A 215,176-nucleotide genomic window follows, 5' to 3' on the forward strand; every position below is an offset into this window, starting at 1 on the left:
GACCAAAACACAGAGACCTTGTAGGGTTCTAGTCCCCCCGAACTTACGGCTGCCCTGCCCAGAGGAACCTGGGACCACAGCAGGACACTGTCCAAGGTCCACGAGGGGGCATTACTAGAGACAAGCCACCACAGAGACTTAGATTATAGGGGCCATGTCCCAAACTGAAAGGACAGCAGTAGGAAGTAGCCCAGGGCAGTGGACATAGACTCCCCTCTGGGAGGTCCCATATTCAGGGGTTGACTCACACAGGGCCCTAGGCAGGGATCGGGTGGACTGGGAGGGCCCAGATCTCTCTCCCCACTGCCTTAAAGACTGAGGCACTCAACCAGGGAAGCAAGGGGCAGGAAGATAACTGTTCCAACCACTAGGCTGCCCAGCCCTCCAAGCTCCCTATTACATACACTTTACATTCCATTACAGCTTCCTCTTTGTTATACATGCCTACCATTTACAAAATGTACACGATCCCCTTTAAAGTTAAGTATGAATAATTTTGTTAACTGTCTGAATCATACTGGTTTTCTAAATACACAACCTTAACATGTAACAACTTGATCATCTGGCTGTCCATTAGTTACAATGACTGGCTGTGGTCAGGTTGGAATCCTTGAGTTGTCATCTTGTTCTACAACCGCCATCTGCAGAGTTTACTCTATTGATTGTTCTTTCGAAGGAACAAACTGTAGATGTCGACTGTTACTGTTAAATTCTCCTCTGTTGATTTGGATCACATATGATCTGGGCAATGAATTCTTTTTTCTTTATGACAGCTGGAGTTGTCCATCATTTTTCTCTATCGAGTTTGACATAAACACAGTCATCAGGTTCTAGACACAGCAGTCCTCTGACTGAGTGACGCCGGTTGTAAAAGTGTTTGTAAGGCCTTTTTTGCCTTTTCATCTGATGTGGCTACTCCCTCATGTCTGGCCATTTTGGAGATAGATTCTTTTTAAAAGTTGAAACACTAGTTCTGAGTTGTCTTCCTATCAGGTGCTGGACTATATCCAATAGCTGCTATTGGTGTTGATGTGTAACTCTGAAGAGCAAAGAATGGATCTTCCAGCTGTAGGATTTTCTTGGCTTTAGGTACAGCCTCTCCATTAGTTTGTGAGTAATGTGGGATGCTAGTAATATGATCAAAATCATATTTACTATGAATGACAAATTCTGCTGCAGTGAATTGTGGCTGTTGTATGTCACTATAACAAAACAATAAGGAAGAAGGACTGCTAAGCAGAGATGGGATCCACCTATCAAGGAAGGGAAAGAGCATATTTGGATAGTGAGGAGGGCTTTAAACTAGGCACAACAGGAGCAGGTAACAAAATCCCACAGGTAAACCCAAAATATGAAGACCTGGGAGAAGGGTCAGAGTCTGGAGGGAACATGGGCTATTATAGCAGGGATAAGGGAGAGACAAGAGAGAACATAGGAGGGAAATCAAATCGGTATCTTAGATGACTGTACTAATGCAAGAAGTATGGGGAATAAGCAGGAAGTTGGTAGGTAAGACCCCATGGGAAGCAAGTCTAAGGGGAAAAACATTTCAAGAGAGTTGGCAGTTTTTCAGAGAGATATTATTAAAGGCACAAGAGCAAACTACCCCACTGCATAGGAAATATAGGAAGTATGGCAAGAGAACACCCTGGCTTAACCAGGAGATCTTCAATGATCTGAAGCTCAAAAAAAATTCCTAACAAAAAGTGGAAACTAGGTCAAACTACAAAGTATGATATAAACAAATAACACAAGTATGTAGGGAGAAAATTAGAAAGGCCAAGGCACAAACCAAGATTAAACTAGCTAGGGACATAAAGGGTAACAAGAAAACATTCTATAAATACATTAAAAGCAAGAGGAAGACCAAGGACAGGGTAGGCCCATTACTCAATGAGGGAGGAAAAACAATAAAAGAAAACGTGGAAATGGCAGAAGTATGAAATGGCTTTTTTGTTTTAATTAAAAAGGTTAGCAGTGATTGGACATCTAACATAGTCAATGCCCGTGAAAATGAGGTAGGATCAGAGGCTAAATTAGGGGGGGGAAAAGTTAAAATGACTTAGGTAAGTTAGATGTCTTCAAGTCAGCAGGGCCTGATGAAATACATCCTAGAATACTCAAAGAGCTGACTTAGGAGATATCTGAGCCATTAGCAATTATCTTCAAAAAGTCATGGAAGATGGGAGAGATTCCAGAGGACTGGAAAAGGGCAAATATAGTGCCCATCTATAAAAAGGGAAATAAAGACAACCCGGGGAACTACAGACCAGTCAGCTTAACTTCAGTACCTGGACTGAATAATTAAGCAATTAATTTGCAAACACCTAGAAGATAATAAGTTGATAAGTAATAGTCTGCATGGATTTGTCAAGAACAAATAGTGTCAAACCAACTTAATAGCTTTCATTGAAAGGGTAACAAATTTTGTGGATGGGGGAAGTGGTGGATGTGGTATATCTTGACTTTAGTAAGGCTTTTGATATTGTCTTGCATGACCTTCTCATAAACAAACTAGGAAAATACAACCTTGGTGGATCTACTATAAGTTGGGTGCATAACTGGTTGGAAAACCATTCCCAGAGAGTACTTACCAGTGGCTCACAGTCAAGCTGGAAGGGCAAGTTGAGTGGGGTCCTGCAGGGATCGGTTCTGGGTCTGGTTCTGTTTAATATCTTCATCAATGATTTAGATAATGGCATAAAGAGTACGCTTATAAAGTTTGTGAACGATACCAAGCTGGGAGGGGTTGAAAATGCTTTGGATGATAAGATTAAAATTTAAAATGATCTGGACAAACTGGTGAAATGGTCTGAAGAAAATAGGATGAAATTCAATACGGTTTCAATTCAAAAATGCAAAGTACTCCACGTAGGAAGGAACCATTAGTTGAACACATACAAAATGGGAAATGACTGCCTAGGAAGGAGTATTGCAGAAAGGGGGTCATAGTAGATTACAAGCTAAACATTAGCAAATGTCATTCTGGGATGTATTAACAGGAGTCCAGAGAAGAGCAACAAAAATGATTAAAGGTCTAGAAAACATGACCTATGAGGGAAGATTGAAAAAATTGGGTTTGTTTAGTCTGGAGAAGAGAAGATGGAGAGGTGACATGATAACAGTTTTCAAATATATAAAAGGTTTCTACAAGGAGGAGGGAGAAAATTTATTCTCCTTAACCTCTGAAGATGGACAAGAAGCAATGGGCTTAAATTGCAGCAAGGGAGGTTTAGGTTAGATATTAGGAAAAAATTCCTAACTGTCAGGGTGGTTAAGCACTGGAATAAATTCCCCAAGGAGGTTGTGGAATCTCCATCATTGGAGATATTTTAAGAGCAAGTTAGACAAACACCTGTCAGGGATGGTCTAGATAACACTTAGTCCTGCCATGAGTGCAGGGGACTGGACTAGATGACCTCTCAAAGTCCCTTCCAGTCCTACGATTCTATGATTCTATGAACATAATATGTCTTTAATGTACTTTATTTCTATATACCTGGGAAAATAGTCCATTATGACCAGGTAATGATGTCTTCTGAATTTACATAAATCTGCAGCTAGTCTTTTCCAAGGTCTGTCTAGTAGAGGTAGCCATGTTCTACATGGTTGGTTCAGCATGGTCTCTTAAGGTTATTTGTACTGGATCTCCTTTCAAAAATCAAATATCATCAAATACTACTTGTTTGTGCACTTGTCTCACTAGCTGCATCATGGCTACCACACTGTGGCTGAGAATGCTGTTGGTCTTTGATCACATGCAGTTAGAATGGCCAGAAGCCAGAGCTGGGTCAGCGTAAGAGCCATGTGGGCAGCTGTCGGGAGCTGCGGACCCTCCACCTGCCCTGGGCAGGGGGCACAGGGGGCAGGGACATGGGCCGGGGGCTGCTCTTGAGCCCCTCACCCCCACCCCAGGCAGGTGGAAGGGCCCGGTGTCCCTGGCCCAGCTCCAGCTTCCCGCTTGGCCGGGGCCTCAGAGGAAAGAGGAGGGGCAAGGGTGGGGCCTCATGCCTCTACCCCCCCTCCCCCCCACACACACATACTTTTAGGAAAAATCCGTCACCCCTGCTACCAGTGTACCTAAAATTTTCCAAAGGAATGTGGCAGAACTGTTAACAAACAAAAATGCAGTTGTAGTTTTAATGGATGATATTCTGATATATGGATCTTCGATGAAAAAACAACAAAATCCTCAATGAAGCTCTAAGCCTAATCAGCCAGTCTGGACTGAAGTTAAACAAGGAAAGTGCATTTTCTGTCTACCCCAAACTGAGTTTTTGGAACAGACAGTAAACAAAGATGAAATCAGTCCTAGCCCTAAGAAAGTACAAGCAATTTAAGAATTGAATGCACCACCTAATGTACCAGAACTCTGATGTATGCTGGGGATGGTAACTTACCTTGGTCAATACCTATGAGACCTTTCTACAGTGACAAAACCACTGAATGAATTGTTAAAATCCAGCACATTTTGGCTATGGGGGCCAAATCAAGAAATTGCCTTTAAAAGACTAAAAGAAATTATCTCAACAGCTCTAGTTCTTAGGTACCACAATGTGCACAAACCCACAATGTGGGTCAGCGTGGATGCGAACAGTTATGGCCTAAGGGGTGCATTGTTCCAACAGCGTGGCGCTATGTGGAAGACAGTTACATTTTGCTCTCACACACTTACAGAAGCTGAAAAATGATATGCACAGATTAAAAAGGAGTGCCTGGCAAGCACATGGGCATCTGAGAACTGTTACAGATATCTGTGTGGACTGGATTTGTTTACACTGATAACAGACGACAAACTGCTTGTAACCTTCATCAACAGAAAAGACCTGGATCAACCACTGCTGAGATGCCAACATCTATTGCTAAGGTTAACGATATTTAACATACTTGCTAAATATGTTCCTGGTAGATTTTTCCTGCCCAGGAAAAATCTGGTAGTAGCAGACACTCTGTTACAGCATCACATTCAACTACCCATGAGCTCAAAGATGATGTAAAAATGTACGTGGATGCTTTAGACACATACAGACCTGTGTCAGAAAAGAGCCTACTCCTGCTACAAAAAGCAAAGCTTCACAGACTTGCAATTTCAGTAAGTTCTAAGTTTACACTGGGGCAGCTAGTCCAAGTATCTGAAGGACACTAAGCCCTGGTCTACACTAGGACTTTAGGTCGAATTTAGCAGCATTAAATCGATGTAAACCTGCACCCGTCCACACGATGAAGCCCTTTATTTCGACTTAAAGGGCTCTTAAAATCGGTTTCCTTACTCCACCCCTGACAAGCGGATTAGCGCTTAAATCGGCCTTGCCGGGTCGAATTTGGGGTACTGTGGACACAATTCGACGGTATTGGCCTCCGGGAGCTATCCCAGAGTGCTCCATTTTGACCGCTCTGGACAGCACTCTCAACTCAGATGCACTGGCCAGGTAGACAGGAAAAGAACCGCGAACTTTTGAATCTCATTTCCTGTTTGGCCAGCGTGGCAAGCTGCAGGTGACCATGCAGAGCTCATCAGCAGAGGTGACCATGATGGAGTCTCAGAATCGCAAAAAGAGCTCCAGCATGGACCGAACGGGAGGTACGGGATCTGATCGCTGTATGGGGAGAGGAATCCGTGCTATCAGAACTCCGTTCCAGTTTTCGAAATGCCAAAACCTTTGTCAAGATCTCCCAGGGCATGAAGGACAGAGGCCATAACAGGGACCCGAAGCAGTGCCGCGTGAAACTGAAGGAGCTGAGGCAAGCCTACCAGAAAACCAGAGAGGCGAACGGCCGCTCCGGGTCAGAGCCCCAAACATGCCGCTTCTATGATGAGCTGCATGCCATTTTAGGGGGTTCAGCCACCACTACCCCAGCCGTGTTGTTTGACTCCTTCAATGGAGATGGAGGCAATACGGAAGCAGGTTTTGGGGACGAAGAAGATGATGATGAGGAGGAGGTTGTAGATAGCTCACAGCAAGCAAGCGGAGAAACCGGTTTTCCCGACAGCCAGGAACTGTTTCTCACCCTGGACCTGGAGCCAGTACCCCCTGAACCCACCCAAGGCTGCCTCCTGGACCCAGCAGGTGGAGAAGGGACCTCCGGTGAGTGTACCTTTTAAAATACTATACATGGTTTAAAAGCAAGCATGTGAAAGGATTACTCTGCCCTGGCATTCGCGGCTCTCCTGGATATACTCCCAAAGCCTTTGCAAAAGGTTTCTGGGGAGGGCAGACTTATTGCGTCCTTCATGGTAGGACACTATACCACTCCAGGCCAGTAACACGTACTCGGGAATCATTGTACAACAAAGCATTGCAGTGTATGTTTGCTGGCGTTCAAGCAACATCCATTCATGTGTTATCCTCAGGAGAGTGAGATATAATCCATGGTCACCTGGTTGAAATAGGGTGCTTTTCTTCAGGGGACACTCAGAGGAGCCCATTCCTGCTGGGCTGTTTGCCTGCGGCTGAACAGAAATGTTCCCCGCTGTTAGCCACAGGGAGGGGGGAGGGTTGAGGGGGTAGCCACGCGGTGGGGGGAGGCAAAATGCGACCTTGTAACGAAAGCACATGTGCTATGTATGTAATGTTAACAGCAAGGTTTACCCTGAAAGAGTGTAGCCAGTGTTTTATAAAATGTGTCTTTTTAAATACCGCTGTCCCTTTTCTTTTCTCCACCAGCTGCATGTGTTTCAATGATCACAGGATCTTCTCCTTCCCAGAGGCTAGTGAAGATTAGAAAGAAAAAAAAACGCACTCGAGATGAAATGTTCTCCGAGCTCATGCTGTCCTCCCACACTGACAGAGCACAGACGAATGCGTGGAGGCAAATAATGTCAGACTGCAGGAAAGCACAAAATGACCAGGAGGAGAGGTGGTGGGCTGAAGAGAGTAAGTGGCGGGCTGAAGAGAGTAAGTGGCGGGCTGAAGAGAGGGCTGAAGCTCGAATGTGGCGACAGCGTGATGAGAGGAGGCAGGATTCAATGCTGAGGCTGCTGGAGGACCAAACCAGTATGCTCCAGTGTATGGTTGAGCTGCAGCAAAGGCAGCTGGAGCACAGACTGCCACTACAGCCCCTGTGTAACCAACCGCCCTCCTCCCCAAGTTCCATAGCCTCCACACCCAGACGCCCAAGAACGCGGTGGGGGGGCCACCGGCCAACCAGCCACTCCACCACAGAGGATTGCCCAAAAAAAAGAAGGCTGTCATTCAATAAATTTTAAAGTTGTAAACTTTTAAAGTGCTGTGTGGCATTTTCCTTCCCTCCTCCACCACCCCTCCTGGGCTACCTTGGTAATCATCCCCCTATTTGTGTGATGAATGAATAAAGAATGCATGAATGTGAAGCAACAATGACTTTATTGCCTCTGCAAGAGGTGATCAAAGGGAGGAGGGGAGGGTGGTTAGCTTACAAGGAAGTAGAGTGAACCAAGGGGCGGGGGGTTTCATCAAGGAGAAACAAACAGAACTTTCACACCGTAGCCTGGCCAGTCATGAAACTGGTTTTCAAAGCCTCTCTGATGCGTACCGCACCCTCCTGTGCTCTTCTAACCGCCCTGGTGTCTGGCTGCGCATAACCAGCAGCCAGGCGATTTGCCTCAACCTCCCACCCCGCCATAAACGTCTCCCCCTTACTCTCACAGATATTGTGGAGCACACAGCAAGCAGTAATAACAGTGGGAATATTGGTTTCGCTGAGGTCTAACCGAGTCAGTAAACTGCGCCAGCGCGCCTTTAAACGTCCAAATGCACATTCTACCACCATTCTGCACTTGCTCAGCCTGTAGTTGAACAGCTCCTGACTGCTGTCCAGGCTGCCTGTGTACGGCTTCATGAGCCATGGCATTAAGGGGTAGGCTGGGTCCCCAAGGATACATATAGGCATTTCAACATCACCAACAGTTATTTTCTGGTCTGGGAATAAAGTCCCTTCTTGAAGCTTTTGAAACAGACCAGAGTTCCTGAAGATGCGAGCGTCATGTACCTTTCCCGGCCATCCCACGTTGATGTTGGTGAAACGTCCCTTGTGATCCACCAGAGCTTGCAGCACTATTGAAAAGTACCCCTTGCGGTTTATGTACTCGCCGGCTTGGTGCTCCGGTGCCAAGATAGGGATATGGGTTCCGTCTATGGCCCCACCACAGTTAGGGAATCCCATTGCAGCAAAGCCATCCACTATGACCTGCACATTTCCCAAGGTCACTACCCTTGATATCAGCAGATCTTTGATTGCGTGGGCTACTTGCATCACAGCAGCCCCCACAGTAGATTTGCCCACTCCAAATTGATTCCCAACTGACCGGTAGCTGTCTGGCGTTGCAAGCTTCCACAGGGCTATCGCCACTCGTTTCTCAACTGTGAGGGCTGCTCTCATCTTGGTATTCATGCGCTTCAGGGCAGGGGAAAGCAAGTCACAAAGTTCCATGAAAGTGCCCTTACGCATGCGAAAGTTTCGCAGCCACTGGGAATCGTCCCAGACCTGCAACACTATGCGGTCCCACCAGTCTGTGCTTGTTTCCCGAGCCCAGAATCGGCGTTCCACAGCATGAACCTGCCCCATTAGCACCATTATGCATGCATTGGCAGGGCCCATGCTTTCAGAGAAATCTGTGTCCATGTCCTGATCACTCACGTGACCGCGCTGACGTCGCCTCCTCGCCCGGTAGCGCTTTGCCAGGTTCTGGTGCTGCATATACTGCTGGATAATGCGTGTGGTGTTTAATGTGCTCCTAATTGCCAAAGTGAGCTGAGCGGACTCCATGCTTGCCTTGGTATGGCGTCCGCACAGAAAAAAGGCGCGGAATGATTGTCTGCCGTTGCTCTGACGGAGGGAGGGGCGACTGATGACACGGCTTACAGGGTTGGCTTCAGGAGGCTAAAATCCACAAAGGGGGTGGCTTTACATCAAGGAGTAGTTCAGGCAGGACTTCACGGAGGGTTCCAATAAGAAATGGTGCACCTAAGTTATTGTTCTTATTGGAACAAGGAGGTTAGCCTGGCCTCTGATTGATACATGGCTAGATCTACCTCACTGCACCTTCTCTGTGAGTGACTGCAGTGTGACCTAGAGGAATGAGTCCCCTAGACAGGGCAGAAGGCAAATGAGTACAAAACAAATCTGGTCTATTTCTTGTTTTGATCCACTCCATCTATCTTTTACATCTTTGGCTGGCAGCAGACGGTGCAGAAGGACTGCAAGCCATCCACATCTCATGGCTGCTCGGCAGAAGATGGCACAGTACGACTGCTAGCCATCCTCATCTCTTGCCTGCCTGGCAGAAGATGGCACAGTACGATTGCTAGCCATCGTCATCTCTTGCCTGCCCGGCAGAAGATGGTACAATACGATTGCTAGCCATCGTCATCTCTTGCCTGCCCGGCAGAAGATGGTACAATACGATTGCTAGCCATCATCATCTCTTGCCTGCCCGGCAGAAGATGGTACAATACGACTGCTAGCAATCCGTATTGCCTGCCTGCTCACCATTAGACGGTTCAATACGACTGACTGCAGGACTAAAGAGAATGACCTGGTCAAGTCACCAAAAATTTAGTCCCTGCGCCCATGTCTGCCCAGGCGCTCCTGATCGACCTCACACAGGTGACCAGGAACACCTCGGACATGACGAGGACGGCTACCAGTCGTACTGTACCGTCTGCTGCCAGAAGGCAATGGGTTGCTGCTACTGTGTAGCAATGCCGTACCGCGTCTGCCAGCACCCAGGAGACATACGGTGACGGTTACCTGAGCGGGCTCCATGCTTGCGGTGGTATGGCGTCTGCACAGGTAACTCAGGAAAAAAGGCGCGAAACAATTGTCTGCCCTTGCCTTCACGGAGGGAGGGAGGGAACGGGGGCCGGACAATATGTACCCAGAACCACCCGCGACAATGTTTTAGCCCAATCAGAGTGCTCCATTGTGACTGCTCTGGACAGCACTCTCAACTCAGATGCACGATTGTTTGCCGTTGCTCTGACGCAGGGAGGGGCGACTGAGGACACGGCTTACAGGGTTGACTTCACGGAGGGTTCCAATAAGAAATGGTGCACCTAAGTTATTGTTCTTATTGGAACAAGGAGGTTAGCCTGGCCTCTGATTGATACATGGCTAGATTTAGCTTGCTGCACCTTCTCTGTGAGTGACTGCAGTGTGACCTAGAGGAATGATTCCCCTAGACAGGGGAGGAGGCAAATGAGTACAAACAAATCTGGTCTATTTCTTGTTTTGATCCACTCCATCTATCTTTTACATCTTTGGCTGGCAGCAGACGGTGCAGAAGGACATATTGCCTGCCTGCTCACCATAAGACGGTTCAATAGGACTGACTGCCGGACTAAAAAAAATGACCTGGTCAAGTCACTAAAAATTTAGTCCCTGCGCCCATGTCTGCCCAGGCGTTCCTGATCACACAGGCGACCAGGAGTACCTCGGACATGACGAGGACGGCTACCAGTCGTATTGTACCGTCTGCTGCCACAAGGCAATGGGTTGCTGCTACTGTGTAGCAATGCCGTGCCACGTCTGCCAGCACCCAGGAGACATACGGTGACGGTTACCTGAGCGGGCTCCATGCTTGCGGTGGTATGGCGTCCGCACAGGTAACTCAGGAAAAAAGGCGCGAAACAATTGTCTGCCCTTGCTTTCACGGAGGGAGGGAGGGAAGGGGGGGACTGACGATATGTACCCAGAACCACCCGCGACAATGTTTCAGCCCCATCAGGCATTGGGATCTCAACCCAGAATTCCAATGGGCAGCGGAGACTGCGGGAACTGTGGGATAGCTACCCACAGTGCAACGCTCCGGAAGTCGACTCTAGCCTCGGTACTGTGGAAGCACTCCGCCGAGTTAATGCACTTAATGCACTTCTGTGGGGACACACACACTCGAATATATAAAACCGATTTCTAAAAAACCGACTTCTATAAATTCGACCTTATTCCGTAGTGTAGACATACCCTAAGGAAGTGACAAGAGCAGGGGTGGGCAAACTATGGCCCGCAGGCCACATCCGGCCCGCCAGCCGATTTAATCCAGCCCTCGAGGTCCTGCTGGGGAGCGGGGCCTGGGGCTTGCCCTGGTCCCATGCTCCAGCCGGAAAGCGGGGTCGGCAGCCGCTCTGCGCGTGCCTGCCGCAGTTCCGTGCAGCTCCCGGAAGCAGGAGCCTCTCTGGCATGTCCCCTCTCTGGCTCCTACATTTAGGGGTAGCCAAGGGGCTCTGTGCAGTGCCCCCGCCCCAAGCACCGCCCCCACAGCTCCCATTGGCCAGGAACTTCAGCCAATGGGAGCTGCAGAAGTGGCGCCTGAGGACGGGGCAGCGCACAGAGCCACCTGGCCATGCCTCCGCATAGGTCCCAAAGAGGGGACATGCCACTGTTTCCGAGAGCTGCTTCAGGTAAGCATCACCTGGAGCCTGCACCCCTGAGCCAAGCCCCCTGCCCCAGCCCTGATCCCCCTCCCGCCCTCCGAACCAATCAGTCCCAGCCTGGAGCACCCTCCTACACCCCAAATCCCCCATCCCCAGCCCCACCCCAGAGCCCACACCTGCAGCCGGAGCCCTCACCCCCCCCACACCCCAAAATGTACTTGAGAGGCATACCATGTCACCGTGTTATTGAGAACTGAAGTGCACTCTTGCTCTCTTTAGTATTCCAGAACAACTAGTGACGGACAACAAACCACAATTCACTGCAGCAGAATTTAAGTCATTCAAAAATTATCTTGATCATATTACTATCAGCCCACATTACCCACAAGCTAATGAAGAGGCTGAGAGAGCTGTACAGCCAGCCAAGAAAATCCTACAGTAAGAAGATCTATTCCTTGCTCTTCTGAATTACAGATCAACACCAAGCAGCTAATGGATACAGTCCAGCACTACTCCTGATGGGAAGACAACCCAGAATTACTGTTCAGATTTGTTCATGTCGAATTGGATGGAGAAAAAGGATTGGTTTGGAATCTCATGGGCTAGTCATTTTTTCTTTTTGTCTTCATGGTATACAGACATCAGCTGATACAAATCTTAGCTAATCATCACTGGAGGTTTCTAAGAACAGGTTGGACAAATACCTGTCAGGGATGGCCTAGGTTTATTTGGTCCTGCCTCAGTGCAGGAGGCTGGAATTGAAGACTTCTTGGCGACCTTTCTAGCTCTACATTTCTATGATTTCTATGAAACTATAATTGGGGAGGAGAGAGAGAACACTAAACTTACATTATTCATTATTTTAGCATTCGGTACCGTTCAAAGTAATACAACAGACTTATCAGTCAAGTTGCAATAATGAGTGAAAACTGGCTGCTTGACAACTAGATTTTCTTCTCCACCTCTGAAATTATGGGAATAACCTTTCCTATTTACTTTTGGGATGTGGTAAATTAGTACTTTGGCTTCATTACAAAAATTAATTAAAGCAGTCCCACAATAGCACCATTCATTGCTATACTTCTCTTTCCCTGAAGAATGTCCCCATGTCAGTTCTCTTTAGTTTGGGTCCCAGATTCCACTACATGCTGGACTGCCCGTGTTATTTGCCTAACTAGAATAGATTTTTCTTTTGTCCATCTTCCATATCTCTTTGGAAAGGCTCCTGTTATTTAATTCCAAAGTGTTTCTATTGTCGCTTTTGTTGTAGAAGCTATGTACTAGCAGACTCATGGTCTGACCTTATTTACTTACAAATGCTTTCTCTTGTAGAATTTGCTGTAGAACATCTACTTGAATTGTCAGGTGTAACTTATGGATAACAATCTGTCCTATTGACATCTTAAGTGTATAGCTTTGTAGAAAAGGGTTCATGATCCATGTGTTTTAATCAGTTTAAAAAAAAGTATAACCCTGTTTAGTCCAAAATTATGCATATTAATTATTATTATTTGTATTGCATGTATAGTATAGCTGGATTTCTGCCCACAGAAATACATTCACCTATTTTTTTTCTAAACTGTTTCCATATGAATGTAATGCTCATGAAAGGTGCTGGATTTACGGGCCTGGAGAATAAAGCCCTCTCTTTAGAGGAGGAAGCATTCTATAATGCTTCACATCACCAGGTACAGTTGTGGATGAACATGTTAATTTCAGTGCATACCAATAAATATGGGTCACAAAAGAGAGCTCTAGAAACAATTCATAGAATCATAGAATATCAGGGTTGGAAGGGACCCCAGAAGGTCATCTAGTCCAACCCCCTGCTTGAAGCAGGACCAATTCCCAGTTAAATCATCCCAGCCAGGGCTTTGTCAAGTCTGACCTTAAAAACCTCTAAGGAAGGAGATTCTACCACCTCCCTAGGTAACGCATTCCAGTGTTTCACCACCCTCTTAGTGAAAAAGTTTTTCCTAATATCCAATCTAAACCTCCCCCATTGCAACTTGAGACCATTACTCCTCGTTCTGTCATCTGCTACCATTGAGAACAGTCTAGAGCCATCCTCTTTGGAACCCCCTTTCAGGTAGTTGAAAGCAGCTATCAAATCCCCCCTCATTCTTCTCTTCTGCAGACTAAACAATCCCAGCTCCCTCAGCCTCTCCTCATAAGTCATGTGCTCTAGACCCCTAATCATTTTTGTTGCCCTTTGCTGGACTCTCTCCAATTTATCCACATCCTTCTTGTAGTGTGGGGCCCAAAACTGGACACAGTACTCCAGATGAGGTCTCACCAGTGTCGAATAGAGGGGAACGATCACGTCCCTCGATCTGCTCGCTATGCCCCTACTTATACATCCCAAAATGCCATTGGCCTTCTTGGCAACAAGGGCACACTGTTGACTCATATCCAGCTTCTCGTCCACTGTCACCCCTAGGTCCTTTTCCGCAGAACTGCTGCCTAGCCATTAGGTCCCTAGTCTGTAGCGGTGCATTGGATTCTTCCATCCTAAGTGCAGGACCCTGCACTTATCCTTATTGAACCTCATCAGATTTCTTTTGGCCCAATCCTCCAATTTGTCTAGGTCCTTCTGTATCCTATCCCTCCCCTCCAGCGTATCTACCACTCCTCCCAGTTTAGTATCATCTGCAAATTTGCTGAGAGTGCAATCCACACCATCCTCCAGATCATTTATGAAGATATTGAACAAAACCGGCCCCAGGACCGACCCCTGGGGCACTCCACTTGACACCGGCTGCCAACTAGACATGGAGCCATTGATCACTACCCGTTGAGCCCGACAATCTAGCCAGCTTTCTACCCACCTTATAGTGCAGCTGTAATTAAGGCAGCTGTAAAGGAAAAATGACCTTCTAAAAATTGTTGCCTGCTGAGAAGTACAGAAGAAATTCAGTTCAAGCTGATAATCATCCCAAATAATTAGTGTTTGTAGGAAATGGCATCCAGAGGTTGAAGAGGAAGAAGAGGTTGTATGAAAAGTGCTTGACTGATAGATGTATTGGAGAGGTAAAGTCATCATTTTAAAAGAAAATATCAATATTGCTTGAAAAAAGAACACACTGACTGTTTGGGAAAGTGACACCCATCACAGGCACCTCTTCTGCAGGGTGCCTAACTTTAAGCACATGTGTAGTCTGGAACTACTTAATTTAAGTGTTTAATGCAATGGTGGGCAGCCTGCCGCCTGTGGGCCGCATGCGGCCCATCAGGGTAATCCGATTGCGGGCTACAAGACATTTTGCTGTCGTTAACCATCCGCAGGCACAGCCCCCCGCAGCTCCCAGTGGCTGCGGTTCACCATTCCTGGCCAACGGGAGCTGAGGGCCCCAGGGATGAGCTGGCCGCTGCTTCCCGCAGCTCCCTTTTTTATTTTTCTCACTTTGCAAATTTCCCATGACCAGAGTTTGGTTTTCCCCCCTTATTTTTAATAAATAACACACACAAGTCTTTTTGAACCTGTTTTGTTTTCTGATAGATGAGATACAATGAATTGTTTAATGGGAAACAAATAAGTCATGCTTGTACAGGTCTGGGAATACGTAACAGCTGTTTCTAGAGGCCCAACTTGCGGTCCTTACTCAGGCAAAACTCCCATTGAGAATAATGGGAGTTTTGCTTGAAAATATGCTGCAGGCCTGGGCCCATTTTCTAAATCTGTCAGCCTAAGAAGAATCTTGGCAAGCAACAATTTAATTTCCACTGATGTAAAATAAAAATAGCCAATAGCTTATTAGGATCACTTGATGATTACCTGTTCTGTTCATTCTCCTTGAAGCACCTGGCATTAGCCACTGTTGGAAGACAGGATACTGGGCTAGATGGACCATTGGTCTGACCCAGCATGGCCATTCTTATGTAATACAGTTCCTGATAATGCAAAAAAACCCAAAGTCTGATCTTTTATTACTCACAAACAGCAATATTTTTGCTGTCTTTTTAGTAGGGAGAAGGGTTAGAAGTAGAATCCTGATTAATTTATACCATTTAGAAATGAGAGGATCAGCCTTGATGTGCTCTGGTTGAATGACATACTGTGTTTGATTTTGCTGAGACTGTACTTTTCATCAATATAATGTATTTAAAAGTTTATAACTAAAAGCGGGGCTGATGCAGTGCATAGGTATTTTACTGTGGAGTTGTTGCCTGTGGGTAGTCTTTAGACAGAGTTGCTGCACAGAAATAAATCCTTCTATGTAGGAACAGCAGCTCAGTTACTTTGCCTAGAAGCACTAAATTCAAACTACTGCAGAGATATTTGAACTGAAATGGCACTTGGGAATAAGGGGGTGGGAGGGAAACACAAAGAAAGCACAAAAATAATTGTGGTAAACCACAAATGCACCATTTCTGGGTTGACACTGGTGGTTTAGGAACCAGATTGAAAACACCTGTTTCAGGAAAATGTGAAATTTCCACCTCACCTGCTTCCCAGCTGCAGATATGACAATCAATAATTTATGTAACTTACAAATAACCTAAATCCTTCACTAGTGCTAAGGAGCAATTATTATTTAATATTTATATTGCAGTCCAGATCCCAGGCTTTCAAAAGTCTACTACTGATTTTTGTTCTGTTTTTCTCCCATTTCTTTTGTCCCCTTTTCAGCAATGCTGCCAGCCATCTTACATTCTCATCCAATTAGCCCTTATACCCTGATCCCACCAGCTCTGAAAAGCCAAGCAGGGTTGTACCAGGTTGGCTGTGGGATATTTCATCTCCAAGGAACAGCTTGAGGATGTAGGAAGTGATGTTGGGGATTTAGGAGGTGGCACTTTCTCCGGAGTCAGTAGTGAGTCCACGTGGAGAAAAATATGGACCTTCCTTTTAACTTCATTGAAATGCAAAGGCCTATCAGACGGCTTTAGGGAGAGACAGATTGGGAAAACAATAGCTATTATGCTCTTCTCCTAAGAATACTGGGAATATAAGGAGAAATGTGTGTGCTTGTTTGTTAAGCTTACATAAGTGTTTTAGGAAAGCTTGAGGATGAAAGACTCTATAGAAAAGTAATAGAGTGTTATAATATGAATGGCATCAATTTCTTAATGAGATATCTCAATTAATCATTACACCCTTTGGCTATCATATTTAACCACATCTCCTTTCTGAACCATCAGCCACCTGGAGGTGCAGGTTCCTCCTGCATTGTATCATGGATGGAGCAATTTTTTCCTGGGGAACAACATTACATGGAATTAGCAACACTGTAATTTAAAGGTGAATAACCATTTTTTGTAACTATTGGTCAGACTATAACCCTGATCCTGAAAACGATTCAAACACATGTGTAATCTAGAGTCTAGACTTCAATGGGACTACTCACATGAGTACAGTTACATACGTGGTTAAATGTTTTTAGGATCAGGGTCAAAATCACTGCTGCAGTTAGGGGATACTGATGAAATAATTAATATTTTTAATTGCAATAATATTTTTCACTTACAATAATTTTCACTAGTATATCTCAGTGTTTGCAATCCTGGGCAAATATCATATCCCTATTTTACAGATGGAGAATCTGAGGCACAAGGAGATGAAGAGATTTTCCCACGGTCATGTGGCAAGTCAGAGGCAGAGCTGACAACGGAATTCAAGAGGACTAGTAGCACTGACTCAAACCAAGTATAGTGACAACAGACATTGTCCAGAGTTCCTTACATATCTCTGACAATATAACTTCATTCTTGACCAGGAGCAGCCCTGCAGTTTCAGCAGAATAGGCCTCTTATCAGTGGACTGCCAAATGTGTTGAAGCGTGCCAGAATGTGTGGTGGTATTGTGATGCTGACAAATTTTAGGGTTCTCGCCTTTTTGAGCGTTGTCTAATAGACACACTCAGCCATTATGATATTGTGATGTCCTGGTGGCATGTCGCTATCCAACGTGTTTCATGGTAATGTCAGCCGTTGGTGATCCAATGCTGCAATGTAATGATGTTTCATTAGTTCTGAAATAGACTTTGGATGTAATTATGTGTTGCAATCAATGCTTGCAGAAGTGGTTTCCCATAACTAAATAAGGATGATTCTGGAAATACTGTGAGAGATGGCTACCCCTAGATTATGACACCACCAAACTCATTTTTAGTTATGCTTTAAACCACCATTTGGATTCAGCACTCCAAGGGAAAAGGCTAGTGCTGACAGAAATTCAGAGTATCTGTTCCACAGGAAATTCGGGCACAGCAAACTGCGGCCAGTGGGAGTCGTGATCGGCTGAACCTGCAGACGCGGCAGGTAAACAAACCGGCTCGGCCCGCCAGGGGTTTTCCCTGAACAAGCAGTGTTCCAAGTTTGGGAAACACTGCTCTAAGCCGACAGAAGAGAGCTCTCCTGTTGACTTAATTACTCCAGCTCCCGCATGTGGTGGTAGCTATGTCAGTGGGAGAAGCTCTCCTGCCAACATAGCGCTGTCCACACCGGCACTTATGTCGGTGTAACTTATGTTGCTCAGCAGGGTGGCTTATTCTCACCCCTAAGCGATATAACTTATACCGACTTAAGCTGTAGTGTGTACGTAGCCCTACTAATAATGGTAGGGCCTAGATATTCCTGGGTGTGAAAGCTAACAGATTTCTTCACCAAATAGTCACTGAACCAACAAGAGGTGATGCCATTTTAGATTTAGTATTGGTAAGTAGCGAGCTCATAGTAGAACTGGGTGTAGAGGAGAACCTTGAGTTCGAGTGATCATGAGTTAATCCAGTTTAAATTCAATTAAAGGATAAACAAAAATAGATCTGCAACTAAGGTGCTTGATTTCAAAAGAGCAAACTTTAAATAATTAAGGGAATTAATTAGGGAGGTGGACTGGACTGACGAACTCAAGAGTCTGAATGTGGAGGAGGCTTGGAATTACTTTAAATCAAAGTTGCAGAAGCAATCTGAAGGGTGCATCCCAAGCAAAGGTGAAAACACAAAGGGAAAGGTTGCAGACCAAACTGGATGAACTGGCATCTCAAACAGGTATTAAGAGAAAGCAGAAAGCCTACAAGGAATGGAAGAAGGGATGGATCAACAAGAAAAGCTACTTCTTGAAGGTCAGAAAGTGTAGAGATAAAGTGAGAACTGCCAAAAGCCTTGGACCTTGTAAAGGAAATTAAAACCAATAGTAAAAGGTTCTTTAGCCATATTAGTAAACAGAAAACAAGGAAAAAAAGAAGTGGGTCTGCTAAGCCGTGAGGATGGGGATTAACGATAATCCAGGTATGGCCCAACACCTAAATGAATACTTTGCCTCAGTTCTTAATAAGGGTAATAAGGAGCTTGGGGGCAGTGACAGGGTGGATAATGGGAACAAGGAAATGGAAGTAGAAATTACCACATCTCAGGTGGAAGCCAAACTTAAACACCCTAATGGGAGCAGATCAGGAGTGCTGGATAATCTCCATCCCAGAATATTAAAGGAATTGGAATATTAAATTGTTAGTCCAATAGGAAAGATTTTTGATGAATCCATAAACTTGAGGTCATACCCTATGACTGGAGAACTGCAAATATAGTACCTGTATTTAAGAAAGAAAAAAAAAAGTGATCCAGCTAATTATAGGCCCTTTAGTTTGACCTCACTTGTGTGCAAGGTCTTAGAACAAATTTTGAAATAAAGTTATTAAAGACATAGAGGCAAATGGTATTTGGGATAAAATAAAACATGGTTTTACAAAAAGTAGATCATGCTAGACCAGCCTGATCTTTCTTTCAGAAGATAACTGATTTTCTAGACAAATGAAATGCAGTAGATCTAATCTACCCATTAAATGTTTTAGTAAAACATTCAGTATAGTTCCACATAGGAAATTATTAATTAAATTGGGCAAGATGGAGATTAATACAAGAATCTAGAGGTAGGTAGGGAACTGGTTAAAGCAGAGACTGCAACAGGTCATACTGAAAGGTGAACTGTCAGGCTGGAGGGAGGTTAGTAGTGGAGTACCTCAAGGATCCGTCTTGGGACAAATCTTATTTAACATTTTCTTTAATGACGTTGGCACAATGAGTGGGAGTATGCTAATAAAATTTGCAGATGACACAAAGTTAGGAGGTATTCCCAATATGGAGGAGGACCAGAATATCAAACCAGAAGATTTGGATGACCTTGAAAACTGGAGTTTTAGAAATGGGATGAAATTTAATAGTACAAAGTGCAAGGTCATTAACTCAGGGACTAACAACAAGAATTTTTGCTATAAACTGGGGATTTACCAGTTGAAAGTAACAGAGGAGGAGACAGACCTGGGTGTATTGGTTGATCACAGGATACTGTGAGCTGCCAATATGATACAGCCATGTGAAAGGCTAATGGAATCCTAGTATGCATTAAGTGAGGTACTTCCAGTAGAGACAGGGAAGTATTATTACCAGTCTACAAGGCACTGGTGAGGCCTCACTGTAGTTCACTGTAGTACTGTTTTCAATTCTGGTCTTCCATGCTTAAGAAAGATGAATTCAGACTGGAAGAGGTGCAGAAAAGGGCCACTAAGATGATCAGAGGAATAGAGAACCTGCCTTATGAGAGGAGACTTAAGGAGCTTGGCTTGTTTGCCTACCCAAACGAAAGCTGAGGGGAGAATATGATTGCTCTCTATAAATATATCAGAGGGAAAAACACCAAGGAGGTAGAGGAGTTATTAAAGTTAAGGGCCAACGTTGGCACAAGAACAAATGGATATAAACTGGCCATCAATAAGTTTAGGATTGAAATTAGATGAAGGTTTTTAACCATCAGAGGAATGAAGTTCTGAAACAGCCTTCCAAGTGGAGTAATGGGGGCAAAAAAACTACAGTAGAACCTTAGAGTTATGAACACCAGAGTTAAGAACTGACCGGTCAACCACACACCTCCTTTGGAACCAGAAGTAAGCAATCAAACAGCAGGAGAGACCAAAAAAAAAAGCAGCAAATACAGTACTGTGTTAAACGTAAACTACTAAAAAAATAAAGGGAAAGTTTAAATGAAAAGATTTGACAAGAGTAAGGAAACTGTTTCTGTGCTTGTTTCATTTTAATTACGTTGGCTAAAAGCAGCATTTTTCTTCTGCATAGTAAAATCAATGTTCAATTGTAAACTTTTGAAAGACCAACCATAACATTTTGTTCACAGTTACAAACATTTCAGAGTTATGAACAACCTCCAGTCCCGAGGTGTTTGTAACTCTGAGGTTCTACTGTAACTTGTTTCAAGACTGAGCTTGTTAACTTTATGGAGGAGATGGTACGATGAAGTTGCCTATGATGGCATATGGGCCATCTATGACTGTTATTAACAAATATCTCCAATGGCCTGAGATGGGACACTAGCTGGGAGGACTCTGAGCTACTCCAGAGAATTCTTTTCCAGGTGTCTGGCTGATGGGTGTTGCCCATATGCTCAGGGTCTAATTGATTGCCATATTTGGGGTCAGCATAGGCGCCGATTGCGTGGGTGCTCCGGGCGTGGAGCACCCATGGGAAAAAAATGGTGGGTGCTTAGCACTCACTGGCAGCCCGCCTATCAATGCCTGCCCCTTGCCCAGCACCTCCTGGCCACCGGCAGGCCCTGCCGATCAGCACCTCCCTCTCCCTCCTAGCGCCTACCACCTGCCGTGGATTAGCTGTTTCGTTGCATCAGGAGGTACTGTGGGGAGGAGCGAGGGCATGGCGCGTTTGGGGGAGGAGGTGGACCTGGGGTGGGAAGAAGCAGGGCAGGAAAAGACGGTGAAGAGGCGGGACGGGGGGGGAGGGGGTAGAAGCAGGGCGAGGGTGGGGAATTGGGGGAATGGGTGGAGCGGGGGCAGGGCCTGGGTGGAGCCATGGGGGAGCACCCCCTGGCAGATTAGAAATTTAGTGCCTATTGGGGTCAGGAAAGAATTTTTCCCCAGGTTCAGATTGGCAGAGACCCTGAGGTTTTTTTTGCCTCCCTCTGCAGAGTGGGGCACAGGTCACTTGTTGGTCTGAACTAGAGCAGTTCATTGAACCGCGACCCTCTTCTGACAACAAAAATTACTACACAATCCCAGGAGGAGTGGGGACCGAAGCCTGAGCTTGCCTGAGCTCCACCATCCCAGGCAGGGGAGCCAAAGCCTGAGCCCCACCACCCTGGGGGGTGGAGGGGTCAAAAGTCAAAGCCCAGTGGCTTCAGTCCCAGGCAGGGGGCCTCTAACCCTGCTGCCATCAAGGGCTGAAGTCCTTGGATTTCGGCTTTGGCCCTGGGCAGTGGGGCTTGGGCTTCAGCTCTGGGCAGTGAGGCTCAGGCTTCGGCTTTGGCCCCAGACCCCAGCAAATCTAATGCCAGCCCTGACGACCCCACTAAAATGGGGCAGCCACCCACTTTGGGGTCCCGACACACAGTTTGGGAACCGCTGAACTAGAGTAAATGGTGGATTCTTTGTAACTTGAAGTCTTTAAATCAAGATTTGAGAACTTCAGTAACTCAGCCAGAGATTATGGGCCTGTTGCTGGAGTGGGGGAGTGAGATTCTGTGGCCTGCGATGTGCAGGAGATCTGACTAGATGATCATGGTGGTCCCTTATGGCCTTATAATTTAGGATTCTACGAGTCTACACTACAGTGATACACCAGCTTATATATCTAAAAAATGACCAAAGTAATGCAATCTTCAAGGAATTGACTGAAACATCTCCTTCCACTGTCCTTTCTATTTAGAACAAGATTCACCTCTATCCTGTCCCATACACATATGGTATGATGTAGCTTTTATTATTGCAAACCTTTCACATCAGAAATACTGACTCAACAAAAGGAGGAGATACTAAATATTACCTATGGTAAAAGAATGTCCGTCCCATAGACTGAGTGACTGAAGGGAATGATAATGTGATACAAACCTTCATCTCTAAGTTGCTGATTCAAATCTATCCCATGTGAAGGCTGTTTGGTTGGTTATGGGAAATAAGTTGGTGTTCACAGTCCAATTCATATCAGGCAGGTGCCCATATCACACACTACTGCCAGAATGGGCACTAGTCAGAATTCTCTTTAGAAGCAGCTAGGATTTAATAAGCTGTGGAGACTGAACTCCTCTTTCAGACCAGGAGGGGTCCGTCCAGGGCACAGCTAAGGCTATCTGGTAGAGAGCAGTGAGAGTGTCTTCCACTAATGCAGTGGTTCCCAAACTTATGTGGTGCCTCCCATTACCTTAGTGTAATCTGTCTGACTTCTCCCGCCCCCAGGACCAGGACTGTGGCTGGGAGCCGGACTGTGGTCAGGGGCCGCGGCTGGGGCCAGAGCTATGGCAGAGCTGGGGGCAGAGTGAGGCTGGGTGGCACTCCCTCCCCACCCCCTTTGGGGGCTGGCCTGGGCCTGCCAGGCCCCCCCAAACATTCCTCCGCGCTCCCCACAGTTTGGGGACTATTGCGCTAATGGGTGTGCTGCACTGGCTTTATTGAGAGTGAGGATCACTCTGGCACTTTTCACTAGCACTAAATTAATGTAAATAAATTAACCCATCACATATATACATATATACATTAATAATACAGAGAGCAAAAGAGTGAGAGTACTTATGCAAGGTGCAGGGCATATTATTTTTCACTTATATTTTTCTGATCCTCATCTGGGAGCTTATTAAGTTGTGCAATAATTCAGTCTAATATCCCACCAGTGCAGCTCCACCAGGGATAGCAACAGTAGGAACCCAGTGCCCCAGTCTTGAAAGTACTTGAGCACAGGATTAAGTTTCCACATTGTGACTATTCCCACGAATTTCAATGTGATGCCGCTATGGCCCTGCCTGATCCTGCAAATACTTACCTTTACTAAGCAAATGTGTAAGTGCTTGCAGGACTGGAGTCATAGTGCATAAAATCAAGCACAATCATAATTCTTTGCAGATTTGGGGCCTCACTGTAGAAAGCTTTTGAACTGGATGAAATTTTAATAGACCAAATGTTGGTGTTTTGAGAGAAGTATTTTTATTTGATATAAATGCTCAGACTATCAACCTTAACAATAAGGATTACTACATTTCTGGATTTATGTGTAAGGGGACTGTTGCCCCTTTACTAACATTCAGTGGGGGTGTTTTGGTTGGCTAGCTCCCAGTACTAAAGTGGGAAGAGTCTATGGGAAACTAGGACCCTGAGACTGAGGCCAATGCTCCAGGTCAGCCTGAATGACACGGTGGGCAGGCTAATCAGGGAGTCAGGAAGCCAGGGAGGTCCTGTCCTCCGTGTGAGCTGGATTTGCGTGGGTCAGATAGTGTGGGGCTGAGCTAAGGAGAAAGCAGGGGCGCAAGCTGAGCTGCAGAGCAGAGCTGTGCCAGATCCAGAGGGACCAGAAAAACAGTCCAGAGAGAGCAGACCCTGTCCTGGGAGCAGAGCTGCAGACCCAAAGCTAGAGGCACAGCCCAGAGAGAACAGACCCTGCCCTGGGAGCAGAGCTAAAGCAACCAGAGTCAGAGGGGCCAGAAAAGCAGCCCAGGAAGCAGGTCAGTGCTGGGAGCAGAGTCACAGAAGCAGCCTGCAGAGCAGACCTGTCCAGGGAGCAGAGCTGCAGCAACCAGAGCCAGAGGGGCCAAAGAAGCAGCCCAGGGAGCTGGAGGCAGAGCAGCAGAGACAGAGTGGTGGAGCTGGGGCTGGGGCTGGAGCAGTCTAGAGCTGGGTGTGGTGAGCAGCTGGGGAGACCGAGGGGGACCGTGGGCAGCGGGCCTAGCACAGGGAGACGCCTCAGCCAAGAGGCTCTGCAGGCCAGGCTTGGATCATAACCCCGACAGGGCGGGGGCGACACTGAGAAGAAGGGTCCTACCACTTAGAGCCTGAGAGCGTGTGGCCACCACTAGAGCGAGTGTCCAACCCACAGCATCCCTGCAGCACAGCCAGGGCCTGAGAAGAAGGCCTGGGACTCACAAGGAACAGACTGTGAACTGCCCTGATGTTCCAGAGACACTGTTTGTGATGTTCCCTGCCACAGAGCGGGGTGATGTGTTTCCTTTAACCTTTCCCATTTTCCCTTATTCTTTTTAAAATTAATTGTTGATTAAATAACTTGCATTTGCTTTAACTTGTATGTAATGGTCAGTGGGTCAGAGAAGTGCCCAGTGCAGAGAGAGTACCCCGGAGTGGGGACACCCTAGCCCCTGTCCTAGGTGACCACAGCAGGGTTGGGGGTTGAGCCCCCCAGGAATCCTGGGCCCAGCCTTGTTGGGGTTACGAGGACTCTGCCAGACAGGAGAGTGGAAGGGGAGTCCTCAAGGGCAGGGAGGCCACTGGGTAAAGGAAATGGGAACGAGGACTCAGATCCTTTCGCTAGCCCACTTCACCGGGGTAGTGCAGAAGTCAGGAAAGTTCCCCACAATAGCGGGACTGTTCCCCCGCTTACATATGGGTAGGGCCCTACGAAATTCACAGCCATGAAAAATGCATCATGGACTGTGAAATCTGATCTCCCCTGTGAAATCTGGCTAGTGTAGGGGAGGGGCAGGACTGGGACCTCTTACTGGGTGCGGATCTCCAGATGCTAGTCCCAGCTGAGCTGGGAAGGAAGGGGACTTCCTCTTCCCCTGCAGACGCCACTCCTGGGGCTCGGTCAGACTCATCTCCAGGAACCTCCCCCGAATGTAGGTAGCCCCGCAGCTGCTGGCTGGGAGCCCAGCTCTGAAGGCAGCACCACTGTCAGCAGCAGCACAGAAGTAAAGGTGGCAATACTGCAACCCCCCTTAAAATAGCCTTGGAACCCTCCATGGTCCCCTTTTTTGTTGGGACCCCCATGGTTACAACACCGTGAAATTTCAGATATAAATATCTGAAACCGTGAAATTTAAGATTTTTGAAAGCCTGTGACTGGAAAATTGACCAAAATGGAACGTGAATTTGGTTGGGCCCCATTTATGGGATAATACGCACACACACCACCTATTGTTAAGGTTGTTCTACACTTTCAATTATAAAATGTTGTTTTCAGTTGCTTATAACTTTTAACTGTTTGGGCTGAAATTTTCTATGCCAGGCATCTGCCTGAGGCTGATTTGTCTTGGGGGAAGGAGGGTGCGAATTTCAGCCAAAATGGTTCAGCTGTTTTCAGTAACAAGGATATTATTATCAAATTGCCCATGTTAAAAAAAATTGGTAACTTTTTCTTTGAACATGTCTAGCACCTTCATGCTTTTGAAGGTGAATGGCTTTTGTGTCAGGGATGTGCCTTTTGCCAACCCTGTTAAAGTCTGCCCAACTTTGGGGAAGTTATAAGCCATTTAAAAATTGCTGTTGGCACATGCTCATTAGAAACTTGCAAAACCTTTGCAGTTAAATTCCCAGAAGGTTAAATTGCATCTTTGGGGTGCTGTAAGCTGGGAGGCAGTCTCTCCTGTGTTCTCAATTCCCTCCCCCAACCACCACTTGGCCCATGCAGTGTGGAACAGATAGCTGCCTGATTCAAATGCAGAGGGGACAGGAACCACACCTGAAGTGTGAGGGATAGGGATTTGATTGGGACAAGGAGCCTGGGGGAAGGAGACTGGGACTAGAGAGGGAGGGAGAAAGGGAAGCTGGGACTGGCTGGGGAAGGAGACTGGGACCGGGACCAGCTGGACAAGGAGGGGTGGGAGCCCAGCGGGGTGAGACCAGGACTTGCTGGGCAAGGAGACTATGACTAGGATGAGAAGCCTAAGGAGTGACGACTGAGACTAGGTAGGTGAGAAGAATGGGACTGGGATGAGTAATCAGGGAGAGGGAAGAGACAGAAGTAGACAGGGAGAGAATGGAGGGAACAGAGTAGAAGAGAATTAAGTTAGAGAGTAATGGGCAGCAGACGCTGTGCCTTGGAGAGTACAGTCTTCTACAGTGCCTGGGATGGAACCCAAGACTCACAAATCTCATCATGCCTTTGCTATCAGCAAATATCTATGAAACCCGAGCACAAAGCATTCCATCCCCCTCTAGTGCTGGTCCACATAGAGGATGACAGTCTACTACTACTATCAGTTACTCCATTAGCTTACCTGGGAAAAGTCTGTGCAATAGACCTAATGATGAACCAAGTGAGTATCAGCATGATGCCCCATGATAGAATTTATTTTTTCAGTTTGTTTTTTTAAAAACCTAGGACTTTAGACATTCTTTCTCTCTCAAAGAACATTATTAAGGTTAGAAGATCAAGCACTCTAAAGTTAGCAAATGCCAGCATTAAGGGGGCCTGTGCAGCATTAATTTGGCCAGCTTGCTTGAGTGCATTATGATAATGTTTAATGAAATTATCATGTACTGCACTAATTTTTCATAGGATCCCTGCACAGACAACCTTAATTCTGGCATTTCCTAGCGTGCTTGACTTTACAACCTTAAAAATATTCTTCTAGCATGGTTTTTGGTGTGAGCACTATATTTAAAATTGCATGACAATTTGGCAACTGAAGGGGCAGATTGTGGGGAGTACAAACACCAGCCTGACAGAGGGTAGAAAACGCTGTTGATTGCAACACCACACACCCTCGCTTTGGTTAGCTCATTAATCCCTCTGGATATAGGCCTTTTGTACCTCAGGATCTTCTCACATGCCACCTCTCATGGCTGGGGGCAGGAGGGGCAAAGCCATAGCAAGTCAGTAGCACCCCAACCCCTCCCGAGTTGGGAACAGAACCCAGGATCCTAGTACTGCCTCTTCCTAGAAGGACCAGTCTCCCCGGAGTCCTGACGCACAGCCCCACCATTCATTCCCACAGTGGCAGAGTCGGGACTCGAACCCGCAGCTCCCTGCCATTCCCTCGCTAGCGTCCGGCTCCCACTCCCGTGCGCGCTCCGGAGCCAGCAGCTCCCTTCTCCCCACCCGCCCCTTCTCCCTTTAGCCAATCAGCAGCGGCGGTGCGAGCACCGTGCGCTCGTGACGCGCCCCCGCTCCCGGGGGGTTGAGATAGCAGGGCCTGGGCAGTAGCGCGCGCGCTCGCTCGCTCGCTCGCGAGGAGAGCTAGAGGAGCTGTGCCTGCGCCGTTCCGCGTGAGAGGCCAGTCAGCGCAGCACAGGGGCACGAGAGGGGGCAGCTCTGCCGGCCGGGTGGCTCGCGGGGGTGGGGTTGCCAATAAAGACCCGCTGAATCCCGTGCACTGGGGCTTTCTGGAAATATTAGATTCGTAGTTGGCTCCCCTCCCGCCGTGGCAACCAGGCGATCGAGCGCATTAATAAATGCAGTTGGGCTTTTAAAATTGAAATATTAATTTGTTGCTCTGAATGCATTAGGCATTTTTTTTTGGCAAGCCTTTGATTTGTTTTGTTAAACGCCCTTTACTTTTTTTTTTAAGTGCAAGCTGTAGCGTGGGTGTATTAAATGCGTTTCTTTGCGATCAGATTTGTTGCCTTAAATGAATAGTTATTTTCTTTTTTTTTGGTAGGCAGCAGATCTGGTGCATTAAATGTATTTTTAAACAGCTGATGCTGTTTTAGATTGAAATACCAGGTTTGATTCTACTTGTGGGCATGACCCATTATGCACAAGGATGGATTTTGTTGTTGCCCTTGTGTGGGGGGATAGTAACAGCTTCGTTTTAAATCTCAGGACATTTTGGGGGGGTTGTTGGGGACTGTATGTAGAAAATAGACACCAATAACATTGGGATTTTTAAAAAAATAAATAAGGATTTCAGTTATTTTCCCTGCTGCCTTTAGGTTTGCCTTTTTTTTTTTTATAGAGCTGCTCAGGTTTTGTTTAGAGGTGGGAGATTGGGGCGATTATTTTTTTTTAGGGTTGTGAAATCGCAGCAGTGTTTGTGTCCTCTTGTGTGATCGAGCTGGGAAAATGGAGGCTGTGATAGAGAAGGAATGTAGTGCGCTTGGAGGGCTGTTCCAGACCATCATAAGCGACATGAAGGTAAGTGATTGAGAGGGAAGTGGGGGACCAGGTGCCGGGAAGCCATCTACTAACCTTCGCTGGGTAAACTTTACAAGCACCACATGATTGCACCATAAATTCCAGCTGCATTGAAGGGTCATTGCATTAACTCCCTACCCCACCCAAAGCCCCTTACACTAGTTTGTAGGTGAGACAGAGACCCCATGTTTAATTTTTGGATGGTGGTGGCATCAGTTATAAATGCTCTTTGCAGTATGCTAGGTAATTGTTGATGTTTTTGACTCTTGAGTTACTTGCAGGACACCACGTCCTTCTCCTGCAGTGCCCGTCCGTGAACGTTTAAGTTTAGGTCTCTTTACCTTAGGGCCAACGTTTCCTATACCATTTTTTAAAACTGGTTTAGGCTGTGCCATTCCTAACAATAAATGCAACAAGGCCAGAAGTGGTTCAGTGTAGGACACCTATTATAGTGTGTTGGAAAGCCCTAGGGTGGGGCTGAAAGGGGCAATATAGGCATCAATATACCACCATGATGAGTGCAACATAAGAATCTGGACCTGCAGATACTAAAAAGTATATTTGTTTTTCTGGGTTGAAACTGTATCTTAATCTGTGATTAATTTTTTTGTATATGGTATGTTCATATGGATGGTAGCTGCCCTTTCCTGAGTCCGTTTAAATGCAAAGTGCATCAGTTCTCATAGCTTTGCCCCCTTGCAAACTGAAATCACAATCTATGAAGATCATTCTTGTAAGGAAGCCATCAATTAAGGGGTGTTGACTGCATCCTTGACTGCAAAGGGCCTCTCTGCAGGATATATATATATGTGTGTGTGTGTGTGTATATGTGTGTGTGTGTGTGTGTATATATATATATATATATATATATATATATATATATATATATATATATAATTATAATTATAGGGAGGATCTTCTAGCCTAGTCTCGTTTAATAAAACCAAACTACAGTATCTCTGCAGTAACGGTCCCAAACCACTATAGCTTAAAATAACGTTACTACAGTGTTTGCAGCTCTTCTTGCGGAATACTGTACAATGTTCTCCTTAACAAGGGCAAGATGCCTTTCATGGATGGGGCATAGATGAGGGGCTAGATTTGAGGGAATCCAGCTATAGTCTACATACAGCCAGTAGTGAAGTGTTACACTGTTTAGAATCATTGCTGTAGAATGCTGTAATGTATTTTTAATTTGTACAGGACTGTTCCCAGAAGGGCTGGGAAGTGAGGGTGCCAGGTGGAGGTAGTTCTCAGAGGTGAGGGATTCACTGGTGGGCGTGGATGTGCTCTGGATGGGAGCTCAGTTTTACTAGCTAAAATCTAATTAGAAATTAATGTTTTTTGGTGTGTACAGTGTGGGAGGGGGGAGGGGAGGTGTCTGGTCCAGGAATTATTTTTTAGGTTGGTTTCACATGCATTTTCATCTAAACAGATTTTAATTAAAAGCATGGCTTGTAAAGAGTCGGCAGGTTTGGGGGAGAGGTGTGTGTATCAGGAGAATTCTGTAATTCAAGCGTGGTTTTTTCCAAATTTTGCTTTTTTTTTTTTTACACTAAGTGTAGGTTTCATTAAAAAGACAAAATAAAAACCAACCTCCGCCCCGTAATAATTTTCATTAAATATACCTCAAGAAGAGACATTTAGCAGATGTTTTGTTCTGCCAGATTAAATCTGTTTTTTTTTAAATTTAAATAGAGAAGAGCAGAACGTGTCTTTACTTCTCTCCAATGAAAATGATGCATCTTGTTTTGCTGCTGCTGTTGTGTGTGTGTTACGTGCACAGAAACTCTGCTCACTTGAAAGATTTTAACACTGCTGCTTTACAGAAATGGGAACAGGTGTGGATTTAAAAAAAATCTTTACTAGTAGTGGAACCTGTTTTCTAGACTGAACGCTAGAAGGGGTGTATTAGATTTAAAGAAAAAGAACACTGCCCCAATTCTTACCCCTGTTGATCACTGTTTAGATAAACAAGCACAATGTTCCTTATTGTTTAGTCTAAACAAAGCAATTAAATTACATCAATGCAATTAATGAAATATTAGCTGTCTTTACTAATTATGTGCAAGGATAATGACAGTTTACAAAAATAATTTTTTCAGAGCTTAATGGGTGCTTTCAGCTAGCTGTACCTTTGCAGTAAAATGGAACTTTGCTTTCTAAGGACCATTTCGTACAAGTGGAACTGTGGGGGGTGGACTCCTTACAAAGCTGTTGGGATCTGAGCAGGGGTCTGCCCACTTATCCTGTTGCAGGATCTGTCCGTAATTCCCATAATGGGAAGGCTACAGCCAGAGCCCTGTGTTCTCTGCAGTGGTGTGGAATTTGCAACAGAATCCAGCCCTTTCATTTTATTAATTTTTATTCTTAGTCATTGTGATGAAAAAACCCCAAATATGAACAGTGTGAACAGAGACTCAGTGTTAAAGTACCCATTGCATGTGTCAACAATGGGTGTGGATGAACACTGTTTGATTGCAAGCGTAGAAGCGGATATATTCCATTTGGAACTGCTTGTCCATATCTATGCTTGTATTTAAACTGTGTTTAGCACCAGTTCAGCTGTTCTGTTATTGATGCCCACCTTTCCTTAGAGTGGACAAGGCTTCTGAGCCTGTAAAGAATAGCTCCAAAGTGTGATCTCCCCCAATAGACTCAATGGTGTGTTAACTTTGAAACTTAATGATGACTATGTTAGCAAGCTTAACCAGTCTAATGCTGGTTGTCTTAGCAGAAACATTGAACTAGTTTGCTTCTAGTCCACAGTCATAAACTGCTTCTCTCAATTTCCGAAGTGCCAAAAGTTCCAAATCTTTTTCCAGCAACTTCTACAGTGCAGGTGTGGTTTCAGTGCAAAGTTTGGCAGCTATGTGTAAATTAAAAAATTTGGAGCATTGTATAATTAAGAACATAAGAACTGTCATACTGGGTCTGACCAAAGGTCCATCTAGCCCAGTATCCTATCTTCCAATGCCAGGTGCTCCAGAGGGAATGAACAGAACAGAATGAACAGAAGGTAATCATCAAGGGATCCATCCTGTCGCCTATTCCCAGTTTCTGGCAAACAGAAGCTAGGGACACCATTCCTGTCCTTCCTGGCTAATAGCCATTGATGGACCTATCCTCCATGAACTTACGTAGTTCTTTTTTGAACCCTGTTATAGTCTTGTCCTTCACAACATCCTCTGGCAAAGAGTTCCACAGGTTGACACTGCATTGTTTGGAAAAAATACTTCCTTTTGTTTGTTTTAAATCTGTTGCCTATTAATTTCATTTGGTGACTCCTAGTTCTTGTGTAATGAGAAGGAGTAAATAACGCTTCCTTATTTACTTTCTCAATTAAATTGAATATCAAATTAAATAACACAAGGAATATTGTATTGTTCATTTTAATATATAATTCAGGAACCCCTCCCCCTTCAGTTTTTTACTTTATCTTATTCTGCTGTGGAATTTACAGTTTGCTCTGTAGGCAAAATCCAGGCCCTCTGCTGCAAAGTTTAGGTCAGATTTATCATGGAGTATGCAGGGTCTTCACTATGACAGACTCATGTTTGACAAGCTCACATTTGGTCCCATGCTTGGTATTTTTGCTCCAGAATCAGGATTTGGCAACTTCAGAATTCAAGCGAATCATAGAAATTCAGCTGTCCATTCTTAATGAACTATTGTTCCCTACAATCTATTCTTGAGGTGATAATGTACAGATGTTATATGTAAGATCTCTTTCAAAATGGTCCAAATTAAAAAAATGAACACTTGCTTTGTGCCCTCTGAGGAGTAGATTTATGTGCTGTGCTAACACTGTACAGTTTTCCCTGTGAATGTAATGTGCTTTCTGTAGCTCCCTGTGGGAAGATAGCATTTGATCTGAATGGATTGTAACTCCTTTCTGGAAAGAAAACACTGAGAAGCACTGTACAGTAGTATGCTGTTAATTTCAATATTTCTCATCGCGTACAGCAAATGTGTGGAGATCATTTTGTGGTGAGCTTTTAAAGAACATGTTTCAAACAATCCTGTCTTTAGATGCAGATCATGCTCGCCCTTTTCAGTGTTGCTCTTCCTTTCCTTCTTATTCCTAATTCTGTGCTTTTCTTAACTTACTCCCTCCCGCTCCACTTTAGTCACACTATTCCACATTATAATTATTCGCTCCTCCCTCACCCCAAAAAGGAACAAAGATACTGTGTGCCACTCATCACTCTTGCTTGCATGTTGCATCCTTTTTCCCCAACACACCCTTCATTTGTTTGGTCTATTCAGACTGTAAGCTTGTTGGAGCTATTGCTCTGTACAGCACCTGGTTGAATGGGGCCCTGATCCTGATTGTGGTCTCCAGGCATTCCTAGCATACAAATAAATGATAACAGGCAGGCCTACATTGATTATATTCCTGAGTTTGCTTGGGCTTATATTGAACAGGGTTTTTTAACTGCTTTTTTTTTTAATGAAAACAAATCTTAAAAGATGACTGATATGTGCATTCATTTGTCCAGATGTAGGAGGTGGTGGGGGATTTGCAGTTTAAAGATACAAGAAGGGGATATAAATTTTCTTGGAGAATAAAAACACATGTTTCTAAGGATCAGTGCCCACTTCCCTAATAAGGGATGGAAATACAGAGGCCTAATTATAAGAGAATATAAATTTTTATAGTCTTTTAGTTGAAGTCTCCATGAAGTAATTGAGAACAAAGAATTGATGTGACTTTTATTTTTAATGCTAAGTTGGAGAGGTACCACTAACTTTATTTTGCCCTGTGGTGGCTAGTAATACTCTTTTGGATGGGAATGTGGTATCGTTGCTGTCAAATGTTCAAGGCTGTTGCTGGTAGAGATATAGAAAGGATAGAAATCTGAGTGGGCCCAAAAGGAGAATAGATAAGAGAATGTATATGAGTGGTTGAGAGATGAGAAATATTAAGTACTGAGTATTTTTCCGATTGTCAATGTATTTTCAATATGCGAAGAGTGAAGAGTAGTTGTAAACCATGTACATGGCAAAATTTGTCACAAGATGCACAAGGGAAATGGCTATAATTCTTGAAGCAATTTGGTAGTTAGGTTCTACGACTGATTCAGTGGTTAGGGATAGCTGGTGGCATTTTTATTTGTGTTTGGTATGAACACAAGGAAATGCACGTTTGAAAAACAGATGAAAATATTTGTGATGTGACTCGAACAATGCTAGGCCATTGTTGGGGTAAGCAAAGTGCTGAGCCAGTTACCACACAAATATGGTGTGAAACGGTCCTGGTCCCGTGATCAGATCTGTGCAAACGTAAGAGGCTGCCCACATATATCTGCTTCCAGGACCCTGACGATACTTTGTATAGCATCTCTCAAACAAGCTGTCTCTAAAAGCTTTGGAGTAAGCTGGTAGTAACAAAACTGAAGTAAAATATAGATACTACAGCTGAATTTAAGGTCTTCCAGCCATCCAGTTTCTAATATGGCTAGCATTATTTTCTTTTAATGGTTAACTTAAATAAATGTGCAAAGCACAGTTGTAGACTTTGGGGGGGAAAGGGAGATGAGAGGGGGACTTCTTCCATTACCGCAATGCATAATACATTAGAATTTACATGTCTCTCTCACATGGTTCCTGAAGACAAGCTCTATTTCAAGCATAGGGACTCCTGTATTTATACTATACAGTGTGTTTCTTTTTTTCTCCATGCAGCTTCTTTTTTTAGAATAGGTGTTTTGCTGTCAACACTTCTGTGGATAGCAAATACAGCTGATTGTTTGCAATTTGTGCAAGCAGCTAGCTTGCTTTCTCTGAAATTCTTTGCTCTTTACGAACAGCTGCAGAATGTTTCTGTAAGTGTCTTAAGGACTTCAGAAGAAAAAAAATCTCATGAATTTATCACGAAGCTTGAGTGATAGTCTAGGAAAAGAAATACTGAATGCTTATCAGTGTATTGGGCCTACTGGTATGTTCCATACAATTGTGGCAGAGAGATGAAAATGCATAACTACAACCTCTTTTTAGCAGCAGATCCTCAGCTGGTGTAAATCATCTGCAGTGGAGTGATGACAGTTTACAGCAGCTGAGGATCTGCCCCTCAAGTCTTTAGAGGACAGTTTTGTTTCCTGATATAGTGTGGAGGGAAAAAATATTTTAAAAAATCCTTTCCGATCAGGCAGAATGCCATGGGCTAGCTACATAGTAAGGTTTCCAGTGTTGTAGCCTAGAAGAGGTTGTGCAGCTTTGCATAAAAAATACAACTGACGGAACAAATGTTTGAGAATAACGAGACTCTGTAATTATGCACCCAGCACTGGTTAATACATAACAAACACTGATGTTTCTCAGAGTTCACTGCTTCCTCGGTTCTGAACCTGGAAAAGATGCATTAAAACCAGCCGTATACAATAGCAAGTGCTGTACTGTGTATGCATGTCTCTTGGTCACCTATTTGTTGCTCTAAGTGATGGAGCACTTTTGTGTATCGGTATAGAATATCTTCCAGAAGCACCACTATCATTGTCTCGGTGTTTTCAGCTTTTCAGTTACAAATCCCCATTTTTAATCAGGAGGGAAGTAGCAATCTGTCCGTGGAAATGTCTATACAAGGTATTCGATGGAGGAGGGGGGGAAGAATCCCATGGCACAGAGCAGAATAGTAAAATGACAGCTGTACTTAAAAGACGCATGGGTCTACTTTGAACCCACAGAATCAGGGGGGCTCTGAATTAGTAAGGAGGAGTCCCCCCAGAGGGCCTCTCAGCAGGGTGGATTTGTTTTCTCTTTGTGTTTAGGTTTGTCAGTTTAGCATTATATACCGTCCCCAATCCAGCAGAGCACTAAAATGTATAGATCGTGCTGAACGTTAAGCACATAAGAAGTCCCTGTAGAGTCAGTGGGACTGCTTGTGCACGGAAGTGCTTTGCTGGATTGAAGACGGAATGCTTGGCACTAGGGTTGAGCCCATAGTGCATTTCATCTTCAAAGTGCTCTACAAACGCTAGTACCCAGCTTCACAGGAACCGGTACCGTAGGAATATTTATCCCCTCCTTAACAGAAGGGCAAGGTGAGGCTTGGAGCTTTGGTGACGTTTTCCCCAAGGCTGTAAATGGAATAGGACTTAGAGCAAGGATTTGAGTTCAGGAGTTTCTGGCTTTCACTACTGTGCTCTCTGAACTTTGTCAGCGCCTCAGACTTCACTGATGGTTTCCCCTTGTTTGAAGGTGGAGAAGATAATCTCTACAGTTGCTCATCCAAGTCTGATCATGAGGATTACCCCCCCCCCCGATTTACATGAGGCCAAAAACATTGGGTACAGCAACTGTGTTGGTTTTTAAAGGAAGGGACTGATTGGAGCACTTTAACCTGTGGGATTATAGTGTATGAAGGATCCATAGCTGGCTATTCTGTGAGTGGCTGTTTTATCTCTGTCTGTCACACTGTCACTAGCCAACAACAAGCTGTTGAAGAGGCAAAAGCGGAGCAGTGCTGTGCTGTTTGTGCTAATCTTCAGATGCAGGCTGAGATACCGGTCGAGGCCAGCAGTTCTCAAACTTCAGCGAACTGAGGACTCCCATTTTGATTTGATTTTTTTTCGTGGACCCCAAGCCCCCTGCTCAGCCCCGGGCCCTGCCCCCACTACACCCCTTCCCCCAAGGCCCCACCCCTGACTAGGCTGACCAGACAGCAAGTGTGAAAAATCGGGACGGAGATGGGGGGGTAATAGGAGCCTATATAAGAAAAAACCCCAAATATCGGGACTGTCCCTATAAAATCGGGACATCTGGTCACCCTATCCCTGACCCACCTCTTCCTGCCCCGCTCCACCCCGCCCCTCTTCTTCCCTGCCTCTTTTTGCCCCATCCCTGCTCCTCCCCCCATCCCAGTGCCTCCTGCATGCTGGGGAACAGCTGTTCCCCCGGCCTTCAGGAGGCACTGGGAGGGAGGGAGAGGAGTTGATCAGCGGGGCCGGAGGACCCTCGTGGACCCCCGTTTGAGAAACGCTGATCTAGGCTATGTCTGCACTAGGACTTTTGGCAGTAAAACTTTTGTCAGTCGGGTGTGAAAAAAACACATCCCTGACCAACATGAGTTTCACCGACAGACGCTCCAGCGTGAACAGTGTTGTGTCGGCGGGGGATGCTGTCCTGCTGACATAGCTACCGCTGTTTGTTGGCGGTGGTTTAAATATGCTGACGGAAGAGAGCTCTCCCGTCGGCATAGAGCGGTTACACGGGAGACCTTACAGCTGCGTAGTTGCAGAGGTATTGCCGTGCCGATGTAAGGTCTATAGTGTAGATATAGCTCTGTGTCTGCTATAAGTAAAATTAAGTGAGTTAACTTGTTGTTGTTGATGATTTTGTTGTGTTCGGTGCTCTTCATGATTATTCTACCTGAGAAATTCAATTTATGCTACCAAAAAGAAAGGGGGTGGTGGTGGTGGAGTGATATCACCTGTGGGTCTGAGTCCTCTTTCTCCTTAAACTAGCAATGCCACCATGTTTGCGTGTTGGACCCTCAATGTTGTTGTGAAATAGCTTTTGTGTAATGGCTCTGTAGCTGAGGGGGAGTTAGCCCATCAGTGTTAAGCCTTATTTTGAGTTGGTAATAACTGTAGCCCCCCACCCTTAATGATTCTTTTTGCTGAAACTTGGCTTAGGTGTTTAGCTTGGGGCTTGGAAATTACTTTATTTTTCTCCTCTTAGCTAGTAATAAACTTTTTGTAATAAACCCGGATACATATCATGAATTTTGAAACTATCCAAAGGGTAAAACCCTATATGGTTTGGGCCAGGCTGTCCAAGAGAACTCCCTTTCTCCCTATGTGCTGCCTTGACAGCTGTGATCAGTTGAGGCATTTCTCAACATCTTGGGAAAAGATTTTTGGCCCTGGAAATCATTTCATCTCCTGGCCTGAGGGAGCTTGTGTTAGACTTAACCATTGGCATTGAAACCATGGGCGTCTCTCATGTGGACTTGGTGGTGCATGCTTTGCATGGTGTGACTCTTGTAAAGGAGACACTGGTTAGCACATAAGATGCATAAAATATTGTACCATGCACAGGTACCGTGTGGTATGGGGCACTGTTATAAATTAACTTTTTTAGGCTAAAAGGGCTATGTAAAATTTTAGCTGATCAAATCCTAGTGCTGTTAATGGAGTTACCGGGCCATGGGTAGGCCCTGGTGTTGCTTTGAGAATTTACCCCGTATGCCTTAACCAGAGTGGATGCCTCTTGAAATTTTAATAATCTTAGTTTTGAGCCAACTGAAATATTGTGGGTTTAAGCGTCTGCTGTGCATACACAGGAGCTGATTCATAATGTTAGAGTGGATGAAAGGCTTCTATTGATGAGTCTCTGTGGAGAAATCTTCTCTTCAGAGTTTCTCACAAGTGTGGTGTTCTAATCTGAATTGAAGAACATGTAACTAAACGTTTCCCCTTACATGACTTCTTTAGAATTATCTTCTTGTGTATACAACTCTTTTTGCAGAATGCGCCATTGGATACTAGGTCAGGTTCTGCAATAGCTGCAGCTGGGTAGCTTTTTTCCTCCTCCTACAGACGACTTACTCTATTTAAAGAGAGAGTCTAGTTAAGACTTCTCATTTTAATGGAGGTCTGCATGTGTTTGAGAGGGACTTTCAGAGTGGAAAAAACGTAAAGATATCCAGTGGGTGTGTATCCTCTCATACTGTATTAATACATTTTCTTAACATGTTTAATAATTTCCCAGTCTGTTTGTATTTAAACTTAGTTTCTTGAAGCTAAGTTTGCTAGATCTTATGAACCTGTAGTGAAAATGTGCCATGAATGATGTCATACTTGTTGGCAGCTGGTGAGTGGACTGGTTTCAAGCCAGGATGTTATGCTCCAAGAAAGGGCAGGATGCTTTTAGAGCCCAAATATCTTGGGCCATTCCACCCTTGACATCTCACAGACTGATGTGATTATGACAATACAGTGTGTGTACTTCACTACTAGATCCATTTAGATGTGGGCTGTTGGGATGTGGGCTTTATTCCAATAAGAACTAAGTGAAGAAAATGGCTCTCTGATAACAAAATTACACCTGATTCGTATTCCTCAGCTCCTTCCCTTGAATTTTTTATAGCTGCTATGCTCATTAAATTGCCATATTGCAAGAGGTGGCTGCATTTCAGTGCTCTGGAATCAGTTATTGTTTGGTGTTCAGAAAGAGCTTTGGAAGTATCTAAATCAGTGGTGGGCAACTTGCGGCCCGTGGGCCACATGCAGCCTGTCGGTTGCCCACCACTTATCTAAATAGTAGAGATACTTCTTCCTGTGGTGTGGTGGCTCTCTTCTAGAGTTTTCCATAGACTTCCACCATGACTGGATCAGTTTCTTGAGCTGACCAAGCTGTTACAAAAACCCTAGACTAGTAGGGGTGGTTCCATGAAATTTATAACATTTAACCCATACAAGCTTTCCACTGAAGTCTTTAGATTGTGTACGTTGCAGCATTGTGCTATTGCACGAGGCCCTGAAAGTAAAACTGGCAAGTCTGTTTAGATTGTCTAGGCTGAGAGAAATAGAAAAGAAAACAGTAGCATAAGTGGTAGAACAATAGGTTAGACTTAGATTTTCTTTTTAATCCTCTACTGTCATGGTTTTCAACCTATGGTCTGTGGATGCCTGGGGGTCTGCAGACTGGCTGAGATGTCCAAAGGGGTCTGCACCTCCATTTGATATTTTTTAGTGATCCGCAAATGAAAAAAGGTTGAAAACCACTGATCTACAGTCTTCTGATCCTGAAACGCAACACGGGCTAAACCACCTTTTTAACCTGATTTCCTTTGATTTGTCAGTGCTTTTAGTTGTGTGCAGTACAGCCTCTTAAACTTGATGTTTTTCCTTTTAGCGAAGTTGGATTTGAGATGCCTTAGTTTTGAAAGGAGATGAAATTAATGTCATTCTCTTCTTTAACTATTAACTACAACATATCATTCCTGGCCCTGCAGGGGTTCTGGTGAGTAAAGAGTTTCCTTGGTTGCTGCAAAACCATTGCATCCTAAATCCTTGCTCTGTGTATAGCATTATTTCTTTCTTCAGTTGTAGAACTCTTCATGAGATTATGGGCTTGCCCTTACCACTTGTGAGAGGTTCTGTGCACACTTGCTTCTCTTTTGAACAAAGTTGCATTCTGGGTACTCACAGTTCTCTAAGTGAAACTAAGTGGGGAAATTATTTTTCATTTCCCTTTCAAAAATAAAATAATACAGTGCACTATTGCTTAGTAGGGGAGTGCTGCCCTCTTTGATCCCACAGGTGCATGTATATCAGTGATGGGTGAATGGGGTTGCCTGTTGGCTTCACTTTCAAAGGAACTGAGCACCTGTAGTCATGAAGATACATGTGCTCACCACTTTTGTAAATCAGGCCATGCATATAGTTTGTAAAGCATTTTGGAATCCGTCAGAGTGAAAAGATTTTCATAGAAACATGAAGAGGCCGTGCATCTGCTTTATTCTAATTATCTATCGACAAGTTAAGGGTAGATGTATTTTCATCTAATACAAAAATATTCTCAGATGCTGGTTATGAATGATACAGAGAAGGTAGATTGAAACTTCTGTTTGTCCTTTCTCATAATATAAGAACAAAAGGATGCTCAATGAAATTGAAAGGTGGCAAATCTAAAAGCTGCTAAAAAGAAATATCTGTACATAAGGCTGTACATAAGATACCATTGAAGGGAAGAGATGGTCAGGATTCCAAAAAAAGAATGAGATGCTTATATGGCTATCAAGAAAAACCATAATGGTGACTATTAAACGAGTTTTGGAAGGGATATAAATCTTCATGCTTCACGGCATAAGACAGCCTCTAAGTTTGGGGGTCAGCCTGCCACCATGAAAAAGCTTCCTCTGATCTCATTAACTACCTTGAGCAGGTTTTCTCATCCCTTCCTCTGAAGCATCTGGTATTGGCCACTATCAGAGACAAGATACTGGTCTAGATTGAGCTCTGGTCTGGTCTGGTCTGGTCTTGGGAATTCTAACAGTACACAGATTTTGAAAGCTTGACTTAAATTACGTTGAGATTTCTCATGTTTATGCTATACGATTAACAAAATATGTTTTGGCTGGCATATCAACCAATGGAGTAACTTTTCTTTTAAGAAAGATTTGAAATGGAGTGTATTAATCTTATTTTTAGACCTTGGAATTGAAACACTATTTTAAATGCTTGGTTTTAAATTACATCTTGACATTGGAAAACAAACTAGAAATGCTCAAGATCTTGTATGATGGAGCGTATGGTGCATTTGGTGTTGCAGAAACTTCACGGGTTGATTCACTTAACTGGAATATTAATATTGAGGATAGGAAAGGGAAGCGTGTGGGAAATGAATATGTCAAAATCACTTGCACCAAAGCAAGATACAAATTGATAATGAAGGCAGCAGTAACGAAGTGCTGTTCATTAAGAGACAAAATAACATCCTAGAATACATGTGCTATTGTTCTAGATCTGTGTGAAGAAAGAAATAGAATGAACTATTTCTGGACCCTGCCTGAGTTTACATTTCAGCTCACTGTAAGATTGTAGTTAATCTGACATTTTGTTGGGAAACAGATTCAGCTGAAGATACTTCAGGTAGGTTCTTTAATTATTTTTAATGTCAGCTTTCTGACCTGAAGAGTGGAGGAACCAGCCAGCTTAGAGGGAATGCTATCAATGAGAGAGAAAATTATTACTATTAAGGTAGTAGGGAAGCTTGGAAAAGGTGATCATAAACTTCAGATTGGACTGTCTGTTCTGTGTCAAAGATGATCTGTTTTTTTGCAAGAGCTTTTATGGTCTTGTGAGTGGCTACACAGTCTAACTTTTGAGTTATATAAACCCATCCATGGATTGAGCAGAGAAATGCAGTACTGTTTGCTAGTGTTTTGTAACTTCTACTCTCTTGGCTTGCCAAGTGCCCTTTTCCCTTGTTGACTGACTTAAAAAAAAAAAAAAACAACCCACAAACTGTTTGCAGCAGATGTTGTTCTGGTTTAGCAAACTGATTTTTCAGCCGCTATATCTCCCCTCACATGTTGATATTTGTCAGCGGTTAAGGTCCATTTTAAGGTCATTGTTGTATTGCTTCCCCTGGGTGTTCCTTGCTCTGTCCATTGAAATTTCTTCGGAAGACTGGTGTCCTTTATGTCCAGTCTAGTCCAGTTGTGCTTTGTGTGTAACCTTTGTATATTTGTACAGCACCTAGCACAATAGGCTCTCTGTTCTGATTGGAGACATGGTGTTGTGCTCATAGTACTAATCATTCTAGTGGTTGTGGTAACCAATGAGAGGGAAGTTTTGTTGTGGGTGGAGAAGATTTTAGGGTTGTGTATTTTTTTTTTTTTTTTTATATTTTCAGGGCGTGTTCAGGAGTAGAGTTAATATTGTTTTGTTGTTGCGAGGACAGATGTGCAGTCTGTGGATGTGTTACTAGTGTGTGAAATTTGGTGACAGAATGGCAAACTTAAGTTTAGTTGTACAATTATGCTAAAAAAACCCAAGAAGGAAATCACCAGTTAACTTTCAGAAGTGCTAACATAGTGGTTTTCAAAGTTTTTGTATTGGTGACCCCTTTCACACAGCAAGCCTCTGAGTATGACCCCACTTATAAATTAAAAGCAGGGGGGTAATTTAATGGGGGCTCAGGGTTGTCAGCCCCACGAAGCTGACAGCTCGCAACCCCCATATAACCACCTTGCAACACCCTGAGAGGTCACAACCCCCATTTTGAGAAGCCCTGTGCTAACGCCCATGATTTTTGTATTAATGTCTCTAAACAGTGAGCTGTTAATGTGATAAATGTGGGCTGCAGGGAGGGAAGCTGTGGCTTGAGGGGAGGAAGTGGAGATTCCTGGCTTTGATGAGTAACACTACTGCTCTGCCCGCTGCCCTCACCCTGCTTCCACCCCATTTTCTTCTTCTTCTTTTTTTTTTTTTCCTCCTCCCACCCCAGTGGGACCGTCAAACCATCTTCTCAATTTTTTCCATAAAATAGGTAGTACATCCAGGTCATCCTGTGACATTCAGATGGTTCTGTCAAAGGTTGTGTATGTGATGGATGTTAGCACAAGCAAAGAGTCAAACTTTTGCTGCGTCTTTTGCAGTAATTGTCATTGGTGAATGTCATAGGAGGAACTGACACCAGGACTGAAGTCACCTAACACCGGTTTTATTAGCAATTTGGAATGTGCATCATAGCTTCATCTAAGTCTTTCCTTCACCTTTGTCATTTGCAGTAATGCACATAGACTATTAAGGAAAGCCAATCTTTTTCCTTGAAGTAGATAAAGAATCATCATAAACTGTTCACTAATTCCTTTTGCTAAGCTGTCAAGACCCTTAAATTTATTTTGGATTGCACAGTCAGCACCAGCAATTTGGTTCTTTCTCATCCTTGCCATTAGATATAATCCGTGTAAGTATGGCCCTCTTCATCAAGTATAGCCTTACTTTGCACATCTATATCTGTGCGGTATTGGTTTCTTGAGAAACCAGAGCAATATCCTTTTCTGGAGAGAGTGAATCTTTACTCTTCTGAAGCTTGATGTTCTTAGACCTCAAGGTGAGTGTTGTTCAGTTGTTTCAGTTCATATATTAACTACCTTTGCAGGTTTGCTGGCCTGAAAGAAGGAAGAGAGCCATTTTTAGATCACCTCTTTTAGCAACTTCTCCCAAATCCACCAGGGAGTGACCATTCTACACTCGTTCCTGCGTGAAGAATCATGACCAACGTTCCCTGTAAGCTGTGCAGCAGCCTATTTAGTGCCGCGCAGGCGCTCGGGGAACCTGTCTGGGGACCTGTCGCGGCCAGGGGAGGGGTGTCCCTCCCCTGACACCAACTATGCCGCAGCCCCCAACCTGCCATTGTGGTGGCGGCCCTCTGGCCCTAACTATGCCGCGGTCCATACCTGCCAGGGTGGCCCCAGCCCGGACACAAAGGCCCGGATCCGGCTGCGGGTCGCCCCTCCCTGAACCCAGCCCTGGCCCAGACCTGCGGGGGCCAGGGGAGGGGTGCCTATCCCAGCCCTGGAGCCATGGCGGGGAGAGGCGCCTCTCCTCCTCCAGCCCAGGTGCTGCTGCAGGGAGAGAGCTGGGGGGAGTTCTCTCTCCCCACCATAGCCCCGGAGCACCCTCCTGCACCCCAAAACCCTCATCCCTGACCCCACCCCAGAGCCCGCACCCCCAGCCGGAGTCCTCACACCCCTGTACCCCAACCCTCTGCCACAGCCCTGAGCCCCCTTCCCCACTCCGAACACCATGGGCTCACCCCCACACGTGCACAGAATCCAAAATGCTCCCCTTTGCCCAGGCTGGTACCAGCGGCCACTTTTTACCGGTACAACGTACTGGCCCACTTTCACCCCTGCCTTGAGGGGACACGGTTTGGAGTTTTAATTGTGAACTGGCTAAGTACTGACAGGGTAGGACTCACTGTTTCCTTTGTCAGCCCGCAGGCTAGTCAGTCAGGGAGGAGAGGTAAAAGCAAAAATACAGTGCCCTGCCCACCTTCACAGTACATGAATCGCATGATCTGAGGAGAGGACTCACCCACGCTGCAATTAATCACCCATCAACCAACTAACTAAGCAATAAGATATGGCCTAATAATGACACGCCTTGGTGGTTGGTAGGCAAGCAGCCAAAAACAGAGCATGCTAAACACCAAGGTGTGTCACTGTAGATACTTTGGAGTGTTTTATTGTGATGAAATATAAATTCCAAGGAAAAACACAGTAGTTGACATTTAAAGAACTAACTTCTTCAATAAGCATAAGGTTAGTTCTGAGAAAATAGATCCCAAATGATAAATCATTAACATTAAGAAACCTCCCAAAAACCAAACCTACAAATGACTGACTTGTTGTGTAAACCATGAAGTTGCTCAATAGATGGCCCTCGGACTTATGTCCTGAAGCTGATCTGCCCAACACTCCCTTCATACCGTGAACAGGGTTTGAAAGATAAAGGAAGACTTCCCCTTTTACAGATAACACTTGAGCTCAAATGACTCTAACATTTAAAGAAAAAAATTGATTTCCTTTATCAGCTGTTTTGAAATCAGAAATTTCAGACTGAACAATGAAACATTGCACTTAAAACCTCTTTGTTGTTCTTCCAGAGTAGTCTTAAATCACACAAGGATTTTTAGTCAAAGCAAGTATATAGTTGCTTTTCCAATTAATTAAAAAAGTAATGTTGCATTAAATATTTCTTAGGATGAAATCTTACAAATTTAATGGACAATCTGTTGGGCCAAATTCCGTAGCCCCCTGTTGTATAGTATCTGAGCACCTTACAATCTTTTATCCTCACAACACCCCTTTGAGGTAGGGAAGTATTGGTTATCCCCATTTTACAGATCATAGAATATCAGGGTTGGAAGGGACCTCAGGAGGTCATCTAATCCAACCCCCTGCTCAAAGCAGGACCAATCCCCAATTAAATCATCCCAGCCAGGATGGGGAACCCAAAGAAACCAAGTGACTTGTCCAAGGTCACACACACAGTCTGTGGCAAAGAAGGGGCTTGAACCCAGGTCTCCCAAGTCCTAGGCTAGTGTTTTAACCAGTGGACCGCCTCTTCCTCCTTATTTGCTCTCCATAAACCTCATCCAGATGGTACTGCATAAATTGTTTCCTCAGCTGGAGGTAGGGTGCCATCAGCCCTACCCACAGTCCATCCCTGCTCCTCCCAGGCGCCGCCCCCACGCTGCCCCAGGTCCCGCCCCCTCCATATTCGGCCCCCCGCCACTGCGCCCTTCCTCATCCCCCCAGCTGCTCCTGGCTTGCTGCATCCCTCCTCAGTCCCCCCACCCACTGCTCACCTCCTCACACCCCCTGCCCACTGCTAGCTCGCCACTTGCCTCCTCACACCCCCCGCCCGTTGTTGGCCCACCACTCACCTCTTCACCCTCCCTGACCACCGCTTGCCTCTTAACTTCCCCGCCTGCTGCTGGCTTGCCGCTCACCTTTCCCACCACTCGCCTTGGACTATGGCGCCGACTTCCCCTCTGCCTGGTGGGTGTTTGCCCGCCTCTTCTCGCCCCTGCACTGCCCTCGCCTTGCCCCCATTCCACCCCGTTCCTCCAAGTCCCTGCCCCTGCCTGCCTCTTCTCCGCCTCCTCCCCTGAGTGCACCACATCCCTTGCTCCTCGCCCTTCCTCCTGGAAATTCCTAAGTGCTGCCAAACAGCTGTTAGGCGGTGAGGGTGCTGAAGCCCTGGGAGGGAAGGGAAGGAGTGGGGACGTGGCACGCTGGGGGGAGAGAAGGAGGCGAGGAGGGGGGAGCTTGGCTGCCGGTGGATGCAGCGCACCTGCTAATTTTTCCCTGTGGGTGTGCCAGCCCCGGAGCGCCCACAGAGTTGGCGCTTCCCTCCCGCTCGCCTCCTTACTTGAATATCGGGACAAATGGGGTCCCGATTGTACATCGATCGGGATGCGTGAGAAATGGTTATCGGGGCAGTCCTGATTTTATCAGGACCTGTGGTCACCCTAGCTGGAGGAGACGGGATAAATATCTACCGTCAGATCTTGTGACCTGATGAGCATCCTCAACTCCTACTGCTTTCACTGGGAGTTCAGGGCATTCAGTATCTCACAAGATTAGGTTGACAGAAATATTTGGTTGAAGGGTTCAAAGGGACACCATAATTAATACACATGAATTAAATTCCAGAAAGGGGGGGGAGGGGTGAGGAAACAAACTGCTGATTTGGCTTCAGAAGGGGCTGACTTGAAGGTTAAAGGGAAAGAACATTTTCTAATGGACAGGAATAATTGGAAATTACAAAATACCAGTTTATATAGAAGATTAGTGGGGGAGAGGTCAGAGCTGTGGAAACGCAGAGTGAGTTATTGCTAGCCAAAGGGGTTATACAGGAATTAATGCTATAAGTGAAGTGCAGATAAAAACCACAACACACACATGCTGCTAGAAGGTGGGCTTGTTGCTAGATTGCAAGTGAGCAAACATCCAGGGATTCAATTAGGATTGAACTAAGAAATTGCTATTTTGGTATCAAGTTAAGCTAAATCGCGATCAGCCACTCTTAGATCAGTTTAAGAATGTCCACATGAAAGGATTTGTACTGATTTAACTAAATCAATTTAGAAACCAATTTAATTACATTGATGCAGCTTCTGTGGGTAGGCTTAAAAACAAAGAGAACCAAGATTTGTGGAAGTGGTAGATGATGATTTGAATTTGATTTCTGTGTGGCAAGGTGGTACCACAAAATCTCCCCTTCCCAAGTTATATTTTGTCTCTACTCTCTCTCGAGTCTCCCTGTGACACAATTAAATTCATGACTGGTGTCCGTATTCTCTGTACCATTAGGCACAGTTAGCAGTGTAATGCTGCCACTGGAATGCTAAGCTTAGTTGTCAGCTTGTATTTTGCTTGAAAATCCAGTAAAGCCTTAGGCCCTGCTGTTAGTTGTCAGTGCTTTGAATGTTCCTGGCATACACATACATAATGCATACGTTGCATATAGACACTCTAGCCAGCAAAGAAAAGGGTTCAAAGTAGTAGATTTCAGTAATACTGATAGGTTTAAGGAGATGGCAGTGATTAACTCCTCAGTGGGTGTCTTGCATTTACATGGCTGACAATTCTGTCTGAACATAAAACACTTTATTCAGGGTCTTACCACCCTGAATAAAATTTTAACATCCATTTCTTCCCCATGAGGTGTAGACATACTTAGGTTCAGGTTCATGGCAACCTGACTGATTTACTGAATTCATTAAAATAAATGTGTGTGAGAGGTGTCATAGCCCTAGAGACGGAAATTTTCTCCACCCACAGAACAGTCACAGCTAGGATAATAGCAGGGCTTCTCCTATCTTGGTATGGTGTTTTAGTTCTGCACAAGCTACTTCTAGGGATAAGAGAGAAGGGCCTCCTTCATACATCTTCACCCCTGGGCCTTTCTGCAGAGGTTGCCAGCTGTGGAGTGACTTCTTGTTTGTGAGAGATGTGGTCACTGGACAAGAATTTCCCATTTTACACACAGGCCATTCATGGCTCTCCAAGGATAGCCAATTGTTGTTACTCACTTTGGCCAGACTTGAATCAGAAATTTAGGGCTTGTTTTCACTGCAGGGTGTAAACCAAGCATTGCCCCCAGCCCAGTTCTCCTCCCCCGCCCCATCTCTAGCTTGAGGTAAATGATGCTTTAAACTCAAGCTAGCTGGCCTGTTAGGGGTGTAGCTGGAAGCCCCGTTGCTGTTGATACTTGAGCTAGTAATTCAGCGAGGATGCAGCTACAGACTACCTTTCGAATTAGCACAGCTCATAACCTCCTAATCCAAACACTGTATAGCTCAAGCCTTTTGCCAGGTGGCTGCTCTCACTCAAGCAAGGCTGGCTCAACAAGGACCTGGAGCTAACTGCTGCAGTGAAGACAAGCCCTGAGATGGGTGAGGCTGTGAAATTCATTATCAGTCCTCTGATTCATTCTGTTTTTCTCTCAGTATTTGCTGTTAATGATGGAAAGGTCAGTGTAGTGTCCTGCCATTTCTCTAGTTAAGGAGTCTTCATTTCTCATGTCTAATAGGTAGTGTATTAAATTAATTACATTGTGAGGTTGCTGGTGTTCAGAAGGCAGCAGATAGCCGAACTGTAAATGCTCTGGTAGTCCAGATTTGAGTTTCCTTCCCAATTCCTGATGGTGGTATGGAGGGCAAATGTAACAATCATCTCCTGTGTGTTTCATAAGGCACTGATACAGCAATGTACTTAAGGACATACCTGACTAATGTGGATAGTTCCAGGGAGGTAATTGGGGCTATTCATGAACTGAAATTTCAATATGTACTTAGGCCCTGATTCAGCAAGGTACTTCTTTGACCTGTGTTATAGTAACAATAAGAGCAATCCAATTCTGCAAGTGCAGAGCCATTGGCTGCAAAATGTGGTTTCTAAAGGAATCGTGAATGTGGGAATTACAAAGATGCCTCCTCACTTCCTGGTGTTCATTAAGAGTGGGCCTTGCTGATTTGGGGTGTCACCTGGAAAAAACCTCAGAGTAAAATCGTGGCCATATTGAAGTCAGTAGCAAAACTCTCATTGATTTTAGTGCAGGCAAGATTTCAGCCTTATACTTCAGTGTCTGCATGTTCTGAAGCTGACTTTAATTACATGTGGTAAGCTTCATGCTGGGGTTTGTCTGCTGACATTTCTCAAAGTGGGGGGGAGAGGGGATGCATTCCAATCAATTAGCTGTGAACTCGATTAAGGAAATGCACTGTAAAAATGAGGCTTCTAAGACTTGTCAGCGAGCTGAGTTGAAATAATATTAGGAAAGTGGAGGAATCCGAGAACAGTAAGTACCAAATTTACATTAAATTGGCTATGTTGTATGAAACTTTTGTTGGAGAAACTGGTGCGTCCTTTTGAACCTGCTGCTTTCTGTTTTGCCCTGAAGATATCCCTTTGATTTAACCCTGCCAAGTACAATGCTCTTCTTTTTCAAATAAACTTGGTTTTGGTTTAGCAAATCAATACAAGATTGGTAAAATAGTTAGTCTCTTCGATTAGGTGAAAAGATTTTTTGGAGGCATTTAATATCTTAATTTGACTTATTGACACTGATACTTATCTACCATCACTAGCAATTTTAGGGTTTGAACCCAAGTCGCTGATTTCAGTGGGAATTATGATTAGGCTTGCGGGGTCAGGCCCTTATTTTTAAAATCCACTGGATTATAGTTGATAAACACATTGCGATCTGACATTATGATTTGCTGTCATATAGAGCAGTTAGCAAAAGAAGCCACTCCTGGTGCAGAATTCCTGTAAGATTGGGGTGTTACCAGATACGGTATTGCATGATACAAAATCTGAAGAGTAGATAATGTCTGCAAAAAACTGGACAACGGCTAGTGTACTGGTACACTGATATCAGTGCCTGTCATGTTGACCATTATTGTCTTGTTGTTTCTTTGTATTCCCCAATTTGTATGACTGTATCCATCTTTTTTTTCCTCTTGACTGATATTTAGACTGTAAGCTCTTTGGGGCAAAGACTGTCTTTTTGTTCTGTTTGTACAGCACCTAGCACAGTAGGGCCCTGGTTCATGCCGAGGGCTTTTAGGCACTGTGGTAATATAAATAATTAATAGACTGTCTTCTGTCTCATTTGATAGAAGCAGAGATGAAACCTGTTGAGGGCAGATATGCCTTACTACAAGCAATTTTATTTGCATATAATAACTTCCTATTTGGGATGCGTATTCTCAGAAATGGGCATCAGTTTTATCTAGGCTTGTACCATGTTGCAGTAACTGAGTGTTTTACACATTTGTTAAAGTGAACACAGTTCTCTTTTTCTCTTTAACCCCTAGTCAGTTGGAATTATTTGTGGGAGGGCATGGACAGTTGGTTGTACTAGGGCGGGGAGGGAGAAGCTAGGTCAAAGGGGGACTTGACACTTATTCTGAATAGAGCTGTTGTGGTAACGGAGCCTACCAGTTTATCCTAATTGTGAGCTCAACTGAGAAGAGTGTGTGAAAGTCTGTAAGATGTCACAATAACCTATGCCAATAAATGTTGATGGGAAAAGGTGCAAAAAGGAGACAGACTGAATTAGTCTTAACAAAAACGCCTACTGATATAATTCAAGAACAATGTTAAGATAATTCTTGGTAACTAAGAAAAGCCTGGGGACAGGAAAACAGTGAACCAAAATTAGGATATTAGAAACTAGGCCTAATTGGTGGACAAAATAATGAAGACCACGAGTCCTTAGAAGGAGATTTTGGGGGATGACGGCAATGCTGGCTGATTAAAAGAAGGGAAAGGAGTGAGCCCCACTGTCTACTGGGACCTGGATCTTCTTCGTCCTAATCCTGAGAGGGGTTGAGCAGACTGGGCCAGAGAGGGAACCAGACGACATTGTCCTCTCCACTGGCTCTGGCTAAATCCTGAATACCACCTGGGATGTGAGACTTTGTGCCCGCCCCATTTCCTTCCCCCCCACCCCCCCCGCCGAGTGTGTCGTTTTCCATCCACACGTTATTTCTTATCTTTGCTATCCTTCTCAGTTTGCCTTTTGTCTTAGAGTCTGGCTTAGCCAGCCGAAAGTGTATATTTGGCTATGCTGCTTTGAGTCTGATCAGAAAGAGGCTGTTAAAAGCAATGCCCTAAACAGCCCATTGCTGGTATAAGTTTGCCAGGTCTGAGTGGCCAATAAGACCATGTGCTGTGCCTGTGATTTTTCCAGGAGAGAGATTGCAAGTGAAAGTTAACACCAGAGACGGAAGCTGCACTTTGTCTTTGCTGTTCCTTCTTCTCCCTTCTTGTGTATGTCTTGTTTTATCTAAACAGGGTCAAGGGTCAAACTTCAGCTGCATTTATAAACTGCATTTATAACAGCTCCAACCCATCTCAGCTAAGTTCCCCTCCAAAAAAGACAGTTATCTTTGATACCATCTGAAAGACTGTCAAACAAGGTGTTTTACTCAAAAAAATTCTCCCCAGGTAGAGTGGAAAAAGGAACAAGGGATGTTGTTCAAATGAAAGCCTTATTCTACATTTCAAATGCTTTAAATATTAACTCCCCCCCCCCCCCCGCATTTGTAATAAAAGGTTAAAACGATGTTTAATTGTTTGCGCAGTGGTGCTAAGCAGGGCTATGGGCTCTGTATACCAAACCTTATTTGACACGGTTTAATGTTAGACAGTTTCACGGTCATGTTAGCACCTTTGACTCTTTGGGGGGAGATCGATCTAAGTTATACAACTTCAGCTACGTGACTAATGTAGCTGAAGTTGACGTAGCTTAGATCTACTTACCGTGGGGTCCACACTACGCTATGTCGATGGGAGACATTCTCCTGTCGACTCCCCTTGTGCTTCTCGTTCAGGTGGAGTACAGGAGTCGACGGCAGAGCGATCTGCCGTGGATTTAGTGGGTCTTCATATTGACTGCCGATGCATCGATCGCTGCATGTCGATCTGCCGGTAAGTGTAGACCAGCCCTAAGTGGTTTGCCCAGGGTCACAAAGGAAGTCTGTGGCAGAGTAGGAATTTAAACTTAGGTCTCAAGTCCTGGGTTATAGTGTTCTCTCTGCTGCTTATGTTCAGCAAACAGGCAGCCTGAATTCAGAACCAGTGGGAGTTTTTTTTTTTTTTTTTTTGTTTAAGGACAATGTAATTTTAAAGGAACAGCAGATAAATTGCTAGAAAAATATTACATGGCTCAAGGGATGGACATTTATTAAACAAAAAGTAGGCTTTATTGCTTTACTTTGATCATTCATATTGTCCCAAACACTGAATTCTGAACGTCAAAATTGAATGGCCACTAAAATTCTCTTTTTTTTTTTTTTCCCTTTCAGGGAAGCTACCCAGTTTGGGAAGATTTTATAAACAAAGCTGGGAAACTGCAGTCTCAGCTAAGGTAAGTTTCTTATCGCACAGCCCATCCCCTTGGTGTGTGGGACATGCTAGGCATACTGCGTAGTTTAAATGGTGTTTCATCCTTGATAGTCTATTTAGCATGGTTTTAGTTTAGCGTTTTTTTAATATTTCATATTCATAACTCATCAATGTAAATTCTGTGTGCCTCCTTTTACAGTTTTAGTATATTTTAGAAAAATAGCTAATTGTCCACACAGGACTGTAAGTTCTTTTCACATTTTCATTTTCATGATGTGGCCCCATCTGGAATTCTATTGTACGACAGTTGATTTATTTTGATTTAATTAACCCATAGCTTTGGGGTCGAAAGTCCTCGCATTATTTTTATAAATGTAAGATAAAGAAGGCTTATTAAGTTACAGGAGTACTCTAAATATTGGGTAAAGTCTATGGTAACCTAAAAACTAGGACAGAAGATCTGGCTGCCAAGGAAATCCCAGTGCTGGGTCATTTGGCAGCAGTTAATAACATGTAACTAGTTGGGTCTCAGTATACTAAGAACATTCTGGATAACTTTTCATAGCCTTCCATTAATAAAACATTATTCAAGCAGCTTCTATATCATATCACAACTTGGTATCAGTAACAGAATCAACAGGCTCATAAAATGCCTTTCTACTTACATAGGGAGAGGGGAGAAATTAAATTGCATGTTACTATGAACTGAACCTTATTTCCTAAACTAATGGGATATACACTTCTCATATATCCTATTAAAAAACCCCACAAAAATCCTGTATGTGGTTGGTTGCCTGCACGTGTGCTTCCCTTTCCATGCAGTCCCATTCCATTGGGTGTCCCAGGTGGGATTCACCTGTCTTACTGAAGAAGTAAAAGGAGGGAAAGAGGAACCATGCTTTCTCTGACTCCTATTAGATTGTGTAGTTATCTATTTTTAAAGATTGTTTTCAGTTCTCTTTTTTTTTCCCCCCATGTCCTTCTCTCCTCCACCAGCAGTCCTGCAGTATGGGATTTGAAGCGTGCCCCTGGGGCTAGGAAGGCATTGTTTTGGCCAATGTGAGCTTGCTTGTCCCCACCCTATCCAGCCCCCACCTGCCCTTTTTCGATATGTGATGCCAGTAAGGCAATTGCCATGTACTGGGAGTACTTAAATGCCAGAAAGGTTTTTACAGGACTGTGCCAAAGTGTCGCTCCAAGTTGCAGATCATTATTAAATCCACTTTGGATTTTGGAAGGCACAACTGGAAAGAGTCTGCCTGGGTTCTTAGATGTTCAAACGTTGTCTGGCCAGTTTCCAAGTTCTCCCTGAAGTCTTATCCTGAATGGGATGGACTGGAAAGTGGAGCCATATTGGTACTTTTGGAAGGAGCTAGGCCCACTTCCTTATCTCCAGGAGCTCCTCCATGTACCCAGTACCCCGAGTCTTATCTGGCTTCCTGCTTCTGCCACCTTTTCCCTGCTTGGGAAGCTGTAGGGATAGATGGCATACAAATGCAGCTGTGGCCAAGTGTGGGGAGGAAATGACACACAGCGAGAAGTGAGGGGTAGTCTGTACAGAGGACAGGTGGGGCTACTGCTGGGAGAGGAGAAAAAGGAGTGGAGTCCTTGAGGGGGTTAACGGTTTGAAAGGTTACAGTGTAGTATGTCCTTAAGCTAAGATGTGTTCAACAAATTAGGGCAACCTGGAAGTTTTTAATCATTTATTTAGGAAATACAGTTTGTTTGCCCAGTTGGGATTGGTTCAGAAACCGCTCCAGTTCCTCTTACATCCTGAATGCCACCAGTTCAGGACAATTGGGCAACTCCTCGTCTTTCAAGAGGGAGACCAGAATCCAGGAGAATCTCCAGATCCTGGCACACACTAGCTAGCCAGATCTTGCCCCCTGCTTTGTCTCCCCAGTACATCTTTGGTCTCTGCCATTTTCTGGCTTATCAGTGCAGGTTTTCAGAGTTCTTCCTCATTTTTCTAATTTTCCTTATGGGCAGCAGTGACAAGGGACATTCCTCTCCTGCCCCCCAAAAAAGAGGCTCTGCATACTCTGGCTGCAGCCGTACAACATGGACCTTTGTCACGGATTCTTGCTGTGAAGCTGCCCTTCAGAAGGAGCAATGGCATCTGGCAGCACCTCAAAGCTCCAGACTACCTCTCCGCTGCCCCTGGCCTGGACAGTCTCTGATGCCAGCTGCCCATGACAGAGCTTTCCCTGAATAGGAGCTTTCAGATCCAGGCCTTGTCCTCAACTACTGCAGCTGGAAGAGTAGAGGACAATTTCCAGGACACCATCTCCTCCAGCAGCTTCTTTTCGAAGGGGGGAAGTGTTTGCCTTCAGGTGCTGAAGTTCAGTTGCTCAGCCAATTATTTTATAGGTCTTATTCAAAGTCTTTTTTCTCTACCACCCACGCAGCACAAAGAAAACTTCCCTCCCAGGTGCTTTAGTAGCTCTATGCACAGACAGTTTGAGGATTCACTCACTCACTTCCAGCAAATGTTAATCTTTTGCCTCTGCTGCTTCCTCTGACAAAGGGGAGAATATGTAATCGAAGCTGGAGTCAGGCCCCCCTAGTATTTTTTTTTTTTTAATCAGAGAAGTGGAACCTCCTTATTAACAATCTGGATAAGATAATGTATCTCATGATTTTGGAAGAGCCTAACAATAGGAAAACAATGCTGGAAAAATCCAGGTCTGGAAATAGCCAGGTCTATGAATAAGTATTAACAATTAGCTAGAGAAGCCCTTCTCCTCCCCCTATCTCAGGGGCTGACCTACAAATGACAGCATGTAGAGAGTCCTGCTTCCGTCTGTTTGAGGTCATCATCTCTTTCAAACCCATATCTTGGATCAGAAGATTGAGAAGGCTCTTAGGAGGAATTCTGCACCGGCTGTAGCCCAACCGTGCACTACCATTTATTTCTCCTCTATTTTGAGGGTGTGCATGAAGTGAGGGTTGGATAAAACCCAAGTAGTCCAGTTCCAGCTCTCCCAGGAAAACCATTCTTTATCTACAATTATGGTCTTTACTGACTGCGGACAAGCTTCCCTGCAGCTTTCTGCTCACGTTTTTGGTTCGGCGGGTGTGGCTTAGATGAACTCTTGCCTTTAGGCCACAATGAGGAGACTTCCATAAATTTTACTTTGTCTCAGATCTCTTTAAGGAAATCTTGATTGTTTGGGACTCATTTGGAATGATCTCTCCAACTGTTGTGGGCAGGAGGGAATTCACTATATTCGCCTATGTTTCTCTGTACCTCATTGTCCATGAGGACTAAGTATTGCTGTGCCACTGTTCTCATTTAATCCCTAAAGTCCTGTCCTAATTTCATTTAAATCAGGATACCCAGACTGTAAGACAGAAAAAGAAAAGCTCTGGCACAAAGCTGCGATGTGTAGGGCCCTCAAGACCTACTTATTTAGAAAATTGGAATCTGTTTGTCCATTCTGAGAGTAAGAATCACTGGATGCCAGCGGCTAGATTTGCTATCTAAATTGATAAAACTGTTTATCTGAATTATGCAATTAGCAGGCTTTCCTTGCCCTTTGAACCTTAAAGGCCTATCCAGTTCACTTCCTAGGCAGAGCAGGTGAGCAGCTGTAGCTGAAGAAGTGCAAATCTCCCACTTGGTAGTCCCTGCAGAAGTGTTCTCAACATACTGCCTCTATGCTTTCATCCTCAGATGCTGCCTATGGACAGTGTGCCCTTCGGGCATTCCTCATAGCTTGGTGGGCCTGCCTTCTGTCAAGGATGTGGGGGGTGAGGAGGGGGGAAGGTATTCTGTATCTTGTGCATTAGTTCTGATGGAATTTTCTTCAGGTGGCTCGTCTGCCTTTGCCATCTATTCTCTTCTGTCTCTTGGGGTGTGTGTTTGTCTCCTCCTTGTGGTGAGTCTGCCTCCGGTACAGAAGAGACTTCTAACTTGTAACTCCTTTCTTTGCCCTGGTTCTACTTGCACAGGCACTCACGATTAGTCAGCAGGTGCAATTTTGTTGTTGTACATGTTTATATATAGCACTACTAAGACATTTGGTTTAGCTCCTCTAGAGGCAAAGGTGGGGGTGCATCTAGCTGGCTCGGCAACTAAGACTGAAGGTGACCTGCCTGTCAAGAGGAGAATGATATAATCATTTGTTCTGCCCTGGTGTAACTGTAGAACAGAGAACTCTCTGGGTAGTGAATATTCTCCTTTTCCCACTGGTCCCAAAACTCCCAAACAGGATCAACGGATCTCTTGGAAAGTACCCACTTATGCTCTCACAATTATCAGGGATGCAGGTACACTTCAAGTGAGAACTCAAATGATGTGCTTAGGATAGGATTTGACTGGGACTGCAGAGAACTTACTTCTCCCTTATCTGGGAATGTATCCTGCAACATACAGGTGCCTCCCAAAAATAGTAGTGGCTTTAATTTGTTTAGATTCTTTTTCATGTTTGATTGCTTTAATATTGATTCATCAGATAAAATCCGCTACAAGGGGCTGACTGCATCCTTTTGAAATAACACCTGTCCTGTGCAATTCACAGCACAGCATTAGCATGTCCATAGTACCAGCACAAAGCAAGGAAGAGATTAAGAAATGAAGGCAGAAGAGGGCTAAATTCAAACACAAAGTAGAGGGGGATTTGTTATATTGTTGCCCCGTCAAGTTCCCACTAGTTTCTTAATAAGCCTGAACATTTTTGACAATAATTAAACGGGGAGCAATGAGACACAGCTAATGTTTTGTTTTCCTGTATGCATTTCAGGACTACAGTAGTAGCAGCTGCTGCCTTTTTGGATGCCTTTCAGAAAGTGGCTGACATGGCTACTAACACACGTGGTAAGCCGATGTGTCAATATTTAGTTTAACAGAATGCTGTGTCCAGCTTATATCATTTGTGCTAATAATAATAATAAAAAAGCCTTACTTGTTACCACTGAGAGGCAGATCTGGTAGACCTCTGTTTGATGAGCTCTTACTTTGAATATGCAGAATATGAGATGGTTTGGAAAGATTTGTGGAAAAATGATGGAGACCCATAATTTAGATTTGTTTGACATAAATTGTTTTGAATATTTCTTAATTGCCCTCTGAATTACATGCTCGGGAAGAATATTTTAACTGTAGATTTATTGAAATCTGTATCTGTTCTCACTCTGACACTTTATCCCATAAATAAGTTTAAAAGAGATGTAAAGCCAGCTCCTCAGCTGGCATCAATCAGTGTAGGTTCATTGAAGACCATAGAGCTGTGCTGACTTGCACCAACTGAGGATCTGGTCTGTAGTTTTTTTTATTGTTTTTTAAGCCTCGGTCCCTGGATATCTGAGGCAGTTGCCTGCACCTTCATTTTAGAGGAATCTTCCTCTATCGTCCCCACCTTCCCATACCCTATAATTTTTCCTTAACCTGCTAATTAATGGCCAAACTAGTTCTCCTGGCCTTAACAGGAAATGAGGGATGTTCAGGTTCATATGGGTGACTGATGCAAGTTTGTCCGTGAATAGACCAGTAGAAACAGTGCAACTGACAATCCTGCCAGACCCCTGGGTGAGTGGGGAGCAAAAGGCTGCTTTTCTGTGGTGTGCCAGATGACCACTGACCCAGGCAAGAAGAGCTCTGATGTCTCTGCAGAGGCTGGGCTGCCCGGTCCAGCAGGGCTCTGTTATTGAAGAGCTATTCCAAAGTGAATGTACAATTGTTCATCAAGTTGTTTTCAGTAGTTTCTAGCTTTTGGTTTTTGGGTGTTGTTCCCCCCCCCCCCCGCCCAAATAAATCCTTGCTAGTTTCTAGCTCTGAGTAATACTGCATCCCTAATGTTGAAAAGTGTGACGTTTAATTAGCAGTGTGCTAACTATCTAAGCCACACTTTTCCTTCTGAGAGCAGTAGTAGCAGCTGGAACAAGAGTTAAATAAGGGCACTGTGACAACTTTGAGGAACCAGATATTTGTTTTTAAAAGCTGCTAATTGCTTTCTGCTAAGCTTATCTGAAGGAGTTTTTTTATCTACTATTGGTGATATTAATACATACGTTAAAAAATGCCAGCTCATACATGTTAGACATCAAACCATGACTGACAGACTTGGCTTCCTGTGTACATGGCATGAAAGGGACAAAACTAGAGATGAGACTGTCACAGGGACCCAAGATGAAAAATTTTGGGTTTGGAGTCTGAAACACCCCTCCAAAAAGTCAGGCTTGGCTGAGCTCTGCTTCAGTGCTGGGTCACTAAAAGCGCTTTAAGATCATTAAAACATTTTTTTTACAAGTGTTTTGAATTCTTGAATGACCAAAAAACTAAATAATGTGGATCTATGCAAATTATTAGGGGGTATTTTATCCCTTCTGTTCCATGTATTTTGATGTATTTGGACTATATCCGGCATGCATTGCATCTTTCCAGACTACGTCCTTCAGAAAAGAAGCTCTGTAAATTCAGTCCGGTTAAATTTGTATAACCCCCACTGTTCTTCCTCCCTTACTTCTCCCAATTGAAACGATAGAAGGGAATTTTGACACATTTTTTAGAAACTGACATTCTGACCAAATAATTGAAATTTCAGGCTAGTGGCTCTTCCATTTCCCCCTATGTATTGTTAAGAATTAGCATCTTGCATTGTACCCAAGAAGAAACCTCCTTGAGGTTCTTCAGCTAATGTGAATCCTAATATCTTTTGTCGTAGACTGGATGAAATCCTGGTCCCATTGAAGTCAATAGTAAAACTCCTGTGACTTCACTGGGGTCAGGATTTCATCCAGCATCTTCATAAAAGTAGTAGCTTAAGTGAAATCTGGCTTAAAACAACTGATTTCCCCCCCCCCCTTCCCTTTTGTGATGTGGGGATTCTTTTCTTGCCTGTGGTTTTGCCCCTTGAGGAGTTAAGACAATACTGTACTAAATGTTGCCATTTGTTTTGTTTCTGTGTATTTTATCCTTTATAAAATTGTGTATTTCTTTGACCTGTGGTGGTTGCTGTTGGTATAGATTACACCTAATGCTGCAAAACCAAGGGTGGTTTTTAAAACAGTTTTGTCCCATGTTTGTTTACATTAACTGAAATTAGCAAAGTTTGCTTTTGTGTTTTAAGTATCTGTGCAGAGAGTATATACAATGTTTTTAATATGTATGCAAATGTTTGAGGGTAAACTACAAGCAGGATATACACACGTGTCCTGTGTACCACTTCACAGAAGGTTTAGCAACTTCGCTGTGAATTATAGGTATACATTGTCATTGTATGAAGAAGTATTTCTTTGATAACTTTAAGTAAAAATGCTGATCCACCGCCTATTTCAGAGAGACATTGTTATTCCCTAATGGGAAGTAGTGTGATTAAATTGTTGTAAAGCTGTGTGCTGTTTTTTATTTGTAATTGCTTACTGTTTTACTGGAAGTGGTGTGTTTATTTTAAGGCCCAGCATTCTAGCTGATGAAAGCATTTTATCACAGTCAGTCAGCAGTAACCCTCTCTGGCTACTTGTCAATCTGCTTGCATCAGCATTTGCTTCAGAGGGAGAAAATACTGTCTATGTATATAATATATAAATATTTACAACTATACATACCCACGTATACAGGAGAAAACCTAATACCTTTGCAGATACCTGAGGATGGTGGGCTTGTACGTAGCTTCTCGTTTCGTTTCCATGAAGTACAACAGTGAAGCCAGGCTTTTCTAGCTGGCACTAACCTCTACGTGATACTTTAGGTCTGCCACTCCGAAGTGCTGGCTATTCCCTTCCTATCTACCTATCTCGCCGGTTCTCAAACTTCATTGAATTGTGACCCCCTTCTGACAACAAAAATTACTACACAACCCCAGGAAGGGAGACTGAAGCCTGAGCCCGCCCAACCCCTGCCACCCTGGGTGGAGAGTGGGGGCCAAAGCCCGAGTCCCACCACCCTGGGTGGGGGGGAGGAGGGAGCAAAGCTGAAACCCAAGAGTTTCAGCCCCGGGCTGGAGGCCTGTAACCTGAGCCCCACTGCCCAAGGCTGAAGCTGAAGCTTGAGCCCTATCTCCCAGGGCTGAAGCCGTCGGACTTCGGCTTCAGCCCTGGGCAACGGGACTCTGACTTTTGGCTTTGGCCCCGGACCCCAGCAAGTCTAATGCCAGCCCTGGCGACACCATTAAAATGGGGTGGTGACCCAGTTTGGGGTCGTGACCCACAGTTTGAGAACTGCTGGTCTCCCTTGGTCATTTGCCTCCTCTTGACTTTAACTTTGCAGGTTTTGCTTGTTACACAATTTTTATATTTGTGTTGGGATTGGAGTCTTTGAGGCGGAAGGCTCTAAGGGGAGGGTGTAAAACAATAGAATCACAGGGCGGAGTGTGCAGTACGCTATGCTGTGCTGCGCCATGCCATCATCCTGCACGTGCTACCTTTGAGGGTAGCGAAGACCCCCTCAGTGTGACGCAATGCATTGTTGTACTGAGCTGGTATATAGAAACAATAGCTCAGAGTGGTATGAGCTGCTCTGTTCATTTCAAGGTGGGGGGCTAACTCTGAAGGATTTTAATACTGATGATGCTTACTCCTGATGTGTGTGAGCAGAAACATTCAGCTGTTCCAGGATTGTGAGTGGAGGATAAGTCCTACCAGTTCTTATTTCCAGTCTGATTCTTTAATAAGAAGAGCTGTTAAATGAGTCGACTAATGAAGGAACATTGTCCATCTAACAGATGCAGTAAAAGTGGTGTGTTGCCTGTATTCGTTATATTTATATTCTGGATACAGAATTTGTTATAAAAGCATGTGAACTCCAGTAGTAAACACTGTGTTGTACTGGAGGATTTATCTCACTTTAAGGAGACAGTGTGGTCTGGTGGATTGACCGCGGGCAGGGAGCCAAGTACATGTGAGTCTGAGTTCTGCACTGTATCCATTTCAGAACTGGCCTTCCTCAGGTCGTGGGGCTTGCGTAGACTAGGATAAAAGGTATATTTAAAGGATGCTGGCTAAATTGGTTCACTCTGCATTTTTAAATATCCACCTTTTTATTCTAGTCTAGATACACCTGCTGTGGGGCCATCTTGGGATACGTGCTGAGTGCCCCCATCTCCTACTGACTTCATTGGAAGTGGACTGTGTTTAGAAACTCCCAGGATCAGGCCCTGTACTTCTCCTCCTCTCTCCTCCCCCTCCATACCAGAAGATAATTCTTATCCAGAGTTCATGGGAGGATTAGTTCATGTGTAAAATCTATGGCCCCAGTTCAGCAAGGTGCCTGAGCTCATGCCTAATGTAAAGCATGTGAGTTGTCCCACTGACTACAGTGAAATTACTCATTGGGTGAGAGTTATTTTATGTCCCAATTTAAAAAAACAAGCACCAAATGCCGTTAGAATTATTAAATGTGCAATAAAATAACAGTAAATACTAATACATTAAATTTCGTTAGCCCCTGGCATTAAGGATGGGATTTTCAGAAGCGCTCAACATTGGTGTAACTGTTCCTGTTGAAGTCCATGGTAGAGATCTTATTGGCTGCAAATGGAGATCAGTTTACCTTGGCCAGCAAAAGATTAATAAAACAAAACAACCCCCCATGCTGAGAAGCCATTTTTCCTCCCAATTCCCCAAAATACTCTCATTCTGCCCCCATCAACCCTTTCCACTAGATGGCTTTTGCCAGTTAGGCATAAGTTTCAATACTTTGCTGAACCGAGGTCTGTATGATGGTGTAAGTATTTTTATTTTTTTTAAACCCCCATCATTTAAAACTTTTTTTGCAGAAAAATTACCTTAGACCCATTTAGAATTTTTTGATTTATAAAGAACAATATCTTTCACCGGGTTCTGCCACAAAGTTTCCGTGTGACCTTGGGCAAGTCATTTAGCTCCTCTGTGCTGCAGTTCCCCATCTTTAAACTGGAGATAATAGCACTGCCCTACCTCACGATGGGCGTTGAGGATAAATGCATTAAAAGATGGTGAAGCGCTTTGAGATCTACTCATGCAAAGCACTGCATAAGTGCATTTTTAGGCATTATTATTATTTTAATGGCTTAGTTTGGATTTTGCTGAGGATGGAAAAAGAAAAACTAGATTGGTCTAGTCATTTTCTCATTTTCATAAGTTAGTGCAATGTTATTGCATCTTATTGAAGGGGTAATGGTCATTTTTAGAGTCTTAAAAATCCTAAAGCCTCTCCTGTAACCCAGCCTTCTATAAATGTTGGCCTTAAATTAAGTTGACGTGGTCCTGCTATGTTTTCTTATAACAAGAGAATACCAATATGTTCAAATTACTGTAGTTTGAAAATGTAATATAAATTTTGTTTTTTGTGCAGTTTTAGTGTGTGGGTAAGTTGATTTCTTCGCTTTGTACCTACACTAATTTTCTCTTTGCCTTCACTATATTTTGATGTCCTTCCGGACTGGCACTGGATTTAAAAACTTGAATATGTAGGGTGGAGAGGAATAGTGACATTCACCTAATGTCTTATAGCTTCAGAGTTAATACTGATGTTATCCTTTAAATCTGCTTTATTGAATATTCATAGGGGAGCCTGAATATATTAAGTGGCAATGACTCCCCACCGTCTCCTTCTTTTTCACAGGTGTAAATTTAGAAGACTTATGGGAAGAGAAATTGAAAGCTTTGTGATTATGCGGGAGCTAACAATTGATCTTCAAAGTACGATTGTTAATGAGTCCTTCAGTATCCACTACGCATTTAGCTTTTTTTTTTTTTTTTTTCCCCCCCTGTATTGAAGTGGTTTTTAATACACATAGCAGGAGTATTTGCTATTGGTAGATAAGTGTGCCTCAGAATGGTTTAATTATACAGTAACTCAGAGAGCTTTTCTGATTCAGTCTGATTCAGTGTGTGATGATGCAACTCGGGGGCTTGACATGTCCTGCAAGGGATATGCCTTCCCTTCCCATGTACAGTGCAGTATAGTTTAAGATGTCAGTGCTGTTTATGCTCTCAATCCCCTTCATTCTACAGCAGTCCATGAGGAGTGAAAGATGATCTGCACATTAGAGTGCTAGTGAAATGTGTGTCGGAAATGGTTTCCTGACGGTAGGATAGGACTTGGGGTTAGAGGATGTCAAGGCCCTGGAGGAATAGCCAAGATAGCACATTAGAGAGCAGCCAAAACTGATGCTTATGTCTACGCTGCAGCTGAGAGCATGCCTCCCAGCCCAGGTAGACAGAGACGCATGAGCTCCGCTCAAGCTAGCATGCTAAAAATAGCAGTGTGGATGTTGTGGCTGGATGGCAGCATGGGTTAGATGCCCGAGTGCAAGCTCACCTACTCCCTAGGTCGGAGCTCAGGTGGCTAGCCTGTGCCTCTGCCCATGCTGCTATGTCCACAATGCTGTTTTTAGTGCACTAATTCAAGTCTGACTGGGCTGGGAGACATGCTTCCAGCTGCAATGTAGACATACTCCCGGGGGCGCAGGTTGCATACTCTAGTTGCTAGCCAGTGCTGAATTTTGTGAAGCATCTATGCTGCTATTATTAACCATGATAACTAGATTAAATCACACCTTTGCTATAACGCACCCGTAGATGCACCCATGGTGTTCCCAGGCTGGGGAAAGGCGACTGAGGGCTTTGGGCAGAAGATGAATCTCTGCCATCCTGTCTTGTGAAAATGAATTATTTATTTGTATTTCAGTAGTGCCTGGAGGCCCCACTGTGCCAGGCACTGCGTAAACATGAAGTGAGATGGTCCTTGCCCCAAGATTTTGCGATCTAACTAAACAAGATAAGTGGTATGTGGGGAAAAACCGAGCGGAAGTGATTTGCCCAAGGCCACACAGCAAATCACTGGCAGAGCAGGGAATAGAATCCAGGTCTCCTGAATAAATATTTTAATTCTCCTAAACTGGTGTTTGACTTAATAAAAATGACGGTAAATTGTGTTCGCAGGACAGAATTCTTGACCGTACAGCTGAATAGCATGGGAAATATTGAAAGAAGTGTCCTTCTTCTGTCAAAAAAACCCCTTCAAAGTTAAACTTTGAACCAGCTGTAGAGATGGGTACAGAAAAGAAATGTAATTTCCCCCCAAAACTTGTCCCTGTTTTTTGTTCGGCTCTATGGCAGTCTCCAATGACTGGAGAGCTTGTATAAATGATGACCTCACAAGAAGCATGGGAGTAAAAGTGGAGCTGATGAGGGGAAGGGAATTTAGTCACTATGAAACTATTTTTTTCATGAACAGCTGTTTAACTTCAGTGATATTAGAATAAAGGAAACCTTTGTTCAATTAAGGGCCAAAGGACTTACAATAAACATCTCTGTCCTTCCCCTGGTCCTCCCAAATAAAACCCAGGGATGATCAGACTTTCCACACTGATACTTGTAAGGTGTAAATCAAGCAGGAGAAAAAGCAATATTTAAATAAACCTTTCATGCTACCAGTACGTGCAATAAAGAAGCAATTTAAAATCCTTTGCAGGTAGTTTTTAAATTGCTTGAAAACATATTTACATACAATCTGTGTTCTGTAATATCAATTCATGCATAACAGGTTTAAAACTATTATCTAACTTTTTAATATTAAATCTGCAGAATCTGGGAAAAAGAAAAGGAGTACTTGTGGCACCTTAGGGACTAACCAATTTATTTGAGCATAAGCTTTCGTGAGCTACAGCTCACTTCATCGGATGCATACTGTGGAAACTGCAGAAGACATTATATACACAGAGACCATGAAACAATACCTCCTCCCATCCCACTCTCCTGCTGGTAATAGCTTATCTAAAGTGACCACTCTCTTTACAATGTGTATGATAATCAAGGTGGGCCATTTCCAGCACAAATCCAGGTTCTCTCACCCCCCCCCCCCACACACAAACTCACTCTCCTGCTGGTAATAGCTCATCCAAACTGACCACTCTCCTGTAAAGTGGTCAGTTTGGATGAGCTATTACCAGCAGGAGAGTGAGTTTGTGTGTGTGTGCGGGGGGTGTGTGTGTGAGAGAACCTGGATTTGTGCTGGAAATGGCCCACCTTGATTATCATACACATTGTAAGCAGAGGTTTCAGAGTAACAGCCGTGTTAGTCTGTATTCGCAAAAAGAAAAGGAGTACTTGTGGCACCTTAGAGACTAACCAATTTATTTGAGCATGAGCTTTCGTGAGCTACAGCTCACTTCATCGGATGCACACGATGAAGTGAGCTGTAGCTCACGAAAGCTCATGCTCAAATAAATTGGTTAGTCTCTAAGGTGCCACAAGTACTCCTTTTCTTATTGTAAGTAGAGTGATCACTTTAGATAAGCTATTACCAGCAGGAGAGTGGGATGGGAGGAGGTATTGTTTCATGGTCTCTGTGTATATAATGTCTTCTGCAGTTTCCACAGTATGCATCCGATGAAGTGAGCTGTAGCTCACGAAAGCTTATGCTCAAATAAATTGGTTAGTCTCTAAGGTGCCACAAGTACTCCTTTTGTTTTTGCGAATACAGACTAACACGGCTGTTCCCAGATTCTAGAGTAAGTACATAGTAGAAGACCGGTAGGGTTAGCCATGTTTTCTCGTCTGTCTCCTTGCACATAGAGTGCAGTGTGAAGGTCACTGAGCTGCATACCGACTTTGAGAGTTCTGTGGTACTCGGTAGAAGGGGTCAGAATGGAATGAGACCTAAGTCTTGTCTTTTTTAGATGTTGTTTAATCTTAAATGCATAAATGCAAGAGATTTAAGGCTATTTTCTTATATTTTGTTGTTGTTTCTAGCTAGATTTGTGTGTGTGTGTGTTTTTCCTTAAGGTCAAGTCTGAAGCTAGCTCAGGATTCATGTAATCAAAATTAGTGCTGCCTTGTACTTCACACTGAGGGGAAATTTCCAGTTTGATAGATAAAATAATCACTATGGCAACCTACATGGCCACCTAGTCCACGGTGCTTTGCGCAATATGGTGTATAAATAGCCAATGATGTCTCTTTCCCTAAGTCGAAGCGTTTTTTTATGAAGCAGTCTGTCTTTTGTAAAGAGATTGAAATGCAGTTAGGAGATGGATTAGGCTGCTGCAGCGATTTGTATTCAGGCAGCAGAAATGAACAAATTTAATTGCAAGGGTTTCTTTAAAAAACAAAAAAAACCCCAACAACCACCCACCACCACCAAACCAATGTTTGGGAGGGAGTGCAAATAAGAAAAGGGCACGTGTATAGTAAGAGCTTGACACCCCTTTTCTGATTAAAAATGCAAATCTATTCAGAAACATTGAGTCAGAAACCTTGTTGGGGGAGGTTGTGGGGTAGAGGAAGAGTGAGCGTTAGGTATGCATTGCTATTTAATCAATAACAGCAGCTTTCTTTCTGACTTAGTATTTCTTAGCACTGTAGTATCTAAGGCCCTACGGACCGACCCCTATGTCCATATGGTGCCGTTTATTTGACGCTGTGTAGGTGTCTGCCCACGTGGTGTTCCTTGCAGGACTGGGAATGAAATGCCTGTTTTTGGAATTGGTCTTGAGTTACAAGTGTTAAAGGGATGGGATTGGAATTTTAAAACCTTCAAAAATCCAGTTTCTTGGGGAACTGTGAAGATGAGTGTAAACCACAAGCTGTTTAAGGATTATTTCATTTCACTAATTTACTGGCGGGAGAGAGAGAGAGAGTGACTTTTAAAACAGTGGCGGCTGAGGTTTTAGTTGGTGGTTGCTTGTCAATATAGCCCATCTTCCTATGGTTGGAGATCCCCTTTCAGTCTGATTCAGTCATGATGTGATAAACTGGTCCTGTAGTCGGTGCATAACCATATTTCTGTAGTAACCACAACAAAAGAGCTTTTTTTTTCCCCTCTGTGAATCTGTTGGTTAGCAACAGTTGCCAAAGAGATGTTTCCATTGTAGTTTACCAATATTTGTTCTATTTTAATCTATTCATCATTAGGCATCTATAGGAAAAACAAGTATAAGGTCATTAAGTTAGAATTGAGTTGCTCATCCTTTACTTAAAGTACATAAGAAAGGTCATACTGGATCAGACCAAAGGTCCATCTAGCCCAGTATCCTGTCTTCTGACAGTGGCCAATGCCAGGTGCCCCAGAGGGAATGAACAGAACAGGTAATCAAGTGATCCATCCACTGTCGCCCATTCCCAGCTTCTGGAAAACAGTGGCTAGGGACACCATCCCTGCCCATCCTGGCTAATAACCACTGATGGACCCATCTGCCATGAATTTATCTAGATAGGCTCATGCTGGTGGCCCTGGAGATGTTGCCCAAATAAAAGTACTGTATGCTTGCCCAACTGTACGGGCAATGCTTGCCCAACTGCCTTTCCAAATCCCACCCGAAGCCTGCTGAGGCCACCTCTTGAGACAAAAGGCAGCTGATTCTCTATGTGCCAGTTCACTCCTTGGCCTCTCTGGGTATGTCTACACTGCAGATGAACACCTGTGGCTGGCCTGTACCAGGTGACTTGGGCTCTCAGGGCTCGGGCTAAAGGGGCAGTTTAATTGCAATGTAGAAGTTTGGGCTTGGGCCACAGCCCAGACTCTAGGACCTTGAGAGGTGGGAGGGTCCCAAAGCCCAGGCTGTGGCCCTAGCCTGAACCTCTACACTGCAGTTAAACAGCCCCTTAGCCCAAGCCCTGCGACCTCGAGTCAGCTGGCACCGGCCAGCCACGGCTGTCTTATTGCAGTGTAGACATATGCTCTGCTGAGATTCAGAATGACCACTGTGATGGTAGCTTTAGTGAACAGGGGAATGTGCCCATGAGAAGTCAGATTAACAGTGTCAACTTGCTTCCTGCAACTCACATCACATCTCTGTGCTGGTAACTTCATGTAGCTGTGTATCAACCCACTCAGGATTCAGACCACTGACACAGGAATATGTCCTGTTATCACTACTTTAAGCCATCAGCCCCCTTTTCATTCCTTTACATCAGTCCTGAGTGATGCAAAGCAGTATATTTGTGGCACATTATAAAGATACATCCTTTGGACTGGAATACAGGTTTGTTCTTAGGTTTTCCCCTCAGACAAAATTCTGTTTGACAACATAGAGGATACAAGGAAAGGTGAGATTACAAGCCTTGGAAGTCTAGAATTGAGAATTGCACATCCAGGACAATGGAGCTCTGCTTAATCCTTGAACAAAAGACCCCGTGGCATTTGCATTGTCTACCAGGCTTTCCCCCTTCTGTGATATACTGTCCGTCTCTCAGAAGGATGCTTGAGCTGCTGTTTCTGATGTTGTTTTAATTATTCCCTGGAGGCTAAACTCTGCCATGTCAATTCCTTTTATGCACCTTTCCTGCAGAGGTGTCAGCAATTTCGGGGGGGTGGGGTGTGTGTGTGTGTGTGTGCGTGCGCGCAAGCAAACTAGTTAGGGCTGTTCTCATTGCCAGGCAGTTTGCTTAGTGATACGATTCATCCCACATTTGTATACTTGCTGCTCAGAGGAAGGTTATACATTTGTATGGTAATAATGAGGTCTTGCTTAAAATAGATCGGCTTCCTGTATTTTCTTGTCCTTCTGTTTGCTTGTGAGCTGTTGGGTGTTGCTAGCTCAATTATTTGCCCCTGTTGCTATGTGCAAGTGTCAGTTTGTTTTAAAATGAGGCATCTCCTGGAGCTAGAGCTTAGGCAGTTTTCTGGTCTTGTTTGGCCAATATTGGGGTAGAAATACCCTCTGTATGCAGAATTGAGCTCCTTAAGAGGGGAGCCCTTTCGGTTGTCAGATTGTACTAGAAAACTAGTATCAACCTAGGACAAGTGACTTATTGTTCTGTGCCCCTCTCTCCCTCTCCACTCCCTTGCTTAATGAAGTCCAACCTGTAAAACTGCGTGAAAGTTAAATAGTGTGATCATCCTGCTGTTTCAATTCAGTGTTAGAACCTCTCATCTTCTTTTCTAGGAAGAGTGGGTGTAAAAGGGCAAACTTCTGTAGTGAGTGAGTTCCCCCTGCCACCCGTTCTGATTGTTTCATTTGGCGTTTGGGTCATTTCTGAACCAGAACTTGCCTGCTAATCTCAGTGAATGGTTGGCTTACACTCATTTAAATCTCATTGCATTTGGCACTGTTTGATATCCTCTTGCTAGGTCTGATACATGAGAGGGAGCACGTTCCTTATTCTCATTAGGACCTTGGTGAAAAATGCTGCCATTTTGCAGCAGCGTCCCTAGCACAGGTTGCAGATAACCATGTGAAAAATAAGAGGGAGTGGGGGAACATTCTGTTGTATTGCAGTGTAGCAGAATCATGGGATAATTGTATGGGGTGGGTCTGTTTGCTATGCCAGGGCTTACAATTACTATGCAACTCTGTCTTTCTGAAGCATTTACTGCTATGTAAAATTGAAATCTGCATTATCCCCCACTGTGAGCATCTGGGCCTAGGGACTGGTTACTATAGAAACTAATATCAAGGAGCTGGCTGGTGCTTTTCTTTGGAGTTGTATAAGAGCATATTTCACAGTTCCGTGCAATCCTGTGCAAATGTTTGACTACAAGCAAGAAGATAGGGAATGTGGCTCTCCTTGCTGCAACTGAAGTGCCTGCACCTCAAATGTGTATTGCGATCTGAAAATGGGCATTCTGTAGAATGCCAGCTTCAGAGGTGGACAGCATGTAGGTTTCTGATGTTGCCAAAAGAGCCATAGATTTGAAGGATTGAAGAATACAGTGAGAATTGATCCCAGAATATTCTTATATTCTGGACATCACTTCAGCCCATCTCAAAGTGAAATGTAAGACTAAGAATGGGTGCTATTTCTCCACAGGATAACAGCTGTCACAAAAGTGTTTATCCCATACTGAGACTGAGCTGGAGTCTGTTTTGCTGGGCATAGTGAATAGCATTGTTAACAAAGTTCCATTTGCAGGGCCAGATTCGGCTTTCATTTACACCTGTGCAGTTTTAAGTTGCAATGGGGTTGCATAGCAGAATGAAAAGAGACAAGAACAAAGGTGACTTTCACAATCCTGGTTTTTGTGGTGCTGGTAGTCTGGAAAATATCGTGGTTCTTCTTGAACAATTATTATGTTGTGGTCTGAGAGATGAAGATGGAATCCCATGATATTTTTGTATCTTTTTCAGAGTAGAACCCCATTTTCATGAGAAGGGGAATACAACATAGAAATAGTCTACTGCAGTAGAGTAACAATCCCTGAGCAGAGAATATTTCATACAGTCGGAAGAATGCCTCAAAGAAGTGGGCATACCCAATGCAGAATGGTACCTGGTCTGTGAACAGTTCCCCAGATATGTGGAATTAAAGTCAGCAGTCTTATTGCCAGCCAAATTTGTAGCATCAACAACATAGTCTGAGGTGTGAACGTGTATTCTAATATATAATTGAAAGTCAGTTGAACATATATGAGTATAAAAATATGGATAATCATTCTTTTTAGAATAAGATTTCATAAGAATGGCCATCTAGCCAAAGGTCCATCTAGCCCAGTATCCTGTCTTCCGACAGTAGCTAATGCCAGGTGCCCCAGAGGGAATGAACAGAATAGGTAATCATCAAGTGATCCATTCTCTGTCACCCATTCCCATCTTCTGGCAAACAGAGGCTAGGCACACCATCCCTGCCGTTGCTGGCTAATAGCCATTGATGGACCTATCCTCCATGAACTTATCTATTCTTTTTTGAACCTGTTATAGTCTTGGCCTTCACAACATCCTCTGGCAAGGAGTTCCACAGATTAACTGTGTATTGTGTGAAAAAATACTTCCTTTTGTGTTTTTGTTTAATTGACCTTATGTTATCCATAACATAACAAAATGTTAATCTGCCTGTTCACATGATGCTATTGGTTTAATGCAGTCATGATTCTGAGTATTTTTGGACAACAGTGAAATGTTTCCAGGTAACTTGTTACTACCTCCTTCTGAGAGGTGGCACTGTCAGAACTGAACAGTTTGTGTTGGTTGATATTGCTGAGAAACCTTGTTAATCAAGGGGTCAGTTCTGGGGCCGGTTTTGTTTAACATCTTCATTAATGATCTGGATGATGGGATGGATTGCACCTTCAGCAAGTTTGCAGATGACACTAAGCTGGGGGAAGAGGTAGATACACTGGAGGGTAGGGATAGGGTCCAGAGTGACCTAGACAAATTCGAGGATTGGGCCAAAAGAAATCTGATGAGGTTCAACAAGTGCAGAGTCCTGCACTTAGGACGGAAGAATCCCATGCACTGCTACAGACTGGGGACCAACTGGCTAAGCGGCAGTTCTGCAGAAAAGGACTTGGGGATTACAGTGGACGAGAAGTTGGATATGAGTCAACGGTGTGCCCTTGTTGCCAAGAAGGCTAACGACATATTGGGCTGCATTAGTAGGAGCATTGCCAGCAGATCGAGGGAAGTGATTATTCCCCTCTATTCAGCACTGGTCAGGCCACAGCTGGAGTGTTGCGTCCAGTCTCTTCCAACCCTAATCTTCTGTGATTCTATGAATCTGCATGCCTCATAGTAGTGCAGAGATAGTCTCTTCTCTGCTTCCCAGCAAATGGATGCTAAGCCTAGTGCTGTAGTGAGGTTTCGTATTACTAGGACTTCATTATTTTTATATAGCATACTCTCCACAAGTCTAGTACATTATGAATTATTATAAATAAGTTAAAGCTAAAGAACATTTGATAAACAGGTGAATAAAGCACATGTTATGGTGGATTATCACTGTTGAGAACCAGTGGTTCTCCAACTGTGGGGCCTCCCAAGGCAGGCACAGAAATGTGTGAAGGGGGTCTGTGTGAGATGTGTGCCTTTTTTTGGTAAGAGCTCTGGCTGTCAGCCCCAGGTGACTGGGACTTGTGCAGAAGGGCCATGCACACCCAAGAGGCAGGAATTAAGGGGACAGCGGGAGCCCTGCCCTCGGGCTCTCCTTTCCTCCTCCTCTGTTCCCTCACTGGGATGCAGCATAGGCTCGGGCTCTCCTTGCTCCCCCCTCCCCCCCCCCCGTCCCTCACTTGGAGGCACAGGGCTCCAGCTGTCAGCTCCAGGGTGGCAGAAGCAGTGCAGAAGTGTGGGTGGCAATGGGGTGGTAATTCTGCTGTGAAAAGTGAAATATTGATGAATATCACTTTGCCACCCTTACTTCTCTGCTGCTGCTGGCTCGGCACTGCCTTCAGAGCTGGGTGGCGGTATACGTACTTGTGTGTGTGTGTGTGTGTGTGTGTGTGTGTGTGTGTGTGTGGGGCGGGGGGGAGTGTAAACGATTAGAGACACAAAGAAGGGGGGCCCGATCAAATAAGTTTGAGAACCACTGTGCTAGACAAATAGTAGCTAAGTGGGCTTCAGACATGCTGGTTCAGAGGTAAAGAGTTCACATGTACTTCTGTGGCTGTGTAGCCAGGAGCCTGAGTGAGGAGTAAGAGCGATTAAACAAACGGCAGTTTAGCCTGCAGTTGGGGAAATGAAAGCTGTCTTTGAATAGATACCGTAATACTATGCCCGTTCCAGACCACTTGATAGAAGGGCACCATACAAGTTTGGGGTGGTTAATTGATAAAGCCTGTAATAGGGTGGCTTGCCCCAAAAGACTGGAGGGCCTGGGTTTAACCAACCCTGATTACTAAAGAGGCACATCTGGGCTGGTTTAGGTACTTCCCTATAAAGGGCAGGAGGTAGCTAATGTTAAGGAGGAAACTGCAGGAAGTAAGAGAGATTTCTGCAGGAAACACCCTCATACCCAGGGGGTTTGGAAGCTAGAGCCATAAACCTGAGGCTTCAGTCAGTTAAGGTCTGGAAACGGCCTGCCAAAGCAGGAAAGGCCGCAGGCAGGAAGGCCTAGAAGTAGGGTGAATTGGCTCCAGCAGAAACACCTGGAGCATGGGGTTTCCCTCCTGAGACTACAGACAGGAAAAGCCTGGGAGTGACCTGTCAAGAGAGTAAAACTGATTAATTGTATCTTGGAGCTTTGTTTATGTGAATAAACTCAGACTCCTAAGAAGTGGTGGTGAATGGACAAGAAAGGTCTGTGTGGAGTTTAAGAAGCTCCTCAAATGGGGGAAACTGAGGCAAAGTGCCTGCAAAGTAACCCAGGGCCACAAGTGGGCACATGGGAGGCAGCCAGCTTGTGAGTGCAACATACTTTTCAAAATGGGAGGGAGGGAGGGTTTTTTAAATAAGCAGGGTGGTGCCAAAGACCTTTTTTTGTGAGTAAATGATGAAAGTGGAGAAGAATACGACTTGAAATTTCATGCCCAGAATAAGTGAACAGTAACCTGCTCTGAAAATTGAGAGAAGAGTGATGTTTCGAAGCAATTGTTGCCTGGTCAAAACAAAGCCTGCCTGTTCAAGCATGGTACTAGAGTACATAAACTTCCTTACAGTAGAACTTGAATGGGTGTGTGTTTTAAGAAAATGTATCTGCCTGTCTTGAGTGTCGCTGTGGGATGTTGGACAGAGCTGGCAGGAAGATCTAGCATTTCCTTTGCTTGTGGAAGGACTGATTACTTAAGGTTAAAGTAGGAAAACATGACTGCTTTTTTCACCTCAATAAGGTGGACTGTTTGATACAGTATTGCATTCAGATCAGAGTGCACTATCAAAAAACAAACAAACCAGTGCTTCAAAACCTAATTTTTAATGCCACCTTTTATATGGGAAATATTCAAGCCCGACTTTCAAAATAGGCCTCCGTTTTTATGTGCACAGTTTTGCAGATCCAGTAAACAATTCTACCCACAATTTTTTTGTTCCTGTCTAATTCATACTTTCCTCTAGTAATTCACCAGGAGTTAAAGTCTTGGCAGATAGATTGCACTTGCCAAAATGGTAAGCCTGGCTTGCAAAATGGGTCCTACAGGTGTTCCTAGGTAGTGTAGCTTTATTGTTTAAAGAATGCCGCCAAACTTTAGGAACTCTGTTGTGGAAAATAAGGAAAGGAGGTGCTATTAGCATCATTCTTTACAATTATTTCCTCTAATGTTTCCCTTTTTAAAATGAAGTGCATTCCCCATGTAAAAAGCTTTCCCACGACCAATGGGAGTAAACATTAAATATTAAGGCTGTGGTTTTAAGTTGCATGGAAATGAAATGGGGCAAGTCAGTTCAGTTTACCTTTGATTCATTGCTTCCAGGAGCTGCAAAGAGAAAAGGTCGAAAGGACATGAGGAAAATGTGAACCTTTTCCTTAGCTGTTTCACATAAAGGCATGCTGTGTGCCAGACAACAACCTAGCTAAGGAGATATGTTGAGTTTAGGTTTCAAGTGTGATTTGTGGGTAATTATTTTTAAAAAATTGCATGCCAACAGTATCTGACTGTGGAACGTCCATTTATATAATCACAGTAATTTCTAGTTAAGGGTATTTCAGGTCTTTCTCAAAAGGGGAAACAGCCTAACAAAATGACTCAATGCTCGGCAAGCTAAGACTGTCTCTGGTTCCTCTTGGATAGCGGAGTGAACAGATCGGTTTAAACACTAGGCTGGGTTCCAGGAGCTTCTAAATTCTAATCCCATCTTTGACATTTTTTTCTCTCTGACCTAGCTTATTAGAGTGGTTCCTCCTGACCTTAAAATCTATTAACTCTGGGCAAGTCACTTAGTTTATTTTCCTCCATCTGTTAAAAAGGCGAGTATTTTCTTACTTGGTGTTGTGGATTAATTAATGAGATGGATAAAAGAGTTTTTTGTTGTTTTTTTTTAATCGCTCAGTGTCTTCCCCTCAGTCACCTGTAGGATGCAGTGGTTGATGTGTGTTGGACTGGGGATTTTTCCATCAATGCCCCATAAGGCTAACAACCATGCTCTGCTTTATCTTTAAAGCTCTCCCTACGTTCTTTTGCTTCATTTAAATTATTTGTAAATTTTACCACTCCTGAGGACACAATGAGAACATATGATTTTCTGACACTTTTTGTGCATGAGGTGGGTGGTAAACACTGGTAATTGTTCCCCATTTCTGGCCAGACTTCTCATGCCTGGTTCATGTACCTCTACTAAGCAAATGGTAAACCTCACATTTTATTCACAAAGGCTTTATGTGCTGTTTTCCATCCTTTATCTGCACCTGTGGGTATCTTTCTTGTTTTGGAAGCACAAACGTCCTATGGTAAGAAGCAGCATCGTCAATATATTTGCATTAAACTAATGACCCATAAATATACAATCTGCAAAATAGTCCGGTTGTTGGTCACGTTTGTGAAAAGCAAGGTGTTTTGGACCCTGATTGCTCTAGCTCTGGATAATGGGGTTAGGGCTAGCCACAAATAAGTGCACCACGGTCTTGAGTTCTAACAAGCCCAGGTGTTATGCCTAGTAGAGCAGACCTTTCTGATCAATAGCCAAATCTATTTTGCAGTGTAAAGCAGGTATAAAACTAGACAACTTTGAAAGCCTTGTTAATGTTCCACTTCACTATCTTAGTTCCTTTCACTCCAGGTTTTTATTACAAGATACTAATGAAAACAATATGTTTAGACACTGAAACTTCCATGCAATAAATGTAAAGAACACTTCAGTTCTCTAATTTACGTCCTGTTTAGTACTCCCGTTTACTCTTTTAGATTTCATTTCAGCAACTAAAGACATTATCTCTAATTAATGACATTTTTTTAAAAACCCAGTCTACAGGGAGTCTGGTTTCTTGGAATTTTTTTTGAGAAATCTCAAATTACTTTTAACTCGGCTGAAAACCTTTTAATGTTGTTTTTTATTTATAAGTTTTAGACCTGATCATGCTGACAGGAGAGTGGGAGTAGAATTGTTTTGGCAGGAACATAAGGGACTGCATCTCTAGTTTGAATGAAAGCTTTCTAGATGTGGCTTATCAATTAATTAGGCCTCTACTTTGGCAGGCTTCAGTGGGAGTGCTAAACAGTGATGGCATAAAGAAGGCCCAGTATGACATAAATATTAATGATTGTCAGTTAATTCCTATGTGACTCAGATGGGTAGATCTGGGATCAAAAGGACTGTTGTCTTTTGACTTCATGGAATGTAGAATGCCTTTTGGGGCATTGCATTGTATATCTATCTGTAGTAACATGTGGATGAACTCTTTGCGGTGCTAAGTGGGAAACATCCTTGTACATTTCCCAGTGATCAGCCCAGAGTGAGGAGGACAGGTCTTGCTTTACTTGAGAGAGATCGAGATGCTTGGGTGGGACAGGGAATACCACGTTGACTAGGAAGGACAGGTGACTGCCATAATAGAACCTTCAATATGAAAAATATTGTTTCCCCTTTCTCTGAATCTTCATGCTCCATACCTTTGAAATAATCATCTTTTTTTTAACTCCTCTTGCTTGTTTGAAAATGTAATACCCTCTATATTTTTTCTAGATTGATAGATTAAAAGGCCAGAAGGGACCCCTGCGATCATCTAGGCTGACCTCCTGAATCTCACAAGCCATAGAACTCCCCCAAAATAATTCTTAGAGCAGATCGTTTAGATGGAAAAACATCCAATCTTGATTTAAAAATAGCCAGAGATGGGGAAGCCACTACATCCTTGGTAAATGGTTAATTACTCTCACTGTTAAGAAGGTACGCATTATTTCCAGTTTGAATTTGTCTAGCTTCAGCTTCCAGCCATTGGATTGTGTTTATACTTTTCTCTGCTACACTGAAGAGCCCATTATCAAATATTTGTTCCCTGTGTAGAAACTGATACACTGTAATCAACTCACCCCTTAACCTTCTTTTTGTTAGGCTTAGACTCAAGGAGTTCAATCGATCACATGTTTTTCTAATCCTTTAATCACTCTCATGGCTCTTCTCTGAACCCTCTCCAATTTACCAGCATCCTTCTTGAATTATGGACACCATTGAAATGTGGACACAATATTCCAGCAGCACCAGAAAGGTGCTGGCAGTTCCTCTGTCTGGTGTACATCAGACCTAATGGCTTGTAAAATGCCTAAGAACAGTGCCTATTTTGCAGAGTGGTTTGTAACAACACAGGTAGCCCTGCTGTACTTTGGCCAGGGCTTGCTCTGTAGGGAGTTCCTCTTTGCTGACGAATGCACTTTTGTAGCGCATACCGTTGAAGACATGCAGCATCAAATCGACTTCTTTTCTGGATCAACAAAGTGATTTGGACTCTGTCAGCCTCAAGAAAACTGAAGTGCTTTACCAGTCTGCTCTAGGAAAAATGTATTCTGCCCCTGAAATCGCAGTTAATGGCACTCTGCTTACTATGGTAGAATAATTTTGCTATCTTGGCAGCACTTGATCTAATAATGCCATGATCGACAACAGAATCACGCAGCGCATATCACAAGCCAGTACTGCCTATGGTCCTCTTTGTCACCACCTGTGGAATGTGAGAGCCGTTCGACTTCACACCAAGATTAAGGTCGGTTGTCACAGGCGACCTGTGCCTGTCGATAGTGGGGGGAGGTGAATAGAGTGAGGGCAGCTGGTTTCAGCAGTGTTTTATTGAGCATGCTCAGTCTAAGGCAAGTAGCAAATCTGGGGGGCACGTGACCCTGCATGCACCCCTCCACACGCGTGGTCTCTCTGTTGTGCAATTATGTTAAGCACTTCTCTCTCTGGCTGTGAAACATGGACACTGCAGCAGGCACTTGGAGCAACAGGAATGTTTTCATATGCACTGTCTGTGTCTCATCTGTAAAGTGAAGTGGTCAGACAGGATACCAAACATCGAAGTCCTGGACCGATGCTGCATGACTAGCATTGAATCCCTAGTCATACAGGTGCAATTTTGCTGAGCTGTTCACCTTGTACTATGGGTGATATGTTTCAGAGTAGCAGCCGTGTTAGTCTGTATTCACAAAAAGAAAAGGAGGACTTGTGGCACCTTAGAGACTAACCAATTTATTTGAGCATAAGCTTTCGTGAGCTACAGCTCACTTCATTGGATGCATTCAGTGGACTGGATATGAGTGATATGTGACTCCCAAAAGCCATATTTTATGGGCAGTTGAAAATGGGAGCACATACCTTGGGAAGACAATGAAATATAAGGACACTCTCAAAGATCAACTAAAAGCTGACAAAGTCGACCCGAACACATGGGAAGCTGCTGCTGCTGATAGATCAGGATGGCGGCAGGCCTGCTGGTCTGCAGTTGAAGCCATCAAGAATAGCAGAACAGAAAATGCCAAAGAGAAGTGTGAGTGAAGAAAGCGGGCTGTGGTAAAAATGAGGCCACGTCTGCCTGACCTGCAGATGCATCCATGTGTGTGGGTCCCTCGCTGGTTTACTTACAATAAGATGCACTGAAACTGATTCTCCTACTTATCGGAGACCTCAGAGGTCTGTTGTACTTTGGCCAGTAAAACATTAAAGCCATGCTCTGGATAAGAGTTTTCCTGTAGCAACGATGGAGACCAATAAGAGGCTAGAACAGATGTAGAGATGCTGCGTTTAGATTTGAGACACGGTTGCCTGTAACGATGATAATTATGACAGTTTAGAGTGCTTTGGGGTATATTTACTTAGTAGGATTTTCACCCAAGCAGCTTTTTGAAATGCTATAACAGGGAACTACCTTTGAACCTCAATATGCTCTTCTACCCCTCTTCCTACCATTTACACTGCAGGAAGTGCTCTTCTACCCCTCTTCCTACCATTTACACTGCAGGAAGGGGCTGGACAATAGGGAGGCTTGTTTGCTTCTATGCAAGCACAGCTATCTCTGAGTAACAGTCCCATTTTCAAAACCTGTACGTTGCGGCTTTAAAGCTGGAATAACTAAAGATGGGTCAAAATGTATTCTGTGCTATATTTTAAGCTGTAAGCCTGGAAGATTTATTTTTAATTTGATAATGTGGGTGAAGAAAGAATTATCTTAATTTTTTATTAGCTCATTTAGGAGCCCTGGGTTGTACGGAGTGTAGTGTCCTGCAACTTGGAATTACCCTGAAATATTGCCGACTAATTGCCACATTTTTGCTCTAGATGAAAACAAATTGCCCAACAGCTTATAATATGTGGTTTCAAATTGTATCCCAGAAAACTTTAATTGGATACGTTCACCATATGTGGATAAAATTGCCTCTCACTTCATAATTTGTCGAGCACTTCTATGCAGACTGACAGATTGGGGTGAGAATATATATAAAAATACCTTTTGAAATAATATTTTAAAGATTATTTTCTTCTGGTATATATTTAAGCAGCTGGGCCATTTCTCCAAATTAGACCCCCATCGTAGAGTAACTATGCCCTTGGTTTTCTAAACAGTAACACCTTTTAATAGCTAGGTCCCTGGTTTATGTTCTCTGGCAGTATGGTTTGTATGTTCGTCTAATCACGTTGAGGACCATGAACCTTGCACTATTGTAGAACACACACATATTGCCCCCTCCCCCTATGGTTTTGTGGCACTTGGTTTGGAAAGGGGGTAAATTAGCTTTGCTGGACTCTTTCAATCAAATCTTGCACTTTACAAGATGGAAGGTATTGGCAAGGTAGTTTAGTAGATCTTACTTTGCATTACTTGTCCTTAATCCAGTAGAAAATCCCTGGCCAAACAAGGTATGCAAAGTTTGTGGATCCTTGTTGTTAGGAGGGTGGTCTATTTGGAGGAAAGACTGATCTGTATGGAAGAATTGGGAACACTTTTTTCCTCCATGGACAAGGTTGGGGAGCTAAATAAGAAGTCAGAAAGCTTGTGAATGAGTCCCCTCTCCTACAGTGCATGTTGAATCCTCCTTTCTTGTCCAGTAAATAGCAGTTACCCTAACTACAGTCGGGTACCTCCTACACTGTGGCTGGTTGGAGAGAGGAGCAGACTAACAGGGTTGGCGGTCTGTCTTCTAAAATTCTGAGGGTTATTTTTTTTTTAAATGCTTTGAGGTGTGGTTAAGAGAGGATGATTAATCGTGGTCTTGTGCATTACTGCTCTTTTCTGGCATGTGGGTCTTTCCAGTAGTTTGCCAATCAATACAGGGGAGGTAGAGGATAGATGAAAGGGAGCAGTCAACTAGGGAGAAGCACCCAACAAAATCTGTCCGTAGCCATTCCAAAGTTCTTCCCTTGCTGAGGGACAGACAGTTGGCCTTTGGGAGAATACTAGCTGGACTGTCACTGAACATATGGCAGTGAGGTCAAGCAAAGTTAGAGAATGCTCTTTCTCCAGAGAATGGACACTTGGGGAATACCTGATCAAGTCTTCTCTGATTGTCCCCTCAGAATCGCAGTAATGGCAGAGGTAGCAAAAGACCTGTGAGAGGATGATTTCAGTTGGTGGAGCCCTACCTCTATGTAAACATACATGGAGGCTCAGTTTGGCTCTGACTCCACAAATATTACTTACTTTAATATAACTGTAAAACAAGCAGTAACAGATTTATGAAACAGTATTTTGTATATAGTCACATCTATAATTAGAGAGGATTAGAGTACATATACAAATGTTGCTGCTTGTTTTACTGCAGTCTTATCTACATTTGGTGGTGTAAATTTACATAAAAGATGTAGTTATGAAAACCTAGGTTACATCTAAAAGTGTTCTTGTAACGGGATGAGGAGGACAGAAAATATTTTTGCTTCTTGAACTGCAGTTGTGATAGTGGGGGCTAATAGCTATTCTAGTATATTTGTATATATTTTTTGTAAGCACTCCTACTTTTCTGATTGCAAAACCTTTTGATGCCCAGTTTATCTCTGCACGCTCAGCATCATTTGAAAAACTGATTTAACGTTACCTCAGTTTTGTCATCTCACACGAGCGAGATGCTTGGATGAAAGGGATTATACCCATAGAAATTAAAGGTCATCTAAATCTTGGGGCAGTTATTTCTGCATTGTACACTGTGGGGTACATTTGTGTACCAGTGACCTACTTGCTTTTCATTTGTAGGTCTGAAGGTTTTTTTAAATTTAACAGTAATTTTATTTGGAGTAAGCTAATGTGAAACACAACTCTTTACATTTCTCTTGTAAGCCTTTAATGTAACATGCATCTTTGATTAGTAGTTCAGACAAGCTCCATCCTGATTATAAAATATAATGGGCCTGTTTGTAGACCTCCAGCACAGATTTGAAGGAAGGGCACTATAACTGAAGCTTCTGGCTGATTGCAAAAGTTTTTGTTTAGTGTCTAATTCTGAAAGTCCTAGGTAGCCTAGCACTGTGTTTTTGTTTGTGTTACATTACCCCTGGTTCCCGCAACGTATCCCGCAATCCCCAATAGTTTAAGAGACAACAGTAGGGGAAAAATACATTTTAAAGCAAAGTTGCAATTTTGGAACTGTATGAGACGTTAGAGCGCTCTCCCTGTTAAAACTCACTCTTCATTAGAGACAAAGCAGGACTTCAACAGAGCAAATCAACCCTTTAGACATCCTGGGATCACCTACAGTGGAAGTGGTGAAAAGGTGTCTAGCTGGCATTCATTTCAACTGTTCTGTGATTCTTTTGTTATGGTTTTGAAAGCAAAATTCATTGTTTGCAAGAGTCTGGAATGCCCGGCGACTTAAAAAGTAGCTAGAGAACATGGAAATGAGTGCAGCTGCTTTTTCAGTAGCTCCGTCATAGCTTTTTTGGTGGTGGTTGTTTTTGGTTTCAAAACATCTATTTTCAGATCTCTTCATGGTTTGATTAAACTTAATTTGATCAGTTTTTAACCCCCCATGCTTGTGCAGCAAAACATGCTGACGGTCCAAATTCATGCTTCTCAAACTATGGAGTCAAGAGTGGTTTTAAAACTGGTTCTACTTATCTTCTTCCAGTAATACGAATTGATACAGTACATCTGTGCAACTTGAGAACAAACAAGTATGAAGTCATATTTCTTGAAATAACACATAGGATGGAAATGCTGAAGACAGCTTTCATTTAATCTCCCGTCGATCCTCGTGTACAGGAATTTGGAATCTTGGCTTTGACTCTGCATGAAGAATGATCCCGCTATCAACATCTGGGCTCTAGTTGGGAACAGATCTGCTTTAGATCAGTGTCTCTAATAACTTTTTTAAAGAAATTCACTTAATATAAGAAATTTGTGTGGTCTCCAAACCAGCCCAGATTTCCAAACAAAAAATTAGAGCAGATAGGATCTAAGTAACCTTAAAATGCTGTCAGCTGTCAGAGTCCACTGAGCTTTGTCTGTTTTTTCTAGTCTGCAAAAGGTAAACTGGCATTTTTATCGCCTACTTCTGCATCTTTTCAGGTGTTAAATTAGAATTTTCCTTCTGCTCCACTGTATCTGCATGCTCTCCCAGATAATCTACACTGCCATGTTGCCATTTTTTTCAAGTCTTAACTATTTTAAAACTTCTAACTATTAGCCAGAGAATCAGTTATTACAATGTTTTGCTTTATGTAGAAGAGTGATTCTCTTTTCTGTCTTGTAACAAACCATTAGGATCTTTTAGCGGTGATGGCTCACTTTTTAGCTTTTGATCTCTGGGCATATGGAGTAATTTCTCAGTGTAAAAGTTACTTCTCAGCATTTCTTAATGCCTGGTAAAGCTTATATCTATCCTTTTTCTTAACTGTTTGTAGCGTACATCTGACTGTTAGTAATTACTTTGAGACTGTATTACTTTAACTTCCAAAGGGTTGTGTTAAACTGTGAATCAGGAATAACTTTTAAAAAAAACGAGGAGAAAAAGAAGCCTGGTGGTGGTTCCCCATTCTTTTAAGAGGAAGCTGCAGTGCACACCGTGCAGAGTTGACCTGGCGTTTGTGCCAAGAAATGGCTTTAACGCCTCTGAATTAAGGCTAATACAACTGCAGTCTGTGCACAGTATCTGGAGAGTCGGGGAGGTAAAGAGGAACTTAAATTTGTCATAATGAAACTGATTCCTAATCTGTTTTAAAAAAAAAAAAAAAAAAAAAAAAAACTTGCACATGAAATATGGAGCAACTAGACTTGCAGCCAAATTTATCTCTGGTGTCACTCCGCTGCATTACACCAGGGAAGAACTTGCCCATGATTTCTTTTTCAAACCGTTTTAATTAGAATATTATTTTTATATATTATAATATTTGGAAGGCAAAAAGAGGGAGAAGAAATATACTGACTCAGCCTATATGTGAAGTGTTTTTCTTCATGCAGTCAACTATTCTTAACGGGAAACAGATTAGTTCAACAGCAGATTCACAGATTGCATCAGGACTGTTTTAAAGTAGAAGTTAATGTGGTTTTGAAAGCAGGTCTCTTTTTTAATTACTCCACATATACTCTTAAAAAGAACAAAATGCAAAAAGAGACCTGTGCATGGCCATGGTTAACTGGTGAAAAGAAGTTACCGAGTGCCGGAATCAGAATTTTCCTGGGTTGAGCATCACCTTAATTACGGAATTTGTACCGTTCTGCCCCGAAAGGTGGCTTTGATGAGTAGCCTTTTGAAAGCATGTTGTGTTGCTGTTGTGCTTACCACACCCTAAGTTGCTGGTGCCATTTTTAGAGATAATTGAAAGCTCACAGAAGAGCAGTAGTGAAACTGGAGCCTCGTATCTGTAGCGTTGGGGGAAATGCTATAATTTAGTCATTTTGGAATCAAACTATAAATCTGTTACTGTGTGACTGAGAATATACATTGTTTTGGCTTCTTCTGTTCCTCTACATCCACCCAATAATAACTGTCCACACAACATGGTTCAAGTAATCAGTCTTGGGTTTTTTATGGGGATGTAACCATGGAAACAGAAATGAAGGCTAGGAAGTTCCACGTAACCTATTGTATGTGAGGGAAAATAGATGTTGACCAAAGATATGTGTGCATTTAATGGTAGGGTTATTTAATGATTTGGTTAGCTGGGTTATGTGAAGTTAACAAGTCATTGCAGAAAGAACTTAACTACAGCACCACATATTGCGTTTCAGATTGTTTAATGGTGTAGCCAATAATAGGCATTTTTAGGTTAAATTTCCAAAGGAGGCAGGTCCAGAATGCAGAAGTGTGCATTTACTATATTTGCATGCACGAATAAGCATGTTTGGAGGCCTTATTTGCACAGGAGCCTGATTGTCAGTGGGGCAGGGGGAGCTCAGCCCTTCTTTAAAATCAGTCCTTTAAGATGTCTCAGTTTGGTCTTTGGAAAAATGAGACCTAAAATCACTAGTTACTTTTGAAAACCTTATCTGAAATGAGCGGCTAAGGTTCATGCTCTCCCATGTTGAACAAATTGTATTTAGTATGAATCTAGGTGCCAAAGCGGGGAATGTGGAAATGGGATCCAGTGCTTATGTTGGGGTAAACTTTAAAGTTTTAATGGAATTGTAACTCTGTGTTTGCCAGTTTTCTTATGTGCCTGCAATCTTTTCTGAAAATTAAAAGGGAAAACCATTTTGGGATGCAAGTGATGGACTTCTAGCTGTGTATCGTTTGCACTGAGAATAGCATAGCTGTTCAATCTGTCCTAGTGGTTTTATTTGAAGTGCTGCAATGTTGATGAATCTATATAGTGGTGCTGAGTTAACAATGCAAGAGTAGGTGGTTATGCCGTGGTTCAGTTTTCCCTGTTGCTTATGTTTTCTGAGGTGGCTAAAAAGCCTCCTGTTTATCAAGTTAAGATAATGCCTTATGACTTATTTTGCCAAAAAGGAAATTTGGCTTCTGCTGCTTCCATTATTAGATCCCCCTCCCCCCCCCCCCACCACCCCGTTTGAAATACTGCACCTTGAAGATATGGCTCGTGGTCAGAAAATTTTCTACCAAGGTTTTGAAGTGTCCTGTGTCTTTCCCACTGAAAGAGAATATGGGGTTTCAAAGAAGTGAAAGAGTAGATGTTAAATCAAAGCAACTTTTTAATAAATATGTGTGTGTGTGCAAGTTTTAAGTACAGTTCTACTTGGGACACTTGTATTCTCTAATTCAAGTTCTTGAAATGCACTGATGGTCAAAAACATTAAATTGATTTTGGAGGGATGGTGTTGCCTTCATAGGCTCATTTGAAAAATATTGGAGATCATGCTGTTACCTTCATAACCACGAACATAATTAGTCACTGTCTCAACTGTAGTATGGAAATGGTTAGTAACATCAAGATAATGTCTTATGCGCTTCCTTTTATTAATTGTTTAATTGGAAAATGGAAAATTAATTCAGAAAATGTGGGTTTAAAACCACTTGCGTATTTTATGGTTTAAATATGGAATGGATTAGAAGGATGCATTTCTTCCTGAGCATTTTCAGATAGAAAGCAAACCTCTGTAAATAGCAACGGTGTCTGTTCCAGAACTTGGGGTTGTAGTTGTTTTGCTAACCTAGCAGGCAGTGTGTAAATATTTGTGACAAAATGAGATGCCGGTTGTACAACTGGATACTTTCTATAAAACTACGTTTTGGTTCCTGCAGATACTATGTTTACTATATATGACCCCACCTTAAAGTGTAATGTATGTTTTGAGTGTCATGTTAGCTCCAAAAATATGCTCTTTGGATAAACAATGCCGTACAGTCACTCTGGTGTGAATGAGGTGGATTATCTTGAATGTGATTGGATTTAGAAGATGATCATCATTGGCATCAATGGCTTTTAGGCACCTAACTCTCACTGAAAGTCAGTGCGAGTAAGGTGTTTTAACTGCTATTTGCGCCTTTGAAAATCTCCCCTGTAGTGTTTAAAATATCTAAGCTTGTTTAACTCTTCTTGGGGGAGTTACTAATGCCCGCACTCAGAGCTGTAGTATCTGAGTGCCTTACAGGTGTATTGGTGTGTCCATGTAGGTCAATTGGCGTGTCTCATCTAACTCTTCAGGCTGAAGGGATCCCCCCCTGCCCACGAATGCTCGGTTTATTTATTAAGCTTTGTAGAGCTGATGGGAAGGCTAGATTGAAACTGGGTTTTACATCTCATTCTGAAACTGCTGAGGTGGGTCCCTGAAGAGAGTTTCGCCAGCAGGGGCCAGTTGCCAGGAAAGCTGTGCCTCCTGTATTCGTGTGCCACATGGGTAATGTGATGGTTTCCAGAGGAATATGCTTGTCATGGGAGGGCTGTGATCCTGCAGAGAGAGGAAGGGTAGCCTGACCAGCCCTCTGGAGGGCTCCGAAAGGTGAGGACCAAAAACTTGAACCTGACTTTGTATTAAATGGGAAACAGATGATACACCAATCGAAGCTGTTTCCCAAGGTTATCAGTTTTGCTTCCAGGTACCTACTGATGACGATGCTGTATGTAGATTCATAAACATTTTTAGGTGGCAGTTGAAAGGTAGAAGTAACGTAGTCAAATCAAAGGTACCTTTATTAGGTTTGAGAGACTTCAGTACCCCGTTTCCCTAAACGGTATGGATATGGGGTTTGAAACCATGTACCGGTTTGTAGTAACAGTGATGAGGAAATCTCATTTAAGTAACACTGCTGTTAAATTCTTTGAATATAGAAATGTGTTCTGATTGGCAGGGTTAGTAAATGACATATGCTTGTAAAGTGTTTCATTACTGCACATACAGCATAGGAATACAAAGAAATGGTTGTGGTTTGGGCTGAAATTAAATATTTCAGTGTACTTTTCTTGTTTGAATGGGGCATCAACTTGCATTCGAGGCTTTCCCTGCTTTTGCTGATTTTTTTTAAATAAAAAGGTTTTAAACATTGAGAATGATAACGTAAATGGAAGTGTGAATGTTGTGTTGGGGCTAGGCAGCCCCATCGGGCAAGAGGTTTATGGTGATGATAAACGTGGAATCTGAATGTATCTATTTAGAGCCTATTGATGTGGCCAGACAGTTCTTGCATAGTTACGTGAAACTGCGGCTGCAGCTAGCCACAAGGGCCTGCAGGCCTCTAGCCTCAGTTGTTCTACTGTACAGCACCAGCTGTCCATAGAGTGCTAAGAAAAGATGAGTACTTCATCAGCAGTGTTGCCCAAGTGGGCCCTGTCTCTCTCTCAACTGCCTGGCTGCTCTTGTATCTTTCCACTTAGTGGGCTGATTTGAAGTCCTTTTCTCAGGCTGTCGTAGCCATACCAATGCTAAGTGCCCAGTCTATTTAGCAATGTGCAGGCCCTTCTCTGAATGCTACTGTAAAGCTGAAAGAAATAGGAATTTTTTTTTTACTAGCTTTTCTGTGTAAAGTGGGGGACTCTTTGTATACAGCATCAGGTCTACTATGAAGTCTATTTAAATAGAATGTCCATATTAATGAGAGAGCTTGCTTGTATGATCTGTGCGTGACTTCTGTCTACCTGCTCCTCTCTATTTTGCATTTTTTTTCCTCCCCACTTTACCGTAGAAAAGCTGCTGAAAGGTGGGCGTTCCAGTGCCATTTCCCATCTTGTCCTTCATGTATTCCCTTACCTGAAATCCCATTCATCTTCTATCCCGCCCTCAAATGCCATGAATTGATCTTAAGATGATAGGGGTGAGACAGCTGTTGCTATGGTTATACAATTGCTTCCATTCTAACCCTGTTTCCAATTGTTCGTAACATTCCGAATCTTCTGTGTTGAAATTTTAGGGTCTTTGTCTCTGCCTAATAGGGTGGGTGTGTGGGAGTCTATATGTGGGTGTGTTATAAGTTTGAGCAAGTGCTTTGCTGGGTTAGGGCTTAAGAGAAACCTGTGTTAAGTAAACCACAGCAGTATGACACTTTTTGTGATAGAGCTTTGCTGTAGCATTCCATTGGCATGATGCGGGTGTCAGAATCGTTGTCAGGATGCCATCTCGGATTGGATCGGTGAGTATGTATCGTAGTAGTGTTGTGGTTTAGTCATATGACTTAGGACAGAGGACAGGAGTAGGTCTCTGGCGCCTGTCCAACCATAGGAAACCAAAATATATTTCTCATGCTGTTCGATATGGTAATATCTTTGAGTTAGGAAAAGAAGGTTACAAACTTTCAAACGTACTACTGATGAATGCAGAGTACATATCTGTGTTCTTGTTAAAGGGGGACATAGTCCTGTGACTAATTTGAGTTTGGAATAGCTATAATCTCTCCTGGATTTTATATTTTGCCTTCTCTTGGATATTCTCCTTGGTTAGCATTTTGAAGGTCATTCCTGGTCAGTTGTATGGGCTGCTGAGAGCGCCAGCTGATCAGGATGGCATTCAACCAGCTCTGCTGCTGCTGCTGTGATGCAGAAAGCAGGGGAAAGGATCAGAAGAGGAATATGGGTGTACAGCACTCTTACTACTCAAAATTATCATAGTAACTGTGGTGGAGTGACTCTTCCCATGCTGATGAACTAGGAGCAGGTATACATGAGGTGGGGGTAGTGGCATCACACATACAGATTTCAAGAACACTACCAAACCCATGAATTATCAGATTGAGCAGTGCTAGCTCGGTAAATTGGGCACACATAAACAGTATGGGTTTTAATACAGCTAAATCTAAAATGTGTACATCTAGGAACAAAGAATTTATAGGCCATACTTATCTGATTTTTTTGGAGGGGACTTCATCCTGGGAATCAGTGACTCTCTCTGAAAAGGACTTGGTGGTCAGGGTGAATAGTCAGGTTAGTTCCCATTGCAAACTCAGTGGCCAAAAGGGCTAATGTGATCCTTGGATGTATAAACAGAGGAGTTTCAAGGAGGAGTAGAGAGGATATTTTACCTCTGTATTTGGCAGTGATGTGAGCACTATATTGGAATACTGTGTCCCCTTCAAGAAGGACGTTGATAAACTAGAGAGGGTTCAGAGAAGAGCCATGAGAATGATTAAAGGATTAGAAAACATCCCTTTAAGTGATAGACTCAAGGAGCTCAATCTATTTAGCTTAACAAAGAGAAGGGTAAGGGGTGACTTGATCACCATATGTAAGTATCTACTTGGGGAACAAATATATAATAAGGGGCTCTTCAATTTGGCAGAGAAAGGTAGAACATGATCCAGTGGCTGGAAGTTAAACTAGACAAATTCAGACTGGAAATAAGGCATAAATTTTTAACAGTGAGAGTAATTAACCACTGGAAAAATTTACCGGGGTCATGATGGATTTTCCATCGCTGACGTCCTTTAAATCAAAATTGGATGCTCTAAAAGATCTGCTCTAGGAATTATTTTGGGGAACTTTTATGGCATGAGATCAGACTACATGATGACAGTGGTCCCTTTTGGCCTTGGAATCTATGACTCTGTAGTACATATTCTTTGAACTACAGCTGCTAGAGGGTATCTGGGTCCTGCTTTGACACATCCCATCCAGTAGAGGGTGGCTTACAGTGCTTGCATATGGGTGCAAGCACACTAACATATGTATATAAATGGGATGCACTAATTGAAGATTTTATTCCTATTAATATTTGGGGGCCCCTTTAATCTATTTCTTCTAAAGTGTTTGTCTTCTATATTGATTTGGCCTTTGTCTTGCATTGTAAGCACTGAGATCGCTCTTAGCTGGAGAGCAAACTTGTAATATCTAACCACCCCTGCTGTCTGTGAGTTATGAATATTGCAGTGTTTAGTACCCTAGGTATGCTAGATACAGACCTATAAGAAGGCCGCAGAAGCTTAGAGTCTGAGAAGACAAAGGGTGGAGGAAAAGGTTACCACCTAACCCAGATTTTAGAGATCCTCTCAGTGGACTCCGCCAGAATGGGAGAAACTTGGAAAAAGAATAAAATAAGTTGCAGCCAACATGAGTCATTGGCTTTTGCTTTTCCTTCTGTAGAAGTGTGGGGATGGAGAGATTCAAGGAAGCAAATGGATAGGGATAAAAATGTGAAGTGTATTTTTAATTTTGTACCATATGCACCAAATATTGGATATGACATGCTGGAGTTGCTTCAGCCTAAATCTTTGGAGGAGCCATGTGCTAACTGTCATGATTTACGTGGATCCATAAAGCAACACAAATCCCCTTTTGTACGTGTGTGATGTGTCTTAGTATATACTTTCTTTAGCAGCTCCCTTCACTAGTTTTTGTTTACATTATTAACAGTACTTATTCCTCCCAATTCCCTGCCTATCAGTTTAGCCATATTCCTTTGCTGAAAGAAGAGAAATGTTTTTTATTTTTAGAAACTTACCAGCTTCAAGTCATGATTCAGTTTGTGGTTTCCTGAGAAATTACTTTGGCAGCACAAATCTTTAGTGGTTATATAGAATTTTAAACAGCTGTTCAGTACAGGCCCAGACTGACTGCAAACAAGACTTAAATCTCTTTCCATTACAGTAATGGTGTTTCCCCCATAGCTGGGACAACTGGTTAGCTAATCATATGCAGATTTTTCAGCACTATCAGTCCTGAAATATCAAATCAGTGAATTAGGAGGGAGCTGGGGAGCCTTTCTTTTTGGGAAGGTTTAATATATCTTAGCTGTTTGATACATTGCCTCTGGCATAGATTTTACTTGATAAAATCTGACCTCATTTGCTCTGTTGTCTTGTAAGTAGAATTCCCCTGTACCTGCTACTGTTGTTCACACTTGTTAGTCATCAATGACTGTACACCTACTCTGATATGGATCAGAGCTAATGTCGGTCATAGATTGACCACGCCAAACGAGGCGCTTTACTGGTGAGAAGGCATGCTGCCCTCAGTAAATGCACTTGTGCTGAATCTGTCAGATGTATGCTGAATACGTGAAAGGACATTACTTCATAGGATTGTTTTAGCTCTGGATCCCACTAACCACAAAACAGCAAGTGGCTTCTGAAATAGTACTTTACACTTCTTATAGAGTGAGAAGGTGAAGCACCAAGGAGACTGCTGAGTATTGTCCCTAGTCCTGGTGTGGTGCCTGAACCCATGACCTTACGTAGGCAAGATTTCTACAAATTGAGCGTGTCCTGTCGTGTGTGCCGTGTTCGCCCGCCGCGCCCCCCCCCCCCCCCTCCGCGTTTGGAGTGACAGTGAGCTGATTCTTAACATTTACAATATGGCATCAAATCACTGTTGGCTGGAGAGAGAGAGAAGTAGGTTAGAAAATTAAAAGTCCAATACATTGATCCCTAGACAAAAGCCAAAGTTCTGTGCAGTAAGTACTATGTGCTTAGGTTACTGCTGATGGCAATTGATAAGCTCCTCTTAATGTTTTCTGCCCTAGTTTACTGATAAATATTCCAGGAATACAGACGCAACTGTGTAAAATATGCACACTTGTGCACTCTGTCCATTTTCAGAGCAAGTTTGAGGGCAGAACAGAAAAAGGGGTGCTTAAGGCTGAGAGGTATGGTCCCCGGAGGCTGGCCCTAATGAAAGAGTGTGACCCTAAGGTGGCTGACATCACTGAAGGGGTCCTCCCAGGGGCTGTTCCAGAGCTGTTCAAGAGGGGCTGACCTGTGGATCCATGATAGGGGGTATTTTTGCTTCTAAGTATACAAACAAAACAATCAAACTTTAAACTTCAGATGGAGAAGTTCTGATAATCCGATTTCTCCAGGCTGGAGAAACAGCACGTGCATAGAGCTAATACATACTCTCATTACACTGCACTATGGGAATCATTCAGCACACACTTTTGGATCATAAAAATCCTGGCTTTACAAGACCACCAAAGTGACATAACTACTTCTGCATAAAATGAACGCCTTTGACTCACTCATTCTGGGGAGGCTTCGTTTCCATCATCACCTTGTATGCCTTTAGTCTTCAGCCTGCTGAGTTGACTAAACTGCCGTGATTCTTATTATGATTAGGTTATGTTGCATGCTGTCTTGAAAATACCACAGATTCTTTTGCCCTCTTCCTTTTTTTAAATAGGTCATTTGTTAATCAAACTGATCAGTGGACGAGGTAGACAACCTAGTTTTCTCATGTATGGGATGCTTATTTATTTTTAGCGTTGGACTTAATCTTTACTTTGACTTTATCCAGTTTGGTCTCAAGGGAAAAGTCTGAAGACACCCCAGAGATTAGTGTTGTAAAATGCAAACACTAAACAACCGGTGGTTGTTAAATATGTAATACGCACAACAATATGCACACTTTGTTTAGAGTAAGTTATATGAAACTCTGGTTCACTTGTTAAACTGACTCTTATCAGGGATTTATGCTTCCAAGCCAGTATGGGAAGTATTTTCGTGGAAACTAAATTACGTAGGGATCGTTACAAGCTAATGTTTGAGTGACTGGTTCCCTGGGAGTTGAGAAGTCACTGCACACTCTTAGCTGGAACAGCTTTGTTGCATTATTTGGTTATGATACATAGTACACTAATAATTTAAACACTACAATAAATTATCCATGGAAAAGTGCCCTCAAATAGGAGCCCCCTGATGATTGATATAATTGGGGGGTGTGTGTGTGTGTATTCATAGAAACATCTTGCCACAACTCTACATTTTGATTTAGTAGCTCCTGGTTTCAGTAAAGTCTTGGGACTGTAATTATTTCCTGGGTGCTGGAGGCACAGGGTGTTAACTCCACTTTAATTATGTTCCTTTAGGGCAGTCTAAACTGCAGAGTGCAGCAGCTAAAGTTCTGCAGACTGGCTCAGTTACTCCAAACATCTAAACCAAAAAAACCCTTACTTTGAAAAAAAAGAAATTTCTGTTTATTATTGTAGGGAGAGTTTTTCAGGGCTGCTGTTTAGCAAGCTACAAATATAGTGCACCATTTATTGGTGTGAGTATCCAGATACATTGTTGCCAACTTTAACAAATTTATCACAAGCCTTGTCATATATCATGATGTCCTTAAATCCCCAACTCCTGGATTCATGTGATTAGAAGAGAGTATCTCTGCTTTTATTTTAATAAAAAAGTAAGTTTCCAAGCCCTCATAGTTGCAGAGAAAAGCTTGAAAATGTGGCCCAAGTGTGCCTCTAATACATCAAATTAGAAGGCAAATAAAAATACCATCAATTTATTATATTTCAGAAATTACATGATTTTTGAATACTTAGGGTTGACAGTGCAGATATAAGTACCTTGCAATCCATACTAAGGCTATGTCTATACTACAAAGATAAATTGTTATTAATTAATTTACTGTGGTGGTGCATGTCTACACTATCCTCCTTGTGTCAGTGGTGCGCGTCCTCACCAGGAGTGCTTCCCACCGACCTAAGAAGGGCAGTGTGGGGAGCTGAGAGCCCAGTCTCTGCTCCTTGGGCAGCTCCTTACCAGCTGCCCCACAAACTTGCAGTGGGCTTGCCCCCTCCTCGGCTCCCAGCTCCCTGCTGGGAGTGGGGGGTAAGCCACCCGGGGCTTCTTGCCTCCCCTCCCCCACCAGGAGCAGTGGGGACGCCGCTCAGGGCTTCTCGCCCCTGGGGAGCAGGGTCATAGAATCATAGAATATCAGGGTTGGAAGGGACCCCAGAAGGTCATCTAGTCCAACCCCCTGCTCGAAGCAGGACCAATTCCCAGTTAAATCATCCCAGCCAGGGCTTTGTCAAGCCTGACCTTAAAAACCTCTAAGGAAGGAGATTCTACCACCTCCCTAGGTAACGCATTCCAGTGTTTCACCACCCTCTTAGTGAAAAAGTTTTTCCTAATATCCAATCTAAACCTCCCCCATTGCAACTTGAGACCATTACTCCTCGTTCTGTCATCTGCTACCATTGAGAACAGTCTAGAGCCATCCTCTTTGGAACCCCCTTTCAGGTAGTTGAAAGCAGCTATCAAATCCCCCCTCATTCTTCTCTTCTGCAGACTAAACAATCCCAGCTCCCTCAGCCTCTCCTCATAAGTCATGTGCTCTAGACCCCTAATCATTTTTGTTGCCCTTCGCTGGACTCTCTCCAATATATCCACATCCTTCTTGTAGTGTGGGGCCCAAAACTGGACACAGTACTCCAGATGAGGCCTCACCAGTGTCGAATAGAAGGGAACGATCACGTCCCTCGATCTGCTCGCTATGCCCCTACTTATACATCCCAAAATGCCATTGGCCTTCTTGGCAACAAGGGCACACTGCTGACTCATATCCAGCTTCTCGTCCACTGTCACCCCTAGGTCCTTTTCCGCAGAACTGCTGCCTAGCCATTCGGTCCCTAGTCTGTAGCGGTGCATTGGATTCTTCCATCCTAAGTGTAGGACCCTGCACTTATCCTTATTGAACCTCATCAGATTTCTTTTGGCCCAATCCTCCAATTTGTCTAGGTCCTTCTGTATCCTATCCCTCCCCTCCAGCGTATCTACCACTCCTCCCAGTTTAGTATCATCCGCAAATTTGCTGAGAGTGCAATCCACACCATCCTCCAGATCGTTTATGAAGATATTGAACAAAACCAGCCCCAGGACCGACCCCTGGGGCACTCCACTTGACACCGGCTGCCAACTAGACATGGAGCCATTGATCACTACCCGTTGAGCCCGACAATCTAGCCAGCTTTCTACCCACCTTATAGTGCATTCATCCAGCCCATACTTCCTTAACTTGCTGACAAGAATACTGTGGGAGACCGTGTCAAAAGCTTTGCTAAAGTCAAGAAACAATACATCCACTGCTTTCCCTTCATCCACAGAACCAGTAATCTCATCATAAAAGGCGATTAGATTAGTCAGGCATGACCTTCCCTTGGTGAATCCATGCTGACTGTTCCTGATCACTTTCCTCTCATGTAAGTGCTTCAGGATTGATTCTTTGAGGACCTGCTCCATGATTTTTCCAGGGACTGAGGTGAGGCTGACTGGCCTGTAGTTCCCAGGATCCTCCTTCTTCCCTTTTTTAAAGATTGGCACTACATTAGCCTTTTTCCAGTCATCCGGGACTTCCCCCGTTCACCACGAGTTTTCAAAGATAATGGCCAAGGGCTCTGCAATCACAGCCGCCAATTCCTTCAGCACTCTCGGATGCAACTCGTCCGGCCCCATGGACTTGTGCACGTCCAGCTTTTCCAAATAGTCCCTAACCACCTCTATCTCCACAGAGGGCTGGCCACCCCTCCCCCATTTTGTGATGCCCAGCGCAGCAGTCTGGGAGCTGACCTTGTTAGTGAAAACAGAGGCAAAAAAAGCATTGAGTACATTAGCTTTTTCCACATCCTCTGTCACTAGGTTGCCTCCCTCATTCAGTAAGGGGCCCACACTTTCCTTGGCTTTCTTCTTGTTGCCAACATACCTGAAGAAACCCTTCTTGTTACTCTTGACATCTCTTGCTAGCTGCAGCTCCAGGTGCGATTTGGCCCTCCTGATATCTTTCCTACATGCCCGAGCAATATTTTTATACTCTTCCCTGGTCATATGTCCAACCTTCCACTTCTTGTAAGCTTCTTTTTTATGTTTAAGATCCGCTAGGATTTCACCATTAAGCCAAGCTGGTCGCCTGCCATGTTTACTATTCTTTCGACTCATCGGTATGGTTTGTCCCTGTAACCTCAACAGGGATTCCTTGAAATACAGCCAGCTCTCCTGGACTCCCTTCCCCTTCATGTTAGTCCCCCAGGGGATCCTGGCCATCTGTTCCCTGAGGGAGTCGAAGTCTGCTTTCCTGAAGTCCAGGGTCTGTATCCTGCTGCTTACCTTTCTTCCCTGCGTCAGGATCCTGAACTCAACCAACTCATGGTCCAGCTGCCCCGGATTCTTGGCCCCATCTGCTGGGAGCTGGGCAACTTATCAATTTCAGGGCTCCAACATGGAGCCGTGAAATTGACAAGAATGACAGCCAACAGCCCATGTAAGGAACACAGCAGTGTCTACACAGATACCGCGTCACCCTAAGTGTATCGACATAAGGCTTACGCCTCTCATTGAGATGGTTGTATGATGTCAGCGTAGCACGGGAGTTACATCGGTGGGAGGAGCATTTCAGTGTGTACACCTTCACTGTTTCGAGGACAAAAGCTGACTTTTGTCGACAAAAGTGTGTAGTGTAGACAAGGCCTAGATCACCTCGATGTAATTGGCTGAGTGCAGCGAGGTTTTAGGCCAGGTCTACACTATAAATTCTGACGGTAGAGTCTGTGTTGGTCAGGGCTGTGAAGAGAAGAGGTGTACTCCCTGACCAACATAGCTGTGCTGGCAGAAGTCCCTAGTGTAGACTCAGCTAAACCAGAAAAGCTGTGCTTTTAACAGTGTAACTTGTTTTGCTCATGGGGGGTGTTTTTTTTGTACTGGCATGCAGCATGGCTTTGCCAGGATATGTCTAGGAGTGCTGTGTAACGGGGAGGGCTTTGCTAGTAGGGTATACCGATACCCCTACACCAGTAAGGCGCTCCATGTATGATGTGGGTTTACATTCAACTTGATGGCATTTCTTTGTCTCTGTTTGGATGTAACACCATAATATTTGAATGCCACATACCATCAGTTCTAAAATTCAGGGAGTGTTCTAAGCATCTGTGTGTGGAAATCTATGGATTTTGGGGGCTTTTGGGGCTAGACGGAGTCCCTGTCATCCTGTTAGCAGAGTTGACAGCTTCATTAGTCTGTGATTGTCTATAGATCAAAAAAAATGGTTGATGGCTGCCATTAACACCTTCCTGCATAATAATACACCACATCTGAGCTCTGTCTATTATCCCAATTCAGTGTGACCCCCTAAATGAATTCCCTCCCGCATAGAAAGAAAGAAAAAAAGATGAGAATGGTGGGAGAAATGGGGGCACCTATAGAGCCCCTGGCATGGTGGGGAGAATGGGGGAGCCTGGTATGGGGTAAGGGGTAAAGCGGAGCACACAGAGTCCCTGGAAAGGTTGGGGAGAATGGGGGCAATGATGTGAGGGGGAGGGAGACATGGGCACTCAGAGTCCCTGACATGAGGAATAGGGGAAACACAGAGCCTCTGCCATGAGAGTGTTGCAGCAAGTCCCTGAAATGGGAGGGTGGGGGAGCGGCAGGGGAAGGTGTCTCACGGGGAGCTGGTGGGGGTGGGGAATGGAGGGATGCAAGGAGTTCCTGGTGTGTGGAATGAGTGGGGCTTACAGAATCTGTGAAGTGTTTGATTTTTCTGTCAGGACACTTTTGCATCACCATCACAATCAATCTTCCACTCATACAAATCTCTGGGAGTTCTTATCTCCCTGCCTGATTTCATTGGGGCGGTCGTGTCCAGCCTTAGCTTCCACAGCTACATTCTCAGTTTCTGGGAGCAGCCAAGCTGAGATTCTGCCTGCTGAATACTTTCTCAGGTGGTTCTTAAACCCAAAATGCCATTTGAACTTAAAGTTGGCTCACACACAGCACTCAGCCAAGTGTTCGGTCCTCTGTGAGAGACCTTGCTAAGCTGCATAGACCACTTTGCTCACAGAAGCTGCATGAATACTACATTCAATAGCTTCTAGTAGAGCAATGCTACGTAATCCTGGCTTTGTATGGTTTTTTAAAGAGGAGATTTAACAGTTGGCTTTGCAATGATCAGGTTGTCCTCTGAAGCTTCCAAACATTTCATCTGTAAATCAGTTTTTTCAGTGTACATTATCAATCAGAACCAGATCTTTTCTTCAAATGGTAGCCAGTTACCATCTAACAGCTTACTAGCAGGGTGCTGAGAGATTAATATTTGCCTCCCCATAAATTAAAAAGTTGCTGATTATTTAAAAATTTTGGTCAGATTTGGCCCTCATTTTAAAGTGAGATTACATAAAGAGAATGCACAGTTACAAAACATTCATAATGCAGTAGCTATGCTGTGCATAGGGGAGCTCTGTAGTTGCTTGTTTCCATTGTGTGCAAAGCAACGTTATTGGAAGGTATATTGTACACAACTCTTAAGCACAGAGTTTGGATTGTACTTTTGAAGAGTGTTTATTTTCTAAAATCTGATATTACAAATATTTTATGACGCTGCTTAATTTTCAACGAAGGGTTTTTAATCTAAACATTTCTCTACAAGTTTTGAACCGAAGATTATAGTGCATTTGAACCAGAAGATGAAATTATAGTCAATTTTCATAAAATCATTTATTCTGTCATTGTCTAAGCTGAGAATAATGCAAAACATAAAAGTTCAATTAGGGCTTTAAAACATTTTCAGCTGTGGTCATCTAAGTCAGCAGTTCTCAGCCTGGGGTGCAAGGCCCGCTAGGGGGCCCGAGCAGGTTTCAGGGGGTCCGCCAATCAGAGCCGGCATTAGACTCACTAGAGCCCAGGGCAGAAAGCTGAAGCCCCACTGCCCCAAACTCTGCCCCTTGGGTCTGAAACCAAAGCTTGAGCAACATAGCTTCGCGGGGCTCCCTGTGGCATGGGGCTTTGGGCAATTGCCCGGCTTGCTACTCCCAGTGCCGGCCCTGGCTTTTATACAGGGGAGCTGGAACAATTTGTAGAGTGGGGGTGCTGAGAGCCATTGAACCAAACTATAAACCCTGTGTATGATGGAAACCACTTCAAGCTAGGGAGTGCAGCTGCACCTCCAGCTCCCCAACACTTATGCTTTTATGTGCAGAAGAACTGTTGTTTTGGCACAGGTGGGCCATGGAGGTTTTTATAGTGGGGGGGGGGGCGCATTCAGAAAGAAAAAGGTTGAGAACCCCTGATCTAAGTTTTTGGTAATGGAAAGTTGTGGATTTTTTTAAAGTTATGTTGTGTTCTTTTTAAAATAAGTCAAATCCTGTGATATAATTATTGTTTGGATTATTATTTGTTGCATTAAATACAAGAAAGAAATGAATGTTACTAATGCACTTACTTGTAATCTGTTACAATCATGAATATGTATTGTGTGTTTGTATGTTCACTTAGTGCTACCTTACTACCTGCCTTTTAATTTGAAATGGGACCTCTGTGTTTAGGGCAGCTTGTTTCCTGAGATGGTAAAATCCTTAGTTGCATTCTGTGGGAAGATCAGTAAAGGGCAATATTTACAGGCAGAGAGAAGACAGATGCTAAACCACAGGAACCTCAGCACTCTAGCTAAGGTGCAATTAACAATCTGTTGCAAACTTTGGTGGTCAAAGGGCAGTAAACTGGGGCAATAAAACTTCCACTAGGCACTGAAACACCAGTAAGTCTTAAGTTATGCGAAGCGATCTCCTTGTTTAGTTAGTATTAATGGGTTAGGTAGTTGGTGTGACAGCTCTTTGCAGGAGCACGTAGGGTGCTGTCTCCTGGAAAAAACTGTTTTGTTGACACTTTAACTGGATTGGTTAAAACACTCAGTTCACAAAAGACTATGGAGAAAAAACAGAATTGGTAACTAGAAATAGAGGTGGAAATGGGGGGAGACCATGCAAAGCACAAATCCAAAGAAACAACTGTGCAGTCAATATGACAAAGAAGCAAAGTTGCCTCAAATTATCAGAAACTGAGACTTCCCATTGGGAAGTTGTGATGAAAAACTGTGCATAACCTTTGGATAAAGATAGTTGGTAGGAATAATAGGCTGCGATGGAGTAAAAAATGGGCAATGGTAAGTAGGCACAGGGGATTAAATCCCAAACTCTACTGAGAAAACCGGTCCTGGGAAGTTGCCTGATGTACTGATCTGTTTTGTGACAGATACCAAAGCTTTCTGTCCTTCACGCTTTGGCACTCCTTGTGTAGCTTATCTGCCAGTGGAGTACTTCTGAAACGGAACGAAGGTTCAAGGCGTTTACTACAGGAGGTAAAGCTTCTGTATCTGGTCTGGGGTGAGACTTGTCGTGTTCAGCAGCAGCGACATGAGTGAAAACTGAAACGTGGCTCCATTCCAATTGGGTTTTAAAATATTCAGGAATTTGGTGGAGGAAACACTCATATGGGGCAACTTCAAAATTGTTTCTGCTTATATTGCCTGTAATTCTTTGTGCACATCTCAAATATGTCCGTGCACATGTTTACACTACTTCAAGTCTTGCAGTGGAAGTACAAAGATCTGAATGCTGAGATTTTCTAGTATCTTGGGTATCTCATCAGAGATGAAATAGGTATGAGTTTGTATTCTATATATTTTTTTTTTGTTTGGTCTGCTGGAAACATTAGAAAGCACCCTGCAACGCAACAAGCTTGAGTCCCATCAACTCAGCACCAAGTTTCATATTAATGATGCAGCTTAATGTGTTTTTAGGAAATAATATAGTCTCCAACAGCCGCATAGCTAAACTTCTCAGAAGTTATTTGGTTTTTTAATTGTTCATACTTGAAGCATCAGTTTTCTTGTAGTAGCTATTTCTGGGGTATCACTGATTTTACCCACAAGACATGGATTTTATTGTCCTTTTTGCATCTTATCTTTTTATAGATAGACTAATATAAACCTTAATGCCAGCTCTCCAACAACCACACTGAAATGTACGGCTGAGATCTTGAGGCTGCAAATGCTAGGAGTCTATGGGAACTTCCTGTACAGAGTGGTTCCCTCAACAGGCCTAACCACGTGATTCTGCTGCTGAGGCCAAGCCATCTTGTGACTTCTCAAGATGTCTGACTCGTTTTGCTTTCAACTGTGAATACAAAGTCAAGAAATGCTAAAACGAATGAGCTCCAGCAAGGGCCATGGTACTTTTTGCCTCTCTACAGACTAAATTAGAATGAGTCTCAGTAGATCTTAGCAAATCAGAGTGGTGACCAAGAACAGCCAAGTAAGAAGATAGTGTGGAACTGACAGGCAGGCAACTAATGGGGGGGAAGACCAGCACAGATGGCTTCAGAACCATCTGCAGAACCTGGAAAATGGTTACATTGAAAAATGTCTTGTTCACGTTCTGGAGCTTGCATATTCTCAAGGATTCCTGGATTAAAGGCTGTTTGTTTTGTGTGTCAGTTTCATATCTACTTCTTGCAGTATCCTCCGGTCACGTTTAATAGAATGTTAAACAATACAGTGAATGATCCAATCTTGAATGGGCAGCCATCAGAGTCACCTACCCCTGTAGTTGCCTGCCTATGGCTTAAACTTCACCACTTCTACCCCCCAATCAAGAAATGCTAGGGTTTACAGAAGGGTCTTTCACTGTGTGATGGTGGTCAGCAAATTCTATCTCTGGTCAGGCATGCTGGAGCAATTTGCTTAGTGGAGGTGCTGAGAGCCATTGAACCGATCTGTAAACCCTTTATATGATGGAAATCGCTTCAAGCCAGGGTGTGCAGCAGCCCCAGCACCCCTAGTTCTAGCACCTATGTCTCTGGGCTGCCAACAGACGTAGAGCTGCCCAGCCAGGTTTCCTTCACTGAGAACGCCCAGATTCTAGTCCTTGAGTTCAGGTGGTGTCTTAAGAGGATACTAAGGAAGCAAGTGTATGTCTTTGAGATAACTTGATTCCAAGCCATTTAGGGGTTGATAGACAACAGACGTTTAAATTTAAACGTGACAGCCCCTTTGAGCCAGAAAAGTAAGTGCATTAAGTCCTAAGAAACTGATCTACTCCTATCTCGTCCCTTAGACAGTCCTAGAGATGGTATTTTTAGAAAAAGTTGTTCTCCTTTGACTTGCTGATGTATTATTAGACTGGACTGTGTAGGAAGGATGTGGTCCATCATGTGGAGTATCCTTCGTTACTCTGAGGTTCCACCATTGAAAGAGGAAACTCTCATTTGGCCTCTGGAAAAAGTTGTAAGATTTGGCTATTCACAGCCTTATTTATTATCTTTTTCCCCTTTCTTTTGTTGTGGTTGAGTTTAATGTTTGACTTTCAGCCCTACATAACAGTAGAACAGCCTTGCAAAATGCTACTTGCCCAGGATGGGTAACTTTTTTTTTTTTAGCATATCGTTAGATTTTTTTCATTATCAATCATAATGTAGGACAGGTAAGCAGATTTTTATCTGGGCCATTAAATTTTCCAAGACTCTGTTTAGAACATAATTTTGATTCGATATGGCACCATTTTAACTTGAGATATTTTTAGTGCTTTATGAAGTAAAGAGCTGAATCCTGACTCTGTGTGGTGGGGGGACAAATAGAGCAGCTATTTTTAGGTGCTTGGAAATAGCCCGTGACATTGTGAATGCTGAAACTTGTTTTATGGAGAGGAAACATGGACAAGGATACCTGGATTATCCTCCTGTTCTTTTCTTATCAATTAAAACTTTTTATGCCACCTCTGCAGTAAACTAGAAAAACATGTAACCATCTCATTGGAGGTTCTAGGTACTGAATATATTTACACACCATCCCTTCCCCAGTCGTCTTCCCCCACCCTCTTGGGAATGTGTAAAGTGGGGGTTGTCATTAAATTCGCCTTCCCAGACAGCAAACATTGGAAATACCATGATTAGTCACACCAGGATTATAGATAATCCTGTAGGTCATGTCAAAACTAGTCCATACCACTGAAGTTGCACATTGTATTTTTTTTTCCCCCTTCAGGAGTTGTCCACTGGTAGAATCTATAAATTTAGTCTGTCATATTTCCAGAAGGGGTACCATAGGAAATTGTAGGGGGAAAATAAAGGCATTAATTGTTTCAAACAGTGCTGTGGAAAGCAACAGTCAGTTTCTAACTGGAGAGTCACTAGGCAGGGGGAAGAAAATTCCTTTACATTCATGTAAAGGTGCTTCACTGTCCCAGCTTTGTGTACTGCAGGATATGCAGTGAGGGAATCTTAATTTCAGAAATGAAATCTCTGCTTGTTGTCACGGAGGCAAGGGTGTTACCAATTATGCCAAACAGAAACAATGGTGGTCTTGCCTAGATCTGTTTTGACTTGCATAATGTTTGGGTTGGCTTAATTCTTTCGTATTTTGTATGACATATATGGGAAGATCTTTCTCCTTAAATCATTCATTCTGAAGTTGTTTGCTTATTTAAAATTGTTTGCAGTTTTAAAATGTTGCAGTCCACCCCTGTGGCATAGTACTGATAAAGAGAGCATCCTTCAGTGGTTAAGTGACTAGCTTAGGACTTGGGTTCAGGTCAGCTCACTTCTGTGCCTCAGTTCCCCACTGTTCAGTGAGAGTAATGGCAGGGCCCTATCTTGCAGCAGTGTTGAGGATAGATACACGAAAGACTGTGCAGTGCCCAGATACTATGTATGAGGGCCATTTACATAGCGTAGTAGAAGGCTACGATCAGTAGGACACACTAATTTTTTTAAAAGACAGAAATCGGAGTTTCAGGATAGTAAGACTGCTTTGAATGCTTTCGGTAGTGTAATTTTTAGGAATGTTTTTGAGATACTTGATGACGACTTATATTTAAAAAATTGTGAGCTTACTTTGATTTTTATTATTTGTATTGTGATAGCACCTAGGAGCCCTGGTTATGAGCCAGGCCCTCGTTGTGCTAGGTGCTGTACAAACACAGAACATCCCAAAGAGCTTACAACAGATGGAGACAGACCGGAAAGCACAAGGAAACAATGAGACAATGCTGGTCAGCCTGATAGGCAGTGGTCTCAGTATACCAGCTGCTTGTTAATTTTTTTGTAGGCATCCTGGCAAAGAGTTTGAAGGAGGATAATGAAGTGAAGGGACAGCATGGGAGAAAGCACGAAGGTGCCTGTTGGAGAGTTGAATAAGTGGGTGATAGAGGCTGGCATCATGGGCTGATCGAAGGCAGCAGTTGACACATCTGTAGTGCAGTGTTTCTCAACTGCCAGTCTGTGGACCGGCGCTGCTCGCTTTGAGATCTCCCTGACACAGTATGGGAAGGCAGCAAGCTGGTCTCTGGTATCAAAAAGGTTGAGAAACTGTAGTGTATGAGATAAGTAGCATGGAATGGGCAGTGAAAGGCCTTGAAAATGAGGACTAATAGCTTATGTTTGATGTGATAGAGAAGAGGGAACCAGTGGAGGGATGAAAAGAGAGGGGTGACATGGTCAAAGCAGTAGGCTAAGAAAATGATCTGCTTGGAAGCAAATGTTGGCAATTCACCATCCAACCGTGTAGATATTTTGCGTTGAAGGATATGTCTCATGGAATCTTCTTTGCTTCAATCCCACACTTTAGCACATTTACACATTCCTTTATTGGGGGAGTGTAGAGTGAATGTTATGGACTAGAGGAAATAACCTGCTAAGAAGATAAAAATGATTCTAAAATAGTTAAACTATTGAATTTCTCTTTAAAAATTTAACCAGAAAACCAAGCAACCTAGGACAGTGGTGGGCAGCACGCGGCCCGTCAGGGTAATCCACTGGCGGGCTGTGAGACAGTTCGTTTACGTTGACCGTCTGCAGGCACAGCTTCCCGCAGCTTCCAGTGGCTGCAGTTTGCCGTTCCCGGCCAATGGGAGCTGCGGGATGTGACTGGCAATGGTGAACCACGGCCACTGGGAGCTGCGGGTGGCCATGCCTGTGGACGGTCAATGTAAACAAACTGTCTCATGGCCCGCCAGCGGGTTACCCTGACGGGCTGCAGGTTGCTCACCACTGATCTAGGGGCTTGTCTCCACAGTTGGGTAATGCACGCTATGGGGGTGAGAGTTCTAAAGCATGCAAGGGAACCTTTAGTGCATACTGGAAATCACCCCCCTGTAGAGGTCATTAGCTCACTGAGTAGACAAGCTCTAGATCAGAGTTTGATCAGTCAACATTCAGTAAATTGGGATATTAACCTATTCAAAATATAAAGGGAGGGAAAGGAATTGCATGAAATAGAGCTTAGGGGAATTTCTTTAGCCTTCTCTTTGGTGTAATAGTCTGTCAAAGGAAATGGTAGCAATCTTGTCACATGAATCATTCATGACTACACTGGACAAAATATTTGAATACGTACACTATAGGGAACTTCCGAGTTGGTCAGGAATGGACAGAGGGCTTACTAGTCTGTCTACCTTTCTCAGTTTCTATGATTACTGAAACAATAACCTGATAAACACTATCAAAAATGTGAACTAAATGAATGTATCTGAAACTGCTGTTCACATGGAAGTTTAACTACGGAGATGAGGTGAACTTAGTATTTTATTATGATTATTTGGGGATTACCTGCTTACCATAAAGCATTTATCTTGTTTTTTAACCATAAAAGGAATTTACAGTTGGGAACCTAGCCCGATGAGGCTTGGTTGATGAGAATTGATTAAAATGATTGAGCAATAGTCTCTGATCTTTGGAAACGGTAGGCCTAATACCATTACCTCTACTTCCTGGTGTTTACTGAGATTTCGTCATATTCCGGGAATTACACTAATAGTTTTCTGTTTAATTGGGATTATGTCATGAACTCAGGAATGATCAACAGTATAAATTGAGCACCTGGTTGCAATGGACTCTTGCATCAGTTTGGCTGATCCACTGATGGAGACCTCGGTTGCATAGATTTTTTTTTTTTTAAGGCCGTAAAGGATTAGTGTGATGTAGTCTGATCTTCTGCAAAATGCAGACCCAGAATTTCCCTGTAAATGAATATTGTTGGGCCCAACAACTAGATAACTGGTTAAATTAGATCGAATATTTTAGAACGACTTTGCGTGATGAATTTGCCACTTCCCTTGGCAAACTTTCTTGTTAATCTAACCAAACTGTAGAGTAGAGGCAGAAAACAAATGAAAAATATAAAATCTATGAAGTGGCAATACGTATTAAGAAATTAAAGTATGACAAAAGAAACTACTAACAATAGAATAAACCTTGATGAGATGAGAGAATTTTCTGTATGATACCCTCTTTTACTTTGGGCTAGCTTTTACCCATAAATTGCATTAATAAGTATTCCAGGTTTATTGTAGCTGCAGTATGCAGCAGTTAAGTTCTATTTTTTTTTAAAATTATAACCAAAGAGGGGAGGCAGTTTCTAGTGTTACATACTGCTTCCACTAAAATAAAAACCTACATGTTTTGAGTTGTACACTGGATGCAACCTGAGTAATGCATTCCAGAAATATGCTGCTTTCAAAATGAGTTATTGTGGCAACCTGTACCCAATGTTCACCACTTTTATAAGGTTATGATCTATTTTGTACAAAGCATGTCTTGTGAGGTATCATTTGAAAACTCATAAACTGCTGAACATCATTGTCCTGTTAAGATTGCATAACAACACTGTGTGTAAAGCTGTAAGATTTTACTGTAGGATTATTAGTGAAATACGTTGTAGTTCTGGGTAATGCCTACAAACCAACTTCTCAGAGACAAAGTGACACTGGCACGCCAGCCAAGTGCTAAAGGGCCCTTACTGATTGAACTGGCTATTCCCTAGCGGCCGGGAAGATATAAACAAGAAATTTTCATTGCATCACAAGAACGTTTCAAATCTCATGTACACAAGGAACTGTTTGCCTGCATCCCGGCGGGGGGTAATCCTCAAAGAGAGCAGGAGGGTATAAAAATAAGAGACCGTGACCTTCACCTCACCTCTCTCCTCCTTCCCTTTCTCTTCTCATGAGAACAATGGCTCTCAAAGAACTGAATAAATGGGAGTAGTGATCCCAGACTGGAAAGGTGCACAGCCTGTAAAATGTATTGCAGCTCGTGGTGAGACAAACTTTTTGCTTTTAAGTCTATTAGCCTTGGTAAAGTTTAGGAATTAGCTTGTGGGTTTTTCCTTTTATTTAGACTTAGACATTAAGGTCAGAAGGGACCATCGTGATCATCTGGTCTGACCTCCCGCACGATGCAGGCCACAGAACTTCACCCGCTCCTGAAATAGTCCCCTAACCACTGGCTGAGTTACTGAAGTCCTCAAATTATGGTTTAAATACTTGGTTACAGAGAATTCACCCTTTACACTAGTGTAAACCTGCAAGGGACCTATGTCCCATGCTGCAGAGGAAGATGACCCCCCCCCTTCCTCCTCCCCCCGGGTCTCTGCCAATCTGACCCAGGGGAAAAGTCCTTCCCAACACCTACTATGGTGATCAGTTAAACCCTGAGCATGTGGGCAAGACTCACCAGGCAGATACCTGGGAAAGAATTCTCTATAGTAACTCGGAGCCCGCCCCTTCTTGTGTCCTGTCTCCAGCAGTTGGGGATTTTTGCGATTGGCAGTCACCGATGGGCCACATGCCAAAGCCAGTTAGGTTTTTTGCCCACACTGCTGTGCTTGGAGGGCTGTTCCAGAACATCACTCCTCTGATGGTAAGAAACCATCTTTCTTTTGTAACCAGTCCTGACTTATATGCATCTATACTTGTAGTTATTTAAAATCTTTCTTTCTCTAGTTAATAAACTTGTTTTACGGCTTTATTTAAACCAGTGTGTTTTGTTTGAAGTGCTTCGGAATCTCCACTTAGGTCAACAAGCCTGGTGCATCATCATTACCTGTTGTTGGAATGACAAACTATCTATGAGCTTGTACTGACCAGTGGGCTTCTAAGCAGTGGCTGCTGAGCAGTACAAGGTGCACGTTTCTGGGGAACAGGGCTGCGGCTGAAGGATATGCGGGTGCTGGCCTGTATATAATTTATGGATGGCTGGGCACAGCATTCATGTAGTCAGCTGGGAGTGACTTTGCATGCTGGTGGCCGTGAGCGAGCAGAGCCCGGAGAGGCTGCTGTTCATCAGCAAATCGGTGTAGAAAGCATCCCAGGCTATAGAGCTAAGGGGACACATCAGTCCAGCAGTTCAGATTGCACCCTGGGGAATGCCACTGTTACATCTTGAAAATAGCTCTTGACGCTGTGTAGAACAGTGGTAAGTGTTATAAGTTTCTAATTTTTTCCTGTCAGAAGTTACATATTCAGATATGTAGGTTCCTGAATTGTAGTTTTCTGTGGTGGGCCCTTTGGGATAAATGGCTTTGATTGAAGTGCAATCTCTGAAACAAATGACAAGAAATGAAGCTGTGAAGCAGCCTTTTTAGAAACTGAAAACAAGGGCATTTCTTCCCCATCAGGTTCTTCCTGTGGCTGGCGCTACATGTTTGTATTTTTTTTTAAAGATAATAGCTGTTGTTCATCGTTTCCCTCTCAATAATAAGATCTTCCATATTTGTAAAGGTTTATCTAATTATGGTTAAAAGAATCCATACTTGTATTTCACATGCATGTAAATCAGTGTCTGAGATTTGCATAGTGAAGTCAACAGCCTCTTACGGTATTGTGGTAACAATGCTATACTTCTAAGGTTGAGATGGCACTTCCAGCTAAACCCCAACTTTTTAGAGTTTAGAAAATCTTCCAGAAATGGTGTCTTTGAAGTTTTTCATGCTTGGTCTTGTCCTAAAAGTGTGTCTTTAGATTTTAAAAAGAAATCCAGGAGGGCTGGATAGCAGAGGATATAAGCCTTTTGTTGGAGGCTGTGGGTTCTTAAGCGCTGTCTGCTCCTTAATCTCTCTCTGGTCAGTAGAGACAGAAGGTTACTTATCTGGTGGCTCTTTGAGCTGCGTGAGAATGAGTTTGATCTCAGTCAAGTTCCTAGAGCGCAGAAGTTAGTATATCACCGCCTCCTCCCCCCCCCCCCCCCCCGGCCCCGAAATGGCTGTCTTGGCAGAACGGTCAAAACTGGAGTGTGCTGTGGAGACCAAATGACCATCTTCTCTTGAAGGTAGTCATGGTTGAAGCAAGCTGATGGAAAGACTTATGCATCTTTGAAGAGGGGGCTTCCCTATCCATAGTTGTCAATCTAGCACTTAGCACATGAGAGAAAAAAATTTAAAATCCATTTTGAAATTATCCATGAATGAGGAAAATCCTTCCATGATCAGTTTTTAAAAGCCACCTTGTACCTTTATTTTATTTAGCCAATTTAATGTCTATGCATAGGTTGAACTCCGTAATGAGATGGTTTGTATGTTAATAGAGATATAGCTTCTTTGCATGTTAAATGGTTGTGTATTTGGTGGTGGTATGGCCAGTGGCTCTGCAGCTTTGTAAGAATAGTGATGGCTGGGCACCTTGGGTACTCATGGGCTGAAACCAAAGCCTGTCTAAGCACCTTCAGACACTCGCAAAGTCTGGATCCAAACTCTGTGGCTTGGGTCCATCCCAAAGAGAGGAGAAAAGTTCATGGAGGTTGGCTTTGTGTCACAATCTGCTGTTAAGAAGGAGACTCCATTTTCTCTAACTTCATTTTTTAAAAACTCATTCTGCACTAAAAAATCCCTCTCTTAAAAACAAAGGAAAACACGCACAGGATGTTTTTGCATTACAGCAGGGACTCTCGTTACATAAGCTCACAAACGTAGACATTCTCACATGCTCTTCTGCGAACATGACACAAAAGAGCAGCCTCCTGTTCTGTTTGCTTGCATTTTTACAACAGTTTTTTGTTGTTTCCACATATTATTGTGTCAAGTAGTAAAGGGGTTGGTTGTAAAGCATATGTGAATGGGGAGGGAGATAAACTGGCTTTGAGGATCTTCACTCTGAATTTTAACGGTAATGTTGCAGTAGCTTTTGTGTGTGTGTGCGCATAGAAGTATTGCTTTTGAATATATTGATATGATTGCAGAGGTGAGGTATTTGAATGGGAGTAGATAACTAGCGGAAACAAATTTGGCCAGGTAGAGAAGATGGGGAAACCCTCTACTTCCTCTTCCTGTTGTATGAGAATTGTGACGTTTTTCACTTAACATGTAGGCCGTTGTCAGAAAATGTATTCTGTTCTGCCTTTTGTTTGTCATTGAGTTCCATACGCTTGGGTAGTTTCTTTTTAAATAAAAATACTCCATATGTAGGTTGAAAGCTTTATCTGTTTATCTCCTCATTAAACAGAGACAAAGTCTATGAAATGTGCCGACGAGGCTTTTACTCTTGCTTTCCATTCACATTGCATTTTCCATTGAAAGCCTCCTTTACCCTAGTTTTGTTTCACAGTAAATGAGATGATGATGTGGTTAAGGCACTGGACTAGGAGATCTGGTTTCTGGCTCTGTCATGACTGCTGCATGATCATGGGAAAGGCATTTAGGGCCTGATTCAGAGCCCACTGAAGTCAGTGGGAATATTTCTGATGACACCAATAAGAATGGGGTTAGATCCTTTAAAATGTGTGCCACAGCTCCTGGCTACAATATGGGGTAATACCAGTGATGAGCTGCCAAAATCTTAACAACTGGTTCCCTCCTCACCCCACAAGGGGGTCGTTGCCCACCCTCGCCCCCTGGGACTCCTGCCCCATCCAACTCCCCTGCGTTCCTTGAAGTGCCCCCCCCAGGGCCCCTGCCCCATCCATCCCCCTCCCCTGTCTGCCCCCAGAACCGGGCAGGATCATCTTGTGGGCCACTGTAGCGGGTGGGGGAGCAGGGGGAGCGGCCACTCCCCCCACTGATCACATCAAAAGTGGCGCCTTAGGCGCCGACTCTGTGGGCGCTCCAGTGCTAGAGCACCCACGGAGAAAATTTGGTGGGTGCAGAGCACCCACCAGCAGCTCCCCGCCCCAGCTCACCTCCGCTCCGCCGCCTCCTCTGAACGCACCGCCCCACTGTGCTTCTCCGTGCGCCCCTCTCCCCCCGCTTTCCATGAATCAGCTGTTCGGCAGGAAGCCGGGGAGGGCTGAGAAGCAGGCAGCGGCTTCCCACTCGGGCCAAGGGTGGCAGAGGTGAGCTGGGGCGGGGAGCGGTTCCCCTGCGTGGGCCCCCCCCCCTTCTGGTTACCTGCTGCAGCGCAGGCAGCCCTCCTCACGCCCCCTGCCCCAGCTCACCTCTGCCTCCCTGGGCCTTAGTGGGCCTGCTTTTCAGCCTGCCCCAGCTTCCCGCGTGAACAGCTGATTCGCGGGAAGCCGGGGGGGGGAGGGGGCAGAGAAGCAGGGCGGGGCAGCATCTTCAGGGGAGGAGGCAGAGTGGAGGTGAGCTGGGGCCAGGGGTGGGGCGGGGAGCTGCTGGTGGGTGCTCTGCACCCCCCAAATTTTTCCCTTGGGTGCTCCAGGGCTGGAGCACCCATGGAGACTGCGCCTAAGGCATCACTTTTGGCCAGTTAAATTTAAAAGCCCTTTTAGAACCGGTTGTCCCTCGCAGAACAACCGGTTCTAAAAGGGCTTCTAAATTTAACAACCGGTTCTAGCTCACCACTGGGTAATACCCCACTCAGAGAGTTAACGCTTGTGGATCCTTGCATATAAGGTGCTGTGGAAGTGCACTGTAGGAGTCTGATTTTCAAAAGAGCTCTGCTCCCATTTAGGTACTTAAATAAGTGGCCAGATTTTCATAAGTGCTTATTACCCAACATGTTGAGCATTTATGAAAATCTCAGCTTTATTTTGGTGTCTGAATGGGAGCAGAGCTGTTCAGAAAATCTGGCCCCAGGTCCGCTAAAGCAAGTTAGCTAACTACTTTGCTGCTGCTTATGCTTTTGTCTTGTCTGCAGCAGAAAGTTGTACTGTTTTAACTATACCAGCGTACTTAAAATGGTACAAACCCCTAGTGTGAATGCAGTTTTATCCGTATAGCTATTCCTGTACAGGAAAGGGAATAAGCTAGAAACTATAATGATACAAAATAAACATGGCACACATTCAGTGGATTAAAAACTGGCTGATAGGTCCCAAAATGTAATTGTAAATGGGGAATCGTCATTGTGCGGGTGTGTTCCACAGGGGTCGGTTCTTGGCCTTATACTATTTAACACCTTGATCTGAAATGAGACTATAAAATCATCACTGATGAGGTTTGCAGATGAGACTAAGATTGGGAGAGTGATAAATAATGAAGAGGACAGGTCACTGATGCAGACCGTTCTGGATCGCTCGGTAAGCTGGACACAATGTGTGTTTTAATATTGCTAAATGTAAATGTATACATCTAAGAGCAAAGAATGTAGGCCATACTTATACAATGGGGGACTCAATCCTGGGAAGCAGTGATTCTATCAGCCATGACCTCCAAGTCCTTTACAATCAGCTGATTATGAGTTCCCAATGTAATGCTTTGGCCAAAAGAGCTAATGCAATCTTTGAATTCATAAATAGGGGAATATTGAGTAGGAGAAGGGAGGTTATATTACCTCTATTTGGCACTGGTGTGACAACTACTGGAATACTGTGTCCAGTTCTGGTGTACACTGTTCAAGAAGGAAGTTGCAGAGGGTTCAGAGAAGAGCCATGAGACTGATTAAATGATTAAAAAACATGCCTTGTAGTGATAGTCTCAAGCAGCTCAATCTCTTTAGTTTAACAAACAGATGGTTAAGGGGTGACTTGATTAGTCTACAAGTACCTACATGGATAACAAATATTTGATAATAGGCTCTTCAGTCTAGTAAATAAAGATGTGACATGATCAATGGCTAGAAGTTGAAGCAAAACAAATTCAGACTGGAAATAAGGTGTACATTTTTAATGGTGGGGGTAATTAATCCTTGGAACAATTTGCCAACTGTCGTGGTGGATTCTCCATCTCTTGGAATTTCAAAATCAAGATTACATTTTTTTTTTTTTGTGAAAGATAAGTTCTAGTTCAAAAGAGATTATTTTGGGGAAGTTCTGTGGCCTATGTGCTACAGGAGGCCAGACTAGATGATCACAGTTGTCCCTCCTGGTGTAGGAATCGATAAGCTGTGCCCATATAAGTCACTTTTTATACCTGTATTACTGCATCCACAGTAGGCGATGTACTAGTAGAACTATTTTGGTAAAAAAATAAACCACACCCCTAATTAAAATAGTTGTGCCAGTAAAACTTTTGAGTGTAGGCCAGTCCTTAGATCCATATATTCCTAGGTGCCAAAACTGTGGTTAACCCATTAGACCCTGTTGCCACTGTGTTTTTGCCTTTTCCTATATTAAGTGGAGAAAAGAAATTTTATATATATATATATATATATATATATATATATATATATATATATATCTATCTTTTTATTTGAAGTATTAATGTTAATGTTTTACTTGGGTTAATCAAGGGACTTATCTGTAAATGTAATTTTCTGGGTTTTACCCAAATGCAATTTGTGTCTTTGTCCTCACTGTAGAGCATGAGGACTTTGTAAAAGGAGAGCTCACAATTTAATACTAAACAGAAATGTGAAATCGGTGCAGTGAATGCAGCTGTGCTGGGGTGCGAAACCCACAAAAAGGCATGCTAGCCTGCAGGGCAGGAACGTAGTCATGGATGTACCATTCAGAATGTATCTTTCACTCCGCTTTTGTGCTCCCCGTGCCTAACATCATTGCTCTTCTCTCATATAAAAGCTGGTGCAGTAGCATGAGAACTGTGCTGTTTGACATGTACAGAAAGAGAGCTACAGACCTATCAAATAGGAGGTGTCCTCTTCAAGGTGTTTGATTTCTAAAACGTTGCGGTGACTTGCTTGTATTGCATCTTGTCTTTAGCTGTGATGCATTGAATTATAGTGTGCAGAGTTCTAACTGTTATCCAGTCACTTGGTGAGAGGAAATCTTGTTATAGGCACGTGCTCTTTGGCTGGAAAGACTGACCTCCCTGTTGGTGCTTTACTGTCACTGATATCATCCAAAGCAAATGGTATGCTGGTGCTACACATGAAGAGGTAATGTGAACCTATCCATGAAATTGGGTTTGACTTGGGAGTGGAGGGTCACACTGGTCCAAATGAAAACAAGGTTTAGGAGGCAAGAACAAACAGCAGACTATTAAATCGGTGTGGAAAGTGTGGCCAACTGACATGCTGCTGGTCTTGGATCCTGTTATGAGCTTAGTGTGCTATAAACATACCTGATAGTGAGATTTGTTTCCCCATGTGACTTCCTGATATCATCTTCTACCTGATAAGCTTGATCACCGGTTCACTGCCCAGTACAGCCAGTGTATGCACCTGTCATTTAAAAACATAATCTGACTATGACAAAGCCTAAATGCGTGGCTGTGTCTCATAGTTTGTGTATGAGGGTGCGGTATCTGTGTGTGGGAGGGAATGAGGGCAGAATTAAGTGAACAGCTGGGCAAAGAACTTTCTGTGGAATTCTTACTGTGTTACAGGGAAGTAATAAACTTGATGTGAAATGCAAGTTTTTAAAAAAAAAAAATTCTGTGAAATACAAGTTGGAATCTGCAGTGGGTTCTGTCCAGCTGTTTGCTTAGGAACTAAATTCTTGAGATTTGGTTAGTGCCTGAATATGTCTAGGTTGTTTGTTTTTTGGTGTGTTTTTGTGGGGGAGGATTTTTTTGATTAAATTAAAGGACCGTCTGTATGAGGTTGAATTTTCTAGTTATTTTACTACTCAATTAATAACAGATTAGATGTTATCAAGTATGTTGCCTGTCTCGATGGTGAAACAGCATGGTGTCTGATAAGTTCTTGCTTTATAGTTCTCAGCTTAAGCTGCTGGCAATACATAGGTGACTGGGATATTCTAATGAAGCTGGAGTTATTAAAAATCTATTACATTTCAGGGATGTTTTGGCTTCACGCTTCAACAGTGGTAATTAGATATGTGACCCATTTTTCTTCTGCCTTGGCTCTTGGGGATGATGGAGCCTCATTAGAGATACCAAGGACAGAAAATACATTTGTTTCTCACTCTCTGAATATCTTCTTCAAAAATGCCCAAAGAGTTAGAGTGCTTTTGGTGTAGGAAGTTGATTTGATTTTTTTTTTTTTTTTTTTTTAGAGACAAAGCTCCTCTTTCTCTATCTCCATTTAAAAATAAACAGAATTCTATTTATTTTAATTTGGAAAACCTAATGACAAATTTTCCTCTTCTATTCACTTGTCAACTAAGTCTATCTTGTTCTTAAACAGAACTGAATACCTTAAATATTACAAAAAGAAAAGGAGTATTTGTGGCACCTTAGAGACTAACCAATTTATCTGAGCATAAGCTTTCGTGAGCTACAGGTCACTTCATCAGATGAAGTGAGCTGTAGTTCAGGAAAGCTTATGCTCAAATAAATTGGTTAGTCTCTAAGGTGCCACAAGTACTCCTTTTCTTTTTGCAAATACAGACTAACACGGCTGCTACTCTGAAACCTTAAATATTACAATAACTTCCCATCAATTGATGGATTTAGAAAATGCTGTCTGTGCAGCACTGCACTAAAATGTGTTGCGTGGCTGGCTGGCTGCTGAGAAAAGGTAGTGGCCATGAAAAGTAATGTCTGCAAATAGACTCCAGCAAGAGAGATGTAATGATTTAAATCTAGGGGGGAGGAGTAGGTAGAAAATCAGGTCAACAGCTGCTTGCAGAGCTGTTGAGTTTATTTGTGCTCTGTAGTCTCCAGGTTATTTTCCTGTAAAACTCAACTGCTTCATAAATAATTGTAAATAAAACAAAACAGATCATGTCCATCCATAGTGTGCAAAGAGCTATCTTCTTAGGACGCTGAAAGATCTTTTTTGTCAAAATAGGGAGCTGGGAGTAAGGCTCCCGGGTTCTGTTCCCATCTCAACAATAGATTATGCCTTTGAGCAAGTCAGTTAACATCTGTGCCTCTGCTTACCCATTGGTGATGCCTGTAGTCTTTTTTTTTTTTATGCGTACAATAAAAATACAGGAAGAAATTTATTTTTAATTTACATTTACTGTTCAAGGCTTTGTTTGTTTGTAAACCCACATTTTGGAGGATTGTTTTTGGTGGAGCCTTTATTCAGATGAGTAAGCAAGCTGCGGTAGGGCGTTAGTTGGGTTGGGTTCAGGAAGTTTTGTTGTACGTTCGTTCTCAGTGTGGCATTCTCAGTGACAAAGCTGTCTTTAGTCTAGAGGTATTTAGTGCTGTGGACTTTATAGCTCTGTTCTTTGTACTGTTGCAGACATGTATGCAGTGGATGTTGAGGTTAACCTTTCTGTCTGCAGAAGGGGAGGGGAATAACCTTTTCAAAAGCTGTTGGTTTTGGAATGAACATAGTTTTTAAAATATGAACATGGACAGTATGAATTGGTTTGGGGTAATAACTTCATTTGTTTTTATTGCACTTGCATCCAGAGTGTACTAGGCACTGTGAAGATGAACAAAAACAGCCTCTGGCATGAGGCACTTGCAGTCTAAACTAAGAAGCATAGAAAGAACCTAGGAAATGGGGATAAAGGGTTGTGACTGACTCATGTCTAAGCTGGAATCCTGCAATGATTTAAGCACATGGTTTATCTTCATGCACTGTCAGTATCCCTGTTAATGTCAATGGGACTACTCGCAGCTCATACAGTTAAGCATGTGTGTAATGCTGTAAGGCCAGAGACCTACTTAGTTCCACTTGTAAAATATTTAATTTTTTAAATGTATAGAATTCCTTGCCATTGCCTACTTTTTACCCATTTTTGATTATTAGCTAAAGTATTTTAGTTGACTAGCTCAGGGCCTTTTGCCCTTTGATTGCTGTTTAGTTTATAATCTTCATCAAAAGTTCATCTGTATGTTTTTCCCTTCCCTGTCACTCGCTTTCCTGATCCTTCTGGTTTCATTTTCTTTTAATGTCTTGCCTGTTCTCAAAGTTTTAAATTGTTTCAGCACATTATTCATCAGGGCAACTATTTTCAGGACCATATCTGCCCAGTAAAGTATCTTTCTTGTGATCCTGAATGAACAGGAAGTTTGAGCTATTAGCTAATGCCATGTAAGGACTCCTGGCTTCTTTTGGCATACTTACGGCATCCCATTCGCTAGTTGGTATTATCTATGTACTGTACAGCAAGTCTCCCCATGTGTTGATAGGAGACTGACTCCTGCTAAAGAGCAAATTCTGCCTTGGGATACACAAATGCCAGTGTTTCTCTTGCATTCCATTGAAGTTGTGGACTAGGATGTTCTTTTGAAAAGAAAAACATAAGCCACCTGTTACTACAGGCCGTAGCCTGAAAGAACAGCTGTTGCCTGAACAACCGCATTCAAGAGAACAATCTCTGGCCTACAAATTGCCTGTATTTGTTACAGGTCACACTTTGGAATTTATTTAAAATTGTTTTTGAACACAAATGATGTTGATATTTGGAAACATTTTGTGAAGTTTCTAAATTGATTGTTTAAAACCAAGACAGGTGTATCTGGGGGCTTTAAAGCCAATCAGCAGTGAGTGCTGCTTTTTTTTTTTTAAATTTAGAATCTCTCTGAAGAAAAATTGTTTCACTGATGTATTTACAATTGAATGAAACTTCCTTCTGTTTTGAGGCTGTAGTTTAGGGAGGATAAGGATGAGGACACTAAAGCACCTAATCCTTTTGTGGATCTGGAAAATAAGGTCATTCTCTCTTTGAGGTGAAATTTAACTCTCGTTCATCAGCCACGCTCAGTGCCCTCAGAAGTCAGTGGGAGCTGTTGGCATACATTCAAGGGCAGAAGTTGGCCCTAAAGATCACACAATGACGTTATGGATAAGTTTTAGCGAACTTAGTAGGGATGAAACAAGGTAGAAATTACTCTAAAATCCTATAGCTATAGGTTAAATTCCAGCAGACTTTTCCATCCCATAGCCGTATATATGGAAGCTATTTAGTGTCCAAATGGCATACTCTGGTTTGAGTTTGATCAGAGAGTAAGGTTCTTTGAGTGATTGTCCCTATGTGTATTCCACTCATGCACCCTTCTCCTCCTTGTGCTCTGAACTTGTGGATATTAGAGGTGGTGTGAACTAACTGCTTCTCCAGTTCCATTCTACTGCCCGCAGTCTGAGATTGACTTACCCAGACTGAATACATGTGGAACTTTTGGTGGCCTTTCTTTTTGTGTGGCGCCATATAACATCAGACATGGGTTCTGGGAATCATTACTATATGATAGAGTTCTTGTCCATCTTCCATCCCCCACAAAAAACCTTTAATCTGCCACCTGACTTCAGAATGATCACCATGGCAGCTATAGCTCCACTGCTAAACAAAGGTGATTGGTTTGCAATTCTTGACTTGAAGGGCACTATTTCAACATAAATATCCACCCTGCACACAGGAGATTGCTGCAGTTTGCTGTAGGCCTAGACCCGTGGTTCCCAAACTTGTTCCGCTGCTTGTGCAGGGAAAGCCGCTGGTGGGCCGGGCCGGTTTGTTTACCTGCTGCCTCCGCAGGTTCGGCCGATCGCGGCTCCCAGTGGCCGCAGTTCGCTGCTCCAGGCCAGTGGGAGCTGCTGGGAGCGGCGCGGTCCGAGGGACGTACTGGCCGCCGCTTCCAGCAGCTCCCATTAGCCTGGAGCAGTGAACCTTGGCCACTGGGAGCCGCGATCAGCCGAACCTGCGGACACGGCAGGTAAACAAATCGGCCTGGCCCAGCAGTGGCTTTCCCTGCACAAGCGGTGGAACAATTTTGGGAGCCACTGGCCTAGACCATTACCAGTACAGAGTGCTCCCCTTTGGCTTCTCAGCAGTGCCATGGGTGTCGCGAAGGTGTTTTCAGTAGTGGCAGCGCATCTGCATTGTCGGGGTATGTGAGTGTTCCCCTACCTAGACAACCACACACAGGAAAGTCAGACCAAGAAGTGCAAGTGGCAGCTGGACCCTGCTCCAACTCCTGTAATCATTAGGACTCCAAGTAAATGTAGAAAAGTTCACTTTAACTCCCACACAGGCCATAGATTTTATTGGAGTGACACTCGATTTGGTCAGGGCCAAAGCCTACCTATTTCAGAACAGGTTCCAAGCTATGAAGGATCTCACTATTCAGCTCTGAGTGAGCCCTTGGACAACACCTAAGATCTTGTTTTGTGCTACTGGGCCACATGGGATCATGTACGTGTCACACCTTTTGCACACTTCATCTCAACATGTACAGGCTTGGTTGTGGATACTCTATGCACAAATGAGCACAGTTTGGACAAGGTCCCCCACAGAGTTCTAACTTCAATCACCTGATGGGAAAACATGAAGGTAGTGTGTATAGAAGTTCCCTTTGTTTCCACTCTATCTTCCGACAATAAGACTGATTACAGATGCGCTTCTGCTGTGTTGAATGTACATATAGCACAAGGTACTTCAACATAACAGGATTCCAACTTACACACAAACCTACTAGGAACTGGTGCATGAAGCCTGCAGATGGTTTCTACTGCTGATCTGGACCCGGCAATTTCAAGTCATAGTGGACAACATGACAGCAGTTTGTTATATCAACAAACTGAGGGGCAAGGTCCATCCTTCTTTGCATAGAGGCTGTCAGTGTCTGGAACTGGTGCATCTGCCACCAGATTACCTCTTGGCAGAGCATTTTCCAGGGGCACAGAACATGCTGTCAGGCAGCCCCAGCAAATGCTTCTTCAGAGACCGTGACTCAGTGGTGCAGAGCATCTTTTAGCAGTGGGGATTCCTGTCATGGGATCTCTTCACATCTCAAGAAAACAAAAAATGCCCGGCCTACTGCTCCAGGGCCACAACTCCAGAGGGGAAACATTTTGAATACAAGGGTCATAACCCCTAATGTACGCATTTCTGCCCATCCCTCTCTTACCACTAGTCCTGAGGAGGATCAGACAAGACAAAATGATGGTGATCCTCATGGCTCCCAGGTGTCTGAGGCAGTCCTGGCTCACTTGTATCTTCCAGATGGGCTTGCATCCATTCATCCATATTCAGCTCTTTCCAGATCTATTGATCCAGGACAGAGGCAAGATCCAATCTCTGTCCATCTGGCAGCTTGGTATTTGGATGGCTGATGAACTTAGAGCGATAATGCTCAGTGCCTGTATATTCCATCCTTAGCAATAGCAGTAAAAACTCCATGAGAAAATGCTATACAGAAAAATGGAAGAGATTCTCTATATGGCATCAGCTTCATCAGCTACCTCCAGAAGGTCCCAAGATCTCTACCGTTCTGGATTATCTCCTTTCTGTGAAAATGTCGGGGTTGTATCTCAGCTCCTTGCACATAGCAGCTATTAGCGCATTTCACCTTCTGGTGGACAACCATTTTGTCTTCGCCTGTTTGACTACAGTATAAGGTTTCTGAAAGGTCTTGTAAATCTTTCTTCCAGTGTGGAAACCTGCCCTGATATGGGACCTTAATCTAGTCCTACCTGCAAAAATTTCCCATTTGAGCCTTTAGCCTCATGTTCCTTCCTTCATCTATCTATGAAGGTTGCCTTCCTGGTGGCAGTCACCACAGAGACTTTCTAAATGGATTTCAGGATGCAGCCTGCTTTGCTACGAGTTGGTAGTGGCCCCTCCTGCACATGGTATAAGAGCCCACTTGACTAGAGCTCAGGCTGCATTGGATGCTTCTCTTTGAGATGCTCCTCTTCTGTAATGCAGCAATGTGTGGCTCTGCATACATTTGCAAGACATTACGCCCTGGTACAAGCTCCTACAGCAGATGTCTCCTTTGGCAGAGCAGTCCTCCAATCTGTGGTACAGCAAGGGTTCCTCACACCTTCCTCCTCAAAGAATACTAATTGAGAGTGAACTCGGGTGGAATAAACCTAGGGACCGTTACTTGAAGAAGGACTGGTTACTTAGCTTGTACAGTAACTGGAGTTCTTTGAGATGTGTGGTCCCCCATGTACATTCCACCAGCTGTCCTCCTTCACCTCTGCTGTGGATCCTTATCCTGTGGTTATTAAGGGTTCAGAAGGAACTGGAGAAGTCGTTGGTCTGCACTGCCCCTAATATCCTCGGCTCAGAGCATGAGGAGGAGAGGGAGGGCAGATGCAGAACGGACCCTGCTAATTACAAATTTTCTGATCTTAGGCTCATGGAGCACCTCAGGTGGAATACACATAAGGACTGCACATCTCAAAGTATTCCAGTTATTATACAAGGTCAGAAACCAGAATATATCCTACAGGAGAGCATGGACTGTTCTGTTTTTCTGCAATGTTCATAAGTCAGATGCATAGTGGACGGGTGAATATTTCAAAATATTAAAAATGGGTCTTACTGTTCCCTATTTGCTGAAAAAACAGAGGATCTGCTAAACAACTCTGGAATCTGCAGACGTGCATACACACTTGGTTGTCTTGAAGATTTGAGTGTTTTGCTGTGGTTACAGAGGAATGATTTAAACATGTTGATCTGTACAAGATGCTTTATTTCACTGCCTGGATGGATGACTGGATGCAGTCTCTGGGGTGGGGATCACGGTGCGCCAGTAATTGTAGTTAAATGAACATGGCTGGCTCTCAAGCAAATGAAACTGAATTTGTCACAGCTGTCAGAAGGATCATGTCACATCTGTTGCCTTCGGGAGCAGTTTTAGGCTGCATACCGTGTTAACGTTCCCGTTTACTGTCATTAAATATCAGGCCACATGTTTGCTGACCCTAGTCGTCTGTCTATTTATTTATTTATTTATTTATTTATTTATTTATTAAAGCATCAGTTCCATCTCTTCTTATGTAAGCCAGGGTTGAACTTCTGTGAATCTTAGTTGTGTGTTGCAGCCTAATTTCAGACCTTAGCAGGTAAACAGTACAGTACTTCAAGGACTTCAACATTTCAGAGATGTTTGAGTTACCTGCGCAAAGAAGCAGAGAGATTTGTTTGTAGTTTAATTTATTCAAAAGTCTTAATAGAGAAGAGTGCGCTTCAAATTATGTCTTAAAGAGCCAGCCTCCCAGGCTGTATTCAACACCCGTTTACACTCTGCCTCATGCTCCGTAGACAAAGCAAGCTACTGGAAAGTCCCAGGTGATTCCTGAATCGTCCTCATCCGTACCATCTGGAAATGCAGCAATTGTCTTAGTACAGGACTTGGATAGATTTCAGCGTATAAATATTGCAGTCAGGTGCAACTTGTCCTACCATTCCCCCTCCACCCTATATTTTAATATTTACTTTCTTTTTAGATAAGTGCATTGAGTCTGAACTGGATAGAGAGATTCCTCTGCCATAAAATAAGTGCTGTTTGGTTATCAGACACTGGGGGGAGATAATTTTCTGCCACACGCAAAATGTGGTTCTAAAGCAGAATGTTTAGTGTGATTTAAAAATTAAAAAGTGGGTAGAATACCTGTGATGCATGTTGGGGCAGGGATCCCCTGTATCCTTATGAATGGGGCTGAGGGGCTGTGAAGTGAGGTAAAGGTTTGTGTCTGTATTGTATAGCTGTGTGGGAAAATGTCAGCAGTTTCTGGGGTCACTCTGAGGAATGAGTCCTGGTGCTTTCATCCAGTCAATGGACTTTCAAGAAGGCATTGTGTAGCAGCACTGCACCATGAATGTCATGAATTGTATAAACATGGCTTTTTTTCCCCTTTCTTTGCCACCTGTGGACTGAAGTGTAGACCTTCAGCAATGCAGACGTATTCTTTCCAAGCTACTCTGACAAAGTCAAGAGATTTCATTATGAGCAATGTCCTGGCTGTGTGTATTAGCAGACTTATTTCCTTGTTCAAGTTACTACATGTATTTGGCAGACTCTAACCAGGGGTGTCCAGACATTGGACTTTCAATAAACCTGTACATAATAATTGCCACTATGTTACAGTTGCAAACATGGGGGTAGGAGGAATCAATGGAGGAAGTGGAGCGAAGCCAATAAGATTGGTTCCCCATAGCTGCCTTATTAATGAACACTACTTAAAGCTTCACTTGTTCTGGGCCTATTTGGCTGTCAACACAATGGCAGCAGCTAAGGGTTATGTTTACAGTCTCTTCTTTATGACTTTCCATATATTCCGCTCCAAAAAATTCTGTTTGTGATACAGAAGAACAAATTACTCCTCTTATATGAAGTAAAGAGAACTTCCTCAACAGTGATCAGGTTTAATCTTCCATAATATCTACAAAACATTTTAACAGTTAATAAAAAAGCACGTCTGTTTTTGTAGATAAACATTTAGAACTTTAGCTTAATGATTTATTGAAATTTGCATTTTTGTTTTGTTGTAACTTTCATTTTTAATACGCAGCTGTCTGAGTGCCCCTGAAAACAAAGAAGAGACCAACACACTCAGATTTGCGTTGCGATTAATGACTTTAAATATGTATACAATTTTTTTTTTTCCCCTGAGCTCCTCAGCGTAGGATTCTTCATTCTCCTTGCTCACGTCGTATATTAGATATGGGAGCATGCAGAGCTTTGTTAGTGGGGCTTATGTTTGCTTTTTCATTCTGATTATCGTTTTTTACCCAGACTCCAACCAAAGTCCTGAACTGTTGTTGCTGCTGACCTGGAGATTTTGAGAGGTGATAATTACCTCAGAAACTGCTGGGCTACTCTGTCAATCTTTGACATAATGGAGGTGATGAGGATAATGTACCACATGAATCTTCTCCCCTTGTCACCTAATGCAGAGTGGCTATGCTGACTACAGTCCTTCCACTCTGAGCCTCTCTTACAAGAGCTGCTTCAGTTTGTCTGGAAAAATCAAGGCAGAGTTACTCTGAAGCTTGTTGGGAGCAATAGTGCATTGTGCCATCTTTGTCCTTTGCAAACATGCATCGAATCTTAGTGGAATGGTGCTAGTTATGACTAGCTCAGATGTACTTTAAAGCCACTTGGGTTTACTCTTGGCTTTGGTTGTTTAAAAAACCACCATGGCTCACTCAGGAGAGTCTCTGCCAGATGTGCCCCATCCAAGTCAGATCTGTGGTAGCTTCTCTCAAACAGTGCTACATACACAGATTGGAGCAGGAAGCATCTTGGTGGTGGTTTCCATTCACAAGGTAAGCAAAAATGGGAGAGTCAGGAATACTAGAGAACCTGTCCTAGCTCTGGATGAAAGTGGGAATGCGTCAGGCCTTCCTGTTCAACTTTCAGGAGGAGACCAGTTCTGATTATGCCTCACAGCTCTTTTAAAACTGCGACTAGCTTTCTGAACACACCTTCCACCAGAATACCAATAAATGTTCTGTAAAGGACTATAGGTGCATGCACCTCCTACATGACCGGCCTACGGCAATACAGCTAGCCCCTTGTCATGCACAGTACTACAGCATCGTCCTCATTATATGACCCCATTGTGCAACACTGACTCATGTTGGTGAGCAGTTACTTAGAAGAGGAGTCCTATATGGACAACTTATGTGACTGAGGGCTAGACATCTAGTCATGAGATGGGTCTATGGGTCTTGATGGCGTAGTTAGGGCAGTTATAGTATAAGGCTTTTGAAAGGCAGCTACTGGTTTGCCGTGCATGTGTAGCATACTTCGAGGTTTGGTCTCCTTTGGATATATATGTACGTAACTCCCATCCGCATTAGTGGACGTAGACATGCTGTTGAGGGGATGAGCAGTAATGGCACTGCTGGGACCTCTTTCTGTTGTTTAGTACTGGAGTGCTAACAGTGCATCTTTATTGGCTGCTGAAGAACAAGAAGCGACTTGGTTATTAAAAACCCTACCCGTGATTTGTTTAATACATTAGCAGGTTGTTTTTAACCAGGAAATTCTCACTTGCATGTGGGGCTGCAGCTCCATTTGCCTTGGGGAAAATCAAGAGAGAATCCTATTGCCTGCCAGTTATGGTACCTGCTATATAGTGTAGAATGAGGAAGAAAAGGAAGTTGTGTAGGTGTGAGGGTGGACAGGTCCTGCAAATGACTACAGTCTGGGATTAAATAAATGTGGTGCTTAAGTACTACACTTAATTGAACCAGATATATACTAGTGTATTATCCATTTTAGGCACAGATTATAGGCTGCTTATAAAAAAAAACTTCAGTTTTAAATGATCAAACAGTCCACTTTCATCATGGATATATCCAGGGGAACACCCGAGTCTTTTGACCTTTGTCATTTTGGAGGCAGTTCCTAAAGAAGTGGTGCATGGTTGGAGCCCAGACTAGAAGTAAGGAGCTCTGGGCTGTAGCACTGATAAATCAGCCTCTTTGGGGTATGTCTGTACTTCAGTCTCTGGGTGCGACTGCAAATCGAGTACACGTTCCCTAGCTAACTCGGGTAACAGAGCAGTGGTACAGCCCTGCCCAGAACCCTGGGGAATTACTCATGTCGCCAGCTTGTGCAGCCGCTACGCTGCTCCAGGACCCAGACTAGCTGACTCAGGTGTGTCTGCTTGCGCTGCGGTCACACCCTGTGATTGCAGCCTAGACTTAACCTCCGAGTCTGTCCCTCTATCTGCAAAGAATCTGGGAAGATTTCCCTACTCCACAGGGCTGTGGTGAGGTGTAATGTTTAATGCCATTCTGAGATGCTGGGATGAAAGGTGCAGTGAAGACACTTGGTTTTGAATTTAGCTAGTGCTGCTACAGGTGTCATTCCATCTGTCCTGAAATGAGAGACAGTTGCATGGTGATGACTTTTGAGGCTGAATGTTTTGTCGTGCATTATTGAAGATGGGAACATATTTCTTGACTCATGAGCAGCGAGGAGGCAAAAAGATACCAATGGGGGGAGTACTTTGCTAGTATGTCATGTACTGATACAGTAACCATAGCAACACTTTGGAACATCCAGTCCTGGTCTGTCCGCCACCTACCCTTTTGGCAACATCAAGTCCTGAAAAGGAGTGGAAGAAAAATATCAAAGCTAATGAACATGCCAAAGCCGGTCTCTAGAGTACTTAGGGTTTCAAAATGCTTATCCCTCTTAATTTTATTTTTTCTTCTTCTTTCCAGCCTCCATGAAGTGATCAGGGGTATGCCTACACTGAGGTAAAACACCCCGGCTGGCCCATGTCAGCTGACTTGGGCTCAGGCTGTGGGGATACAAAATTACAGTGTAGATGTTTGGGCTCCAGCCCAGAGCCCGAACATCTACACTGCTATTTTTATAGCCCTGTGAACCTGAGTAAGCTGGCAGAGGCCAGATGTCCCAGCCAGAGAGGAAGAATTTGGTTATTTTATTAGGTTATTCTGGTCTTGTCAGTATGCTGATGTGCCCTATTCACTGCTCTTCTGCCACCTCCTGTGTTAATTATTGGTTGGGAAATCAACTCTCTGGTCTAATTTCCAAATGCAGCAAGGAGATTGGGCAGCTATGAGGGAATGCTATATAAGCATGATGCGTCCAGTCAGTAGTAAAGTAGCTCTAAAGTTCTCTTGGCAGAATTAAACGTTTATTAGAAGACTGTCTGTTAAGCAGCTGGTTTTGCCAGTCCCTCTGAGTTGAGTTAAAACAAGAGTCATTGTGGGTTTGGGGAGGGGGGGTTGTTTCTGATTTGATAAAATGTATTCGCTACCAGGTTTCGTGTTAGTCAATACAGAACTAATTGACTAAATGTCAGTCAGGCTCAACTCCTTAGAATAAACTTGACCACCCTCTGCTTTGCAAAACTCTGTGGAAAAAACATGGGCCATATACTATGCCTTCCAGGTTAGCACTTTTGCCTTTGATAGATCATTGAGAGAATTGACTGCCACAGCTGAAGACTAGTCACTGAGAATGTTGTCCCCTAAATTCAAAGGTAGTCCAGATTCTGGTGCAAGGGATGTTACCTTCTCCCATGCTTCTGTGAAGTGGGTTGTGGTTGAAGATTGTGAACTTTCCCTCTGCAAAGCAGTTCAGTCTCTTCCTCCCTCTGCTAAACCAGCTGCTTAGTACATATTTTCTTTGGAATCTTTTCCAAACCTCCATCTATGTTGGCTGTGGGGTGCCTCATTGTGGCACAAGACTCCACTCAGATTCTTTAGGATGTGAAGCAGCTCTAATTGTTGTCTCAAACTTTGCTAAAGTGTTTGGGGGAATTGGAATCCTACAAGGAAGAAAGTTTTCCCCGACCTTTTATGCGGTCACCTTGAAGTACCCGGGCCTGTAGATCTGCTTGTGATTGGAGTTGCTACGATTTATTTGTAGGAACAGTGAGAGGTTAGAAAATCGTAAGTGATTTTTATAAACATAAAAGGACTGATAGAGATTATTATTATTATTAGAACTTGGAGAGTGAATGTGTATTGCTGGATATACTCAAGAGTAAGACTACCCCAGTAGAAAAGAGATTCTATTTAAAGCTTTTCCTTAAAAGAAAGGTGAGCTATTTCAGACTCTCAAATATAATAGAGATAAGAGCACCCTTTCCCCCCTGCTTTCTAGTCACATGAGTGATGGGATGGGATTACTGTTCATCTTTTTTTTTTTTTTTTTGGACCAGCTGTCTGCTTGCTTTGTGGAATGGATTGATTCCCCCCCCTCCCCTTGGTTTTCCACTTTGTGTATACATGAATTTTTATTTTTATTTTTTTTAAGGAGCGGGAGAGTCCTCCAACTTCATTACTTCTCACTGGTGCAGGCATTTTGATATCCATCACACAAGCCTTTCTCTTGCAGCTGTCACGGCTGTGTTTACCCTTTGAACTTTGGAAAACCTCTGTTACCAAATTCTGAGGGCTTGTCTACTCTGGAAAGGTTGTATCCTTTCAACTATATCAGTATAATTGTGGTGTGACCCCCCCCCCCGCCCTCCACCAGGCCTCCCCAGTGTGGAAACAGTTATATCACCATAAAATTGCTTTATATCCGTGAAACTCAACCTTTCCAGACTACTGTTCCCCTTTCAGGAGTCTGATTTCTCTTGCAGACCCCCAGGTTACACCTCACTTAAAAACTACTTGCTTACAGAATCAGACATAAAAATAAAAAAGTGTCAGAGCACACTATTACTGAAAAATTGCTGACTTTCTCATTTTTACCATATAATTATAAAATAAATAATTTGGCATATAAATATTGTACTGACATATCAGTGTATATAGAGCAGTATAAACGAGTCATTGTCTGTGTGAAATTTTAGTTTGTACTGACTTCGCTGGAGCTTTTTATGTAGCCTGTTGTAAAACTAGGCAAATCTCTAGATGAGTTGATGTAAACCCGCCGCCCCCCCCCATTCCTCCCAGAAGACCTCTGTGTACCCTCCAGGGGTACACATACCCCTGGTTGAGAACCACTGCTTTATACCATTATAAGTCACAATAATGCTGCTATTTACAACTGACAGAGTAAAGAGATACTTAATGAAAAAGTATGATAGAACTAGCAGTCATAGATGAAAAAGCTTTCCATGCCTATCCTCATAAAACTCCCTGCAGATTCTCATTTTTGACTCTGGTTTTGAAGAACACGTAGCCTCTGGATGATGGGTCAGTGGCAGCAAAGCTCGAACCTGAGACCTCTGCTGGATCTGAAACCATGAGCCTCTAGGCTGCCTGTGCTAAAATACCCAGCTCTGCAAACTCAGGCTTATGAGTTTGCTACTGTGTGATCCAGCCACTAGAGGGAGCTACTCTCCAGCGTGGGTTACAGTTGCATACCCAGTAGCTCATCAGGTTAGTGTGCACTTGGCTCTTACGTTCAACTTGAATTTACACTTTTCCAGTGGATTAGTAAAAATCAAACTCATTTCCTGTTTCAGTTTGACATGGATAATAAGTTTGCTACATAATGCTGAGGGGTTTCGAGCATGATATAAGCACTTAGGGCATGCTTTCATGACTTTGGCACTGGCCAATGGTGATTCCTATTGATTTAGATTAAAGCCTGGGATTTCCGGAAGATGTGGTGGTCTCCACTGTTCTACTGCAGTGGTTTTGTGATTGGAAAAGCAGAGCTTTGGGATTCAGTGTTGATCTGCCAACCATCAGATCTGTTGGCTAGAAATTTCAGACATTTGCCAGCAATTCAAAGTCTTCAGTAACTAAATTGTCAGAGTGGAGGGGGAATCAGAGCTCCAGAGTTGCATATTTAAATGGAACGAACACCTTTGCAGTTATTTAGTTTGCATTACAGTATTGAGTCTCCTTGTGCGGAATAAATGCATAGTAAGATGCCCCAAAGAATTTACAGCCTAAATAGGTTGTAAATTTACACCCTAAATAGACAAAGCATGGGGCAGAGGTGGTATTAGTATCCTCATTTTACAGTTAAGAAACTGAAGCACAGAGATGAAGCGATTTTTCAGAGTGATGTAGAAAGCCTGTGACAGAACCTGTAATAGAATCCAGGTCTCCTGAGTCTAGGTCCATTGCCTTAACTGCAAGGACCCTCCTCTACCTTAGATAAACACGTCATCACAGAACCTTCCCTCCCCTTTCAGCTTCTGAAATTTCAGAGTGTTTTAACACAAATGAGGTCGTGCATTGCATACTGTGCTGAAGGTTTCACTTACTTGCCATACTGGGGAACAAGTCCCAAGCGGCTTCCTGGTTCAGTCTCAAGCCAACTGGAAAATAGATTCAGTGGAGGAGAGCAAAGGGATATATAGATTCATTCATCACTGAATTACAGCCATTTCTGGGGGTGGGGGCAGCAGCTCAGGCCAGGAAATGAAGAATAATGTAGCAAACTGAAACTGCAGAAGGTTAGCAGTTTAGGCTGGGAGAATATACTGCCCAAGTTGGAGTTTGCCAGGATACCAAGGTTAATGCCCCCGGCCTTGCAGAAAGCACCATGAGACCAGTGACCTGAGGAGGTCAGCATCTCAGATTTATGTAATTGAAAAACCCACCACCTGCACTTGCAACATCAAGAGAGTGGTGCTGCCAAAGTGGCCCAGTGCACTGCTCCGGCACCTGAAATCTAGGCTAGAGCAAAGCTCTGGCACTTCAGAATTTCCCTCTCCCACTGACTCCCTCCGAGGCTTGTGCTCCTCTCTGAAATGTGTGTTGCTCAGTTGCTCCCGGAGACACTGCAGTGAGAGAGGTCCAAGGGGTGCAGGTGGCTAGGGCTAAAGGGAGCCTAGCAACCCCAGATCTGAGCACCCCTGCTGCCTGTGTATACATCCCATCTTAGCAGGCAAAGCTCTGGCAACGCTAGGGCCAGCTTGTCCCTGAGCTGCCTGGTTGTTATTTTTCCCTTTATTTGTAAAAGTGCAAAATTAGTCTGTACAAAACCCAAATTGTATAGGTATAAAATTGAACAGTCACAACATCGTGAACTCTTCCAGGAGCTGATAAGTTACAGTCCAACTGTGTAGCTATATGAAGTTTAAATAGTTTTAATGTTCAGTTCAGGGTGAAACACAAGAATTGCACCACTTGGGGATCAGATGGAGAGCTGTCTCTCAAACCTTGAGCGGGTCTCTGTCACCTGGCAGTTCTCAAGTTTCCAATAAATAGGTTGCCAGGCATCAGAATGAGCCGGGAGAGCTCCCGGAGCCTGGCAGCAGGCAGTGAGGTGAGTGCGCAAGGCCCCAGGGACATGGTGCTTTGGGCAGACTCCACCCTGGGTGTGGCCAGCGCCCAGCAAGCCAGCCCCATCCCAGCTGCAGCCACAAGTCCATTGCTGCCTCCCCCGTGCTTTTGAGTGGAGCTGGGACTGGTGCCAGTGAGGGAGGTGGTAGACAGAGAGGGAAGGAGGGGGGAAGAGGCTGCAGAGGGAGCCAGGCACCTCCACAGCCAGCTGTGGCCATTGGCACCTCCACACAATGTTCTCCCAACCCCCGCCACCGCCATAGACTTCCAAATAACCCTGCTCCCACCCACCTCCCCTCAGCCCATGCTTAAACTCCTGATACCCCACCCCCCAACTCCTTCCCACTCCTCCTCCCCCAAACTCCCCACTACCTCAGCTCCTCACCCAGCCACACCAACCCCCATCTCTTCGAGTAAAGCTACCCCATCACCCAACCCCCCCAAAACACTCCTATGAAACATCATCCTGCCAAACCTGCCCCACATCTCCACCCCCAAACCCTCCCCCGCTACTGCTCACCATACTCCAGCCCCCTTCCCCAATAAACCCACCTCTTAAACCCCTTGAACTCACCCACCCACTAATCCCCAAAACACTTCCTTCCCCCTTCCTCCCTCTTCACCCCTGCCTCCCCCACTATTCCACCGCCACTTCCTTCCCCAAGGGCTCTTCTGCTGCAAGTCCATCTGCTGGACAGATCAGCGTAACTGCCCCCAACTCCTGGCTGCACCAGCTGTCCTCTCCCTTTCCCAAGTGCCCCAGTCCCCTGAGGCTCACCCATGAACACCCTGCAGGGCCCTTTAGCATCTGCATCTTGTATTCGCTTTGAAGTGTTAAGCACCACCCCTCTCATCTTGGGGTGGTCAGATGACTGTCGTCTTTCCCTCCCCCTACCCTTATTCAGAGGAGCCTGCCACAGCAACTCTGCGAGTGGTAAGAGCCAAAAGGCCAGAGCAGGCAGCTGGGCCCATTCCTGTCAGACAGAAGCTGCTACTTTGGGGTGAGTTTGGGGCGGGCATGCTCTCCAGTCCATCAGTCCTCTCTTTCACACCAGGCTGGGCTAGAGACAGCCACCCTTGCATGCACCAAAGAGCAGGGCCCAGCCCAACAGTTGTACCTGTCTCCCCAAAGAATATTTTCACTAGCCATTATGCTAAAAGGCGACTTGAGCAGAGCATGGGGGACAGGCATTGGAGGGAAGGGGCAGGTGTAAGGTGGGGAGATAGCTCCAGTACTATAAAACTTACCTCACTGCCCACAGGGACTCCAAATGCCATCCCAGGGCACTGATTGAGTGCCACTGACTAAACCATCTGCACTATTCCCTGTAGTACCTGAGTTTTGACCGGGCCTGGCCCTACTTAACTTGTGAGGTTGAATGAAACCACAGTCAGGGGGAGTGTTGCTGCAGTAGACAGATCCTGAACCAGATTGAAGGTTAAGTGTCTAATTGAATTATTGCACTACAGGGACACAGTGACTCATATTGAAGCTAATCACCTGCTGTTTTTTTCTTGGCCACAAAGAATAGATCAGTAGTTAAACACTGGAAGGTCATAGTCATGGTAATTGGGATGGTCTCCTTGTTTTTCCAGTTTGTGTCTGAAGGCATCCTGCAGTAAGTTAGGAGAGGTGCTTCAGAGAAGTAGCACTTTAAAGAGGAGGGATTCCAGCTGATCAATTCTTCCTTCTCATGCTGTGGAGCCAGTGATATTGTTTATACAAAGGACAGTGTCTGTCTGAGTTTGTGAAACTGACGTCCCCTGATCCAGGGACTTAACACACATTTCCCCAGCCCATAACCACTTTAGAGACATTCTTCTGTGGGGGTTCACTTTAAGTCCACATAAAGCACAGCTCTCCAATCCTTGGACTACTTTATTCAGGGCCATAACTAGGGTGTGGCATCTGCTGGAGCCCAGGGTGCTTGGCGCCCCCATCCCTGCAGGATCACGGGCCCAGTGACCCCAGCTGGCGTAGGCTCTCCCTGTGGTGCTAGGACCAGGGTAGCAGGCAGGCACGGCGCTGAGTGCGCTGCTTGGCTCCTGCTATAAATGTACTCTAATAGACTGAGCACGCTCAGTAACATCTTTTGAAGCTGCTGCCTTTGCTGGGGATTAAAATCTGCTGGTGTTCAGAGAGGTTAAAGGGAGCCAATCGGAGGCGGGGGATGGGCTGTGTCTGAGCAGGGGTGGAAACTGATTGTGTGGGGGTGTCAAACAGCTGGAGGCAGGGGCAGGAGAGCGGCCGAGGGCAAAATCAAGGATGGGAAGGGTTAGGAGCCAGGGGTGAGGGGCTACCACAGTGGCAGAGGGCAAAACCCTGGCACAGGGAAGTGCAGAGGGGGTACCAGTTACCGTGATGGGTTGAGCCACCTGCAGTGTTTACAAAAATGGGGGGGGGGCGTGGCAGGCTTTTTTATTTCCCCTCCCTCAGAACAGTACGGCTCAGCACCCGCTTCTAAGGGCTCTGTTCTTAAACGCACTGGCATCCCAGTGCCCACACAAGGCAGCTGTTCTGTCTCTTATAATGTACTGAGGTGGTATAGGAGACTTGATTCAGTGACATACACCCCCCAAAACTGTGTCACACATTTTGAGTACCTAAAAGAATCCTTTACCAGTTTATGTCTGCCTAAAGTCTCATAGCAGTTCACAGGTTTGTCTCATCTGCTGCTGTAATTCCCTGAATTGCACCCCCTTTCTGGTAATCCATTTTAAATAGAGTTTTGCTCCTTCTAATTGTTTAGTTTTTTTAAATGTTTTTATTACTGTTAGCACTTCATCATTTGCCTTTGTCAATGCTAAGCAGATGGATGTCATTGTGCCCTTTAATTTATATAATAGCAAATAATCATTGAAAATGTTTATAAGTAAATGGTTGCTAGTAGTTTTAGCAATGACATCTGTGTTTCTAGCATAGCACTTGCTATGTTTTTACTATAGCACAAGTTTATTTTGTTGGGATCATGTGACTTCCAGTCTGACTGATTTCCTAGCTTGGTGTCAAAACTTCATTTTCATTTGATCCACCAGTGGGGAATGCCTTTCTCAACTCTTGTTTTGCCTCTCAGTCCAGCCCTTCGTGCTTTTTTGCATGTCACTGCTTGTGTGTAGAACTTGCTTCCCCAGTAGTCACAAAGGGCCGTATACTATCTCATATTAAATCCTCTCAAAGGCAAACATGTGTTGTAATTTTTACTGAGCATAAGAACAGCCATACAGAGTCAGTAATGGTCTGTAAAGCCCAGTATCTTGTCTTCCAACAGTGGACAGTGCCAGGTGCTTCAGAGGGAATGAATTCATCAAGTGATCCTCTCATCCACTCCCAGCTTCAGGCAGGCAGAGGCTAGGAATATGGACATCCAGAGCATGGGGTTTCATCCCTGACCTTATCTAATTCTTTTTGTAACTCAGTTATAGTTTTGGCCTTCACAACGTAATGAACACACATCTACAACCCCAAGATTGTTTGACAATCACAAGAATTAAAATATCATGAGTTATACACCCTGAAGTCATGAATAAGAGACTGTTTTAGTCATGGGTATTTTTAGTAAAAGTCATGGACAGGTCACGGGCAGTAAACAAAAATTCACAGCCTGTGACCTGTCCATGACTTGTACTATATGCCCATGACTAAATCGGGGGGATGGGCGGCCAGGGGTGCCACATGTGCTATGAGCTGTTCAGCAGGGCTGGCAGGCCTCCTGCCCAGCTCAGCACCTCCTCAAAAGTGGCAACATCCCTCAGCTCCTAGGTGGACTGGGAGGCACGGCCAAGCAGCTCTGTGTGCTGCCTCTGCCCCAATCGCTGGCTCCACAGCTCCCATTGACTGGGAACCATGGCCAATGGGAACTGCGGGGGTGGAGCCTGCAGGTAGAGGCAGCGCAGCGAGCCCGTTGCCACACCTCCGCCTAGGAATGTCACCATTTCTGGGGAGCTCCCCCAAGGTAAGCACTGCCCAGAGTCCTCACCCCCTCCTGTGCACCCAGCCCTGAGCCCTGCACCCAAACTCCTGCTGTTGCTGGGGGAGGGAGACACGGTGGCCTGAGACTGCCCCAGCAGCAGCCAGTGTGGCTGGCCCGGGGCTGCCTGAGCTGCTCAAGTGGCCCCCGGGCAAGCCGCACCAGCCACTGCAGAAGTCACAGAGGTCCTGGAAAGTCACAGAATCCGTGACTTCCGTGACAAACTTGCAGCCTAAGTCATGAAATTTTTAAAACAAAATAAATGATACTGGGTTATTTTTATGTGTCTTTGTTCCTGAGACTTTAGGGTGCAGGAGGCTTAGATCCACAAAAGTAAGCCCTCAGTGTGTCTTGGCTTAGCCTCATACTTTTGCTGTTACCTCTCCCAAACAATTCATATACATAAGGCCATATCTACACTACAAACTTATGTTCACTCAAGTTACATCAGCATACAGTCACCGCAGTGAGTATATCACTTGTGCATGTGCCTGCTTGGCTCCTTGTGTCGGGATGAGTGTACTCACTAGGAGTGTTTGTACTGATTCAGAGTGCAGGTGCACCATGGTTATGTGTCAGCCACCCATCACAATTTGCTACCACTTAGTTGTCATTCTCTAGTCTAGGGATATCAAATTGTGATGGATGGTTGACACCCTGTCTCAAATTGGTACTCCTGGACCAGAGGATGGGAAAGGCGAGAGGTAGCAAATCATGACAGGGCAGCAAAAGAGAGCATCCAGAGGTGTCAGTAACTGCTACTGGTAGAAAAATCCATCAGTAGCAGTTTCTGACAAGCTACCCTGGCTTCTGGCAGGAGGTGACGGTTTTCAAACTGTAAGGCATGTCTCCCTCATGTGGCACACCCCACAGTTTGAAAACCTTTGTGCTAAATGGAAGGCAGAAATCTGGGAAGGCGGAATGTGACCCCTCATGCTCTGCCATGCATCACCTCTAGTGAGCACAAATATGCTTGCTCACCCTGGGCGCTAAAATGCTTAGTTACGGCTCTGACTTTATTCCTGTGCATCTCAGTGAAATCCAGAAGTGAAAGCAGAGCCAGATTCCCAGCCCCCGCAGCTGATCTGGTCCAGGCTAATGGATTTAGCAGAGCTTTCTTGCTCATTAGGTTAAAAATATCTGAGGGTGACAGGGTTTTTCTGTTTCCACCAGAAGCTTCTTGACAGCTTTTTAATGATGGTTTTTGATAGAGAGGGGTGTGCGTGTGTGAGAGAGAGAGAGATGTCAATTTGGAATATAACTTACATTGCTATACTCCTCTAATCGATTGCCTAAGGGATTTGGAGGAGGAAGAACTCAAGGAGTCAAACCTTATCTTGCATATCTTCTGTAGAGAGGAATTGTGAACTCTCCTCTGTGGATCATCCATCCAGGCTACCCAATATCATTCTGAGCGGTACTTTCCTATTAAGTTGCTGCATTTGTTTATTGCTTCTTTTATTTGGGATAAGTGGTATGATTCATGAGAGTTTGCTAATACAGTAACGATCATGCCATCAAAACTAGTGGAGTCATACTTGGCTATTAGTCTGGAGTAGAGCTCTCACGGGCGGAAAATGCAAAGATAAAAGGACAGAAAATTCACTCCTGTAGCACATCATGGCAAAGCATCAAAATCTTCAGCTGAGAAATCCAGTTATTAGGTCATTATTTTTTAATGTTGGCATTGGTTTGTGGCCCCAATTAAAATAAGACTTCTGAGGGAAGTTACTGTGACGTTTTCCATACAGAGGTGTTCTGTGGCAGGAAAAGTTCCGCACAGAACACAAATTAGGCTATTTTAAAGTCTGGGTCAATGACTGGGCATGACTTTTTTTTCTTTTGAAGTAATCTTGGCTGCCCCGAGCTGGCTAGGAAAACACTGGGGTGTGTTTCAAGCTTGGCTGCTTCCTTAATTTTTTCTATGATGTGAAATCAAAGCCATCTGGCATGTAAACAATGGGTTTCTTCCTTTGCTGCTGTGACCTCTGTTATTGGACAATGATCTCATGAAACTAGAACAAAATGTTGTCTGTAGCTTGCAGACAGCTATGCTGTACACTCTAACACAGGATGCATGCGGACCAGCAATCAGCTGCTTGGGGCTGACTTGGTGGATGATGGCACGTTTTGATTTGCCCATGGCTCACACTTCCCCCTCACCCTCAGAAGGAAACTTTGCCAATTCCCTCTACGTTTTCTCCTATTGTGTTTGTTGGTAGAACAATGATAGTAGCCATGGATCCAACTATAGAAAAGCCTCTTTGAAGGGTGTAAACATTAAGGAGGGAGAGGAATTACTTATTGGTAAAGGGGATGACTGCATTACGTGAAGAGAGGAAAAGTTTAGGATGAATATCATGAAAACTTCCTGATGATATGTGTTAGGCTGTAGATTAGTCTACAACTGGTGCGAAGCACTGTGTTTGGGACACTTAAAACACGTAGTGAAGGGAACAGCCCTATGTTGTCAGCGAGATGAACTCGATGGCCTGATAGGTCTAATCCCTTTTTGATGTTTTCATCCTACCCCATATCATTTCAAAAAATGTGAGCTCTTTGACATCTTTAGTCTAAAGAGGAGGCCATTTCTCTTAATGGGACCTCTCTGCTGCTTTTGCAAACTGATTTGTTTTACTCTTCCTTTTGCAAAAGGCAGAGAAACTTCAAAGGGAGCCACATCATACCTCCTCGTGCATGCGCTTTACATTCAAATCAGATTCTTCTCGTTCATTCCTTGTGGTGAACAGAATGTCCTGGAGGGGGCTTCCCAGTGCATTAAATTACTGTCATTACTATTGTTATAGATAAGCTTAGAGAGGAGGCATATTGGAAGAGAAGCTGGGACTGCTGCTTCTTGCTCAGTACTTATTTTATGGCTGCAAATCTGGTACCTCTTTAAGCGCTTAATGTGGACCCACCCACCCCAACACTGTAAAGGGGAGAAATCTCCTATCTCCCAGCTCCTGTTTGGAACTTGGCATGCTCTTTAATTTCATGGGGTGTCTGTGCCCCTAGCTTGCCTGCTTGAAACAAATCTAGTAGAGTAATACGTAGATCACTGTTCCTTGAGTCTGGTTCTGTTGTTCATTAGCGTGCTGAAATTTATCAGTCTCCTAAGAATTTTCTGTGCTTCCATTTCTGTCCATGTAGGATTCTGCCATAGTTACTGGATAATAAAATAGTGGATTACATGGAATTTATCCCACATGCATCCCTGTTCTCTTTGAATGACCAACATTGCTCTCATTTTATTACAATTTTTCCTGTAAGCAGTTTTTCACAGGTTTCTGATCCTTTTGGAAATGGCAGATTAATGAGACTAAAGGAGTGCCTTGGAAAGGTTTTTCATAACTATAGAGTGGCTGCTTAGGCCAAGATCTAATTACTTGTCCTTATTCTTCTATCAAGAAGTAGTTCTTTATATAATTTATTTTACCTACTTAAATATACTGTTATGAAATCTAGGCTAATGCTGTTGCAGGCAGTTGTTTCTAGAATGGATTGCAGCTGGACAGATTGAATGCACCAATTATTTTGTTAAGGATTTGCCCTTGAGTTTCTCGGATTGAGTGGCAATGTTGCTGCTTCAAAAGACGAAATCCGAGATAATCAAAGACCACACAAGTGCTGCATTGCAGTTACTGTGAGCCTACGTCACAACCAGAAATTTGGGCTGTTGAAGTGTTCATCAGGAGCTTAGGAAGGTGTGGCTTTAGTTCTGTATAGTGGGAAGAGGTCTCACAATGTGTAGGCTTTCTAAGGTTTTTGATGTTTTAAAGGCTTTTTCTGCATGATATTCACTTGATATCAGCCTGCTCCTCTCTTTAATACTATGTACAAAGCTGAAAATGCATATGCAGTGAGAGATTTTGAGCCTTCTCTCTATGTATTCGGATATGTACACATATAGTATGCAAGAGAATTAATCAGAAGAGCTGGGACCTAGCTCCAGTACTTTAATGTAGTAGCTAGTGATCCAAAGTTTATTTACAGGAGGGAAGCACAGATTTGATCACAGTTCTGTTGTCTATTATTTTGCTCTTTTGCAAGTAGTGCATATCTATTTTTCCATAAGTAAATGGCCTTGCAAGCTGCAGATGGTGAGATTGGCTGTTGGGTATTGATGCTTCAAATGGAAACTGATTGTGGAGAAGAGGTTTGTGGGGTGGAAGGAAGTAAAGCAGTGAAACTTCTATTCCACTGGATGTTTCTTAAGACTGATAAGATGTAATACATACCAGAGCATAACCAACTTGAATATTTTGCATATAGCATACGTTTCTAAGGATCACCACACTTTCTGACCCTCCCATTCCTTCATATAATGCAATATCTCATTTCCGGTATTAAATATTACAAAATACTTATATTAGTTTAATAACTGGATGCTATTTAAGGCTCACAAGTATCAAAACTTGATGAAAATCATTGAAACAACTCTGCAGTTACAGCAGAACAGCCCTGTAGTTAATGGATAACTCATACAAATTTTGCTGAAGCAAGGGAAAGAGCTTTTGAATGTTAAACATGCTGTATTCATTTTAGTACTTGTGGCAATATTCATTCTTAGAAAGCAAAGCATTTCATAAAGATGGTTAAGTTCCATTATTCCCATTTTACAGTTGGAGAAATTAAGGTATAAAGAAGCTAATATTTTGCAATTCATATTCATAATTTCCTATTTAAAAAATCAACCAAAACCTCAGATGTAGTAGGTAAACTGTGTGAGAGACAGACCACACAGAAGGAAACAAAACAAACATGCTCCCTATGGTTGAATTTATGTGATCTAAAATAACTTTGATCACTGATCTTAGTATAGCTTTGATTTTTTTGTCAGAAGTTTCATTTGATCTTATATTGTTTTTCATTGATGTTTACCATCAAATATAAGACATTTATTGATGTCCATAATGTGATATTTTGGGCATAGTGTTAATTGGGACACATGGTTCCCTTAAAGCAAGGGTAGTCAATAAGCGGACTGCAGGCCAAATATGGATCACCAGATGCTTTTGAACAGACTGCAAAATCTTTTTTACTAATTATTATCATTATTATTTTCTCTGGAGTCTGTACCTTGACCAAGAAATTTGAACCTTGACAAAAAATAATTACCCCTGCCTTAAAGCATTATGAGCAATTGTACAGTGTAGAGAGAAATTAATAGCATACGCAGTAGCTATGGTTGGTCTCCCTCCGTCTCGCACCCTTTCAGAGATGTTGCATTCTTGTCCTGTGGACTGTTTTTTCTGATCTTCAAGACCACACCTTCCATCTGGGGCTCCTCTGTCCCACCCTTGGTCATGATTTGTAACTCACTCATGCGCTGCATACAAACAGTTTTAAATGAATCATACTTTGATCTGGGGATCTGAGACTAGAACTCAGGTCCTTTAGCTTCCAAAATGCAGGTCTTCACCACTTGAGATCACAGTAGACGATCTCTTAACCTCTCTGTGGTCCATCCATTAGAGCAGTGGTCTCCAAATTGGGGTGCATGAGATGATCCCAGGCGGTGCACAGCAGCAGGAGCGCCGCCGGACAGCACCCCGACTTTTTTTTCCTTCGGTGGCAGCTCTGCACGTCCACAGCTGGTGTTCCCCTCTGGCGGCGCGTCTGCGGCAGGTCTTCTGGTCTTCACCCTGGGAGTGCGTGAGCCAAAAAGTTTGGAGACCACTGCATTAGAGGGCATGTCTCCCACAAAGTCAGGAAATTATAAATGCACTCTAAAAGACATTGCAGGAGGAGTTACTATTCCCTACTACCCCATTAGAGCATAACAAATGTTAGACTTATAAAATGGTCTGTAATTGGGTCATGCTCTTTGTCTGAGAGTAGCCTGGTTCTCATGTTGACTGTCTTCGGAGGAACAGCTGGGTGAAATGAACAGAGTCCTGCTTCATGGTCGACAGAGAGAAAGAGAATGGGGGATGGGGGGAGGGAAATCTATAATACAAGAGTATCACTACTAATGTGGGAACATGGCACTAAATCAAACTGCTTCCTCTGGGAATAGTTAATAAATTCTAAATAGCAGGTGAATCTTTCCAAGTAGTTTCCTGGAAACCTGCAATTTAGATGCTGGCATTATGTGCACCAGAGCACGTAGAGCCTAGGTCAACAGCCCTTTTGCCTGCTCTGACATTTCCTGTCATGTTTAGCTGACAATTTTAGAAACTAGCCCTGCCTTCCTAAGCAAAGGCTGAACAAAGTTGAACAAAGGAGTGGCAATGAGGGTTGAGAAGATGTGAGATTTGCATGAACTTACCTCAGTACCAAAAAGTCAGATGACCAGATGCCGATCTCAGTATCATTAGGCATAAGTCAACTTAACCTTGAAAAAGAGGGCATAATGCATTTTGATGTGCTTTAGGAAGTACAGAGAAAATATCTGTGTCCAGATATGTTGGTGTTATCCCAGAGCTTAGCCTCTTTTGCTGATAGGTCCTCTCAAGTACACCAGAGAATCTCTGTAACTAGGTTGTGACACTGGCATTTGACCTGTTTAACACACACGGTTGAGTTGTGTTGACATAAAAACATTTTTCCCAATACAGACAAGCATCCACTGTGTTTTTGTCCACACCTACCAGGCTGCTTTACCACGTCGTCTTTCAGGTCATTCTCGATAAATTTGGGCAGCTAATGCCTTAGGTGGGAACTGAGCATCTAGAAGTCATGCACACAGCAGCAGTGGGCAGTGCACTCTGGGATGTTCCACTTAGGGTGACCAAATGTCCCGATTTTTGGGTCTTTTTCTTATATAGGCTCCTATTACCCCCCACCTCCTGTCCCGATTTTTCACGCTTGCTGTCTGGTCACCCTCGTTCCACTGCACAAAATGCTGGGAGGAAGGGCAACCAGCCAAACTGGTTACGCAAGTACTCTTTGTGAGGGGAGGGGGGAGATGAAGCGGGCCAAATGAGTTACAAGAAGACAGCCACGTGCCAGCTGCATATGCTGGCAGGGAAGGGAACGTTGCTAGCTGCCATAGTTACTAAGGCGGGAGCAGCAGCAGTATTGTGTGTGGACAGAACCCTTGTGTAGAGCCAAAGAACCTTGACTGATTACAAACTGTTAAAAGTTGTAAAGTAGACGGGGTGATGGCACTGTCCTTTATAGGTGTGCAGAGGAACTTGTCTTCCTTTTCAAGTCTTGAATCGCAGGGCATGCTAAGTCTCTATTAATCTTTCTTTTCCCCCCTCTTGCGCGCTTTCCTTCCTTCTTTTAGCTTCTGTCTTGGTGTCCGTGGGTAGGGAAAAAACTGTCACCTTTAAGGGTGGGTTTCTTGGAGCTTTTTACAGTTCGTTTCAGTGAGGGAATGCACAAAGTGTCTTTAAGCTTTGTCCAAAATCTGAAACTTGTTTTTTGCTTAATTTGTGTATATCATAGCAGCAACTATACAGCAATGTTATTTGTGTGCAGTCTAACAATCTGAGCTCCTAAGTTTCCATCATAGTTGTGGGGATCTCCTTAAAGAAGAAATCAAAAAGACATGTTGCTGTATTTTGTGGACGGTGCTAAATCCTGCACTGGTACTTCCTGCCTTGTCCATGCATTTTACTTCCCTTTTTCTTGCCTTCACTGATGGCTCTGCAGCAGTGAGACATGAGCATATGCTATGCTTGTGTAAGCGGGGGAATAGTCCCACTATTGTGGGGAACTTTCCTGGCTTCTGCACTACCCCGGTGAAGTGGGACAGCGAAAGAATCTGAGTCCTCGCTCCCACTTCCTTTACCCAGAGGCCTCCCTGCCCTTGAGGACTCCCCTTCCACCCTCCTGTCTGGCAGAGTCCTCGTAACCCCAACGAGGCAGGGCCCAGGATTCCTGGGGGGCTCAACCCCCAACCCTGCTGTGGTCACCTAGGACAGGGGCTAGGGTGTCCCCACTCCGGGGTACTCTCTCTGCACTGGGCACTTCTCTGACCCACTGACCATTACATACAAGTTAAAGCAAATGCAAGTTATTTAATCAACAATTAATTTTAAAAAGAATAAGGGAAAATGGGAAAGGTTAAAGGAAACATCACCCCGCTCTGTGGCAGGGAACATCACAAACAGTGTCTCTGGAACGTCAGGGCAGTTCACAATCTGTTCCTTGTAAGGCTCTGGCTGCTGCAGGGATGCTGTGGGTTGGACACTCGCTCTGGTGGTGGCCACAGGCTCTCAGGCTCTAGGTGGCAGGCCCCTTCTTCCCAGCATTGCCCCCGCCCTGTCGGGGTTACCAATCCCCCTCCGAGTCTGGCCTGCAGAGCCTCCTGGCTGAGGCGTCTTCCTGTGCTGGGCCTGCTGCCCAGGGTCCCCCTCGCTCTCCCCAGCTGCTCACCACACCTGGCTCCGGAGTGCCCCAGTCCCAGCTCCGCTCTGCATCAGCAAGGCTGCTGCTCTGCCTCCAGGTCCCTGGCTGCTTCTCTGGCCCCTCTGCCTCTGGTTGCTACAGCTCTGCTCTCAGGACAGGTCTGCTCTGCAGGCTGCTTCTGTGACTCTGCTGCCAGCACTGACCTGCTTCCTGGGCTGCTTTTCTGGACCCTCTGGCTCTGGTTGCTGCAGCTCTCCTCCCGGGGCAAGTCTGCTCTCTCTGGGCTGTGCCTCTGGCTTTGGGGCTGCAGCTCTGCTCCCAGCACAGGGTCTGCTCTCTCTCTGGGCTGCTTTTCTGGTCCCTCTGGCTCTGGCACAGCTCTGATCCCCAGCTCAGCTTGGTCCCGTGTTTTCTCCTTTGCTCGGCCCCACTCTGTCTGACTCAGGCAATTCCAGCTCACAGGGAGGACGGGACCTCCCTGGCCTCCTGACTCCCTGATTAGCCTGCCCGTCCTGTCATTCAGGCTGACCTGGAGCATTGGCCTCTCCCCATTGTTCCTGGGGACTGGCAGTCTTAGGGTCCTGCTTTCCCTTTGACCCTTCCCTCTTTTAGTACTGGGAGCTGCAACTAAAACACCCGCACTGAATGTTAGTAAGGGGGCAACAGTCCCCTTACACTTGGTATTTGCATGTAAATGAACACCTTAAACATCTTGGTTTGCTCCAGAATTGCCATGTACTACAACAACGCACAGCTTTTTTAAATGAAGGATGTTTTTTGTAAGATTTGCAGGTTTTACTTGCAAAGTAAGAAAATCTCAGGAAGCTATTCCCACTTTTATGCTCCATGCTTTGAACAGAGGTGCTTTAAATTCAGCATGCCAATTTCGATTGTTGTAAAGAATTTTGGGGTAAACAGTACATTTGCCAGCTGAGCTGTTAACTCAAGCCTGCAAAGAATTTATTTGGAGAACAAGAGCTGGCCTCATCAGATTTCCCTCCTCTAAATTAATCTGTTAATGGGTATGCAAGCTGCTTAATGTAAAAAGCGTAGTCCTTTACTGTGCGTGTATGCAGAGGGGGAAAAGTAGCTACAGTACTGTTTTTAAATTCAAAATTGACAAATTTTATAATTAGATTTAGTTTATTTCAGAGTTTGTATCGTTTAGTGCATTTATGTGGCCAGAAGAGCGAAGACACTTGACTTTCGTGTGTTCAGATTATTGTCCTCATTATGTTTTTCATAACAGGTGGAGTGTTGCTTTTTTCCATTGATGTCAATGTTGTGTACTAAATTCTTGTGCCTACTGGGTTTAAACAGCCAGCTGGTGTTAGGCTGTGTGGTGCTAGTCTCCCTCCATTTGTGGAAAAGCATAACTATGTAACAAATGTAGGAAAGCTAGAGATGAAAGTAGTTGCACTAATGCAAAATATTAGTGCCAGACCAGCACAGCATTGGTCTTTGAACATAGCACTGGATAAAATAGCTTAGCAGGTTTCATGGAATCTAGGTAACCATTTTAGTGGCACAGTTATCCAATTTAAACTTAATACTTGTGTTGGTTGTCGTTTGGTTAAAGGAGTTAATAAATTCTCCAAATTTTGCCTAAGAAATTGCTGTCTAGAGAAGTGGTGGGAAAAGACAGTTAATTTTAAAGCTCCATTCTTTGTACCAATCCATGTTAAAACTAATTTCAACAATGAATTATTCCTGGGAGATAGAGTTCACAGGTATTTCGAAATACAGTTGAGATCAGATTTTTAAAATTGGCTTCACAGAATGCTCAGCAGCTGCCTTTGGAGAGTGTGCATTTAGGTGTGCAATAAAAGCTTGTTCTGACAGTTATACCACACTAAACACAGTGAAAGAATGTTAACACTAATGCAAAGTGAAAGACATTCACAAGTGGGAAATGAAGCACATCATGGAATACCTGGAAATGGAGTATAGCATTCCTCTACATGCTTTATTGGGCTGTGTTGTGCAGAAGACCATGTGGTGCTGTTCTGCTTAATTGTGCATTTAATTATTGTTGTTTGGTGTTGCCATTTTTAATTTAAACATTCGTACTGTATTCCTGTATGTTGAATGAAGACCTGTGAAATTTTATGGAAAATGTCTTAACTTTAATATAGCATTTAGTGAATTTCCTCCTTCTGTTACCCCACCATCCTCACTTGTACCCTGCCAAGGAAACTGCTCTACAGTTGTTCTGCTCAGAAAGTGGCAGTTTAAAAACAGCACTGCTATACTCTGCAGAACTGCTCACTGTGTGTTCTCTCAGTTGTAGCTGCTGCCTTTAGTGACAAATTCTTTGTCCTGCTTTTTGCACCTGTTAGACTTAGCTGTGTTTGGATCCAACTCACCCTTCCATGTGAATATCAAATAGAATTCCAGTAGCAGTGATGTCCTGCATATGTCATCAGTTTCATCTAACCCTTAATACATATAGGATGTCACAGAGCGTTCTGGTGCCCAGTTATCTGGCATAGTCGAGTGAACACTTGTGTATTTGCATGCTCTTCCCATTTCCTAAACTCAACCAAGTATTGCACTAAGTGCACCCACTGTGTATGGATGTCAAAGACCTAATCAAACGTTCTATTCCAAATTGAACATTTTGAATACAGATTTTAACAAATTTAGACTGAAACCGTTCACGCGTTTTCTCAGATTGAGGGGTTTTATTTTGTTTTTGTGGGTTTTGTTTTTAAATTCCCAAACCTTGTTTGGAGATCCTCAGAGGGCAGAGTTTTGTTGCTCTTCAGGAATAGTCTGTGCCTCTATATTTTACTGAGATCCATCATTCACATTAATTAATTATCAGGTCTGGTCCACATCTTAAAAGTTTTGCCAGCACAGATACGTTGGTAAGGAGTATGAAATATTACACCCCTGACTGACATAACTATATTGGCAAAAGCCATATGGTGCAAGCATTTGTCAGTATAGTTTATTTTATTCGGGGAACTGATATAAGCTATACTGTCAAAAGAACCCCTTTAGCTAGTATAAGCTGCATCGCCACTAGGGGGGGCTGCTGGTATAAGTATATATGTATAGCTGGGGTGGACAAACTTTTTGGCCTGAGGGCCACATTGGGGTTGCAAAACTCTACGGAGGGCCAGGTAGGGAAGGCTGTGCCTCCCCAAACAGCCTGGCTCCCACCCCCTATCCGCACCCTCCCGCTTCCTGCCCCGTGACTGCCCCCCTCAGAACCCCTGACCCATCCAACCCCCCTGCTCCTTGTCCCCTGACCGCCTCCTCCCGGGGACCCCACCCCCATCCAACCCCTCTGCTTCCAGTCCCCCGACCGCTATCCACACCCCTGCCCCCTGACAGGCCCCCTGGGACCCCACGCCTATCCAACCCCCTCTGTTCCACGTCCCTTGACTGACCCCCATGCAGAACCACCGCCCCATCCAACCGTTCCCTGTCCCCTGACTGCCCCCGGGACCCTCCGCCCCTTATCCAACCCCTCGGCCCCCTTACCATGCCGCTCAGAGCAGCATGTCTTGCAGCCATGCTGCCCGGCCGGAGCCTGCTGCACTGCCCTGCAGGAGCGCGCAGCCCCGCCGCCCAGAGCGCTGCCCGTATGGCAGCGTGGCTGCGGGGGGAGAGGGGACAGTGGGGGAGAGACCGGGGCTAGCCTCCCCGGTGGGGAGCTCAAGGGCCGAGCAGGAGGGTCCCGCAGGCTGGATGTGGCCTGTGGGCCATAGTTTGCCCACCTCTGGTATAGCTAGATCCTTTCTATTGTAAACAAAGCCTTAGTACCATTGACACAAATAGCTCCTTCAACAAGAATCTGCATCTCTGAGGCAGTTTTCCTCTGATTTGTGTCTGCAAAGACTTTGGCATCCTTAGTTACAGAGAAAATAGCTATTTAGCATACTTCTTTCTCAGCTAAGCTGGGAACAGAATCCCATAGCCTGGGCAAATTTTCAGTCATGTTTATATCTAAGCCCATTTAAATATATATTACCCAGTACTTTTTCAAATAGGCTGTCGTACTGAATATTACACTTCGTCTAGTCTGTGTTGACAATTGTATGGCTATGCAGTGCATGACTTTGGCTTGTCATAATTGTGGTTTTTTTTTCTGATTTAAATGAAAATAGTTGAGGGAGTTTAGACCTTGTAACAATTGCAAATTCACATTTGTTTCAAAGATGTCTAATTTTTAAAAAAGTGAATGAAAACTTTAAAAATTGTTTTAAGTACCTAAGAAAATTGCTTAGTTTTTATCACCTTGAGCAAACAATGTTTAGAAATGTTTGCCAAGTGCAGTTCAGCTAGGAGTTGCCCAACACTCAACTGTTTTGCCAACAGTTCTTTTCGGGGGAGGGGGGCGGAGACCTGTGCTAACTTAAATAAATCTATAAACAAAAGCTCCTTCCTCCCCCAAAAGGTAGTTTATAGCATGGTTTTAAACAAGTTTATAATATTGTAACAGTGTTCGTTTGGTTTAGTGCATGCAAACAGTTGCAGCCATGCTAGGCTCCATATAGCCCAAGAAATCCCAACAGGGCAAGTCTCTGTGGCACTGATCCATCAATCCATCCTTTACTTTTGTGGGACTGCATGTGGGCACAAGTGTCCCCCCCGAACAGCTTTCAGGATCAGGGCCTATGGCTTGTAACCCATAAAGGAAACTGTCTACTATTTCAACAGCTTGAGTTTAAATAAGGGTTGAGTGATAAGTCGAGAATGTCCTACTGCTTATCAGCTTGTCACAGCCTTGGTATTTAATGTATTTAATAATGGAGCCTATAGTCAGCTGCTTCTTTAATCTATGCTATGAGATGGAAGCATCTCTTGATAACTTTGAAATCGCAAAATATTATGTCCCCTTTTCATGGTCTCCCTTCCCTTTTGGACCTCCCCCTTGAAGATAAAAAGGAATCACTTAAGTGGAGTCTTAAAGTCACTTCCTGAAAGACAGTTGTCAAGCTAACCTTCTGTACCCTGCTCAACAATGAAGTTAAAGGCTAGAAGAGATAAGAGGCTGATTGTAGCCAACTGCTTTGAGTATACAGAAGGCCTTGTAGTTATACAGCTGCACGTTTCATCAAATAATCATTTCATTGATACATGATCATTAAGTAGAACAGAATGATTCTAATAAAGCAATTTAGCCTGTCTCTTCCTCCCCCCATCCCTACTCCTTTTATTCCTCTGTGGCGTTGAATAACAAATGGGCATGGAAATAGGACCATTTAAGCCTTTACAGTGGCCTCCTTGTAGCAGTATTACACAGCATTTCATTTAATTAGTTTATAATGAGATTTTTGGTCTTCTTAGGCTTGGTTGGGGGACGCATGTGTGTGTTGTGAATAATGCATTTTATTTCTGAGAACACAGAATCCTTGATTTTTTTTTACCCTGTTTTTTTAATTTGATAAAATTTGACCGGTTTTTTTTAAACTGATGAGAGGTTTCACTGTATAGCAGTAATGCCATTCTCCACTTGTAGAATATTTCTTTAGACAGTGTTAGAGAATTTTAGAGACGTTTAATGAATCATTGTAATGCGCCCTGTAAGGTACATAAATTTTACCCACATTTTATAGGTGGAGAAACTGAGACATAGTAGTTAGGTAACTTGCCCAAGGAGTCATAGAGCAGGGAGTGGAACTCGGGTCTTCCAACACTTTATCATCTCTTTTACTAGGAGACTGCTAAATATGCCATTATAATCTCTTGTCTTCAGGAGATTGTAAGTGTCATAGAAGCATGCTGGGACTTTATGCAAAGTGTCAGCTTTTAAACAAAATGGAGTTTAAATTGGTTCAATTTCTAAGCTACTGGAATGCATGGGAGTGGATGGTATTGCAATGCAAAGCCTTTTGTCTGGCTCTATCCAATTGGGTTTGGTAGCAGCTGAAAGCTGGTGCTCTCTGTTTGCTTCTGGGAAACAAACTGACAGCATTCTGTTCTTCAGTGAATAGGTTTTCCCTTTGCAACTGGCCACTTGTAGAGAGTCTTGGTGGGTAAGAAGTGAACAGGCATGGAGATTACTCATCTCACCTTTTTAGAGGTGGGTCCCTCTGGGACATGGTTGCGGAAAGTGTATGAGTTAGTGCTGGAAAGCTTTCACTGCAGCTGCCTATGCTTGACTGTAGGTAGACTTCACTTTTCAGGGTCCATGCATACTTGCTGTCATAAATAGAAAGGGAAGGGTAAACCCCTTTAAAATCCCTCCTGGCCAGAGGAAATCTCCTCTCACCTGTAAAGGGTTAAGAAGCTAAAGGTAACCTCGCTGGCACCTGACCAAAATGACCAATGAGGAGACAAGATACTTTCAAAAGCTGGTAGGAGGGAGAGAAACAAAGGGTTTGTGTGTCTGTCTACATTTTGTCTTTGCCAGGGATAGACCAGGAATGAAGCCTTAGAACTTTTAGTAAGTAATCTAGCTAGGTATGTGTTAGATTATGATTTCTTTAAATGGCTGAGAAAAGAATTGTGCTGAATAGAATAACTATTTCTGTCTGTGTATCTTTTTTGTAACTTAAGGTTTTTGCCTAGAGGGATTCTCTATGTTTTGAATCTAATTACCCTGTAAGGTATTTACCATCCTGATTTTACAGGGGGGATTTCTTATTTCTAATTCTATTTTTATTAAAAGTCTTCTTGTAAGAAAACTGAATGCTTTTTCATTGTTCTCAGATCCAGGGGTTTGGGTCTGTGGTCACCTATGCAAATTGGTGAGGCTTTTTATCCAACATTTCCCAGGAAAGGGAGGGTGCAAGTGTTGGGAGGATTGTTCATTGTTCTTAAGATCCAAGGGTCTGGGTCTGTAGTCACCTAGGCAAATTGGTGAGGCTTTTTACCAAACCTTGTCCAGGAAGTAGGGTGCAAGGTTTTTGGGAAGTATTTTGGGGGGAAAGACGTGTCCAAACAGCTCTTCCCCAGTAACCAGTATTTGTTTGGTGGTGGTAGCGGCCAATCCAAGGACAAAAGGGTGGAATATTTTGTACCTTGGGGAAGTTTTGACCTAAGCTGGTAAAGATAAGCTTAGGAGGTTTTTCATGCAGGTCCCCACATCTGTACCCTAGAGTTCAGAGTGGGGGAGGAACCTTGACACTTGCATTAAAACATTTATTTTAAATATGAAACTACTTTCCCCTATGGATTTTAAAATCCTGTTTTGTGCTCTTAAGCACTAGACTGCACCAATTGTACTGCATACTTAATACACGAACTTCCTCCCACATTCCATTCGTGGTGTTGAGGCTAAACTCCCAAGTATAATGCTGAGGGTTTGCCTGGTGGATTAGTTAATGGCTGAATTACTTATTGCCATGTGAACTTTCATAATTCTGTAATGAACCAAATAGCTAGTGGTTTGTTAACATCTCATTCTATGGGCAAGACCAGGGGTCCCCAACACGGTGCCATGGTGCCTGCCGGGGCATTTTTGTGCGCCCGCAGGACACGCCGCCGCCGAAATACCGCCGAGAGGCGGTGGCATTTCGGTGGCAACACTTCTTCCCGCTGCCGCTTTTCGGCATTGGGGTGTCTGGCGCCTGGCGCCTGCCAGTCTTCTGGGGACCACTGCAAGACACTAAGTTACTGTAATAATGAACCACAGTATGGGACTGCCTTCCCATCTGTGATGACCCTCTGGAGGAAGCTAAAAATTAATGCTAGTTTAAAAACAAAAACAAAACCAACAGCAAGCTTCAGCAATTCTGAAGATTCAAAAATTTTGGATCAGCTCTACTAAGATCGTATGACTTGAAGAGATCTTCTTCCTGGTGCTAGTCTGTGTGGGCAGTGTCCCACCAGCCGATGCCAGTATCTTTAAGAAGTGCTGGGATTGACCAATAGCAGTCCTCACAACAGTGGGTACTGCAGTGCCATCCTGTGGTGTGGCTCAGCCCAGTCACCCCCCCCCAACACACACACACACACACACACACACACACATTCAGTTCCTGGAAATTCAGTCCCTATTAATGTATGGACCAGCCACAGGAAGGGAAACCAGTATGCTCTCCATCACAGAAGTGAAGATAATGAGAGGGTCAAATGGTTGGACATGTCACAATAGGAAATAAAGCAAGGCTGTAAAGGGCCTAGTGCAGGTTGCTCCAGTTGAAGGCCAGTTGAGGGAGGTCTAGGCTATGTTGATATGGGCATATTTAGCAGAGACTGAAGAATTTTATTGGTAGGGTGGCTCTTGCAGTGACTTTAGATGGAAGGACAACTGAGGGAGAGATCAAAGATGCAGTACATGGACCAGGTATCAGTGGACCTCAAAGGACATGTCTGCACAGGAAAACCCGTGCCTGGCTTGTGCCAGTGGGCTCATGCTGAAGGGCTGTTTCATTGCTGTGTAGACTTATGGGCTTGGGCTGGAACCTGGGCTCTAGGACCCTGTGGGGTGGGAGGGTCCCAGAGCTTGGGCTCCAACCTGAGCCTGTAAGTCTACCCAGCAATGAAACAGCCCAGCAGCCTGAGCTGGCTGGCATGGGCTAGCCGTGGGTTTTTCTTTGCTGTGTAGACATACCAAGAGAGAGATCAGTTTGCCTAACAGCTTGGCTATAAAAGTCATCAACCCCAGATAGGGAAGTAGCAAGAAAGAAGATGATAACTTTCTCCCTGGAAAATATACTGAATATATTGATAGCATGGCAGTGTTCAAATGGTGTAGTCTGATGTGGGGCTGAAGACCTGGTAGGGGCCTGCGGGTTTTTTTCTGCCCCTGGAAAATATTTTTTAAAATACCTGGGGTGTGGTACAATCTGGTCCATTCCAGTGGAAAAACATTTGCTCTTCAGGGTATTTTTCAGAGTCCTGGGTTATAAGTAATCTGTGGCAGGGATACTTTAGTGATAGGTGGAGAAAGGGGGTGGTTGATTCAGAGGCAGGGATATCAACCCAGTTTGATGGTTGAATTTTATCAAGGGGCTCCAGGGATATCTCCAGTGTCATTGTGTAGGTCATCTTCAGAGAAGAGATACTCACAGGTATCAGTGCAGTTGTTTCTTCTTCAGCATATCTCTCTCTCTCTCTCTATCCTATAAACCCAGCATGCCTTCTCACCTGGATAGGTATTTACAGACATATTTGTCGTTTTCTGGCTTTTCTGATCAAAAGCGTGTTAAGATTAAAAATCCAATTGTCTCTTCCTGCAGTTCTGTCTCATACACTTAATTATACTTCATCAACATTAGCTCTTAAATGGGAATTTGAAATGCAGAGTGACTTTGTTGTCGCAGTATGCTTTGAATGAACCCCAGGTTTGTTTTTGTTTTTTGCTGCGGCAGAAGCCTGCTCATACAGAACAGCTTTGTCAGTGCATGCTTGCCACCTGCACCCCTCTATGGACTGATTGACTGTGTAGCCATTAGCTGCCTGCTGTGTTGAGACGGTAGCAGCCTGCAAATGAGAGGGCTTTGAGGAATAGAACAAAGATCACCATGGTCTGCATCAAACAGCACTGTAATTGTTTATGGCAAGTTGCTATATGCAACTGGGTTTTTTTTTTGTTTTGTTTTAAATGGTCCCATATTATTGTTACCCTGGGATGAAGATGATGATGAGCTGCTGGAAGGTCTGGATCTGGGACTTAAATAGTCTTTGCAGCTATATTTTGATACTGACTGGGGCACTGCAAATGTCTTGTTTCTGGGATCATCAGACTCTGTGTCCCTCTGCTCTTCCATTTATGCATACATTTTCATTTAGTAGCACATTTGATCTTGAAGGTTCTGAAGAAACCAATTCTTTGTGCTTTATTATATGAGCATGAATCCTCTTTTGTTACTTAGCAACTTTTGGCATTCACTTGTTTCCTAACACTTCCTTTGGTTTTAGACGAGCTGAGTCAGATACATTTGTGTGCTGTTTGGAAATGACTTAAACATTAACCACTCATTTTGCGGTACTGATCAGCAAGTTTCACATTTACCACTTAGAATGAGAAATTGCTTGGTGAATTCAACACTGAACAGAGAAAAATAAGATTAAGCTAACTGACATTATACAGCATCATTGTAATGGGGTGCACTCACCTTTTGCGAGCGCCCTCCTGGCAGAGTGTGTGTGCTTGCACTTTCTCTCTGCTTTGTGATGAGTCTTCAGCGATCCAGCCCTCCGGCCAAGTCACACACAGTCTGTGTGTGAGATAAATCGAACCCCATCCAGGATATAAGCCCAAGAGGGGGCCCATCTCAGGTCCCTTTATCTGCAGCCCTATCTCTGGGATCACTCCTCAATCAGTCCAACAGGGCCTATTGTAGTACCCTGGTTCAAACTGCCTTTCAGCCCCTCTCTCAAATTGTCGCCCCCTCTGGTATGGAGTGGTGCCCCACGACTCCCTCCCTTGAGGCAATATATTTGCCCCCTCTGGGCCTTTCTGGCCCCAGCTCTTCATCTGGGACACTAAAAGAGTTCAGTTCCTCTTCTGGGGCATATCAAAGTCCAGGCCACTTTCCCAGTGGCTGGTGGGGCTGACCAAGCCCCGCCCTCTACTCTGGGTCGCAGCCCAGGGACCCTATAGAAAGCAGCCATCCGCTGCTTTTAAATAAACTGTGTCAGTGCTACAGTTCCCTGGGCCACTTGCCTGTGGCCCCAGAACATTCTTCACCCTTACCTCAGGGCCTTGTCCTGGTTGAGTCCCATCAGTCAGCCCGAAGCTCCTTCATGTTCCCGCCAGCCTCTGCCAGCACTGCTCTGTCCTAGGTCCTGTAGCTCCCTCAGCCTAGCCAAACACACCATCCACTCTCCTCCAGCTCTAGCAAGGAACTGATCTCTCTCTGGCCCTGCAACATTTCTTATACTTGCCTGCTGGGTCCTGATTGGCTGCTCTCTGCAACCCCTTTCTGATTCGCTGTGTCCCATACAGCCACTCTAGGCAACTTGGAGGACCCTCTCCACTGCCCTTTTCTGGGGCGGGTGTGGCAGGGCTGCGAGGCCTTCAGTAGGGACCCTCAGAACCAGGTCCGCCCCATCACAATCATATTATCAGATGCCCTACCCACTCACAGCAAGATTTTAACAAACTAAGCCTCACGCTAACCATTGACAACTTCTCCCAGTCTCTTCTCTTTAATATTCACTGACATTTAATTTCATGTGCTGGTCCGGCTTCTCCTTGTTATCATTGACTCTGCCCATTCTTCTTCCCTTCTATGCTTCTGTAACGGTTTTAGACTTTGTTTCCTAACAGGCATACAAAAACTTGGATGTGCTCATCACTTCCCTTTTTTAGGATAATTTTCATTCACAGATTGACATTTACACCTAATGTTTCTGGTATAAAAAAAAAAAACCACCTTTCAGATATATACTATGATTCTAGAAATACTTTCAAAGAACATGGAAATTCAAAGGGGAGGGGGGGGGGGGCAATTGGTGGTTTGTTTGTTTTTTTAAAAGACTGTCCATCCCAAAAGTAGTGTTGTTTTCTGGGGGAAAAAAAGTTTTTTCACACCTCTGAAAGAGCTTTTTACAATTAATAGTAAATACCTTCCCTTGTTTCATACAATGTTGTTGTGTTATATAGTATATATCCTTGGTGTTGAATGTGCATATTTATGTTGGTTGGTTACTGCTACTTGGGTTAGAATAGTGCTACCTGGCAGTTTTTATTTGTGCCCTTTTTTATTTTAGCTGACCCTTATTCCCCATTTTACAAAACACGTTGTTCCCCATTTCCCATTTTCTGTTCTTAAATGGCTCTTCCTTTTCTCATGGTGTGGGGTTAGGGAAGCATAAATATTTAACCTATAAAAACCCCAGAATACTTGTGTTCCTATTCAAGTTTCCCCAGTTCTTGCGTAATGCAGCATTTCACTGTATCTTGAAAGATAAGTTACTCCACTAATCACAGTGGAGATAGTTTTAGCAGCCATTTCTCAGGAGACCTTCCTTGAAATCTCCAGTTGGAGTTCTGCCTCCATTAGGACAAGAAGTCCTGTTCTTTGCTTGTTTTTTAATGGCCTGGTAGCTCTCTGTTAGGGGGAATGAAGAATAAGACCATACTGAGCATGTGGGACAAGAAAGATGCCATCAGTAGCTGACATAGTTTTTCACTGTGGGAGATGAGGGGTCTGACTTTTCCGCTTTTTGGTACACAGCTGTATGTGTAGTAACAACTTTTGTATGAACTGCAGTATTAATGAGAGAAGGCTGATCCTCCTCCACTGTAAAGACCCATTCAGATCTGCAAGTTTTCTTCAGTCATTGTTTTTGCACAGTTGTTAGTTATACTACAGCACCTTAATACTTATAAATGTTAGTAAAACTTCAAACTTCTGTATGTTAGTTATTAAATTAATTCTTTAAAGGAATTTAATTCTGAACATGTTCAAAAGGGTAAATAAAAGGCTTCTGCCATAATAAGAGCCAAAAAATAAAACCCCACAACATTTTTGTGCAAAATATTTGCAATTTCATTCTGGGTCATTTGATGGGGTCAAAATTTTGCTAGTTGTGAAAATAATTTTAACATAAAAACGTGACATTTAGCAATTTTTTTAAATGTAAAAATTGAAATATTGACCATATTGAGCTTTTCACTTGAAAATAAATTCTTTCCCCTAGTTTTTAGCAAAACTCACAAAATTTCAAAGTATATTGCAAAAGCAGATCAAGATCACAATCAAAATGAAAAACTTTACATTTTGAGGTTTTAAAACTGTTATGGGTGTTTCACACAACCCTGGTGAATATTTTTAACCAATTAGGACGTTGCGTAGCAGTTTGCTGAGATGCTAACTACAGCTTGGCTTACATATAGGTAGAACCATATGGCTATCAAAACAAAAGCTAACTGAACACAGAAAAGGCCAAGATGATTGTTTAATTAAATAGAGCGGGCAAATGCTTGCTTTAAAAGAAAATATACTTTGGGGAGAAAAAGTCCTAAAAATTAATCATTTGCTGTCAAGAGAAGTTATCATTTGGAGGCACTGAAATGAGTGAGTGGGAGTGCAGAGCGCATAAACAGTGCCATCTTCTGGCAATATTGTGAAGTGATAGATACATGGTCTATGATGACTACCGATATGTGTCCTATATACAGGATTGGGTTTGGGAAGAGAGAGCGTAATCTGTGCTGAAATGGGGTGTTTTAAATGTCAAAACCTTTGCAGTATTGGCTGTGAAGAATCTGGCCAAAGGAAATTAGTCAAAAGTCCTGGATATGTTGTTTCAAGACGTTGGATTACTGTATGAAGTGAGCTGTAGCTCACGAAAGCTTATGCTCAGATAAATTTATTAGTCTCTAAGGTGCCACAAGTCCTCCTAATCTTTTTGTAGCTCTCTAGACACTGACTTGATCAGTGTTTATGCTACTGCTCCCAACTCTCTCTCTCTCCTCTCTTTACCCTACTTCTTCCTCCTACACACCCAGCTCTGATCTCCCAGCTCTTGCGCTCCTTTTGGATGCCTTCCAAGTAAAATGTTGCGAGTATGCTGATCCTCTACACATTCTTGGCACACTAAGGCCTCTAGAGAGAAAATTATTTTGTCCTCTTGTTAATCCAGTTCTGGGCTTCTGGTGACCAGCAATAAATCTCTTTTCCTAAATGTCAAATATTGTTTAGTAGTTCTGCTGTGTTAATAGTACGCTAGGGACTTAATTTTACAATGTGATATTTAATTCAGCTTCCATCTACATCCCAGTGAGAGTCTCACATCCGAGAGATCCCTGTCCCTTAACTCTTTTGTATTTCGTTTGCAGGTGGTACCAGAGAAATTGGGTCTGCCTTGACGAGAATGTGCATGAGACACAGAAGTATAGAGTCCAAACTCAGGCAGTTTTCAAGGTGAGCAATTACACAACCTGGCCCAAAGCTTGGGAATCACTCTTCACTGGCTACTGGACTACAGTCAAAACGTAATTGTTACACAGCCCCTTTCGTTCAGGAGCACGTTAAGCTGTCTACCAGTGTTGGCTTCCAGCTGACCTCTGACTTAGTCAGTGAGAACAGGCTTTCTTTTCTCTCCCCTAACAAATTGGACTTCATAGAAATAGAGAAGATCAGGGATTTAGCTGCTCATTCTGAGAATTGGACTTGCCAGCTCAAGCTGCTTTAAATGCTGGAAATTCCTATCATCAACGTTACTGTAGCTCAGCAGTGAGCAGTCAATTCATGGTATTGGGGACCAGGCTTAGAATTTCTGTGTTGTCACTGAGTTAAAGTAAAAGCAAGTACTTCACCCCGTCTTCTCAAATGCATGGGAATCCAAATAACGTGCAGCCAAGAAAGTTTGGGAGCAAACTGACATGAACTGAACTCCTCCACTGCACCCTATTTCAGTAGATTTCTACAGAATGCAGAAATAGTGAGGTGAGGAAGAATAACACAATCTTGTTGTGTGTTAGGAAGAAAGCTGCCAATATGCTTACTCCAACACCTTTTATCAGAGAAGTAAAATGCATACTCTGCCAGTGGTAAGAGGAAACCATGACCTGCCATTTCTTTGACCTAGATACATTTTTTTTTAATGGGGTAAATTTGAGGGACTGCGTGACTGAAGATTGGTGAAAGGGGGTAGTCCTGTCATCTCTCAGTTACTGCTTTTAATTCAGTTCATGTCAGCTATGGCCAAACATTGGCTGGTCAGTAGCCTATTTGAAATGAGTTTGGTCTCAATCCAGTTCCCTAGAGCACAGTTCCCAATGCCATATCACAGAATCCACAATGACAATTGAAACTCCTACTTAGCATTCTCAGCAGAGATGCCAGGAATTCAGTGGGCATAGAGTGGGCTGAATTAGCCCATCACCATGGTCTCCACTGATGAGGATTGGGGCACATGGATGGGGCAGAATATAGAAGCTTGCAGTGCTGCTAGTTTTGCTCTGCGTGTGCATTATGTATTTGTACAATCTTTTTGGATAAAGAGAAGCCATTAGTCTTCAGGACATCAATCTAGAGCATTCTGCAAACACTGACTTCTGCAAGCATGTGACAAATGAAAAATCTAATAGTTTACATTGGCCCTGTTTCAGGTCGCTCTTCTGGTTTATGTTCTATTCCACACTGTCCCTGAACTTCTACACACTGATTCTTGTTGCCCTGTTATGTGGGTTTTTTGATTGTCCCATCTTTGCCTTTCATCCAACCAGAGAAATTTGGGTCACGTCCTAACAACTATTTAACCACCTGATTGTATAGCAGGCACTTAAACACTTTTGGGTTTAGATATTTGCATTCCATGGCACTATTAACTGTTGCAGCGGAGTGAAATACTCCAATATTGACCTTGGCTCTGGATATAGAAATAAGGGCATCTGCAGGATTTGATTGCTCTTTGTGTTTTTTCAACAAAATTAGTGCTTTAATTGACTGTCTGATAAACCCACTTCAAGAACAGATGGAAGAGTGGAAGAAAGTGGCCAATCAACTGGATAAAGACCATGCAAAAGGTAGTTACAGAGGAAGAACACTGTAGTATAATAGGACACGGTTGTCATACAAGATTTCTTCCTAACACGGCACTTCCCTTTTTATTGGGTATTGGGGAAACCATATTAAACTTGCTTAAGTATCTATACTAATTTTCCTCATTAGTTTTTGAAAAAACTACATAGCAAATATAGTTAGCTAATTCTTCAGGCTTTACAGGCTTAATTTTGAAGCTAGGTGCTTAAGGGTCCAAGTGAACTCTGTAATGGGCTGTTTTCAGCATATTATTAAACGTAGGTGACTCTTCTCTTGTAAATTTAAGTCTGGCATGGTGTTTCTCTCAGCAATCTCTTGCTGCGTGATGCCTTGTCATGCGCTTTGCTGGGGATATGGCACCCACCACTCGACAGCCCTGGGATATGCAGACTACCTGTAAGGTTAAGGCAAGTCTCAGTCAGACTGCCCTCCAGATATTGTGTAGTCTTCTGAAGCATTCAGTCTTTTTTGGTTTATATCCAATAGGATATAACAGATGAATATTCAAAGAGAACTTGGAAAACCATCTGTTAGAGGGCAGGAGAAGCCAACTTCCCACTTGGCAGAGCGAGAGTGGCAGTGCTGTTCCGTGGTGGGGTGATCTCTCCCATAGAATGCCCAGTGTGGGGGGAGAGGGACAGTTGCACGCAGCTGGAGCCATGGCTGTTGCCAGGAAACAATTTCAGACATACGAGGCGTTGCATTGGTGGGGGGGGGGGGGTTGACCTCTGACATAGCCATTTGAACTTGTTTATGTTTTGCTGTTAGCCTTTAAAATTCAAGCCCTTGGGTCTGCGTGAACAAAGCAAAATCATGCTTGCTGATCTAATAATGCTCTGAGCATTCAGATCAGGGTCTCCTGCATGGCTGTGCAGTGACTCAGGCTTGCTGGACTGAGAGCAGTTGACACTGCTATGGAGGCTGCACAGTGGTCCCTGTGGGAGAAAGTGCCTCTTAGCACTCAGTTCATGTTATGGCCTAATAGAAGCATCAACAGTCTCTGAAGGAATTTACACCCTGACCTTCACCCTTGCAACCTGGGGGAGATTTAAGCAGAGAGAGCAGTGGGCAGGAGGGATCTGCAGGGCTCCTAAATGTGGGGTTCTCTGAAGAGTGGAGGTTGGGGCTCAGTGCAGCCAACTGGAATGGGATGCAGGAGACCTGGGTTCAGTTGCTGGCCCTGCCACTGTCCTGCTGGGTGATGTTGGGCAAGTCACTTCCTTTTCTATGCCTCAGTTTTCCCATCTGTAAAATGGGGATTATGATACCAACCTCCACTATAAACCCCTTTGAGATTTACTGATGGAAAATAGTATATAAGAGCAAGGTGGTATTGCTGTTAAAAACAGATGAGAGATTGCATACTTGGGACCAAAACAATTTGCCGAAATGACACACATTCACGAAATGTCGGTCAACCAGAATCTGCATTTTTAATTTTAATTTTTTTTTTTTTTTTTGCAAAAAGAGTTTCAGCCAAAAAGTTTTGCCTAGCTCTAGATATGACATCCCTTCCCTGACTTTCAAAGGGGATAGTAAACATAGTGTTCTCTATTTTACAGTTAGTGGTTACTAATTTTTGAACACAGATGTTCTAAGAGGCCTGTCAAAACCCTTCTGTGTTCCACTGCTGTTAGTCATGAATCAAGCCAGTTCTCTCATTTTGTGTTGTGTTCACTGAGATTTCTGTAAAGACCTAGTTTATTTGGAGAAAAGTCCATTGGGGTACATCTACACTGTGTGATACACTACATGGCATGGGAGCAGTTGGCTAGCATCAGCTGACTCAGGCTGATGGGGTGCAGACTGTCAGGCTATAAAATTGCAGTGTAGACGTTTGGGCTCAGGCTAGAGCCTGGGCTCTGAGGCTCTGCAAGGGGGAAGTGTCTGAAAGCCTGGGAACCAGCCCGAGCCCAAATGTCTCCACCGCATAAGCTCCACGAGCCTGAATCAGCTGACCCAGGCTCTGAGATTCAGTGCTGCGGGTTTTTTATTGCGTGTAGATGTACCCTGTGAGCACTATTTCACCCAAAACCAAAGCTACAGACACTACAAAATGTCAATCTGATTTTTAAGCTGCTCTGATTAAAAGTGAATATCCCTGTGTGCTGTGCTAAAATTTCTAGTCTAGGGAGCATTTATAGTGTCTTAAAACATAGTCTTTTTTGTAAAACAAAGACTGAACCAAGTATCAAATGTGTTGACATACAGACTGTGTTTTTTAGAGTACAAAAAAGCCCGCCAAGAGATAAAAAAGAAGTCGTCGGACACACTGAAACTGCAGAAGAAAGCAAAGAAAGGTAACTTCCTCCATACTTTTATCATTGAGGTACTTTTGTGAAGGATTCATTGGCAAAAATTGCCTAGGTATAGGATGTTCTGTGGAAACCCCATCATTCCATATAGTGTCACATCTAATGTGTACCTGTAATGGTTTCTCGTAGAAAGCATAAAAGCTGCTGTCTGTTTTAAAATGCGTTAAAAGTGTGTGAAAAATCTCTATGTACAAAATTGATCAGCAGAGAGTTTTTAAAATGGAATATTTTTGTGGGTTTTTTCATGTTAAGAAACTGGTAATGTTGTATGACTTGTGCTGTGTTATACATGCAAAATCTCCTGGAAGCTTTGGAATAGTACAGAAAAGCCATTATGCAAATGCTCTGTAGTGCTTATAGCAGGAAATTATGCTGTTCCCCCTTTTCCACCCCCTTCTTTTACAACCTATAATCTGCTAAATTTCCCATTGTTTGTTACAAGATTCATAAAATGACAGCTGTAGAAAGCTGTCAGAGAGTGCACTTAGCAATAGTGAAAAGCCAGAAGATGAGGTAAAGAAGGGCAGTGCAATAGTTTCCTCCTCCTCCTCCTCCTCCTCCTCCTCCTCCCCAACAAAATTCCCAAGCTCTTTCTCTCATAATCCCTTGATACAATGTTTAGTAGCAGAATCTGTAGTTTTTCACAGTGGTTTGTTCCCCATTGGTGACTTGCCAGTGCTTTATTTTAAATTTGCACTTTCTTGAAGTCAGAGAACTCTGGTGGTAACACTGATTAAGTGAGGTCCCAAGCTCTGCTGAGTGATGCACAAACTTCACCAGCCTGTAAGTTTCAGATTCTTCCTATCGCCTCTGTACGCTTGCAAAACTGGACTGGAAACCTTGCACTTCTTAGGCTCTCTGATATCAGGTTGGTCGGAAATACGCTTTGGACAGATTCGCTGTTGGAACTTATACTTCCCATCCTGGATGTGCAGAGCCAGGCCAAGTGAATGGTGGGATGTGGTGTTTCCTTAACTTTCTACACCTCAGCGATTCAGATGAATTCATGTTTTATCCAAGGCATCCCTTTCTGACCACTGAGTTAGCAGAGTTTATGAACAAGTATTCTAATGGTTGATCATATGACTAAATTATTTCATAGTAAATAAATTGCTCTTGAAGCTTCTCTAGCTATTTAAAGGAAGAATGGAGGGGAAGGGGGAAAAAAGGCAAAAGACTGCAAAATAGGGGATTAGCACAGTGGGGCCAGCAGTCTTTGCCTGTATCAGGAGTTGTCCTGGGGAAGAATCCAATATCAAATCATAACCTCGGTTTAGGTTCTTAGCTTTGTTTACTCCTTGTTTGAGAAATTGGCTGATTTCAGTCTTAATTTTATCAAACCAGTGTATGTTATTCCCCTCCCAACCACCTGCAGTCCCCCTTGCTTCTTCACTGGATACCATGAGCAACCCTGCAGTGCATGGCATCCTTCAGATGGAGAGTTACAGAGAACATGTCCAGAGTGGGACTATGGAACCATCTTTACATGAGTTTTGTCTTAGAAGTTATCCTCTAGCGGGTTATCCCTTGCTTTCTCCCAGGCTAGCCGGCATACTCAGTGCTGCAGAGACTCCCTGGAGAGAAGGAACACTTAATGCCCCCTCTGCTGGAGTATGGAGATGTTCACTGCTATCCTATCTAGTTTCTTATACCAGGCTCATCACTGTAGTATCTGAGCATCTTCCAGAAATGCATTAAGCAAGGTGACTAATGTGTGTGTTCTCTTATCCTGTCCCCATGTACAGGAGTGTGTGCAGAGGAAGGTATTGCCTTGATTTTTTTTTTTTTAAAGGAACCAGAGCTGGCCAAGAGAAGATCAGCTCACTGTGATGTTTTTTTTTTTTTTTTGAAAGGATTAAAAGGGGAGAAGTAAAAGGCCATTTGCGTTAGTGTCTCCATCGTGACACAGATATCATGGTGGTAATACTGTGAATAGGTACTGGTTTAAAAATCTAGTCACCTTTTCTAAATGTTGGCACCTTGGGATATGTTGTCGGACTCCTTACTGAATCATCCATGCTGGTGTGCAATGCATTGTTGGAACACTTCAGATCCCAGAGTTGTCTGTCTTGAACATTCACTTGGATCCAAAGTTTCTTTAAGGTAGAAATTGAGGACAAAATTAATGGTAAAGGGAGCAGCAAGGGAGGTCGGAAATGAGGAGAGCAAACGAAGCCAGCCAGATAGCCAACCCAATATATAGTGAAATCAGGGTTCACCATGTTTCTTAGGAAACTTTTGTCCTTTCTCTGTCTACCTGGAGTATGGATACACAGCTGTCTAGCTAAAAACTAAAGCTTATATAGAAGTGAAAAAAAATGAATTCCTGTGATCCCAGTAGATCACACACACAATGGATAGGAGCATAGCTACTTCATCTAACATTTGAAAAAGCAATGACGTGTAGAAGAAAATAAGTGTCAGGTGCTTTCTCTTCTCCATATCCCCTGCCCCCCAGACTTGAAGCATCAAGACATTGTCCTTAAAATAAAATCCGTGTCTAGCTAAAAGCAGGCATCATGAAGGCAAAAATGTTTTTATGCTTCCTCCTTAATATCTGCTTAATAAAAATGCCTCAGTCCTGACAGCATTATTCTTGCTATCAATCTGCAGTGTCTTATAAGCAGAAACTTCTAGTACTGCCAAACTGAAGTGGGGCTTGGTAATTAAGTGTCAAACTTCTACCAGGCACTACATTGACAACACTAAGCGAATTCGATTCTAGATAGAAACAGGATTTGAACCACAATCTCTAGAGGGCTGTGTACTGACCAGTAAGTGTATTAACTTTAAAACCCCAAAACCTTGACATCATGACACATGTAAGTTTCAAATGAGTATCCATGTACTCATACCTGTGTGTCTGTCACCTGTGTTTCTTCCCCCCTCCCACTTCCTGCTAGTCATAAACTCATTTGTCTGTTACATCCCTCATTAAAATTGAGCTATTTCCAAGCAGGAACTTATCCCTTTTATTTTCTGTAATGTTCCTAGTACACTTTTGAGAACTATAAAATAACAAATAAGATAATCTTTCACCTTCCACTTTTCAAATATATTTAACAAACCTTATGATCCAAGATGGGTCAATGGGGCAGTGCTGAGATCTGGATCTAGATTAAAGTTAAGGTAAAACTTGGTGCCAGAATTTTACTAGCTTTCCATAGCAAAATTTCTGCCACAACTGAATTGGAAAGTACACCCCTCTTGGCTTTGGATACAAACAATATGGGTAGCATTGGATTCAGAGATTTGAGTATAATCTTCTGTCTCAACACAATGCATCCTTCATCCCCATCCCTTAGAATTCAAAGAAGGTTGAATGTATTTGGTCCATATTTTTTTGTCTTGTGTAGACTATATATAGTCCCATATGATATATAGTCCTGTGTGACTATGTGGAAACTCAACTTCAGACTTTCTTGAAATCAGTAGTTAGACATTATACCTATGAAATCAGTGGTGTTAATTGGGATAAATGTGTTTCCTTTTAAAATGAATGGGAAGCACTAGAACGCTAAACAAAATGAATGATTTTAGGATTGCTTTTTCCAAGTTTGCAAAAAGGTATTTGGCAAAATGGTAAGACTTTTTTATGGAAAGGGAAATGGAGATTTTACAACTTTCTTGGGGAATCTTATTGATTTTGTACATTGCAGTCGTTTCTTGTGCCTGCTTTATGACAAGCTTATTAAGACTATAGGAAAAGCATATGCTTTAATTGATCTACATTTTTCATTTATTTTTGTTTGTTTCCAATGGATGTAATTACATGTTCCATCTTTAAATTGCTCTCCTTTTTCACATTATTTTTTTGGTGCCAAAGAGATCAATCCCTTCCCACTTCTGTGTACTCCGCGTGCATAGGAACTGATTCAGTAAAGCACATAAGCGTGTGCTTAAGATGAGGTGTGTACCTCAAGTGTTGTGATGAATTGGGACCAGGTCCCCAGCTGGTGTAAATTGTCGTAGCTATTTTTGTAGGTGTAAACATGTGGGGGGGCAGGGGTGAGTTAACATTGTTAGGCACATTTTAACTAAAAATCATATTTTTAAAAAAATGAACTAAAATCATGAATAACCTCATAGGTTATAATTGAAAAAAAAATCTAATTACATCTAGCTAGACTACTCAGATTTCACTATTGCTTAATTTGTGTTTGGTAGGTTTCTCTTTCAGGGTCTTTGTGGAGCATTGTGTTAGTCCAAGGGCTGCAAACACTGCAAGGGAAAATGATTAAATCTGAAAAGTTTTCAGATAGATAAATCTTTTGGGGGAGGGGAAGCAATTAATAGTCAAAAATCCCTTTCTCTCCCCCACCCCCCATAAATTTTATAAAACATATACAAAACCTGCATTTTGGATCTGAACTACCCAATAAAGTCCCTTTAGAGCTCTACTTACACTTAATATATCTGAATGGGGACATCTCTCATCCCATCAGTAGCCAGTGCCTAAGTTCATGACATGTAGGGCTAATGGGTATTTACTTTAGATACTGATTCTCGGTACTTTTGAGTTACTCAGCAGTTCTTGAGAACTTGCTCTTCAGAATTTTAGTGTATATATTTGAGATTTGTTTTTTATTAAGTAGCTTTAGAAGCTCTTTAAATTCTTTTTTTTGTTAGACAAGATAAAATGCTCCCATTTTTGATTCCTTTTGTCAGCTGATTTTGACATTTTGATTTCTGAATTTTTATCACAGCTGTAGAATATTAAGGATGATTGTATACCCTGCACCTTTTCTGAAGGAGAAAATAAATAATTGCATGCCAATATTATAGTGATGGCAGCCATATAAATACTTAGATTAGCATTTTGATTAAAATCTCTTAGCTCAATTTTGCAGTCCTTAGTACGAAAAGCTCTCATGAACTCTCACGGGAGTTGGATGCAGGTAAAGGACCTCTGATCAGGTCCAATTTTAGAATGTGTCTACACTAGGATTTTCCCTTTTAAAGTAAGCACATGTGCTATCACAGTGCATGCAGCTCCAGCAGTGGGAATGTAGACAGAGCTGACTGCAGTACAACCAGGCTTGGAACAGTGATTGGAGCTAAACTGGAGGTAACAACTTTTAGAAACTTTCGGAGAAAATTATAATGTAGACAAGACACCTAGGAACATCTTATTTCTCACACCTCTATCATGTAAGCTCTGCTGGCGACAAGATGAAAATAAAGGTGTTAGGGAAATCATTGACCAGAAATCTTGTTTTGATACTCGTTCCTTTTATCGTATTTACAATCACAACTTGCAGAGGGATTGTTTCCCCTTCGTAGTAGCCACCTTCTGGCATTGTTTTTTACTGCATCAGCCTTTAGGTTATAAAACTGTAGCAGAAAGTATGCTGGAGCGTGCTGCAGCAATCGGTGCAATATGTCAGCATTGCAAGGACTTGAACTACTGTTCTGTGTATCACTGCAGCTTTAAATAGAGGTACAGGGAAAGTTAGACAAAAGGACATTTACTTCATTCTTGTTCATTAACTTAATGAGTCTGAGTATTAACTGTATATAGTGTGTGCTTTCTTTAAGGATCAGCTACTGTGTTGTTGCTGTAAGTTAAACAATGTTGATTTTAAAAATTACTAAATGGGTTTAAAGTTACTCCCTTTAAAATATAACTGCTTGGCATGTAATGGGAGGTTTGTTTATTAATGAACTGTTGTAAATCAATGCTAGCAGTTTTTCCTTGATACCAGCACACGAAGAAGTCAAAGTAGTATAATCTGAAGTGACTCTCTCTCTTGTCCTGGAGCTGATATTGATGTATAAACACTAGGAATGCTGGAATACCAGTTTGACTTTTTTTATTTTCCTTTTTGTATCAATTTTATATCCTGCAATTTCTCATCATGCGCACCTTCACGCCAGCTGAGGCTCTGGGTAAGTCTGTGCTGTGCTGTATCCCTGGTGGCTGGTTGGTTGTAGTCCTTTCTGTGGCCTCTTCATGGTTGTCTAGTCTCCACTAGCTGCCTAGACTTTAATTTCTAATTAAAATAATAAAATTAAAATACCACCTATTCTCAATGATCTTGAAACTCAACAGTCATTCTTTTAATTTTCCTTTTCTTTGCATCTAGTTGGAACACTGTAAAAGGAAAAAAAAATCTGTTTGTAGTAGCTAAATTGTAGGTTTATTTTAGAAAGGGATTAATATGCACTGGTTAAATCATGCCATGCTTGTGAGAGAAGTTACATTACATTAAACACACAATCTGTCATGAGGGTGATGCCCAAATAACTTTTTTTCTTATTGCCAGTGTGATTTTTAAAGTCTAGAGCTTAAAATCCTTCGTGGTGTTTTTTTGTAAATCTGTTATCTGAATCCCTTTTTAAACACATTGCATGCACCTTTATCATTGATTAGTAACAAATTATATTGATCTTTCAAAGGGATGGAAATTGGATTCTTCTTTTCTGCTGCTTGACTGTCTTAAATCTATTGAATCAGAGGGTTATCTTCAGCCATGCTATTGGAAATTGAAAACGGTTGTTTTGCTTAGTCTTTTAGTATTTTTTCTCTTTTGAATTGTACTTTGCATTTTTCCTGGGCTTATCTAAATCCATAAGTTTGCATTACTTAGAGCTGGCCTTATAAGGACAACTAACAATTTTTGCAGCATTAGGGACTGATCCAACGTCGTCTTCTAGTCACTAAAAAGACTCCCATTGATTTCAGTGGGAGTTGGATTTGGAATTAGTTTCTGAAGTTTGCAGCAGCAATAAGCTGTGTATAACAAGGGGAAGGCAAGTGGAAGACAGTGTAAGAGGGGTATTCATGTCTTCCTGTATTTGGACAATTGTTTACTGAGGGTCAAGTCCAGAGAGGAAATCCTCTGTCCTGTCCACATCACACACACATCATACTACGCCTCCTAGGTCTCATCCTGAACAGTGGAAGTCAACATTGGTTCCCACTCAAAGAATTGAGCTCATTGTGGCCCCAATAGATGATGAGTTAGAGAGCTCTTTTGCCAACCAAGCGATTATCAGTGATTCAGCACCTATGTCTAATGCTGCAGTCTCAACCCTCAACCACAGCCTGAGTACCTCTGAGGTTGCTAGGCCATATGCCTGCACGCTTTCTTAACAGGTTGGGGAGCACAGGGGCCTGCTGAAAGTTCAAGGCCTGTAGTCAGAACAGGAAGCTTCTCTGCATATCTATGTCCTGGAGCTTCATGCCATCTACAATGACTATCGGGGCCTTCGAGATCACATGGGAGACTCAGAAGTGCACATTCTTACCAACAATGACACGTCAGTGTATTACATGAACAGACAGGAGGAAGCAAACTCCAGCGTGGTGTGTCAGGAGGTGATCAGGCTCTGACAGTTTTGCACTGGGAAAAACATTACCCCCGTGGCTGATCACTTACTGGGATCCAGAATCACTCCAGCAGGAATTTCTGCTTTAATCATGAGTAGTCTCTGAACCCCAGTGCCCTGCAGTCTACTTTTGCAGTTCGGAGCATCCCAACAATCTGCCTGTTCACTGGCTGTTTTGCTCTTAAGGGAGTCTCAGTCTGGGCTCCGTGACCAGTGCTTTTCACCTGAGTTGCAAATCAGCACTCCTGTATGCCTTTCCTCCAATTCTGTCATCCGATCATTCTCAAGCTGAAATTGGACTGTGTTAAGCTCATTCTCATTGCTCCAGTGTAGCCAAGACAGTGTTGTTTCTCCAGCCTCCTTGCGTTATCAGGTCGGCCTTCCATATCTCTTCTTCATTCTGACCTCCTTATTCAGCACCATGATCAGTTTTGCATCCCACACTCAGCTTCCTGCATCTCTCAGAATGGATGTTGCATGGTTAGATGAAGAGGAAGAGGAACAATGTTCGGTGGTGGTCCAGCACGTCTTGCTGAATAGTAGGAAGCCCTCCACTGAGAGACCTATTTGGTCAAGTGGAAGTGGTTCTCGATATGGTCTCTAGCCCAGGGAGTTCATCCGAAGTTGGCTTGTATCTAGGATATCTTGGGGTACCGGTTACCCCTTCAGTCTTCTGGTCTTGTGCCCTCTCAATGAGCTAAGCACCTGGCAGTGGTTTTTGGCGTGTCATCTGCCCATCAATGGAAGATTGGGGTTTTCAAACGCCATGTCGGTGGGGTTCTTGAAAGGAGCCGCTCGTCTCCACCTGCCGCTTAAAGAGCAGATTCCTTTTTGAGACTTAATACTATCTCAGCAGCTCTTGTGAGGCCTCCATTCGAGCCTCTGGCCACGCCTTCTTTTCTCCCTTCTGAGTCAAAACCTGCCGTCTTTATGGCAGTAACCTCTGCAAGGAGGTTAGGTGAGTTGTAGGCTTTGATGGAGGAAACCCCGTATGCCCAGGTTTCTGAAGACAAAATAACCCTGCAGCCGTGCCCTAAGGTTTTATCCGAAGTGGTTCCCTAGTTTCACTTGAATCAAGCGATATATTTACCCGTATTCTTTCCTAAGCCGCATTCAACCCCAGAGGAATAATATCTTCACACATGGGATGTCAAGAAATTTTTAGCTTTTTATCTAGATAGGACCAAACGTTTGCATTCCTCATCTCATTTGTCAGTTTCATATGCTGACTGAATGAAGGGTCAAGCGATCCCGTCACAGATGATCTCCAGGTGGATAACTTCCTGTATCGTGACAGCCTATGAAGTAGCCCAGATTACGCCACCTCAAAGGGTGCGAGCTCATTTCACAAGCACCCAGGCAACACTGAATGCATTTCTAAGTGACTTCATTGGACATTGGCGGGGCTGCCATTTGGTCCTCTGTGCATACTTTTATACGCCACTGTGCCATACTGCTGCATCCAAATCAGATGTAAATTTTGAGAAGGCAATCCTGCAGTCCTCTGGCCACCCTTATATGGCCAGAGGAGGGGGTAGGGCTGCAGGACATGAGCACCACTCCTATGGATACTGCTAGGCAAAGTTCTCCAGCTCCAGTACCCTGGGCACGCACACACAAGTAGAATACACATCTGTATCACCTCTCAAAAAACAATGGTTATAGATAGGTAACCGTTTTTTCTTGATGTTTGCAGGAATGGGGTTGGGGACTGGATCCATTACTGGGCTTCTAAGGATTCTGTTCTATAAGGTACCTCAGGCATTCCTTAGAGATTTTGGAGAAGGTTATTTGCAAGTTAATACAACACATTTGAGTTTTTCCTCTTACTTTTGAAGATAGATTAATCCAACAGAAACCATTTTTTAACGGGCTATTCTGACAAATTGCCGATACTGTTGTATAGTTTCTTCCCACCAGTCTGAAAACAGTTGCGTGGTTCTTTTGTTCTTGGACGACACCATAGTTGTTTGTTTGTTCACTGTGCAGTACTTACAGTAGTTAATTATATTGGAAGGTCAAGGTGCACACGGTTGCCGTAGGAGAAGAATAGGGGGTGCATGACTACAGCAGCTGTTTTTTGGTGTTATTGTTTATGTGCTCAGCTTGTTAATGTGTAGTGTAAATTGTCATTTTGCATAGAGTCCAAATTAAAAATTCCTTGTAGACACCTGGAAGGAGTGGGGAAGCAATCTGTGAGCCAAAAAGTGTGCAATGAAAAGTAGTCTTAATTGAACCAGCGTATATGGTATTATCTATCTTGTCTACACTAGCAATACCTTTAGTGTCCAAACCTAAATTGTGGGTGCATTTTATACTCCGGGGGGGAGTTCTGCGCCACTGCGTGTGCTCAGAATGCATGACCCCCTTGTAGATTTCTGTGCTTCCCCACAGAAAATGACAGGGAAGCAAAGGGATGCCGCGTGAGGGAAGGGACTGGGCACAAAGCTGCCTGGCTGAAGGAGGCTGGTGCCCCGCTCTCTGGGTCTGAAGCTGGACACTGCCTCCTGGGTCCCAGTGCCTGGTTTGTGTACAACAGTGAGTGCCCACGGTGGGACAGGGTAAGGTGGGTGAGGGAAATGAGGAAAGGGGGATGGGGTGGTGGGAAGAGGCAGTGGGGAAGGAACGGGGGTGGGATAGGGCAAGGGGATATGGGAGTTTAGGTGAGAGGGATGGGGCAGGGGACAGTGGGGAAAGGAGGAGGGATGGGATGGGGAAGAGAAGAGGATAGAGGAATTGGGGGCGGGTGGGAGAAAGCAGGTGCCTGGTATGCAGCATCCCCTCAGCAGTAGCAGCTGGGGCTCTTCTATTAAGCAGGCCCATCAAACCCCCATCCCAAAGAGCCCCACCCCCTTGCACCTGGACACCCTAACAAGCCCCCTGCACTCAGACCCCCATCCCACTGAGTCCCAACTAGCTGCACCCAGACCGCCACCCCATCAAACCCCACTCCCGCAGCACCCAGACCCCCTCACCGAGTCTCCCTCAACCAGACCATCCCTCCTGAGCCCCAATCACCTTCACCTGGCCCCCACTGCACAGTCCCATTGTCCCTATGCCCAGAACCCCGCAACAAGCCCCTGTGCATCCAGATGCCCCCACTGAGCCACCCGCACCCAGGTTGCCCCAGACAGAACCCTCTAACCCCACACCTGATCCCCCACACTTAGCCTCTCTATGCTTGGATCCTGCTGATCCAGAGAAATGTTCTGGAGAAAGGGATAAACAGTGAGGTGGCAAAGTTTTCAGATGATACTAAACTGCTCAAAAAAAAAGGAGTATCTGTGGCACCTTAGAGACTAACAAATTTATTTGAGCATAAGCTTTCGTGGGCTACAGCCCACTTCATCGGATGCATCAGATGCTGTAGCTCACAAAAGCTTATGCTCAGATAAATTTGTTAGTCTCTAAGGTGCCACCAGTACTCCTTTTTGCGGATACAGACTAACATGGCTGCTACTCTGTAAACTGCTCAAGATAGTTAAGACCAAAGCAGACTGAAGAACTTCAAAAAGATCTCACAAAACTAAGTGACTGGGCAACAAAATGGCAAATGAAATTTAATGTGGATAAATGAAAAGTAATGCACATTGGAAAAAATAACCCCAACTATACATACAATATGATGGGGGCTAATTTAGCTACAGCTAATCAGGAGAAAGATCTTGGAGTCATCGTGGATATTTCTCTGAAGACGTCCATGCGCTGTGCAGCGGCAGTCAAAAAAGCAAACCAGGATGTTAGGAATCATTTAAAAAAAGGATAGAGAGTAAGACAGAGAAGATCTTATTGTCCTTATATAAATCCATGGTATGCCCACATCTTGCATACTGCGTATAGATGTGGTCCCCTCATCTCAAAAAAAAGATATACTGGCATTAGAAAAGGTTCCGAAAAGGGCAACTAAATTGATTAGGGGTTTGGAACGGGTACCATATGAGAAGAGATGAGAGTCTAGGACTTTTCAGCTTGGAAAAGAGGAGACTAAGGGGGGATATGATAGAGGTATATAAAATCATGAGTGGTATGGAGAAAGTGAATAAGGAATATTCTCAGAATATAAGAACTAGGGGCCACCAAATGAAATTAATGGGAAGCAGTCTTAAAACAAATAAAAGGAAGTTCTTCTTCACTCAGCATACAGTCAACCTGTGGAACTCCTTGCCTGAGGAGGTTGTGAAGGCTAGGACTATAACAGGGTTTAAAAGAGAAGTGGATATATTCATGGAGGTTAAATCCATTAATGGCTGTTAGCCAGGATGGGTAAGGAATGGTGTCCCTAGCCTCTATTTGTCAGAGGGTGGAGATGGATGGCAGGAGAGAGGTCACTTGATCATTATCTGTTAGGTTCACTCCCTCTGGGGCACCTGACATTGGCCACTGTCGGTAGACAGGATACTGGGCTGGATGGACCTTTTGGCCATTCTTATGTTCTTATGCTGGACTGAGCCTGCTAAGCCTGCCATACCTGCCTCACCTGTTGTAAAGGGGCAGGGCCCTGGGTTTTCCTGGGGAAGGCCCCACCCTTGCGCTGTGTCAGGGTTGGGTGCAGCCTCACTGCTGAGTCTGTGTCCCGAGGGGGTTTGGAGCTGCAGAGTGATCTCCCATCTCCATGCACCCAGTAGCCTGTGTTCCCCACTGCTATGCTGGAGCCTCCACATTTATTTATTGACAGATAAAATTTGCAGAATGTTGCAAAATTTTAAAATATTGTGCACAGGATTTTTAATTTTTTGGTGCAGAATTCCCTCAGGAGTAACTTTTTTAAAATGATACATCAATTCTGCAGTTGAAGCTAGCTTTTATTTAAGTTGTAGCACAAACCTCAGTCATGAAAACAAGTTGGAAATTAGAATTATTAGTTTTTAGTATGCTCCTTTCATTAAACTTTTGTTTTAATAGATGAGTATTTAGGATTCAGGCTCACAAGCACATTCAGCTGCAGCTCTCACAGACTACTGTGAAACCAGCGGTTTTAGAATCATAGAATATCAGGGTTGGAAGGGACCCCAGAAGGTCATCTAGTCCAACCCCCTGCTCGAAGCAGGACCAGTTCCCAGTTAAATCATCCCAGCCAGGGCTTTGTCAAGCCTGACCTTAAAAACCTCTAAGGAAGGAGATTCTACCACCTCCCTAGGTAACGCATTCCAGTGTTTCACCACCCTCTTAGTGAAAAAGTTTTTCCTAATATCCAATCTAAACCTCCCCCATTGCAACTTGAGACCATTACTCCTCGTTCTGTCATCTGCTACCATTGAGAACAGTCTAGAGCCATCCTCTTTGGAACCCCCTTTCAGGCAGTTGAAAGCAGCTATCAAATCCCCCCTCATTCTTCTCTTCTGCAGACTAAACAATCCCAGCTCCCTCAGCCTCTCTTCATAAGTCATGTGCTCTAGACCCCTAATCATTTTTGTTGCCCTTCGCTGGACTCTCTCCAATTTATCCACATCCTTCTTGTAGTGTGGGGCCCAAAACTGGACACAGTACTCCAGATGAGGCCTCGCCAGTGTCGAATAGAGGGGAACGATCACGTCCCTCGATCTGCTTGCTATGCCCCTACCTATACATCCCAAAATGCCATTGGCCTTCTTGGCAACAAGGGCACACTGCTGACTCATATCCAGCTTCTCGTCCACTGTCACCCCTAGGTCCTTTTCCGCAGAACTGCTGCCTAGCCATTCGGTCCCCAGTCTGTAGCGGTGCATTGGATTCTTCCATCCTAAGTGTAGGACCCTGCACTTATCCTTATTGAACCTCACCAGATTTCTTTTGGCCCAATCCTCCAATTTGTCTAGGTCCTTCTGTATCCTATCCCTCCCCTCCAGCGTATCTACCACTCCTCCCAGTTTAGTATCATCCGCAAATTTGCTGAGAGTGCAATCCACACCATCCTCCAGATCATTTATGAAGATATTGAACAAAACCGGCCCCAGGACCGACCCCTGGGGCACTCCACTTGACACCGGCTGCCAACTAGACATGGAGCCATTGATCACTACCCGTTGAGCCCGACAATCTAGCCAGCTTTCTACCCACCTTATAGTGCATTCATCGAGCCCATACTTCCTTAACTTGCTGACAAGAATACTGTGGGAGACCGTGTCAAAAGCTTTGCTAAAGTCAAGAAACAATACATCCACTGCTTTCCCTTCATCCACAGAATCAGTAATCTCATCATAAAAGGCGATTAGATTAGTCAGGCATGACCTTCCCTTGGTGAATCCATGCTGACTGTTCCTGATCACTTTCCTCTCATGTAAGTGCTTCAGGATTGATTCTTTGAGGACCTGCTCCATGATTTTTCCAGGGACTGAGGTGAGGCTGACTGGCCTGTAGTTCCCAGGATCCTCCTTCTTCCCTTTTTTAAAGATTGGCACTACATTAGCCTTTTTCCAGTCATCCGGGACTTCCCCCGTTTGCCACGAGTTTTCAAAGATAATGGCCAAGGGCTCTGCAATCACAGCCGCCAATTCCTTCAGCACTCTCGGATGCAACTCGTCCGGCCCCATGGACTTGTGCACGTCCAGCTTTTCTAAATAGTCCCTAACCACCTCTATCTCCACAAAGGGCTGGCCATCTCTTCCCCATTCTGTGATGCCCAGCGCAGCAGTCTGGGAGCTGACCTTGTTAGTGAAAACAGAGGCAAAAAAAGCATTGAGTACATTAGCTTTTTCCACATCCTCTGTCACTAGGTTGCCTCCCTCATTCAGTAAGGGGCCCACACTTTCCTTGGCTTTCTTCTTGTTGCCAACATACCTGAAGAAACCCTTCTTGTTACTCTTGACATCTCTTGCTAGCTGCAGCTCCAGGTGCGATTTGGCCCTCCTGATATCTTTCCTACATGCCCGAGCAATATTTTTATACTCTTCCCTGGTCATATGTCCAACCTTCCACTTCTTGTAAGCTTCTTTTTTATGTTTAAGATCCGCTAGGATTTCACCATTAAGTCAAGCATGTTGGCTTAATGCATGTTTAATGCATGTTGGCCCTTGAAAGCTCTTGCATGCCATGCTACTGATCATGCATGACTGAAGCAGCTGCTATGAAGGTAGCATATTAAGACTGTCCTGTGGGTAGCCATGGATTCTTGTTAATATCAATGAGAAGCAACCCAGCAGCTGTGGTGAGCTCTCTGTACAGTTTATTAGATGTGTATCTGCCTGTGTCGACCTCTTAGTCCCACAACTGCCTGAAGCTGCTGCTTTTTCGACTAGCAGAGTGGAGTCGGGCCACAACCACTCACCCAGTAGCTCTGCTCCCTGTCAGCAAAAATCAAGATTGAGAGAAGAGTGAATGGACAATAAGAAGCCTTTTGCCTTCAGAAATCTCTCCTCAGGTTATTTGAGCAAGTGATTGGTCCCTTTCTGAGCGTGCACCTTAGTGTTCTGTAGAACGACCACACTGATGTTCTTCGCTCTCGTTGATTTGGGGGAACTCCAAATCAGACCTTTCTGTCTGTCGCTAATTTCTATTCTGTCAAGTCATGCAATCCAATACCTAGCTGGGGCAGGAGTGTCCCCCAGAGTATATTTTTCACTGCCGTGTATAATCCGGTATTAAATGACGAAGCGTCTCTGGAAATTTTTTTTTATAATTTAAGAATTTTATTCTATGAAAACATTCCTAGGTAGCTAGCCTAAGGCCTTGTCTATGATAAAGAGATTAATCGATTGTTAATGTTCCCTGTTGATTGCGGTGTACCATGTGTCCATGAGGAAAAATACTTTCAGTGGTAATGGAGGCAATAGTCCATTGAGGTTTCCCTGGTAACTTAGAGGGAAAAGCCTCAGTTGGTTGAAGTTGTTCATTCAGTGCCAGTGCAGATGCATGTGCACAGCTGGCCACCTCTCCTCTCTGGCAGCAGCTGGAGCTGACAGCTCCTTCACATGAATAACGCAGTGGAGTCAGGTTGATGAAGGCAATAGCTGGGAAGTGCCTGGTGATCTGCAGTCTAATATTACAACCTCAGAGTTTTTCAAAATGTGTATCAGGAGTGCAGCCTAGAGGTAGCCCTGTGTGCCATTTCGCCTGGGGCATGGAGACCTCTTTAGGGCTCAGACACAATTCCCGCACTGGTAAAGCCTGGGAGTGCTGCAGTTGGCAACTGCCACTGCTTTTTCTAGTAGTGGGCTTATGGGTGCTCCACTTCAGGTGCGCATGTGCTCTCGAGCCCTTGAGCAGAGATTTTTCTGTTAGCAGTGTCCATTTGCCCCTCGTGTGTGCTCGAAACAACTTCGTTCCACTCTCTGAGCATACTTAGGGCTACGTGGGTGAACTGACCTCAGTTCCTTCTCTACCGCCTTGGCCTGAGACGGGGTTCTAGCATGTCTGCCTCAGGTCTGCCTCAGTGTTTTCTGTAGTTGTTGTTTGGTTAGTTTAGTGTTAGTGTTAGCTATTGTTGGTATAGAATGAATTAGGTTATTGTGAGGGGGTTCAGTTTTTCCTCTCCCCCCCCCTTTTTTTTCCCCACCCCTATTTTTTCTGGGTGGCTTATTTGTCCTGGCTGGGTATGCCTCACTCACCAGGTTTCAAACACTGCCTCTCTTGTGGGGAGGCTATCCTGATCAGTGACAGCCACTCTATGTGTATCTGTTGCATGGGAGAGTTCCATAGCTCCCAGAAGAGCAACTCTACCTGACTCTAAAATCTAGAGCTCGGAAGAATCGGGAGACGAAACTGAAACTGCTGATGGAAGCGCTCTCTTTGACTCACTTCCGAATCAAATCAGGAGACCCGCCCCCCCCCCCCCACCTCCCCAAATACATCCGTCTCCAGACAGATCCAGTGCCCATTCAACTTTAGCTAAGGTTTCACCTAAGAAGAGGAAGATTTTGGAGGACTCAGGGTAGGCCTTGAAGAAGAGGAGCTCAGCCTCCTACCACAAGGAGCCAGCTCCCAACAAGTGCAACTCTCCTGGTAGGTCCGTGATGTTGTGGGCCTCGATCTTTAGACTCGGAAGAGTCTTTCGTCTCCATGGTACCTCCAATACCAGCAGAGCAGGGAGATCCTAGAGCACTTTGGAGAAACATGACACTGGCAGGGCCCCAGTACTGTGCCCCTCCAGATCAGCACTATCTATTTCACTTATTAATGGGGCCTTCCCACTCCGCGGTCTTGGTACCAACAAAATCAGAGCACACAGCTTCGGTGCTGGCACTAGATGCTCCAAACCAATGGTACCACCAAACTGCTGTGTAAGTACAACCCACTTGGTACGACAGAAATTCCGTTACTCCAGGAACTTGTCAGTGTTAGATGAGCCAGAATCCCCACTGCTCGTGGGTACTGAATGACTTGGTTCCAAGACCCTGGTCTCTGGATTACCAGTGCTTCCCCGTGCCATAGGATTCTTTACCCTTTTCTACTACCCCTCCACCATTAGAGGACATTGAGGAGGATTAGGGAGACATTTAATCAGTCTCCCCCTTATCAGAGCAGGGTTCCTTCCTCATCATTATAGGAACCCATACTTTGACAGAGTCACGCCCATGTCAGTGTGGGATCAGTCCTAGGTACCACCCCATCTCCTATATGGGGATCCTTGGGCAATGTATCGGCAGCGATTTGCCAGACCTCCAGCTTCACTGCACCAGGAAACTAGAGTCACGCAGTCTCCTCCACCAAACCCTGAAGATGCTCACAACTCAGGGCAGATGGTCACCTCAGGAAACCGGTCTCCATATCAACTTGTTGGAACTCAGGGCAGTCAGGAATGCCTGTCTTCAGTTCCTACCCCTCTTCAAGGGCAAATCAACCACAATCCTGATAGTGTGTCTTGTATGTTCTATATCATCCCTCTCCCTGTGTGCCAAAGCTATAAAGTTATGAAACTGATGTATAGCCCATCAGATTCAGATTTCAGCTCTTTATCCTCCTGGAGTCCAGAATGTCACAGCCAGTATGCTCAGCAGGTGCTTCTCCCAGGATTATAAATGGAAGTTGGACTTTCAAATCGTTCATGGGATATTTCAGAGTTAGTGACTTCCACGAGTGGACCTATTCACCACACCCAGGAACAGGAAGTGCTCCTTATTCTGCTCAAGAGGGGGCCCTAGGTGCCTCTCTTTTGGAGACAACTTTCTCCTTCCTGGGACAATAGGTCTGTTTTATGCATTCCCTCCAACACCACTAATTGTAAGAGCGATTAACAAAATCGGGCAGGACAAGGCCAGGGTTATCCTCGTAGTACTGATCTGGCCAAGGCAAGCTTTATATCCTGACCTGCTTCACATGTGTGTCCAACTGGCACTCAAGCTTCTGACTGTCCCTCATCTCTCCCAGCGTGTGAGTTGTGCTTCACCCCAATCTAGGGGTTCTCTGTCTCCAAGCATGACTCCTGCATGGTTCATGGGATTAGAATCCACCTGCTTGACAGGAGTACAAACGGGTATTACTAAACGCTAGAAAATTGAGTCAACTGAAATTACTTGCCAATGACTGAACCTCTTCCATTTCTGAAGGGGTCACCATTGCTGTCTTGTGTCTGAATCTTTTTCTCCCTCAGACATCTTGGATTATCTGCTGGACTTGGGGAGAGTGGGGGGAAGTTTATCGGTTAGCTCTGTTAAGGTTTATCTTGCAACAATATCAGCTTTTCATTCCCCGCTAGAAGGATTTTCTGTTTTTGCACACTCTGTCATCAAAATTTATTAAGGGTATGGGGAATCTTATTTTTATCCCCAGGTTAAGGATCCCACTCTGACTTGGGATCTCAACCAAGTACTTAAATACCTTTTGGGCCCTCCATTTGAACCTGTGACGACCTGCTCCTTGTTTCACTTACCTATGAAGATGGCCTGTGTAGTAGCTATCATGTCAGCCCACAGCGTTGGGGAAATTGGAGCCTTGATGGCAGACAGCCCCCTTCCCCCCCCATTTACGATATTTTTCAAGGACGAGGTCTCCCCATGATTGCACCAAAGTTCTTACCTGAGGTGCTGTCTATTCTTCTACCAGTATTTTTTCCTAAACCACATAAATCTGAGCAGGAGACTTCCCTTCACACATTATATATACGAAGAGCATTGGCCTTTAATCTGGATAGAACCAATCCATTTCAGAAATAACCTACACTCTGTTTCCATTGCAGAAAGATTAAAGGGGTCCATGATCTCATCACAGAGATTGTTGGGAGGGATCCCTGGGTGTATTACTGTTTGCTGTGATGCAGCTGGTGCTTTGCCTCTGCAAAGGATCATAGCACACTCTACCTGATCACAAGCAACTTCCACAGCATTGCTCAAAAACATACCAGGGTCTGAGATGCAGAGCTGTTACATGGGCTTCAGTACATACATTTTCTAAGCACTAGGCCTTGGTCCACACCATCAGATCTGATGCAGCATGTGGTTCTGCTGTACTGTCTTTAGTCTTGGACTTGATTATTAAGCTCCCTCCTCCCTGTGAGGATACTGCTCGGGAGTCACCTGAAGTGGAGCACCCATAGGAACATTGCTTCAAGAAGAAGAAAAGTTACTCATCTTGTGCAATAACTGTGGGTCTTCAAGATGTGTGTCCCTATGGATGCTCCACTACCTGCCCTCCTTCCCCTCTGCCTCGAACTGTTCTTATTGGACGTTCGGATAGGGAAGGAACCGGGTGAAGGTGGTTCGCCTGCGCAGCCCTCTCTACGTTTGGAGCACAGCATGAAGTAAGGAGTGCATGCATGAGCCAAATAGAAACTGCTAATGGAAAAATCTCTGATTAAGGGCTCAAAAGGCACATGTGCACCATAGGGACATACATCTCGAAGAACCACAGTTACTGCACAAAGTGAGTAACCTTTTCTTCAGGGAGCAGAGAGGGTAGGCCACACATAGATCACAAGCCCTGTCTGCTGGCTGGCTAGGCTCTGCGTTGTGGGTATTCAGTACAGTTTTCCTGTCCAAGGAACAGTCATTAGGACGCATCTTGTCCACATAGGTTTGGCAGGTTACATAAAGGAGCAATACAAGAGCTTTATAAAGGCACAGGTGATGCCAGAGCTGTGTGAGGTTAAAGAAACTTTGTGTTGAAGGGAATTGGGCTAAAATACACTGGGCCTGATTTTGGTTACTCCTTACTTACACGAGTGTTACTCCATTGAAGTCAGTGGAGTTACATTAGTATAAGCTAAGTCACTTACACACCAAGTAATTAGTGCAGGGTTTTTTTCTATATAACTTTTAAACGATGATTGAATTTTACCATCAGTTGACTTTACTTCATCAGTAGATTCCTAGTGAAATAGATAGTGCATCTTTTATCATTTATACCAATAGACCTATGAATTTAACCTAGAATTTCTGTGTTCATCCAGGACTTTCACCATGCACAATTATATTTGAGGAACAGCTGAACATTTATAGCAGCTCTCTGAAACCGAGTCATTCATTAGTTTCAGCAGTTCAGTTAATGACTAATATTTCGCATTTGGTAGACTTACATTTGTGAGCTACTGTCTAGATTTAAGGCACTTACAATCATTTTCAAAATTCTTCTCAAAATATAGTCACTTTCGTATTTTCTTATGTGGTGTCAATAATATAATCCTCAGTCTGATAGAAAAGAAAAACTCCAGTGTAATGTAAATGGTATTCTAATCACTGCATCTAATTACAAAGAGGAACGAATCACTTGAAATAAAAAGGATTTGAAAGGTATTAAAAAATGATACAGAAAGTTACCTTCTTGCCTGTCTCAAGAGGCAGATGAGGACTCCAAAAATGTGAGTCTGTTCAGGAACGATTTGAAATTGGGGTGGATAAAAATCAGGTTTTTTTTAAAAATCAGATATTTTTATTTAAATTGGATTTCTTTGATTTTATTCGTTTAAATTATACTTTTTCTTTTTAAAAATCTATTTAAAATGAACTCTGAATTTAACACTAAATGGCTTATAATCTCTTAAAACATTTAAATAGAAAAAAATATGCTGAATCCATGAGTCTCTTTCAGAAACTTGGAGTTAAAACTGATTTTCTATATAAAGAGAGAATCGGGAAAAACATCTAACTTTTGAGGTCAAGCTTTATAAATATGGCACAATAATAGTAAATAAGCAATATATCCTTCACCATTTTCTAACATACTAAAAATGTACAGATAATAGGAATCTGAAAATACTAAGCTCTGTAGTTGCTTAGATAAATGTATTCGTGTACCCTCCTAAGTAGCAAAAAATATGTACCAAGCTTGATGTAAAGGCAGCATTAGTTGTAAATCAACATGGTTTAATGGTTATATCAACCAATGAGAATGCACCTTTCTTTAGAAAATAACTGAAGAACAATTGATTATTTAAATTGAGGCTTTCCACTTGGTGCTTTAAATTGCCTTGATTTAAATCAGTCCACCCTGTTTCAAATCAGAGTTGGCCAAAAAAAACAATTTTTAATGTTTCACTTTTTCGGGGAGGGGAACTTAGTAATTCTATAATTTCACAGGCCACTATTAAATTAACTATTTTTTAAAAGTTATAGACCCTACTGTAAAACAGTTGTGAAAGTCTTAGGCCTGGTCTGAGAAAAATCCACGGATGGTAATGTCAATCAGTTGATCTGACACAGCTGGTCAAACACCAATTGAGTGTGTCCCCACTGGTAATGCTGCACCAATGTAAGTCAGTGTGCAGTCTTGTCCTGGGTCCATGCTAGCACTGTGCCGCTTTAGTCGAGGCAGATGCATTGCCCACTAGGAAAACATCAGAGAGTTCTTCACACTGTACAATAAAGCACAATTTTCTCTCTGGATTACACTCTCTGCATGTGCGTGGATCAGTCTCAATTTTTATGTTATGTTAGAAAATTATGAATAACACATTGTATTTTCTACATGATGATTAATGTTTTACTTGTGATTTGTGCCAACCTGTATTTGGATGGAGATTCAGACTCAATTAAAAATGCATGTCATGGGGTGAAAGGAATGGCACCTTTGACTGATTTTTCCTTTCAGTTAATTGGGCAGCAGATAAGCACATGTGACCAACTGGCTGCTGCTGATCAAAAAGGAAAGTATCTGGCTTTCATAAGGCAGGGAGGAGTGGATGTGAAAAGAGGGATGTGGAGAGTTTCCTGGGAGAGAGTCAGGAGCAGCAGGAGTGCAACTGGAGGTAGAGAGGAGCAGCTGGGGCTGAGCTCCTGATAGGATTCCTTTGGGAAGCAATTGGGAAAGTTGTCTGGAGGTACAGCCTGAGAATCCAGAGAGCAGAGGTGTCAGGAAAGGGGCCTGGATAACCCAGAGGACTCCAAAGGGAATGAGAGGAAGTAGGAGCTAGAGAGCACTGTATTAGCTGGGGAAATTGAAGCCAGACCTCAGAGAAGGATGACTGTGAAAGGGAAATAGACAGGCCTTAGACAGGAGGACTGTACCCAGTGGAGGACCTCAGAAAGAGACTTTATTTGAAGCTGCAAAATAGACCTTCAGAAAGGAGGGGCTGTACCCAATAGGATACTGGGACAAAAGGGACTGTTTGAGCATATTGTATGTTCATAAACTGTTCCCCAAGAAGGGTGTTGGCATGTGACACAGGCCTCAGTGGACTTATTGTGGAGCTCCTGGGCGAAGGGAAACTGAGTGCTGCAGAACAACTGTGCTCATTTACCATGCACAAGAACAGCATTTTAAAATTGTTTTTATGAGTTAAATAAAATTACCTTAAATGTTGTGGATACATAAAGAAAAGTCAGTTTATCAAAAACAGGTTTTGCATATAAACTTAGTATTTTCTCTGTTTAATAAATTATCTGTAGTTAGTGAATTGAACTGATTGTTTCTTGTCACCATGTCCTTCAGGACTTTAGAACTAATAGATCTCATTCTCTAAAACGAAAAGGAGTACTTGTGGCACCTTAGAGACTAACCAATTTATTTGAGCATGAGCTTTCGTGAGCTACAGCTTACTCTGAAACCATTCTCTAAAACAGTTGTTCTCAACCTTTCCAGACAATTGTACCCCTTTCAGGAGTCTGATTTGTCTTGCGTACCCCAAGTTTCACCTCACTTAAAAACTGCTTGCTTACAAAATCAGACACAAAAATACAAGTGTCACAGCACATAAGCTTACTTTCTTGTTTTTGCCATATAATTAATAAAATAAATTGTATGGAGTATAAATATTGAACTTATATTTCAGTGTTGTACTTGAGCCTGTTTTTCACTTGTCTAAAACCCAAGCCTCAGGTGACGGGGCTGAAGTATGTAACTGAGCTTCATGGGGGCTGGGGCAGTTGCCCTGCTTGCCACCCCCTAATGCTGGCCCTGCATTTGTGATTCCCCAAACCCATCCCCGTGGCTCCCCTGGGGGCTGCAATCCCCAGGTTGAGGAAACACTGATCTAGATTAATTGAAGTACCCACTGGAAGACCTCTGCATACCGCCAGGAGTACTTGTACCCATACTCTAACATCTAGTTTTTATTCAGAGATTGGAAGAGAAAAACAAGCTTCCCTGCTTTTTCAACTCCCATTGGTGTCTTAACTTTGACGCCAACTAGTCACTGAACTGAACTAGCTGAATAAACTGAAATGAAGAAAATATTCTCTCTGTTCCTGAAGCAGCAGCCACTGCTGTCAAACCCGGTTTAGCACTTCAGAAAATTTTAGTTCCAGCTGTTTATCCACTGACTTCTACCAGTTCAGTTTTCAGTGGCTTGACTTTCTTTAAAAATTTAGCAGCAAACATGTACTGATGATTTTTTTTTTAAATTTAATTTATTTTAATAGCGTATAATAAGGTTAAGGCTTAACATACATAGTCATGATTTCATGGAGCTGGCTTGAGCTTGATGATCAGCTGGCAAGTGCAACAGAACAAGGGCCCAGTTTTGCCTAAAAAGTTGGGACGTCCAGGGTAAGGCTTAAAAAGGGGACTGTCCTGGCCAAAACAGGACGTATGGTCATCCTAGGCTGTGGTAAGAGCCTCCCAGAGAGGCCAAGCCACTGTGGGGAGCCTCGGCCCCTCCACCTGCCTTGGGTGGGGGGCCCGAGAAAAGCTTTGTCTTTGCCCCTTGGAGCACACTGTCTAGGGCAGGTGCCAGGTCTCACCACAACAGCCCAGGCTCCCTGGGAAGCTCGTACCACAGCCCAGCTCTGCTTCTGGCCTGAGCTGGGTCTTGGTGGGAAGGAGAAGAGCAGGAGGCAGGGCCCTGGCGGGGGAGAGAAGAGACTCAAATATTCTTTGTGCCCAGGGCCCCAATAAATATTAATCCAGCTCTGCGCCTATAGCTTTGATTGGATTTGCATCAGATAATTATATTTTTGGTAGCTTATCATTGTTACAAACCACTTTGACAGAGCATATATATTGTATATTAAGGATTCATTCGCAAACTCTCAGTTTAATTTTACACGCTCCTCAAAATACTTGATCATTCAAGATGTCATATGTACTCTGCTGTCCCTAAATGTGCTGGTGTCCTAGCTTCTCTGCTGTCCTACATCATTAAAGCCACAGAACTTAGAGCCTGGCATGTAATTCAGTGCCAGCTTCGGCTAGCCCACAGAAGTAACTAACTCCTATTGTACTTATCTCTATATAAATCTTTACTGACAAACATGCATCTTAAGAGATCCCTACACTAGTTTATACTGGCTGTGCTTTTAGGTCAACCACTTTAGTGCTAGTTGTTTGAAACATAGAAGGTGTAGTTAGCTAGAGATCTATTAAATGTTTTCTCTTCCTGACTTGAGTCTAAAACAAGTGAAACTGAATTATACATATTTTTTTCAACCCATTTTAAACTCTAGGTTTCAACCCCTAGGCAACAGGAGCCCTGAGCTCAGCACACATTGCTTTAATAAATCCCAAGTCTCAGCACCATGGGTTAAATTCTTATAGAGTATTTTCCAGAGGGGCCTCATTCCCCCTAACATGCTATAAAATCTGTAGGGGGGTTGAAAACATTTTCCGGAACGTGGCTCTGGACAGCTCTGGCTGAATTTAAGCCCTGCTCAGCACCAACTAGTGAAAAGACATTCACTTGAATTTTCTTTGCTGACCTTCACCATAAAAGCCCTCAGGTCTCAGTGAATGACCTTGTTGAGGGGTGAAGCTGGTCGTGGTGCCTGTACGGTCCAGTTAGTCATGCTCCCAAAATGGCCCCAGGCATCACTACAAGGTGGTGCAAAATGCTCCTTTGTATAAACTTCCCTCCTAAGAAAGGAATATGCTGCCTCTAAAGGAGACAATACATCTTAGATGGTGTACTTTCATCATGTGCATGGTAATGTGTTACCATCAGGCTAACCCAATCTTACCTTGCCTTTTGCTTTCTCTCTAAAACAATGTTGTACCAAGATATCAAATTCTGGTCTAATTAAGGTTGGCAGTAACTATTCTCATCCAATGTATGAGAGTCCAAGGTGAAATGAGCATGTGGTCTCTGGTCTGTATAGGCCGCGTTGTACATTTGCACCTGGTATATCGAGTAGTCTTTGTTTTATAGAGGACCATGTAGGTATAGCTTCTGAAGTTGGCTTGCAAAACAGTAAGGAAAAATCCTATGTTCTGTCAGGTCTGCTCCCTAATAGGATTTCAGCTTCCAGGAATTGCAATTCTGCCAACTTTCATACCACTGAAGTTTTGGCGCACCAGAAAAGGCAAGTTAGTTTCTTCATCTGCCACCATTTCATAAACCCCATCCTTGAGCCAAACATTACAAAATGTTATATAGCAGTCTTTGGTGTAGATGGAGACAAAAAAGGTTTCTACAGAGGGTGAAATGTAAATGTTGGGGCAGCTTCACAAAGGGTGTAGGAGTTGCAATGTCTAACAGGGGCCTAGAAACTACTGGAAAAACACTGGGAATCCAGAAAACCTGAATTAGGTGACTACGCTCCCTATATGGTGAACGGGGGGGGGGGAGAGGTGCTTAACAAAAGCCAGCATGCTAGGCAGGGAAACGCCTAAGCAGCTAATGGGAGATGCTGAGAAGAAGGGTATGTCCTAAGCCCTGCCCCTCTCTTGGAGTTCAGTAACTCAGCTTGGGGGGAAGCCCCTATATAGCAACTATGTACCCAAACATGCTAACCAACTGTTATTTTGCCTGGAAATGGTCTTCCCCCGACATTTGAGACGGATGCAAAAATTAGTGATGGGCAGTATCACTGCCATGAATCTGGGAGGAGGAGCTTCACTAATATGAACAAACATAAATATAATATACAAGTAGTCCTTGGTATTCCACACTGATGGAAATGGAAATATACAAAGTACATAAAATTTTCAGAAAAAAGAAAAGGAGTACTTGTGGCACCTTAAAGACTAACCAATTTATTTGAGCATAAGCTTTTGTGAGCTACAGAAATTGGTTAGTCTCTAAGGTGCCACAAGTACTCCTTTTCTTTTTGCGAATACAGACTAACACGGCTGTTACTCTGAAAATTTTCAGAAAAGACATCACATTATTTAACGCTTAGGGTAAATGTACGTGTCTGAGTCTAAAATATTACAGAACCTAATAAGTTGTACTAAAAAGTCTTGTAGCTATAACAGTGAATCAATAATGCTTTAGCTAAGGCTGCTTTTCATTACAAACCCATTTTTTTGGAGTGGTGGACTGTAAATTGTAACTTGTTTTAGGATGAGACTTGATGTATACTTACTGTGGCAGCAAGCTTCAGCATAATGAGTTTGTTGCAACTATATAGATGGATCTCTCTGACAAAAGTCTGTTCCTTTTACTTTTAGTAGATTGGTTTTAGGTTAAAAAAAAATGTAAAAGCTACTGGACTTATGCATAACTTATAAAAGGGTTTTGACCTTAGTAGAATGGTGAGTACTGTGCTTTGCTATTACCAGTTACTTCTAGAAATACAAGAGAATTCAGTGTTCTAACCATCAGTAATTAGCACCTATTGTCATTTGATCCTAAGGAACATCACTAGTGCATGAATCTTTTGTGGTCCTACCAAAACCAAAAGTAACTTGGAACTAGGCTCAAAGAGAGGGTAGGGGGAGAGAGAAAGCTGTCAGTGATTGGCACCTTCACAACTCCTGCAGGCAACAGTCATTAACAAGGATGGCTGAGGGTTTTTTTTAATAAGATTGGCTTTATACAGTCATCTTACACTCTCCATGTGAAATACAAACCAGAATCTGCTCTTTCTAACTTGAAGGAACCTCCTTCAATTGGAATTGAGGGGGTTGTATTTCTTCTTCCAGGTGAAAAAGAAATTATGGTAAACTACTTGATTAAGAAAATATATTTTAATTATAGAAAATGCTGATTAGCCTCACATTATGACTAGCCTTATCAGGCAATGAGGCAGTGATGTTGACTGAAAATAGGGAGTTCCTTCTGTGTAAGCAAGTAGTTCAAACAAAACCTACTTATGATTCTTTCCCACTTACAGGGAGAGGAGACATCCAGCCCCAGCTGGACAGTGCATTACAAGATGTCAATGATAAGTACCTGCTGCTTGAAGAAACTGAGAAGCAGGCTGTTAGAAAGGCCCTCATTGAAGAACGCAGTCGCTTCTGTACTTTTATCTCGATGCTACGGCCTGTGATAGTAAGTCTTTTGTTTCAGGTTCTTAAAATTAACAACCCTGACAGGTGAACGTAACTTTGAGGTAAAGTAATTAGTAATAAAAGTTTTGAATGAACTTTTAGATGTTACTAATTCATATTCTGCCTCCCTCTCTCTTTAAAATGGGATATTAAAAAGTATCCTTCCTCCCTCACTCTTCACTCCACTAGGACTTGTGTACATTCCATGACCCCCCCCGCCAGCCCCCCATATACAGAAATGATTATCTGACAGATTCCAGTTTGCTTCGACACAGTTTTCTGATGGCATCGGCCACCTACACAAGGCCCTTTTCAGTTCATTTGAGAGGTTTAAGTATATTTCCTTAAGCTCAGTTTGCCTGAAGCCCAGGGATGGAATGTTGTCTCATTATATAAGACTTGTGTATTTGTGGATAGTTGCATATGCAATATGTTCTTGATGCTTGCTTATGAAAGGCATCAGTCCCTAAGTAGAACCACAGATAAATGTTAGGTAGGAGGGTGCCTAAGCAATAAGAAGTGAATAGCAGATGCTGGAGTTCTGGATAAAATTGCCATGGTAGCTGAAGCAATTGCTGTGGTAATTTGCCTTGTTCCTGAAAATGTCAGGTCAAAACCAGCCCTTGGCATAATTATGTGCCAGTCTGAATCTCAGATTTATGTAATGACTTTATCTAAATGAAGTGCACACAAAACCGGCAAAAACTATAAGTTCAACCACTGTGTCTTCGTTTCAAGGATAAGATCCCTAAGGCCAAACACTGAATACACTTAGGAGTTCTGATTCCTATTCCAAATGCAGAGAGGGACTGCACTTCTGTTTGCACAAGTCTTTCTAAAAGTTTGCTTAGATTTCTGCATCTCCTGGGTGAGACAGGTGGCTTACTGAGCATGAGTTTTGAGGCACAGATTTGCTGCAGTGTGGTTCTCGTTCTTAAGAATTATAGATTGAACTTTCCAGCCCTTTTCCATGGGAAATAATAATCTCTTGGACAAACACATGAGCATGTAACTGATTGTTTGACATAGTTGTACCCAGGAGGAGGAGTGATAAAGGTTGCACATCATGGTCTATATAAGGCAATTTTTAAAATCCAAGAGGATTGTGAGCCTTACTGTTATGTTTTTAATCTCTTCAGGAAGAAGAAATATCAATGCTAGGAGAAATAACGCATCTCCAAACCATATCAGATGACCTGAAAAACCTCACTATGGATCCTCACAAATTGCCATCATCAAGTGAACAGGTTAGTTCTTATTCCCTAGAAAAGGCAGTGTTATGGGGGTGGGGGGAAGGGTGGCTGCTTATTAGAAATTTTTACTAACTCCAAGTGGTAAAAAATACTTGAGTATATATTTGTAGGTGCCTAGGTGCAGCTTGATAACTTTTTCACTTTTAATATATACAGTGTTTCCAACTTGATAAATCAAGTAAATCATCGATTCTCTCCTGAACTCGTGGCAGACCAACCCAAAATGTCACTTTGAATGTAGCTAAGAAACAACCACCTGTGCTCCAAAAAGGACTGAGTGGAAAGTGCAGTTTATAAATCAGTTTCACCATTTGGTGCTGGAAAATAACATCCTGCAGCCACAGAGCTGGGGGACTCTTTCAAAGGGAAATGGCTTTTTTTCTGTCATGGGGCCCCACTGTAAGTTTGCTGCTGGCTACAGTTAGAATTAGGCTGCTCGGGGAGAATTTTCCACCCTCCACCACCTTTGTTTGGCAATTGAAAACTAAAATCTGGTATAAATGTTCTTTTGAACCTTTAAAAGTATCTGTTAAATGCATGTATAGAACTGTAAAAGCAAATGCAGGAACAAATCTTAAGGTAGTTATGGTAACATTTTAGGCTGGACATTTCAAGAGGCTAAGGGAATTAGGTGCCCAGCTCCCATGGAAACTCAATGGATTTGGGTTCTTGACTCCCGTAAGGTACCTTTGAACATCTTAAACAACAGCAGCACTGCTCTGGATAGATAATTCCCAGCATTCTGTTAATTGAGTTTTTCACCCAACCCCCCCATATAGGTATACTATCAAGTAACCTAGTTTTAGAATTTAGGCCCTTATCCCACAAACACTTGAGTAGTCTTATTGAATCCAGTTTTTATTCATTCTGACTCCTTTACACTGATCCAGCAGTGTAAATGAGAATTGGATCCATTTAATTTAATGAGTCTGCTCTTATTTGCAGGATCATGGCCCGAGGGTTGATATTTTTTTATTATTACTACATGTTAATAAGTGAAAAAATTATTATTATTATTTTTGTATAAATCTAAACTTTCCCTTTGATGTTAGTAACCCAAATACTGGGACATTGCTTTAGTGTGCCAGAACCCAAAAATGAAGCTGACTAGTCTGTGCTCATCATCCATCCAGAGCTAAATACGAAAAAAAATAGAAAGCATGAATTTGGTGATCACAAAGTGTAAATCAATAGAAGAATATCGCTAGATTTGTAGTGAAAATTCCTCTAATGAACAAACTTTTTGCAAGTTTGGAGTATTTTCTTGAGAGGGAAAATGGCTTTTTTTTTAAAAAGCATTTTATATGATCAATTCTGTTTCACCAGGTGATTTTAGATTTGAAAGGTTCTGATTACAGCTGGTCATATCAAACTCCTCCATCCTCTCCCAGTACCACCATGTCCAGAAAATCCAGCGTTTGCAGGTAAGCAGATTGGGGAAATGTCATTTTAATCTATTTTGGGGAAAATAGAGCCCCAGGCTCTGTTGCAAATTTGTGCCTGTATTTTGTTTTAATAATGAGATATCAATCCCTACTAGTCATTATCCATTTAACTGTGTGACAGGACGTGAAAAATGAGGGGCACTATTAAATAACTGAATGCAAGGAGACTGACCGCTGAGGATATACGTTTGATTCAGTTCAGCTTAGTGCACTGCAGATGAAAGAGCAAACCGTATTAGCCAATCTAAGCTCTGAATTGTTCACTCATAGTTGCCCTTTTTGATCATGAATATATCATGTTATGATGATTTAGATAAAGAAATGATCATGCAGTAGCTGTAATTCACTACTAGCTTAAATTGTATGAAAGGGAAGAATGTACTAGTCAATTACTTTTTCAGTCTTTTAAATGGAAATGCTTTACTGTGAAATACAAGACTGTTCAATGCTGTCTAATTCTGTCCTAAAGTGTATTTTGGAATACTTGGATCTTGTCTTTACTTTCTCTGGAAAACTGTTTTCTTTCAGTAAAACAGTTTATCAGCATGTTGCCCCTGTGCCTTGGTGTCTAAATAATTAACTATCCCACCCTTAAAAAAAAAAAAAAGATGAATACCTATTGTGTATTCTGCTCTAATACCTTTGTAGCCTTTAATGCTCTTATCTTTTTGATTTACCTTACAAATCAAATGGATCGTAAGCTCCCTTGTGTCAGCTGAATTTAGCCTATAGCATGGCAGACCTAGCAAAATTGCACTTCTTCATATATGTATCTAGCTGTCTCTGCATGCATATATATATATATATAATATAAAATTATCCACCATATATATATATACACACACACACACACACACACACACACACACGTGTGTGTATGTATATATATGTGTATATATTATATATATATATATAGTGGATAATTTTATATGTACAGCAGTGAACACAGGCTTAAAGATGCAATATCCTGAAATTGTAAAAGAAAATGGCTGAAAATACATTGTATATTCCTAGACAGCTTTTTATTTTCTCAAGTGATAAGATCATGTAGCAGCAGCTTTTGTGTGTCTGGATCAAGCAACACAGCCCTCCCCATCTTTGTCCCAAGCACACACTTTAATATGCAATTTTTAAATAGAAAAATTATGTTATACATGTTGAATCAGCATACAGCTGGGTGGATACCTTTTCTGTTTCCTTTATACCATTGGGGAGAGCTTACCAGTCTGAGCAGTTATTCCCTATACTTACTTTGGGGAGTGCTACTAATGCCATTAGTAAGTTATCTTAAGAGGCAAGAGGAAACTCTTGAAAAGCACCCATGTGTGGCTGGTAAATAATTAATGCAACATAGATTTATTGGAACTTTGAAAACAGTCTCTTTTGGATTATTCAGAAGTCAGTAATATTTATGCCTTTTTCACAGTTACTAGCTGGGATCTTTAAGTCTCTTCCCTCTCTGTACTCACTGACATTTGATAAATACCCTCAGTATAGCTTTACCTTATGTGCTTTCAGTTTGCAGTTTATCAGTAGAAATCTTTTATACAGTGAAACCTGCTATAGAAGATCTAGAGAACTCAAGATAAGTTCGCATTTTCAAAGCCATTTCCAAAAACTGCATCTGTTTGTCTGCCTACTTACCCTCTTTGTCCAGTCAGATGCAGGCTATTGGATGTGCCTTTAAACTTTGCAGACATGTTACTGGCCACTACCTTAACAGTGTGGCCCATTACATTGAATTTAACATATCTGAGCCGGTAATATTAAACTAGACTCTCTCTGCTGACCGTCAGATAGGGACAGTAATGGACTGTTCATGCTTGGTGACAGGAGCTCTGTAAAAGCCCAGGGAGTGAAAGTGAGTGAGAGAGTGTGTGTTCTACTGTCTCCCCAAGCTAGGGAAATGAATTCCTTAGGGCCAGATTGTGCTACCCTTACTACTCAGTGTGAGTAAGTGTGTCAGAGTCCAGCCCCTAATGAGCGCAGAACACATAATAATGCAGAACGCCATTTTCCCTCTCTGATCGCTCAGGATATTTGCAGCTTCTTATGATTTTTACCAATTATTTATCAACATTTCTTTTCTGGTTTATGCTGCCTGTTGCTAGACCTGTAGAGTGTTAATTGTACTGTATTGGTCTCTTCCCATTCCTCCCTCTTGTCTTTCCCTCTCCCCTTTCCTTTCTCTTTTCCTTTTGTCTCTCACAGCAGTCTGAACAGCGTTAACAGTAGTGATTCCCGGTCGAGTGGCTCTCACTCTCACTCACCTAGTTCACACTATCGCTATCGCAGCTCCAATCTGCCTCAGCAAGCGCCCATGAGACTGTCCAGTGTGTCATCCCACGATTCTGGATTCATATCCCAGGATGCTTTCCAGTCCAAATCGCCATCCCCTATGCCACCCGAAGCACCTAACCAGGTACGTGCAAGCGAAAAAATACAAATCTGAGTGTGTCGTGTACGGTAATGCGCACACACAAGTTATGGAGTTAGAGGAAGGAGCACATGGTTTTTGGATATCATGGAATCAAGTTGAACACTTTTAAATGAGGGAGTTAATTTCCACTTGAACTTCACGCACCCAGCTCACTAGTTCATACCCTCTCTAGGTGAGCAGTGCCTGCAAGTTGTTAACATCTAATGGCTGTTGAGTTAAGTCATCTCAGTTCAATTTCCCAGTGGTCAGATATCCATGCCACAGTAGCCTCATAATTCATATTAACTCTGGTGCCCTTGCTGATAGTGTTGGCAAAGAGGCCAAGGACTAAATACACATAAGACTTCATTCCTGTTTGACCTCTGAGAAATGGCCCACTTCTAGAGCAGTGCTAAGCAGCATTGGCAGGCAGCATGGGAAACTTAGGCTATGGCTACACTGGCACTTTACAGCGCTGCAACTTTCTCACTCAGGGGGGTGAAAAAACCCCCCCCCCCCCCCCGAGCGCAGCAAGTTACAGCGCTGTAAAGCACCAGTGTAAACAGTGCCCCAGCGCTGGGAGCATGGCTCCCAGTGCTCTAAACTAATCCCCTCGTGGAGGCGGAGTACCAGGAGCGCTGGGAGAGCTCTCTTCAAAGCGCTGGGAGAGCGCCCGTGGCAGCGCTGTGAAGTTTTGAGTGTAGCCATGCCCTGAGTTGCTCTGCCACTTGTGGTGTCCTTCTCCATGGATAACCTCATTCTCTAGGGCTGCCGATCCAGCACCCGACAGAAGTACTAAAACAATGTAAACTTTTTAAAAAAATACTACTTATAAGACATGCATATTAACCTAAAGATGTTGGGCGAAATCCCAGCCACTTAAGCCAATGGGAGTTTTGCTGTTGACATCAGTGAGGTTAGAAGTTCACCTCTTGCTTTTTTCCTGGTCTTTTTAAACCAGACAGTACATTCTATACATGTCTCTGTCAAACTGAGTTGTGTTCTGTTTATGGTCTGTTTGTTTGTATCCTACAAAACCTTGGTGAAATATGCAAATGGGGTTTCTGTGGCTGACTGGCATCTCGGTTTCAGCAGCTGAATTTTGCATAGTTTCTACAAATCACCCTTTAAATACAGTTTTTTTTCTGTGCTCTAATTAAGGCTTTTTGCCATTTTACATACTAAATTCCACCCCAGAGCTCAACATCATAACACTGGGGGTATGTCTGTACTTCAAGCTGGGGGCGTAGCTCTTGTGTGAATATGTCTCCTCAAGCTGGGAATTATATCCCCAACTCAAAGTGTAGACATACCCATTGAGTAGGTCTTTGTCATCTTTTGTTAAGATTTGTGTTTGTTGCTTAGTAGCCCACAGGTCACTGGAAGAAGAGATGCCCTTAGCGCCTCTTTAATGAAGGTTTTTAGTTTAATAAATACAAATCTAATCTTTTTCATCTGGTAAAAGCTAGGTGAGTTTGTATGCACTAAAAACTATGACTTTCCAGCTAAAGCAGGAAATGGAGAGTTTGAATCCAATCAGTGGAAACACATCTGTCATCAGTACATCTGGTGCATCAGGTCCCTTGTTTCTTGCTGAGTATTTGATAAGTATAACTAGAAATAAAACTGTACGACATGTAGTAGAATGCTCTCAGGTTAATTTAGGTCCAGAATATAGTCACATAAATGGAACATCAACACAAATACTTCCATTTTTTTATTTTAATGAAAACATTTTGTTTTCAAATAAGTATATCCTCTGCAGTGTTGCAGCTCAGACATTGCAGCATTTTTCACATGGATGAGATCCTGAAAGTGAAATTGATTAGGAACTGCATATAGACAGTTAATTGACTGCTCTGTTTTGATAATCTAAGGCTAAGCCAAGTGAAATGCAAAAAGTAAATGAAACATGAATGATCAAAAATGAAAATTGGATTAGTAAAAAGGTAAGAAAGTTAACTTTAAAATATATGGATTTAACCTATCGGTATCCCCTTACCTTTCCATAAAACACCCAGCACATTTGGGTAAAAGTGTGGTGAGTTGCGGTATGGTACTGGCAGGTATTTTTGCAGGCAAAGTTTTTTCTGTTAAGGTCATTTAGGGAAGGGAAGCATCAGCAGTATCTCCTACAAATTCTCTTTGCATCTTCTTAAATAAGGGGACAGATCCTCACTGTGTAAGTCGACATAGTTTCATTGAAGCCAATGGACCTGTGCTGATTTAAACCAGTTGAGGATCTGGCCCAAGTATTATTTTAGTTCATTTCTGAAGCTACATATGAAATCACAAAGCAACCCGAATACCACTGTAGCTCCTGAATAGCGGTAGTAAATTAGTAACTGGGAATTCAGCTATTTTACATTGACTTGCCAACTGTAGTATCTTGGTACGATGCATAAGTATGTACTCAAATGTCCCAAATTCTGTCTACCTTTACCTTGAGGGAAAGGTAACAGATCATTGCCTGGCAGTTTCACTTTTGCTTAAGTGGCTTGCTTTGTATGTGCAGCACTAATTAAAATGCGCATGTTGTGCTGACAAATTTGTGACAGTAAATTTATGAAAAGGCTGTTTAACGTACAGGATATTTCATGTTGTGTGTCTCCAACGAACGGCCAGACTTTCATTCTTGTATTGTGCTTCCATGCTCATATGGGAAGAAAGCACAGGTACTGTTTGCTAAATGTTGCTTTTGAAACCCAGATGTCATTTCCAACTGTAAAATTTTGGGAAGCAGAAAAGGGAGTTTTAGAATGACAAAAGGAAATCAAAAACTGTACATCCAGCATTGACTGACCACCTGCTCTGGTGATTTCTGTTAGCTCCATGTATTAACACCACGTTGTTTAAAGGGACCGTGCATAAATTCCGTGGTCATGTATCTTCCACGAGGGCTGTAGGAGATGGGTAGAAAGTGTAAACCAAAGTTTTAGAAAAGTATATTACTAGTGGTTTAACAATAAATCAGGGTGTGGTTTTTTTTTTTTTTACTAAATTAGCTGAAAATGAGGGATACCTAGTGTTTTAAACAAGAAGGATTCAGACTTTACCAAACAGATAGACAGAGCTACCTAATCTATCAGTGAACATCCAGCAAAGTGAAGACTGCTTTTCAGTATATTGAAGTGATAGCTGGGTGTTACTGAGCAATTAAAGAACACAGATCAGGTCGGTCTTTTGCAGTTGATAGTTATTTAAAAGGCCAGACTTATATCAAGTGGGGTTGGAATTGCCTAAGTCTTGTTTTGAGGGAACTCCATAAAACTAAGGAGGGGAATATGCTGGTAGAGACAGCACGTAACACTCTTTGGGGCACACTTTACATGGCAGAGGTCCTATTGAAGATAACCATAGCCTAGTACAATAGAGAGGCCCAGGTTTGGGAGCATCTAGGGTCAACTGATGTGGTAATTATTAGGGTTGTCAATCACAGTTAACGCATGCGATTAAAAAAAATGAATCACGATTAAAAGAAGTAATCACGATTAATCGCACTTATAACAATAGAATACCAATTGAAATTTATTAAATATTTTTGGATGTTTTTCTACATTTTCAATATTGATTTCAGTTACAACACAGAATACAAAGTATACAGTGCTCACTTTATATTATTATTTTTATTACAAATATTTGCACTGTAAAAGTTATAGACAAAAGAAATAGTATTTTTCAGTTCACCTAATACAAGTACCGTAGTGCAATCTCTTTATCAGGAAAGTGTAACTTACAAATGCAGATTTTTTTTTTGGTTACATAACTGCACTCAAAAACAAAACAGTGTAAAACTTTAGTGCCTACAAGTCCACTCAGTCTTGCTTCTTGTTCAGCCAATCGCTAAGATAAACAAGTTTGTTTACATTGACAGATGATACTGCTGTCTGCTTCTTATTTACAATGTCACCTGAAAGCCGGCGTTATTTACATGCCAGATATGCTAAACATTCGTATGCCCCTTCATGCTTCGGCCACCATTCCAGAGGACATGTTTCCATGCTGATGATGCTCGTTAAAAAAATAATCCATCAATTAAATTTGTGACTCTACTTCTTGGGGTGAGAATTGTGTGTCTCCTGCTCTGTTTTACCCGCATTCTGCCATATATTTCATGGCATAGCAGTCTCAGATGATGACCCAGCACAGGTTGGTTTTAAGTACACTTTCACAGAAGATTTGACAAAACGCGAAGATATCAATGGGAGATTTCTAAATACAGCTACGGCACTCGACCCAAGGATTAAGAATCTGAAGTGCCGTCCAAAATCTGAGGGACGAGGTGTGAAGCATGCTTTTAGAACACTTAAAAGAGCAACACTCTGATTCGGAAACTACAGAACCCAAACCACCAAAAAAGAAAATCAACCTTCTGCTGATGGCATCTGACTCAGATGATGAAAATGAACATGCGTCAGTCTGCTCTGTTTTGGATCATTATCAAGCAGAACCCGTCATCAGCCTGGACACATGTCCTCTGGAATGGTGTTTGCAGCATGAAGGGACATACGAATCTTTAGTGCATCTGGCACGTAAATATCTTCCAATGCCAGCTACAACAGTGTCATGCGAATGCCTGTTCTCACGTTCAGGTGATGGGGTAAACAAAAAGCAGGCAGCATTATCTCCTGCAAATTGTAACCAACCTTGTTTGTCTGAGTAATTGGCTGACCAAGAAGTAGGACTGAGTGAACTTGTAGGCTCTAAAGATTTACATTGTTTTATTTTTGAATGCAGATTTTTTTTGCACATAATTCTACATTTGTAAGTTCAACTTTCATGGTAAAGAGATTGTACTACAGTACTTGTATGAGGTGAATTGAAAAATAATTTTTTGTTTTTTACAGTGCAAATATTTGTAATAAAAAACAAATATAAAGGGAGCACTGTACACTTTGTATTCTGTATTGTAATTGAAATCAATATATTTGAAAATGTAGAAAACATCCAAAAAGATCTAAAATAAATGGTATTCTGTTGTTGTTTAATCACACAATTAATCGTGATTAAGTGGTTTAATCGCTTGACAGCCCTAATAATTATATTTGACTTATCAGGGTAATAATAAAATGATGTCTTTTGACTTTGAGTGAACATGAAAATGCCTTGTTTATAATAATGTAAGAAATGTACTGCAGGAAAGTGGACAGTAATTACACAGTTGGAGAGACTGCACATGGAATTTAATTCTGGTTTAAATCTAATCATGACAAAAGGACAGCAAAAGCCATTGTAAAGGCACAAGTCACAAAAATCAAAAAGGCTTTTCAAACAACCCAATGAGGATGAAAACTAGGTAATGGTATTAGAAAAGTAAATAAAGAAGCAGACAAAGCAAGTTGAAAGGACAATTAGAGCAAAATAAATTCTGATCTCAAATTGCAGAAGACAGTTTGACTAACAATAAAGGATTCTTAAAATATCTTTCTAGAGCTGACAAAGGAAAATGGGTAACCTCTAAAAAGGGAAACTAGGTCAGAACTATGTGACAGGTTTGTTTTAACTTGCTTTTGCATGTACAAATCAGGAAGCTGATGGGAATCCGCTGATGAGGAGATCCTGTTGCATCAGATAGTAAGGAAGAAGTTAGTATAGTTCAGAGTGGAAATATTTTTGGAAAGAAATCCTTCTTTCTACATAAATTATGAAGTGCAGATAACTCTACAAATCTTTTTTTTTTTTTTTTTTTAAAAACCTGACTGAAATTAGTAACAGTTTCACTGACAGTGTGTGTTTGTTTTTAATACCAACTTAAAATATATGGATCAGGAACCTTTACTACATGTGTTAGGTAAACTAGTAGGAACACCTGGGTACAAGGGCCTGGAGGTCTGTTATGCTTAACTAATTGTTGGAGTTCATCAGTTGTTATTTATATGGCAGTCTGCAGAAATTATTATGACTATAGCGCCCCAAGTGTGTTAAGTGCTTCCCAATTACAGATGAAGATGCAGCCTCTGTCTAAAAGATCATACAGGCTAAAATGCAGGATATCCTTTGATACCTAGCTATTCAGAAAGCATTCAATAAAGTACTACATTAATTGGCTAGCAGAAAGTTCTGGTGTGTGGATAAACTAGCTTTCCTTGGATAAGAAACGGGCTTCGAAGACGTTAACTGACTGGACCAAGCATCATTTTGGTCATGTCAGGAGCTCTTCCTTTGTTAATGATTTATAAAATATCAGTTTGTCACTTCATTTCAGAATTGACCCAGTCACCCCACGGACCACGTGTGAGATTTAGTAGGGGTCCCCCAGGAACTATAAATCTCTGTGAGCCACCATCAAGTATTAGCTTGTCCTGAGTTTCTTCAGCTTTAAAAAAATCCAGTTGGGTTGTGTTATTGACCACAGACCATCAGAAGTCACTGAAGAGACCACAGACCATCAGAAGAGACTTTCTGCTGCCCGTGGAAAAAATCCAAGGGAGTGATCTCAAGTCACTGTCAGCCTGACCCAGCTGAAGTCAGTGGAAAGACTCCCATTGGTTTCAGTAGGCTCTGGATCAGGCCCGTCAGTAAGATTTTTGTCTTCCTTGGTATGGTGAACTAGGAAAAGTTTTTTGTTTCTTTTTAAGAAGCAACACAGTACATGAATTGAAAATATAGCAAAATGAGGATGCCGGCAGATTGAAATGGATATGGCTCTTGTATAGATCGAAAGCTGGAAAGTGCCATCTAATCTAAAAACATGGTACAATGGCCCAAAATACTGTATATATTCGATGGAATGCCCCTAAGCCATACTAACCAAGAAAGGTTATTGAAGAACAATCCCTGACACCAAGAGTCGACATCTAACGGACAAGGTAGCAGGCTACGTAGAACAAAATAGAACCCTGAAAAATGGCATTTGTTGCTGTGCAAAGCACTGTTTGGATTGCTATGTTAGGGCTGTGTTAGCTTTAATCTCTTTCATACAAGAGGTGGTTTTGAGATCTGGAGCGAGTGCCCTCATTGAAGGGTAACCACAGTCATTCCAGGCTTTAACAAAATATTGACCGTGATGAAATAGTTAAAGGGATGAATTGAACTTTAAGGTCACCCAATAGGTATGTTCATAATTGTGAAGGGATTTCATACTCAACCTGGTCTCACAGGGAAGGGTTCAAAGGGGGAAATTCAGACTGTATGCTGTTCTCTAATGTCCAAACGCAATCAAGCTTTGCATACGCACATTTGCATCTGCAAAAACCAGAAGTTGTTTGCACAGGGGGTGTTTGCCATTTTGCAGGCACACATTGAGTCTAGACAGCTTCCAGTAGGAAACTGAGCTCATGATATAATCTGCCTTTGATATTAAATAGTTAAATGCATATAGGGCCCAGACATTTGATAAGCTGAGTTCCCTCAATTTCCACTGACTATATAGGAGGGCCCTCAGCACCTGAGGGCATCTGGCCCTGGAGGTGCAATGGCACAGAAAGCAGTGGGGGTGAGAGAACCAAGAGGTCCATCTGTCCTTGCATTAAGGAATTAGTTTCTTCTGTACAGTTACTGATCACTAGTGATGGCTTTGAGCAGTATTTAATGATTGATTTAACCCCTAACCCTCTGCTTTTCTCATCCTTCCCCTTCTTCTGTGTTTGTCCGTCTGTTTGTGCGTGCTCTTTGTTTTCCTTTGTTGGTGGCTTGTTTTTTCCTTTCCTTGCGTTGTGGTGCTGTTCACGCTGCAGAATTCGTCCAGCTCTGCCTCTTCAGAAGCTTCTGAAACCTGCCAGTCAGTGAGCGAGTGCAGTTCCCCCACCTCAGTCAGCTCAGGCTCCACCATGGGGGCTTGGGCCTCCACAGATAAGGTGAAAAATTTCATCTCAGACATACAAATCTTCTGGCTCATTAGCCAAGCCCAGCCATTGAATAACAGCATGCATGAGACATGGAGCTAAGACCCTTCCCTGTGAAGATGAGAAAAAGAACTGTTATACACTCCCTCAACAAATGAATACATGAGTAAACTACAGTGAAACTTGTCTAAACTGCCAGTCGGGGGACCTACAAATTGGTGGCTTAAGAGTTTTTCTAACAAAGGTGCAGCCAAACTGCACTCTCTGCTTGGGGGCACTGTGAGAAGTTGTCTGCAGAGAGTAGTTGCCTAATATGAGTGGCCTCTTGTTCAGGTTTCACTGTCCATGTGTTTTCTCCAAATTATTGTATTATGCATTAATCTCTGAGAAACCCAGGTATGCAAAAAAAAAAAACCCCACCATGCTAGAATAAATTTTGGATAAACCCTAAATCTAGGGGAGCCAATGATGTCAGTATTCATTCTCATCCAGCCATTTTTCCTTCCCTCCCTTGTCATTATGCTGCTGGTACATGTCATTTTCAGAGGCTGCACACTTTCCTCTCTCTGTTTTATTGCATATGATAAAGCTGACATGAACGTTTTCAGCTTTGGAAATGTTTAGTTTCCATGTCCAGAGCTGCAGCATCAGTAAATTGTTGAGTCTTTTTTTTTTTTTTTTTTTTTTTTCCAAAATACCATCTCCAGGGGAGACCAGGCAAAGCTGCTTAGCCCCCAAAAAATGATTTCTGGATTGTCCTCTGAAATTTGTTAATTCAGATAACAATTTTCAAGCAGGCACACTTGAGGAGCAAACATTAGATCCGTTTTTTAATTAGCTGTTAATTTGTAGCAGTTCTCAATTTTTTTGCTTTAAAATTAAGAGACTTTCTGCCCAGAGCACATCAGTCACCGTATATTTCCATACTCATCTTGTTTATATTAATTTATTTTTTTTGTGTTTTTTTTTGTTTCCAGTTGTCTAATGGGTTTTATCACTGTAGTTTATCAAGTGACCCATACCTAGCTTCAGTTGGTGCAGGTCCTTTCCCTCATTTCCCGCCTGTCTCCCGCGCATGGACTCGGGCTTCCTCAACCCTCCTTCCAGAACGCGGTCATTATTACACCATTGGGCCAAGCATGTTATCATCATCTAAGATCCCTAGCTGGAAGGTTTGTGTTTCTTTTGTTGCAGCAATGCTCTCCTCTCCATGCATTTCGATACTCACTGCGGTCCTTGCCTTTCAAATCCCACTTAACAGAGCAGATCAACTGGTAATTTAGTACCATTCGAAAGTGGAGTTTAAATGCTGAATATTTACCACAATCCGATTATAAATGTACAAAGAACTAAACCAATATTTCTGCATGACCATGAATAGTCTAAGGTTTGTAAAATACTTGCCTTTAAAAATAGACAGGGTTGGCCTTAGAAAGGGGGGGGGGGGGGTTGTTCCCTTGTGGGCACTCCAGGCTCTGTTCAGCAGGTTGTAAGACTTCCACAAGCTGCTTAGCACCCCACCGAACTTATGCCTGAAGAGGCAAATGTAGGGTTGGCATCTAGTTCACTGAGTAGATGTTTTTTAAATTGATTAACAATGTGCATGTGTTGCATTTAGCTATTGTAATGAACTACTAGAGAATACCCCGTCTTTTAATGGATGGAATCAGAACTGTTTCATTGTGTCATAGCCCCAATAGTGCCCAGAGCTTTCAGAGATTCTCATTTAGCTCAAACAGGAGGAATAGGCCTGTGTTTTTGGACCAGGACAATCTGAGTTCTGTCCCCTTGAAGCTCCAAGTAGCCATGGTGTGCATCATACAGACAGTCTGTGAAGTTCTTGGGTGGCTATGGATTTTTGTTACAAGATTGCAGCTTTTTTAAATGGGACTTTTTATAAATTAAATCCAGACTTGGGATACTTATTGCAGCTGTAGAATGCTACATATAGGCTTCCAGTTCTACCCCACCCTCTGAAACTTGGAGTCTGTAGAGCTACCTCTCTCTGAAAGCCCTATATGGAGGATGGTAATGACCACCTCTGGGCTTGGGTATCTTCCATGAGTCCTCCATTGACTTGAAGAGGGTAGAGAAGAGGCTGATTAGCAGCCAGGCTGCTACCAGAAATGGGCCGTATAGTCTTCAGGTTCTGGCAGTTCACTTATGGAAAAGGATAGAGAAAGGACTTCATGTACAGATTAGAGAAGACCTCTTTACAATCAGTTGAGCATTATCATTTGGTAAGCAGCACCTCTGATTCTGATCATCAGTGAATTTGTAGTCCCACCAAATTTCTCTGCTTAACACCTTTCCTGGTGCATGCTCTGTAGTTTCTATGTACCCTCAGAATTTTCACTGCTTAAGAGAGCCATAAGTGCATATATTCCCAATAGCTTGAAAAATTGCCTTCTTCGGGGATTCAGCATCATCAGTATGCAAAGTGAAGATAGCCCTCCTCAATATAGCTCTAACTAAAACCTAGATTTCAGCTAATAAGTAGCTTTAAAAGAAAACACTCAGAATAAATGCACACTTCTAATGTGGTATTTAGATCTGTTTAAGACCAAATTTTCAGAACACTGCAACCATAATGTGATGTGTGCACTTTCTGCTATTGCCCATGCATATGAATTTTTAGATGGCTAACTGGCCATTTGCACATGCATTGCAATTGCTCATTTGTGGTAATGACATAAATTTTGCCTCAGTGTTTCTGAAAATTTAGGTTTTAAATGCAACTGAGTTTTACCTGGAGAGAATTAAGGTATTTTAGGTACCTTGTTTAAAGGAGGATTAGAAGAGATGGGTTTATATCATGAACTTCTTCATAAATATCCTGAGAATTAAGTATTTTATTTCACTTTTTTCAGTATTGCACCTACATTTGATACCTAGTCTGCTGCTATGTTGGTATTTTTCTATAATAGGAATGGTTGTATTTCCACATAGACCATATGTTTACTAATGGAAACGTTTTCCTAGGATTGGGCTAAACCAGGTCCATATGATCAGCCTATGGTGAACACCTTGCAACGCCGCAAAGATAAACGTGAACCAGACCCTAATGGAGGAGCCCCAAGTGGACCATCTGTGCCCACTGAGGAGGCCCAGAGACCTCGGAGTATGACTGTGTCAGCTACCACAAGGGTGATGCTCTAATTTTTACTATGGAGCTCTGTGCACAGGGGATGTATTTGTTAGCTCTTGCAAACATTTTAGTTTAATGATTTCTGTGGTCATAACTCTTTTTATAAAGACAAAATGTTTAAGGCATGGGCATAGTCTTTGGCATTCATAAATATGCATCAATGGAGGATACACAGTTCAGTATGTTGGCACTTTGGAACTATGATGTAAGAAGAAACACCTATTTCTCTCTCTTTTTTCTTTTCTTTTTCTTTTTTTAATAGTGAATATTTAGAAATAATCCTGTTGGGTTGTGGTGGTGATTCGGGTTGAGGTGGGAAAGGATACAACAGTGACAGGACCAAACTTGGTGCGGTCTCGGAAGTAATGCCCCAGCGGAATCATACATAAATCTAATGAGCTGCTTTCCTGTGTGTAACTAGCAGGGAGAGGAGATAGAAGCATGCGAGGAGCTAGCTCTAGCTCTGACGAGAGGTCTGCAGCTGGACACCCAGAGAAGCAGCAGAGATTCCTTGCAATGCTCCAGTGGCTACAGCACTCAGACTACCACACCATGCTGTTCGGAGGACACTATCCCGTCACAAGGTATACGGATCTAAGCTGCTGCACTTCTTGACCATTCAAAACAAAGGCCATCACAACCCCTAACTTCTCACTGCTAACGGATTTGAAGTCAGGAAATGTTGCTCTCTTCTGGTTGGTGACGGGAGAAGAGCAAAGCTAACTTTACCATGCTGAGGGCTTGTTCAGGCTTAAGTGTGAGCTGTATATTAACAGATTTCATCTTGTAAGCTTCTGAGCCTGTTCTCCCTTAAACAGCAAATAAGGGCAAAATTCACTCCAGTGGAGTGGTGCCTGCACACCTTATGCAATCACTAAAGACTTACCAGAGGTCTGAGGAACTGTGTAGGGGTGAATTTCACCTTAAGTATTGTACCATTTTTATTGTAAATCTGATTGATCTTTTATGGGTTTTATTTAATAATGTTCTGCATGATTTGTCTCACTGACTGTGTAGCCTTTTGGGTGGTCCTGTATTGTCCAATGGCAAATCCATGAACTTTGCTCAGTAGCTGACTAGTTCATTCTGTGAGCTTTTTTGAACATACGTGGAAATTGTAGTAACTTTAACTGAAAAATAGATTTTCTGAAAGTTTATTTGGGGATACGTGACAAATTGCATTCAGGATTTATTTTTAATTCAGCTTCAGAAGAGGCAACCCAGCCAAGAGGGAGTGAGCCGGATTTATTCTTTGTGCACCATTAAAATTGTTTACTAATTTTGAATCCGTTACACCTATGCAAGCCCATTAAATGTTATAAGGGTTGGATAGTTATAACTGAAGGCCTAATTTGCCATAACCTCTAACTTCTAGTCTGTGAGAAGGAGGCTTAACACTCAGAGCTTAGGCTGAGTTTGAAGGGCTGGCCATTAGAAAATATTTTTACTCATAAGTCGAACATATCTGATGGAGAAATCATTGAGACACAGCAGATGTGCACCTCCACAATGCAATTTTTAGAATGGCCTTTTAGATCAGGACTGCACTTCCATCATCACTGATGAATTCAAAATATTGGGACGTGGCTAACAGGACAGAGTAGTGAGTGGTTTTAAAACTTGGGTTCTCTACGGTTGGCACCCAAATTTTTTAGACACCTGAATAAGTTATCTGATTTTTTTCAGAGATGCTGAGCACCCATAATGCTCATTAACTTCAGTGAGAGATGTAGGTGCTTATCCCCTCTAAAATCAGGCCACTTAGGCGCTTAACTTTAGACACCTAGGTTTGAAAGTTGTGGCCATGGTATCTTAGGCTTGTTCACCTTTTGGGTGCGTGCATGTGCTGGTAAAGAGTCTTTTGCAAATATTAATAGATACAGTAACTCCTCACTTAAGTCGTCCGGGTTAACGTTGTTTCGTTGTTACATTGCTGATCAATTAGGGAACATGCTCGTTTAAAGTTGTGCAGTGCTCCCTTATAACATCGTTTGGCAGCCGCCTGCTTTGTCCACTGCTTGCTGGAAGAGCAGCCTGTTGCAGCTAGCTGGTGCGGGCTTGGAACCAGCGTGGACCAGCAGCCCCCCTATCAGCTCCCTGCTCCCCTAAGTTCCCTGTGCGGCAGCTGCCCAGCAGGCTATCAATTGCTGGCAGTTCAGCTGTCCCTCCCCCCACTGCCATGTGCTGCCCCTGCTCTCTGCCTTGGAGCTGCTCTCTAGAGCCTCCTGCTTGCTGTGTGGGGAGGGAGGGGGGCTAATGTCAGGGTATCCCCCTCCCCCCTGCTCCTGCACCCCGCTTACCCCATCTTCCGTAGAGCAGGGGGGACACACGACAGGGCTCAGGAGGGAGGGAACTTCCTGGCCCATCTCAGCTTGTTGATCTACTTAACAAGGCAGTGTACTTAAGAGTGGGGTCAGCATACTTCAAGGGGCAATGCGCATCTCTCACACACTCTCTCTCTCACACACACTCTCTCTCTCACACACACGGTGTGGGTCTCTGTCTGCCATTCGTGCTGCCTTGTAGATTGTGAGGCTACATTAACAACAATGAGTTAACCCTTGAGGGCTCAGCCAATTGCTAGTTCACATTTAGCAGTAACACATTCTTTGGGAAATATCCCACCCTCAGTCTTCACCACCTCAACCACGCTTCACAATCATCATTGCTGTGTACCAGTATTAAACTGTTTGTTTAAAACTTATACTGTGCGTGCGCGCGCGTGTGTGTATACACACACACACACCATTTATATATATATATATATAGTCTTCTTGTCTGGTGGAAAAAAATTTCCCTAGAACCTAACCCCCCCCCACCCCCCCATTTAAATGAATTCTTATGGGGAAATTGGATTCACTTAACATTGTTTTGCTTAAAGTCGCCTTTTTCAGGAACATAACTACAACGTTAAGTGAGGAGTTACTGTATTGACTTCAAACTTAGTATTGTTATACACTTACTTTAGACTCACTAACCTAATACAGCTGTTTGCTCCAGCTTGTTTCTAACAGTATCCTTTGGCATCAGTTTCAGATTATGATTATTTCTCCGTGAGTGCCGATCAGGAGACGGAACAACAAGAATTTGACAAATCCTCAACCATTCCAAGAAACAGTGATATCAGCCAGTCCTACCGCAGAATGTTTCAGGCCAAGCGTCCTGCTTCCACTGCAGGCCTGCCAACAACGCTTGGACCTGTAATAGTTACACCCGGTGTAGCAACCATCAGACGGACCCCTTCCACCAAACCTTCGGTCAGACGAGGTACCATAGGGGGGGGCCCTATTCCAATTAAAACTCCAGTAATTCCTGTCAAAACGCCAACAGTACCAGATGTACTCGGGGGACTGCCAGGCATCCTGGGCGGGGCAGAAGAATGTGCTGAGCAGAGTCCTGAGTCTGAATCAGCAGGCGACGGTGGGCAGGGAGTCACCAGTATGCCCTCTTCCTTGTGGAGTGGACAAGCATCTGTCAACCCTCCACCACCAAGCCAGAAGCTGAATACCCCAGATGAGCAGAGACAAGCAGTCCCTGAAAGTGAGGGAGAAGAAAGCGAAAGGGATAGCTCAAGCACCCTTGCACCCCTATGCCAGCCAAAGTGTGACCCAGGAGACCTGAGTCCTGGAGATGCCCTGCAAGGTGAAGACATGCTGAACGCCATTCGCCGTGGTGTCAAACTGAAGAAAACTACCACAAATGATCGCTCAGCACCTCGTATTTTGTAGACAGGAGAGTGCTGCCAGAGTTCTAGTCAATGAGAATGAACTGTGATGAAACCTTATTTGTCTCTATCCATTCCAATCTATAATCAAAAAATTTTGTAGGAAACTCAGTAATAGACAGTTTTGAGGTACTATAAATGGGAAAAGGAGATGAAAACGCATAGTAACAGACATTTTCACTAGTGTTTTAATTTGTAAATATCAGTGATTTTGTTTCTGCACATTTTTGATCTAAGACCCCCTTTTAATTTTTTCTGAAGGTGCCAAATCCCATTTAACTTTTGTATAACTCTTTGTAAAGTTTTAAATACGCAGGAGGAAAAAAAAGTTAAGTAGTTAACTCTGGCAACGAGATTTACTGCATTTGGCTTTTTTGCAGGCTTTTGTAGAGCACCTTGTAATAGTGAGATTTAAAAGAAATGATACTTCTGTGAATAAACGAACCAGTAAGGAATAGATACTCAATTAAGTATAATGATTTTGTTTGTTTGTTTTTGTTTGAAAAGCAGGAATAACAATTGATGATAAAAGCAATATAATGCAAGAAAGAAACCTGCAATTGGTAGAGTATTGGGGGATAATGGGGGGGAGGGAAATGCCATCAAAATAGCAGATGCTGTTGCACAAGAGTAGCCTAGTAGGATTAAGTGCTAGTAGCTTCACAGTAAGTGCATCCGAATAAGCCATATTGGATTGCGGTGTTTGTTTCTGTAGCGTGTTTAAAGACTTTAGTTTTTTTCCCCATATTTCTTCTAGACTGCACAGCAACAACTTTCAGTCACATGCATGCCACCTGAACTGTGTAGGCTTAGATGTCCTCCATTACTTTCCATTCCGCTCATCCTTTCATCGAATACAAACAAGTTCAAGAGGCTTAAGGCAGTTACAAATGTGAAAACGTTTTAAAAATGATAGCAGGGAGTTCTTCGATATATCAAAATGCCTTTTAGTGACTGAGCCCAGCAGGCTGGGCACCCTGAAAAGCCCGAATATTTTGAGAAAACACTTAATGATTTGACTGCAGTCACCAGCTTAAGATCTAGTAAATTGCAAATATATTTCTTTTCCAATTCAGGGGCTTGTTTTTCTTACCGTCTTTTAAATGGCAGTTGATTGGCTTTTACTAAATACCAAAAAATAGGGGGGTGGGAGAAAGATTTGTATTTAATGTCACTTCTCCAAGACTGACCACCCTGTTCTCTTTTTTGTATTCTAGGCAATGTATTTTTGGAATGTTATTGATAGAATTATAGATGAGATGGATTTTTTTCTTAAAGTAAAATTAAGTTATTACTGCAGTACACATCTCCTGAAACCAACAGAAATGTGCAGAACTTGGGAGTGCCGCAAGTGTTCTGTTCAAACAGTCCAAAAGGGCACAACCTGCCTGTCTTCATCAACCCCAAAAGTGAGATAGGTACCAGGCTTGTATGTTTGTGACTGTTAAAATACACCAAATAAAATGTAAGGGGCTAGTTTCCACCAAACACTGCAGATTTCTGTTGGCTTTTGTCTTGCCTACATAACCTCTTATGCTTTAATAACATAACTGCATTGGATGTGAGCCTTCTTGTAACTGAATAGTCACTCTGTTCTATATAATATTTACACTGCTGTGGTTGCTTAACATTTTTATATTATGGCTTTAAAGCAAAAAGGCATGATTCTTAGAACATAGGAAACCTTCCTTTCTTTGAAAAACAAGCTCCTTATTACCGAATATAACAAACAGTAGTGCCTGGGGTGGAGCCCACCAATCTTGATAAAGTAGCTGATGCATTGTGCAAATGATGCTTTGAGGCGGTTTTTGCTTAAACAAAAACTGTTAGGAAATAATCTCAATAGTTAAAAGTGTTATTTAAACCTTTGAAATAAATGGATGTAACTGTACCGAAGTACAGCTTTTCACTTGTTTAGTTCTTAAACGTAAGTATAATCTCGGTAAATGTAATATAAAATGTTGCCAAATTCAATGTAGAAAGAATGTGACAAAACACTTTGGATAGTTCTATTGTTTGTGTTTTTGCATATTGTAAAAGCAGTGTCACAGCTAAAAAATAAATAAAAAGTTTCTAATGGTAAATTATTGTGGTTTAGTTGCTAGTTTGTACTGAGAGTTGACCTCTCCTTGTGCAGTTTTTTGTTCTAAACTGGTATAAATAATTGCTGTAACTGTGGGTCTCCCTTCTACATTGTAATGATTGCTTCAGCCTACATTATAAATAAAGAACTGATGGAAAATGCGTGTTTTTCCATTCTTACAAAAGACTCCGTCCTTTCAGGGCTTTGGATGTACATGTTTTTCTTTGTCTAATTCCTTTAAAAAAAAAATATAAAACACAGAACATGCAAATCATGCCTGAACTCCAAGCATCTGAATCATGCATGTAGGTAAACAGAAGCTTAGATGAGGACTCTTGGAGATTATACTTTTGTTCAGTTGTTTTTTTCCTAGGGCGTTTGGAGAGGTGGCCTGAAGTTAGAGGAGAAAGATACATCGTACAACACTCTAAAGTGCTGGCCAATACTGTGCTTTCAGTATATCTGTTTTCCTGGTGGACTGCAGTTATCCTTTTGCCTTAGGACGAAGATTACTGCTGTTGATGCTGCTTGTGTTCTAATAAGTATATTAGTCAGTATCAAGCATAACAGTAAGTGCTATCTTCCATATATCTCTGACTGATGTCTGCTCTCCGTTCTGGTGCCTGTCCTAAAGACAAAGGTAGGATGGGAAGGAATTTTTTTAAAACTACCATACAGCGTCCTAATGTACCTGCTGCTGAAACAGACAATTCATGTCCTAAAGTTTTCATTTTTCATTCAGACATGAAAGGAAAACTCAAGGTGGTTGAGCTAGATATATGTTGTGCCTTTAAAAGCAGTATACTTGCATACCCACTTTCTTTCTACTGCCATAATTTCTTTCATAAGTGCATGGTGCTGCTAGGCAAGCCTATACAACCTTGAGGCACTTTCCTAATGGTTCTCCAGTGTGTGTCAGCTTTGACCCTGTGTGCAAACATTTGAAAAAAGTATTCTCCTGGACAACATCAGACATAGGGCCATCAGATCTGATAGCCACTGAAGTCAATGGAAAGATTCTCACTGGTTTCAGTGAGCAATGGATTGGCTCTTTAATGCTAGCTGTAAACATGGAGACTTCAGACAAGTGGAATAAAAAGGGTATATTTGTCCCCAAAAGGCCATAACAAGGCAACAACTCGGATCTGTTTAGTGTTTACACTGGAGGTAGGAGTTTAGTTGACAAACAGCACAAGAATCATGGGAGATTAAAAAAAGTGGCTTGTGTCCATTTTAAAGAAAAAGAATCAGACAATTCTGTGTAATTAGTTGCTAAAAACAAATTGGCTGTTGGAACTTGTTTATGGAAAACATCTCAAACTAGCCTGATTTTTGGGTGGCTTTTTTTTATGACAAGTTTAGTTGATAAAGGCAATAGTGCTGATATAATATATTTAAGACTTCTGTAAGACATTTGACTTGGTACCACACGACACTGATTAAGAAATTGAATAATGCAAAATCAGCATGGTACATATTAAATGGCTTAAAAACAGGTCTTAAAATGTAACTATAAATGGGAAATCATCGAGTTGATATGTTTCTAATGGGTCATGCAGGGATTGGTTCCTGGACTTTTGCTATTCAACATTTTTATCAATGATCTGGAAGAAAACAAAATCATCACTGATGAAGTATACGGATGACACATGGATTGGGGTTGTGGTAAATAATTAAGATGATGAAGTAATCTGGAATGTTCGATAAACTGGGCACAAACAAAGGTGTTTGAATACCACCTAATGTAAATGTATATATCTAGGATCAAAGAATATAGGCCATTCTTTAGGATGGGAGACTCTTGAAAGGACTTTGTGCTTCTGGTGGCTAATCAGGTGAACGTTAGTTCCCAGTGCAAACCTGGTGGCCAAAAGGGCTAATGCAATCCTTGGATATATAAACAGGCATCTCAAGTAGGCGTAGGGAGGTTATATTACCTCTGTAGTTAGTACTAGTGGAATGGCTATTTCAATACTGTACCCACTTTTGGTGTCCACAATTCAAAAGGGATGCTGATAAACTGAAGTTGAGAGAGAGCCATGAGAATGGAAAACATACCATATAGTGATAGCTTCCAGGAGTGCAATCTGTGTAGTTTACCAGATTAAGGGCTGACTTGATCATTATGTAAATACTTACATGGGGAACAGAAATTTGATGATAGCAGGCTCCTCAGTTTATCAGAAAAAGGTGTAACATGATCCAATGGCTAGAAATTGAAGCTAAATAAATTCAGATGAGTAACAAAGGACATTTTTTAATAATTAGGGTAATAAATCATTGGAACAATTTACCAAGGGTCATGGTGGATTTTCCATCACTGGCCATTTTTAAATAAGGATTTGATGTTTTTCTAAAAGATCTGTTCTAATTCAAACAGGAATAAATTCATGCAAGTCCTATGGCTTGTGTTATGCAGGAGTCAGATTAGATAATCACAATGGTCCCTCCCTTCTGACCCTGGAATGTATGATTTTGGACTGGCTAACTTCCAAAATTTTGCTGCAATTATTAGAGCTGCTGTGCTACAAAGAACCTAGCTATCGCAAGGAGTGCTTTACAAATGCATGAGTAAAGGCTTAGTTGGGACTCCTGTTATGAACAAGTCATCTCTACAATAGCCCTGTCAGTGACAGCCACCTCCTCCCGCAGCCCAAGACATAGCAGGGAACTGCACCAGAGGCTAAAGGGGGAAGAGGAACATCCTGCGTATGTGCGGAACAGTTCTGTGCTAAAGATCAGGGGTCATATGTGAGAGAGAGAGAGAGTTGTGCTCATGTTGGAGAGGAGTGCTGGAATGTGGCACAGACCACCTGCTGGAGGGGGAAGGGCCCTGTTCTGTGGAAGGTGAGTACTCTTCAGGAGGGTGTGCCACAGAAAAGCTAAAATGTATATGAATTTCAAAGGCAGATAAGTCTATCTTAGTTAAGCAGTGCCAGTGTATTCAAGTCTAAGGGAGGCATTGTGGAACAGAGGATAAAGCCTGATGCCGTAGTCAAGAGACTCAGGTTCTGGAGAAAGGCATAACCCAGTCAACAGCTGGATGTTAAAGCCACATACATTCGTATTATAAATGCCACTTTTTATGAATGAGGGTGATTAACCATTGGAACAAACTACTAAAGCAAGTGGTGGATCCTCCATCTCTTGAAATCTTCAAGACTGGAGGCCTTTCTGGAAAATATGCTTTAGTCAAACGATTATAGGACTCAATAGTGGGATACCTGGAGGAAATTCTGTGGCCTGTGATATAGAGGTTGGACAAGATGGTCCTGTCTGACCTTAAAATCTATAAATGTCTGACTCTGGAGATGAGAGACAAAGTGGGGTAATATCTTGATGCATACAGTTATATTGCATGCAAAGACTGTGGAGATGACATTTCAGTTAAATTACTTGGATTATTTCCCCACATGAGTTTGTTGCTCTTACACAAGCTTCATTTTTGTGTGCTTTGCTACTTTATTCTCTTTTTACATTGCAGGCTAGACACCCAATCATAGTTCTATCAATCAGCTTTATTCTCCTCTCTAATCTTGTGCACCCTGGTTAGAACTCACACCCTTCACTTCTCCCCTGCAACACCAGCCTAGGTGAGAACAAGAGGGGCTATACTAGAAGCTACTATTAGATACTGACTTACCTCCATCTTCCTAGACCAGTTTGGTTAGAATACCTTCAGTGCCTGATATGGAGCTGGACCGACCTTCTGTCCTTTACCATGATTGCAGCAAACAGTGGTAAAGGATGCTGCTAGGGTGATGCCTGGTGTTTCTGGTGGATGTACAGACTGTGCCCTGGAAGGCACAATGCTTTTAGAGGTAAAACAGTATCAGCTTTGTGCAAAAATGTCTACTTCAAACATGTCCAAATTCTCCAATCAGCTCCAGCTACAACCCATTTCCATGATCACATGTTGCAAAACACTAGTCATGCATTTTTGGATTTGATTGCATTCACAATCTAGATACCAAGACAACATGCACATGATTTTAATTTCTCCCATTAAGTTGCCAAGAGCTAGTTTGAGACAGACACTTCTCCCTTCTGGGCACCTGGTGCACCATGATCTCTTGCAACTGGGTTTTCCTCAGAGTCCTAACAGGTTTTTATTAACTCCTCTCTAGTTTCACAAATAGTGCCAGCAGGTGGAGCTATCAGAAAACTTAGTCTTACTCTCTGCTCCAAGGAGCAGGACTAGGGCTTTGGCTTCAGGCAGGCACTTGAGTTGGCTCCCTGTCTTCTGTGCCCTGCTGTAGAGAGAGGCTTTTTGATGACAGGAGTTTGCGTGAAACTGGTATTTAAGAGAAAGCACAGCACAGTAGCAAGTCCACTTAAGATCAAAAGGGCTTCTGCTCACAGCCCAGTGGCATATTATGGCACCAAGGCAGGGCTAAAACTGTTTGGGGAAGAAAGTCAGCTACGAGAACCAGCTTTCCAAAATCTCCAAACCCAGTAGGCTTTGCATAGTTGGTGCTCCTGCCAAGATGAAACATGGTAGCAAAGGCTGACACCAACAGCAGTAACGTAGCAGGCAAGCCTTAAGCAGCTCAGAATGGAAATTCAGTAGGACCTTGCATTTTGGAATCAACAAGCTCAAGACTGTGAAATACAGTACAGGAGCAGCTTCAAGACGCTGGAAAAATCCACTGAGCAAGATTTCCCTGTCCCTTTCCGACTGCTATGAGTCAGTAATTGCTCCAGGAAGAGCTTTAGTGAGTTATTATGGTCAGTATCTTGAACCTCTCACTCTTCCCCCTCCGCTGGGCAGTCCTGATGCCTACAGGCTCCAACACCAATGCCACATTAACTCCCTCACCCCACACATAGCTCGGATGCCTCATATTTGGTACCAGTTGTTACTATTCCCTTAGGATAGCCTGAGAGTTTGGTCCAGTAAGCCTGTTCTCTGTTCCTGCACCTGTGGGTTACTGCAGCCTGCCACTTCCCCATGCAGATTCCCCCCGCCCCCCTCGGTGAGGCAGTAGAACTGCTTGGGCTGTATTGCCAGCCTGCTGATGGTGGTGGTGGTGAGGCCTGTATTCCCCTCATACATGGCCTGGGCCAGAGTCATTTTACCACTGCTATCCCCCACCCCATATTATTATTCCTGGGGGAATGCTGTACCACTCCACACATGCAGAATTCATGTCCCCTACAGAGTTTTCTTTTCCCCACTGCAGAATAATGTATTTTGCTGGGGAGGTGCTGCAATTATATATTTTTCCCCACCAGGGGCTGCTGTGGCCCCAGAAGAGAGGACAGCTGTCTCAGGGCCAAAGCAGCCACACACTGGTCCAGGTGATGAGACATGGACTATGGGGAGGATGGACAGTTTGGGGCACTGGGGGGCAGGGTGTGTGTCACACAAACATGGGTTCAGAAGGGCTAGTGGGCAGGACAGACTAGAGTGGGGGCATGGGAGCTAATGGGGTGACAGCATTGAGTCGGGGCTGAATAGAAGTGGAGGGTGCAGGGTCACATGGGGAGAGGGAGTGGCTGAGTGAGTGTGCAGGGACACATGGGACAGGCAGAGGTGCATGACTGAATGGGAGACTAGGGGTTAGCTAGCATCTGCATGGGGGAGGCTCCCCAACTCACTAACAATCCCCCTACAAAAAAACCTGTTACATACTTCTCTCACCCACACCTTCCAGGTTCACTATTGGTTCCCTCTCCCTCCCCTGTTACCCCTGACTCCCCCAAGCCTTTGCATGGGTTCTGAGGGGCATAGGAAATATGTTTCTGTACTGTAGTTTAAATGAATTATTAAAGTTCTGTATTACTATGTCTAGTAAGGAATCTTTTTTGTTGTCTGTATTGTTAAATATATTCACTAACCTATTTTGAAATAAGTTACCAAAATAATTAAAACTGATGTGTTTTACAAATAAGAAAATTTTAAAATTCTTGACAATTCTTAGGTGCAGAATTCCCCAAGGTGTGCCATATACAGCACAGCATTCTAACTCATATTTTCCCCCAGTGCCAGGAAGCCTGTTTAGGCCTCTATTGGGTCAGTGTGGTCTAACCCCTGCCTGCCTATTTCTTTTCTTACCAGTGCAGCAGTGCAACCTAGCTCATTACATCAACCTACATGGCCCAAGGATCACCCACATTTCTGGAATACACATAAGTGTGATAAAGCTTTTCCCTTTTCCTTCATAAGTGCCAAAACAGACTTGCATACCATTTTATTCAGCCCAGCAGCAGCTTTCATTCAAGAAACACTCCCAGCTGTCTAATTGCTCACACTGGCAGCATGCTGACTCCAATGGACAATTTGAATGGCTGTGATTCTACACTAACACAAGCACAAATTACCTAGCCAACATTTTTCCTTCTCTGAAGTGGGCAACTGGTGCTCTGAGAGCCCCACCCAGGACATCCTATTCCTATTAGAGGGGAACTTTTTCCTTTTTCCCCTTACAGGCCATTGCTGCAGAGAAATGGAGATTCTTAGAATTCTCACAGGAGAATCTTCCTTGCTGTTAAGTCTTTTCCATTTGTTATGTGTTAATGAAAGAGTAGCTAAGATAGTATACTGCATGGAGGGGGCTACTCTTTCAAATGAGTAAACAGAATTGATAGTTTGTTTTCTCTGCATTTAGAGTTAGTGAGGCAATCAGTTCTCTAAACATGTCCACCTGCTGGCACTGCATGGTAATGCTAGAGGGGATTAAGGGAAAAAAGGATTTGTGCTTGGCTGATGAAGAATGGCTCAGTTGTACCATATCAAAGAACACCATGGGCCAGCTTCAGAGAAGGAAAAGTGATACCTGACATAGATAATGTTGGTACAGGTGCATAAAATTGCATCTAGCATTTACATTACATTTTCCTTAATGAAACTAAGGTACCTTAGTGAATGCAAGAGCATCTGGATTGCCCTGCCAATTAACACATTTAATAAGATAAACAAGTCATATTCCCAGTGCTTGAAACTAAGACTTCTTCCAGCAGAGGAGACTGTTGCATTAAGCCAAATACCATTAAAATGGTTCTTTGCAGTTTGGTTGTTTTAAAAAAAAGTCAAAATCACTTGTAGCCCATTTAGCCAAATCAGTAGAAGGCTCACAAGCACTCTAATGTGAAAGAAAAATAATACAACTAGCTTACTAGAGATGCACCCATAGTTTGCAGTACTACATAAAATTGCTGATATCCAAATGCGTTTTTGAAAAAGTACTAACATTTTAGTTTATTCTATCTTGCCAGGTAGTTGCTAAGTGCAGTGTCTTAAAGCAAAACATCAAAGGGAAGAAAGGAGGGCTTGCGACCTTTTCTTCTGCTTCATTGTATAGAGGCAGCCTGCACATCTTTTTCTGCTTGGTCTTTCACCTTTGAAATTCATGTCCTGTCTAGGAGGGAAGAGCTAGTGTGAATGATAACACAAGGCATGAGTGAAAGTTCAGCTATTAAGAGGGTTAGAGATTGCTCATCACTGATGAGAACTTGGCACCTATTTAACTTAAATAAAAGCCTCCTTCAGCCATCCTTATACCTCCACCATCTTCTAATCAACCTAGGGAAGGCCAGAAATTAACATTTCAGAAGCAGAATTAACATTTTACAGGAAGATGTCAGTGCAGAGGGATGCACAGCATCCAACTAAAATGTTGTGTACCTGGCTGAAAAAAAAGGCATCTGACCTACAGGCCCCAAATGATGTGTGAAGATACAGATGCCTACACACTACAGTAGAACCTCACAGATACAAACACCAGAGTTACAAACTGACCAGTCAACCACACACTTCATTTGGA

The 215,176-nt window shown here is 43.1% G+C and overlaps 1 protein-coding gene and 1 long non-coding RNA gene across 13 annotated transcripts; one reads left to right on the forward strand and one right to left on the reverse strand.

Annotated features, from left to right (window-relative positions):
• The first annotated feature begins 27,452 nt into the window (after positions 1 to 27,452).
• Positions 27,453 to 207,562, forward strand: MTSS1 (MTSS I-BAR domain containing 1). Of its 12 annotated transcripts, none has more exons than XM_074943866.1 (15): positions 27,457 to 28,166; positions 51,513 to 51,574; positions 56,298 to 56,371; positions 154,709 to 154,793; positions 156,309 to 156,400; positions 158,642 to 158,716; positions 185,398 to 185,555; positions 186,694 to 186,801; positions 188,134 to 188,231; positions 190,464 to 190,674; positions 198,348 to 198,467; positions 199,433 to 199,627; positions 201,438 to 201,602; positions 202,028 to 202,187; positions 204,634 to 207,562. In XM_074943866.1, the coding sequence occupies exons 1-15, from the start codon at positions 28,095 to 28,097 to the stop codon at positions 205,329 to 205,331; spliced, it is 2,373 nt and encodes a 790-aa protein (XP_074799967.1). In that variant the 5' UTR covers positions 27,457 to 28,094; the 3' UTR covers positions 205,332 to 207,562. The 12 variants fall into 12 exon arrangements, with proteins under 12 accessions (XP_074799975.1, XP_074799967.1, XP_074799971.1 ...); XM_074943865.1 differs by having other exon boundaries at positions 27,459 to 28,166; positions 190,467 to 190,674; positions 202,025 to 202,187; XM_074943867.1 differs by having other exon boundaries at positions 27,459 to 28,166; positions 190,548 to 190,674; positions 202,025 to 202,187.
• LOC141981274 (uncharacterized) lies at positions 136,835 to 151,752 on the reverse strand. Its single transcript, XR_012637712.1, has 3 exons — positions 151,616 to 151,752; positions 151,035 to 151,136; positions 136,835 to 138,359 (listed from the first exon to the last, which is right to left on the reverse strand). It is a non-coding gene; the product is annotated as an uncharacterized LOC141981274 (long non-coding RNA).
• Positions 207,563 to 215,176: the final 7,614 nt, after the last annotated feature.

This window comes from Natator depressus, chromosome 2, assembly GCF_965152275.1.
Source record: "Natator depressus isolate rNatDep1 chromosome 2, rNatDep2.hap1, whole genome shotgun sequence".
Lineage (NCBI taxonomy): Eukaryota > Metazoa > Chordata > Testudines > Cheloniidae > Natator > Natator depressus.

What these genes read in the sequence shown, in the direction of transcription:
- MTSS1 (XM_074943864.1), top strand. Translation starts at nt 28,095, where the DNA reads ATGGAGGCTGTGATAGAGAAGGAATGTAGTGCGCTTGGAGGGCTGTTC. An exon ending in TGCCATCATCAAGTGAACAG is followed by an intron (nt 186,802 to 188,133) that starts GTTAGTTCTTAT and finishes CTGTTTCACCAG; the next exon opens with GTGATTTTAGATTTGAAAGG. An exon ending in AGAAAATCCAGCGTTTGCAG is followed by an intron (nt 188,232 to 190,463) that starts GTAAGCAGATTG and finishes TGTCTCTCACAG; the next exon opens with CAGTCTGAACAGCGTTAACA.